This window comes from Microchirus variegatus (genome assembly GCF_963457635.1).
Source record: "Microchirus variegatus genome assembly, chromosome: 4".
NCBI lineage: Eukaryota > Metazoa > Chordata > Actinopteri > Pleuronectiformes > Soleidae > Microchirus > Microchirus variegatus.
This window is the reverse complement of record NC_139805.1, coordinates 33649427-33899442: the sequence shown is the minus strand read 5'-3', so window position 1 is coordinate 33899442 and position 250016 is coordinate 33649427. Positions and strand designations below refer to the sequence as shown.

Sequence of the window (250016 nt, the reverse complement as noted above, 5' to 3'; positions counted from 1 at the left end):
ACTGCCTAAGTGCATGGATCGCTTTCCTGATTTTCAAAAATTCATTAAAAATATTCCTTAAGCGATATGCAAATATTTTCAACGGATTCTTGTTCAGGGCATCGTTGACTATGACTGAGTACAATTTCAAGACATTCCAACATACTTGGAATGTCCAAGTGCATGGATCGCTTTCCTGATTTTCAAAAGTTCATTAAAAATATTCTTCAAGAGATATGCAAATATATTCAACGGATTCTTGTTCAGGGCATGCTTGACTATGACTGTGTACAATTTCAAGACATTCCAAGATACTTTTGGGGTCTTTTTTGACGAAAAAGTTAAGTCACTGCCTAAGTGCATGGATCGCTTTCCTGATTTTCAAAAATTCATTAAAAATATTCCTTAAGCGATATGCAAATATTTTCAACGGATTCTTGTTCAGGGCGTCGTTGACTATGACTGAGTACAATTTCAAGACATTCCAACATACTTGGAATATCCAAGTGCATGGATCGCTTTCCGGATTTTCAAAAATTCATTAAAAATATTCTTCAAGAGATATGCAAATATATTCAACAGATTCTTGTTCAGGGCATGCTTGACTATGACTGTGTACAATTTCAAGACATTCCAAGATACTTTTGGGGTCTTTTTTGAATAAAAAGTTAAGTCACTGCCTAAGTGCACAGACTTTCCTCATTTCCAAAAATTCATTAAAAATATTCCTTAAGAGATATGCAAATATTTTCAATGGATTCTTGTTCAGGGCGTCGTTGACTATGACCGAGTACAGTTTCAAGACATTCCAACATACTTGGAATGTCCAAGTGCATGGATCGCTTTCCGGATTTTCAAAAATTCATTAAAAATATTCTTCAAGAGATATGCAAATATATTCAACGGATTCTTGTTCAGGGCATGCTTGACTATGACTGTGTACAATTTCAAGACATTCCAAGATACTTTTGGGGTCTTTTTTGACAAAAAAGTTAAGTCACTGCCTAAGTGCATGGATCGCTTTCCTAATTTTCAAAAATTCATTAAAAATATTCCTTAAGAGATATGCAAATATTTTCAATTGATTCTTGTTCAGGGCGTCGTTGACTATGACCGAGTACAATTTCAAGACATTCCAACATACTTGGAATGTCCAAGTGCATGGATCGCTTTTCGGATTTTCAAAAATTCATTAAAAATATTCTTCAAGAGATATGCAAATATATTCAACGGATTCTTGTTCAGGGCATGCTTGACTATGACTGTGTACAATTTCAAGACATTCCAAGATACTTTTGGGGTCTTTTTTGACGAAAAAGTTAAGTCACTGCCTAAGTGCATGGATCGCTTTCCTGATTTTCAAAAATTCATTAAAAATATTCCTTAAGCGATATGCAAATATTTTCAACGGATTCTTGTTCAGGGCGTCGTTGACTATGACCGAGTACAATTTCAAGACATTCCAACATACTTTGAATGTCCAAGTACATGGATCGCTTTCCTGATTTTCAAAAATTCATTAAAAATATTCTTCAAGAGATATGCAAATATATTCAACGGATTCTTGTTCAGGGCATGCTTGACTATGACTGTGTACAATTTCAAGACATTCCAAGATACTTTTGGGGTCTTTTTTGAATAAAAAGTTAAGTCACTGCCTAAGTGCACAGACTTTCCTCATTTTCAAAAATTCATTAAAAATATTCCTTAAGAGATATGCAAATATTTTCAATTGATTCTTGTTCAGATCGTCGTTGACTATGACTGAGTACAATTTCAAGACATTCCAAGATACTTTTTGGGTCTTTTTTGAATAAAAAGTTAAGTCACTGCCTAAGTGCACAGACTTTCATCATTTTCAAAAATTCATTAAAAATATTCCTTAAGAGATATGCAAATATTTTCAATGGATTCTTGTTCAGGGCGTCGTTGACTATGACCGAGTACAATTTCAAGACATTCCAACATACTTGGAATGTCCAAGTGCATGGATCAATTTCCTGATTTTCAAAAGTTCATTAAAAATATTCTTCAAGAGATATGCAAATATATTCAACGGATTCTTGTTCAGGGCATGCTTGACTATGACTGTGTACAATTTCAAGACATTCCAAGATACTTTTGGGGTCTTTTTTGAATAAAAAGTTAAGTCACTGCCTAAGTGCATGGATCGCTTTCCTGATTTTCAAAAATTCATTAAAAATATTCCTTAAGCGATATGCAAATATTTTCAACGGATTCTTGTTCAGGGCGTCGTTGACTATGACTGAGTACAATTTCAAGACATTCCAACATACTTGGAATGTCCAAGTGCATGGATCGCTTTCCTGATTTTCAAAAGTTCATTAAAAATATTCTTCAAGAGATATGCAAATATATTCAACGGATTCTTGTTCAGGGCATGCTTGACTATGACTGTGTACAATTTCAAGACATTCCAAGATACTTTTGGGGTCTTTTTTGAATAAAAAGTTAAGTCACTGCCTAAGTGCACAGACTTTCCTCATTTTCAAAAATTCATTAAAAATATTCCTTAAGAGATATGCAAATATTTTCAATTGATTCTTGTTCAGATCGTCGTTGACTATGACTGAGTACAATTTCAAGACATTCCAACATACTTGGAATGTCCAAGTGCATGGATCACTTTTCGGATTTTCAAAAATTCATTAAAAATATTCTTCAAGAGATATGCAAATATATTCAACGGATTCTTGTTCAGGGCATGCTTGACTATGACTGTGTACAATTTCAAGACATTCCAAAAAAAATTTGGGGTCTTTTTTGACGAAAAAGTTAAGTCACTGCCTAAGTGCATGGATCGCTTTCCTGATTTTCAAAAATTCATTAAAAATATTCCTTAAGCGATATGCAAATATTTTCAACGGATTCTTGTTCAGGGCGTCGTTGACTATGACTGAGTACAATTTCAAGACATTCCAACATACTTGGAATGTCCAAGTGCATGGATCGCTTTCCTGATTTTCAAAAGTTCATTAAAAATATTCTTCAAGAGATATGCAAATATATTCAACGGATTCTTGTTCAGGGCATGCTTGACTATGACTGTGTACAATTTCAAGACATTCCAAGATACCTTTGGGGTCTTTTTTGAATAAAAAGTTAAGTCACTGCCTAAGTGCACAGACTTTCCTCATTTTCAAAAATTCATTAAAAATATTCCTTAAGAGATATGCAAATATTTTCAATTGATTCTTGTTCAGATCGTCGTTGACTATGACTGAGTACAATTTCAAGACATTCCAAGATACTTTTTGGGTCTTTTTTGAATAAAAAGTTAAGTCACTGCCTAAGTGCACAGACTTTCATCATTTTCAAAAATTCATTAAAAATATTCCTTAAGAGATATGCAAATATTTTCAATGGATTCTTGTTCAGGGCGTCGTTGACTATGACCGAGTACAATTTCAAGACATTCCAACATACTTGGAATGTCCAAGTGCATGGATCAATTTCCTGATTTTCAAAAGTTCATTAAAAATATTCTTCAAGAGATATGCAAATATATTCAACGGATTCTTGTTCAGGGCATGCTTGACTATGACTGTGTACAATTTCAAGACATTCCAAGATACTTTTGGGGTCTTTTTTGAATAAAAAGTTAAGTCACTGCCTAAGTGCATGGATCGCTTTCCTGATTTTCAAAAATTCATTAAAAATATTCCTTAAGCGATATGCAAATATTTTCAACGGATTCTTGTTCAGGGCGTCGTTGACTATGACTGAGTACAATTTCAAGACATTCCAACATACTTGGAATGTCCAAGTGCATGGATCGCTTTCCTGATTTTCAAAAGTTCATTAAAAATATTCTTCAAGAGATATGCAAATATATTCAACGGATTCTTGTTCAGGGCATGCTTGACTATGACTGTGTACAATTTCAAGACATTCCAAGATACTTTTGGGGTCTTTTTTGAATAAAAAGTTAAGTCACTGCCTAAGTGCACAGACTTTCCTCATTTTCAAAAATTCATTAAAAATATTCCTTAAGAGATATGCAAATATTTTCAATTGATTCTTGTTCAGATCGTCGTTGACTATGACTGAGTACAATTCCAAGACATTCCAACATACTTGGAATGTCCAAGTGCATGGATCACTTTTCGGATTTTCAAAAATTCATTAAAAATATTCTTCAAGAGATATGCAAATATATTCAACGGATTCTTGTTCAGGGCATGCTTGACTATGACTGTGTACAATTTCAAGACATTCCAAAAAATTTTTGGGGTCTTTTTTGACGAAAAAGTTAAGTCACTGCCTAAGTGCATGGATCGCTTTCCTGATTTTCAAAAATTCATTAAAAATATTCCTTAAGCGATATGCAAATATTTTCAACGGATTCTTGTTCAGGGCGTCGTTGACTATGACTGAGTACAATTTCAAGACATTCCAACATACTTGGAATGTCCAAGTGCATGGATCGCTTTCCTGATTTTCAAAAGTTCATTAAAAATATTCTTCAAGAGATATGCAAATATATTCAACGGATTCTTGTTCAGGGCATGCTTGACTATGACTGTGTACAATTTCAAGACATTCCAAGATACTTTTGGGGTCTTTTTTGACAAAAAAGTTAAGTCACTGCCTAAGTGCATGGATCGCTTTCCTGATTTTCAAAAATTCATTTAAAATATTCCTGAAGCGATATGCAAATATTTTCAACGGATTCTTGTTCAGGGCGTCGTTGACTATGACTGAGTACAATTTCAAGACATTCCAACATACTTGGAATGTCCAAGTGCATGGATCGCTTTCCTGATTTTCAAAAATTCATTAAAAATATTCCTTAAGCGATATGCAAATATATTCAACGGATTCTTGTTCAGGGCATGCTTGACTATGACTGTGTACAATTTCAAGACATTCCAAGATACCTTTGGGGTCTTTTTTGAATAAAAAGTAAAGTCACTGCCTAAGTGCACAGAAATTCCTCATTTTCAAAAATTCATTAAAAATATTCCTTAAGAGATATGCAAATATATTCAACAGGTTCTTGTTCAGGGCATGCTTGACTATGACTGTGTACAATTTCAAGACATTCCAAGATACTTTTGGGGTCTTTTTTGACGAAAAAGTTAAGTCACTGCCTAAGTGCATGGATCGCTTTCCTGATTTTCAGAAATTCTTTAAAAATATTCCTTAAACGATATGCAAATATTTTCAACGGATTCTTGTTCAGGGCGTCGTTGACTAGGACTGAGTACAATTTCAAGACATTCCAACATACTTGGAATGTCCAAGTGCATGGATCGCTTTCCGGATTTTCAAAAGTTCATTAAAAATATTCTTCAAGAGATATGCAAATATATTCAACGGATTCTTGTTCAGGGCATGCTTGACTATGACTGTGTACAATTTCAAGACATTCCAAGATACTTTTGGGGTCTTTTTTGAATAAAAAGTTAAGTCACTGCCTAAGTGCACAGACTTTCCTCATTTTCAAAAATTCATTAAAAATATTCCTTAAGAGATATGCAAATATTTTCAATTGATTCTTGTTCAGGGCGTCGTTGACTATGACTGAGTACAATTTCAAGACATTCCAACATACTTGGAATGTCCAAGTGCATGGATCGCTTTTCGGATTTTCAAAAATTCATTAAAAATATTCTTCAAGAGATATGCAAATATATTCAACGGATTCTTGTTCAGGGCATGCTTGACTATGACTGTGTACAATTTCAAGACATTCCAAGATACTTTTGGGGTCTTTTTTGACAAAAAAGTTAAGTCACTGCCTAAGTGCATGGATCGCTTTCCTGATTTTCAAAAATTCATTAAAAATATTCCTTAAGCGATATGCAAATATTTTCAACGGATTCTTGTTCAGGGCGTCGTTGACTATGACTGAGTACAATTTCAAGACATTCCAACATACTTGGAATGTCCAAGTGCATGGATCGCTTTCCTGATTTTCAAAAGTTCATTAAAAATATTCTTCAAGAGATATGCAAATATATTCAACGGATTCTTGTTCAGGGCATGCTTGACTATGACTGTGTACAATTTCAAGACATTCCAAGATACTTTTGGGGTCTTTTTTGACGAAAAAGTTAAGTCACTGCCTAAGTGCATGGATCGCTTTCCTGATTTTCAGAAATTCTTTGAAAATATTCCTTAAACGATATGCAAATATTTTCAACGGATTCTTGTTCAGGGCGTCGTTGACTATGACTGAGTACAATTTCAAGACATTCCAACATACTTGGAATGTCCAAGTGCATGGATCGCTTTCCTGATTTTCAAAAGTTCATTAAAAATATTCTTCAAGAGATATGCAAATATATTCAACGGATTCTTGTTCAGGGCATGCTTGACTATGACTGTGTACAATTTCAAGACATTCCAAGATACTTTTGGGGTCTTTTCTGAATAAAAAGTTAAGTCACTGCCTAAGTGCACAGACTTTCCTCATTTTCAAAAATTCATTAAAAATATTCCTTAAGAGATATGCAAATATTTTCAATTGATTCTTGTTCAGGGCGTCGTTGACTATGACTGAGTACAATTTCAAGACATTCCAACATACTTGGAACGTCCAAGTGCATGGATCGCTTTTCGGATTTTCAAAAATTCATTAAAAATATTCTTCAAGAGATATGCAAATATATTCAACGGATTCTTGTTCAGGGCATGCTTGACTATGACTGTGTACAATTTCAAGACATTCCAAGATACTTTTGGGGTCTTTTTTGACAAAAAAGTTAAGTCACTGCCTAAGTGCATGGATTGCTTTCCTGATTTTCAAAAATTCATTAAAAATATTCCTTAAGTGATATGCAAATATTTTCAACGGATTCTTGTTCAGGGCGTCGTTGACTATGACTGAGTACAATTTCAAGACATTCCAACATACTTGGAATGTCCAAGTGCATGGATCGCTTTCCTGATTTTCAAAAGTTCATTAAAAATATTCTTCAAGAGATATGCAAATATATTCAACGGATTCTTGTTCAGGGCATGCTTGACTATGACTGTGTACAATTTCAAGACATTCCAAGATACCTTTGGGGTCTTTTTTGAATAAAAAGTTAAGGCACTGCCTCAGTGCACAGACTTTCATCATTTTCAAAAATTCATTAAAAATATTCCTTAAGAGATATGCAAATATTTTCAATGGATTCTTGTTCAGGGCGTCGTTGACTATGACTGAGTACAATTTCAAGACATTCCAACATACTTGGAATGTCCAAGTGCATGGATCGCTTTCCTGATTTTCAAAAGTTCATTAAAAATATTCTTCAAGAGATATGCAAATATATTCAACGGATTCTTGTTCAGGGCATGCTTGACTATGACTGTGTACAATTTCAAGACATTCCAAGATACTTTTGGGGTCTTTTTTGACGAAAAAGTTAAGTCACTGCCTAAGTGCATGGATCGCTTTCCTGATTTTCAAAAATTCATTAAAAATATTCCTTAAGCGATATGCAAATATTTTCAACGGATTCTTGTTCAGGGCGTCGTTGACTATGACTGAGTACAATTTCAAGACATTCCAACATACTTGGAATGTCCAAGTGCATGGATCGCTTTCCTGATTTTCAAAAGTTCATTAAAAATATTCTTCAAGAGATATGCAAATATATTCAACGGATTCTTGTTCAGGGCATGCTTGACTATGACTGTGTACAATTTCAAGACATTCCAAGATACCTTTGGGGTCTTTTTTGAATAAAAAGTTAAGTCACTGCCTAAGTGCACAGACTTTCATCATTTTCAAAAATTCATTAAAAATATTCCTTAAGAGATATGCAAATATTTTCAATGGATTCCTGTTCAGGGCGTCGTTGACTATGACCGAGTACAATTTAAAGACATTCCAACATACTTGGAATGTCCAAGTGCATGGATCGCTTTCCGGATTTTCAAAAATTCATTAAAAATATTCTTCAAGAGATATGCAAATATATTCAACGGATTCTTGTTCAGGGCATTCTTGACTATGACTGTGTACAATTTCAAGACATTCCAAGATACTTTTGGGGTCTTTTTTGACGAAAAAGTTAAGTCACTGCCTAAGTGCATGGATCGCTTTCCTGATTTTCAGAAATTCTTTAAAAATATTCCTTAAACGATATGCAAATATTTTCAACGGATTCTTGTTCAGGGCGTCGTTGACTATGACTGAGTACAATTTCAAGACATTCCAACATACTTGGAATGTCCAAGTGCATGGATCGCTTTCCTGATTTTCAAAAGTTCATTAAAAATATTCTTCAAGAGATATGCAAATATATTCAACGGATTCTTGTTCAGGGCATGCTTGACTATGACTGTGTACAATTTCAAGACATTCCAAGATACTTTTGGGGTCTTTTTTGAATAAAAAGTTAAGTCACTGCCTAAGTGCACAGACTTTCCTCATTTTCAAAAATTCATTAAAAATATTCCTTAAGAGATATGCAAATATTTTCAATTGATTCTTGTTCAGATCGTCGTTGACTATGACTGAGTACAATTCCAAGACATTCCAACATACTTGGAATGTCCAAGTGCATGGATCACTTTTCGGATTTTCAAAAATTCATTAAAAATATTCTTCAAGAGATATGCAAATATATTCAACGGATTCTTGTTCAGGGCATGCTTGACTATGACTGTGTACAATTTCAAGACATTCCAAAAAATTTTTGGGGTCTTTTTTGACGAAAAAGTTAAGTCACTGCCTAAGTGCATGGATCGCTTTCCTGATTTTCAAAAATTCATTAAAAATATTCCTTAAGCGATATGCAAATATTTTCAACGGATTCTTGTTCAGGGCGTCGTTGACTATGACTGAGTACAATTTCAAGACATTCCAACATACTTGGAATGTCCAAGTGCATGGATCGCTTTCCTGATTTTCAAAAGTTCATTAAAAATATTCTTCAAGAGATATGCAAATATATTCAACGGATTCTTGTTCAGGGCATGCTTGACTATGACTGTGTACAATTTCAAGACATTCCAAGATACTTTTGGGGTCTTTTTTGACGAAAAAGTTAAGTCACTGCCTAAGTGCATGGATCGCTTTCCTGATTTTCAGAAATTCTTTGAAAATATTCCTTAAACGATATGCAAATATTTTCAACAGATTCTTGTTCAGGGCGTCGTTGACTATGACTGAGTACAATTTCAAGACATTCCAACATACTTGGAATGTCCAAGTGCATGGATCGCTTTCCTGATTTTCAAAAGTTCATTAAAAATATTCTTCAAGAGATATGCAAATATATTCAACGGATTCTTGTTCAGGGCATGCTTGACTATGACTGTGTACAATTTCAAGACATTCCAAGATACTTTTGGGGTCTTTTTTGACGAAAAAGTTAAGTCACTGCCTAAGTGCATGGATCGCTTTCCTGATTTTCAGAAATTCTTTGAAAATATTCCTTAAACGATATGCAAATATTTTCAACGGATTCTTGTTCAGGGCGTCGTTGACTATGACTGAGTACAATTTCAAGACATTCCAACATACTTGGAATGTCCAAGTGCATGGATCGCTTTCCTGATTTTCAAAAGTTCATTAAAAATATTCTTCAAGAGATATGCAAATATATTCAACGGATTCTTGTTCAGGGCATGCTTGACTATGACTGTGTACAATTTCAAGACATTCCAAGATACTTTTGGGGTCTTTTCTGAATAAAAAGTTAAGTCACTGCCTAAGTGCACAGACTTTCCTCATTTTCAAAAATTCATTAAAAATATTCCTTAAGAGATATGCAAATATTTTCAATTGATTCTTGTTCAGGGCGTCGTTGACTATGACTGAGTACAATTTCAAGACATTCCAACATACTTGGAACGTCCAAGTGCATGGATCGCTTTTCGGATTTTCAAAAATTCATTAAAAATATTCTTCAAGAGATATGCAAATATATTCAACGGATTCTTGTTCAGGGCATGCTTGACTATGACTGTGTACAATTTCAAGACATTCCAAGATACTTTTGGGGTCTTTTTTGACAAAAAAGTTAAGTCACTGCCTAAGTGCATGGATTGCTTTCCTGATTTTCAAAAATTCATTAAAAATATTCCTTAAGTGATATGCAAATATTTTCAACGGATTCTTGTTCAGGGCGTCGTTGACTATGACTGAGTACAATTTCAAGACATTCCAACATACTTGGAATGTCCAAGTGCATGGATCGCTTTCCTGATTTTCAAAAGTTCATTAAAAATATTCTTCAAGAGATATGCAAATATATTCAACGGATTCTTGTTCAGGGCATGCTTGACTATGACTGTGTACAATTTCAAGACATTCCAAGATACCTTTGGGGTCTTTTTTGAATAAAAAGTTAAGGCACTGCCTCAGTGCACAGACTTTCATCATTTTCAAAAATTCATTAAAAATATTCCTTAAGAGATATGCAAATATTTTCAATGGATTCTTGTTCAGGGCGTCGTTGACTATGACTGAGTACAATTTCAAGACATTCCAACATACTTGGAATGTCCAAGTGCATGGATCGCTTTCCTGATTTTCAAAAGTTCATTAAAAATATTCTTCAAGAGATATGCAAATATATTCAACGGATTCTTGTTCAGGGCATGCTTGACTATGACTGTGTACAATTTCAAGACATTCCAAGATACTTTTGGGGTCTTTTTTGACGAAAAAGTTAAGTCACTGCCTAAGTGCATGGATCGCTTTCCTGATTTTCAAAAATTCATTAAAAATATTCCTTAAGCGATATGCAAATATTTTCAACGGATTCTTGTTCAGGGCGTCGTTGACTATGACTGAGTACAATTTCAAGACATTCCAACATACTTGGAATGTCCAAGTGCATGGATCGCTTTCCTGATTTTCAAAAGTTCATTAAAAATATTCTTCAAGAGATATGCAAATATATTCAACGGATTCTTGTTCAGGGCATGCTTGACTATGACTGTGTACAATTTCAAGACATTCCAAGATACCTTTGGGGTCTTTTTTGAATAAAAAGTTAAGTCACTGCCTAAGTGCACAGACTTTCATCATTTTCAAAAATTCATTAAAAATATTCCTTAAGAGATATGCAAATATTTTCAATGGATTCCTGTTCAGGGCGTCGTTGACTATGACCGAGTACAATTTAAAGACATTCCAACATACTTGGAATGTCCAAGTGCATGGATCGCTTTCCGGATTTTCAAAAATTCATTAAAAATATTCTTCAAGAGATATGCAAATATATTCAACGGATTCTTGTTCAGGGCATTCTTGACTATGACTGTGTACAATTTCAAGACATTCCAAGATACTTTTGGGGTCTTTTTTGACGAAAAAGTTAAGTCACTGCCTAAGTGCATGGATCGCTTTCCTGATTTTCAGAAATTCTTTAAAAATATTCCTTAAACGATATGCAAATATTTTCAACGGATTCTTGTTCAGGGCGTCGTTGACTATGACTGAGTACAATTTCAAGACATTCCAACATACTTGGAATGTCCAAGTGCATGGATCGCTTTCCTGATTTTCAAAAGTTCATTAAAAATATTCTTCAAGAGATATGCAAATATATTCAACGGATTCTTGTTCAGGGCATGCTTGACTATGACTGTGTACAATTTCAAGACATTCCAAGATACTTTTGGGGTCTTTTTTGAATAAAAAGTTAAGTCACTGCCTAAGTGCACAGACTTTCCTCATTTTCAAAAATTCATTAAAAATATTCCTTAAGAGATATGCAAATATTTTCAATTGATTCTTGTTCAGATCGTCGTTGACTATGACTGAGTACAATTCCAAGACATTCCAACATACTTGGAATGTCCAAGTGCATGGATCACTTTTCGGATTTTCAAAAATTCATTAAAAATATTCTTCAAGAGATATGCAAATATATTCAACGGATTCTTGTTCAGGGCATGCTTGACTATGACTGTGTACAATTTCAAGACATTCCAAAAAATTTTTGGGGTCTTTTTTGACGAAAAAGTTAAGTCACTGCCTAAGTGCATGGATCGCTTTCCTGATTTTCAAAAATTCATTAAAAATATTCCTTAAGCGATATGCAAATATTTTCAACGGATTCTTGTTCAGGGCGTCGTTGACTATGACTGAGTACAATTTCAAGACATTCCAACATACTTGGAATGTCCAAGTGCATGGATCGCTTTCCTGATTTTCAAAAGTTCATTAAAAATATTCTTCAAGAGATATGCAAATATATTCAACGGATTCTTGTTCAGGGCATGCTTGACTATGACTGTGTACAATTTCAAGACATTCCAAGATACTTTTGGGGTCTTTTTTGACAAAAAAGTTAAGTCACTGCCTAAGTGCATGGATCGCTTTCCTGATTTTCAAAAATTCATTTAAAATATTCCTGAAGCGATATGCAAATATTTTCAACGGATTCTTGTTCAGGGCGTCGTTGACTATGACTGAGTACAATTTCAAGACATTCCAACATACTTGGAATGTCCAAGTGCATGGATCGCTTTCCTGATTTTCAAAAATTCATTAAAAATATTCCTTAAGCGATATGCAAATATATTCAACGGATTCTTGTTCAGGGCATGCTTGACTATGACTGTGTACAATTTCAAGACATTCCAAGATACCTTTGGGGTCTTTTTTGAATAAAAAGTAAAGTCACTGCCTAAGTGCACAGAAATTCCTCATTTTCAAAAATTCATTAAAAATATTCCTTAAGAGATATGCAAATATATTCAACAGGTTCTTGTTCAGGGCATGCTTGACTATGACTGTGTACAATTTCAAGACATTCCAAGATACTTTTGGGGTCTTTTTTGACAAAAAAGTTAAGTCACTGCCTAAGTGCATGGATTGCTTTCCTGATTTTCAGAAATTCTTTGAAAATATTCCTTAAACGATATGCAAATATTTTCAACGGATTCTTGTTCAGGGCGTCGTTGACTATGACTGAGTACAATTTCAAGACATTCCAACATACTTGGAATGTCCAAGTGCATGGATCGCTTTCCTGATTTTCAAAAGTTCATTAAAAATATTCTTCAAGAGATATGCAAATATATTCAACGGATTCTTGTTCAGGGCATGCTTGACTATGACTGTGTACAATTTCAAGACATTCCAAGATACTTTTGGGGTCTTTTTTGAATAAAAAGTTAAGTCACTGCCGAAGTGCACAGACTTTCCTCATTTTCAAAAATTCATTAAAAATATTCCTTAAGAGATATGCAAATATTTTCAATTGATTCTTGTTCAGGGCGTCGTTAACTATGACTGAGTACAATTTCAAGACATTCCAACATACTTGGAATGTCCAAGTGCATGGATCGCTTTTCGGATTTTCAAAAATTCATTAAAAATATTCTTCAAGAGATATGCAAATATATTCAACGGATTCTTGTTCAGGGCATGCTTGACTATGACTGTGTACAATTTCAAGACATTCCAAGATACTTTTGGGGTCTTTTTTGACAAAAAAGTTAAGTCACTGCCTAAGTGCATGGATCGCTTTCCTGATTTTCAAAAATTCATTAAAAATATTCCTTAAGCGATATGCAAATATTTTCAACGGATTCTTGTTCAGGGCGTCGTTGACTATGACTGAGTACAATTTCAAGACATTCCAACATACTTGGAATGTCCAAGTGCATGGATCGCTTTCCTGATTTTCAAAAGTTCATTAAAAATATTCTTCAAGAGATATGCAAATATATTCAACGGATTCTTGTTCAGGGCATGCTTGACTATGACTGTGTACAATTTCAAGACATTCCAAGATACTTTTGGGGTCTTTTTTGACGAAAAAGTTAAGTCACTGCCTAAGTGCATGGATCGCTTTCCTGATTTTCAGAAATTCTTTGAAAATATTCCTTAAACGATATGCAAATATTTTCAACGGATTCTTGTTCAGGGCGTCGTTGACTATGACTGAGTACAATTTCAAGACATTCCAACATACTTGGAATGTCCAAGTGCATGGATCGCTTTCCTGATTTTCAAAAGTTCATTAAAAATATTCTTCAAGAGATATGCAAATATATTCAACGGATTCTTGTTCAGGGCATGCTTGACTATGACTGTGTACAATTTCAAGACATTCCAAGATACTTTTGGGGTCTTTTCTGAATAAAAAGTTAAGTCACTGCCTAAGTGCACAGACTTTCCTCATTTTCAAAAATTCATTAAAAATATTCCTTAAGAGATATGCAAATATTTTCAATTGATTCTTGTTCAGGGCGTCGTTGACTATGACTGAGTACAATTTCAAGACATTCCAACATACTTGGAACGTCCAAGTGCATGGATCGCTTTTCGGATTTTCAAAAATTCATTAAAAATATTCTTCAAGAGATATGCAAATATATTCAACGGATTCTTGTTCAGGGCATGCTTGACTATGACTGTGTACAATTTCAAGACATTCCAAGATACTTTTGGGGTCTTTTTTGACAAAAAAGTTAAGTCACTGCCTACGTGCATGGATTGCTTTCCTGATTTTCAAAAATTCATTAAAAATATTCCTTAAGTGATATGCAAATATTTTCAACGGATTCTTGTTCAGGGCGTCGTTGACTATGACTGAGTACAATTTCAAGACATTCCAACATACTTGGAATGTCCAAGTGCATGGATCGCTTTCCTGATTTTCAAAAGTTCATTAAAAATATTCTTCAAGAGATATGCAAATATATTCAACGGATTCTTGTTCAGGGCATGCTTGACTATGACTGTGTACAATTTCAAGACATTCCAAGATACCTTTGGGGTCTTTTTTGAATAAAAAGTTAAGTCACTGCCTCAGTGCACAGACTTTCATCATTTTCAAAAATTCATTAAAAATATTCCTTAAGAGATATGCAAATATTTTCAATGGATTCTTGTTCAGGGCGTCGTTGACTATGACCGAGTACAATTTCAAGACATTCCAACATACTTGGAATGTCCAAGTGCATGGATCGCTTTCCGGATTTTCAAAAATTCATTAAAAATATTCTTCAAGAGATATGCAAATATATTCAACGGATTCTTGTTCAGGGCATGCTTGACTATGACTGTGTACAATTTCAAGACATTCCAAGATACTTTTGGGGTCTTTTTTGACGAAAAAGTTAAGTCACTGCCTAAGTGCATGGATCGCTTTCCTGATTTTCAAAAATTCATTAAAAATATTCCTTAAGCGATATGCAAATATTTTCAACGGATTCTTGTTCAGGGCGTCGTTGACTATGACTGAGTACAATTTCAAGACATTCCAACATACTTGGAATGTCCAAGTGCATGGATCGCTTTCCTGATTTTCAAAAGTTCATTAAAAATATTCTTCAAGAGATATGCAAATATATTCAACGGATTCTTGTTCAGGGCATGCTTGACTATGACTGTGTACAATTTCAAGACATTCCAAGATACTTTTGGGGTCTTTTTTGAATAAAAAGTTAAGTCACTGCCTAAGTGCACAGACTTTCCTCATTTTCAAAAATTCATTAAAAATATTCCTTAAGAGATATGCAAATATTTTCAATTGATTCTTGTTCAGGGCGTCGTTGACTATGACTGAGTACAATTTCAAGACATTCCAACATACTTGGAACGTCCAAGTGCATGGATCGCTTTTCGGATTTTCAAAAATTCATTAAAAATATTCTTCAAGAGATATGCAAATATATTCAACGGATTCTTGTTCAGGGCATGCTTGACTATGACTGTGTACAATTTCAAGACATTCCAAGATACTTTTGGGGTCTTTTTTGACAAAAAAGTTAAGTCACTGCCTAAGTGCATGGATTGCTTTCCTGATTTTCAAAAATTCATTAAAAATATTCCTTAAGTGATATGCAAATATTTTCAACGGATTCTTGTTCAGGGCGTCGTTGACTATGACTGAGTACAATTTCAAGACATTCCAACATACTTGGAATGTCCAAGTGCATGGATCGCTTTCCTGATTTTCAAAAGTTCATTAAAAATATTCTTCAAGAGATATGCAAATATATTCAACGGATTCTTGTTCAGGGCATGCTTGACTATGACTGTGTACAATTTCAAGACATTCCAAGATACTTTTGGGGTCTTTTTTGAATAAAAAGTTAAGTCACTGCCGAAGTGCACAGACTTTCCTCATTTTCAAAAATTCATTAAAAATATTCCTTAAGAGATATGCAAATATTTTCAATTGATTCTTGTTCAGGGCGTCGTTAACTATGACTGAGTACAATTTCAAGACATTCCAACATACTTGGAATGTCCAAGTGCATGGATCGCTTTTCGGATTTTCAAAAATTCATTAAAAATATTCTTCAAGAGATATGCAAATATATTCAACGGATTCTTGTTCAGGGCATGCTTGACTATGACTGTGTACAATTTCAAGACATTCCAAGATACTTTTGGGGTCTTTTTTGACAAAAAAGTTAAGTCACTGCCTAAGTGCATGGATCGCTTTCCTGATTTTCAAAAATTCATTATAAATATTCCTTAAGCGATATGCAAATATTTTCAACGGATTCTTGTTCAGGGCGTCGTTGACTATGACTGAGTACAATTTCAAGACATTCCAACATACTTGGAATGTCCAAGTGCATGGATCGCTTTCCTGATTTTCAAAAGTTCATTAAAAATATTCTTCAAGAGATATGCAAATATATTCAACGGATTCTTGTTCAGGGCATGCTTGACTATGACTGTGTACAATTTCAAGACATTCCAAGATACCTTTGGGGTCTTTTTTTAATTAAAAAGTTGAGTCACTGCCTAAGTGCACAGACTTTCATCATTTTCAAAAATTCATTAAAAATATTCCTTAAGAGATATGCAAATATTTTCAATGGATTCTTGTTCAGGGCGTCGTTGACTATGACCGAGTACAATTTCAAGACATTCCAACATACTTGGAATGTCCAAGTGCATGGATCGCTTTCCGGATTTTCAAAAATTCATTAAAAATATTCTTCAAGAGATATGCAAATATATTCAACGGATTCTTGTTCAGGGCATTCTTGACTATGACTGTGTACAATTTCAAGACATTCCAAGATACTTTTGGGGTCTTTTTTGAATAAAAAGTTAAGTCACTGCCTAAGTGCACAGACTTTCCTCATTTTCAAAAATTCATTAAAAATATTCCTTAAGAGATATGCAAACATTTTCAATTGATTCTTGTTCAGGGCGTCGTTGACTATGACTGAGTACAATTTCAAGACATTCCAACATACTTGGAATGTCCAAGTGCATGGATCGCTTTTCGGATTTTCAGAAATTCTTTAAAAATATTCCTTAAACGATATGCAAATATTTTCAACGGATTCTTGTTCAGGGCGTCGTTGACTATGACTGAGTACAATTTCAAGACATTCCAACATACTTGGAATGTCCAAGTGCATGGATCGCTTTCCTGATTTTCAAAAGTTCATTAAAAATATTCTTCAAGAGATATGCAAATATATTCAACGGATTCTTGTTCAGGGCATGCTTGACTATGACTGTGTACAATTTCAAGACATTCCAAGATACCTTTGGGGTCTTTTTTGACGAAAAAGTTAAGTCACTGCCTAAGTGCACAGACTTTCATCATTTTCAAAAATTCATTAAAAATATTCCTTAAGAGATATGCAAATATTTTCAACGGATTCTCGTTCAGGGCGTCGTTGACTATGACTGAGTACAATTTCAAGACATTCCAACATACTTGGAATGTCCAAGTGCATGGATCGCTTTTCGGATTTTCAAAAATTAATTATAAATATTCTTCAAGAGATATGCAAATATATTCAACGGTTTCTTGTTCAGGGCATGCTTGACTATGACTGTGTACAATTTCAAGACATTCCAACATACTTGGAATGTCCAAGTGCATGGATCGCTTTCCTGATTTTCAAAAGTTCATTAAAAATATTCTTCAAGAGATATGCAAATATATTCAACGGATTCTTGTTCAGGGCATGCTTGACTATGACTGTGTACAATTTCAAGACATTCCAAGATACCTTTGGGGTATTTTTTGGATAAAAAAGTTAAGTCACTGCCTAAGTGCACAGACTTTCATCATTTTCAAAAATTCATTAAAAATATTCCTTAAGAGATATGCAAATATTTTCAATTGATTCTTGTTCAGGGCGTCGTTGACTATGACTGAGTACAATTTAAAGACATTCCAACATACTTGGAATGTCCAAGTGCATGGATCGCTTTCCTGATTTTCATAAGTTCATTAAAAATATTCTTCAAGAGATATGCAAATATATTCAACGGATTCTTGTTCAGGGCATGCTTGACTATGACTGTGTACAATTTCAAGACATTCCAAGATACCTTTGGGGTCTTTTTTGGATAAAAAGTTAAGTCACTGCCTAAGTGCATGGATCGCTTTCCTGATTTTCAGAAATTCTTTAAAAATATTCCTTAAGAGATATGCAAATATTTTCAATGGATTCTTGTTCAGGGCGTCATTGACTATGACCGAGTACAATTTCAAAACATTCCAACATACTTGGAATGTCCAAGTGCATGGATCGCTTTCCTGATTTTCAAAAGTTCATTAAAAATATTCTTCAAGAGATATGCAAATATATTCAACGGATTCTTGTTCAGGGCATGCTTGACTATGACTGTGTACAATTTCAAGACATTCCAAGATACTTTTGGGGTCTTTTTTGAATAAAAAGTTAAGTCACTGCCTAAGTGCACAGACTTTCCTCATTTTCAAAAATTCATTAAAAATATTCCTTAAGAGATATGCAAATATTTTCAATTGATTCTTGTTCAGGGCGTCGTTGACTATGACTGAGTACAATTTAAAGACATTCCAACATACTTGGAATGTCCAAGTGCATGGATCGCTTTTCGGATTTTCAAAAATTCATTAAAAATATTCTTCAAGAGATATGCAAATATATTCAACGGATTCTTGTTCAGGGCATGCTTGACTATGACTGTGTACAATTTCAAGACATTCCAAGATACTTTTGGGGTCTTTTTTGACAAAAAAGTTAAGTCACTGCCTAAGTGCATGGATCGCTTTCCTGATTTTCAAAAATTCATTAAAAATATTCCTTAAGCGATATGCAAATATTTTCAACGGATTCTTGTTCAGGGCGTCGTTGACTATGACTGAGTACAATTTCAAGACATTCCAACATACTTGGAATGTCCAAGTGCATGGATCGCTTTCCTGATTTTCAAAAGTTCATTAAAAATATTCTTCAAGAGATATGCAAATATATTCAACGGATTCTTGTTCAGGGCATGCTTGACTATGACTGTGTACAATTTCAAGACATTCCAAGATACCTTTGGGGTCTTTTTTGGATAAAAAGTTAAGTCACTGCCTAAGTGCACAGACTTTCATCATTTTCAAAAATTCATTAAAAATATTCCTTAAGAGATATGCAAATATTTTCAACGGATTCTTGTTCAGGGCGTCGTTGACTATGACTGAGTACAATTTCAAGACATTCCAACATACTTGGAATGTCCAAGTGCATGGATCGCTTTCCTGATTTTCAAAAGTTCATTAAAAATATTCTTCAAGAGATATGCAAATATATTCAACGGATTCTTGTTCAGGGCATGCTTGACTATGACTGTGTACAATTTCAAGACATTCCAAGATACTTTTGGGGTCTTTTTTGAATAAAAAGTTAAGTCACTGCCTAAGTGCACAGACTTTCCTCATTTTCAAAAATTCATTAAAAATATTCCTTAAGAGATATGCAAATATTTTCAATTGATTCTTGTTCAGGGCGTCGTTGACTATGACTGAGTACAATTTCAAGACATTCCAACATACTTGGAATGTCCAAGTGCATGGATCGCTTTTCGGATTTTCAAAAATTCATTAAAAATATTTTTCAAGAGATATGCAAATATATTCAACGGATTCTTGTTCAGGGCATGCTTGACTATGACTGTGTACAATTTCAAGACATTCCAAGATACTTTTGGGGTCTTTTTTGACGAAAAAGTTAAGTCACTGCCTAAGTGCATGGATCGCTTTCCTGATTTTCAAAAATTCATTAAAAATATTCCTTAAGCGATATGCAAATATTTTCAACGGATTCTTGTTCAGGGCGTCGTTGACTATGACTGAGTACAATTTCAAGACATTCCAACATACTTGGAATGTCCAAGTGCATGGATCGCTTTTCGGATTTTCAAAAATTCATTAAAAATATTCTTCAAGAGATATGCAAATATATTCAACGGATTCTTGTTCAGGGCATGCTTGACTATGACTGTGTACAATTTCAAGACATTCCAAGATACTTTTGGGGTCTTTTTTGAATAAAAAGTTAAGTCACTGCCTAAGTGCACAGACTTTCCTCATTTATAAAAATTCATTAAAAATATTCCTTAAGAGATATGCAAATATTTTCAATGGATTCTTGTTCAGGGCGTTGTTGACTATGACTGAGTACAATTTCAAGACATTCCAACATACTTGGAATGTCCAAGTGCATGGATCGCTTTCCGGATTTTCAAAAATTCATTAAAAATATTCTTCAAGAGATATGCAAATATATTCAACGGATTCTTGTTCAGGGCATGCTTGACTATGACTGTGTACAATTTCAAGACATTCCAAGATACTTTTGGGGTCTTTTTTGACGTAAAAGTTAAGTCACTGCCTAAGTGCATGGATCGCTTTCCTGATTTTCAGAAATTCTTTAAAAATATTCCTTAAACGATATGCAAATATTTTCAACGGATTCTTGTTCAGGGCGTCGTTGACTATGACTGAGTACAATTTCAAGACATTCCAACATACTTGGAATGTCCAAGTGCATGGATCGCTTTCCTGATTTTCAAAAGTTCATTAAAAATATTCTTCAAGAGATATGCAAATATATTCAACGGATTCTTGTTCAGGGCATGCTTGACTATGACTGTGTACAATTTCAAGACATTCCAAGATACCTTTGGGGTCTTTTTTAAATAAAAAGTTAAGTCACTGCCTAAGTGCACAGACTTTCATCATTTTCAAAAATTCATTAAAAATATTCCTTAAGAGATATGCAAATATTTTCAATGGATTCTTGTTCAGGGTGTCGTTGACTATGACCGAGTACAATTTCAAGACATTCCAACATACTTGGAATGTCCAAGTGCATGGATCGCTTTCCGGATTTTCAAAAATTCATTAAAAATATTCTTCAAGAGATATGCAAATATATTCAACGGATTCTTGTTCAGGGCATGCTTGACTATGACTGTACAATTTCAAGACATTCCAAGATACTTTTGGGGTCTTTTTTGAATAAAAAGTTAAGTCACTGCCTAAGTGCACAGACTTTCCTCATTTTCAAAAATTCATTAAAAATATTCCTTAAGCGATATGCAAATATTTTCAACGGATTCTTGTTCAGGGCGCCGTTGACTATGACTGAGTACAATTTCAAGACATTCCAACATACTTGGAATGTCCAAGTGCATGGATCGCTTTCCTGATTTTCAAAAGTTCATTAAAAATATTCTTCAAGAGATATGCAAATATATTCAACGGATTCTTGTTCAGGGCATGCTTGACTATGACTGTGTACAATTTCAAGACATTCCAAGATACTTTTGGGGTCTTTTTTGACAAAAAAGTTAAGTCACTGCCTAAGTGCATGGATCGCTTTCCTGATTTTCAAAAATTCATTTAAAATATTCCTGAAGCGATATGCAAATATTTTCAACGGATTCTTGTTCAGGGCGTCGTTGACTATGACTGAGTACAATTTCAAGACATTCCAACATACTTGGAATGTCCAAGTGCATGGATCGCTTTCCTGATTTTCAAAAATTCATTAAAAATATTCCTTAAGCGATATGCAAATATATTCAACGGATTCTTGTTCAGGGCATGCTTGACTATGACTGTGTACAATTTCAAGACATTCCAAGATACTTTTGGGGTCTTTTTTGAATAAAAAGTTAAGTCACTGCCTAAGTGCACAGAAATTCCTCATTTTCAAAAATTCATTAAAAATATTCCTTAAGAGATATGCAAATATTTTCAATAGATTCTTGTTCAGGGCGTCGTTGACTATGACTGAGTACAATTTCAAGACATTCCAACATACTTGGAATGTCCAAGTGCATGGATCGCTTTTCGGATTTTCAAAAATTCATTAAAAATATTCTTCAAGAGATATGCAAATATATTCAACGGATTCTTGTTCAGGGCATGCTTGACTATGACTGTGTACAACTTCAAGACATTCCAAGATACTTTTGGGGTCTTTTTTGACGAAAAAGTTAAGTCACTGCCTAAGTGCATGGATCGCTTTCCTGATTTTCAAAAATTCATTAAAAATATTCCTTAAGCGATATGCAAATATTTTCAACGGATTCTTGTTCAGGGCGTCGTTGACTATGACTGAGTACAATTTCAAGACATTCCAACATACTTGGAATGTCCAAGTGCATGGATCAATTTCCTGATTTTCAAAAGTTCATTAAAAATATTCTTCAAGAGATATGCAAATATATTCAACGGATTCTTGTTCAGGGCATGCTTGACTATGACTGTGTACAATTTCAAGACATTCCAAGATACTTTTGGGGTCTTTTTTGAATAAAAAGTTAAGTCACTGCCTAAGTGCATGGATCGCTTTCCTGATTTTCAGAAATTCTTTAAAAATATTCCTTAAACGATATGCAAATATTTTCAACGGATTCTAGTTCAGGGCATCGTTGACTATGACTGATTACAATTTCAAGACATTCCAACATACTTGGAATGTCCAAGTGCATGGATCGCTTTCCTGATTTTCAAAAGTTCATTAAAAATATTCTTCAAGAGATATGCAAATATATTCAACGGATTCTTGTTCAGGGCATGCTTGACTATGACTGTGTACAATTTCAAGACATTCCAAGATACTTTTGGGGTCTTTTTTGACGAAAAAGTTAAGTCACTGCCTAAGTGCATGGATCGCTTTCCTGATTTTCAAAAATTCATTAAAAATATTCCTTAAGCGATATGCAAATATATTCAACGGATTCTTGTTCAGGGCATGCTTGACTATGACTGTGTACAATTTCAAGACATTCCAAGATACTTTTGGGGTCTTTTTTGAATAAAAAGTTAAGTCACTGCCTAAGTGCACAGAAATTCCTCATTTTCAAAAATTCATTAAAAATATTCCTTAAGAGATATGCAAATATTTTCAATAGATTCTTGTTCAGGGCGTCGTTGACTATGACTGAGTACAATTTCAAGACATTCCAACATACTTGGAATGTCCAAGTGCATGGATCGCTTTTCGGATTTTCAAAAATTCATTAAAAATATTCTTCAAGAGATATGCAAATATATTCAACGGATTCTTGTTCAGGGCATGCTTGACTATGACTGTGTACAACTTCAAGACATTCCAAGATACTTTTGGGGTCTTTTTTGACGAAAAAGTTAAGTCACTGCCTAAGTGCATGGATCGCTTTCCTGATTTTCAAAAATTCATTAAAAATATTCCTTAAGCGATATGCAAATATTTTCAACGGATTCTTGTTCAGGGCGTCGTTGACTATGACTGAGTACAATTTCAAGACATTCCAACATACTTGGAATGTCCAAGTGCATGGATCAATTTCCTGATTTTCAAAAGTTCATTAAAAATATTCTTCAAGAGATATGCAAATATATTCAACGGATTCTTGTTCAGGGCATGCTTGACTATGACTGTGTACAATTTCAAGACATTCCAAGATACTTTTGGGGTCTTTTTTGAATAAAAAGTTAAGTCACTGCCTAAGTGCATGGATCGCTTTCCTGATTTTCAGAAATTCTTTAAAAATATTCCTTAAACGATATGCAAATATTTTCAACGGATTCTAGTTCAGGGCATCGTTGACTATGACTGATTACAATTTCAAGACATTCCAACATACTTGGAATGTCCAAGTGCATGGATCGCTTTCCTGATTTTCAAAAGTTCATTAAAAATATTCTTCAAGAGATATGCAAATATATTCAACGGATTCTTGTTCAGGGCATGCTTGACTATGACTGTGTACAATTTCAAGACATTCCAAGATACTTTTGGGGTCTTTTTTGACGAAAAAGTTAAGTCACTGCCTAAGTGCATGGATCGCTTTCCTGATTTTCAAAAATTCATTAAAAATATTCCTTAAGCGATATGCAAATATTTTCAACGGATTCTTGTTCAGGGCGTCGTTGACTATGACTGAGTACAATTTCAAGACATTCCAACATACTTGGAATGTCCAAGTGCATGGATCGCTTTCCTGATTTTCAAAAGTTCATTAAAAATATTCTTCAAGAGATATGCAAATATATTCAACGGATTCTTGTTCAGGGCATGCTTGACTATGACTGTGTACAATTTCAAGACATTCCAAGATACTTTTGGGGTCTTTTTTGAATAAAAAGTTAAGTCACTGCCTAAGTGCATGGATCGCTTTCCTGATTTTCAAAAATTCATTAAAAATATTCCTTAAGCGATATGCAAATATTTTCAACGGATTCTTGTTCAGGGCGTCGTTGACTATGACTGAGTACAATTTCAAAACATTCCAACATACTTGGAATGTCCAAGTGCATGGATCGCTTTCCTGATTTTCAAAAGTTCATTAAAAATATTCTTCAAGAGATATGCAAGTATATTCAACGGATTCTTGTTCAGGGCATGCTTGACTATGACTGTGTACAATTTCAAGACATTCCAAGATACTCTTGGGGTCTTTTTTGAATAAAAAGTTAAGTCACTGCCTGAGTGCACAGACTTTCCTCATTTTCAAAAATTCATTAAAAATATTCCTTAAGAGATATGCAAATATTTTCAATGGATTCTTGTTCAGGGCGTTGTTGACTATGACTGAGTACAATTTCAAGACATTCCAACATACTTGGAATGTCCAAGTGCATGGATCGCTTTCCGGATTTTCAAAAATTCATTAAAAATATTCTTCAAGAGATATGCAAATATATTCAACGGATTCTTGTTCAGGGCATGCTTGACTATGTCTGTGTACAATTTCAAGACATTCCAAGATACTTTTGGGGTCTTTTTTGACGAAAAAGTTAAGTCACTGCCTAAGTGCATGGATCGCTTTCCTGATTTTCAGAAATTCTTTAAAAATATTCCTTAAACGATATGCAAATATTTTCAATGGATTCTTGTTCAGGGCGTCGTTGACTATGACTGAGTACAATTTCAAGACATTCCAACATACTTGGAATGTCCAAGTGCATGGATCGCTTTCCTGATTTTCAAAAGTTCATAAAAAATATTCTTTAAGAGATATGCAAATATATTCAACGGATTCTTGTTCAGGGCATGCTTGACTATGACTGTGTACAATTTCAAGACATTCCAAGATACTTTTGGGATCTTTTTTGAATAAAAAGTTAAGTCACTGCCTAAGTGCACAGACTTTCCTCATTTTCAAAAATTCATTAAAAATATTCCTTAAGAGATATGCAAATATTTTCAATTGATTCTTGTTCAGGGCGTCGTTGACTATGACTGAGTACAATTTCAAGACATTCCAACATACTTGGAATGTCCAAGTGCATGGATCGCTTTTCGGATTTTCAAAAATTCATTAAAAATATTCTTCAAGAGATATGCAAATATATTCAACGGATTCTTGTTCAGGGCATGCTTGACTATGACTGTGTACAATTTCAAGACATTCCAAGATACTTTTGGGGTCTTTTTTGACGAAAAAGTTAAGTCACTGCCTAAGTGCATGGATCGCTTTCCTGATTTTCAGAAATTCTTTAAAAATATTCCTTAAACGATATGCAAATATTTTCAACGGATTCTTGTTCAGGGCGTCGTTGACTATGACTGAGTACAATTTCAAGACATTCCAACATACTTGGAATGTCCAAGTGCATGGATCGCTTTCCTGATTTTCAAAAGTTCATTAAAAATATTCTTCAAGAGATATGCAAATATATTCAACGGATTCTTGTTCAGGGCATGCTTGACTATGACTGTGTACAATTTCAAGACATTCCAAGATACCTTTGGGGTCTTTTTTGAATAAAAAGTTAAGTCACTGCCTAAGTGCACAGACTTTCATCATTTTCAAAAATTCATTAAAAATATTCCTTAAGAGATATGCAAATATTTTCAATGGATTCTTGTTCAGGGCGTCGTTGACTATGACCGAGTACAATTTCAAGACATTCCAACATACTTGGAATGTCCAAGTGCATGGATCGCTTTCCTGATTTTCAAAAGTTCATTAAAAATATTCTTCAAGAGATATGCAAATATATTCAACGGATTCTTGTTCAGGGCATGCTTGACTATGACTGTGTACAATTTCAAGACATTCCAAGATACTTTTGGGGTCTTTTTTGAATAAAAAGTTAAGTCACTGCCTAAGTGCACAGACTTTCCTCATTTTCAAAAATTCATTAAAAATATTCCTTAAGAGATATGCAAATATTTTCAATTGATTCTTGTTCAGGGCGTCGTTGACTATGACTGAGTACAATTTCAAGACATTCCAACATACTTGGAATGTCCAAGTGCATGGATCGCTTTTCGGATTGTCAAAAATTCATTAAAAATATTATTCAAGAGATATGCAAATATATTCAACATATTCTTGTTCAGGGCATGCTTGACTATGACTGTGTACAATTTCAAGACATTCCAAGATACTTTTGGGGTCTTTTTTGACAAAAAAGTTTAGTCACTGCCTAAGTGCATGGATCGCTTTCCTGATTTTCAGAAATTCTTTAAAAATATTCCTTAAACGATATTCAAATATTTTCAACGGATTCTTGTTCAGGGCGTCGTTGACTATGACTGTGTACAATTTCAAGACATTCCAAGATACTTTTGGGGTTTTTTTTGAAAAAAAAGTCAAGTCACTAAGTGCATCAGGGCAAATGGATCGTTTCCTTCGTCTCACCTGATATCCTGCTGTGTGATCCACGGTGTCCAAACGTTTGTTTCCAGCGACTGGACGACATGGATGAACTCCTGCAGCTTTAATTCTTTAAAAACAACCCAAAAACATCAAAAGTTAAGTCACTGCCTAAGTGCATGGATCGCTTTCCTGATTTTCAAAAATTCATTAAAAATATTCCTCAATAGATATGCAAATATATTCAACGGATTCTTGTTCAAGGCATGCTTGACTATGACTGTGTACAATTTCAAGACATTCCAACATACTTGGAATGTCCAAGTGCATGGATCGCTTTTCGGATTTTCAAAAATTCATTAAAAATATTCTTCAAGAGATATGCAAATATATTCAACGGATTCTTGTTCAGGGCATGCTTGACTATGACTGTGTACAATTTCAAGACATTCCAAGATACCTTTGGGGTCTTTTTTGGATAAAAAGTTAAGTCACTGCCTAAGTGCACAGACTTTCATCATTTTCAAAAATTCATTAAAAATATTCCTTAAGAGATATGCAAATATTTTCAATGGATTCTTGTTCAGGGCGTCGTTGACTATGACCGAGTACAATTTCAAGACATTCCAACATACTTGGAATGTCCAAGTGCATGGATCGCTTTCCGGATTTTCAAAAATTCATTAAAAATATTCTTCAAGAGATATGCAAATATATTCAACGGATTCTTGTTCAGGGCATGCTTGACTATGACTGTGTACAATTTCAAGACATTCCAAGATACTTTTGGGGTCTTTTTTGACGAAAAAGTTAAGTCACTGCCTAAGTGCATGGATCGCTTTCCTGATTTTCAGAAATTCTTTAAAAATATTCCTTAAACGATATGCAAATATTTTCAACGGATTCTTGTTCAGGGCGTCGTTGACTATGACTGAGTACAATTTCAAGACATTCCAACATACTTGGAATGTCCAAGTGAATGGATCGCTTTCCTGATTTTCAAAAGTTCATTAAAAATATTCTTCAAGAGATATGCAAATATATTCAACGGATTCTTGTTCAGGGCATGCTTGACTATGACTGTGTACAATTTCAAGACATTCCAAGATACTTTTGGGGTCTTTTTTGACAAAAAAGTTAAGTCACTGCCTAAGTGCATGGACCGCTTTCCTGATTTTCAAAAATTCATTAAAAATATTCCTTAAGCGATATGCAAATATTTTCAACGGATTCTTGTTCAGGGCGTCGTTGACTATGACTGAGTACAATTTCAAGACATTCCAACATACTTGGAATGTCCAAGTGCATGGATCGCTTTTCGGATTTTCAAAAATTCATTAAAAATATTCTTCAAGAGATATGCAAATATATTCAACGGATTCTTGTTCAGGGCATGCTTGACTATGACTGTGTACAATTTCAAGACATTCCAAGATACTTTTGGGGTCTTTTTTGACAAAAAAGTTAAGTCACTGCCTAAGTGCATGGATCGCTTTTCTGATTTTAAAAAAATTCATTAAAAATATTCCTTAAGCGATATGTAAATATTTTCAACGGATTCTTGTTCAGGGCGTCGTTGACTATGACTGAGTACAATTTCAAAACATTCCAACATACTTGGAATGTCCAAGTGCATGGATCGCTTTCCTGATTTCCAAAAGTTCATTAAAAATATTCTTCAAGAGATATGCAAATATATTCAACGGATTCTTGTTCAGGGCATGCTTGACTATGACTGTGTACAATTTCAAGACATTCCAAGATACTTTTGGGGTCTTTTTTGAATAAAAAGTTAAGTCACTGCCTAAGTGCACAGACTTTCCTCATTTTCAAAAATTCATTAAAAATATTCCTTAAGAGATATGCAAATATTTTCAATTGATTCTTGTTCAGGGCGTCGTTGACTATGACTGAGTACAATTTAAAGACATTCCAACATACTTGGAATGTCCAAGTGCATGGATCGCTTTTGGGATTTTCAAAAATTCATTAAAAATATTCTTCAAGAGATATGCAAATATATTCAACGGATTCTTGTTCAGGGCATGCTTGACTATGACTGTGTACAATTTCAAGACATTCCAAGATACTTTTGGGGTCTTTTTTGACAAAAAAGTTAAGTCACTGCCTAAGTGCATGGATCGCTTTCCTGATTTTCAAAAATTCATTAAAAATATTCCTTAAGCGATATGCAAATATTTTCAACGGATTCTTGTTCAGGGCGTCGTTGACTATGACTGAGTACAATTTCAAGACATTCCAACATACTTGGAATGTCCAAGTGCATGGATCGCTTTCCTGATTTTCAAAAGTTCATTAAAAATATTCTTCAAGAGATATGCAAATATATTCAACGGATTCTTGTTCAGGGCATGCTTGACTATGACTGTGTACAATTTCAAGACATTCCAAGATACTTTTGGGGTCTTTTTTGAATAAAAAGTTAAGTCACTGCCTAAGTGCACAGACTTTCATCATTTTCAAAAATTCATTAAAAATATTCCTTAAGAGATATGCAAATATTTTCAATGGATTCTTGTTTAGGGCGTTGTTGACTATGACTGAGTACAATTTCAAGACATTCCAACATACTTGGAATGTCCAAGTGCATGGATCGCTTTCCGGATTTTCAAAAATTCATTAAAAATATTCTTCAAGAGATATGCAAATATATTCAACGGATTCTTGTTCAGGGCATGCTTGACTATGACTGTGTACAATTTCAAGACATTCCAAGATACTTTTGGGGTCTTTTTTGACGAAAAAGTTAAGTCACTGCCTAAGTGCATGGATCGCTTTCCTGATTTTCAGAAATTCTTTAAAAATATTCCTTAAACGATATTCAAATATTTTCAACGGATTCTTGTTCAGGGCGTCGTTGACTATGACTGAGTACAATTTCAAGACATTCCAACATACTTGGAATGTCCAAGTGCATGGATCGCTTTCCTGATTTTCAAAAGTTCATTAAAAATATTCTTCAAGAGATATGCAAATATATTCAACGGATTCTTGTTCAGGGCATGCTTGACTATGACTGTGTACAATTTCAAAACATTCCAAGATACTTTTGGGGTCTTTTTTGAATAAAAAGTTAAGTCACTGCCTAAGTGCACAGACTTTCCTCATTTTCAAAAATTCATTAAAAATATTCCTTAAGAGATATGCAAATATTTTCAATTGATTCTTGTTCAGGGCGTCGTTGACTATGACTGAGTACAATTTCAAGACATTCCAACATACTTGGAATGTCCAAGTGCATGGATCGCTTTTCGGATTTTCAAAAATTCATTAAAAATATTCTTCAAGAGATATGCAAATATATTCAACGGATTCTTGTTCAGGGCATGCTTGACTATGACTGTGTACAATTTCAAGACATTCCAAGATACTTTTGGGGTCTTTTTTGACAAAAAAGTTAAGTCACTGCCTAAGTGCACAGACTTTCCTCATTTTCAAAAATTCATTAAAAATATTCCTTAAGAGATATGCAAATATTTTCAATGGATTCTTGTTTAGGGCGTTGTTGACTATGACTGAGTACAATTTCAAGACATTCCAACATACTTGGAATGTCCAAGTGCATGGATCGCTTTCCGGATTTTCAAAAATTCATTAAAAATATTCTTCAAGAGATATGCAAATATATTCAACGGATTCTTGTTCAGGGCATGCTTGACTATGACTGTGTACAATTTCAAGACATTCCAAGATACTTTTGGGGTCTTTTTTGACGAAAAAGTTAAGTCACTGCCTAAGTGCATGGATCGCTTTCCTGATTTTCAGAAATTCTTTAAAAATATTCCTTAAACGATATGCAAATATTTTCAACGGATTCTTGTTCAGGGCATCGTTGACTATGACTGAGTACAATTTCAAGACATTCCAACATACTTGGAATGTCCAAGTGCATGGATCGCTTTCCTGATTTTCAAAAGTTCATTAAAAATATTCTTCAAGAGATATGCAAATATATTCAATGGATTCTTGTTCAGGGCATGCTTGACTATGACTGTGTACAATTTCAAGACATTCCAGGATACTTTTGGGGTCTTTTTTGAATAAAAAGTTAAGTCACTGCCTAAGTGCACAGACTTTCCTCATTTTCAAAAATTCATTAAAAATATTCCTTAAGAGATATGCAAATATTTTCAATTGATTCTTGTTCAGGGCGTCGTTGACTATGACTGAGTAGAATTTCAAGACATTCCAACATACTTGGAATGTCCAAGTGCATGGATCGCTTTTCGGATTTTCAAAAATTCATTAAAAATATTCTTCAAGAGATATGCAAATATATTCAACGGATTCTTGTTCAGGGCATGCTTGACTATGACTGTGTACAATTTCAAGACATTCCAAGATACTTTTGGGGTCTTTTTTGAATAAAAAGTTAAGTCACTGCCTAAGTGCACAGACTTTCCTCATTTTCAAAAATTCATTAAAAATATTCCTTAAGAGATATGCAAATATTTTCAATGGATTCTTGTTTAGGGCGTTGTTGACTATGACTGAGTACAATTTCAAGACATTCCAACATACTTGGAATGTCCAAGTGCATGGATCGCTTTCCGGATTTTCAAAAATTCATTAAAAATATTCTTCAAGAGATATGCAAATATATTCAACGGATTCTTGTTCAGGGCATGCTTGACTATGACTGTGTACAATTTCAAGACATTCCAAGATACTTTTGGGGTCTTTTTTGACGAAAAAGTTAAGTCACTGCCTAAGTGCATGGATCGCTTTCCTGATTTTCAGAAATTCTTTAAAAATATATTCCTTAAACGATATTCAAATATTTTCAACGGATTCTTGTTCAGGGCGTCGTTGACTATGACTGAGTACAATTTCAAGACATTCCAACATACTTGGAATGTCCAAGTGCATGGATCGCTTTCCTGATTTTCAAAAGTTCATTAAAAATATTCTTCAAGAGATATGCAAATATATTCAACGGATTCTTGTTCAGGGCATGCTTGACTATGACTGTGTACAATTTCAAAACATTCCAAGATACTTTTGGGGTCTTTTTTGAATAAAAAGTTAAGTCACTGCCTAAGTGCACAGACTTTCCTCATTTTCAAAAATTCATTAAAAATATTCCTTAAGAGATATGCAAATATTTTCAATTGATTCTTGTTCAGGGCGTCGTTGACTATGACTGAGTACAATTTCAAGACATTCCAACATACTTGGAATGTCCAAGTGCATGGATCGCTTTTCGGATTTTCAAAAATTCATTAAAAATATTCTTCAAGAGATATGCAAATATATTCAACGGATTCTTGTTCAGGGCATGCTTGACTATGACTGTGTACAATTTCAAGACATTCCAAGATACTTTTGGGGTCTTTTTTGACAAAAAAGTTAAGTCACTGCCTAAGTGCACAGACTTTCCTCATTTTCAAAAATTCATTAAAAATATTCCTTAAGAGATATGCAAATATTTTCAATTGATTCTTGTTCAGGGCGTCGTTGACTATGACTGAGTACAATTTCAAGACATTCCAACATACTTGGAATGTCCAAGTGCATGGATCGCTTTCCTGATTTTCAAAAATTCATTAAAAATATTCCTTAAGCGATATGCAAATATTTTCAACGGATTCTTGTTCAGGGCGTCGTTGACTATGACTGAGTACAATTTCAAGACATTCCAACATACTTGGAATGTCCAATTGCATGGATCGCTTTCCTGATTTTCAAAAGTTCATTAAAAATATTCTTCAAGAGATATGCAAATATATTCAACGGATTCTTGTTCAGGGCATGCTTGACTATGACTGTGTACAATTTCAAGACATTCCAAGATACCTTTGGGGTCTTTTTTGAATAAAAAGTTAAGTCACTGCCTAAGTGCACAGACTTTCATCATTTTCAAAAATTCATTAAAAATATTCCTTAAGAGATATGCCAATATTTTCAATGGATTCTTGTTCAGGGCGTCGTTGACTATGACCGAGTACAATTTCAAGACATTCCAACATACTTGGAATGTCCAAGTGCATGGATCGCTTTCCGGATTTTCAAAAATTCATTAAAAATATTCTTCAAGAGATATGCAAATATATTCAACGGATTCTTGTTCAGGGCATGCTTGACTATGACTGTGTACAATTTCAAGACATTCCAAGATACTTTTGGGGTCTTTTTTGAATAAAAAGTTAAGTCACTGGCCTAAGTGCACAGACTTTCCTCATTTTCAAAAATTCATTAAAAATATTCCTTAAGAGATATGCAAATATTTTCAATTGATTCTTGTTCAGGGCGTCGTTGACTATGACTGAGTACAATTTCAAGACATTCCAACATACTTGGAATGTCCAAGTGCATGGATCGCTTTTCGGATTTTCAAAAATTCATTAAAAATATTCTTCAAGAGATATGCAAATATATTCAACGGATTCTTGTTCAGGGCATGCTTGACTATGACTGTGTACAATTTCAAGACATTCCAAGATACTTTTGGGGTCTTTTTTGACAAAAAAGTTAAGTCACTGCCTAAGTGCATGGATCGCTTTCCTGATTTTCAAAAATTCATTAAAAATATTCCTTAAGCGATATGCAAATATTTTCAACGGATTCTTGTTCAGGGCGTCGTTGACTATGACTGAGTACAATTTCAAGACATTCCAACATACTTGGAATGTCCAAGTGCATGGATCGCTTTCCTGATTTTCAAAAGTTCATTAAAAATATTCTTCAAGAGATATGCAAATATATTCAACGGATTCTTGTTCAGGGCATGCTTGACTATGACTGTGTACAATTTCAAGACATTCCAAGATACCTTTGGGGTCTTTTTTGAGTAAAAAGTTAAGTCACTGCCTAAGTGCACAGACTTTCATCATTTTCAAAAATTCATTAAAAATATTCCTTAAGAGATATGCAAATATTTTCAATGGATTCTTGTTCAGGGCGTCGTTGACTATGACCGAGTACAATTTCAAGACATTCCAACATACTTGGAATGTCCAAGTGCATGGATCGCTTTCCGGATTTTCAAAAATTCATTAAAAATATTCTTCAAGAGATATGCAAATATATTCAACGGATTCTTGTTCAGGGCATGCTTGACTATGACTGTGTACAATTTCAAGACATTCCAAGATACTTTTGGGGTCTTTTTTGACGAAAAAGTTAAGTCACTGCCTAAGTGCATGGATCGCTTTCCTGAATTTCAGAAATTCTTTAAAAGTATTCCTTAAACGATATGCAAATATTTTCAACGGATTCTTGTTCAGGGCGTCGTTGACTATGACTGAGTACAATTTCAAGACATTCCAACATACTTGGAATGTCCAAGTGCACGGATCGCTTTCCTGATTTTCAAAAGTTCATTAAAAATATTCTTCAAGAGATATGCAAATATATTCAACGGATTCTTGTTCAGGGCATGCTTGACTATGACTGTGTACAATTTCAAGACATTCCAAGATACTTTTGGGGTCTTTTTTGAATAAAAAGTTAAGTCACTGCCTAAGTGCACAGACTTTCCTCATTTTCAAAAATTCATTAAAAATATTCCTTAAGAGATATGCAAATATTTTCAATTGATTCTTGTTCAGGGCGTCGTTGACTATGACTGAGTACAATTTCAAGACATTCCAACATACTTGGAATGTCCAAGTGCATGGATCGCTTTTTGGATTTTCAAAAATTCATTTAAAATATTCTTCAAGAGATATGCAAATATATTCAACGGATTCTTGTTCAGGGCATGCTTGACTATGACTGTGTACAATTTCAAGACATTCCAAGATACTTTTGGGGTCTTTTTTGACCAAAAAGTTAAGTCACTGCCTAAGTGCATGGATCGCTTTCCTGATTTTCAAAAATTCATTAAAAATATTCCTTAAGCGATATGCAAATATTTTCAACGGATTCTTGTTCAGGGCGTCGTTGACTATGACTGAGTACAATTTCAAGACATTCCAACATACTTGGAATGTCCAAGTGCATGGATCGCTTTCCTGATTTTCAAAAGTTCATTAAAAATATTCTTCAAGAGATATGCAAATATATTCAACGGATTCTTGTTCAGGGCATGCTTGACTATGACTGTGTACAATTTCAAGACATTCCAAGATACTTTTGGGGTCTTTTTTGAATAAAAAGTTAAGTCACTGCCTAAGTGCACAGACTTTCATCATTTTCAAAAATTCATTAAAAATATTCCTTAAGAGATATGCAAATATTTTCAATTGATTCTTGTTCAGGGCGTCGTTGACTATGACTGAGTACAATTTCAAGACATTCCAACATACTTGGAATGTCCAAGTGCATGGATCGCTTTTCGGATTTTCAAAAATTCATTAAAAATATTCTTCAAGAGATATGCAAATATATTCAACGGATTCTTGTTCAGGGCATGCTTGACTATGACTGTGTACAATTTCAAGACATTCCAAGATACTTTTGGGGTCTTTTTTGACAAAAAAGTTAAGTCACTGCCTAAGTGCATGGATCGCTTTCCTGAATTTCAGAAATTCTTTAAAAATATTCCTTAAACGATATGCAAATATTTTCAACGGATTCTTGTTCAGGGCGTCGTTGACTATGACTGAGTACAATTTCAAGACATTCCAACATACTTGGAATGTCCAAGTGCATGGATCGCTTTCCTGATTTTCAAAAGTTCATTAAAAATATTCTTCAAGAGATATGCAAATATATTCAACAGATTTTTGTTCAGGGCATGCTTGACTATGACTGTGTACAATTTCAAGACATTCCAAGATACTTTTGGGGTCTTTTTTGACGAAAAAGTTAAGTCACTGCCTAAGTGCATGGATCGCTTTCCGGATTTTCAAAAATTCATTAAAAATATTATTCAAGAGATATGCAAATATATTCAACAGGTTCTTGTTCAGGGCATGCTTGACTATGACTGTGTACAATTTCAATACATTCCAAGATACTTTTGGGGTCTTTTTTGACGAAAAAGTTAAGTCACTGCCTAAGTGCACAGACTTTCCTCATTTTCAAAAATTCATTAAAAATATTCCTTAAGAGATATGCAAATATTTTCAATTGATTCTTGTTCAGGGCGTCGTTGACTATGACTGAGTACAATTTCAAGACATTCCAACATATTTGGAATGTCCAAGTGCATGGATCGCTTTTCGGATTTTCAAAAATTCATTTAAAATATTCTTCAAGAGATATGCAAATATATTCAACGGATTCTTGTTCAGGGCATGCTTGACTATGACTGTGTACAATTTCAAGACATTCCAAGATACTTTTGGGGTCTTTTTTGACGAAAAAGTTAAGTCACTGCCTAAGTGCATGGATCGCTTTCCTGATTTTCAAAAATTCATTAAAAATATTCCTTAAGCGATATGCAAATATTTTCAACGGATTCTTGTTCAGGGCGTCGTTGACTATGACTGAGTACAATTTCAAGACATTCCAACATACTTGGAATGTCCAAGTGCATGGATCGCTTTCCTGATTTTCAAAAGTTCATTAAAAATATTCTTCAAGAGATATGCAAATATATTCAACGGATTCTTGTTCAGGGCATGCTTGACTATGACTGTGTACAATTTCAAGACATTCCAAGATACTTTTGGGGTCTTTTTTGACAAAAAAGTTAAGTCACTGCCTAAGTGCATGGATCGCTTTCCTGATTTTCAAAAATTCATTAAAAATATTCCTTAAGCGATATGCAAATATTTTCAACGGATTCTTGTTCAGGGCGTCGTTGACTATGACTGAGTACAATTTCAAGACATTCCAACATACTTGGAATGTCCAAGTGCATGGATCGCTTTCCGGATTTTCAAAAATTCATTAAAAATATTCTTCAAGAGATATGCAAATATATTCAACGGATTCTTGTTCAGGGCATGCTTGACTATGACTGTGTACAATTTCAAGACATTCCAAGATACTTTTGGGGTCTTTTTTGACAAAAAAGTTAAGTCACTGCCTAAGTGCATGGATCGCTTTCCTGATTTTCAAAAATTCATTAAAAATATTCCTTAAGAGATATGCAAATATTTTCAATTGATTCTTGTTCAGGGCGTCGTTGACTATGACTGAGTACAATTTCAAGACATTCCAACATACTTGGAATGTCCAAGTGCATGGATCGCTTTTCGGATTTTCAAAAATTCATTAAAAATATTCATCAAGAGATATGCAAATATATTCAACGGATTCTTGTTCAGGGCATGCTTGACTATGACTGTGTACAATTTCAAGACATTCCAAGATACTTTTGGGGTCTTTTTTGACAAAAAAGTTAAGTCACTGCCTAAGTGCATGGATCGCTTTCCTGATTTTCAAAAATTCATTAAAAATATTCCTTAAGCGATATGCAAATATTTTCAACGGATTCTTGTTCAGGGCGTCGTTGACTATGACTGAGTACAATTTCAAGACATTCCAACATACTTGGAATGTCCAAGTGCATGGATCGCTTTCCTGATTTTCAAAAGTTCATTAAAAATATTCTTCAAGAGATATGCAAATATATTCAACGGATTCTTGTTCAGGGCATGCTTGACTATGACTGTGTACAATTTCAAGACATTCCAAGATACCTTTGGGGTCTTTTTTGAATAAAAAGTTAAGTCACTGCCTAAGTGCACAGACTTTCCTCATTTTCAAAAATTCATTAAAAATATTCCTTAAGAGATATGCAAATATTTTCAATGGATTCTTGTTCAGGGCGTCGTTGACTATGACCGAGTACAATTTCAAGACATTCCAACATACTTGGAATGTCCAAGTGCATGGATCGCTTTCCGGATTTTCAAAAATTCATTAAAAATATTCTTCAAGAGATATGCAAATATATTCAACGGATTCTTGTTCAGGGCATGCTTGACTATGACTGTGTACAATTTCAAGACATTCCAAGATACTTTTGGGGTCTTTTTTGACAAAAAAGTTAAGTCACTGCCTAAGTGCATGGATCGCTTTCCTGAATTTCAGAAATTCTTTAAAAATATTCCTTAAACGATATGCAAATATTTTCAACGGATTCTTGTTCAGGGCGTCGTTGACTATGACTGAGTACAATTTCAAGACATTCCAACATACTTGGAATGTCCAAGTGCATGGATCGCTTTCCTGATTTTCAAAAGTTCATTAAAAATATTCTTCAAGAGATATGCAAATATATTCAACAGATTCTTGTTCAGGGCATGGTTGACTATGACTGTGTACAATTTCAAGACATTCCAAGATACTTTTGGGGTCTTTTTTGAATAAAAAGTTAAGTCACTGCCTAAGTGCATGGATCGCTTTCCTGATTTTCAAAAATTCATTAAAAATATTCCTTAAGCGATATGCAAATATTTTCAACGGATTCTTGTTCAGGGCGTCGTTGACTATGACTGAGTACAATTTCAAGACATTCCAACATACTTGGAATGTCCAAGTGCATGGATCGCTTTCCTGATTTTCAAAAGTTCATTAAAAATATTCTTCAAGAGATATGCAAATATATTCAACGGATTCTTGTTCAGGGCATGCTTGACTATGACTGTGTACAATTTCAAGACATTCCAAGATACCTTTGGGGTCTTTTTTGAATAAAAAGTTAAGTCACTGCCTAAGTGCACAGACTTTCCTCATTTTCAAAAATTCATTAAAAATATTCCTTAAGAGATATGCAAATATTTTCAATTGATTCTTGTTCAGGGCGTCGTTGACTATGACCGAGTACAATTTCAAGACATTCCAACATACTTGGAATGTCCAAGTGCATGGATCGCTTTCCGGATTTTCAAAAATTCATTAAAAATATTCTTCAAGAGATATGCAAATATATTCAACGGATTCTTGTTCAGGGCATGCTTGACTATGACTGTGTACAATTTCAAGACATTCCAAGATACTTTTGGGGTCTTTTTTGACAAAAAAGTTAAGTCACTGCCTAAGTGCATGGATCGCTTTCCTGAATTTCAGAAATTCTTTAAAAATATTCCTTAAACGATATGCAAATATTTTCAACGGATTCTTGTTCAGGGCGTCGTTGACTATGACTGAGTACAATTTCAAGACATTCCAACATACTTGGAATGTCCAAGTGCATGGATCGCTTTCCTGATTTTCAAAAATTCATTAAAAATATTCTTCAAGAGATATGCAAATATATTCAACGGATTCTTGTTCAGGGCATGCTTGACTATGACTGTGTACAATTTCAAGACATTCCAAGATACTTTTGGGGTCTTTTTTGACAAAAAAGTTAAGTCACTGCCTAAGTGCATGGATCGCTTTCCTGAATTTCAGAAATTCTTTAAAAATATTCCTTAAACGATATGCAAATATTTTCAACGGATTCTTGTTCAGGGCGTCGTTGACTATGACTGAGTACAATTTCAAGACATTCCAACATACTTGGAATGTCCAAGTGCATGGATCGCTTTCCTGATTTTCAAAAGTTCATTAAAAATATTCTTCAAGAGATATGCAAATATATTCAACGGATTCTTGTTCAGGGCATGCTTGACTATGACTGTGTACAATTTCAAGACATTCCAAGATACTTTTGGGGTCTTTTTTGAATAAAAAGTTAAGTCACTGCCTAAGTGCACAGACTTTCCTCATTTTCAAAAATTCATTAAAAATATTCCTTAAGAGATATGCAAATATTTTCAATTGATTCTTGTTCAGGGCGTCGTTGACTATGACTGAGTACAATTTCAAGACATTCCAACATATTTGGAATGTCCAAGTGCATGGATCGCTTTTCGGATTTTCAAAAATTCATTTAAAATATTCTTCAAGAGATATGCAAATATATTCAACGGATTCTTGTTCAGGGCATGCTTGACTATGACTGTGTACAATTTCAAGACATTCCAAGATACTTTTGGGGTCTTTTTTGACAAAAAAGTTAAGTCACTGCCTAAGTGCATGGATCGCTTTCCTGATTTTCAAAAATTCATTAAAAATATTCCTTAAGCGATATGCAAATATTTTCAACGGATTCTTGTTCAGGGCGTCGTTGACTATGACTGAGTACAATTTCAAGACATTCCAACATACTTGGAATGTCCAAGTGCATGGATCGCTTTCCTGATTTTCAAAAGTTCATTAAAAATATTCTTCAAGAGATATGCAAATATATTCAACGGATTCTTGTTCAGGGCATGCTTGACTATGACTGTGTACAATTTCAAGACATTCCAAGATACTTTTGGGGTCTTTTTTGACAAAAAAGTTAAGTCACTGCCTAAGTGCATGGATCGCTTTCCTGATTTTCAAAAATTCATTAAAAATATTCCTTAAGCGATATGCAAATATTTTCAACGGATTCTTGTTCAGGGCGTCGTTGACTATGACTGAGTACAATTTCAAGACATTCCAACATACTTGGAATGTCCAAGTGCATGGATCGCTTTTCGGATTTTCAAAAATTCATTAAAAATATTCTTCAAGAGATATGCAAATATATTCAACGGATTCTTGTTCAGGGCATGCTTGACTATGACTGTGTACAATTTCAAGACATTCCAAGATACTTTTGGGGTCTTTTTTGACGAAAAAGTTAAGTCACTGCCTAAGTGCATGGATCGCTTTCCTGATTTTCAAAAATTCATTAAAAATATTCCTTAAGCGATATGCAAATATTTTCAACGGATTCTTGTTCAGGGCGTCGTTGAATATGACTGAGTACAATTTCAAGACATTCCAACATACTTGGAATGTCCAAGTGCATGGATCGCTTTCCTGATTTTCAAAAGTTCATTAAAAATATTCTTCAAGAGATATGCAAATATATTCAACGGATTCTTGTTCAGGGCATGCTTGACTATGACTGTGTACAATTTCAAGACATTCCAAGATACTTTTGGGGTCTTTTTTGACAAAAAAGTTAAGTCACTGCCTAAGTGCATGGATCGCTTTCCTGATTTTCAAAAATTCATTAAAAATATTCCTTAAGCGATATGCAAATATTTTCAACGGATTCTTGTTCAGGGCGTCGTTGACTATGACTGAGTACAATTTCAAGACATTCCAACATACTTGGAATGTCCAAGTGCATGGATCGCTTTTCGGATTTTCAAAAATTCATTAAAAATATTCTTCAAGAGATATGCAAATATATTCAACGGATTCTTGTTCAGGGCATGCTTGACTATGACTGTGTACAATTTCAAGACATTCCAAGATACTTTTGGGGTCTTTTTTGACGAAAAAGTTAAGTCACTGCCTAAGTGCATGGATCGCTTTCCTGATTTTCAAAAATTCATTAAAAATATTCCTTAAGCGATATGCAAATATTTTCAACGGATTCTTGTTCAGGGCGTCGTTGACTATGACTGAGTACAATTTCAAGACATTCCAACATACTTGGAATGTCCAAGTGCATGGATCGCTTTCCTGATTTTCAAAAGTTCATTAAAAATATTCTTCAAGAGATATGCAAATATATTCAACGGATTCTTGTTCAGGGCATGCTTGACTATGACTGTGTACAATTTCAAGACATTCCAAGATACCTTTGGGGTCTTTTTTGAATAAAAAGTTAAGTCACTGCCTAAGTGCACAGACTTTCATCATTTTCAAAAATTCATTAAAAATATTCCTTAAGAGATATGCAAATATTTTCAATGGATTCTTGTTCAGGGCGTCGTTGACTATGACCGAGTACAATTTCAAGACATTCCAACATACTTGGAATGTCCAAGTGCATGGATCGCTTTTCGGATTTTCAAAAATTCATTAAAAATATTCTTCAAGAGATATGCAAATATATTCAACGGATTCTTGTTCAGGGCATGCTTGACTATGACTGTGTACAATTTCAAGACATTCCAAGATACTTTTGGGGTCTTTTTTGACAAAAAAGTTAAGTCACTGCCTAAGTGCATGGATCGCTTTCCTGATTTTCAAAAATTCATTAAAAATATTCCTTAAGCGATATGCAAATATTTTCAACGGATTCTTGTTCAGGGCGTCGTTGACTATGACTGAGTACAATTTCAAGACATTCCAACATACTTGGAATGTCCAAGTGCATGGATCGCTTTCCTGATTTTCAAAAGTTCATAAAAAATATTCTTCAAGAGATATGCAAATATATTCAACGGATTCTTGTTCAGGGCATGCTTGACTATGACTGTGTACAATTTCAAGACATTCCAAGATACTTTTGGGGTCTTTTTTGACAAAAAAGTTAAGTCACTGCCTAAGTGCATGGATCGCTTTCCTGATTTTCAAAAATTCATTAAAAATATTCCTTAAGCGATATGCAAATATTTTCAACGGATTCTTGTTCAGGGCGTCGTTGACTATGACTGAGTACAATTTCAAGACATTCCAACATACTTGGAATGTCCAAGTGCATGGATCGCTTTCCTGATTTTCAAAAATTCATTAAAAATATTCTTCAAGAGATATGCAAATATATTCAACGGATTCTTGTTCAGGGCATGCTTGACTATGACTGTGTACAATTTCAAGACATTCCAAGATACTTTTGGGGTCTTTTTTGAATAAAAAGTTAAGTCACTGCCGAAGTGCACAGACTTTCCTCATTTTCAAAAATTCATTAAAAATATTCCTTAAGAGATATGCAAATATTTTCAATTGATTCTTGTTCAGGGCGTCGTTGACTATGACTGAGTACAATTTCAAGACATTCCAACATACTTGGAATGTCCAAGTGCATGGATCGCTTTTCGGATTTTCAAAAATTCATTAAAAATATTCTTCAAGAGATATGCAAATATATTCAACGGATTCTTGTTCAGGGCATGCTTGACTATGACTGTGTACAATTTCAAGACATTCCAAGATACTTTTGGGGTCTTTTTTGACAAAAAAGTTAAGTCACTGCCTAAGTGCATGGATCGCTTTCCTGATTTTCAAAAATTCATTAAAAATATTCCTTAAGCGATATGCAAATATTTTCAACGGATTCTTGTTCAGGGCGTCGTTGACTATGACTGAGTACAATTTCAAGACATTCCAACATACTTGGAATGTCCAAGTGCATGGATCGCTTTCCTGATTTTCAAAAGTTCATTAAAAATATTCTTCAAGAGATATGCAAATATATTCAACGGATTCTTGTTCAGGGCATGCTAGACTATGACTGTGTACAATTTCAAGACATTCCAAGATACTTTTGGGGTCTTTTTTGACGAAAAAGTTAAGTCACTGCCTAAGTGCATGGATCGCTTTCCTGATTTTCAGAAATTCTTTAAAAATATTCCTTAAACGATATGCAAATATTTTCAACGGATTCTTGTTCAGGGCGTCGTTGACTATGACTGAGTACAATTTCAAGACATTCCAACATACTTGGAATGTCCAAGTGCATGGATCGCTTTCCTGATTTTCAAAAGTTCATTAAAAATATTCTTCAAGAGATATGCAAATATATTCAACGGATTCTTGTTCAGGGCATGCTTGACTATGACTGTGTACAATTTCAAGACATTCCAAGATACTTTTGGGGTCTTTTTTGACAAAAAAGTTAAGTCACTGCCTAAGTGCATGGATCGCTTTCCTGATTTTCAAAAATTCATTAAAAATATTCCTTAAGCGATATGCAAATATTTTCAACGGATTCTTGTTCAGGGCGTCGTTGACTATGACTGAGTACAGTTTCAAGACATTCCAACATACTTGGAATGTCCAAGTGCATGGATCGCTTTCCTGATTTTCAAAAGTTCATTCAAAATATTCTTCAAGAGATATGCAAATATATTCAACGGATTCTTGTTCAGGGCATGCTTGACTATGACTGTGTACAATTTCAAGACATTCCAAGATACTTTTGGGGTCTTTTTTGAATAAAAAGTTAAGTCACTGCCTAAGTGCACAGACTTTCCTCATTTTCAAAAATTCATTAAAAATATTCCTTAAGAGATATGCAAATATTTTCAATTGATTCTTGTTCAGGGCGTCGTTGACTATGACTGAGTACAATTTCAAGACATTCCAACATACTTGGAATGTCCAAGTGCATGGATCGCTTTTCGGATTTTCAAAAATTCATTAAAAATATTCTTCAAGAGATATGCAAATATATTCAACGGATTCTTGTTCAGGGCATGCTTGACTATGACTGTGTACAATTTCAAGACATTCCAAGATACTTTTGGGGTCTTTTTTGAATAAAAAGTTAAGTCACTGCCTAAGTGCATGGATCGCTTTCCTGATTTTCAAAAATTCATTAAAAATATTCCTTAAGCGATATGCAAATATTTTCAACGGATTCTTGTTCAGGGCGTCGTTGACTATGACTGAGTACAGTTTCAAGACATTCCAACATACTTGGAATGTCCAAGTGCATGGATCGCTTTCCTGATTTTCAAAAGTTCATTAAAAATATTCTTCAAGAGATATGCAAATATATTCAACGGATTCTTGTTCAGGGCATGCTTGACTATGACTGTGTACAATTTCAAGACATTCCAAGATACTTTTGGGGTCTTTTTTGAATAAAAAGTTAAGTCACTGCCTAAGTGCACAGACTTTCCTCATTTTCAAAAATTCATTCAAAATATTCCTTAAGAGATATGCAAATATTTTCAATTGATTCTTGTTCAGGGCGTCGTTGACTATGACTGAGTACAATTTCAAGACATTCCAACATACTTGGAATGTCCAAGTGCATGGATCGCTTTTCGGATTTTCAAAAATTCATTAAAAATATTCTTCAAGAGATATGCAAATATATTCAACGGATTCTTGTTCAGGGCATGCTTGACTATGACTGTGTACAATTTCAAGACATTCCAAGATACTTTTGGGGTCTTTTTTGACAAAAAAGTTAAGTCACTGCCTAAGTGCATGGATCGCTTTCCTGATTTTCAAAAATTCATTAAAAATATTCCTTAAGCGATATGCAAATATTTTCAACGGATTCTTGTTCAGGGCGTCGTTGACTATGACTGAGTACAATTTCAAGACATTCCAACATACTTGGAATGTCCAAGTGCATGGATCGCTTTCCTGATTTTCAAAAGTTCATTAAAAATATTCTTCAAGAGATATGCAAATATATTCAACGGATTCTTGTTCAGGGCATGCTTGACTATGACTGTGTACAATTTCAAGACATTCCAAGATACCTTTGGGGTCTTTTTTGAATAAAAAGTTAAGTCACTGCCTAAGTGCACAGACTTTCATCATTTTTAAAAATTCATTAAAAATATTCCTTAAGCGATATGCAAATATTTTCAACGGATTCTTGTTCAGGGCGTCGTTGACTATGACTGAGTACAATTTCAAGACATTCCAACATACTTGGAATGTCCAAGTGCATGGATCGCTTTCCTGATTTTCAAAAGTTCATTAAAAATATTCTTCAAGAGATATGCAAATATATTCAACGGATTCTTGTTCAGGGCATGCTAGACTATGACTGTGTACAATTTCAAGACATTCCAAGATACTTTTGGGGTCTTTTTTGACGAAAAAGTTAAGTCACTGCCTAAGTGCATGGATCGCTTTCCTGATTTTCAGAAATTCTTTAAAAATATTCCTTAAACGATATGCAAATATTTTCAACGGATTCTTGTTCAGGGCGTCGTTGACTATGACTGAGTACAATTTCAAGACATTCCAACATACTTGGAATGTCCAAGTGCATGGATCGCTTTCCTGATTTTCAAAAGTTCATTAAAAATATTCTTCAAGAGATATGCAAATATATTCAACGGATTCTTGTTCAGGGCATGCTTGACTATGACTGTGTACAATTTCAAGACATTCCAAGATACTTTTGGGGTCTTTTTTGACAAAAAAGTTAAGTCACTGCCTAAGTGCATGGATCGCTTTCCTGATTTTCAAAAATTCATTAAAAATATTCCTTAAGCGATATGCAAATATTTTCAACGGATTCTTGTTCAGGGCGTCGTTGACTATGACTGAGTACAGTTTCAAGACATTCCAACATACTTGGAATGTCCAAGTGCATGGATCGCTTTCCTGATTTTCAAAAGTTCATTAAAAATATTCTTCAAGAGATATGCAAATATATTCAACGGATTCTTGTTCAGGGCATGCTTGACTATGACTGTGTACAATTTCAAGACATTCCAAGATACTTTTGGGGTCTTTTTTGAATAAAAAGTTAAGTCACTGCCTAAGTGCACAGACTTTCCTCATTTTCAAAAATTCATTCAAAATATTCCTTAAGAGATATGCAAATATTTTCAATTGATTCTTGTTCAGGGCGTCGTTGACTATGACTGAGTACAATTTCAAGACATTCCAACATACTTGGAATGTCCAAGTGCATGGATCGCTTTTCGGATTTTCAAAAATTCATTAAAAATATTCTTCAAGAGATATGCAAATATATTCAACGGATTCTTGTTCAGGGCATGCTTGACTATGACTGTGTACAATTTCAAGACATTCCAAGATACTTTTGGGGTCTTTTTTGACAAAAAAGTTAAGTCACTGCCTAAGTGCATGGATCGCTTTCCTGATTTTCAAAAATTCATTAAAAATATTCCTTAAGCGATATGCAAATATTTTCAACGGATTCTTGTTCAGGGCGTCGTTGACTATGACTGAGTACAATTTCAAGACATTCCAACATACTTGGAATGTCCAAGTGCATGGATCGCTTTCCTGATTTTCAAAAGTTCATTAAAAATATTCTTCAAGAGATATGCAAATATATTCAACGGATTCTTGTTCAGGGCATGCTTGACTATGACTGTGTACAATTTCAAGACATTCCAAGATACCTTTGGGGTCTTTTTTGAATAAAAAGTTAAGTCACTGCCTAAGTGCACAGACTTTCATCATTTTTAAAAATTCATTAAAAATATTCCTTAAGAGATATGCAAATATTTTCAATGGATTCTTGTTCAGGGCGTCGTTGACTATGACCGAGTACAATTTCAAGACATTCCAACATACTTGGAATGTCCAAGTGCATGGATCGCTTTCCGGATTTTCAAAAATTCATTAAAAATATTCTTCAAGAGATATGCAAATATATTCAACGGATTCTTGTTCAGGGCATGCTTGACTATGACTGTGTACAATTTCAAGACATTCCAAGATACTTTTGGGGTCTTTTTTGACGAAAAAGTTAAGTCACTGCCTAAGTGCATGGATCGCTTTCCTGATTTTCAGAAATTCTTTAAAAATATTCCTTAAACGATATGCAAATATTTTCAACGGATTCTTGTTCAGGGCGTCGTTGACTATGACTGAGTACAATTTCAAGACATTCCAACATACTTGGAATGTCCAAGTGCATGGATCGCTTTCCTGATTTTCAAAAGTTCATTAAAAATATTCTTCAAGAGATATGCAAATATATTCAACGGATTCTTGTTCAGGGCATGCTTGACTATGACTGTGTACAATTTCAAGACATTCCAAGATACTTTTGGGGTCTTTTTTTAATAAAAAGTTAAGTCACTGCCTAAGTGCACAGACTTTCCTCATTTTCAAAAATTCTTTAAAAATATTCCTTAAGAGATATGCAAATATTTTCAATTGATTCTTGTTCAGGGCGTCGTTGACTATGACTGAGTACAATTTCAAGACATTCCAACATACTTGGAATGTCCAAGTGCATGGATCGCTTTTCGGATTTTCAAAAATTCATTAAAAATATTCTTCAAGAGATATGCAAATATATTCAACGGATTCTTGTTCAGGGCATTCTTGACTATGACTGTGTACAATTTCAAGACATTCCAAGATACTTTTGGGGTCTTTTTTGACGAAAAAGTTAAGTCACTGCCTCAGTGCATGGATCGCTTTCCTGATTTTCAGAAATTCTTTAAAAATATTCCTTAAACGATATGCAAATATTTTCAACGGATTCTTGTTCAGGGCGTCGTTGACTATGACTGAATACAATTTCAAGACATTCCAACATACTTGGAATGTCCAAGTGCATCGATCGCTTTCCTGATTTTCAAAAGTTCATTAAAAATATTCTTCAAGAGATATGCAAATATATTCAACGGATTCTTGTTCAGGGCATGCTTGACTATGACTGTGTACAATTTCAAGACATTCCAAGATACTTTTGGGGTCTTTTTTGAATAAAAAGTTAAGTCACTGCCTAAGTGCACAGACTTTCCTCATTTTCAAAAATTCATTCAAAATATTCCTTAAGAGATATGCAAATATTTTCAATTGATTCTTGTTCAGGGCGTCGTTGACTATGACTGAGTACAATTTCAAGAATTTCCAACATACTTGGAATGTCCAAGTGCATGGATCGCTTTTCGGATTTTCAAAAATTCATTAAAAATATTCTTCAAGAGATATGCAAATATATTCAACGGATTCTTGTTCAGGGCATGCTTGACTATGACTGTGTACAATTTCAAGACATTCCAAGATACTTTTGGGGTCTTTTTTGACGAAAAAGTTAAGTCACTGCCTAAGTGCATGGATCGCTTTCCTGATTTTCAAAAATTCATTAAAAATATTCCTTAAGCGATATGCAAATATTTTCAACGGATTCTTGTTCAGGGCGTCGTTGACTATGACTGAGTACAATTTCAAGACATTCCAACATACTTGGAATGTCCAAGTGCATGGATCGCTTTCCTGATTTTCAAAAGTTCATTAAAAATATTCTTCAAGAGATATGCAAATATATTCAACGGATTCTTGTTCAGGGCATGCTTGACTATGACTGTGTACAATTTCAAGACATTCCAAGATACTTTTGGGGTCTTTTTTGAATAAAAAGTTAAGTCACTGCCTAAGTGCACAGACTTTCCTCATTTTCAAAAATTCATTAAAAATATTCCTTAAGAGATATGCAAATATTTTCAATTGATTCTTGTTCAGGGCGTCGTTGACTATGACTGAGTACAATTTCAAGACATTCCAACATACTTGGAATGTCCAAGTGCATGGATCGCTTTTCGGATTTTCAAAAATTCATTAAAAATATTCTTCAAGAGATATGCAAATATATTCAACGGATTCTTGTTCAGGGCATGCTTGACTATGACTGTGTACAATTTCAAGACATTCCAAGATACTTTTGGGGTCTTTTTTGACAAAAAAGTTAAGTCACTGCCTAAGTGCATGGATCGCTTTCCTGATTTTCAAAAATTCATTAAAAATATTCCTTAAGCGATATGCAAATATTTTCAACGGATTCTTGTTCAGGGCGTCGTTGACTATGACTGAGTACAATTTCAAGACATTCCAACATACTTGGAATGTCCAAGTGCATGGATCGCTTTCCTGATTTTCAAAAGTTCATTAAAAATATTCTTCAAGAGATATGCAAATATATTCAACGGATTCTTGTTCAGGGCATGCTAGACTATGACTGTGTACAATTTCAAGACATTCCAAGATACCTTTGGGGTCTTTTTTGAATAAAAAGTTAAGTCACTGCCTAAGTGCACAGACTTTCATCATTTTTAAAAATTCATTAAAAAATATTCCTTAAGAGATATGCAAATATTTTCAATTGATTCTTGTTCAGGGCGTCGTTGACTATGACTGAGTACAATTTCAAGACATTCCAACATACTTGGAATGTCCAAGTGCATGGATCGCTTTTCGGATTTTCAAAAATTCATTAAAAATATTCTTCAAGAGATATGCAAATATATTCAACGGATTCTTGTTCAGGGCATTCTTGACTATGACTGTGTACAATTTCAAGACATTCCAAGATACTTTTGGGGTCTTTTTTGACGAAAAAGTTAAGTCACTGCCTAAGTGCATGGATCGCTTTCCTGATTTTCAGAAATTCTTTAAAAATATTCCTTAAACGATATGCAAATATTTTCAACGGATTCTTGTTCAGGGCGTCGTTGACTATGACTGAGTACAATTTCAAGACATTCCAACATACTTGGAATGTCCAAGTGCATGGATCGCTTTTCTGATTTTCAAAAGTTCATTAAAAATATTCTTCAAGAGATATGCAAATATATTCAACGGATTCTTGTTCAGGGCATGCTTGACTATGACTGTGTACAATTTCAAGACATTCCAAGATACTTTTGGGGTCTTTTTTGAATAAAAAGTTAAGTCACTGCCTAAGTGCACAGACTTTCCTCATTTTCAAAAATTCATTAAAAATATTCCTTAAGAGATATGCAAATATTTTCAATTGATTCTTGTTCAGGGCGTCGTTGACTATGACTGAGTACAATTTCAAGACATTCCAACATACTTGGAATGTCCAAGTGCATGGATCGCTTTTCGGATTTTCAAAAATTCATTAAAAATATTCTTCAAGAGATATGCAAATATATTCAACGGATTCTTGTTCAGGGCATGCTTGACTATGACTGTGTACAATTTCAAGACATTCCAAGATACTTTTGGGGTCTTTTTTGACGAAAAAGTTAAGTCACTGCCTAAGTGCATGGATCGCTTTCCTGATTTTCAAAAATTCATTAAAAATATTCCTTAAGCGATATGCAAATATTTTCAACGGATTCTTGTTCAGGGCGTCGTTGACTATGACTGAGTACAATTTCAAGACATTCCAACATACTTGGAATGTCCAAGTGCATGGATCGCTTTCCTGATTTTCAAAAGTTCATTAAAAATATTCTTCAAGAGATATGCAAATATATTCAACGGATTCTTGTTCAGGGCATGCTTGACTATGACTGTGTACAATTTCAAGACATTCCAAGATACTTTTGGGAACTTTTTTGAATAAAAAGTTAAGTCACTGCCTAAGTGCACAGACTTTCATCATTTTCAAAAATTCATTAAAAATATTCCTTAAGAGATATGCAAATATTTTCAATTGATTCTTGTTCAGGGCGTCGTTGACTATGACTGAGTACAATTTCAAGACATTCCAACATACTTGGAATGTCCAAGTGCATGGATCGCTTTTCGGATTTTCAAAAATTCATTAAAAATATTCTTCAAGAGATATGCAAATATATTCAACGGATTCTTGTTCAGGGCATGCTTGACTATGACTGTGTACAATTTCAAGACATTCCAAGATACTTTTGGGGTCTTTTTTGACGAAAAAGTTAAGTCACTGCCTAAGTGCATGGATCGCTTTCCTGATTTTCAAAAATTCATTAAAAATATTCCTTAAGCGATATGCAAATATTTTCAACGGATTCTTGTTCAGGGCGTCGTTGACTATGACTGAGTACAATTTCAAGACATTCCAACATACTTGGAATGTCCAAGTGCATGGATCGCTTTCCTGATTTTCAAAAGTTCATTAAAAATATTCTTCAAGAGATATGCAAATATATTCAACGGATTCTTGTTCAGGGCATGCTTGACTATGACTGTGTACAATTTCAAGACATTCCAAGATACTTTTGGGGTCTTTTTTGAATAAAAAGTTAAGTCACTGCCTAAGTGCACAGACTTTCCTCATTTTCAAAAATTCATTAAAAATATTCCTTAAGAGATATGCAAATATTTTCAATTGATTCTTGTTCAGGGCGTCGTTGACTTTGACTGAGTACAATTTCAAGACATTCCAACATACTTGGAATGTCCAAGTGCATGGATCGCTTTTCGGATTTTCAAAAATTCATTAAAAATATTCTTCAAGAGATATGCAAATATATTCAACGGATTCTTGTTCAGGGCATGCTTGACTATGACTGTGTACAATTTCAAGACATTCCAAGATACTTTTGGGGTCTTTTTTGACAAAAAAGTTAAGTCACTGCCTAAGTGCATGGATCGCTTTCCTGATTTTCAAAAATTCATTAAAAATATTCCTTAAGCGATATGCAAATATTTTCAACGGATTCTTGTTCAGGGCGTCGTTGACTATGACTGAGTACAATTTCAAGACATTCCAACATACTTGGAATGTCCAAGTGCATGGATCGCTTTCCTGATTTTCAAAAGTTCATTAAAAATATTCTTCAAGAGATATGCAAATATATTCAACGGATTCTTGTTCAGGGCATGCTTGACTATGACTGTGTACAATTTCAAGACATTCCAAGATACTTTTGGGGTCTTTTTTGAATAAAAAGTTAAGTCACTGCCTAAGTGCACAGACTTTCCTCATTTTCAAAAATTCATTAAAAATATTCCTTAAGAGATATGCAAATATTTTCAATTGATTCTTGTTCAGGGCGTCGTTGACTATGACTGAGTACAATTTCAAGACATTCCAACATACTTGGAATGTCCAAGTGCATGGATCGCTTTTTGGATTTTCAAAAATTCATTAAAAATATTCTTCAAGAGATATGCAAATATATTCAACGGATTCTTGTTCAGGGCATGCTTGACTATGACTGTGTACAATTTCAAGACATTCCAAGATACTTTTGGGGTCTTTTTTGACAAAAAAGTTAAGTCACTGCCTAAGTGCATGGATCGCTTTCCTGATTTTCAAAAATTCATTAAAAATATTCCTTAAGCGATATGCAAATATTTTCAACGGATTCTTGTTCAGGGCGTCGTTGACTATGACTGAGTACAATTTCAAGACATTCCAACATACTTGGAATGTCCAAGTGCATGGATCGCTTTCCTGATTTTCAAAAGTTCATTAAAAATATTCTTCAAGAGATATGCAAATATATTCAACGGATTCTTGTTCAGGGCATGCTTGACTATGACTGTGTACAATTTCAAGACATTCCAAGATACCTTTGGGGTCTTTTTTGAATAAAAAGTTAAGTCACTGCCTAAGTGCACAGACTTTCATCATTTTCAAAAATTCATTAAAAATATTCCTTAAGAGATATGCAAATATTTTCAATGGATTCTTGTTCAGGGCGTCTTTGACTATGACCGAGTACAATTTCAAGACATTCCAACATACTTGGAATGTCCAAGTGCATGGATCGCTTTCCGGATTTTCAAAAATTCATTAAAAATATTCTTCAAGAGATATGCAAATATATTCAACGGATTCTTGTTCAGGGCATGCTTGACTATGACTGTGTACAATTTCAAGACATTCCAAGATACTTTTGGGGTCTTTTTTGACAAAAAAGTTAAGTCACTGCCTAAGTGCATGGATCGCTTTCCTGATTTTCAGAAATTCTTTAAAAATATTCCTTAAACGATATGCAAATATTTTCAACGGATTCTTGTTCAGGGCGTCGTTGACTATGACTGAGTACAATTTCAAGACATTCCAACATACTTGGAATGTCCAAGTGCATGGATCGCTTTCCTGATTTTCAAAAGTTCATTAAAAATATTCTTCAAGAGATATGCAAATATATTCAACGGATTCTTGTTCAGGGCATGCTTGACTATGACTGTGTACAATTTCAAGACATTCCAAGATACTTTTGGGGTCTTTTTTGAATAAAAAGTTAAGTCACTGCCTAAGTGCACAGACTTTCCTCATTTTCAAAAATTCATTAAAAATATTCCTTAAGAGATATGCAAATATTTTCAATTGATTCTTGTTCAGGGCGTCGTTGACTATGACCGAGTACAATTTCAAGACATTCCAACATACTTGGAATGTCCAAGTGCATGGATCGCTTTCCGGATTTTCAAAAATTCATTAAAAATATTCTTCAAGAGATATGCAAATATATTCAACGGATTCTTGTTCAGGGCATTCTTGACTATGACTGTGTACAATTTCAAGACATTCCAAGATACTTTTGGGGTCTTTTTTGACGAAAAAGTTAAGTCACTGCCTAAGTGCATGGATCGCTTTCCTGATTTTCAGAAATTCTTTAAAAATATTCCTTAAACGATATGCAAATATTTTCAACGGATTCTTGTTCAGGGCGTCGTTGACTATGACTGAGTACAATTTCAAGACATTCCAACATACTTGGAATGTCCAAGTGCATGGATCGCTTTCCTGATTTTCAAAAGTTCATTAAAAATATTCTTCAAGAGATATGCAAATATATTCAACGGATTCTTGTTCAGGGCATGCTTGACTATGACTGTGTACAATTTCAAGACATTCCAAGATACTTTTGGGGTCTTTTTTGACGAAAAAGTTAAGTCACTGCCTAAGTGCATGGATCGCTTTCCTGATTTTCAGAAATTCTTTAAAAATATTCCTTAAGCGATATGCAAATATTTTCAACGGATTCTTGTTCAGGGCGTCGTTGACTATGACTGAGTACAATTTCAAGACATTCCAACATACTTGGAATGTCCAAGTGCATGGATCGCTTTCCTGATTTTCAAAAGTTCATTAAAATTATTCTTCAAGAGATATGCAAATATATTCAACGGATTCTTGTTCAGGGCATGCTTGACTATGACTGTGTACAATTTCAAGACATTCCAAGATACTTTTGGGGCCTTTTTTGAATAAAAAGTTAAGTCACTGCCTAAGTGCACAGACTTTCATCATTTTCAAAAATTCATTAAAAATATTCCTTAAGAGATATGCAAATATTTTCAATTGATTCTTGTTCAGGGCGTCGTTGACTATGACTGAGTACAATTTCAAGACATTCCAACATACTTGGAATGTCCAAGTGCATGGATCGCTTTTCGGATTTTCAAAAATTCATTAAAAATATTCTTCAAGAGATATGCAAATATATTCAACGGATTCTTGTTCAGGGCATGCTTGACTATGACTGTGTACAATTTCAAGACATTCCAAGATACTTTTGGGGTCTTTTTTGACAAAAAAGTTAAGTCACTGCCTAAGTGCATGGATCGCTTTCCTGATTTTCAAAAATTCATTAAAAATATTCCTTAAGCGATATGCAAATATTTTCAACGGATTCTTGTTCAGGGTGTCGTTGACTATGACTGAGTACAATTTCAAGACATTCCAACATACTTGGAATGTCCAAGTGCATGGATCGCTTTCCTGATTTTCAAAAGTTCATAAAAAATATTCTTCAAGAGATATGCAAATATATTCAACGGATTCTTGTTCAGGGCATGCTTGACTATGACTGTGTACAATTTCAAGACATTCCAAGATACTTTTGGGGTCTTTTTTGAATAAAAAGTTAAGTCACTGCCTAAGTGCACAGACTTTCCTCATTTTCAAAAATTCATTTAAAATATTCCTTAAGAGATATGCAAATATTTTCAATTGATTCTTGTTCAGGGCGTCGTTGACTATGACTGAGTACAATTTCAAGACATTCCAACATACTTGGAATGTCCAAGTGCATGGATCGCTTTTCGGATTTTCAAAAATTCATTAAAAATATTCTTCAAGAGATATGCAAATATATTCAACGGATTCTTGTTCAGGGCATGCTTGACTATGACTGTGTACAATTTCAAGACATTCCAAGATACTTTTGGGGTCTTTTTTGACGAAAAAGTTAAGTCACTGCCTAAGTGCATGGATCGCTTTCCTGATTTTCAGAAATTCTTTAAAAATATTCCTTAAACGATATGCAAATATTTTCAACGGATTCTTGTTCAGGGCGTCGTTGACTATGACTGAGTACAATTTCAAGACATTCCAACATACTTGGAATGTCCAAGTGCATGGATCGCTTTCCTGATTTTCAAAAGTTCATTAAAAATATTCTTCAAGAGATATGCAAATATATTCAACGGATTCTTGTTCAGGGCATGCTTGACTATGACTGTGTACAATTTCAAGACATTCCAAGATACTTTTGGGGTCTTTTTTGAATAAAAAGTTAAGTCACTGCCTAAGTGCACAGACTTTCCTCATTTTCAAAAATTCATTAAAAATATTCCTTAAGAGATATGCAAATATTTTCAATTGATTCTTGTTCAGGGCGTCGTTGACTATGACTGAGTACAATTTCAAGACATTCCAACATACTTGGAATGTCCAAGTGCATGGATCGCTTTCCTGATTTTCAAAAATTCATTAAAAATATTCTTCAAGAGATATGCAAATATATTCAACGGATTCTTGTTCAGGGCATGCTTGACTATGACTGTGTACAATTTCAAGACATTCCAAGATACCTTTGGGGTCTTTTTTGAATAAAAAGTTAAGTCACTGCCTAAGTGCACAGACTTTCATCATTTTTAAAAATTCATTAAAAATATTCCTTAAGAGATATGCAAATATTTTCAATGGATTCTTGTTCAGGGCGTCGCTGACTATGACCGAGTACAATTTCAAGACATTCCAACATACTTGGAATGTCCAAGTGCATGGATCGCTTTCCGGATTTTCAAAAATTCATTAAAAATATTCTTCAAGAGATATGCAAATATATTCAACGGATTCTTGTTCAGGGCATGCTTGACTATGACTGTGTACAATTTCAAGACATTCCAAGATACTTTTGGGGTCTTTTTTGACGAAAAAGTTAAGTCACTGCCTAAGTGCATGGATCGCTTTCCTGATTTTCAGAAATTCTTTAAAAATATTCCTTAAACGATATGCAAATATTTTCAACGGATTCTTGTTCAGGGCGTCGTTGACTATGACTGAGTACAATTTCAAGACATTCCAACATACTTGGAATGTCCAAGTGCATGGATCGCTTTCCTGATTTTCAAAAGTTCATTAAAAATATTCTTCAAGAGATATGCAAATATATTCAACGGATTCTTGTTCAGGGCATGCTTGACTATGACTGTGTACAATTTCAAGACATTCCAAGATACTTTTGGGGTCTTTTTTGAATAAAAAGTTAAGTCACTGCCTAAGTGCACAGACTTTCCTCATTTTCAAAAATTCATTAAAAAAATTCCTTAAGAGATATGCAAATATTTTCAATTGATTCTTGTTCAGGGCGTCGTTGACTATGACTGAGTACAATTTCAAGACATTCCAACATACTTGGAATGTCCAAGTGCATGGATCGCTTTCCGGATTTTCAAAAATTCATTAAAAATATTCTTCAAGAGATATGCAAATATATTCAACGGATTCTTGTTCAGGGCATTCTTGACTATGACTGTGTACAATTTCAAGACATTCCAAGATACTTTTGGGGTCTTTTTTGACGAAAAAGTTAAGTCACTGCCTAAGTGCATGGATCGCTTTCCTGATTTTCAGAAATTCTTTAAAAATATTCCTTAAACGATATGCAAATATTTTCAACGGATTCTTGTTCAGGGCGTCGTTGACTATGACTGAGTACAATTTCAAGACATTCCAACATACTTGGAATGTCCAAGTGCATGGATCGCTTTCCTGATTTTCAAAAGTTCATTAAAAATATTCTTCAAGAGATATGCAAATATATTCAACGGATTCTTGTTCAGGGCATGCTTGACTATGACTGTGTACAATTTCAAGACATTCCAAGATACTTTTGGGGTCTTTTTTGAATAAAAAGTTAAGTCACTGCCTAAGTGCACAGACTTTCCTCATTTTCAAAAATTCATTAAAAATATTCCTTAAGAGATATGCAAATATTTTCAATTGATTCTTGTTCAGGGCGTCGTTGACTATGACTGAGTACAATTTCAAGACATTCCAACATACTTGGAATGTCCAAGTGCATGGATCGCTTTTCGGATTTTCAAAAATTCATTAAAAATATTCTTCAAGAGATATGCAAATATATTCAACGGATTCTTGTTCAGGGCATGCTTGACTATGACTGTGTACAATTTCAAGACATTCCAAGATACTTTTGGGGTCTTTTTTGACAAAAAAGTTAAGTCACTGCCTAAGTGCATGGATCGCTTTCCTGATTTTCAAAAATTCATTAAAAATATTCCTTAAGAGATATGCAAATATTTTCAACGGATTCTTGTTCAGGGCGTCGTTGACTATGACCGAGTACAATTTCAAGACATTCCAACATACTTGGAATGTCCAAGTGCATGGATCGCTTTTCGGATTTTCAAAAATTCATTAAAAATATTCTTCAAGAGATATGCAAATATATTCAACGGATTCTTGTTCAGGGCATGCTTGACTATGACTGTGTACAATTTCAAGACATTCCAAGATACTTTTGGGGTCTTTTTTGACAAAAAAGTTAAGTCACTGCCTAAGTGCATGGATCGCTTTCCTGATTTTCAAAAATTCATTAAAAATATTCCTTAAGCGATATGCAAATATTTTCAACGGATTCTTGTTCAGGGCGTCGTTGACTATGACTGAGTACAATTTCAAGACATTCCAACATACTTGGAATGTCCAAGTGCATGGATCGCTTTCCTGATTTTCAAAAGTTCATTAAAAATATTCTTCAAGAGATATGCAAATATATTCAACGGATTCTTGTTCAGGGCATGCTTGACTATGACTGTGTACAATTTCAAGACATTCCAAGATACCTTTGGGGTCTTTTTTGAATAAAAAGTTAAGTCACTGCCTAAGTGCACAGACTTTCATCATTTTTAAAAATTCATTAAAAATATTCCTTAAGAGATATGCAAATATTTTCAATGGATTCTTGTTCAGGGCGTCGTTGACTATGACCGAGTACAATTTCAAGACATTCCAACATACTTGGAATGTCCAAGTGCATGGATCGCTTTCCGGATTTTCAAAAATTCATTAAAAATATTCTTCAAGAGATATGCAAATATATTCAACGGATTCTTGTTCAGGGCATGCTTGACTATGACTGTGTACAATTTCAAGACATTCCAAGATACTTTTGGGGTCTTTTTTGACGAAAAAGTTAAGTCACTGCCTAAGTGCATGGATCGCTTTCCTGATTTTCAGAAATTCTTTAAAAATATTCCTTAAACGATATGCAAATATTTTCAACGGATTCTTGTTCAGGGCGTCGTTGACTATGACTGAGTACAATTTCAAGACATTCCAACATACTTGGAATGTCCAAGTGCATGGATCGCTTTCCTGATTTTCAAAAGTTCATTAAAAATATTCTTCAAGAGATATGCAAATATATTCAACGGATTCTTGTTCAGGGCATGCTTGACTATGACTGTGTACAATTTCAAGACATTCCAAGATACTTTTGGGGTCTTTTTTGAATAAAAAGTTAAGTCACTGCCTAAGTGCACAGACTTTCATCATTTTCAAAAATTCATTAAAAATATTCCTTAAGAGATATGCAAATATTTTCAATTGATTCTTGTTCAGGGCGTCGTTGACTATGACTGAGTACAATTTCAAGACATTCCAACATACTTGGAATGTCCAAGTGCATGGATCGCTTTCCGGATTTTCAAAAATTCATTAAAAATATTCTTCAAGAGATATGCAAATATATTCAACGGATTCTTGTTCAGGGCATTCTTGACTATGACTGTGTACAATTTCAAGACATTCCAAGATACTTTTGGGGTCTTTTTTGACGAAAAAGTTAAGTCACTGCCTAAGTGCATGGATCGCTTTCCTGATTTTCAGAAATTCTTTAAAAATATTCCTTAAACGTTATGCAAATATTTTCAACGGATTCTTGTTCAGGGCGTCGTTGACTATGACTGAGTACAATTTCAAGACATTCCAACATACTTGGAATGTCCAAGTGCATGGATCGCTTTCCTGATTTTCAAAAGTTCATTAAAAATATTCTTCAAGAGATATGCAAATATATTCAACGGATTCTTGTTCAGGGCATGCTTGACTATGACTGTGTACAATTTCAAGACATTCCAAGATACTTTTGGGGTCTTTTTTGAATAAAAAGTTAAGTCACTGCCTAAGTGCACAGACTTTCCTCATTTTCAAAAATTCATTAAAAATATTCCTTAAGAGATATGCAAATATTTTCAATTGATTCTTGTTCAGGGCGTCGTTGACTATGACTGAGTACAATTTCAAGACATTCCAACATACTTGGAATGTCCAAGTGCATGGATCGCTTTCCTGATTTTCAAAAATTCATTAAAAATATTCTTCAAGAGATATGCAAATATATTCAACGGATTCTTGTTCAGGGCATGCTTGACTATGACTGTGTACAATTTCAAGACATTCCAAGATACCTTTGGGGTCTTTTTTGAATAAAAAGTTAAGTCACTGCCTAAGTGCACAGACTTTCATCATTTTTAAAAATTCATTAAAAATATTCCTTAAGAGATATGCAAATATTTTCAATGGATTCTTGTTCAGGGCGTCGCTGACTATGACCGAGTACAATTTCAAGACATTCCAACATACTTGGAATGTCCAAGTGCATGGATCGCTTTCCGGATTTTCAAAAATTCATTAAAAATATTCTTCAAGAGATATGCAAATATATTCAACGGATTCTTGTTCAGGGCATGCTTGACTATGACTGTGTACAATTTCAAGACATTCCAAGATACTTTTGGGGTCTTTTTTGACGAAAAAGTTAAGTCACTGCCTAAGTGCATGGATCGCTTTCCTGATTTTCAGAAATTCTTTAAAAATATTCCTTAAACGATATGCAAATATTTTCAACGGATTCTTGTTCAGGGCGTCGTTGACTATGACTGAGTACAATTTCAAGACATTCCAACATACTTGGAATGTCCAAGTGCATGGATCGCTTTCCTGATTTTCAAAAGTTCATTAAAAATATTCTTCAAGAGATATGCAAATATATTCAACGGATTCTTGTTCAGGGCATGCTTGACTATGACTGTGTACAATTTCAAGACATTCCAAGATACTTTTGGGGTCTTTTTTGAATAAAAAGTTAAGTCACTGCCTAAGTGCACAGACTTTCCTCATTTTCAAAAATTCATTAAAAATATTCCTTAAGAGATATGCAAATATTTTCAATTGATTCTTGTTCAGGGCGTCGTTGACTATGACTGAGTACAATTTCAAGACATTCCAACATACTTGGAATGTCCAAGTGCATGGATCGCTTTCCGGATTTTCAAAAATTCATTAAAAATATTCTTCAAGAGATATGCAAATATATTCAACGGATTCTTGTTCAGGGCATTCTTGACTATGACTGTGTACAATTTCAAGACATTCCAAGATACTTTTGGGGTCTTTTTTGACGAAAAAGTTAAGTCACTGCCTAAGTGCATGGATCGCTTTCCTGATTTTCAGAAATTCTTTAAAAATATTCCTTAAACGATATGCAAATATTTTCAACGGATTCTTGTTCAGGGCGTCGTTGACTATGACTGAGTACAATTTCAAGACATTCCAACATACTTGGAATGTCCAAGTGCATGGATCGCTTTCCTGATTTTCAAAAGTTCATTAAAAATATTCTTCAAGAGATATGCAAATATATTCAACGGATTCTTGTTCAGGGCATGCTTGACTATGACTGTGTACAATTTCAAGACATTCCAAGATACTTTTGGGGTCTTTTTTGAATAAAAAGTTAAGTCACTGCCTAAGTGCACAGACTTTCCTCATTTTCAAAAATTCATTAAAAATATTCCTTAAGAGATATGCAAATATTTTCAATTGATTCTTGTTCAGGGCGTCGTTGACTATGACTGAGTACAATTTCAAGACATTCCAACATACTTGGAATGTCCAAGTGCATGGATCGCTTTTCGGATTTTCAAAAATTCATTAAAAATATTCTTCAAGAGATATGCAAATATATTCAACGGATTCTTGTTCAGGGCATGCTTGACTATGACTGTGTACAATTTCAAGACATTCCAAGATACTTTTGGGGTCTTTTTTGACAAAAAAGTTAAGTCACTGCCTAAGTGCATGGATCGCTTTCCTGATTTTCAAAAATTCATTTAAAATATTCCTTAAGCGATATGCAAATATTTTCAACGGATTCTTGTTCAGGGCGTCGTTGACTATGACCGAGTACAATTTCAAGACATTCCAACATACTTGGAATGTCAAAGTGCATGGATCGCTTTCCTGATTTTCAAAAGTTCATTAAAAATATTCTTCAAGAGATATGCAAATATATTCAACGGATTCTTGTTCAGGGCATGCTTGACTATGACTGTGTACAATTTCAAGACATTCCAAGATACCTTTGGGGTCTTTTTTGAATAAAAAGTTAAGTCACTGCCTAAGTGCACAGACTTTCATCATTTTCAAAAATTCATTAAAAATATTCCTTAAGAGATATGCAAATATTTTCAATGGATTCTTGTTCAGGGCGTCGTTGACTATGACCGAGTACAATTTCAAGACATTCCAACATACTTGGAATGTCCAAGTGCATGGATCGCTTTTCGGATTTTCAAAAATTCATTAAAAATATTCTTCAAGAGATATGCAAATATATTCAACGGATTCTTGTTCAGGGCATGCTTGACTATGACTGTGTACAATTTCAAGACATTCCAAGATACTTTTGGGGTCTTTTTTGACGAAAAAGTTAAGTCACTGCCTAAGTGCATGGATCGCTTTCCTGATTTTCAAAAATTCATTAAAAATATTCCTTAAGCGATATGCAAATATTTTCAACGGATTCTTGTTCAGGGCGTCGTTGACTATGACTGAGTACAATTTCAAGACATTCCAACATACTTGGAATGTCCAAGTGCATGGATCGCTTTCCTGATTTTCAAAAGTTCATAAAAAATATTCTTCAAGAGATATGCAAATATATTCAACGGATTCTTGTTCAGGGCATGCTTGACTATGACTGTGTACAATTTCAAGACATTCCAAGATACTTTTGGGGTCTTTTTTGAATAAAAAGTTAAGTCACTGCCTAAGTGCACAGACTTTCATCATTTTTAAAAATTAATTAAAAATATTCCTTAAGAGATATGCAAATATTTTCAATGGATTCTTGTTCAGGGCGTCGTTGACTATGACCGAGTACAATTTCAAGACATTCCAACATACTTGGAATGTCCAAGTGCATGGATCGCTTTCCGGATTTTCAAAAATTCATTAAAAATATTCTTCAAGAGATATGCAAATATATTCAACGGATTCTTGTTCAGGGCATGCTTGACTATGACTGTGTACAATTTCAAGACATTCCAAGATACTTTTGGGGTCTTTTTTGACGAAAAAGTTAAGTCACTGCCTAAGTGCATGGATCGCTTTCCTGATTTTCAGAAATTCTTTAAAAATATTCCTTAAACGATATGCAAATATTTTCAACGGATTCTTGTTCAGGGCGTCGTTGACTATGACTGAGTACAATTTCAAGACATTCCAACATACTTGGAATGTCCAAGTGCATGGATCGCTTTCCTGATTTTCAAAAGTTCATTAAAAATATTCTTCAAGAGATATGCAAATATATTCAACGGATTCTTGTTCAGGGCATGCTTGACTATGACTGTGTACAATTTCAAGACATTCCAAGATACTTTTGGGGTCTTTTTTGAATAAAAAGTTAAGTCACTGCCTAAGTGCACAGACTTTCCTCATTTTCAAAAATTCATTAAAAATATTCCTTAAGAGATATGCAAATATTTTCAATTGATTCTTGTTCAGGGCGTCGTTGACTATGACTGAGTACAATTTCAAGACATTCCAACATACTTGGGATGTCCAAGTGCATGGATCGCTTTTCGGATTTTCAAAAATTCATTAAAAATATTCTTCAAGAGATATGCAAATATATTCAACGGATTCTTGTTCAGGGCATGCTTGACTATGACTGTGTACAATTTCAAGACATTCCAAGATACTTTTGGGGTCTTTTTTGACAAAAAAGTTAAGTCACTGCCTAAGTGCATGGATCGCTTTCCTGATTTTCAAAAATTCATTAAAAATATTCCTTAAGCGATATGCAAATATTTTCAACGGATTCTTGTTCAGGGCGTCGTTGACTATGACTGAGTACAATTTCAAGACATTCCAACATACTTGGAATGTCAAAGTGCATGGATCGCTTTCCTGATTTTCAAAAGTTCATTAAAAATATTCTTCAAGAGATATGCAAATATATTCAACGGATTCTTGTTCAGGGCATGCTTGACTATGACTGTGTACAATTTCAAGACATTCCAAGATACCTTTGGGGTCTTTTTTGAATAAAAAGTTAAGTCACTGCCTAAGTGCACAGACTTTCATCATTTTCAAAAATTCATTAAAAATATTCCTTAAGAGATATGCAAATATGTTCAATGGATTCTTGTTCAGGGCGTCGTTGACTATGACCGAGTACAATTTCAAGACATTCCAACATACTTGGAATGTCCAAGTGCATGGATCGCTTTCCTGATTTTCAAAAATTCATTAAAAATATTCTTCAAGAGATATGCAAATATATTCAACGGATTCTTGTTCAGGGCATGCTTGACTATGACTGTGTACAATTTCAAGACATTCCAAGATACTTTTGGGGTCTTTTTTGACGAAAAAGTTAAGTCACTGCCTAAGTGCATGGATCGCTTTCCTGATTTTCAGAAATTCTTTAAAAATATTCCTTAAGCGATATGCAAATATTTTCAACGGATTCTTGTTCAGGGCGTCGTTGACTATGACCGAGTACAATTTCAAGACATTCCAACATACTTGGAATGTCCAAGTGCATGGATCGCTTTCCTGATTTTCAAAAGTTCATTAAAAATATTCTTCAAGAGATATGCAAATATATTCAACGGATTCTTGTTCAGGGCATGCTTGACTATGACTGTGTACAATTTCAAGACATTCCAAGATACTTTTGGGGTCTTTTTTGACGAAAAAGTTAAGTCACTGCCTAAGTGCATGGATCGCTTTCCTGATTTTCAGAAATTCTTTAAAAATATTCCTTAAACGATATGCAAATATTTTCAACGGATTCTTGTTCAGGGCGTCGTTGACTATGACTGAGTACAATTTCAAGACATTCCAACATACTTGGAATGTCCAAGTGCATGGATCGCTTTCCTGATTTTCAAAAGTTCATTAAAAATATTCTTCAAGAGATATGCAAATATATTCAACGGATTCTTGTTCAGGGCATGCTTGACTATGACTGTGTACAATTTCAAGACATTCCAAGATACTTTTGGGGTCTTTTTTGAATAAAAAGTTAAGTCACTGCCTAAGTGCACAGACTTTCCTCATTTTCAAAAATTCATTAAAAATATTCCTTAAGAGATATGCAAATATTTTCAATTGATTCTTGTTCAGGGCGTCGTTGACTATGACTGAGTACAATTTCAAGACATTCCAACATACTTGGAATGTCCAAGTGCATGGATCGCTTTTCGGATTTTCAAAAATTCATTAAAAATATTCTTCAAGAGATATGCAAATATATTCAACGGATTCTTGTTCAGGGCATTCTTGACTATGACTGTGTACAATTTCAAGACATTCCAAGATACTTTTGGGGTCTTTTTTGACGAAAAAGTTAAGTCACTGCCTAAGTGCATGGATCGCTTTCCTGATTTTCAGAAATTCTTTAAAAATATTCCTTAAACGATATGCAAATATTTTCAACGGATTCTTGTTCAGGGCGTCGTTGACTATGACTGAGTACAATTTCAAGACATTCCAACATACTTGGAATGTCCAAGTGCATGGATCGCTTTCCTGATTTTCAAAAGTTCATTAAAAATATTCTTCAAGAGATATGCAAATATATTCAACGGATTCTTGTTCAGGGCATGCTTGACTATGACTGTGTACAATTTCAAGACATTCCAAGATACTTTTGGGGTCTTTTTTGAATAAAAAGTTAAGTCACTGCCTAAGTGCACAGACTTTCCTCATTTTCAAAAATTCATTAAAAATATTCCTTAAGAGATATGCAAATATTTTCAATTGATTCTTGTTCAGGGCGTCGTTGACTATGACTGAGTACAATTTCAAGACATTCCAACATACTTGGGATGTCCAAGTGCATGGATCGCTTTTCGGATTTTCAAAAATTCATTAAAAATATTCTTCAAGAGATATGCAAATATATTCAACGGATTCTTGTTCAGGGCATGCTTGACTATGACTGTGTACAATTTCAAGACATTCCAAGATACTTTTGGGGTCTTTTTTGACAAAAAAGTTAAGTCACTGCCTAAGTGCATGGATCGCTTTCCTGATTTTCAAAAATTCATTAAAAATATTCCTTAAGCGATATGCAAATATTTTCAACGGATTCTTGTTCAGGGCGTCGTTGACTATGACTGAGTACAATTTCAAGACATTCCAACATACTTGGAATGTCAAAGTGCATGGATCGCTTTCCTGATTTTCAAAAGTTCATTAAAAATATTCTTCAAGAGATATGCAAATATATTCAACGGATTCTTGTTCAGGGCATGCTTGACTATGACTGTGTACAATTTCAAGACATTCCAAGATACCTTTGGGGTCTTTTTTGAATAAAAAGTTAAGTCACTGCCTAAGTGCACAGACTTTCATCATTTTCAAAAATTCATTAAAAATATTCCTTAAGAGATATGCAAATATGTTCAATGGATTCTTGTTCAGGGCGTCGTTGACTATGACCGAGTACAATTTCAAGACATTCCAACATACTTGGAATGTCCAAGTGCATGGATCGCTTTCCGGATTTTCAAAAATTCATTAAAAATATTCTTCAAGAGATATGCAAATATATTCAACGGATTCTTGTTCAGGGCATGCTTGACTATGACTGTGTACAATTTCAAGACATTCCAAGATACTTTTGGGGTCTTTTTTGACGAAAAAGTTAAGTCACTGCCTAAGTGCATGGATCGCTTTCCTGATTTTCAGAAATTCTTTAAAAATATTCCTTAAGCGATATGCAAATATTTTCAACGGATTCTTGTTCAGGGCGTCGTTGACTATGACCGAGTACAATTTCAAGACATTCCAACATACTTGGAATGTCCAAGTGCATGGATCGCTTTCCTGATTTTCAAAAGTTCATTAAAAATATTCTTCAAGAGATATGCAAATATATTCAACGGATTCTTGTTCAGGGCATGCTTGACTATGACTGTGTACAATTTCAAGACATTCCAAGATACTTTTGGGGTCTTTTTTGAATAAAAAGTTAAGTCACTGCCTAAGTGCACAGACTTTCCTCATTTTCAAAAATTCATTAAAAATATTCCTTAAGAGATATGCAAATATTTTCAATGGATTCTTGTTCAGGGCGTCGTTGACTATGACTGAGTACAATTTCAAGACATTCCAACATACTTGGAATGTCCAAGTGCATGGATCGCTTTTCGGATTTTCAAAAATTCATTAAAAATATTCTTCAAGAGATATGCAAATATATTCAACGGATTCTTGTTCAGGGCATGCTTGACTATGACTGTGTACAATTTCAAGACATTCCAAGATACTTTTGGGGTCTTTTTTGACGAAAAAGTTAAGTCACTGCCTAAGTGCATGGATCGCTTTCCTGATTTTCAAAAATTCATTAAAAATATTCCTTAAGCGATATGCAAATATTTTCAACGGATTCTTGTTCAGGGCGTCGTTGACTATGACTGAGTACAATTTCAAGACATTCCAACATACTTGGAATGTCCAAGTGCATGGATCTCTTTCCTGATTTTCAAAAGTTCATTAAAAATATTCTTCAAGAGATATGCAAATATATTCAACGGATTCTTGTTCAGGGCATGCTTGACTATGACTGTGTACAATTTCAAGACATTCCAAGATACTTTTGGGGTCTTTTTTGAATAAAAAGTTAAGTCACTGCCTAAGTGCACAGACTTTCATCATTTTCAAAAATTCATTAAAAATATTCCTTAAGAGATATGCAAATATTTTCAATTGATTCTTGTTCAGGGCGTCGTTGACTATGACTGAGTACAATTTCAAGACATTCCAACATACTTGGAATGTCCAAGTGCATGGATCGCTTTTCGGATTTTCAAAAATTCATTAAAAATATTCTTCAAGAGATATGCAAATATATTCAACGGATTCTTGTTCAGGGCATGCTTGACTATGACTGTGTACAATTTCAAGACATTCCAAGATACTTTTGGGGTCTTTTTTGACAAAAAAGTTAAGTCACTGCCTAAGTGCATGGATCGCTTTCCTGATTTTCAAAAATTCATTAAAAATATTCCTTAAGCGATATGCAAATATTTTCAACGGATTCTTGTTCAGGGCGTTGTTGACTATGACTGAGTACAATTTCAAGACATTCCAACATACTTGGAATGTCCAAGTGCATGGATCGATTTCCTGATTTTCAAAAGTTCATTAAAAATATTCTTTAAGAGATATGCAAATATATTCAACGGATTCTTGTTCAGGGCATGCTTGACTATGACTGTGTACAATTTCAAGACATTCCAAGATACTTTTGGGGTCTTTTTTGAATAAAAAGTTAAGTCACTGCCTAAGTGCACAGACTTTCATCATTTTCAAAAATTCATTAAAAATATTCCTTAAGAGATATGCAAATATTTTCAATTGATTCTTGTTCAGGGCGTCGTTGACTATGACTGAGTACAATTTCAAGACATTCCAACATACTTGGAATGTCCAAGTGCATGGATCGCTTTTCGGATTTTCAAAAATTCATTAAAAATATTCTTCAAGAGATATGCAAATATATTCAACGGATTCTTGTTCAGGGCATGCTTGACTATGACTGTGTACAATTTCAAGACATTCCAAGATACTTTTGGGGTCTTTTTTGACAAAAAAGTTAAGTCACTGCCTAAGTGCATGGATCGCTTTCCTGATTTTCAGAAATTCTTTAAAAATATTCCTTAAACGATATGCAAATATTTTCAACGGATTCTTGTTCAGGGCGTCGTTGACTATGACTGAGTACAATTTCAAGACATTCCAACATACTTGGAATGTCCAAGTGCATGGATCGCTTTCCTGATTTTCAAAAGTTCATTAAAAATATTCTTCAAGAGATATGCAAATATATTCAACGGATTCTTGTTCAGGGCATGCTTGACTATGACTGTGTACAATTTCAAGACATTCCAAGATACTTTTGGGGTCTTTTTTGAATAAAAAGTTAAGTCACTGCCTAAGTGCACAGACTTTCCTCATTTTCAAAAATTCATTAAAAATATTCCTTAAGAGATATGCAAATATTTTCAATTGATTCTTGTTCAGGGCGTCGTTGACTATGACTGAGTACAATTTCAAGACATTCCAACATACTTGGAATGTCCAAGTGCATGGATCGCTTTTCGGATTTTCAAAAATTCATTAAAAATATTCTTCAAGAGATATGCAAATATATTCAACGGATTCTTGTTCAGGGCATGCTTGACTATGACTGTGTACAATTTCAAGACATTCCAAGATACTTTTGGGGTCTTTTTTGACAAAAAAGTTAAGTCACTGCCTAAGTGCATGGATCGCTTTCCTGATTTTCAAAAATTCATTAAAAATATTCCTTAAGCGATATGCAAATATTTTCAACGGATTCTTGTTCAGGGCGTCGTTGACTATGACTGAGTACAATTTCAATACATTCCAACATACTTGGAATGTCCAAGTGCATGGATCGCTTTCCTGATTTTCAAAAGTTCATTAAAAATATTCTTCAAGAGATATGCAAATATATTCAACGGATTCTTGTTCAGGGCATGCTTGACTATGACTGTGTACAATTCCAAGACATTCCAAGATACCTTTGGGGTCTTTTTTGAATAAAAAGTTAAGTCACTGCCTAAGTGCACAGACTTTCATCATTTTCAAAAATTCATTAAAAATATTCCTTAAGAGATATGCAAATATTTTCAATGGATTCTTGTTCAGGGCGTCGTTGACTATGACCGAGTACAATTTCAAGACATTCCAACATACTTGGAATGTCCAAGTGCATGGATCGCTTTCCGGATTTTCAAAAATTCATTAAAAATATTCTTCAAGAGATATGCAAATATATTCAACGGATTCTTGTTCAGGGCATTCTTGACTATGACTGTGTACAATTTCAAGACATTCCAAGATACTTTTGGGGTCTTTTTTGACGAAAAAGTTAAGTCACTGCCTAAGTGCATGGATCGCTTTCCTGATTTTCAGAAATTCTTTAAAAATATTCCTTAAACGATACGCAAATATTTTCAACGGATTCTTGTTCAGGGCGTCGTTGACTATGACTGAGTACAATTTCAAGACATTCCAACATACTTGGAATGTCCAAGTGCATGGATCGCTTTCCTGATTTTCAAAAGTTCATTAAAAATATTCTTCAAGAGATATGCAAATATATTCAACGGATTCTTGTTCAGGGCATGCTTGACTATGACTGTGTACAATTTCAAAACATTCCAAGATACTTTTGGGGTCTTTTTTGACAAAAAAGTTAAGTCACTGCCTAAGTGCATGGATCGCTTTCCTGATTTTCAAAAATTCATTAGAAATATTCCTTAAGCGATATGCAAATATTTTCAACGGATTCTTGTTCAGGGCGTCGTTGACTATGACTGAGTACAATTTCAAGACATTCCAAGATACCTTTGGGGTCTTTTTTGAATAAAAAGTTAAGTCACTGCCTAAGTGCACAGACTTTCATCATTTTCAAAAATTCATTAGAAATATTCCTTAAGCGATATGCAAATATTTTCAACGGATTCTTGTTCAGGGCGTCGTTGACTATGACTGAGTACAATTTCAAGACATTCCAAGATACCTTTGGGGTCTTTTTTGAATAAAAAGTTAAGTCACTGCCTAAGTGCACAGACTTTCATCATTTTCAAAAATTCATTAAAAATATTCCTTAAGAGATATGCAAATATTTTCAATGGATTCTTGTTCAGGGCGTCGTTGACTATGACTGAGTACAATTTCAAGACATTCCAACATACTTGGAATGTCCAAGTGCATGGATCGCTTTCCTGATTTTCAGAAATTCTTTAAAAATATTCCTTAAACGATACGCAAATATTTTCAACGGATTCTTGTTCAGGGCGTCGTTGACTATGACTGAGTACAATTTCAAGACATTCCAACATACTTGGAATGTCCAAGTGCATGGATCGCTTTCCTGATTTTCAAAAGTTCATTAAAAATATTCTTCAAGAGATATGCAAATATATTCAACGGATTCTTGTTCAGGGCATGCTTGACTATGACTGTGTACAATTTCAAGACATTCCAAGATACTTTTGGGGTCTTTTTTGAATAAAAAGTTAAGTCACTGCCTAAGTGCACAGACTTTCCTCATTTTCAAAAATTCATTAAAAATATTCTTCAAGAGATATGCAAATATTTTCAACGGATTCTTGTTCAGGGCATTCTTGACTATGACTGTGTACAATTTCAAGACATTCCAAGATACTTTTGGGGTCTTTTTTGACAAAAAAGTTAAGTCACTGCCTAAGTGCATGGATCGCTTTCCTGATTTTCAAAAATTCATTAAAAATATTCCTTAAGCGATATGCAAATATTTTCAACGGATTCTTGTTCAGGGCGTCGTTGACTATGACTGAGTACAATTTCAAGACATTCCAACATACTTGGAATGTCCAAGTGCATGGATCGCTTTCCTGATTTTCAAAAGTTCATTAAAAATATTCTTCAAGAGATATGCAAATATATTCAACGGATTCTTGTTCAGGGCATGCTTGACTATGACTGTGTACAATTTCAAGACATTCCAAGATACTTTTGGGGTCTTTTTTGAATAAAAAGTTAAGTCACTGCCTAAGTGCACAGACTTTCCTCATTTTCAAAAATTCATTAAAAATATTCCTTAAGAGATATGCAAATATTTTCAATTGATTCTTGTTCAGGGCGTCGTTGACTATGACTGAGTACAATTTCAAGACATTCCAACATACTTGGAATGTCCAAGTGCATGGATCGCTTTTCGGATTTTCAAAAATTCATTAAAAATATTCTTCAAGAGATATGCAAATATATTCAACGGATTCTTGTTCAGGGCATGCTTGACTATGACTGTGTACAATTTCAAGACATTCCAAGATACTTTTGGGGTCTTTTTTGACGAAAAAGTTAAGTCACTGCCTAAGTGCATGGATCGCTTTCCTGATTTTCAAAAATTCATTAAAAATATTCCTTAAGCGATATGCAAATATATTCAACGGATTCTTGTTCAGGGCATGCTTGACTATGACTGTGTACAATTTCAAGACATTCCAAGATACTTTTGGGGTCTTTTTTGAATAAAAAGTTAAGTCACTGCCTTAGTGCACAGACTTTCCTCATTTTCAAAAATTCATTAAAAATATTCCTTAAGAGATATGCAAATATTTTCAATTGATTCTTGTTCAGGGCGTCGTTGACTATGACTGAGTACAATTTCAAGACATTCCAACATACTTGGAATGTCCAAGTGCATGGATCGCTTTTCGGATTTTCAAAAATTCATTAAAAATATTCTTCAAGAGATATGCAAATATATTCAACGGATTCTTGTTCAGGGCATGCTTGACTATGACTGCGTACAATTTCAAGACATTCCAAGATACTTTTGGGGTCTTTTTTGACAAAAAAGTTAAGTCACTGCCTAAGTGCATGGATCGCTTTCCTGATTTTCAAAAATTCATTAAAAATATTCCTTAAGCGATATGCAAATATTTTCAACGGATTCTTGTTCAGGGCGTCGTTGACTATGACTGAGTACAATTTCAAGACATTCCAACATACTTGGAATGTCCAAGTGCATGGATCGCTTTCCTGATTTTCAAAAGTTCATTAAAAATATTCTTCAAGAGATATGCAAATATATTCAACGGATTCTTGTTCAGGGCATGCTTGACTATGACTGTGTACAATTTCAAGACATTCCAAGATACTTTTGGGGTCTTTTTTGACAAAAAAGTTAAGTCACTGCCTAAGTGCACAGACTTTCCTCATTTTCAAAAATTCATTAAAAATATTCCTTAAGAGATATGCAAATATTTTCAATTGATTCTTGTTCAGGGCGTCGTTGACTATGACTGAGTACAATTTCAAGACATTCCAACATACTTGGAATGTCCAAGTGCATGGATCGCTTTCCTGATTTTCAAAAGTTCATTAAAAATATTCTTCAAGAGATATGCAAATATATTCAACGGATTCTTGTTCAGGGCATGCTTGACTATGACTGTGTACAATTTCAAGACATTCCAAGATACTTTTGGGGTCTTTTTTGAATAAAAAGTTAAGTCACTGCCTAAGTGCACAGACTTTCCTCATTTTCAAAAATTCATTAAAAATATTCTTCAAGAGATATGCAAATATATTCAACGGATTCTTGTTCAGGGCATGCTTGACTATGACTGTGTACAATTTCAAGACATTCCAAGATACTTTTGGGGTCTTTTTTGACAAAAAAGTTAAGTCACTGCCTAAGTGCATGGATCGCTTTCCTGATTTTCAAAAATTCATTAAAAATATTCCTTAAGCGATATGCAAATATTTTCAACGGATTCTTGTTCAGGGCGTCGTTGACTATGACTGAGTACAATTTCAAGACATTCCAACATACTTGGAATGTCCAAGTGCATGGATCGCTTTCCTGATTTTCAAAAGTTCATTAAAAATATTCTTCAAGAGATATGCAAATATATTCAACGGATTCTTGTTCAGGGCATGCTTGACTATGACTGTGTACAATTTCAAGACATTCCAAGATACCTTTGGGGTCTTTTTTGAATAAAAAGTTAAGTCACTGCCTAAGTGCACAGACTTTCATCATTTTCAAAAATTCATTAAAAATATTCCTTAAGAGATATGCAAATATTTTCAATGGATTCTTGTTCAGGGCGTCGTTGACTATGACCGAGTACAATTTCAAGACATTCCAACATACTTGGAATGTCCAAGTGCATGGATCGCTTTCCGGATTTTCAAAAATTCATTAAAAATATTCTTCAAGAGATATGCAAATATATTCAACGGATTCTTGTTCAGGGCATGCTTGACTATGACTGTGTACAATTTCAAGACATTCCAACATACTTGGAATGTCCAAGTGCATGGATCGCTTTTCGGATTTTCAAAAATTAATTAAAAATATTCTTCAAGAGATATGCAAATATATTCAACGGATTCTTGTTCAGGGCATGCTTGACTATGACTGTGTACAATTTCAAGACATTCCAAGATACTTTTGGGGTCTTTTTTGAATAAAAAGTTAAGTCACTGCCTAAGTGCATGGATCGCTTTCCTGATTTTCAAAAATTCATTAAAAATATTCCTTAAGCGATATGCAAATATTTTCAACGGATTCTTGTTCAGGGCGTCGTTGACTATGACTGAGTACAATTTCAAGACATTCCAACATACTTGGAATGTCCAAGTGCATGGATCGCTTTCCTGATTTTCAAAAGTTCATTAAAAATATTCTTCAAGAGATATGCAAATATATTCAACGGATTCTTGTTCAGGGCATGCTTGACTATGACTGTGTACAATTTCAAGACATTCCAAGATACCTTTGGGGTCTTTTTTGAATAAAAAGTTAAGTCACTGCCTAAGTGCACAGACTTTCATCATTTTTAAAAATTCATTAAAAATATTCCTTAAGAGATATGCAAATATTTTCAATGGATTCTTGTTCAGGGCGTCGTTGACTATGACCGAGTACAATTTCAAGACATTCCAACATACTTGGAATGTCCAAGTGCATGGATCGCTTTCCGGATTTTCAAAAATTCATTAAAAATATTCTTCAAGAGATATGCAAATATATTCAACGGATTCTTGTTCAGGGCATGCTTGACTATGACTATGTACAATTTCAAGACATTCCAAGATACTTTTGGGGTCTTTTTTCACGAAAAAGTTAAGTCACTGCCTAAGTGCATGGATCGCTTTCCTGATTTTCAGAAATTCTTTAAAAATATTCCTTAAACGATATGCAAATATTTTCAACGGATTCTTGTTCAGGGCGTCGTTGACTATGACTGAGTACAATTTCAAGACATTCCAACATACTTGGAATGTCCAAGTGCATGGATCGCTTTCCTGATTTTCAAAAGTTCATTCAAAATATTCTTCAAGAGATATGCAAATATATTCAACGGATTCTTGTTCAGGGCATGCTTGACTATGACTGTGTACAATTTCAAGACATTCCAAGATACTTTTGGGGTCTTTTTTGAATAAAAAGTTAAGTCACTGCCTAAGTGCACAGACTTTCCTCATTTTCAAAAATTCATTAAAAATATTCCTTAAGAGATATGCAAATATTTTCAATTGATTCTTGTTCAGGGCGTCGTTGACTATGACTGAGTACAATTTCAAGACATTCCAACATACTTGGAATGTCCAAGTGCATGGATCGCTTTTCGGATTTTCAAAAATTCATTAAAAATATTCTTCAAGAGATATGCAAATATATTCAACGGATTCTTGTTCAGGGCATGCTTGACTATGACTGTGTACAATTTCAAGACATTCCAAGATACTTTTGGGGTCTTTTTTGAATAAAAAGTTAAGTCACTGCCTAAGTGCATGGATCGCTTTCCTGATTTTCAAAAATTCATTAAAAATATTCCTTAAGCGATATGCAAATATTTTCAACGGATTCTTGTTCAGGGCGTCGTTGACTATGACCGAGTACAATTTCAAGACATTCCAACATACTTGGAATGTCAAAGTGCATGGATCGCTTTCCTGATTTTCAAAAGTTCATTAAAAATATTCTTCAAGAGATATGCAAATATATTCAACGGATTCTTGTTCAGGGCATGCTTGACTATGACTGTGTACAATTTCAAGACATTCCAAGATACTTTTGGGGTCTTTTTTGACAAAAAAGTTAAGTCACTGCCTAAGTGCATGGATCGCTTTCCTGATTTTCAAAAATTCATTAAAAATATTCCTTAAGCGATATGCAAATATTTTCAACGGATTCTTGTTCAGGGCGTCGTTGACTATGACTGAGTACAATTTCAAGACATTCCAACATACTTGGAATGTCAAAGTGCATGGATCGCTTTCCTGATTTTCAAAAGTTCATTAAAAATATTCTTCAAGAGATATGCAAATATATTCAACGGATTCTTGTTCAGGGCATGCTTGACTATGACTGTGTACAATTTCAAGACATTCCAAGATACTTTTGGGGTCTTTTTTGAATAAAAAGTTAAGTCACTGCCTAAGTGCACAGACTTTCCTCATTTTCAAAAATTCATTAAAAATATTCTTCAAGAGATATGCAAATATTTTCAACGGATTCTTGTTCAGGGCGTCGTTGACTATGACTGAGTACAATTTCAAGACATTCCAAGATACCTTTGGGGTCTTTTTTGAATAAAAAGTTAAGTCACTGCCTAAGTGCACAGACTTTCATCATTTTCAAAAATCCATTGAAAATATTCCTTAAGAGATATGCAAATATTTTCAATGGATTCTTGTTCAGGGCGTCGTTGACTATGACTGAGTACAATTTCAAGACATTCCAACATACTTGGAATGTCCAAGTGCATGGATCGCTTTCCGGATTTTCAAAAATTCATTAAAAATATTCTTCAAGAGATATGCAAATATATTCAACGGATTCTTGTTCAGGGCATTCTTGACTATGACTGTGTACAATTTCAAGACATTCCAAGATACTTTTGGGGTCTTTTTTGACGAAAAAGTTAAGTCACTGCCTAAGTGCATGGATCTCTTTCCTGATTTTCAGAAATTCTTTAAAAATATTCCTTAAACGATATGCAAATATTTTCAACGGATTCTTGTTCAGGCCGTCGTTGACTATGACTGAGTACAATTTCAAGACATTCCAACATACTTGGAATGTCCAAGTGCATGGATCGCTTTCCGGATTTTCAAAAATTCATTAAAAATATTCTTCAAGAGATATGCAAATATATTCAACGGATTCTTATTCAGGGCATGCTTGACTATGACTGTGTACAATTTCAAGACATTCCAATTTACTTTTGGGGTTTTTTTTGAAAAAAAAGTCAAGTCACTAAGTGCATCAGGGCAAATGGATCGTTTCCTTCGTCTCACCTGATATCCTGCTGTGTGATCCACGGTGTCCAAACGTTTGTTTCCAGCGACTGGACGACATGGATGAACTCCTGCAGCTTTAATTCTTTAAAAACAACCCAAAAACATCAAAAGTTAAGTCACTGCCTAAGTGCATGGATCGCTTTCCTGATTTTCAAAAATTCATTAAAAATATTCCTCAAGAGATATGCAAATATATTCAACGGATTCTTGTTCAGGGCATTCTGGACTATGACTGTGTACAATTTCAAGACATTCCAAGATACTTTTGGGGTCTTTTTTGACGAAAAAGTTAAGTCACTGCCTAAGTGCACAGACTTTCCTCATTTTCAAAAATTCATTAAAAATATTCCTTAAGAGATATGCAAATATTTTCAATTGATTCTTGTTCAGGGTGTCGTTGACTATGACTGAGTACAATTTCAAGACATTCCAACATACTTGGAATGTCCAAGTGCATGGATCGCTTTTCGGATTTTCAAAAATTCATTAAAAATATTCTTCAAGAGATATGCAAATATATTCAACGGATTCTTGTTCAGGGCATGCTTGACTATGACTGTGTACAATTTCAAGACATTCCAAGATACTTTTGGGGTCTTTTTTGAATAAAAAGTTAAGTCACTGCCTAAGTGCATGGATCGCTTTCCTGATTTTCAAAAATTCATTAAAAATATTCCTTAAGCGATATGCAAATATTTTCAACGGATTCTTGTTCAGGGCGTCGTTGACTATGACCGAGTACAATTTCAAGACATTCCAACATACTTGGAATGTCAAAGTGCATGGATCGCTTTCCTGATTTTCAAAAGTTCATTAAAAATATTCTTCAAGAGATATGCAAATATATTCAACGGATTCTTGTTCAGGGCATGCTTGACTATGACTGTGTACAATTTCAAGACATTCCAAGATACCTTTGGGGTCTTTTTTGAATAAAAAGTTAAGTCACTGCCTAAGTGCACAGACTTTCATCATTTTCAAAAATTCATTAAAAATATTCCTTAAGAGATATGCAAATATATTCAACGGATTCTTGTTCAGGGCATGCTTGACTATGACTGTGTACAATTTCAAGACATTCCAAGATACTTTTGGGGTCTTTTTTGACGAAAAAGTTAAGTCACTGCCTAAGTGCATGGATCGCTTTCCTGATTTTCAAAAATTCATTAAAAATATTCCTTAAGCGATATGCAAATATTTTCAACGGATTCTTGTTCAGGGCGTCGTTGACTATGACTGAGTACAATTTCAAGACATTCCAACATACTTGGAATGTCCAAGTGCATGGATCTCTTTCCTGATTTTCAAAAGTTCATTAAAAATATTCTTCAAGAGATATGCAAATATATTCAACGGATTCTTGTTCAGGGCATGCTTGACTATGACTGTGTACAATTTCAAGACATTCCAAGATACTTTTGGGGTCTTTTTTGAATAAAAAGTTAAGTCACTGCCTAAGTGCACAGACTTTCATCATTTTCAAAAATTCATTAAAAATATTCCTTAAGAGATATGCAAATATTTTCAATTGATTCTTGTTCAGGGCGTCGTTGACTATGACTGAGTACAATCTCAAGACATTCCAACATACTTGGAATGTCCAAGTGCATGGATCGCTTTTCGGATTTTCAAAAATTCATTAAAAATATTCTTCAAGAGATATGCAAATATATTCAACGGATTCTTGTTCAGGGCATGCTTGACTATGACTGTGTACAATTTCAAGACATTCCAAGATACTTTTGGGGTCTTTTTTGACAAAAAAGTTAAGTCACTGCCTAAGTGCATGGATCGCTTTCCTGATTTTCAAAAATTCATTAAAAATATTCCTTAAGCGATATGCAAATATTTTCAACGGATTCTTGTTCAGGGCGTCGTTGACTATGACTGAGTACAATTTCAAGACATTCCAACATACTTGGAATGTCCAAGTGCATGGATCGCTTTCCTGATTTTCAAAAGTTCATTAAAAATATTCTTCAAGAGATATGCAAATATATTCAACGGATTCTTGTTCAGGGCATGCTTGACTATGACTGTGTACAATTTCAAGACATTCCAAGATACCTTTGGGGTCTTTTTTGAATAAAAAGTTAAGTCACTGCCTAAGTGCACAGACTTTCATCATTTTCAAAAATTCATTAAAAATATTCCTTAAGAGATATGCAAATATTTTCAATGGATTCTTGTTCAGGGCGTCGTTGACTATGACTGAGTACAATTTCAAGACATTCCAACATACTTGGAATGTCCAAGTGCATGGATCGCTTTTCGGATTTTCAAAAATTCATTAAAAATATTCTTCAAGAGATATGCAAATATATTCAACGGATTCTTGTTCAGGGCATGCTTGACTATGACTGTGTACAATTTCAAGACATTCCAAGATACTTTTGGGGTCTTTTTTGACAAAAAAGTTAAGTCACTGCCTAAGTGCATGGATCGCTTTCCTGATTTTCAGAAATTCTTTAAAAATATTCCTTAAACGATATGCAAATATTTTCAACGGATTCTTGTTCAGGGCGTCGTTGACTATGACTGAGTACAATTTCAAGACATTCCAACATACTTGGAATGTCCAAGTGCATGGATCGCTTTCCTGATTTTCAAAAGTTCATTAAAAATATTCTTCAAGAGATATGCAAATATATTCAACGGATTCTTGTTCAGGGCATGCTTGACTATGACTGTGTACAATTTCAAGACATTCCAAGATACTTTTGGGGTCTTTTTTGAATAAAAAGTTAAGTCACTGCCTAAGTGCACAGACTTTCCTCATTTTCAAAAATTCATTAAAAATATTCCTTAAGAGATATGCAAATATTTTCAATGGATTCTTGTTCAGGGCGTCGTTGACTATGACCGAGTACAATTTCAAGACATTCCAACATACTTGGAATGTCCAAGTGCATGGATCGCTTTCCGGATTTTCAAAAATTCATTAAAAATATTCTTCAAGAGATATGCAAATATATCCAACGGATTCTTGTTCAGGGCATTCTGGACTATGACTGTGTACAATTTCAAGACATTCCAAGATACTTTTGGGGTCTTTTTTGACGAAAAAGTTAAGTCACTGCCTAAGTGCATGGATCGCTTTCCTGATTTTCAGAAATGCTTTAAAAATATTCCTTAAACGATACGCAAATATTTTCAACGGATTCTTGTTCAGGGCGTCGTTGACTATGACTGAGTACAATTTCAAGACATTCCAACATACTTGGAATGTCCAAGTGCATGGATCGTTTTCCTGATTTTCAAAAGTTCATTAAAAATATTCTTCAAGAGATATGCAAATATATTCAACGGATTCTTGTTCAGGGCATGCTTGACTATGACTGTGTACAATTTCAAGACATTCCAAGATACTTTTGGGGTCTTTTTTGACAAAAAAGTTAAGTCACTGCCTAAGTGCATGGATCGCTTTCCTGATTTTCAAAAATTCATTAGAAATATTCCTTAAGCGATATGCAAATATTTTCAACGGATTCTTGTTCAGGGCGTCGTTGACTATGACTGAGTACAATTTCAAGACATTCCAAGATACCTTTGGGGTCTTTTTTGAATAAAAAGTTAAGTCACTGCCTAAGTGCACAGACTTTCATCATTTTCAAAAATCCATTGAAAATATTCCTTAAGAGATATGCAAATATTTTCAATGGATTCTTGTTCAGGGCGTCGTTGACTATGACTGAGTACAATTTCAAGACATTCCAACATACTTGGAATGTCCAAGTGCATGGATCGCTTTCCGGATTTTCAAAAATTCATTAAAAATATTCTTCAAGAGATATGCAAATATATTCAACGGATTCTTGTTCAGGGCATTCTTGACTATGACTGTGTACAATTTCAAGACATTCCAAGATACTTTTGGGGTCTTTTTTGACGAAAAAGTTAAGTCACTGCCTAAGTGCATGGATCTCTTTCCTGATTTTCAGAAATTCTTTAAAAATATTCCTTAAACGATATGCAAATATTTTCAACGGATTCTTATTCAGGCCGTCGTTGACTATGACTGAGTACAATTTCAAGACATTCCAACATACTTGGAATGTCCAAGTGCATGGATCGCTTTCCGGATTTTCAAAAATTCATTAAAAATATTCTTCAAGAGATATGCAAATATATTCAACGGATTCTTATTCAGGGCATGCTTGACTATGACTGTGTACAATTTCAAGACATTCCAATTTACTTTTGGGGTTTTTTTTGAAAAAAAAGTCAAGTCACTAAGTGCATCAGGGCAAATGGATCGTTTCCTTCGTCTCACCTGATATCCTGCTGTGTGATCCACGGTGTCCAAACGTTTGTTTCCAGCGACTGGACGACATGGATGAACTCCTGCAGCTTTAATTCTTTAAAAACAACCCAAAAACATCAAAAGTTAAGTCACTGCCTAAGTGCATGGATCGCTTTCCTGATTTTCAAAAATTCATTAAAAATATTCCTCAAGAGATATGCAAATATATTCAACGGATTCTTGTTCAGGGCATTCTGGACTATGACTGTGTACAATTTCAAGACATTCCAAGATACTTTTGGGGTCTTTTTTGACGAAAAAGTTAAGTCACTGCCTAAGTGCATGGATCGCTTTCCTGATTTTCAGAAATTCTTTAAAAATATTCCTTAAACGATATGCAAATATTTTCAACGGATTCTTGTTCAGGGCGTCGTTGACTATGACTGAGTACAATTTCAAGACATTCCAACATACTTGGAATGTCCAAGTGCATGGATCGCTTTCCGGATTTTCAAAAGTTCATTAAAAATATTCTTCAAGAGATATGCAAATATATTCAACGGATTCTTGTTCAGGGCATGCTTGACTATGACTGTGTACAATTTCAAGACATTCCAAGATACTTTTGGGGTCTTTTTTGACAAAAAAGTTAAGTCACTGCATAAGTGCATGGATCGCTTTCCTGATTTTCAAAAATTCATTAGAAATATTCCTTAAGCGATATGCAAATATTTTCAACGGATTCTTGTTCAGGGCGTCGTTGACTATGACTGAGTACAATTTCAAGACATTCCAAGATACCTTTGGGGTCTTTTTTGAATAAAAAGTTAAGTCACTGCCTAAGTGCACAGACTTTCATCATTTTCAAAAATTCATTAAAAATATTCCTTAAGAGATATGCAAATATTTTCAATTGATTCTTGTTCAGGGCGTCGTTGACTATGACTGAGTACAATCTCAAGACATTCCAACATACTTGGAATGTCCAAGTGCATGGATCGCTTTTCGGATTTTCAAAAATTCATTAAAAATATTCTTCAAGAGATATGCAAATATATTCAACGGATTCTTGTTCAGGGCATGCTTGACTATGACTGTGTACAATTTCAAGACATTCCAAGATACTTTTGGGGTCTTTTTTGACAAAAAAGTTAAGTCACTGCCTAAGTGCATGGATCGCTTTCCTGATTTTCAAAAATTCATTAAAAATATTCCTTAAGCGATATGCAAATATTTTCAACGGATTCTTGTTCAGGGCGTCGTTGACTATGACTGAGTACAATTTCAAGACATTCCAACATACTTGGAATGTCCAAGTGCATGGATCGCTTTCCTGATTTTCAAAAGTTCATTAAAAATATTCTTCAAGAGATATGCAAATATATTCAACGGATTCTTGTTCAGGGCATGCTTGACTATGACTGTGTACAATTTCAAGACATTCCAAGATACCTTTGGGGTCTTTTTTGAATAAAAAGTTAAGTCACTGCCTAAGTGCACAGACTTTCATCATTTTCAAAAATTCATTAAAAATATTCCTTAAGAGATATGCAAATATTTTCAATGGATTCTTGTTCAGGGCGTCGTTGACTATGACTGAGTACAATTTCAAGACATTCCAACATACTTGGAATGTCCAAGTGCATGGATCGCTTTTCGGATTTTCAAAAATTCATTAAAAATATTCTTCAAGAGATATGCAAATATATTCAACGGATTCTTGTTCAGGGCATGCTTGACTATGACTGTGTACAATTTCAAGACATTCCAAGATACTTTTGGGGTCTTTTTTGACAAAAAAGTTAAGTCACTGCCTAAGTGCATGGATCGCTTTCCTGATTTTCAGAAATTCTTTAAAAATATTCCTTAAACGATATGCAAATATTTTCAACGGATTCTTGTTCAGGGCGTCGTTGACTATGACTGAGTACAATTTCAAGACATTCCAACATACTTGGAATGTCCAAGTGCATGGATCGCTTTCCTGATTTTCAAAAGTTCATTAAAAATATTCTTCAAGAGATATGCAAATATATTCAACGGATTCTTGTTCAGGGCATGCTTGACTATGACTGTGTACAATTTCAAGACATTCCAAGATACTTTTGGGGTCTTTTTTGAATAAAAAGTTAAGTCACTGCCTAAGTGCACAGACTTTCCTCATTTTCAAAAATTCATTAAAAATATTCCTTAAGAGATATGCAAATATTTTCAATGGATTCTTGTTCAGGGCGTCGTTGACTATGACTGAGTACAATTTCAAGACATTCCAACATACTTGGAATGTCCAAGTGCATGGATCGCTTTCCGGATTTTCAAAAATTCATTAAAAATATTCTTCAAGAGATATGCAAATATATTCAACGGATTCTTGTTCAGGGCATTCTTGACTATGACTGTGTACAATTTCAAGACATTCCAAGATACTTTTGGGGTCTTTTTTGACGAAAAAGTTAAGTCACTGCCTAAGTGCATGGATCTCTTTCCTGATTTTCAGAAATTCTTTAAAAATATTCCTTAAACGATATGCAAATATTTTCAACGGATTCTTATTCAGGCCGTCGTTGACTATGACTGAGTACAATTTCAAGACATTCCAACATACTTGGAATGTCCAAGTGCATGGATCGCTTTCCGGATTTTCAAAAATTCATTAAAAATATTCTTCAAGAGATATGCAAATATATTCAACGGATTCTTATTCAGGGCATGCTTGACTATGACTGTGTACAATTTCAAGACATTCCAATTTACTTTTGGGGTTTTTTTTGAAAAAAAAGTCAAGTCACTAAGTGCATCAGCGCAAATGGATCGTTTCCTTCGTCTCACCTGATATCCTGCTGTGTGATCCACGGTGTCCAAACGTTTGTTTCCAGCGACTGGACGACATGGATGAACTCCTGCAGCTTTAATTCTTTAAAAACAACCCAAAAACATCAAAAGTTAAGTCACTGCCTAAGTGCATGGATCGCTTTCCTGATTTTCAAAAATTCATTAAAAATATTCCTCAAGAGATATGCAAATATATTCAACGGATTCTTGTTCAGGGCATTCTGGACTATGACTGTGTACAATTTCAAGACATTCCAAGATACTTTTGGGGTCTTTTTTGACGAAAAAGTTAAGTCACTGCCTAAGTGCATGGATCGCTTTCCTGATTTTCAGAAATTCTTTAAAAATATTCCTTAAACGATATGCAAATATTTTCAACGGATTCTTGTTCAGGGCGTCGTTGACTATGACTGAGTACAATTTCAAGACATTCCAACATACTTGGAATGTCCAAGTGCATGGATCGCTTTCCGGATTTTCAAAAGTTCATTAAAAATATTCTTCAAGAGATATGCAAATATATTCAACGGATTCTTGTTCAGGGCATGCTTGACTATGACTGTGTACAATTTCAAGACATTCCAAGATACTTTTGGGGTCTTTTTTGACAAAAAAGTTAAGTCACTGCATAAGTGCATGGATCGCTTTCCTGATTTTCAAAAATTCATTAGAAATATTCCTTAAGCGATATGCAAATATTTTCAACGGATTCTTGTTCAGGGCGTCGTTGACTATGACTGAGTACAATTTCAAGACATTCCAAGATACCTTTGGGGTCTTTTTTGAATAAAAAGTTAAGTCACTGCCTAAGTGCACAGACTTTCATCATTTTCAAAAATCCATTGAAAATATTCCTTAAGAGATATGCAAATATTTTCAATGGATTCTTGTTCAGGGCGTCGTTGACAATGACTGAGTACAATTTCAAGACATTCCAACATACTTGGAATGTCCAAGTGCATGGATCGCTTTCCGGATTTTCAAAAATTCATTAAAAATATTCTTCAAGAGATATGCAAATATATTCAACGGATTCTTGTTCAGGGCATTCTTGACTATGACTGTGTACAATTTCAAGACATTCCAAGATACTTTTGGGGTCTTTTTTGACGAAAAAGTTAAGTCACTGCCTCAGTGCATGGATCTCTTTCCTGATTTTCAGAAATTCATTAGAAATATTCCTTAAGCGATATGCAAATATTTTCAACGGATTCTTGTTCAGGGCGTCGTTGACTATGACTGAGTACAATTTCAAGACATTCCAAGATACCTTTGGGGTCTTTTTTGAATAAAAAGTTAAGTCACTGCCTAAGTGCACAGACTTTCATCATTTTCAAAAATCCATTGAAAATATTCCTTAAGAGATATGCAAATATTTTCAATGGATTCTTGTTCAGGGCGTCGTTGACAATGACTGAGTACAATTTCAAGACATTCCAACATACTTGGAATGTCCAAGTGCATGGATCGCTTTCCGGATTTTCAAAAATTCATTAAAAATATTCTTCAAGAGATATGCAAATATATTCAACGGATTCTTGTTCAGGGCATTCTTGACTATGACTGTGTACAATTTCAAGACATTCCAAGATACTTTTGGGGTCTTTTTTGACGAAAAAGTTAAGTCACTGCCTCAGTGCATGGATCTCTTTCCTGATTTTCAGAAATTCTTTAAAAATATTCCTTAAACGATATGCAAATATTTTCAACGGATTCTTGTTCAGGCCGTCGTTGACTATGACTGAGTACAATTTCAAGACATTCCAACATACTTGGAATGTCCAAGTGCATGGATCGCTTTCCGGATTTTCAAAAATTCATTAAAAATATTCTTCAAGAGATATGCAAATATATTCAACGGATTCTTATTCAGGGCATGCTTGACTATGACTGTGTACAATTTCAAGACATTCCAATTTACTTTTGGGGTTTTTTTTGAAAAAAAAGTCAAGTCACTAAGTGCATCAGGGCAAATGGATCGTTTCCTTCGTCTCACCTGATATCCTGCTGTGTGATCCACGGTGTCCAAACGTTTGTTTCCAGCGACTGGACGACATGGATGAACTCCTGCAGCTTTAATTCTTTAAAAACAACCCAAAAACATCAAAAGTTAAGTCACTGCCTAAGTGCATGGATCGCTTTCCTAATTTTCAGAAATTCTTTAAAAATATTCCTTAAACGATATGCAAATATTTTCAACGGATTCTTGTTCAGGGCGTCGTTGACTATGACTGAGTACAATTTCAAGACATTCCAACATACTTGGAATGTCCAAGTGCATGGATCGCTTTCCTGATTTTCAAAAGTTCATTAAAAATATTCTTCAAGAGATATGCAAATATATTCAACGGATTCTTGTTCAGGGCATGCTTGACTATGACTGTGTACAATTTCAAGACATTCCAAGATACTTTTGGGGTCTTTTTTGAATAAAAAGTTAAGTCACTGCCTAAGTGCACAGACTTTCCTCATTTTCAAAAATTCATTAAAAATATTCCTTAAGAGATATGCAAATATTTTCAATTGATTCTTGTTCAGGGCGTCGTTGACTATGACTGAGTACAATTTCAAGACATTCCAACATACTTGGAATGTCCAAGTGCATGGATCGCTTTCCGGATTTTCAAAAATTCATTAAAAATATTCTTCAAGAGATATGCAAATATATTCAACGGATTCTTGTTCAGGGCATTCTTGACTATGACTGTGTACAATTTCAAGACATTCCAAGATACTTTTGGGGTCTTTTTTGACGAAAAAGTTAAGTCATTGCCTAAGTGCATGGATTGCTTTCCTGATTTTCAGAAATTCTTTAAAAATATTCCTTAAACGATATGCAAATATTTTCAACGGATTCTTGTTCAGGGCGTCGTTGACTATGACTGAGTATAATTTCAAGACATTCCAAGATACTTTTGGGGTCTTTTTTGAATAAAAAGTTAAGTCACTGCCTAAGTGCACAGACTTTCCTCATTTTCAAAAATTCATTAAAAATATTCCTTAAGAGATATGCAAATATTTTCAATTGATTCTTGTTCAGGGCGTCGTTGACTATGACTGAGTACAATTTCAAGACATTCCAACATACTTGGAATGTCCAAGTGCATGGATCGCTTTTCGGATTTTCAAAAATTCATTAAAAATATTCTTCAAGAGATATGCAAATATATTCAACGGATTCTTGTTCAGGGCATGCTTGACTATGACTGTGTACAATTTCAAGACATTCCAAGATACTTTTGGGGTCTTTTTTGACAAAAAAGTTAAGTCACTGCCTAAGTGCATGGATCGCTTTCCTCATTTTCAAAAATTCATTAAAAATATTCCTTAAGCGATATGCAAATATTTTCAACGGATTCTTGTTCAGGGCATCGTTGACTATGACTGAGTACAATTTCAAGACATTCCAACATACTTGGAATGTCCAAGTGCATGGATCGCTTTCCTGATTTTCAAAAGTTCATTAAAAATATTCTTCAAGAGATATGCAAATATATTCAACGGATTCTTGTTCAGGGCATGCTTGACTATGACTGTGTACAATTTCAAGACATTCCAAGATACCTTTGGGGTCTTTTTTGAAGAAAAAGTTAAGTCACTGCCTAAGTGCACAGACTTTCATCATTTTCAAAAATTCATTAAAAATATTCCTTAAGAGATATGCAAATATTTTCAATGGATTCTTGTTCAGGGCGTCGTTGACTATGACCGAGTACAATTTCAAGACATTCCAAGATACTTTTGAGGTTTTTTTTGACGAAAAAGTTAAGTCACTGCCTAAGTGCATGGATCGCTTTCCTGATTTTCAGAAATTCATTAAAAATATTCCTTAAACGATACGCAAATATTTGCAACAGATTCTTGTTCAGGGCGTCGTTGACTATGACTGAGTACAATTTCAAGACATTCCAACATACTTGGAATGTCCAAGTGCATGGATCGCTTTCCTGATTTTCAAAAGTTCATTAAAAATATTCTTCAAGAGATATGCAAATATATTCAACGGATTCTTGTTCAGGGCATGCTTGACTATGACTGTGTACAATTTCAAGACATTCCAAGATACTTTTGGGGTCTTTTTTGACGAAAAAGTTAAGTCACTGCCTAAGTGCATGGATCGCTTTCCTGATTTTCAGAAATTCTTTAAAAATATTCCTTAAATGATATGCAAATATTTTCAACGGATTCTTGTTCAGGGCGTCGTTGACTATGACTGAGTACAATTTCAAGACATTCCAACATACTTGGAATGTCCAAGTGCATGGATCGCTTTCCTGATTTTCAAAAGTTCATTAAAAATATTCTTCAAGAGATATGCAAATATATTCAACGGATTCTTGTTCAGGGCATGCTTGACTATGACTGTGTACAATTTCAAGACATATCAAGATACTTTTGGGGTCTTTTTTGAATAAAAAGTTAAGTCACTGCCTAAGTGCACAGACTTTCCTCATTTTCAAAAATTCATTAAAAATATTCCTTAAGAGATATGCAAATATTTTCAATTGATTCTTGTTCAGGGCGTCGTTGACTATGACTGAGTACAATTTCAAGACATTCCAACATACTTGGAATGTCCAAGTGCATGGATCGCTTTTCGGATTTTCAAAAATTCATTAAAAATATTCTTCAAGAGATATGCAAATATATTCAACGGTTTCTTGTTCAGGGCATGCTTGACTATGACTGTGTACAATTTCAAGACATTCCAAGATACTTTTGGGGTCTTTTTTGAATAAAAAGTTAAGTCACTGCCTAAGTGCACAGACTTTCCTCATTTCCAAAAATTCATTAAAAATATTCCTTAAGAGATATGCAAATATTTTCAATGGATTCTTGTTCAGGGCGTCGTTGACTATGACTGTGTACAATTTCAAGACATTCCAATTTACTTTTGGGGTTTTTTTTGAAAAAAAAAGTCAAGTCACTAAGTGCATCAGGGCAAATGGATCGTTTCCTTCGTCTCACCTGATATCCTGCTGTGTGATCCACGGTGTCCAAACGTTTGTTTCCAGCGACTGGACGACATGGATGAACTCCTGCAGCTTTAATTCTTTAAAAACAACCCAAAAACATCAAAAGTTAAGTCACTGCCTAAATGCATGGATCGCTTTCCTGATTTTCTAAAATTCATTAAAAATATTCCTCAAGAGATATGCAAATATATTCAACGGATTCTTGTTCAGGGCATGCTTGACTATGACTGTGTACAATTTCAAGACATTCCAAGATACTTTTGGGGTCTTTTTTGACAAAAAAGTTTAGTCACTGCCTAAGTGCATGGATCGCTTTCCTGATTTTCAAAAATTCATTAAAAATATTCCTTAAGCAATATGCAAATATTTTCAACGGATTCTTGTTCAGGCCGTCGTTGACTATGACTGAGTACAATTTCAAGACATTCCAACATACTTGGAATGTCCAAGTGCATGGATCGCTTTCCGGATTTTCAAAAATTCATTAAAAATATTCTTCAAGAGATATGCAAATATATTCAACGGATTCTTATTCAGGGCATGCTTGACTATGACTGTGTACAATTTCAAGACATTCCAATTTACTTTTGGGGTTTTTTTTGAAAAAAAAGTCAAGTCACTAAGTGCATCAGGGCAAATGGATCGTTTCCTTCGTCTCACCTGATATCCTGCTGTGTGATCCATGGTGTCCAAACGTTTGTTTCCAGCGACTGGGCGACATGGATGAACTCCTGCAGCTTTAATGCTTTAAAAACAAACCAAAAACATCAAAAGTTAAGTCACTGCCTAAGTGCATGGATCGCTTTCCTAATTTTCAAAAATTCATTAAAAATATTCCTTAAGAGATATGCAAATATTTTCAATTGATTCTTGTTCAGGGCGTCGTTGACTATGACTGAGTACAATTTCAAGACATTCCAACATACTTGGAATGTCCAAGTGCATGGATCGCTTTTCCGGATTTTCAAAAATTCATTAAAAATATTCTTCAAGAGATATGCAAATATATTCAACGGATTCTTGTTCAGGGCATGCTTGACTATGACTGTGTACAATTTCAAGACATTCCAAGATACTTTTGGGGTCTTTTTTGACAAAAAAGTTAAGTCACTGCCTAAGTGCATGGATCGCTTTCCTGATTTTCAAAAATTCATTAAAAATATTCCTTAAGCAATATGCAAATATTTTCAACGGATTCTTGTTCAGGGCGTCGTTGACTATGACTGAGTACAATTTCAAAACATTCCAACATACTTGGAATGTCCAAGTGCATGGATCGCTTTCCTGATTTTCAAAAGTTCATTAAAAATATTCTTCAAGAGATATGCAAATATATTCAACGGATTCTTGTTCAGGGCATGCTTGACTATGACTGTGTACAACTTCAAGACATTCCAAGATACTTTTGGGGTCTTTTTTGAATAAAAAGTTAAGTCACTGCCTAAGTGCACAGACTTTCCTCATTTTCAAAAATTCATTAAAAATATTCCTTAAGAGATATGCAAATATTTTCAATTGATTCTTGTTCAGAGCGTCGTTGACTATGACTGAGTACAATTTAAAGACATTCCAACATACTTGGAATGTCCAAGTGCATGGATCGCTTTTCGGATTTTCAAAAATTCATTAAAAATATTCTTCAAGAGATATGCAAATATATTCAACGGATTCTTGTTCAGGGCATGCTTGACTATGACTGTGTACAATTTCAAGACATTCCAAGATACTTTTGGGGTCTTTTTTGACAAAAAAGTTAAGTCACTGCCTAAGTGCATGGATCGCTTTCCTGATTTTCAAAAATTCATTAAAAATATTCCTTAAGCGACATGCAAATATTTTCAACGGATTCTTGTTCAGGGCGTCGTTGACTATGACTGAGTACAATTTCAAGACATTCCAACATACTTGGAATGTCCAAGTGCATGGATCGCTTTCCTGATTTTCAAAAGTTCATTAAAAATATTCTTCAAGAGATATGCAAATATATTCAACGGATTCTTGTTCAGGGCATGCTTGACTATGACTGTGTACAATTTCAAGACATTCCAACATACTTGGAATGTCCAAGTGCATGGATCGCTTTCCGGATTTTCAAAAATTCATTTAAAATATTCTTCAAGAGATATGCAAATATATTCAACGGATTCTTGTTCAGGGCATGCTTGACTATGACTGTGTACAATTTCAAGACATTCCAAGATACTTTTGGGGTCTTTTTTGACGATAAAGTTAAGTCACTGCCTAAGTGCATGGATAGCTTTCCTGATTTTCAGAAATTCTTTAAAAATATTCCTTAAACGATATGCAAATATTTTCAACGGATTCTTGTTCAGGGCGTCGTTGACTATGACTGAGTACAATTTCAAGACATTCCAACATACTTGGAATGTCCAAGTGCATGGATCGCTTTCCTGATTTTCAAAAGTTCATTAAAAATATTCTTCAAGAGATATGCAAATATATTCAACGGATTCTTGTTCAGGGCATGCTTGACTATGACTGTGTACAATTTCAAGACATTCCAAGATACCTTTGGGGTCTTTTTTGAATAAAAAGTTAAGTCACTGCCTAAGTGCACAGACTTTCATCATTTTCAAAAATTCATTAAAAATATTCCTTAAGAGATATGCAAATATTTTCAATGGATTCTTGTTCAGGGCATCGTTGACTATGACCGAGTACAATTTCAAGACATTCCAACATACTTGGAATGTCCAAGTGCATGGATCGCTTTCCGGATTTTCAAAAATTCATTAAAAATATTCTTCAAGAGATATGCAAATATATTCAACGGATTCTTGTTCAGGGCATTCTTGACTATGACTGTGTACAATTTCAAGACATTCCAAGATACTTTTGGGGTCTTTTTTGACGAAAATGTTAAGTCACTGCCTAAGTGCATGGATCGCTTTCCTGATTTTCAGAAATTCTTTAAAAATATTCCTTAAACGATATGCAAATATTTTCAACGGATTCTTGTTCAGGGCGTCGTTGACTATGACTGAGTACAATTTCAAGACATTCCAACATACTTGGAATGTCCAAGTGCATGGATCGCTTTCCTGATTTTCAAAAGTTCATTAAAAATATTCTTCAAGAGATATGCAAATATATTCAATGGATTCTTGTTCAGGGCATGCTTGACTATGACTGTGTACAATTTCAAGACATTCCAAGATACTTTTGGGGTCTTTTTTGAATAAAAAGTTAAGTCACTGCCTAAGTGCACAGACTTTCCTCATTTTCAAAAATTCATTAAAAATATTCCTTAAGAGATATGCAAATATTTTCAATTGATTCTTGTTCAGGGCGTCGTTGACTATGACTGAGTACAATTTCAAGACATTCCAACATACTTGGAATGTCCAAGTGCATGGATCGCTTTCCGGATTTTCAAAAATTCATTTAAAATATTCTTCAAGAGATATGCAAATATATTCAACGGATTCTTGTTCAGGGCATGCTTGACTATGACTGTGTACAATTTCAAGACATTCCAAGATACTTTTGGGGTCTTTTTTGACGATAAAGTTAAGTCACTGCCTAAGTGCATGGATAGCTTTCCTGATTTTCAGAAATTCTTTAAAAATATTCCTTAAACGATATGCAAATATTTTCAACGGATTCTTGTTCAGGGCGTTGTTGACTATGACTGAGTACAATTTCAAGACATTCCAACATACTTGGAATGTCCAAGTGCATGGATCGCTTTCCTGATTTTCAAAAGTTCATTAAAAATATTCTTCAAGAGATATGCAAATATATTCAATGGATTCTTGTTCAGGGCATGCTTGACTATGACTGTGTACAATTTCAAGACATTCCAAGATACTTTTGGGGTCTTTTTTGAATAAAAAGTTAAGTCACTGCCTAAGTGCACAGACTTTCCTCATTTTCAAAAATTCATTAAAAATATTCCTTAAGAGATATGCAAATATTTTCAATTGATTCTTGTTCAGGGCGTCGTTGACTATGACTGAGTACAATTTCAAGACATTCCAACATACTTGGAATGTCCAAGTGCATGGATCGCTTTTCGGATTTTCAAAAATTCATTAAAAATATTCTTCAAGAGATATGCAAATATATTCAACGGATTCTTGTTCAGGGCATGCTTGACTATGACTGTGTACAATTTCAAGACATTCCAAGATACTTTTGGGGTCTTTTTTGACAAAAAAGTTAAGTCACTGCCTAAGTGCATGGATCGCTTTCCTCATTTTCAGAAATTCATTAAAAATATTCCTTAAGCGATATGCAAATATTTTCAACGGATTCTTGTTCAGGGCGTCGTTGACTATGACTGAGTACAATTTCAAGACATTCCAACATACTTGGAATGTCCAAGTGCATGGATCGCTTTCCTGATTTTCAAAAGTTCATTAAAAATATTCTTCAAGAGATATGCAAATATATTCAACGGATTCTTGTTCAGGGCATGCTTGACTATGACTGTGTACAATTTCAAGACATTCCAAGATACCTTTGGGGTCTTTTTTGAATAAAAAGTTAAGTCACTGCCTAAGTGCACAGACTTTCATCATTTTCAAAAATTCATTAAAAATATTCCTTAAGAGATATGCAAATATTTTCAATGGATTCTTGTTCAGGGCGTCGTTGACTATGACCGAGTACAATTTCAAGACATTCCAACATACTTGGAATGTCCAAGTGCATGGATCGCTTTCCGGATTTTCAAAAATTAATTAAAAATATTCTTCAAGAGATATGCAAATATATTCAACGGATTCTTGTTCAGGGCATGCTTGACTATGACTGTGTACAATTTCAAGACATTCCAAGATACTTTTGGGGTCTTTTTTGACGAAAAAGTTAAGTCACTGCCTAAGTGCATGGATCGCTTTCCTGATTTTCAGAAATTCTTTTAAAAATATTCCTTAAACGATATGCAAATATTTTCAACGGATTCTTGTTCAGGGCGTCGTTGACTATGACTGAGTACAATTTCAAGACATTCCAACATACTTGGAATGTCCAAGTGCATGGATCGCTTTCCTGATTTTCAAAAGTTCATTAAAAATATTCTTCAAGAGATATGCAAATATATTCAACGGATTCTTGTTCAGGGCATGCTTGACTATGACTGTGTACAATTTCAAGACATTCCAAGATACCTTTGGGGTCTTTTTTGAATAAAAAGTTAAGTCACTGCCTAAGTGCACAGACTTTCATCATTTTCAAAAATTCATTAAAAATATTCCTTAAGAGATATGCAAATATTTTCAATTGATTCTTGTTCAGGGCGTCGTTGACTATGACTGAGTACAATTTCAAGACATTCCAACATACTTGGAATGTCCAAGTGCATGGATCACTTTTCGGATTTTCAAAAATTCATTAAAAATATTCTTCAAGAGATATGCAAATATATTCAACGGATTCTTGTTCAGGGCATGCTTGACTATGACTGTGTACAATTTCAAGACATTCCAAGATACTTTTGGGGTCTTTTTTGACGAAAAAGTTAAGTCACTGCCTCAGTGCATGGATCGCTTTCCTGATTTTCAGAAATTCTTTAAAAATATTCCTTAAGCGATATGCAAATATTTTCAACGGATTCTTGTTCAGGGCGTCGTTGACTATGACTGAGTACAATTTCAAGACATTCCAACATACTTGGAATGTCCAAGTGCATGGATCGCTTTCCTGATTTTCAAAAGTTCATTAAAAATATTCTTCAAGAGATATGCAAATATATTCAACGGATTCTTGTTCAGGGCATGCTTGACTATGACTGTGTACAATTTCAAGACATTCCAACATACTTGGAATGTCCAAGTGCATGGATCGCTTTCCGGATTTTCAAAAATTCATTAAAAATATTCTTCAAGAGATATGCAAATATATTCAACGGATTCTTGTTCAGGGCATGCTTGACTATGACTGTGTACAATTTCAAGACATTCCAAGATACTTTTGGGGTCTTTTTTGACGATAAAGTTAAGTCACTGCCTAAGTGCATGGATCGCTTTCCTGATTTTCAGAAATTCTTTAAAAATATTCCTTAAACGATATGCAAATATTTTCAACGGATTCTTGTTCAGGGCGTCGTTGACTATGACTGAGTACAATTTCAAGACATTCCAACATACTTGGAATGTCCAAGTGCATGGATCGCTTTCCTGATTTTCAAAAGTTCATTAAAAATATTCTTCAAGAGATATGCAAATATATTCAACGGATTCTTGTTCAGGGCATGCTTGACTATGACTGTGTACAATTTCAAGACATTCCAAGATACCTTTGGGGTCTTTTTTGAATAAAAAGTTAAGTCACTGCCTAAGTGCACAGACTTTCATCATTTTCAAAAATTCATTAAAAATATACCTTAAGAGATATGCAAATATTTTCAATTGATTCTTGTTCAGGGCGTCGTTGACTATGACTGAGTACAATTTCAAGACATTCCAACATACTTGGAATGTCCAAGTGCATGGATCACTTTTCGGATTTTCAAAAATTCATTAAAAATATTCTTCAAGAGATATGCAAATATATTCAACGGATTCTTGTTCAGGGCATGCTTGACTATGACTGTGTACAATTTCAAGACATTCCAACATACTTGGAATGTCCAAGTGCATGGATCGCTTTCCGGATTTTCAAAAATTCATTAAAAATATTCTTCAAGAGATATGCAAATATATTCAACGGATTCTTGTTCAGGGCATGCTTGACTATGACTGTGTACAATTTCAAGACATTCCAAGATACTTTTGGGGTCTTTTTTGACGATAAAGTTAAGTCACTGCCTAAGTGCATGGATCGCTTTCCTGATTTTCAGAAATTCTTTAAAAATATTCCTTAAACGATATGCAAATATTTTCAACGGATTCTTGTTCAGGGCGTCGTTGACTATGACTGAGTACAATTTCAAGACATTCCAACATACTTGGAATGTCCAAGTGCATGGATCGCTTTCCTGATTTTCAAAAGTTCATTAAAAATATTCTTCAAGAGATATGCAAATATATTCAACGGATTCTTGTTCAGGGCATGCTTGACTATGACTGTGTACAATTTCAAGACATTCCAAGATACCTTTGGGGTCTTTTTTGAATAAAAAGTTAAGTCACTGCCTAAGTGCACAGACTTTCATCATTTTCAAAAATTCATTAAAAATATACCTTAAGAGATATGCAAATATTTTCAATTGATTCTTGTTCAGGGCGTCGTTGACTATGACTGAGTACAATTTCAAGACATTCCAACATACTTGGAATGTCCAAGTGCATGGATCGCTTTCCTGATTTTCAAAAGTTCATTAAAAATATTCTTCAAGAGATATGCAAATATATTCAACGGATTCTTGTTCAGGGCATGCTTGACTATGACTGTGTACAATTTCAAGACATTCCAAGATACTTTTGGGGTCTTTTTTGAATAAAAAGTTAAGTCACTGCCTAAGTGCACAGACTTTCCTCATTTTCAAAAATTCATTAAAAATATTCCTTAAGAGATATGCAAATATTTTCAATTGATTCTTGTTCAGGGCGTCGTTGACTATGACTGAGTACAATTTCAAGACATTCCAACATACTTGGAATGTCCAAGTGCATGGATCGCTTTCCGGATTTTCAAAAATTCATTAAAAATATTCTTCAAGAGATATGCAAATATATTCAACGGATTCTTGTTCAGGGCATTCTTGACTATGACTGTGTACAATTTCAAGACATTCCAAGATACTTTTGGGGTCTTTTTTGACGAAAAAGTTAAGTCACTGCCTAAGTGCATGGATTGCTTTCCTGATTTTCAGAAATTCTTTAAAAATATTCCTTAAACGATATGCAAATATTTTCAACGGATTCTTGTTCAGGGCGTCGTTGACTATGACTGTGTACAATTTCAAGACATTCCAAGATACTTTTGGGGTCTTTTTTGAATAAAAAGTTAAGTCACTGCCTAAGTGCACAGACTTTCCTCATTTTCAAAAATTCATTAAAAATATTCCTTAAGAGATATGCAAATATTTTCAATTGATTCTTGTTCAGGGCGTCGTTGACTATGACTGAGTACAATTTCAAGACATTCCAACATACTTGGAATGTCCAAGTGCATGGATCGCTTTTCGGATTTTCAAAAATTCATTAAAAATATTCTTCAAGAGATATGCAAATATATTCAACGGATTCTTGTTCAGGGCATGCTTGACTATGACTGTGTACAATTTCAAGACATTCCAAGATACTTTTGGGGTCTTTTTTGACAAAAAAGTTAAGTCACTGCCTAAGTGCATGGATCGCTTTCCTCATTTTCAGAAATTCATTAAAAATATTCCTTAAGCGATATGCAAATATTTTCAACGGATTCTTGTTCAGGGCGTCGTTGACTATGACCGAGTACAATTTCAAGACATTCCAACATACTTGGAATGTCCAAGTGCATGGATCGCTTTCCTGATTTTCAAAAGTTCATTAAAAATATTCTTCAAGAGATATGCAAATATATTCAACGGATTCTTGTTCAGGGAATTCTTGACTATGACTGTGTACAATTTCAAGACATTCCAAGATACTTTTGGGGTCTTTTTTGACGAAAAAGTTAAGTCACTGCCTAAGTGCATGGATCGTTTTACTGATTTTCAGAAATTCTTTAAAAATATTCCTTAAACGATATGCAAATATTTTCAACGGATTCTTGTTCAGGGCGTCGTTGACTATGACTGAGTACAATTTCAAGACATTCCAACATACTTGGAATGTCCAAGTGCATGGATCGCTTTCCTGATTTTCAAAAGTTCATTAAAAATATTCTTCAAGAGATATGCAAATATATTCAACAGATTCTTGTTCAGGGCATGCTTGACTATGACTGTGTACAATTTCAAGACATTCCAAGATACTTTTGGGGTCTTTTTTTAATAAAAAGTTAAGTCACTGCCTAAGTGCACAGACTTTCCTCATTTTCAAAAATTCATTAAAAATATTCCTTAAGAGATATGCAAATATTTTCAATTGATTCTTGTTCAGGGCGTCGTTGACTATGACTGAGTACAATTTCAAGACATTCCAACATACTTGGAATGTCCAAGTGCATGGATCGCTTTTCGGATTTTCAAAAATTCATTAAAAATATTCTTCAAGAGATATGCAAATATATTCAACGGATTCTTGTTCAGGGCATGCTTGACTATGACTGTGTACAATTTCAAGACATTCCAAGATACTTTTGGGGTCTTTTTTGACGAAAAAGTTAAGTCACTGCCTAAGTGCATGGATCGCTTTCCTGATTTTCAGAAATTCTTTAAAAATATTCCTTAAGCGATATGCAAATATTTTCAACGGATTCTTGTTCAGGGCGTCGTTGACTATGACTGAGTACAATTTCAAGACATTCCAACATACTTGGAATGTCCAAGTGCATGGATCGCTTTCCTGATTTTCAAAAGTTCATTAAAAATATTCTTCAAGAGATATGCAAATATATTCAACGGATTCTTGTTCAGGGCATGCTTGACTATGACTGTGTACAATTTCAAGACATTCCAAGATACCTTTGGGGTCTTTTTTGAATAAAAAGTTAAGTCACTGCCTAAGTGCACAGACTTTCATCATTTTCAAAAATTCATTAAAAATATTCCTTAAGAGATATGCAAATATTTTCAATGGATTCTTGTTCAGGGCGTCGTTGACTATGACCGAGTACAATTTCAAGACATTCCAACATACTTGGAATGTCCAAGTGCATGGATCGCTTTCCGGATTTTCAAAAATTCATTAAAAATATTCTTCAAGAGATATGCAAATATATTCAACGGATTCTTGTTCAGGGCATTCTTGACTATGACTGTGTACAATTTCAAGACATTCCAAGATACTTTTGGGGTCTTTTTTGACGAAAAAGTTAAGTCACTGCCTAAGTGCATGGATCGCTTTCCTGATTTTCAGAAATTCTTTAAAAATATTCCTTAAACGATATGCAAATATTTTCAACGGATTCTTGTATAGGGCGTCGTTGACTATGACTGAGTACAATTTCAAGACATTCCAACATACTTGGAATGTCCAAGTGCATGGATCGCTTTCCTGATTTTCAAAAGTTCATTAAAAATATTCTTCAAGAGATATGCAAATATATTCAACGGATTCTTGTTCAGGGCATGCTTGACTATGACTGTGTACAATTTCAAGACATTCCAAGATACCTTTGGGGTCTTTTTTAAATAAAAAGTTAAGTCACTGCCTAAGTGCACAGACTTTCATCATTTTCAAAAATTCATTAAAAATATTCCTTAAGAGATATGCAAATATTTTCAATGGATTCTTGTTCAGGGCGTCGTTGACTATGACCGAGTACAATTTCAAGACATTCCAACATACTTGGAATGTCCAAGTGCATGGATCGCTTTCCGGATTTTCAAAAATTCATTAAAAATATTCTTCAAGAGATATGCAAATATATTCAACGGATTCTTGTTCAGGGCATGCTTGACTATGACTGAGTACAATTTCAAGACATTCCAACATACTTGGAATGTCCAAGTGCATGGATCGCTTTCCTGATTTTCAAAAGTTCATTAAAAATATTCTTCAAGAGATATGCAAATATATTCAACGGATTCTTGTTCAGGGCATGCTTGACTATGACTGTGTACAATTTCAAGACATTCCAAGATACTTTTGGGGTCTTTTTTGACAAAAAAGTTAAGTCACTGCCTAAGTGCATGGATCGCTTTCCTGATTTTCAAAAATTCATTAAAAATATTCCTTAAGAGATATGCAAATATTTTCAATGGATTCTTGTTCAGGGCGTCGTTGACTATGACCGAGTACAATTTCAAGACATTCCAACATACTTGGAATGTCCAAGTGCATGGATCGCTTTCCGGATTTTCAAAAATTCATTAAAAATATTCTTCAAGAGATATGCAAATATATTCAACGGATTCTTGTTCAGGGCATGCTTGACTATGACTGTGTTCAATTTCAAGACATTCCAAGATACTTTTGGGGTCTTTTTTGACGAAAAAGTTAAGTCACTGCCTAAGTGCATGGATCGCTTTCCTGATTTTCAGAAATTCTTTAAAAATATTCCTTAAGCTATATGCAAATATTTTCAACGGATTCTTGTTCAGGGCGTCGTTGACTATGACTGAGTACAATTTCAAGACATTCCAACATACTTGGAATGTCCAAGTGCATGGATCGCTTTCCTGATTTTCAAAAGTTCATTAAAAATATTCTTCAAGAGATATGCAAATATATTCAACGGATTCTTGTTCAGGGCATGCTTGACTATGACTGTGTACAATTTCAAGACATTCCAAGATACCTTTGGGGTCTTTTTTAAATAAAAAGTTAAGTCACTGCCTAAGTGCACAGACTTTCATCATTTTCAAAAATTCATTAAAAATATTCCTTAAGAGATATGCAAATATTTTCAATGGATTCTTGTTCAGGGCGTTGTTGACTATGACCGAGTACAATTTCAAGACATTCCAACATACTTGGAATGTCCAAGTGCATGGATCGCTTTCCGGATTTTCAAAAATTCATTAAAAATATTCTTCAAGAGATATGCAAATATATTCAACGGATTCTTGTTCAGGGCATGCTTGACTATGACTGAGTACAATTTCAAGACATTCCAACATACTTGGAATGTCCAAGTGCATGGATCGCTTTCCTGATTTTCAAAAGTTCATTAAAAATATTCTTCAAGAGATATGCAAATATATTCAACGGATTCTTGTTCAGGGCATGCTTGACTATGACTGTGTACAATTTCAAGACATTCCAAGATACTTTTGGGGTCTTTTTTGACAAAAAAGTTAAGTCACTGCCTAAGTGCATGGATCGCTTTCCTGATTTTCAAAAATTCATTAAAAATATTCCTTAAGAGATATGCAAATATTTTCAATGGATTCTTGTTCAGGGCGTCGTTGACTATGACCGAGTACAATTTCAAGACATTCCAACATACTTGGAATGTCCAAGTGCATGGATCGCTTTCCGGATTTTCAAAAATTCATTAAAAATATTCTTCAAGAGATATGCAAATATATTCAACGGATTCTTGTTCAGGGCATGCTTGACTATGACTGTGTTCAATTTCAAGACATTCCAAGATACTTTTGGGGTCTTTTTTGACGAAAAAGTTAAGTCACTGCCTAAGTCCACAGACTTTCATCATTTTCAAAAATTCATTAAAAATATTCCTTAAGAGATATGCAAATATTTTCAATGGATTCTTGTTCAGGGCGTCGTTGACTATGACCGAGTACAATTTCAAGACATTCCAACATACTTGGAATGTCCAAGTGCATGGATCGCTTTCCGGATTTTCAAAAATTCATTAAAAATATTCTTCAAGAGATATGCAAATATATTCAACGGATTCTTGTTCAGGGCATTCTTGACTATGACTGTGTACAATTTCAAGACATTCCAAGATACTTTTGGGGTCTTTTTTGACGAAAAAGTTAAGTCACTGCCTAAGTGCATGGATCGCTTTCCTGATTTTCAGAAATTCTTTAAAAATATTCCTTAAACGATAGGCAAATATTTTCAACGGATTCTTGTTCAGGGCGTCGTTGACTATGACTGAGTACAATTTCAAGACATTCCAACATACTTGGAATGTCCAAGTGCATGGATCGCTTTCCTGATTTTCAAAAGTTCATTAAAAATATTCTTCAAGAGATATGCAAATATATTCAACGGATTCTTGTTCAGGGCATGCTTGACTATGACTGTGTACAATTTCAAGACATTCCAAGATACCTTTGGGGTCTTTTTTAAATAAAAAGTTAAGTCACTGCCTAAGTGCACAGACTTTCATCATTTTCAAAAATTCATTAAAAATATTCCTTAAGAGATATGCAAATATTTTCAATGGATTCTTGTTCAGGGCGTCGTTGACTATGACCGAGTACAATTTCAAGACATTCCAACATACTTGGAATGTCCAAGTGCATGGATCGCTTTCCTGATTTTCAAAAGTTCATTAAAAATATTCTTCAAGAGATATGCAAATATATTCAACGGATTCTTGTTCAGGGCATGCTTGACTATGACTGTGTACGATTTCAAGACATTCCAAGATACTTTTGGGGTCTTTTTTGAATAAAAAGTTAAGTCACTGCCTAAGTGCACAGACTTTCCTCATTTTCAAAAATTCATTAAAAATATTCCTTAAGAGATATGCAAATATTTTCAATTGATTCTTGTTCAGAGCGTCGTTGACTATGACTGAGTACAATTTCAAGACATTCCAACATACTTGGAATGTCCAAGTGCATGGATCGCTTTTCGGATTTTCAAAAATTCATTAAAAATATTCTTCAAGAGATATGCAAATATATTCAACGGATTCTTGTTCAGGGCATGCTTGACTATGACTGTGTACAATTTCAAGACATTCCAAGATACTTTTGGGGTCTTTTTTGACGAAAAAGTTAAGTCACTGCCTAAGTGCATGGATCGCTTTCCTGATTTTTTAAAAAATTCATTAAAAATATTCCTTAAGCGATATGCAAATATATTCAACGGATTCTTGTTCAGGGCATGCTTGACTATGACTGTGTACAATTTCAAGACATTCCAAGATACTTTTGGGGTCTTTTTTGACGAAAAAGTTAAGTCACTGCCTAAGTGCACAGACTTTCCTCATTTTCAAAAATTCATTAAAAATATTCCTTAAGAGATATGCAAATATTTTCAATAGATTCTTGTTCAGGGCGTCGTTGACTATGACTGAATACAATTTCAAGACATTCCAACTTACTTGGAATGTCCAAGTGCATGGATAGCTTTCCGGAATTTTAAAAATTCATTAAAAATATTCTTCAAGAGATATGCAAATATATTCAACGGATTCTTGTTCAGGGCATGCTTGACTATGACTGTGTACAATTTCAAGACATTCCAAGATACTTTTGGGGTCTTTTTTGACGAAAAAGTTAAGTCACTGCCTAAGTGCATGGATCGCTTTCCGGATTTTCAAAAATTCATTAAAAATATTATTCAAGAGATATGCAAATATATTCAACAGGTTCTTGTTCAGGGCATGCTTGACTATGACTGTGTACAATTTCAATACATTCCAAGATACTTTTGGGGTCTTTTTTGACGAAAAAGTTAAGTCACTGCCTAAGTGCACAGACTTTCCTCATTTTCAAAAATTCATTAAAAATATTCCTTAAGAGATATGCGAATATTTTCAATTGATTCTTGTTCAGGGCATCGTTGACTATGACTGAGTACAATTTCAAGACATTCCAACTTACTTGGGATGTCCAAGTGCATGGATAGCTTTCCGGAATTTTAAAGATACATTAAAAATATTCTTCAAGAGATATGCAAATATATTCAACGGATTCTTGTTCAGGGCATGCTTGACTATGACTGTGTACAATTTCAAGACATTCCAAGATACTTTTGGGGTCTTTTTTGACGAAAAAGTTAAGTCACTGCCTAAGTGCATGGATCGCTTTCCTGATTTTCAAAAATTCATTTAAAATATTCCTGAAGCGATATGCAAATATTTTCAACGGATTCTTGTTCAGGGCGTCGTTGACTATGACTGAGTACAATTTCAAGACATTCCAACATACTTGGAATGTCCAAGTGCATGGATCGCTTTCCGGATTTTCAAAAATTCATTAAAAATATTCTTCAAGAGATATGCAAATATATTCAACGGATTCTTGTTCAGGGCATGCTTGACTATGACTGAGTACAATTTCAAGACATTCCAACATACTTGGAATGTCCAAGTGCATGGATCGCTTTCCTGATTTTCAAAAGTTCATTAAAAATATTCTTCAAGAGATATGCAAATATATTCAACGGATTCTTGTTCAGGGCATGCTTGACTATGACTGTGTACAATTTCAAGACATTCCAAGATACTTTTGGGGTCTTTTTTGACAAAAAAGTTAAGTCACTGCCTAAGTGCATGGATCGCTTTCCTGATTTTCAAAAATTCATTAAAAATATTCCTTAAGAGATATGCAAATATTTTCAATGGATTCTTGTTCAGGGCGTCGTTGACTATGACCGAGTACAATTTCAAGACATTCCAACATACTTGGAATGTCCAAGTGCATGGATCGCTTTCCGGATTTTCAAAAATTCATTAAAAATATTCTTCAAGAGATATGCAAATATATTCAACGGATTCTTGTTCAGGGCATGCTTGACTATGACTGTGTTCAATTTCAAGACATTCCAAGATACTTTTGGGGTCTTTTTTGACGAAAAAGTTAAGTCACTGCCTAAGTCCACAGACTTTCATCATTTTCAAAAATTCATTAAAAATATTCCTTAAGAGATATGCAAATATTTTCAATGGATTCTTGTTCAGGGCGTCGTTGACTATGACCGAGTACAATTTCAAGACATTCCAACATACTTGGAATGTCCAAGTGCATGGATCGCTTTCCGGATTTTCAAAAATTCATTAAAAATATTCTTCAAGAGATATGCAAATATATTCAACGGATTCTTGTTCAGGGCATTCTTGACTATGACTGTGTACAATTTCAAGACATTCCAAGATACTTTTGGGGTCTTTTTTGACGAAAAAGTTAAGTCACTGCCTAAGTGCATGGATCGCTTTCCTGATTTTCAGAAATTCTTTAAAAATATTCCTTAAACGATAGGCAAATATTTTCAACGGATTCTTGTTCAGGGCGTCGTTGACTATGACTGAGTACAATTTCAAGACATTCCAACATACTTGGAATGTCCAAGTGCATGGATCGCTTTCCTGATTTTCAAAAGTTCATTAAAAATATTCTTCAAGAGATATGCAAATATATTCAACGGATTCTTGTTCAGGGCATGCTTGACTATGACTGTGTACAATTTCAAGACATTCCAAGATACCTTTGGGGTCTTTTTTAAATAAAAAGTTAAGTCACTGCCTAAGTGCACAGACTTTCATCATTTTCAAAAATTCATTAAAAATATTCCTTAAGAGATATGCAAATATTTTCAATGGATTCTTGTTCAGGGCGTCGTTGACTATGACCGAGTACAATTTCAAGACATTCCAACATACTTGGAATGTCCAAGTGCATGGATCGCTTTCCTGATTTTCAAAAGTTCATTAAAAATATTCTTCAAGAGATATGCAAATATATTCAACGGATTCTTGTTCAGGGCATGCTTGACTATGACTGTGTACGATTTGAAGACATTCCAAGATACTTTTGGGGTCTTTTTTGAATAAAAAGTTAAGTCACTGCCTAAGTGCACAGACTTTCCTCATTTTCAAAAATTCATTAAAAATATTCCTTAAGAGATATGCAAATATTTTCAATTGATTCTTGTTCAGAGCGTCGTTGACTATGACTGAGTACAATTTCAAGACATTCCAACATACTTGGAATGTCCAAGTGCATGGATCGCTTTTCGGATTTTCAAAAATTCATTAAAAATATTCTTCAAGAGATATGCAAATATATTCAACGGATTCTTGTTCAGGGCATGCTTGACTATGACTGTGTACAATTTCAAGACATTCCAAGATACTTTTGGGGTCTTTTTTGACGAAAAAGTTAAGTCACTGCCTAAGTGCATGGATCGCTTTCCTGATTTTTTAAAAAATTCATTAAAAATATTCCTTAAGCGATATGCAAATATATTCAACGGATTCTTGTTCAGGGCATGCTTGACTATGACTGTGTACAATTTCAAGACATTCCAAGATACTTTTGGGGTCTTTTTTGACGAAAAAGTTAAGTCACTGCCTAAGTGCACAGACTTTCCTCATTTTCAAAAATTCATTAAAAATATTCCTTAAGAGATATGCAAATATTTTCAATAGATTCTTGTTCAGGGCGTCGTTGACTATGACTGAATACAATTTCAAGACATTCCAACTTACTTGGAATGTCCAAGTGCATGGATAGCTTTCCGGAATTTTAAAAATTCATTAAAAATATTCTTCAAGAGATATGCAAATATATTCAACGGATTCTTGTTCAGGGCATGCTTGACTATGACTGTGTACAATTTCAAGACATTCCAAGATACTTTTGGGGTCTTTTTTGACGAAAAAGTTAAGTCACTGCCTAAGTGCATGGATCGCTTTCCGGATTTTCAAAAATTCATTAAAAATATTATTCAAGAGATATGCAAATATATTCAACAGGTTCTTGTTCAGGGCATGCTTGACTATGACTGTGTACAATTTCAATACATTCCAAGATACTTTTGGGGTCTTTTTTGACGAAAAAGTTAAGTCACTGCCTAAGTGCACAGACTTTCCTCATTTTCAAAAATTCATTAAAAATATTCCTTAAGAGATATGCGAATATTTTCAATTGATTCTTGTTCAGGGCATCGTTGACTATGACTGAGTACAATTTCAAGACATTCCAACTTACTTGGGATGTCCAAGTGCATGGATAGCTTTCCGGAATTTTAAAGATACATTAAAAATATTCTTCAAGAGATATGCAAATATATTCAACGGATTCTTGTTCAGGGCATGCTTGACTATGACTGTGTACAATTTCAAGACATTCCAAGATACTTTTGGGGTCTTTTTTGACGAAAAAGTTAAGTCACTGCCTAAGTGCATGGATCGCTTTCCTGATTTTCAAAAATTCATTTAAAATATTCCTGAAGCGATATGCAAATATTTTCAACGGATTCTTGTTCAGGGCGTCGTTGACTATGACTGAGTACAATTTCAAGACATTCCAACATACTTGGAATGTCCAAGTGCATGGATCGCTTTCCTGATTTTCAAAAATTCATTAAAAATATTCCTTAAGCGATATGCAAATATTTTCAACGGATTCTTGTTCAGGGCGTCGTTGACTATGACCGAGTACAATTTCAAGACATTCCAACATACTTTGAATGTCCAAGTACATGGATCGCTTTCCTGATTTTCAAAAGTTCATTAAAAATATTATTCAAGAGATATGCAAATATATTCAACAGGTTCTTGTTCAGGGCATGCTTGACTATGACTGTGTACAATTTCAATACATTCCAAGATACTTTTGGGGTCTTTTTTGACGAAAAAGTTAAGTCACTGCCTAAGTGCACAGACTTTCCTCATTTTCAAAAATTCATTAAAAATATTCCTTAAGAGATATGCGAATATTTTCAATTGATTCTTGTTTAGGGCGTCGTTGACTATGACTGAGTACAATTTCAAGACATTCCAACTTACTTGGAATGTCCAAGTGCATGGATAGCTTTCCGGAATTTTAAAGATTCATTAAAAATATTCTTCAAGAGATATGCAAATATATTCAACGGATTCTTGTTCAGGGCATGCTTGACTATGACTGTGTACAATTTCAAGACATTCCAAGATACTTTTGGGGTCTTTTTTGACGAAAAAGTTAAGTCACTGCCTAAGTGCATGGATCGCTTTCCTGATTTTCAAAAATTCATTAAAAATATTCTTCAAGAGATATGCAAATATATTCAACGGATTCTTGTTCAGGGCATGCTCGACTATGACTGTGTACAATTTCAAGACATTCCAAGATACTTTTGGGGTCTTTTTTGACAAAAAAGTTAAGTCACTGCCTAAGTGCATGGATCGCTTTCCTGATTTTCAAAAATTCATTTAAAATATTCCTGAAGCGATATGCAAATATTTTCAACGGATTCTTGTTCAGGGCGTCGTTGACTATGACTGAGTACAATTTCAAGACATTCCAACATACTTGGAATGTCCAAGTGCATGGATCGCTTTCCTGATTTTCAAAAATTCATTAAAAATATTCCTTAAGCGATATGCAAATATTTTCAACGGATTCTTGTTCAGGGCGTCGTTGACTATGACCGAGTACAATTTCAAGACATTCCAACATACTTTGAATGTCCAAGTACATGGATCGCTTTCCTGATTTTCAAAAATTCATTAAAAATATTCCTTAAGCGATATGCAAATATATTCAACGGATTCTTGTTCAGGGCATGCTTGACTATGACTGTGTACAATTTCAAGACATTCCAAGATACTTTTGGGGTCTTTTTTGAATAAAAAGTTAAGTCACTGCCTAAGTGCACAGAAATTCCTCATTTTCAAAAATTCATTAAAAATATTCCTTAAGAGATATGCAAATATATTCAACGGATTCTTGTTCAGGGCATGCTTGACTATGACTGTGTACAATTTCAAGACATTCCAAGATACTTTTGGGGTCTTTTTTGACGAAAAAGTTAAGTCACTGCCTAAGTGCATGGATCGCTTTCCGGATTTTCAAAAATTCATTAAAAATATTCTTCAAGAGATATGCAAATATATTCAACGGATTCTTGTTCAGGGCATGCTTGACTATGACTGTGTACAATTTCAAGACATTCCAACATACTTGGAATGTCCAAGTGCATGGATCGCTTTTCGGATTTTCAAAAATTCATTAAAAATATTCTTCAAGAGATATGCAAATATATTCAACGGATTCTTGTTCAGGGCATGCTTGACTATGACTGTGTACAATTTCAAGACATTCCAAGATACTTTTGGGGTCTTTTTTGACAAAAAAGTTAAGTCACTGCCTAAGTGCATGGATCGCTTTCCTCATTTTCAGAAATTCATTAAAAATATTCCTTAAGCGATATGCAAATATTTTCAACGGATTCTTGTTCAGGGCGTCGTTGACTATGACTGAGTACAATTTCAAGACATTCCAACATACTTGGAATGTCCAAGTGCATGGATCGCTTTCCTGATTTTCAAAAGTTCATTAAAAATATTCTTCAAGAGATATGCAAATATATTCAACGGATTCTTGTTCAGGGCATGCTTGACTATGACTGTGTACAATTTCAAGACATTCCAAGATACCTTTGGGGTCTTTTTTGAATAAAAAGTTAAGTCACTGCCTAAGTGCACAGACTTTCATCATTTTCAAAAATTCATTAAAAATATTCCTTAAGAGATATGCAAATATTTTCAATTGATTCTTGTTCAGGGCGTCGTTGACTATGACTGAGTACAATTTCAAGACATTCCAACATACTTGGAATGTCCAAGTGCATGGATCACTTTTCGGATTTTCAAAAATTCATTAAAAATATTCTTCAAGAGATATGCAAATATATTCAACGGATTCTTGTTCAGGGCATGCTTGACTATGACTGTGTACAATTTCAAGACATTCCAAGATACTTTTGGGGTCTTTTTTGACGAAAAAGTTAAGTCACTGCCTCAGTGCATGGATCGCTTTCCTGATTTTCAGAAATTCTTTAAAAATATTCCTTAAGCGATATGCAAATATTTTCAACGGATTCTTGTTCAGGGCGTCGTTGACTATGACTGAGTACAATTTCAAGACATTCCAACATACTTGGAATGTCCAAGTGCATGGATCGCTTTCCTGATTTTCAAAAGTTCATTAAAAATATTCTTCAAGAGATATGCAAATATATTCAACGGATTCTTGTTCAGGGCATGCTTGACTATGACTGTGTACAATTTCAAGACATTCCAACATACTTGGAATGTCCAAGTGCATGGATCGCTTTCCGGATTTTCAAAAATTCATTAAAAATATTCTTCAAGAGATATGCAAATATATTCAACGGATTCTTGTTCAGGGCATGCTTGACTATGACTGTGTACAATTTCAAGACATTCCAAGATACTTTTGGGGTCTTTTTTGACGATAAAGTTAAGTCACTGCCTAAGTGCATGGATCGCTTTCCTGATTTTCAGAAATTCTTTAAAAATATTCCTTAAACGATATGCAAATATTTTCAACGGATTCTTGTTCAGGGCGTCGTTGACTATGACTGAGTACAATTTCAAGACATTCCAACATACTTGGAATGTCCAAGTGCATGGATCGCTTTCCTGATTTTCAAAAGTTCATTAAAAATATTCTTCAAGAGATATGCAAATATATTCAACGGATTCTTGTTCAGGGCATGCTTGACTATGACTGTGTACAATTTCAAGACATTCCAAGATACCTTTGGGGTCTTTTTTGAATAAAAAGTTAAGTCACTGCCTAAGTGCACAGACTTTCATCATTTTCAAAAATTCATTAAAAATATTCCTTAAGAGATATGCAAATATTTTCAATTGATTCTTGTTCAGGGCGTCGTTGACTATGACTGAGTACAATTTCAAGACATTCCAACATACTTGGAATGTCCAAGTGCATGGATCACTTTTCGGATTTTCAAAAATTCATTAAAAATATTCTTCAAGAGATATGCAAATATATTCAACGGATTCTTGTTCAGGGCATGCTTGACTATGACTGTGTACAATTTCAAGACATTCCAAGATACTTTTGGGGTCTTTTTTGACGAAAAAGTTAAGTCACTGCCTAAGTGCATGGATCGCTTTCCTGATTTTCAGAAATTCTTTAAAAATATTCCTTAAGCGATATGCAAATATTTTCAACGGATTCTTGTTCAGGGCGTCGTTGACTATGACTGAGTACAATTTCAAGACATTCCAACATACTTGGAATGTCCAAGTGCATGGATCGCTTTCCTGATTTTCAAAAGTTCATTAAAAATATTCTTCAAGAGATATGCAAATATATTCAACGGATTCTTGTTCAGGGCATGCTTGACTATGACTGTGTACAATTTCAAGACATTCCAAGATACCTTTGGGGTCTTTTTTGAATAAAAAGTTAAGTCACTGCCTAAGTGCACAGACTTTCATCATTTTCAAAAATTCATTAAAAATATTCCTTAAGAGATATGCAAATATTTTCAATGGATTCTTGTTCAGGGCGTCGTTGACTATGACCGAGTACAATTTCAAGACATTCCAACATACTTGGAATGTCCAAGTGCATGGATCGCTTTCCGGATTTTCAAAAATTCATTAAAAATATTCTTCAAGAGATATGCAAATAGATTCAACGGATTCTTGTTCAGGGCATTCTTGACTATGACTGTGTACAATTTCAAGACATTCCAAGATACTTTTGGGGTCTTTTTTGAATAAAAAGTTAAGTCACTGCCTAAGTGCACAGACTTTCCTCATTTTCAAAAATTCATTAAAAATATTCCTTAAGAGATATGCAAATATTTTCAATTGATTCTTGTTCAGGGCGTCGTTGACTATGACTGAGTACAATTTCAAGACATTCCAACATACTTGGAATGTCCAAGTGCATGGATCGCTTTCCGGATTTTCAAAAATTCATTAAAAATATTCTTCAAGAGATATGCAAATATATTCAACGGATTCTTGTTCAGGGCATTCTTGACTATGACTGTGTACAATTTCAAGACATTCCAAGATACTTTTGGGGTCTTTTTTGACGAAAAAGTTAAGTCACTGCCTAAGTGCATGGATTGCTTTCCTGATTTTCAGAAATTCTTTAAAAATATTCCTTAAACGATATGCAAATATTTTCAACGGATTCTTGTTCAGGGCGTCGTTGACTATGACTGTGTACAATTTCAAGACATTCCAAGATACTTTTGGGGTCTTTTTTGAATAAAAAGTTAAGTCACTGCCTAAGTGCACAGACTTTCCTCATTTTCAAAAATTCATTAAAAATATTCCTTAAGAGATATGCAAATATTTTCAATTGATTCTTGTTCAGGGCGTCGTTGACTATGACTGAGTACAATTTCAAGACATTCCAACATACTTGGAATGTCCAAGTGCATGGATCGCTTTTCGGATTTTCAAAAATTCATTAAAAATATTCTTCAAGAGATATGCAAATATATTCAACGGATTCTTGTTCAGGGCATGCTTGACTATGACTGTGTACAATTTCAAGACATTCCAAGATACTTTTGGGGTCTTTTTTGACAAAAAAGTTAAGTCACTGCCTAAGTGCATGGATCGCTTTCCTCATTTTCAGAAATTCATTAAAAATATTCCTTAAGCGATATGCAAATATTTTCAACGGATTCTTGTTCAGGGCGTCGTTGACTATGACCGAGTACAATTTCAAGACATTCCAACATACTTGGAATGTCCAAGTGCATGGATCGCTTTCCGGATTTTCAAAAATTCATTAAAAATATTCTTCAAGAGATATGCAAATATATTCAACGGATTCTTGTTCAGGGCATGCTTGACTATGACTGTGTACAATTTCAAGACATTCCAAGATACCTTTGGGGTCTTTTTTGAATAAAAAGTTAAGTCACTGCCTAAGTGCACAGACTTTCATCATTTTCAAAAATTCATTAAAAATATTCCTTAAGAGATATGCAAATATTTTCAATGGATTCTTGTTCAGGGCGTCGTTGACTATGACCGAGTACAATTTCAAGACATTCCAACATACTTGGAATGTCCAAGTGCATGGATCGCTTTCCGGATTTTCAAAAATTCATTAAAAATATTCTTCAAGAGATATGCAAATATATTCAACGGATTCTTGTTCAGGGCATGCTTGACTATGACTGTGTACAATTTCAAGACATTCCAAGATACTTTTGGGGTCTTTTTTGACAAAAAAGTTAAGTCACTGCCTAAGTGCATGGATCGCTTTCCTCATTTTCAGAAATTCATTAAAAATATTCCTTAAGCGATATGCAAATATTTTCAACGGATTCTTGTTCAGGGCGTCGTTGACTATGACCGAGTACAATTTCAAGACATTCCAACATACTTGGAATGTCCAAGTGCATGGATCGCTTTCCGGATTTTCAAAAATTCATTAAAAATATTCTTCAAGAGATATGCAAATATATTCAACGGATTCTTGTTCAGGGCATGCTTGACTATGACTGTGTACAATTTCAAGACATTCCAAGATACCTTTGGGGTCTTTTTTGAATAAAAAGTTAAGTCACTGCCTAAGTGCACAGACTTTCATCATTTTCAAAAATTCATTAAAAATATTCCTTAAGAGATATGCAAATATTTTCAATGGATTCTTGTTCAGGGCGTCGTTGACTATGACCGAGTACAATTTCAAGACATTCCAACATACTTGGAATGTCCAAGTGCATGGATCGCTTTCCGGATTTTCAAAAATTCATTAAAAATATTCTTCAAGAGATATGCAAATATATTCAACGGATTCTTGTTCAGGGCATTCTTGACTATGACTGTGTACAATTTCAAGACATTCCAAGATACTTTTGGGGTCTTTTTTGACGAAAAAGTTAAGTCACTGCCTAAGTGCATGGATCGTTTTACTGATTTTCAGAAATTCTTTAAAAATATTCCTTAAACGATATGCAAATATTTTCAACGGATTCTTGTTCAGGGCGTCGTTGACTATGACTGAGTACAATTTCAAGACATTCCAACATACTTGGAATGTCCAAGTGCATGGATCGCTTTCCTGATTTTCAAAAGTTCATTAAAAATATTCTTCAAGAGATATGCAAATATATTCAACGGATTCTTGTTCAGGGCATGCTTGACTATGACTGTGTACAATTTCAAGACATTCCAAGATACTTTTGGGGTCTTTTTTGAATAAAAAGTTAAGTCACTGCCTAAGTGCACAGACTTTCCTCATTTTCAAAAATTCATTAAAAATATTCCTTAAGAGATATGCAAATATTTTCAATTGATTCTTGTTCAGGGCGTCGTTGACTATGACTGAGTACAATTTCAAGACATTCCAACATACTTGGAATGTCCAAGTGCATGGATCGCTTTTCGATTTTCAAAAATTCATTAAAAATATTCTTCAAGAGATATGCAAATATATTCAACGGATTCTTGTTCAGGGCATGCTTGACTATGACTGTGTACAATTTCAAGACATTCCAAGATACTTTTGGGGTCTTTTTTGAATAAAAAGTTAAGTCACTGCCTAAGTGCACAGACTTTCCTCATTTTCAAAAATTCATTAAAAATATTCCTTAAGAGATATGCAAATATTTTCAATTGATTCTTGTTCAGGGCGTCGTTGACTATGACTGAGTACAATTTCAAGACATTCCAACGTACTTGGAATGTCCAAGTGCATGGATCGCTTTTCGGATTTTCAAAAATTCATTAAAAATATTCTTCAAGAGATATGCAAATATATTCAACGGATTCTTGTTCAGGGCATGCTTGACTATGACTGTGTACAATTTCAAGACATTCCAAGATACTTTTGGGGTCTTTTTTGACGAAAAAGTTAAGTCACTGCCTAAGTGCATGGATCGCTTTCCTGATTTTCAGAAATTCTTTAAAAATATTCCTTAAGCGATATGCAAATATTTTCAACGGATTCTTGTTCAGGGCGTCGTTGACTATGACTGAGTACAATTTCAAGACATTCCAACATACTTGGAATGTCCAAGTGCATGGATCGCTTTCCTGATTTTCAAAAGTTCATTAAAAATATTCTTCAAGAGATATGCAAATATATTCAACGGATTCTTGTTCAGGGCATGCTTGACTATGACTGTGTACAATTTCAAGACATTCCAAGATACCTTTGGGGTCTTTTTTGAATAAAAAGTTAAGTCACTGCCTAAGTGCACAGACTTTCATCATTTTCAAAAATTCATTAAAAATATTCCTTAAGAGATATGCAAATATTTTCAATGGATTCTTGTTCAGGGCGTCGTTGACTATGACCGAGTACAATTTCAAGACATTCCAACATACTTGGAATGTCCAAGTGCATGGATCGCTTTCCGGATTTTCAAAAATTCATTAAAAATATTCTTCAAGAGATATGCAAATATATTCAACGGATTCTTGTTCAGGGCATTCTTGACTATGACTGTGTACAATTTCAAGACATTCCAAGATACTTTTGGGGTCTTTTTTGACGAAAAAGTTAAGTCACTGCCTAAGTGCATGGATCGCTTTCCTGATTTTCAGAAATTCTTTAAAAATATTCCTTAAACGATATGCAAATATTTTCAACGGATTCTTGTATAGGGCGTCGTTGACTATGACTGAGTACAATTTCAAGACATTCCAACATACTTGGAATGTCCAAGTGCATGGATCGCTTTCCTGATTTTCAAAAGTTCATTAAAAATATTCTTCAAGAGACATGCAAATATATTCAACGGATTCTTGTTCAGGGCATGCTTGACTATGACTGTGTACAATTTCAAGACATTCCAAGATACCTTTGGGGTCTTTTTTAAATAAAAAGTTAAGTCACTGCCTAAGTGCACAGACTTTCATCATTTTCAAAAATTCATTAAAAATATTCCTTAAGAGATATGCAAATATTTTCAATGGATTCTTGTTCAGGGCGTCGTTGACTATGACCGAGTACAATTTCAAGACATTCCAACATACTTGGAATGTCCAAGTGCATGGATCGCTTTCCGGATTATCAAAAATTCATTAAAAATATTCTTCAAGAGATATGCAAATATATTCAACGGATTCTTGTTCAGGGCATGCTTGACTATGACTGAGTACAATTTCAAGACATTCCAACATACTTGGAATGTCCAAGTGCATGGATCGCTTTCCTGATTTTCAAAAGTTCATTAAAAATATTCTTCAAGAGATATGCAAATATATTCAACGGATTCTTGTTCAGGGCATGCTTGACTATGACTGTGTACAATTTCAAGACATTCCAAGATACTTTTGGGTCTTTTTTGACAAAAAAGTTAAGTCACTGCCTAAGTGCATGGATCGCTTTCCTGATTTTCAAAAATTCATTAAAAATATTCCTTAAGAGATATGCAAATATTTTCAATGGATTCTTGTTCAGGGCGTCGTTGACTATGACCGAGTACAATTTCAAGACATTCCAACATACTTGGAATGTCCAAGTGCATGGATCGCTTTCCGGATTTTCAAAAATTCATTAAAAATATTCTTCAAGAGATATGCAAATATATTCAACGGATTCTTGTTCAGGGCATGCTTGACTATGACTGTGTTCAATTTCAAGACATTCCAAGATACTTTTGGGGTCTTTTTTGACGAAAAAGTTAAGTCACTGCCTAAGTGCATGGATCGCTTTCCTGATTTTCAGAAATTCTTTAAAAATATTCCTTAAGCTATATGCAAATATTTTCAACGGATTCTTGTTCAGGGCGTCGTTGACTATGACTGAGTACAATTTCAAGACATTCCAACATACTTGGAATGTCCAAGTGCATGGATCGCTTTCCTGATTTTCAAAAGTTCATTAAAAATATTCTTCAAGAGATATGCAAATATATTCAACGGATTCTTGTTCAGGGCATGCTTGACTATGACTGTGTACAATTTCAAGACATTCCAAGATACCTTTGGGGTCTTTTTTGAATAAAAAGTTAAGTCACTGCCTAAGTGCACAGACTTTCATCATTTTCAAAAATTCATTAAAAATATTCCTTAAGAGATATGCAAATATTTTCAATGGATTCTTGTTCAGGGCGTCGTTGACTATGACCGAGTACAATTTCAAGACATTCCAACATACTTGGAATGTCCAAGTGCATGGATCGCTTTCCGGATTTTCAAAAATTCATTAAAAATATTCTTCAAGAGATATGCAAATATATTCAACGGATTCTTGTTCAGGGCATTCTTGACTATGACTGTGTACAATTTCAAGACATTCCAAGATACTTTTGGGGTCTTTTTTGACGAAAAAGTTAAGTCACTGCCTAAGTGCATGGATCGCTTTCCTGATTTTCAGAAATTCTTTAAAAATATTCCTTAAACGATATGCAAATATTTTCAACGGATTCTTGTTCAGGGCGTCGTTGACTATGACTGAGTACAATTTCAAGACATTCCAACATACTTGGAATGTCCAAGTGCATGGATCGCTTTCCTGATTTTCAAAAGTTCATTAAAAATATTCTTCAAGAGATATGCAAATATATTCAACGGATTCTTGTTCAGGGCATGCTTGACTATGACTGTGTACAATTTCAAGACATTCCAAGATACCTTTGGGGTCTTTTTTAAATAAAAAGTTAAGTCACTGCCTAAGTGCACAGACTTTCATCATTTTCAAAAATTCATTAAAAATATTCCTTAAGAGATATGCAAATATTTTCAATGGATTCTTGTTCAGGGCGTCGTTGACTATGACCGAGTACAATTTCAAGACATTCCAACATACTTGGAATGTCCAAGTGCATGGATCGCTTTCCGGATTTTCAAAAATTCATTAAAAATATTCTTCAAGAGATATGCAAATATATTCAACGGATTCTTGTTCAGGGCATGCTTGACTATGACTGTGTACAATTTCAAGACATTCCAAGATACTTTTGGGGTCTTTTTTGACGAAAAAGTTAAGTCACTGCCTAAGTGCATGGATCGCTTTCCTGATTTTCAAAAATTCATTAAAAATATTCCTTAAGCGATATGCAAATATTTTCAACGGATTCTTGTTCAGGGCGTCGTTGACTATGACCGAGTACAATTTCAAGACATTCCAACATACTTTGAATGTCCAAGTGCATGGATCGCTTTCCTGATTTTCAAAAGTTCATTAAAAATATTCTCCAAGAGATATGCAAATATATTCAACGGATTCTTGTTCAGGGCATGCTTGACTATGACTGTGTACAATTTCAAGACATTCCAAGATACTTTTGGGGTCTTTTTTGAATAAAAAGTTAAGTCACTGCCTAAGTGCACAGACTTTCCTCATTTTCAAAAATTCATTAAAAATATTCCTTAAGAGATATGCAAATATTTTCAATTGATTCTTGTTCAGAGCGTCGTTGACTATGACTGAGTACAATTTCAAGACATTCCAACATACTTGGAATGTCCAAGTGCATGGATCGCTTTTCGGATTTTCAAAAATTCATTAAAAATATTCTTCAAGAGATATGCAAATATATTCAACGGATTCTTGTTCAGGGCATGCTTGACTATGACTGTGTACAATTTCAAGACATTCCAAGATACTTTTGGGGTCTTTTTTGACGAAAAAGTTAAGTCACTGCCTAAGTGCATGGATCGCTTTCCTGATTTTTTAAAAAATTCATTAAAAATATTCCTTAAGCGATATGCAAATATATTCAACGGATTCTTGTTCAGGGCATGCTTGACTATGACTGTGTACAATTTCAAGACATTCCAAGATACTTTTGGGGTCTTTTTTGACGAAAAAGTTAAGTCACTGCCTAAGTGCACAGACTTTCCTCATTTTCAAAAATTCATTAAAAATATTCCTTAAGAGATATGCAAATATTTTCAATAGATTCTTGTTCAGGGCGTCGTTGACTATGACTGAGTACAATTTCAAGACATTCCAACTTACTTGGAATGTCCAAGTGCATGGATAGCTTTCCGGAATTTTAAAGATTCATTAAAAATATTCTTCAAGAGATATGCAAATATATTCAACGGATTCTTGTTCAGGGCATGCTTGACTATGACTGTGTACAATTTCAAGACATTCCAAGATACTTTTGGGGTCTTTTTTGACGAAAAAGTTAAGTCACTGCCTAAGTGCATGGATCGCTTTCCTGATTTTCAAAAATTCATTAAAAATATTCTTCAAGAGATATGCAAATATATTCAACGGATTCTTGTTCAGGGCATGCTTGACTATGACTGTGTACAATTTCAAGACATTCCAAGATACTTTTGGGGTCTTTTTTGACAAAAAAGTTAAGTCACTGCCTAAGTGCATGGATCGCTTTCCTGATTTTCAAAAATTCATTTAAAATATTCCTGAAGCGATATGCAAATATTTTCAACGGATTCTTGTTCAGGGCGTCGTTGACTATGACTGAGTACAATTTCAAGACATTCCAACATACTTGGAATGTCCAAGTGCATGGATCGCTTTCCTGATTTTCAAAAATTCATTAAAAATATTCCTTAAGCGATATGCAAATATTTTCAACGGATTCTTGTTCAGGGCGTCGTTGACTATGACCGAGTACAATTTCAAGACATTCCAACATACTTTGAATGTCCAAGTACATGGATCGCTTTCCTGATTTTCAAAAGTTCATTAAAAATATTCTTCAAGAGATATGCAAATATATTCAACGGATTCTTGTTCAGGGCATGCTTGACTATGACTGTGTACAATTTCAAGACATTCCAAGATACTTTTGGGGTCTTTTTTGACGAAAAAGTTAAGTCACTGCCGAAGTGCACAGACTTTCCTCATTTTCAAAAATTCATTAAAAATATTCCTTAAGAGATATGCAAATATTTTCAATTGATTCTTGTTCAGGGCGTCGTTGACTATGACTGTGTACAATTTCAAGACATTCCAAGATACTTTTGGGGTCTTTTTTGACGAAAAAGTTAAGTCACTGCCTAAGTGCATGGATCGCTTTCCTGATTTTCAGAAATTCTTTAAAAATATTCCTTAAACGATATGCAAATATTTTCAACGGATTCTTGTTCAGGGCGTCGTTGACTATGACTGAGTACAATTTCAAGACATTCCAACATACTTGGAATGTCCAAGTGCATGGATCGCTTTCCTGATTTTCAAAAATTCATTCAAAATATTCCTTAAGCGATATGCAAATATATTCAACGGATTCTTGTTCAGGGCATGCTTGACTATGACTGTGTACAATTTCAAGACATTCCAAGATACTTTTGGGGTCTTTTTTGAATAAAAAGTTAAGTCACTGCCTAAGTGCACAGAAATTCCTCATTTTCAAAAATTCATTAAAAATATTCCTTAAAAGATATGCAAATATATTCAACGGATTCTTGTTCAGGGCATGCTTGACTATGACTGTGTACAATTTCAAGACATTCCAAGATACTTTTGGGGTCTTTTTTGACGAAAAAGTTAAGTCACTGCCTAAGTGCATGGATCGCTTTCCGGATTTTCAAAAATTCATTAAAAATATTCTTCAAGAGATATGCAAATATATTCAACGGATTCTTGTTCAGGGCATGCTTGACTATGACTGTGTACAATTTCAAGACATTCCAAGATACTTTTGGGGTCTTTTTTGAATAAAAAGTTAAGTCATTGCCTAAGTGCACAGAAATTCCTCATTTTCAAAAATTCATTAAAAATATTCCTTAAGAGATATGCAAATATTTTCAATAGATTCTTGTTCAGGGCGTCGTTGACTATGACTGAGTACAATTTCAAGACATTCCAACATACTTGGAATGTCCAAGTGCATGGATCGCTTTCCTGATTTTCAAAAGTTCATTAAAAATATTCTTCAAGAGATATGCAAATATATTCAACGGATTCTTGTTCAAGGCATGCTTGACTATGACTGTGTACAATTTCAAGACATTCCAAGATACTTTTGGGGTCTTTTTTGACAAAAAAGTTAAGTCACTGCCTAAGTGCATGGATCGCTTTCCTGATTTTCAAAAATTCATTAAAAATATTCCTTAAGAGATATGCAAATATTTTCAATGGATTCTTGTTCAGGGCGTCGTTGACTATGACCGAGTACAATTTCAAGACATTCCAACATACTTGGAATGTCCAAGTGCATGGATCGCTTTCCGGATTTTCAAAAATTCATTAAAAATATTCTTCAAGAGATATGCAAATATATTCAATGGATTCTTGTTCAGGGCATGCTTGACTATGACTGTGTTCAATTTCAAGACATTCCAAGATACTTTTGGGGTCTTTTTTGACGAAAAAGTTAAGTCACTGCCTAAGTGCATGGATCGCTTTCCTGATTTTCAGAAATTCTTTAAAAATATTCCTTAAGCGATATGCAAATATTTTCAACGGATTCTTGTTCAGGGCGTCGTTGACTATGACTGAGTACAATTTCAAGACATTCCAACATACTTGGAATGTCCAAGTGCATGGATCGCTTTCCTGATTTTCAAAAGTTCATTAAAAATATTCTTCAAGAGATATGCAAATATATTCAACGGATTCTTGTTCAGGGCATGCTTGACTATGACTGTGTACAATTTCAAGACATTCCAAGATACCTTTGGGGTCTTTTTTGAATAAAAAGTTAAGTCACTGCCTAAGTGCACAGACTTTCATCATTTTCAAAAATTCATTAAAAATATTCCTTAAGAGATATGCAAATATTTTCAATGGATTCTTGTTCAGGGCGTCGTTGACTATGACCGAGTACAATTTCAAGACATTCCAACATACTTGGAATGTCCAAGTGCATGGATCGCTTTCCGGATTTTCAAAAATTCATTAAAAATATTCTTCAAGAGATATGCAAATATATTCAACGGATTCTTGTTCAGGGCATTCTTGACTATGACTGTGTACAATTTCAAGACATTCCAAGATACTTTTGGGGTCTTTTTTGACGAAAAAGTTAAGTCACTGCCTAAGTGCATGGATCGCTTTCCTGATTTTCAGAAATTCTTTAAAAATATTCCTTAAACGATATGCAAATATTTTCAACGGATTCTTGTTCAGGGCGTCGTTGACTATGACTGAGTACAATTTCAAGACATTCCAACATACTTGGAATGTCCAAGTGCATGGATCGCTTTCCTGATTTTCAAAAGTTCATTAAAAATATTCTTCAAGAGATATGCAAATATATTCAACGGATTCTTGTTCAGGGCATGCTTGACTATGACTGTGTACAATTTCAAGACATTCCAAGATACCTTTGGGGTCTTTTTTAAATAAAAAGTTAAGTCACTGCCTAAGTGCACAGACTTTCATCATTTTCAAAAATTCATTAAAAATATTCCTTAAGAGATATGCAAATATTTTCAATGGATTCTTGTTCAGGGCGTCGTTGACTATGACCGAGTACAATTTCAAGACATTCCAACATACTTGGAATGTCCAAGTGCATGGATCGCTTTCCGGATTTTCAAAAATTCATTAAAAATATTCTTCAAGAGATATGCAAATATATTCAACGGATTCTTGTTCAGGGCATGCTTGACTATGACTGTGTACAATTTCAAGACATTCCAAGATACTTTTGGGGTCTTTTTTGACAAAAAAGTTAAGTCACTGCCTAAGTGCATGGATCGCTTTCCTGATTTTCAAAAATTCATTAAAAATATTCCTTAAGCGATATGCATATATTTTCAACGGATTCTTGTTCAGGGCGTCGTTGACTATGACTGAGTACAATTTCAAGACATTCCAACATACTTGGAATGTCCAAGTGCATGGATCGCTTTCCTGATTTTCAAAAGTTCATTAAAAATATTCTTCAAGAGATATGCAAATATATTCAACGGATTCTTGTTCAGGGCATGCTTGACTATGACTGTGTACAATTTCAAGACATTCCAAGATACTTTTGGGGTCTTTTTTGACAAAAAAGTTAAGTCACTGCCTAAGTGCATGGATCGCTTTCCTGATTTTCAAAAATTCATTAAAAATATTCCTTAAGAGATATGCAAATATTTTCAATGGATTCTTGTTCAGGGCGTCGTTGACTATGACCGAGTACAATTTCAAGACATTCCAACATACTTGGAATGTCCAAGTGCATGGATCGCTTTCCGGATTTTCAAAAATTCATTAAAAATATTCTTCAAGAGATATGCAAATATATTCAATGGATTCTTGTTCAGGGCATGCTTGACTATGACTGTGTTCAATTTCAAGACATTCCAAGATACTTTTGGGGTCTTTTTTGAATAAAAAGTTAAGTCACTGCCTAAGTGCACAGAAATTCCTCATTTTCAAAAATTCATTAAAAATATTCCTTAAAAGATATGCAAATATATTCAACGGATTCTTGTTCAGGGCATGCTTGACTATGACTGTGTACAATTTCAAGACATTCCAAGATACTTTTGGGGTCTTTTTTGACGAAAAAGTTAAGTCACTGCCTAAGTGCATGGATCGCTTTCCGGATTTTCAAAAATTCATTAAAAATATTCTTCAAGAGATATGCAAATATATTCAACGGATTCTTGTTCAGGGCATGCTTGACTATGACTGTGTACAATTTCAAGACATTCCAAGATACTTTTGGGGTCTTTTTTGACGAAAAAGTTAAGTCACTGCCTAAGTGCATGGATCGCTTTCCTGATTTTTTAAAAAATTCATTAAAAATATTCCTTAAGCGATATGCAAATATTTTCAACGGATTCTTGTTCAGGGCGTCGTTGACTATGACTGAGTACAATTTCAAGACATTCCAACATACTTGGAATGTCCAAGTGCATGGATCGCTTTCCGGATTTTCAAAAGTTCATTTAAAATATTCTTCAAGAGATATGCAAATATATTCAACGGTTTCTTGTTCAGGGCATGCTTGACTATGACTGTATACAATTTCAAGACATTCCAAGATACTTTTGGGGTCTTTTTTGAATAAAAAGTTAAGTCATTGCCTAAGTGCACAGAAATTCCTCATTTTCAAAAATTCATTAAAAATATTCCTTAAGAGATATGCAAATATTTTCAATAGATTCTTGTTCAGGGCGTCGTTGACTATGACTGAGTACAATTTCAAGACATTCCAACATACTTGGAATGTCCAAGTGCATGGATCGCTTTCCTGATTTTCAAAAGTTCATTAAAAATATTCTTCAAGAGATATGCAAATATATTCAACGGATTCTTGTTCAGGGCATGCTTGACTATGACTGTGTACAATTTCAAGACATTCCAAGATACTTTTGGGGTCTTTTTTGACAAAAAAGTTAAGTCACTGCCTAAGTGCATGGATCGCTTTCCTGATTTTCAAAAATTCATTAAAAATATTCTTCAAGAGATATGCAAATATATTCAACGGATTCTTGTTCAGGGCATGCTTGACTATGACTGTGTACAATTTCAAGACATTCCAAGATACTTTTGGGGTCTTTTTTGAATAAAAAGTTAAGTCACTGCCTAAGTGCACAGACTTTCATCATTTTCAAAAATTCATTAAAAATATTCCTTAAGAGATATGCAAATATTTTCAATGGATTCTTGTTCAGGGCGTCGTTGACTATGACCGAGTACAATTTCAAGACATTCCAACATACTTGGAATGTCCAAGTGCATGGATCGCTTTCCGGATTTTCAAAAATTCATTAAAAATATTCTTCAAGAGATATGCAAATATATTCAACGGATTCTTGTTCAGGGCATTCTTGACTATGACTGTGTACAATTTCAAGACATTCCAAGATACTTTTGGGGTCTTTTTTGACGAAAAAGTTAAGTCACTGCCTAAGTGCATGGATCGCTTTCCTGATTTTCAGAAATTCTTTAAAAATATTCCTTAAACGATATGCAAATATTTTCAACGGATTCTTGTTCAGGGCGTCGTTGACTATGACTGAGTACAATTTCAAGACATTCCAACATACTTGGAATGTCCAAGTGCATGGATCGCTTTCCTGATTTTCAAAAGTTCATTAAAAATATTCTTCAAGAGATATGCAAATATATTCAACGGATTCTTGTTCAGGGCATGCTTGACTATGACTGTGTACAATTTCAAGACATTCCAAGATACCTTTGGGGTCTTTTTTGAATAAAAAGTTAAGTCACTGCCTAAGTGCACAGACTTTCATCATTTTCAAAAATTCATTAAAAATATTCCTTAAGAGATATGCAAATATTTTCAATGGATTCTTGTTCAGGGCGTCGTTGACTATGACCGAGTACAATTTCAAGACATTCCAACATACTTGGAATGTCCAAGTGCATGGATCGCTTTCCGGATTTTCAAAAATTCATTAAAAATATTCTTCAAGAGATATGCAAATATATTCAACGGATTCTTGTTCAGGGCATTCTTGACTATGACTGTGTACAATTTCAAGACATTCCAAGATACTTTTGGGGTCTTTTTTGACGAAAAAGTTAAGTCACTGCCTAAGTGCATGGATCGCTTTCCTGATTTTCAGAAATTCTTTAAAAATATTCCTTAAACGATATGCAAATATTTTCAACGGATTCTTGTTCAGGGCGTCGTTGACTATGACTGAGTACAATTTCAAGACATTCCAACATACTTGGAATGTCCAAGTGCATGGATCGCTTTCCTGATTTTCAAAAGTTCATTAAAAATATTCTTCAAGAGATATGCAAATATATTCAACGGATTCTTGTTCAGGGCATGCTTGACTATGACTGTGTACAATTTCAAGACATTCCAAGATACCTTTGGGGTCTTTTTTAAATAAAAAGTTAAGTCACTGCCTAAGTGCATGGATCGCTTTCCTGATTTTTTAAAAAATTCATTAAAAATATTCCTTAAGCGATATGCAAATATATTCAACGGATTCTTGTTCAGGGCATGCTTGACTATGACTGTGTACAATTTCAAGACATTCCAAGATACTTTTGGGGTCTTTTTTGACGAAAAAGTTAAGTCACTGCCTAAGTGCACAGACTTTCCTCATTTTCAAAAATTCATTAAAAATATTCCTTAAGAGATATGCAAATATTTTCAATAGATTCTTGTTCAGGGCGTCGTTGACTATGACTGAGTACAATTTCAAGACATTCCAACTTACTTGGAATGTCCAAGTGCATGGATAGCTTTCCGGAATTTTAAAAATTCATTAAAAATATTCTTCAAGAGATATGCAAATATATTCAACGGATTCTTGTTCGGGGCATGCTTGACTATGACTGTGTACAATTTCAAGACATTCCAAGATACTTTTGGGGTCTTTTTTGACGAAAAAGTTAAGTCACTGCCTAAGTGCATGGATCGCTTTCCGGATTTTCAAAAATTCATTAAAAATATTATTCAAGAGATATGCAAATATATTCAACAGGTTCTTGTTCAGGGCATGCTTGACTATGACTGTGTACAATTTCAATACATTCCAAGATACTTTTGGGGTCTTTTTTGACGAAAAAGTTAAGTCACTGCCTAAGTGCACAGACTTTCCTCATTTTCAAAAATTCATTAAAAATATTCCCTAAGAGATATGCGAATATTTTCAATTGATTCTTGTTCAGGGCGTCGTTGACTATGACTGAGTACAATTTCAAGACATTCCAACTTACTTGGAATGTCCAAGTGCATGGATAGCTTTCCGGAATTTTAAAAATTCATTAAAAATATTCTTCAAGAGATATGCAAATATATTCAACGGATTCTTGTTCAGGGCATGCTTGACTATGACTGTGTACAATTTCAAGACATTCCAAGATACTTTTGGGGTCTTTTTTGACAAAAAAGTTAAGTCACTGCCTAAGTGCATGGATCGCTTTCCTGATTTTCAAAAATTCATTAAAAATATTCCTTAAGCGATATGCATATATTTTCAACGGATTCTTGTTCAGGGCGTCGTTGACTATGACTGAGTACAATTTCAAGACATTCCAACATACTTGGAATGTCCAAGTGCATGGATCGCTTTCCTGATTTTCAAAAGTTCATTAAAAATATTCTTCAAGAGATATGCAAATATATTCAACGGATTCTTGTTCAGGGCATGCTTGACTATGACTGTGTACAATTTCAAGACATTCCAAGATACCTTTGGGGTCTTTTTTGACAAAAAAGTTAAGTCACTGCCTAAGTGCATGGATTGCTTTCCTGATTTTCAAAAATTCATTAAAAATATTCCTTAAGAGATATGCGAATACTTTCAATTGATTCTTGTTCAGGGCGTCGTTGACTATGACTGAGTACAATTTCAAGACATTCCAACATACTTGGAATGTCCAAGTGCATGGATCGCTTTCCGGATTTTCAAAAATTCATTAAAAATATTCTTCAAGAGATATGCAAATATATTCAACGGATTCTTGTTCAGGGCATGCTTGACTATGACTGTGTACAATTTCAAGACATTCCAAGATACTTTTGGGGTCTTTTTTGACGAAAAAGTTAAGTCACTGCCTAAGTGCATGGATCGCTTTCCTGATTTTCAAAAATTCATTAAAAATATTCCTTAAGCGATATGCAAATATTTTCAACGGATTCTTGTTCAGGGCGTCGTTGACTATGACTGAGTACAATTTCAAGACATTCCAACATACTTGGAATGTCCAAGTGCATGGATTCGCTTTCCTGATTTTCAAAAGTTCATTAAAAATATTCTTCAAGAGATATGCAAATATATTCAACGGATTCTTGTTCAGGGCATGCTTGACTATGACTGTGTACAATTTCAAGACATTCCAAGATACTTTTGGGGTCTTTTTTGACGAAAAAGTTAAGTCACTGCCTAAGTGCATGGATCGCTTTCCTGATTTTCAAAAATTCATTAAAAATATTCCTTAAGCGATATGCAAATATATTCAATGGATTCTTGTTCAGGGCATGCTTGACTATGACTGTGTACAATTGCAAGACATTCCAAGATACTTTTGGGGTCTTTTTTGACAAAAAAGTTAAGTCACTGCCTAAGTGCATGGAGCGCTTTCCTGATTTTCAAAAATTCATTAAAAATATTCCTTAAGCGATATGCATATATTTTCAACGGATTCTTGTTCAGGGCGTCGTTGACTATGACTGAGTACAATTTCAAGACATTCCAACATACTTGGAATGTCCAAGTGCATGGATCGCTTTCCTGATTTTCAAAAGTTCATTAAAAATATTCTTCAAGAGATATGCAAATATATTCAACGGATTCTTGTTCAGGGCATGCTTGACTATGACTGTGTACAATTTCAAGACATTCCAATTTACTTTTGGGTTTTTTTTTGAAAAAAAAGTCAAGTCACTAAGTGCATCAGGGCAAATGGATCGTTTCCTTCGTCTCACCTGATATCCTGCTGTGTGATCCACGGTGTCCAAACGTTTGTTTCCAGCGACTGGACGACATGGATGAACTCCTGCAGCTTTAATTCTTTAAAAACAACCCAAAAACATCAAAAGTTAAGTCACTGCCTCAGTGCATGGATCGCTTTCCTGATTTTCAAAAATTCATTAAAAATATTCCTCAAGAGATATGCAAATATATTCAACGGATTCTTGTTCAGGGCATGCTTGACTATGACTGTGTACAATTTCAAGACATTCCAAGATACTTTTGGGGTCTTTTTTGAAAAAAAAGTCAAGTCACTAAGTGCATCAGGGCAAATGGATCGTTTCCTCCGTCTCACCTTATTTTCTGCTGTGTGATCCATGGTGTCCAAACGTTTGTTTCCAGCGACTGGGGGACATGGATGAACTCCTGCAGCTTTAATGCTTTAAAAACAAACCAAAAACATCAAAAGTTAAGTCACTGCCTAAGTGCATGGATCGCTTTCCTAATTTTCAAAAATTCATTAAAAATATTCCTTAAGAGATATGCAAATATTTTCAACGGATTCTTGTTCAGGGTGTCGTTGACTATGACTGTGTACAATTTCAAGACATTCCAAGATACTTTTGGTTTTTTTCTGTTAAATCAATCAATCAATCAATCATTTTTTGTATAGCCCACAGTTTACAAAACATAGTTTGTCTCAGGGACTTCACAGGGTTGGTAACATCCTCTGTCCTTAGACCTTCGACCAGGGTAAGGAAAAACTACCAGCGAAAAAACTCTTCTAACAGGGAAAAGGGTAGAAACCTTAAGGAGAACCACAGTTGAGGGATCCACTCCCTGGACGGACAGACGTGCAGTAGATGTTACCAAAAACATACAATACACAATGACAAAGAATAAAAAGTGAAAAGTCTTTAAATGCCAGGATCATCTGTCACAGCCTGTCGTGAAGGCTGTTGTGGTCAGAGACTTGAAGATGACGGAGTCCTCTTTCCTGTCCTGACCTCATGTCGTTCACTGGTGTCAGCAGAACTGTAAGAGATTAAACATCAGTTAGAGAAGGTCTACATGTGAATTTATGGTCTACATGTGGATTTATGTGCTACATGTGGATTTATGGTCTACATGTGGATTTATGGTGTACATGTGGATGTATGGTGTACATGTGGATTTATGTGCTACATGTGGATTTATGGTCTAAATGTGGATTTATGGTCTACATGTCATGGGGGACATCGGGTAAGTGGTGAGGGTTGAGAAATTGAGGACGGGGTAGAGAAAGTGCGGCTCGTGCAAAGTCTGTGTGCTCATTCTAAGTGCATGATGGGAAATTCCTCCAGCAGTCTAAGCCTATGGCAGCATAAGATAGACTATTCTAATCAGGACATACCTGATCTAGCTTCGACTATAGTCTATGTTAAAAAGGTAGGTTTTCAGTCTCACCTTAAAGGCAGAGACAGAGTCAGACTGTCTGACTGAAAGCAGAAGTTGGTTCCACAGGAGAGGAGCCTGGTAGATAAATGTTCTACCACCGATTCTACTTCTAGTTATTTTAGGAATAACCAGTAGACCTGAGTTCAAGGAGCGCAGCGGTCTATTGGGTTGATATAAAGTGATTAAGTCACAAATATAATCAGGTGCCTGATTATTCAGGGCCTTGTATGTGAGTAGAAGTATTTTAAAATCTATTCTACTTTTCAGTGGGAGCCAGTGAAGAGAAGCCAAGACAGGAGTTGTATAATCACGTCGTCTGGTTCCAGTCAATATCCGTGCTGCTGCGTTCTGGACAAGTTGAAGGCTTCTCAAGGACTTACTAGGACATCCAGACAGTAAGGAGTTACAGTAATCCAGCCTAGAGGTTATAAAGGCGTGGATAAGTTTCTCAGAGTCTTGTCGTGATATAATATTTCTAATTGTCTTAATGTTGCGAAGGTGGAAGAAGGCTGTTCTACATATATGCTTAATATGTTCATCCAGTGATAAATCCTGGTCAAACAGGACTCCTAGGTTCCTTACTGTAGTGCAAGGGACTGGAGTGTTACTGCCTAGGTTTAGAGCTCCAAGTGCTGCTCTTATATCTTTTGGCCCAAGGACCATGACCTCAGTTTTTTCTGTGTTAAGCATCAGAAAGTTCAGAGTCATCCACGTCTGTATGTCTATGAGACAATCCTGGAGTTTTATAGATGGGTTTGGGTCATCCGGTCGTACAGATACATATAGCTGGGTGTCGTCTGCATAACAATGGAAATCTATGTTGTGTTTCCTGATAATGTTGCCTAATGGCAGCATGTACAGGGTAAAAAGAATAGGTCCGAGCACGGAACCCTGAGGAACTCCGTAGTTGACCTTAGTGAATATGGAGTAGTCCTCGTTAACACTAACAAACTGAAATCTGTCCCATAAATAGGACTTGAACCAGACAAGTGCAGATCCTCTAATCACAACATCTTGTTCTAGTCTATGTAGCAGGATCTCATGATTTATCGTATCAAATGCTGCACTGAGATCCAGCAGGACCGATCTGGCGTTGTCTGGTAAACCAGCAGATGGCAGCAACTTTCAAGAGACCAGCTTCTCCATCTCTGAGCCCAGTAATGTTCAGGTAAGGCATTGGATATTTGAGATATTATTCAATAGAATCTTCCTCTTACTTCTAATCTTACTCTACGTATGTAGAAGATGTTTCTCCTGCTTTGATCTATTCTCTCTCATGCTCTGCTTCATCAATGAAGAACGAATTCATCGACAACATCCTTTCAGCTAATGTTCTACCTTAAAAACATCCCTACAGTTTCTTCCTTTCATCACAGTGACTCAATAATGATGGATTGTCATGAGTGAAAGTGGCTTCAGCTGCTTTTCCTTGTGTTTCAGGTCCGTGGAGATTTGAGGCCGAGGAGAAGCGAGCCTGGTGATGAGTCCAGAATCCCTCAAGGCTCCATCACACTTCCCTCCTCTATCACAAAAGTCACTTTACATGTAGAGGGAAAAAAAAGAAAACAAAGTCACACACTCATCCAACAAAGCAGCCTTTCAGCACCACGGACAGCGCCCGAAGCTCCACAGTTACCGTAGCGACCCGCCCTCACCTATTCCATTCTTACTCACACACACAGGGATTGGATTGGAACAGAATGGCTACTTGAACTTTTTAAATGTTAAACTTCAAAAAAACATATATCTATATTATATATTTTATAAAATCTAAAATAAAATGCTTGAGGGGCTTAACTGGGGCTACACAGATGTTTGACGGTGTAGCGTGTTCGGTGTGAGTGAATGGGGCGATGGAGGAGGTCTGAAGGTAAGAAGGATTTGTAGGTGGTGAAGAGGATCTTGAAATGTGTTTACATGTTGAAACTGCCCTCTGGTGGACACGTTTGACATTACATGTAAGGTCACATGAGATTTAGAGCTGCTAAACTGGTGAAATAAATAGTAACTTTTGTGAGGGAAACAGTTTTTTTATGTTTAAGACCCTGCCAGGCCATAAATAATTCATCATAAAACAGAACTGCAAAAACCTGACCTCCAGTGGACAAAGGTGACATTACGTGTAGATGAAAAATGTATTCAAAGCTGCTGAATTTAAGTCACTGCCAGCCCATAAATAACTTGAGAAAACATTCAGGGTTCAGGCCATACAGAGTTTCACCGAGGGCCAGACTGTGGCACACATTTGTTCAGCCAGTTCAGCAGAGTGAGTGTGAGTGAAAGAGCGAGAGACTTCAAATAAGTGACTTATTTATTTATTTAACACAAAAGATTCAAGATGGAAAAAACATCAACACAAAGCAGAAAAGAAACAAAACGGCATCAAAGAAACATATAAAGGTTAAGTAGAAATTAAAGTCAAACAATCACAGGCTCTTTTCTTCAACGCAATAAAACAATACAGAGAAGAAAATACAGTTAGCTTTAAATAACAATAAAAACAAGAACTTATTCTTCATAAACCCTGTTGGCTTTAAACCCCACTTACACTGTGAATTAGAAATGGAAAAGAAAAAAGACTCAGCTTCACCCACTGAGGCTGAAGTGGCTGTGACGCCCCCTGCTGGTTGGACTAAAACCTCATTTAATCAGAAAAAGGAAGGAAGCAATAAAGTCCATTAGAGAAGGAGAGAACACAGGGATGGAGGAAATGGCAAAAAGAAAGGGCTGAAAGACATGAAAAAGAATGGAAGGAAAGAGAAAAGGAAAGCAATAAAAGGACAGCAAGGAAATAAATGAGTTTGTCGACTCACAGGGAAACCACATCAAGTCCAGTCGGTGAAATCCAGTCCATGTTTTGCTGCCGTTTCTGGACACATGAAAACACATGAAGTGAAAATTAACTTGACTATCGTCACAACAATGACAAACATTCAAACACATTCTACACATTAACATTTACTCAAAAAGATCAACTTTTCAAATAAGTCACAAATGTCCGGGTAAACTTATCGTTTGCCGCCGTCGTTAGTGTTACCCAGAGTGCACCACGTGGAGGTGACAGTCGGACTTTAAATACCACACATTTGACACTCAAACCAAAGCCCCTCAGTAAGCCATGTAATCAAACACCAAAAGTAAGCAACCTTAAACCAAAATACCTTTGAGATGATAAATCCCATTGAGCAAAACGGCTTAAAGTTGTTTTTTCTAAACCTTGTTTGTACAAACACCAAAAATAACCAAAGTACACCACACATATCAAACCTGTTTGAATGTTATCAAAACCATTTCATTCAGCTTTCAGCCATTTTAAGTTGGTTTACCCAGAGAAAAACCCAGAGAGTAAAAACACACCATTGACACCTTTTGTCTTGAAGACCAAAACCTGAGAGCTTTTAGATTTGATGAAACCACTTTGTAGTTTGAACCTTTTGATGCACAACAGGAAAAACCTCACACCAAACCAAAAAGACACAAACCTTTATATACAGCACAGTGCTAAGTCAAACACCACAGTTAAAAAAAATCTTTCAACTCTGGCAAAACCTTGTTTTCAACACCGCACATTTGACACTCACAGGACACCAAACCACATGTTTTATGAAAGAAGTTCAGAGTAAAAACCTTTGTAAACCTCGTTTGTACAAACACCAAAAATAAAACCAAAGAACACAAATCAATGGACCCAAACCTGTTTGACTTGAGGGGCCCCTCTACACACACATTTGAAATCCTTTCATTGTTTTTAAACCACACCAAACATTTCATTTCAAAAATGAAACAAACGTAAACCCTGAGTCTGTTTATATATCAAAAAACAACCTGTGTTTGAACCGTATTCAGTGCTTTGTGACTATAGTGATTTTTGTACACTTAAAAAAAACAGAAAAACTAAATAATGAAAAGAAACGAGAGCAGCAGCAAACAAGTAACAATACTCATCTTCTTCTGACAGTCGGTGTTCAGATGTTCAAAGTTGTCCAGGACGTCAGAAGTCCACCAAGCCTTGGGTCTCCATTCTGGAACAGATTAGGAAAAACAAAACTGAAAAGCAGCATCAAACTGTCACTGAAGTCCAAAGGAATCTGATATACTCACCACTGTAGGTTCTTCTTGTGCAGTGGGAGTCACTGACCAGATCAGGGAAGAGGAGACGGTAGACCAGAACGTCCACCAAACACCGTCTCGAGGTCGACCATGTTGGGTCTCTGTTCTGGAACAGATTAGATGAGGATGAGTTTAAGAGGCGACAGGGCGACACCCTGGCAAAGAAAAACACCACTATACGAGAGTACCACACCACAGTAGAAACGCTGTGGTTTACACAAACCGGGCCAGACAGACTCCCTCATAACAGAGTTTAAGTCAACCTTTGACGAGACTGAGGCACTCGGTAAAGAGAAAATACCGCGGGAATACTGGGAGCAGGAGCAAGTAGAAAACTTGATAAACTCAGAAACGCTTTTTGTCGTTGGGAGAAGATAAGGAGGATCTGATGGATGAGTGGACACGCTCGCAGGAACAAAAGAACGGTGGCAGTAGGAACGATGAGTGGACACACCGTCACACACCAACCTCCACAAAACCAGAGGCCGAGGTAGAACCAGAACCGGAGCCTGGGGTCAAGACAGAGCCTGACCTAGAGGTTGAGGCAGAGACTGAAGATGACGCCAAGCCAGAGGTGGATGAGGATTCCGGGCCAGAGATGGGGACCAAACCGGCCGAACCCACTCTGGACGTGGATGATGACGATCCCCTGGGACACGTCAGACCTCCAGGTTCAGATGCCGAGAAGGCCGCTGACGAGATGGTGGCCTCTGCTGAGAAAGACCCAGATGCCCTCAACCCCATTAGAGCGGTTCTCCTCAGATTCATGGAGGGTGACATCACCAAGATGCACAATTCAGTGTGGCTGGAAGAACAAGAAGTCTACGTGCATGGATTCTTGTGGAGAGACTCGCCGTCTGATGAGATTGAGGACCACGCTGTCGTGAAAGTGAATATGGGAGACAAGCCCACTGGATACATGGCACAGGTATAAGTTACCCCAGTTCACTGACATCAAAGAGGAAAAAGGAGCAATGGAGGAAAACGCCTCCCACAACAACCTACAGCACCGAGATGAGATCCTGAAAGCAGTGGAAAATATCCTGAAAGGAGGGGGTTTTTAGGAAACTGAAAAGCAGCATCAAATTGTGATTTATTTCAAAAGGAGTCTGATATACTCACCACTGTAGGTTCTTCTTATGTAATGGGAGTCCACCAAACCAGAACGAGGGGGGTGTTCAGGGAAGAGGTGACTGTAGACGAAAGCAGATAAAAGCAGACGTCAACAACATTGACCCAAACAAAAACAACGACGAGCACCATACTCATCCTCTTCTGACAGTCGGTGTTCAATGTTCCTCGAAGACGTCCAGGACGTCAGAAGTCCACCAAGTCTTGGGTCTCCATTCTGGAACAGATTAGGAAAAACAAAACTGAAAAGCAGCATCAAACTGTCACTGATGTCCAAAGGAATCTGATATACTCACCACTGTAGGTTCTTCTTGTTCAATGGGAGTCACCGACCAGATCAGGGAAGAGGCGACTGTAGACGAAAGTAGACGTCAACAACAATGACGCAAACAACAATAACAAATATCACCATACTCATCGTCTTCTGACAGTCGGTGTTCAGAGTTCGTCAAAGTTGTCCAGAACGTCCACCAAGCACCGCCTCGAGGTCGACCATGTTGGGTCTCCATTCTGGAACAGATTAGGAAAAAGTCCAAGTCCATTATATAAAAAAACAAAATGTAACCTTTTCATGACATCACTTTCTTCTATAAAACTTATTCATTTTCATACATTTTTCAGTAAATTCAAAGGTTTGTAGATCTCTGTCAAATACTGAGAAAAATACACTTTCCATGTCAGGTGGAAAACTAATGTAAACCAATGTAAAACTAGAAAAAAAATATTTTATCATAAAACTCTATTTCTTAAAAAAGTGTTCCGTGTGACCTTCATGACAAAGGTAGAAAATAATGCTTAATCCAAACAGAAGCCGTTTCATTTGAGTTTAGTTGCAATCGTCAGGTGGCACAACCGTTAATCAGGAGGAACAACTGCAGGTAATGTGACTATATAACGCTATTCAAAGCTCTAAGGTTATCCATGACACTTCTAGAATGTTTATTATCGTCTATTTTTTTTATACACAGATTTTTCTAAACCGGGGATTAAGGCCGCTGCGCCCCCATGTAATTGGCGAGCGTCCCCTTGTCCATTTGCTGATTGAAACTCAAGTCACACCATCAAATATGTCATTATTACGGTTACATTGTTCTTGTCAATAAAGATGTTATATTTAGGGATGAACTGATAATTCGGTGGCTGAAACACAGCGAGTTCACTGTGGAACAGCAACTATTAAACGCTGGAACGTCTAAAGCGAAACTTGGCTGGATACGGAGCAGATTATGAACTCCCTGTGACATTGACTTCACACCAGAGAACATTCTCTCTCTTTGAGCAGTTAACTAAAGACATCAGCTCATCTGATGCATCTGTTATTCCCTTAATTGCAGCGCTAAAGCGTCTTCTACACAAAGATTGAGAACATGGAGTGAAAACAATGAAAAGTGAGCTCTGCTCTTTAAGAGTCTGTCACCACGTTTTATTAACATCTACCCAGATCCCCTGCACTTCATCGCGACTGTACTCGATCCTCATGATAAAGATGTAATGTTATGTGAATTGTTTTTGATGGGTTAGGGTAAGGTTTAACTGATGTCTAAAACACATGTTACTATTTGAAATGAAAATGCATATTTCATGTCATAACTAATGTGGTCAGGTGGTGCAACCAATATTTGTCAAGTGGTGCAACCAATTTAAACCAATAAATGATACGTCAAAGTGACCAAATGGTTTATAAATGTAATGTGTGTAGTTATTATACTGAATATATGAATTTGTGTGATTATTTTCATGTCTTTAAATGTAAAATTGGATGTTAAGGAAGCTTAAAACCCGACCTTCAGAGACCAGAAATCTTAAATTATTGTTAAAAAAAAAATTAAAAAAAATACAAATAACGTTTATCTAGTGTAGACACCTTAAGGGATAGTTGCCAAATATTTTTTTTATAAATAGTTGGTTGTGCCACCTGACATTTTTTAGTTGTGAAGTTAAAGATACTGTTAAAAAATGAGTTAAAACAGTTAGAATAGTTATTCAATATATGAGAAATGTTCAAACACATTGTTCTGGACTCAAAAATATGCATTACATCCATTTTGAAAATACTTTAAAAAAAATACTTTTTTAGAAGCTTTATTTGTCATTGACCCTTTACTCACCACTGTAGGTTCTTCTTGTGCAGTGGGAGTCACCGACCAGATCAGGGAAGAGGCGACTGTAGACGAAAGTAGACGTCGACAACAATGACACAAACAAAAATAGCAATATCACCATACTCATCGTCTTCCGACAGTCGGTGTTCAGAGTTCGTCGAAGTTGTCCAGAACGTAAGAAGTCCACCAAGCGTTGGGTCTCCATTCTGGAACAGATTAGGGAAACTGAAAAGCAGTATCAAACCTTCATTTATGTCCAAAGGAATCTGATATACTCACCACAGTAGGTTCTTCTTGTGCAGTGGGAGTCACCGACCAGATCAGGGAAGAGGCGACTGTAGACCAGAACGTCCACCAAGCACCGCCTCGAGGTCGACCATGTTGGGTCTCCGTTCTGGAACAGATTAGGAAAAACAAACAAATGAACAGAGACAAAAGCAGCAGCAAACAACAACTAACAATACTCATCCTCTTCTGACAGTCGGTGTTCAGAGTTGGTCAAAGTTGTCCTGGACGTCCACCAAGCGTGACTGTTCCATCACAAGGTCTATGTCGGGTCTTGATTCTGGAACAGATATGAAAACAAAAACTAAAGCAGCAGCAAACATCAGTGTCTCATATCAGAGGAGGAGTCTGGTTTACTCACCATCTTTGGAACTTGGAGATTGAAGCCATGTTGGGTCCTTGATTCCAAAGTAGTTCACCTTTTCATGCACAGCAGGAAAAACCTCACACCAAAATACAAACACTATACAGCGCAGTGGTATTTTTCCCCACTTTGTCCCATACCAGCGCCCTCTTGTGTTTAAAACTTTAAATACCACACATTTGCCACTCAAACCAAAGCCCCTCAGTACGCCATGTAATCAAACACCAAAAGTAAGCAACCTTAAACCAAAATACCTTCGAGATGATAAATCACATTGAGCAAAACGGCTTAAAGTTGTTTTTCTAAACCTGGTTTGTACAAACACCAAAAATAACCAAAGTACACCACACATATCAAACCTGTTTGAATGTAATAAAAACCATTTCATTCAGCTTTCAGCCATTTTAAGTTGGTTTACCCAGAGAAAAACCCAGAAAGTAAAAACACACCATTGACACCTTTTGTCTTGAAGACCAAAACCTGAGAGCTTTTAGATTTGATGAAACCACTTTGTAGTTGGAACCTTTTGATGCACAACAGGAAAAACCTCACACCAAACCAAAAAGACAAACCTTTATATACAGCACAGTGCTAAGTCAAACACCACAGTTAAAAAAAACCTTTCAACTCTGGCAAAACCTTGTTTTCAACACCGCACATTTGACACTCACAGGACACCATACCACATGTTTTATGAAAGATGTTCAGAGTAAAAACCTTTGTAAACCTCGTTTGTACAAACACCAAAAATAAAACCAAAGAACACAAATCAATGGACCCAAACCTGTTTGACTTGAGGGGCCCCTCTACACACACCTTTGGAATCCTTTCATTGTTTTTAAACCACACCAAACATTTCATTTCAAAAATGAAACAAACGTGAACCCTGAGTCTGTTTATATATCAAAAAACAACCTGTGTTTGAACCGTATTCAGTGCTTTGTGACTATATTCACGTACACACACACGTATGTAACATATATTCATATAGAGACAGAGGGTATTATATCTATATATAGAGATTTTTGTACACTTACAAATAACCTAGAAACTGAGCTTTCTGTTGTACTTACAGCAGAAACCCAAATCCAATCCAGTCCCGTCCGTCCATGGAATCCGTTCCGTGTTTTGCAGCAAAGGGCAATAAGCCTGTTCTGGTAAACGGGCGATAAGAATGAGAGCAGGAAATAAGCTGAAAAAAAAGCAAATGTGATATGATACCACAGCACACTGTAAAAATGTTTTTAAAAACCAAACATCAGTGAGCTAATGCTAACCTGAGCCTGTTTAGAGCAGTGTTTCCTGACCCCGGTCCTCAGGGAACTCTGTCATCCATGTTTTACATGTTGTCCTGCTCCAACACCTGATTCAGTTCACCTGATCAGGCTTCTGCAGAGCTTCATGACGAGCTGAATTTACATGTTTTTACAACATGAAAAAGGTACAACAATCTCTGTAGAGTCAAATTCTAAAATGTCACATAACTGGAGATTAGCACTTTAATAAGAGAGGGGAAAGTGCAGAGCAAACACTTCACTCACCATGTGCTGCCTCCTAGCTAGCGTTAGCTACTGCTACAGCAGGTGTGAGGACCGCAAACATCAAATGTTTTTCATCAAATTCATCACTAAATTAAGAACATTGTCGCCAAATTGTTAATTATAATTAAACAAGCCAGTATCAACAGGCTAACTGAAAATGCTAACGAACTAAAAGCTAGTGAGCTAACATACAAATGCTAACATGCTAACAAACTAAAAGCTAATGTGCGAACATACAAATGCTACCTAACCATAGGCTGACATAAATGCTAATATACAACACAAAAAGTTAATGGACTGACATACAATGCTAATATGCAAACAAACAAAATGCTAATGGCTAACATACAACAAACTACTGGGCTAAGTTGCTAACAAACAAAAAACTAATGGGCTAACACAAATGCTAACATGCCAACAAACTAAAAGCTACTGAGCGAACCTACAGGTGCCAACTAACCATAGGCTGACATAAATGCTAATATACAACACAAAAAGTTAATGGGATAATATACAAAAAGCTAATGGACTGACATACAATGCTAATATGCCAACAAACAAAATGCTAATGGCTAACATACAAAAAACTACTGGGCTAAGATGCTAACAAACAAAAAGCTAATGGGCTAACACAAATGCTAACATGTGACAGTCAGGACTCAAAGTGAAGATCAAACAAACCTCCAAACTGGTGAACTGCTCCAGGCTGAGTGAACTGAGTGGAGGCAATCACAGTAACATGCAGCAGGTGAGTTAGAGGGAAACCAGGGAAAAGGGTTTCTCTGGCCAACCTGCAGGGGCAAAGACAAGCTGACACACCCACTGACACACCCACCCACAGAAAGACACACCCACAGACACACCCACCCACTGACAGACACACCCACTCATGCAGCCATTTAACAGGAGGGGAGGGGGCGAGCACCAACATGACTTTTAAATGCATTTAAATCTTTTATTTCATGTATAAATTCAGTTAACATCTGCTAAACAAACATGATTGTTTATGTTGACTTAATGCTTTTCTTTAATGTTGATGATATTCAATTATCTTAAGTTGTCCCAATATCATTTTTGTAAAGTCAACATAACTTTATAAAAGAGCAGAACAAACATCCATAACTGATAAAAAATACAACCTATGCACAACCTACACTGTAAAAAATGCTCAAAACATTAAAACTCAACTGTAAAAAATACTGGTCAGATGACCACACTGATGCTGCGTACACTGACCACACTGATGCTGCGTTCACTGACCACACTGATGCTGCGTTCACTGACCAAACTGATGCTATGTTCATTGACAGCACCAACACTGTGTCCACTGAACACACTAATGCTGCATTCCCTGACTGCTGCTTTTATTTATGGTTGCCGTTTCTTCAGAGTGCCCACTGGTGGACCAAACTAACATTACACATAAACTAACATTTACAGAGAATTTGAGATAAAGTTCTTCCTCTTTGATAAAGAACTTTGGGACTATGTGAATTACAAGAAACACACAAATGGTTAAACTTTGAGACTGCCCTCCTCTGGGCAAACCATGACATATCATGGTGAGTTTCATTCAGTGCTACTACAGTATTTAAACTGTGCTGCTTTGATCTACATTTACTGGAGAATGACAGAGTATTTAAAGTCCACTAAAGTCTTATCACTTATGGTGCTGGTAAAGAATTAAATTATAAAACTTGAATTATTACAGAAATATGTATCACAAACTTTTTGACACTGTTTTACCATCTTTTGTCAAATGTTTCACAGTCAAAATGTGATTTATTTTAGACAAAAGACACTGTTTTCTTCACTTTTAAGTTTTCACAAAGCATTATGGGTAATGGATTGGTTCACATGGTTGAACAGCTTCCTGGTGAACCAATGTGTTTTTACAAGGAGGGTCACATTTGATTTATGGCTGCTGAATTATTCAGACTGCCCTCTGGTGGACAAAGTTGTTATTACATGTAAGGTCAAATCTGATTTATGGCTGCTGGGTTCTTCAAACTGCCCTCTAGTGGACAAACATGTCATTACATGTAAACTCAAATCTGACTTTTGGCTACTGGATTGGTTAGACTGCCCTCTGGTGGACAAAGGTGTTATTACATGTAAGGTCAAATCTGATTTATGGCTGCTGGATTTTTCAGAATGCCCTCTATTGGACAAACATGTCATTACATGTAACATCAAATTTGATTTATGGCTGCTAAATTCTTCAGACTGCCCTCTAGTGGACAAAGGTGTTATTACATGTTATGTCAAATCTGATTTAAAGCTGTTTAATTATTTCAACTGCCCTCTAGTGGCTAAATTTATCATTACATTTAAGGTAAAACATGACATGAAAAATATATTTATAATTAATGTTGAACACTGCCATCCTGTGGGCAAACCATGACATGACATGGTGAGTTTCATCCAGTGTGTTAAACAGGTGGAACCTGTTCCACCAGTTCTTCAAGACATTCCAAGATACTTTTGGGGTCTTTTTTGACGAAAAAGTTAAGTCACTGCCTAAGTGCTTGGACCGCTTTCCTGATTTTCAAAAATTCATTAAAAATATTCCTTAAGCGATTTGCAAATATTTTCAACGGATTCTTGTTCAGGGCGTTGTTGACTATGACTGAGTACAATTTCAAGACATTCCAACATACTTGGAATGTCCAAGTGCATGGATCGCTTTCCTGATTTTCAAAAGTTCATTAAAAATATTCTTCAAGAGATATGCAAATATATTCAACGGATTCTTGTTCAGGGCATGCTTGACTATGACTGTGTACAATTTCAAGACATTCCAAGATACTTTTGGGTTCTTTTTTGACGAAAAAGTTAAGTCACTGCCTAAGTGCACAGACTTTCCTCATTTTCAAAAATTCATTAAAAATATTCCTTAAGAGATATGCAAATATTTTCAATGGATTCTTGTTCAGGGCATCGTTGACTATGACTGAGTACAATTTCAAGACATTCCAACATACTTGGAATGTCCAAGTGCATAGATCGCTTTCCGGATTTTCAAAAATTCATTAAAAATATTCTTCAAGAGATATGCAAATATATTCAACGGATTCTTGTTCAGGGCATGCTTGACTATGACTGTGTACAATTTCAAGACATTCCAAGATACTTTTGGGGTCTTTTTAGAATAAAAAGTTAAGTCACTGCCTAAGTGCACAAACTTTCCTCATTATCAAAAATTCATTAAAAATATTCCTTAAGCGATATGCAAATATTTTCAATGGATTGTTGTTCAGGGCGTCGTTGACTATGACTGAGTACAATTTCAAGACATTCCAACATACTTGGAATGTCCAAGTGCATGGATCGCTTTCCGGATTTTCAAAAGTTCATTAAAAATATTCTTCAAGAGATATGCAAATATATTCAACGGATTCTTGTTCAGGGCATGCTTGACTATGACTGTGTACAATTTCAAGACATTCCAAGATACTTGTGGGGTCTTTTTTGACGAAAAAGTTAAGTCACTGCCTAAGTGCATGGATCGCTTTCCTGATTTTCAAAAAATTCATTAAAAATATTCCTTAAGCGATATGCAAATATTTTCAATGGATTCTTGTTCAGGGCGTCGTTGACTATGACTAAGTACAATTTCAAGACATTCCAAGATACTTTTGGGGTCTTTTTTGAATAAAAAGTTAAGTCACTGCCTAAGTGCACAGACTTTCCTCATTTTCAAAAATTCATTAAAAATATTCCTTAAGCGATATGCAAATATTTTCAATGGATTGTTGTTCAGGGCGTTGTTGACTATGACTGTGTACAATTTCAAGACATTCCAAGATACTTTTGGGGTCTTTTTTGAGGAAAAAGTTAAGTCACTGCCGAAGTGCACAGACTTTCCTCATTTTCAAAAATTCATTAAAAATATTCCTTAAGAGATATGCAAATATTTTCAATGGATCTTGTTCAGGGCGTCGTTGACTATGACTGAGTACAATTTCAAGACATTCCAAGATACTTTTGGGGTCTTTTTTATTTATAAAGCGCTTTAAAAACAAAAGCACGTTCTACTTGATTTGAATACTTAAAATGAGCCATTTCAGACTGAAATGTGCCTCAAAATAGAGAAATTAGATATTTCTTCTCGTTTTCCCACAAACAATGCATATTTTACTTTCTGGAATATAATTTATTGCAGTGATATAACCTAAAATACCTCGGTATTTTGAATTTGAACGTAGTAACCGTTTTTGGCCGTTTTCTTACATATGGTGCCTTTAAACGTAACTAAATTATTATTTGCTGTAAAATGTGGAGAAATTTAAAGGAAAATTCACCTCAACATTCCATACAACAAATACACAAAATTTGCTTGTGTAAAATTTTACTTCTCAAAATAAAAATGATAAAAATAGAACCTTAAATCTGAATGAATTCAGTATTCAATGACTAATCATTTAATTTTACCCCTTGTTGTGAGAGTGTAAATGTGCGAGTTAGAGTGTAAATGTGAGTTAGTGTAAATGTGTGTGAGTGTAAATGTGTGAGTTAGAGTGTACATGTGTGAGTTAGTGTAAATGTGTGAGTTAGTGTACATGTGTGAGTTAGTGTACATGTGTGAGTGAGAGTGTAAATGTGTGTGAGAGTGTAAATGTGTGAGTGTCAACATAAAGTATGTTTTTTTTATAAAACACACACAACTGAAAACAAGCGTCAGCTTTGTTGAGAGAAGCTTCAATTTATTTTACTGAAACTCAAAAGTGTGTGCACTCACGCAACAGCGACTCATTCAGAACAATGAGGAAATGAGGATTGTATAAATCACAGTTTGTTTTATGCATTCACACACACACTCACACACACATTCACACTCGCACACACACATTCACACACTGGAGGACAGGAACCTATGAGGCAAATCATAGTAATGTGTCTTCGGGGGGAGGGGGGGAGAATTAAAGTCATGATTAAATAAATTATGAAGGCGATTGATGAAGAGCAGAAAAGGTGTTCCAGAAGATCACAAATCCTGGATTTACTGGACATCCGAACCACAACAGAGGAGAAGAAGAAGAAGAAAATCTGAGAATATGGCTCTGTGAGTAACTGCAGGGACGAGCACACACACACACACACTGCGCTCATTACATCGCAGGGTCGATTAGAAAAATTCTGAGGGGGAAAAAACAAATAAAAAAAGACGTAAACCCTCCTCCCGTCTATAGTCGAGAAAATCAATAAAAAATAAATCTGATGGGACCCAGGTTTCAGCCCCTCCCCCTCTCCCCCTCCCCACACTTGAATAAAAGGCTGCTGTATGAAAAGAGTCCACAGGGCTTTCACTGAACTTCCTGTCACCTGCAGAGAAGAAGAAGAAGAAGAAGAAGAAGAACGCTGCAGTCCAAACTCCAAACGTTCTACAACTCGTCCTTCTGTTTGGCCTCGTCGTCCTCTTCTGTCTCCTCCTCCTGCTCGCCTTCTTCTTCTTCTTCCTCCTCCTCCTCGTCCTCCTCGCCCTCCTCCTCCTCTCCCTCGCCTTCACCCTCTTTTTTGCTCTTCTCCTCCTCCTCCCTCAGTTTCCTCTCCACGTCTTCCTGCTCCTCCTTCATCTTCTTCTCTGGTCCCTGAGGAGGAAAAAAAACAGACCAGACAGAAAGTGTTGTTAATGTTTTTAATCACTTTGATGCTTTCAAATGAAAATACCTAAAAATACTGAAGTCAAAGCCAATTCCTTGATTCTGTAATGGTCTGATGCCGTTTGCAGAGTCGGGAATTGAACCCACAACCTTCAATTTGAAGGACAATGGCTCACTCATTTACACTCTCACTCAGACACTCACTCTCTCTCTCTCAGACACTCACTAATTTAAACACTCTCTCACTCATTTACACTCCCTCTCAGACACTCACTCACTTACACTCTCACTCATTTAAACACTCTCTCACTCATTTACACTCTCAGACACACTCACTCATTTACACTCTCAGATACTCATTTACACTCTCTCTCAGACACTCATTTACACTCTCTCTCAGACACTCACTCATTTACACACACTCTCTATCACTCATTTACACTCTCACTCATTTACACACTCTCTCAGCCACTCACTCATGTACACGCTCTCACTCACTCATTCATTTACACCAGGGGTCACCAACCTTTTTGAGACAGAGAGCTACCTTAAGGGTAAAAAATAATATGGAGGGCTACCACGTTAACATTTTATGCACCATTTTTTTTGTTTACCATTTAAAGGGACACTGTGTAGTATTTATGGGTTTATATTTATCGCCCTCTCCCTCGCCTCACGAAACCTCATCAGCTGACACAGAGAAAGACGAAGAGGACGACATTTGACCGGCTGAGGATACCGTAGCACTCAGGGAAGGGAGGGGGTGAGCAGAGGAGCAGTTCTTTGTTGTAAATTTCAGCCTCTCCTCTAGATGGCACTATAAACTACTTACTTCACCTTTAAACGATTAATATTATGCATTCAACTGCATACACATTCATTCCAGTGCTTACTCCTAACGATTACCAGTTTTTATAAACAATATCAAAGATATTTTACTGAGCGATCATACGGATACATGCAAGTGAGGTGAAGTGAAGTGAGCCCGCGGGCACCGTATTGGCTGCCTGCGGGCTACCAGGTGCCCGCGGGCACCACGTTGGTGACCCCTGATTTACACACTCTCAGACACTCACTCATTTACACTCTCACTCAGGCACACATTTACACTCTCTCACTCATTTACACACTCACTCATTTACACTCTCACTCACTCATTTACACTCTCTCAGACACTCATTTACACTCTCCCTCAGACACTCACTCATTTACACTCTCACTCAGGCACACATTTACACTCTCTCTCAGACACTCACTCATTTACACTCTCTCTCTCAAACACTCATTTACACTCTCACTCATTTACACACTCTCTCAGCCACTCACTCATGTACACGCTCTCACTCACTCATTCATTTACACACTCTCAGACACTCACTCATTTACACTCTCACTCACTCATTTACACTCTCTCAGACACTCATTTACACTCTCTCGCAGACACTCACTCATTTACACTCTCACTCAGGCACACATTTACACTCTCTCACTCACTTACACTCTCTCAGACACTCACTCATTTACACACACTCTCACGCATTTACACTCTCACTCACTCATTTACACTCTCTCAGACACTCATTTACACTCTCTCTCAGACACTCACTCATTTACACTCTCATTCAGGCACACATTTACACTCTCACTCATTTACACTCTCTCTCACATTCATTTACACTCACTCATTTACTCTCACTCACCCAGACACTCATTTACACTCTCTCTCTCAGACACTCACTCACTCATTTACACTCTCACTCACTTACACTCACAGACACTCATTTACACTCTCTCTCAGACACTCACTCATTTACACTCACAGACAATCAGTTACACTCTCTCTCTCAGACACTCACTCATTTACACACCCTCTCTCACATTCATTTACTCTCACTCACCCAGACACTCATTTACACTCTCTCTCTCAGACACGCACTCACTCATTTACACTCACAGACACTCAGTTACACTCTCTCTCAGACACTCACTCATTTACACTCTCACACTCATTTACACTCTCTCAGACACTCACTCATTTACACTCTCTTTCAGACACTCACTCATTTACACACTCTCTCTCACATTCATTTACACTCACTCACTTGCTGCAATATGGGGTTAAGTGTTTTTGCTCAAGGACACAAAGACGAGCAGGGCCAGGTATTGAACCCACAACCTTCCGGTTGAAAGACACAAGTAATACTTTTTCCTTCACAAACTTGTGTACATTTTAGAACACAAAACAACTTTTGACACTAAAGTACAGTAAATGTCTTTAACTTGAATAATATTATATTCTATAATATTATTGGAAGCAGAATCCTTACCTTGGTGACTCCCCAGGTCTCCTTCCCGAAATCCTCTGCTTCTTTCACGTCGTCCGTGATAATGAAGTTGTCAAAGATGGTGCCGGATTTTACCTGAAAACAGACACGACTCCCTTTAAATCGAGGAACCCAGATTAACCTCAGAAAGGGAATCAATCCCTGCTATTTTAATCTGGTTTACCTGCCACAGATCCAGACCCAGGACTGCGATGTTGTCAAACTTGTACATGGCGGCGTCGTGGCTGTACTCTGGGTTGTCGATCTCGGGGTGGACCCAGGCTCCTTTGTAGTCCGGGTTGTCGATCTGCTTGGGTTTCCACTCTCCCTGCACAGAGGGTTAACACCAAGGATTATAATCTCTAAACACAATGCAATCCCAGCTGTGCTCCATGATGTCGTTATCTTTAGCTACACAGCAGCTGTACCTGATAATCTGGGTTGGTGATGGAGGGAGGCTCCCACTCTCCGTCCATGTCTTCATCCCAGTCGTCGGGCTTCTTGGCATCAGGGTCGGGGATGGTCTCGGGTTTGTCCCATTCCTGGAGGAACAGAACAGAAAAGCTGTTATTGTCACAGTAAAACAGGATTATCAGTGTAATAAGAAGAAAATACAACATAAAACATATGGGATTAAGACATATCATTTCTATTTAACCAGGAATGAATAATAAACTCACAGATTAGTAAGAGAAGATATTCAAGTCATGATGCGATACTATCATGATAATCAAGTCAAGATATTGCGATATTTAAGTCATGATAAGATATTATGTTGATATTTAAGACAAATTTAAGTCTTGATACAATATTATCGTGATATTTAAATCAAGATATTCAAATCTTAATAAGATATTGCCATATTCAAGCCACAACATCGCGATATTGAAGTCATGATACGATATTATTGCACTATTTAAGTCATGATAAGATATTATTGTGATATTTAGGTCACTATATTCAAGTCTTGATACGATATTATCGCCATATTTTAGTCTCAATAAGATATTATTGCGATATTCAAACCACAATATCGCGATATTTATGTCATGATACGATATTATCGTGATATTTAAATCAAGATATTCAAATCTCAATAAGATATTGCGATATTCGAGCCACAACTTCGCGATATTTAAGTCATGATACGATATCGCGACATTCAAGCCACAATATTACGATATTTAAGTCATAATGAGATATTATCGTGATATTTAAGTCACAATATTTAAGTCTTGATAAGATATTATCGCCATATTTAAGTTTCAATAAGATATTATCACGATATTCAAGCCACAATATCGCAATATTTAAGTCATGATACGATATTATCGTGACATTTAAGTTACAATATTTGAGTCTTGATACAATATTTGAGTCTTGATACAATATTATCGCGATATTTAAATCAAGATATTCAAATCAAGATATTCAAATCTCACTAAGATATTGTGATATTCAAGCCACAATATCGCAATATTTATGTCACAAAAATACTGCGTAATTGCAAAGTCATATATTGTGAAAAACTCACACAACAGCGCTAGTGAGAGTGAGCACTTGGCACCATCTGGTGGACTGAAACTTCAATTGATTTTTTTGGACAAGTTACTCAATACAGTGTAAAAAAAAAAAAAAAAAATTCTGTCTAAAAATCACTTAATTTTAATAAAAACAACAAAAGTGCATTAAGTCAAAACATCTACGTAGATGTTTCTGCCTCCAAGTCATTTAAAAATACTTAATCCGCATATTTACATGCCTTTTTAATGATAATTATTTTCAAAGAAACCGGACAAATTCATATTTAAGAACCTGAAAAATGACTGAAAGTAGAAAATATTCACATTTAAGAAGCTGAAAAATCTGTGGAATATTTTGCAGAATAAATAAACTGTACTATGAATAAAACATGACATCCCTGCTGTGTGTGTGTGTGTTTACCTCAGGCTTGGTGTCAGCAGGGTCATCGATCTTCGCTCTGTCGTCCCAGTCGCTGGGTTTCTTGGCCTCGGGGTCCTTGACCTTCTTGGCAGGCAGCATGTCCCAGTCCTCCTCCAGGGAGCCCGACTCCACCTTCTCGTTGTCGATCCTCACCTCGTAGGTCTGGTCTGGGTTCAGGATCAGGGTGTACAGGTGGGTCAGCTCGTCGTCCTGGAGATAGAAGAGAAGGAGGAGGAGTTAACGCGAGTTTCTTATTTAAGAAAAAAGACAAAAGTGTGCCGTGTTGCTGAAGCTACCTTGCATTTGACGTCCTTCTTGATTAGGTGATTCTGGCCCTTGTAGTTAAAGATGACGTGAACCTTCTTAGTGCTGTAGCCGCAGATGTCAGGCCCTGGAGACGGAGGTCAAATTTAAATTTAAAATGAAAAAAAAAAAAGACGCAAAAATAACAACATTTCAAACGGCAGACTCTTAAATCGCGATATTTAAGTCTCAATAAGATATTGCGACATTCAAACCACAATATCGCGATATTCAAGTCAGGATACGATATTATTGTGATACTTAAGTCACCATATTTAAGTCTTGATGCGATATTATCGCGATACTGAAGTCACGATACGATAATATCGTGATAATCAAGTCAAGATATTGCGATATTTAAGTCATGATACAATATTATCGTGATACTTAAGTCACAATATTTAAGTCTTGATACGATATAATCGCGATATTCAAGTCAAGATATTTTAGTCTCAATAAGATATTACCACGATATTCAAGCCATAATATTGCAATATTTAAGTCATAATATTGTAATATTTAAGTCATGATACGATATTAATGTGATATTTAAGTCATGCTACTACTGCAATATTTGTGTCACGATACGATATCACGGTATTTGAGTCATGGTACGATATTATCATTATCAGTATTGCAAAAATCCTGCGTATTTGCAAAGTCATATATTGCAATCAACTCACACAACAGTGCTAGCGAGAGTGAGCATTTGGCACCGTCTAGTGGACTGAAACGTCAATTGATTTAAAAAAAAAATATATATATATATATATATTATTCTTCTTCTTTTTTTTTTTTTTTTTCAAATGCTAGTTCAGTTTACTTGTAACATCAGTAAAAAATAAATATATAAATTAGTTAATTAATTAAAAATATCGCAATATTCATATAGATTTTTCTGTATCAATTCTGAGTATCGTATCCTCTCATCCCTCGTAATTTTTTTTTTAAATTGTTAAGTTTATAGTCTTTTAACTGGGAGGCAACCTAAGCAGAACGTTCACGAAACTCACCGAACATGATGTAATACTGCGAGTCTCCGTGCATGGCGCTCTGGTCGAGGTCAGCCGGGAAGACCTTGACGTAGCCGCCTCCACAGTCGATCTTCTGCTCGTGTTTGACGGTGAACTGGACGACCAGGGGCTTGCCTTCGTTGCTAAAGGGTTCGAAGCGGGCCGAGGTGGCGTAGAAGCGGGCATCCTGGCTGGTCTGGATGCCTGAAAGGAAACAAAAAGAAGTCAGGAAGAGGAGCTCAAAGGCTTTTGGCGAGATGTTTGATGGCAAGTGGCTGCTTGAAGACCCCAAAACCTTAGCATTAGACCTTTTTCTTAATGTTTTTAGGTTTTAGATGCAGCGTTGGAAACTATAGCCAGTGCTGGAGGAGGGATTCTATATATTCTTTTCCATTCTTAAAACGTCCCAAAATGACTTTTTATGTTGTAGTACATATGCCAGGCCTGTAGAAAGCACTGTAACCCCAAAAAAAACAGAGGAGATGTCTAAACGTCGACTTCTTCTTCTACTACTTCCAGGTCAAAGACTGCGGAAGTAGGACTAATCAAACTATGATTATCCAGGACAGGTACATTAGTCCTATTAAGACTAGCCCAATTGTAGTCGGACTATAAGAAAAATCGAATTATTGTCTTAGTCGGACTAAAACCAGACTTTTAACATGCATGTCAACACCTTAAAAGGCTGTACGCGACCTACATCTTAAATGTGTTTTTCCTTAAGTATTGCGATATTCAAGCCACAATGTGGCGATATTTAAGCCATAATAAGATATTATCGTGATATTCAAGTCACAATATTTAAGTCTTGATACGATATTATCGCCATATTCAAGTCTCAATAAGATATTATCACGATATTCAAGTCACACAATATTATCGAGATACTTGAGTCACCATATTTTAGTCTTGATATGATATTATTGCGATAGTTTAAGTCACGCTACTACTGCAATATTTGTGTCACGATATGATATTATCATTATCAGTATTATAAGTCATATATTGCGACATACTCACACAACAGTGCTAGTGAGAGTGAGCACTTGGCACCATCTAGTGGACTGAAAGGTCAATTTATTTTTTTATTTTTTTATTTGTTTAAATGCTAGTCCAGATTAGTCCGATTAAGACTAGCTCAATTGTAGTCGGACTACAAGAAAACCAAATTATTGTCTTAGTCTGACTAAAATCTGACTTTTAACATGCATGTCAACACCTTAAAAGGTTGTATGTGACCTACATCTTAAATGTGTTTTTCCTTAAGTCTCAATAAGATATTGCGATATTCAAGCCACAATATCACGATATTTAAGTAATTATACGATATTATTGTGATATTCAAGCCACAATATTGCGAAATTTAAGTCATGATAAGATATCGTGATATTCAAGCCACAATATTGCGATATTTAAGTCACGATAAGATATTATCGTGATATTTAAGTCACAATATTTAAGTCTTGATACGATATTATCGCCATATTTAAGTCTCAATAAGTTTTTATCGCGATATTCAAGCCACAATATCGCGATATTCAAGTCATGATACGATATTATCGCGATACTTGAGTCACCATATTTAAGTCTTGATATGATATTATTGCGATAGTTTAAGTCACACTACTACTGAAATATTTGTGTCACGATACGATATTATCATTATCAGTATTATAAGTCATATATTGCGACATACTCAAACAACAGTGCTAGTGAGAGTGAGCACTTGGCACCATCTAGTGGACTGAAACGTCAATTGATTTTTTGATTTTTATTTGTTTAAATGCTAGTCCAGGTTAGTCCGTTTAAGACTAGCTCAATTGTCGGACTATAAGAAAACCAAATTATCGTCTTAGTTGGACTAAAATCAGACTTAACATGCATGTCAACACCTTAAAAGGTTGTACGCGACCTACATCTTAAATGTGTTTTCTTAAGTCTCAATAAGATATTGCGATATTCAAGCCACAATATTGCGATATTTAAGTAACGATAAGATATTGTCGTGATATTTAAGTCACAATATTTAAGTCTTGATACGATATCGCCATATTTAAGTCTCAATAAGTTTTTAGCGCGATATTCAAGCCACAATATCCCGATATTTAAGTCATGATACGATATTATCGCGATACTTGAGTCACCATATTTAAGTCTTGATATGATATTATTGCGATAGTTTAAGTCACGCTACTACTGCAATATTTGTATCAAGATACGATATTATCATTATCAGTATTATAAGTCATATATTGCGACATACTCACACAACAGTGCTAGTGAGAGTGAGCACTTGGCATCATCTAGTGGACTGAAATGTCAATTGATTTTTTTTTTTTTATTTGTTTAAATGCTAGTCCAGGTTAGTCCGATTAAGACTGTCGGGACTATAAGAAAACCAAATTATTGTCTTAGTCGGACTAAAATCAGACTTTTAACATGCATGTCAACACCTTAAAAGGTTGCATGCGACCTACATCTTAAATGTATATTCTTAAGTAAATTTGAGTTCAGTGACTTAAACTCAAGAGTTAAGATAAGTTAGCAGGAAGTTATCCAGCAGAAAAACCTGTACTTAACACAAAGAGAGTGGGGCCCCACTGGCAGGTTATACCAGTCCTGGAAAACACTCACAGTCCATTATCTACCAGTTCTATCACATTACCGTATGCAAACTTTATCTCTTCACAACACATTTTAATTTACATAATACATCACCTGGATAAACGCATGCAAAACCCGCGTAAATTGAAACAAATCCACGTATCGTAATCTCTCTGTACCTTTATCGGCCTCAGCGTCGCCGTAGAACTTCCCAGCCGTCAGTTTCCACTCGCCGTAGTCCGACTTGTGCTTTGACGGAGTCCAGCGACTCGTCCATGCATCTGCAACACAAACAAGATATTTACATTTTATTTACGCTTTATTACACAATAGTAAGAGTAAGAAGACAGCAAACTACTTCATGTCCACATAATTTATGTTGAGTTCAGGGACTTTACGTGCAATAATGCAATATTACGTTATTAGCAGTTGTTTTAGCAGATATTGTTAGAAAATAAAATACACTTTAATACTTCCTGTGTTAACCTTTTGCTTCTGAATCTTCCAATTCAATAAAATCTTACTCTATGCAGCCATATTAGTACTGTACAATTTGATTAATCTGTCGATAATTTTCTTTCACAGAATTTTACATTTTGTCAAAAACGATAACGGAAACTCTCAGTGTACACAAGTCAAGATATTGCGATATTTAAGTCACGATACAATATTGTCATGATATTTAACTCACCATATTTAAGTATTCATACGATATAGTCGCGACATTCAAGTCACGATACGATATTGTGATATTCAAGCCACAATATTGCGATATTCAAGTCATGATACGATATTATGGTGATACTTAAGTCACCATATTTCAGTCTTGACATGATATTATTGCGATATTTAAGTCACGCTACTAGTTATCATGGTACTTGAATATCATGGTACTAAAATCTAATTAATTCAATATTTGTACAAGAATGGCACATTTAAGAGACAAAGAATATTCCTTGTGTCTTAAAACTACTCTTTGAGTCACGAGTTCATCATTTTTCAGAATAAAAGCTCTGAATTTTGCATTTTTTTGTGAAGAACAGCAAACTTTTTAAAATAATTTTTTACGACATTAACACCGGCCAACAAAATAACTGCATAATCTGAATGAATCTAATGAAATAAACATGTATTTGTTTCATATTTTGGCACCAAAACTCTAAAATAAAAGGGCAGTTGAACAGGAAGTGAGTGAAATGTTCCACTATTTACACACTTCGCCTCCACCTGGTTTGTCACGGGTCAAATCTGCACAGTCATCTTATCTTATCTCACTTTTTAAAAGCATTTTTATGGTGAACTTTTTAACTCCTGATGATAATAATAAGTCTGCGAACATGGAGGCTTTTCTACGCGGGGCAGGGCAATAAGAAAAGTGAAAGCAATTCTGGACGAACATACGAGGAAATAAGTTGAAATATTTCAACGACAAAATTTTAACATTTAAAAAAACACCGTATTTTATACATTTTTACCGACTACAGTATCGTTAAAATTCCTAGCCTAATATGTTCAAGCTAACCGTTGTTGCTAGTGTGACTTAATAGACGTGACACGGCCTGCTGGCAACACATGTGATAAAATACAGGAAGAATGTTTTTAAAATATATATACATTTAGCAATAAAGTCAGACTTTAAACGGAGAAAAGTACACAATTTAACAGTAGAATGGCGAGAAAAGCGCCGCTGTCACAACAGAAACAGAACCACAGCATAGGTCAATGAAACGGCAGGAGGGGGGGGGAAGACTTTCTGGAACGTACCTCCGTCGTTAAACTGCTCCGTGAAGTGCACAGTGGCGTCAATGGTGACAGCCACGGAGGCCAGAATGGCAAGTACGGCCACTGGAAGCTTCATGTCGGCGGCGGACGAAGAAGAAGAAGAAGGCTCCTGTCCCGGTACCGGCGTGGAGAAGAGAGAGCAGAGCCGTGGAGCTGGCAGCTAATAAAGACCGGAGGGGGGGGAGACGAGACGTACGTACGTAACCGGAGAACTTCCACCGCTGCGCCCGAGCCCTGCACAGATGGCCGCTCCTGATTGGCCCACGGCGCCGCCAATGAAATGAGACCACGAGTTACTTTTCGGAAACGGCTCGGGTGGAATCGTGAGGCGATCGGAGGTAGAAAGTGGGCGGTCGACGAGCCCGTGTTGCGTTCAGGGAACCGTGTGAAACAGCGGAAATTCACACAGCGGGTGTTAAAAGCATGTATGTAGACAATTTTTGTAATGGTGGCCACTCTGGGTACTGCAACAAAAAAAATACTCACACAATAGTAATAAGAGACGCCTGTAAAAGTGTCCACAGGACACTTCGATACATGGACACGGGCTTTGATACATCTTTATATTCTACATTTTTTAATTCATGGAGTTTCATATTTGAAAAACCTTCCTAAAGCCCAGACAAATCTTATTTGCCAGAGTGACATCACAGCTGTGTACGAGCACAGCAAAGTGTGGTCATGTGGCGTCTCGAGAACGACGATCGGTGGTTTTTCGTTTACATTTTTAAAATATTGCGACAAAGCAGGTTTTAGTTATTTATGCGTCGCTCATTAGCATTTACTTTCTAACTTATTATCGCTGTATTTATCCATCTACCTAAAGTTACGCTAAACATTAGCTAACTGAAAGGAATAATTACAATCATAAAAATTACAGATAGCCTAAAGTTAGCTAAAATATAGCATAAGGTTAGCTAAAAGAAAAGACGAATCCTTTCTGTCCTTCTTGCATTCTTTCTGTCTGTCATACAGCTAAAAGATAGCCTAAGGTTTTCAAAACGCTAGTTAAAAGAAAGGAATAATGATTTCTATTTATTTATCATACAACAAAACGCTAGCTAAAAGAAAATAAGAATGATTTTTATGTATCTATCATACAGCTAAAACATAGCCTAAAATTAGCTACAAGAAAAGATTCAATCATTCTGTCCTTCTCGCTTTCTTGCTTTGTCTGTCATGCAGCTAAAAGATAGCCTAAGGTTTGCAAAACGCTAGCTAAAAGAAAAGATTCATTGTTTCTATTTATCTATCATACAGCTTAAAGATAGCCTAAAGTTAGCTAAAGGTTAGCTATACAAAAGCAATAATGATTTCTGTTGTACAACTTAAACATAGCCTAAAGTTAGCTAAAAGAAAAGATGAATTATTTTGTCATACAGCTAAAAGATAGCCTAAGGTTTGCAAAACGCTAGCTAAAAGAAATTAAGAATGATTTCTATTTATCTAGCATACAGCTCAAAGATAGCCTAAAGTTAGCTACAAGAAAAGAATAATGATTTCTATCCAGCCGGTGTGTGTCAATAAAAGTCTCCCTAATGTTACAGACATTATCTCTATATTTATTCACATTTACAGTATGTTTGTTATCTTGTGAATTCTCATGGTTAATTCAATGTTTCTGTAACCCTAACAGCTTTTATCTCATTCTTGTTTACGTGTTTATTAAGTGGTTTCTGTGCTGGTGTTTGTTAAAGGACGTCCTGTGTCTTTGTCAAACACACAGTAAGTATGTTTATTTACCTCTGTGGGCACAAAATAAACTTAAATTAACTTTAGAGAAACGATTCTCTGCTTCAACTTTTTACAAATATGTGATCCTGTAAACCGTTACTACATACTACGTATATATATATATATACATATATATACATACACAAACACAGCAGTAGATCAGCTCCATGTCACAAAGTAAATCACATGGTGTCATGTGATTTAAAAACGTTTCAGACGTCACACGGAGGTTTGTAATGACTGCATCAGAGAAACCAAACAACAGCAGTTAAGAGATAATCCCAGGGGATTATAGACAAAATCACTCACAGAGCTTTAAAAGGTCCTCATGTGGAAAATTTAGGCAGAATTTAAAGATTAAAGTAAAATAAATAAAAAATGCAGAGCGTGCTGCAAAGCAACAAAAGTGGAGCTGAGTCAGCGCTTTCTGTCCTTGAATTTCAGGGAATTGGGTCCTGGAAAGTCCTTGAAAAGCCAAAATTCTGACCAGGAACGACTAGGTTATGTTCATATGTGATTACTCGCATTCTGCAAATCGGACAGTTTTACTGTTATAATTTTAGACAAATTTCAAATTAAAAGTACAGTACAAAAATTGGAAATTTGATTTGTCATAATTCAATAAGTGTTGACCAGGACTGACTAGGCTGTAATCAGAATACGTTTTGTCTACTATCACACAAATTAAATTTTCAAATTAAATTTCAAATTAAAATCCCGTATTAAAAAAATTTCAAAAGCAAAAATTTTACATGTAATAAAAAAAAATATATATATATGAATGAATCCCAAATCTGAGATGTAATACAAAAAAAAATACAAAACAATGAAAAATTTGTGATGTAATAAAAATTTAAATAATAAAAAAAATTCCCAAAATTGAGATGTAATAAAAACAAAATGTTTAAAACATTTTTAAAAAATAATCCTAAAATTGTGAAAATAAAAAAATTGAGATGTAATAACTATTTAAAAGAAAATACTAAATTAATGGTAACAAAAATGTACATAGTGTACGTTGTGAGCAGCACTGACTCGGTTGTGTTCAGAACATCTATGTCTACTATCAGACTGCAAATCAGTCATTTTTACTGTACAATTATAGACAAATTTCAAATTAAAAGCACATTTCAATCATCACATTGAAGGACTTTTCAAAGTGTCAAAGAAATGCAGCAGCTGTAGTTCCTGTCAATGGCCACCAGATGTCCTCATAGTCTGCTTTAAGAGCTCAGAGCGTCTTCGCTCTGTAAATCAGCATTTGACTCAATCTTTATTTGTTCATCTTCCACATATATTTAATGAATTATTTAACCAGAGTTGCTCATATATATATATATATATTTATATTGATTTTTAGATTAAAATGCACATTTATTACCCTTTATGTATTATTTATTACTAATTCTTTGCTGCTGAAACACAGTAAAAGTTTCCCTTGTGGGACAAATAAAGATGATCTTACCCTTTATTCATTCTTCTTATTATTTACTATTATTTTATTTACTTAAATCATCTTGTATCAGGGGCAGATGTGTTTTCAGTGGAACAGTGAATGTGGGACACAAGTGATAACATAAAGGACTGAAAGATAAGAAAATAACAAACACTTACAGATGTATAGGTCTAAAGTCACGTCAAAAGACAACTTTTAAGTACATGCAAAGTACTTAAAAGATACAACTAATAATAATAATAATAATAATTTTAATAATGGTAAAAAAAATACTATTCATTCATATTGTAATTATGAATAATTATAAATGCTTTCGTTAAGTCACACAAACGAACCAAATAATTCAATAAATAAATAAATAAATAAATAAATAAATAAATGTCTCAGAATTGTCCTTCTCATTCAACAGCGCATCATCATCATCATCATCATCATCACCTGGAAGCAGCAGCAGCAGAAGACAACTCCTCTCCCTCATTTATCAAGTCTACGATAATTTGCAACACCAAAACCGGAAGCTGCCACATGTGAATTTCAAAATAAAAAAAGGTGACCCTGAACTCTATTTTCTGACGTGTTCTGATGCGTCTGTGACCAAAACAACTGTGGTGCTTTTATGAGATAATTAATAAAGAATAAAATCAAATTTTTCATTCATATTCATATAAACCCACACAGAATAGCCGCCGTACTTCGATAACTGTCAAGAAATTGCCTTATAAAATAAGTTAATATAAGAACTGTATGTTTATATAGACTATATAAGTATTATATATAAAATATAAGATTAGAAATAGTCTTTTATTGATGCCCATGGGTGATCTTAGGACACTACAGAAGCCCAAAATACTGAATAAATGTTGGCGAAAAGCTTAAAACAAGTAAAATAGAATAAAAATAACAAAAATATAAGATGTATTTTTGAATAAACACCTGATATGACAAGCAAACACTGATATGGAAATCAACATTGATAATAATCTGCTGATAATCATCACATGATAAAAATCTCCCTGTCGTGCACAGTCGTCATTAATAAATGAAGGACGCAATGAATAAGTAAGCAAACCACATTTAACATGAAACTAAATAAGAACAGAAAGCTATTTATGTAAGAAAACTAGCAAAAAAGGCAAATATAATTGTAAAATATAATGGAATATTAAAAATTTGTAGATACTATGTAGATACATATTGCATATTTATGCTCAAATATGGAGTTGTATATTTGGTAATATTTTATGTTTAAAGGTGCCATATGTAGGAACGTGGCCAAAAACGGTTACTACATTCAAATTCTAAATACCGAGGTCTTTTAGGTTTCGTTTTCTGACGTAACTGGCAACCCGTGGTCGCTCGGCAGCTGAGACTCTACTGACTGCAATGATTGGTAGACGGCAGTAGGTGGCGACACATGACGCCAAAACATGATTTCAAAACATAAACATGATTTGCAGTCTGCAAAATATATTTTTTAATGCAAATATTTTGTCTGTACTGTTGTTGTTGGTGAGTTCAGTTTGTTATATGAACATTATTCCGGAGTCTCTGTGACATATTAGGAGGATTTTAAGGCCAGTTGCTTTAGATTTATTACATAATGCTCCTTTAAAGTACGTTAAAGTTCACGTGGACCCCGCTCAGTCAGAAAAAAAAAAAAAAGTGAGCGTCCTTTTATTGTGAAGGCAGTGACCGGAAGTGGCGCTCGTCACTGCCGGTAGCTTCACGCTGGTCTGGCAGCGGGTGACTCGTTGACTGCGGCGACCGCAATTCGGGCAAACATGGGAGACACGCAGTGGGATTTACCGTGAGCGCCGATTGTCAGCAGCGACGGGAACATGGCCGAGAGGTGAGTGCGACCGCGGCCGCTGTGGCTCCGTCTCTGCTCCCGCTGCCGCCTCCCGGTGTCACCGCGGGGGAGCAGAGAGAGAGAGAGAGCCGGAGCCGGAGCCGGAGCCAGCCTCAGCGGCGAAGGCTAACCGCGCTCCTGCTGCTCGCTGTGCCGGAGAAGCTTTTTTTTATTTCATTATGTTTTAAGCTAGCTGCTTTAAGCTAGCTTTGTTTAAACATGAGCAGAAATATGGTAAAGCGGAGGCTTATGTGTGTGTTTGTGGTTGTTGGTTTGGGCGTTTTTTCCTCCCCCGGACGTTGGTGAAGGTGGCGGCAGCAGCAGCGGGAGAAGGAGGCTGCTGGATGGGGAGGAGGAGGAGGAGGAGGAGGAGGAGGATGCTGTTGCACCTGTCGGTCCGAATCTCCGTGTCTTTGCTGGAATGCAGCGATAACCCGCCCGTGTAGCGGGCACGGCGATGCTAACAGCCTCCGCCTCATGTGATGCCTTTCATCGGCCGGTTATATCGCTGCGCATCCTCCCCAATCGCAGCATCTCGTGATGGATGGAGGCGCCTCCCATGAGAGGAGACACTCGAAATGGAGAAGTGTGGAACCATCATCCACAGGGTCCACCACCTCCTCCTCATCCCCCTCATCCTCCTCCTCCTCAGTGTGAACGCCCGGCATCGCCCTAAAAGCTCTTCAGTCGTGCGTGAAACCAAATCCCCTTACAAATCCACTCACTTTCACGCAAAAAGTGCATCCCGGAGAGTGCGCGTTCTGGACATGTGTGTAATCTGACAGCCATTTTTGAATCAGTAATCCTCCGTGTAAAGTTCGGCTCTGATATCATCCTCTTATTAACACAGTGACCGCGGAAAATATTCATTTTTACACACAGTACTACTACTACTTCAGGGTTGTTGTAGTTTATTGGATCATGGTTCCACATTTTTTTAAATAATGCACGACAAAGAGCTGTAAACGTGCAAGTTTAACCAAGGAAACAACTGGAGAAAGCGCTCAAGAGACACGTTAAACATTGGAAAAAATAAATAAATCTGAAACTATATCAACCAAAAGGGGTTTTTTTTTGATGCGGAAACGCAAAACTTTTTGCAGATAAATTGTTTTGGATTACTTCCGTAGCGAAATTAGCATATTATTATTAGCAAAAATATGCATATTGTCTTCATTGTGCAAAAATGGTCGCAGCATATTCGTCGTACTGTTTTAGTCATTTGTCATATATCTGAGGGTCTGGGCGCGTTTTGCCGTCATCCGTTATAAAATATTTTAAAGCTACCGAGTTGGAAATATCCAGACTAGAAATGCGTCAGGTTGTCTGAAGCTCCATTTCTAATGCATCGGAATGTCGTTGAAGGGACGCCTTGTTTTCAAATTCGGTTTTGCGCCTAATTACGGTGCGTTTCTGCTGTAGTTGGAAGCCGGAAATGTTTCCGAGTAAAGAGGGCGTTCCTGCAATTGGGATTCCTGCTTCTTCGAGTCGGATTATCTAACGTGGAAAGTCGAGGAAGGAGGCTGCCAATAGAAGTACGTGAGAAATTCGTAGAGTGTACCATGTTTGGTTGAAATCGGAACTGTGCGTGACTTGGACACGATAGAAAAAAAAACTAAAATTTAGCACGTTTACGTTAAAGCTTTCAAAAAGTGGAATTTTAAAGAAGTTTTCCTGCCATTTTAACACCAACTTCGTCAGAGCGCTTGAGGCCACGCCTTTTGACTCAGACAAAATCCTTTGATAATTTTTAATCATTGACTCGTCTGGAACATATGAACCGAGTTTGACGCGGCTAGCTCAAACATGCTAGGACGAGTCTGTCCAAATGCGTAGACTAGCCATTTTGCGTTGACGTTCTGGTAGTTATACCGTTAACGACGGATGACACGATACGACTTGGGTCTGATGCGATACCGATCGCCACAAACTTGAGTATCTAGCGATACCGATATCGGTCCAAGACGATCTACTTAACGCGTAGTACGACATTTGCACTGACGCAGTTATTACGGCGCTATATTTCCATCTCCATTGACCATGAATGGCATCAGACTGCTCGAATTATTATCCGTGAACATGCTGCTACGTTGTTTGTGTTAGCAAAACACCGCGTTGAGCGCTGTTGCGTACTGGTATCGCCAAGAATTGCTAGCCTGTGATACGTTTGTGTCCATTTTTTGTGGTCAACTCTAAGATAACGTCACTCCCCAGCTAGCATGTCATGTCATACTGTATATAAGCCTTATGGGGTCCCCAAGCTAGTTTGCCCGTGGTTTCAATGGTGGCCCACCCATGTTTGCCCAATTCTAGCCCAGTGCCCTTTCCAGGCTATCTTGGTACGGGCTTGGTACCAAACTCATTTACACGAACACGGGTGGAAACCACAGAAAAACCCACTTGGGACCCTGATTGTCAGTTGGTTGGGTCCCATCCGACTTCTGGAACGCACCTTTAGAACATCGTGGACAACAGGCTTTACCCTCCTCTAAGTCGTGGTAGATGAGAATAATGAGATTTTAAAATGACGTTGTAAACTCCCTTTCACACAAACGGTGGGCGTAGACCACGTGTGTGTTTGTGTGTGTATGTGTGTGTGGACCACACTGTACAGACAATGGCAGTTTTCTTCCCCCCTTCAGCAAAACCAGCTCTAAAGACTGGGCTTTTTAATAATTGATGGCTGTTAAATGTGTGTTGCAGGTCTTGTTGTTGCCTCATGTAAATCACAGTAGCGCAAGGATTGCCCTGTGGCCTCTGGAGCTTTAAACACACACACACACACACACATACACACACGCACACACACACACAGGTGTGTTTGCAACAGGCTTATTTCCCACTGGTTTGGTGAAAAAGCCCCGTCTTCACAGTCATAATTGATGAGCTATGAGATAGTTTGGTCCTGTGATCACATGTAGAGTGTGTCTTTACACAAATGTTGTCCTTTTTTTACTTTTTTATTTTAAAAAAAATAACATAATATACATTTTTGAGGTTGATCAATATGGGGATTTTTTGGCCAATGCCGATTTTAAGAAATCAGGGCAGCCACTGGCCGATAATTCATGCCAATTTTCCTCCAATTTTTTCCTCCAATTGATAAAATATAACTGTGTAATGATAACAAATAACGCAGTCATGGTAGAGCCCTCTACCCCACGCAACTCGTCATTATTCGATAACTGCGAGAAATTTCATGTATTTCTGTTAACGTTAAAACTTTCAAAAAGTGGAATTTTAAAGTAGTTTTCCTGCCATTTTAATGTCAAATTTGTCGGAGCGCTGAGGCCACGCCTTTTGACGCAGAGAAAGTCCTTTGATGACTTTTAATCTTTAACCGTGTTTGACATGGCTAGCTCAAACATGCTAGGACGAGTTTGTTCAAATGCGTAGACTAGCCATTTTTGTTTTTCCAACTTTTTTTCTTTTTTTTCTGACTTCTGGGTGGGTGGAGCTAATAGAAGTACATTAGAAATGTGTTTGTATTCATGAGAGCAAAGAGTGTACAGAGTTTGAGTAAAACTTTTTTAAATTTAGCATTTAACGCAAATTTGGCCGATTTCTCTTGCGTCAAAAAAATCCTCATGAAAATTGGAGTAAGCCCGACACACCTCACCAAATTTCCTGCCAGGAGCCCGAATAAAACGTACGTTAATCTCCAACATTTAGCAAAGGAAATGTCAACGTTTAACAGACGAGTCTGGTGACACAATACTTTGGCTCAAAATGCTGCTTAGAAAAGAAATGGCCCTATTTCAAACTATTGTTGCAGCCCTATTAGTATAAACTAAATATTAAATCCCAGAAACAGGTCATTTTCCTTTTGTTAAATAAAGTTTACGGTGCATAAATGAAGTCTCGGTGCACTTAAAGCAGCAGCTTTTCTCACGCGTAATCGTTTATAAACCCGGGCCACAAGCAGCTCTTAAAAGATGCAGTGCGAGGGAGTTCTCTTTCACGAGAATAAAAGGAAGAGAATTAATAGTCCCACTTGTGTCACACTCAAATCCGTCACCGTCAACTCTAAACACGACACACACACACACACACACACACACACACACACACACACACACACACACACACACACACACACACACACACACACACGCACACACACACACACACAGTGCACACGTCTCCATGTCTGGCAGCCAGCTTGACATCTGATCCCAGTTGCTGGGTGGGGCTCTGAGCCTGCGTGTTGTGCCAGTAGCACATGGTTGAAATATTCATATCATCGTGCCGGAGCCATTAAAGCTGCTGCCACATAAGCTAATGTTGTCTCCAGCATGGAGGACGTAAAGAGGTCAGGTGTTCTTCAGCGTTTGATGGACTGAATCATTGTAAACAGAACAGCACTGATGTTTATAAGGAAGATGAAATATGTAGATCTTACATTATATGGACAACTTCATCAGTGGGGCCGATTGATGGAGACACTATTTTGTAGGGATGTGAATCTCTTTGGGTGTCTTGCGATTAGATTCGATTCCGATGCTTAGGGTCACGATTCGATTCAAAATCGATTAAAAAATTTAAACAATGCATAGTGTGTTAAGGCAAATTATGGCATCAAAACAATACCGTTTGTATAAGATAATGTGATCATACAAAGGTAAATTTAAGATATAAGTTAAAGCTGCATTATGTAATAAATCTAAAGCAAGTGGCCGTAAAATCCTACCTAATATGTCACAGAGACTCAGGAATAATGTTCATATAACAAACTGAACTCACCAACAACAACAGTACAGACCAAATAATTTGCATTAAAAAAAATATTTTGCAGACTGCAAATCATGTTTTGGCATGTGGCGCCACCTACTGCCGTCTACCAATCATTGCAGTCAGTAGAGTCTCAGCTGCCGAGCAACCACAGGTTTCTTACATATGGCACCTTTGACATTTTTTCATTCAAAACAAACAAAAACTTACTTACTGTCCAAAAAATAACTAGCATAAATAAAAACTTAGGCTAGCTGCCTTTTTCTCCCAGAAGTTACAAAAATAAACTGTACACAAATAACACAAACTGGTGTTTTGTGTGGTTTTTCAAAATAAAAAACAAACAAAAGAAATAAATAAAAAATAGATTTTTGAAGTTTATGAATCGATTCAGAATTGTGGATGATAAGAATTATGTGAATCGATTTTTTCCCCCACCACTACTATTTCGACATTTAAAAAAAAAAAAGGCGCCATATGTAAGAATGTGGCCAAAAACGGTTACTACACTCAAATTACGGAGGTCTTTTAGGTGGCTAGCTCAAACATGCTAGGAGGAGTTTGTTCAATTGCATAGACTAGCCATTTTTGTTTTTTTCAAAATGGCCGACTTCTGGGTGAGCGGAGCTAATAGAAGCACATTAGAAATTTGTTTGGAATCATGAGAGCAACGAGTGTACCGAGTTTGGTTAAAATCGGAACAACTATGTGCGACTTAGGCATGATAGAAAAAAATAAATATTTAGCATGTTTACGTTAATGTTTTCAAAAAGTGTAATTTTAAAGTAGTTTTCCTGCCATTTTAACGTCAACTTTGTCGGAGCGCTGAGGCCACGCCTTTTGACGCAGAAAAAATCCTTTGATAACTTTTATCATTAACTCGTCTATGGACCATGTTTTAACGTGGCTAACTCAAACGTGCTAGGACGAGTTTGTTCAAATGTGTAGACTAGCCATTTTTGTTTTTCCAACTTTTTTTTGTTTTTCCGAATACTGGGTGGGCGGAGCTAATAAAAGTACAACTTTGTCGGAGTACGAGTTTGACGCGGCTAGCTTAAACGTGCTAGGGCGAGTAGGGTAAAATGGCATAGATTGGTCTACATCTTTTGTGGACTATAAATTGAATACGCTTGCTCTTTGCGTGGACAGATAATTATGTGAGGATGTGGATTTCCAGCCCTGTTAAAGGAGGAATTGAAGCTAATTTCCGCCACAGTGTCGAGAGAATTCTAGCACCTTTTATCACGGCTGTCACCTCGATGCCATATTTCAGTCTGTGAAGAACCTTCCTGAGCTGAAGACGCTGCATTATGGTAAGTGTCGGCTCTTTGAAAAGCTTGACCCAGGAATTGGCCGCTAATAGCTCCGTAAGTCGTCCGTCTTCCGTTGATAGCGGCGTTGGCAGTCAGATCCCCGAGCTCACATCCACTTCACGCGTACAAGTGTCCTTGAGCAGAACACGGCGGCTAAACTGTTCCTGATGGTCAGACCGGCGTCGAGCGCGGTCGCCGTCTATCATCAGTGTGACTGGGTTAATAAGAGGCAATCCGAAACGCACTTTGGCTGCAAATGCGGGCCATTTATCACGCGACGGTGTTTCCTAATTAATCATCAGAGCAGCTTGTCAAGATGTTTGTGAAAAAGAGGGGAAAAAACACTTGAGTTTTTTTTTTATACCTGTTGGCTCAGGGAAAGAAAAACAGCCCAATCAGTGTCTGTGTATTTCTTTAAGAGTTGATGGGGAAACGTGCAGGAGGACAGAGGAGCAAGAAGGATAAAAGCACCTGCAGCACTTATACAAAGGCGTCACCAGACTCTGACAGCGTCTGCTCGCTAATGCACTGGACGTGTTGATAAGTCGTGAAGCCCCGTCATCAGGCTGCTGCTGAACACACAGATGCAGCACAGTGCGGACGTCAGTGTGAGGGAGTTTCATGATGATTGGATATTACAGAAGTGACTTGATGAGAACCAAAACAACGCGGTTTTGGCAGGAAGCAGCGCCGATAATCAAATCTGGAGACATATTTAACGCGCAGTGTCGGGCAATAATAGTGCGCTCTATTTGTAGAAGGAACTCAGAATTCCTGAGGTTATTGAGTATTCCTGTTCCCGTGTTCCTGGATTTCCAACTCGGACAATTGGAACAACCTCAGTCATGCCGACATGGGATTCTAAAAACCGCCGCAAGCCCCAGATACGTTTGCGTTCACCACTTTCACAACTATAACATGGGGGTAAATCACTCTGTTCAATAGTAGTTTGGGCTCACTTAGAAATGTCCTTATTTTTGAAGGAAAAACACCTTTTTTTCCAATGAATATAGCATTAAATGAACCAGAAATACACTCTATATATTGTTAATGTATTGTTATTCTAGCTGCAAACGTCTGGTTATTAAAAGACTACGTACATAGGTGTATAGAGGCCCATTTCCACTGTTCTAATGGTACATTGTGTTTGCTAATGGCGTTAGAATGCTATTGGATGATTAGAAAACCCTTGTGCAATCACGTTAGCACAGCTGAAGACCCCAAACTTTCGAACGGTAGTGTATAATGCACTTTAACCCTAGAACACTATCGCTCCAATTCAAAACAACATCACTAACGTCGGGTGATTTTTACCCGAGATAATAAATACACCCAATAAAAAGTACTTGTCATCAAAATATATCAAAACGAATGACTAACAAAATGAAAGAAAAGCATCATGAGGTGACCATATAAAAATTCTCCAAAATGACTGGAAAATTAGGAATTTGGGAACAAAAAATGTCTAAAAAATAAAAATAATGGAGATGAAAACTTGGTTTTCATGAAAAACACATACATTTATTTTGCACCCGGCAAAGGTGTTCTGGGGTTAAAGACAACACAGTTGGCCAAAGTGAGTCGCTGTTTGGCGAGATTTTCACAGCGGCGAGACCACGAAGACATTTAAGAACAAATAAAGTTAGTAGTCGAGCAGTAGCGTCGGGCTAAAGCCAACGTAGATTGCATCACAGTCGTCTAAGCGAGTCGCGATAAGCGATAGAATGGATACATGTTGTGATCCGGAGAGACAGCAGTAGCAGCGGTAGACCGATTAATCTCTCCGATATTTGCCAGATTGTTACATATTTATCAGCCAGTCTTTCCAAATGACGCATTTTTGTTCATGGAAACCCGATAAATGTTGCTACATAGATGCTACAAAATGTGAAAGCAGCTCAAAGTGTCAAAGCGACGCAGAAATGTGAGAATTCTGCAGGGTACAAAAAGTGTTCCATCATGATTTTCGTCTTCTTCTTCTTCAGCTGATACTAAATGCTGGTACTTGGCTCCGTCAGTGCCGGGACAAAGAGGTGTAATCACATCCCTCCGTGCTTGGCTCCCGACTCTGACTTCCCTGAAGATTCTATATTGATTTTCAAATTTTTATCACTGGCTCTCTGCAGGGCTTGAACGGCCTTGCTCTGAAATACCTCCCTGATTCACTGACCTGGTATGTGCCCTGAGATGTGTGGACTGAGGCCCGCTGGTCACTGCCAGGTCAGTGTTTGTGACAATGGCTGAGAAGGCTTTTGTTGTCGGAGCCTCCTCACAATGGAAGTCTTCACCCATTGGACAGAGACACACACTGAGATTTGAGCTTCTTTTAAATCTCCTCTTAAAAACTTCTCTCTCAGGACAAGAGATAGTGAGAGAGAGTGAAGAGGAGGAGAATGTGAGGAGAGCTGCATTTTGTAGACGAGGAGAACAGCAGCGTGATGATAGTAGAAGAACGTGGAGAACAGTGAGAAGAATGATAACGCCGAGCAACACAGCAACATGGTAATAACGGTGAGAACAGCAGAGCAACGTGAACACCAGCATAATGAGAACAGTAAGAACAGTGAGAACAGCAAAACAGTAAGAACAGCGAGAACAGCAAAGCTGTGAGAACAGGAAAACAAGAAAGAACAGAAAGTACAGTGAGAACAGTCAGAACAGTAAGAACAGTCAGAACAGTAAGAAAGAACAGTAAGAACAGCGGGAACAGTAAGGCAAGGCAAGGCAAGGCAAGTTTATTTGTATAGCACATTTCAACAACGAGGTAATTCAAAGTGCTTTACATAAAACATTAAAAAGCATAGTAAGAGCAGTGAGAACCGTAAGAAAGAACAGTCAGAACAGCAAGAAAAAACAATGAGAACATCGAGAACAGAAAAACAGCTAGAACAGTAAGTATAGTAAGAACAGTCAGAACAGTAAGAACAGTCAGAACAGTAAGGACAGTGAGAACAGCAGAACAGTGAGAATAGTAAGAACATTAAGAACAGCAGAACAGTGAGAACAGTCAGAACAGTAAGAACAGTCAGAACAGTAAGGACAGTGAGAACAGCAGAACAGTGAGAATAGTAAGAACATTAAGAACAGCAGAACAGTGAGAACAGTAAGAACAACAGAACAGTCAGAACAGCAGAATAGTAAGAACAGCAGAACAGTGAGAATAGTAAGAACAGTGAGAACAGTAAGAACAAGAGAACAGTCAGAACAGCAGAACAGTCAGAACGGTGAGTCAGAACTGAAAGAACAGTAAAACTGAGAACAGTAAGAACAGCAGAACAGTGAGAACAACAGAACAGTCAGAACAACAGAACAGTAAAACTGAGAACAGTAAGAACAGCAGAACAGTGAGAACAACAGAACAGTCAGAACAACAGAACAGTAAGAATAGTAAGAACAGTCAGAACAGTGAGAACAGTCAGAACAGTAAGAACAACATAACAGTAAGAACAACAGAATAGTAAGAACAGTGAGAACAGTCAGAACAGTGAGAACAACAGAACAGTAAGAATAGTAAGAACAGTGAAAACAGTCAGAACAGTGAGAACAACAGAACAGTAAGAATAGTAAGAACAGTGAAAACAGTCAGAACAGTGAGAACAACAGAACAGTAAGAACATCAGAACAGTGAGAATAGCAATGTGGTGAGATTGGTGGGAACAGTGAGAACAGCTGAACCTTGATGAGAACAGTCAGAACAGTGAATGCAGTGACAACAGCTGAACCTTGATGAGAACAGTCAGAACAGCAGAACCTTGAAATAGGTGAGAACACTAAGAACAGCATATGCTGCTGTTGTTGACGTTGTGGACAGAGTTTAGCTGGTGTCTGCAGTGAAGCCTGTTTGAATTTGAATGTGAGAATGAGAGCAGAGATAGCAGCTTATTGACTGGCATTGACAGTGGATGGAGAGAGAGAGAGGGAGGGAGGGAGGGAGGGATTGACAGATGAAGAGATTGAGATAGAGAGAGCGAGAGCACTCTTCCCCCTCTAATAGGATTATTGTGTAAATGTGTAGGTCTGAAGGGCCGACCCCAGGGGGGAGGGAGGTGTGGTCTGGAGGAGGAAGAGGAAGATGTTGAAGATGTTTTAAGATCGTCCTGAGGACGTCCTGTCCTGTCTCTGTCCTGTGTCCACATCTATGTGTCCTGCAGTACAGAGCCAAGAATCCATCGTCTTCTCGTCTTCTTCACTATGGAGTTGGACCCTCTTTTTGCAGCTATAACAGCTTCTCAGAAGATGTTCCTCAAGATCTTGAAGTGGTTTCTATGTGAATTTGTGTCCATTCATTCGTTCTTTAGAGCATTGATGAGGTCAGGCTCTTAGACATAAAAGTGCTAAGTAGAACCATATAAGGTTCTTCGGCTTGTCCTCATAGGAGAACCCTTTTTGGAGGGTTTTAAAAACCCTTTATTCAGGAAAGGGGTTTTAAAGAGTTCTCTGGAACCATTAGTGTTACCAAGAACCCTTGGAAAAACCCTTTCTTCGGGAAAAGGGTTTTCAGAAGCAAATGGTTCCAGGTAGAACCTCAGCACTTGTAGAAGAACCCTTTTGGAACCCTTATTTCTAAGAGTGTAGATGTTGGAGACGAGAAGGTCTCACAACCCTTGTAGAAGAACCCTTTTGGAACCCTTATTTCTAAGAGTGTAGATGTTGGAGACGAGAAGGTCTCACAACCCTTGTAGAAGAACCCTTTTGGAACCCTTATTTCTAAGAGTGTAGATGTTGGAGACGAGAAGGTCTCACAAGCTCTGGTCCAGTTCATCCCAAACGTTGCTCGATGGAGGTTGAGGTCAAGGCTCTGTCAAAATTCTTCCACACCAAACTGCAACGTCAAACCATGTCTTTATAGACCTTGCTTTGTGCACTGGGACACAGTCAGGTTGGAATGGAAAAGGGTCTTCCTCAAATGTCTGAAGATTGTCCTTCACTGGAGATACGAGGTCTAGAGCCTGATTGAAACACCTGAATTCAGAGGCTACATTGAACTTCTCAAACCCCGGATAGTCCCTGGAGCCTGGCTGGACTAAGCAGAAAACAGAGACTCTCTCAGCGTGGAGTATCAGGAGCTCGCGTTAACTCACTTGGACGAGATTATTTGGCGATTGGAGTCGGGAGCTGACGGGACAGTTTCTCGATAACGTTCCGGACAGTTCTGTAAACTGTCTGGACGGCTCTGAAAGCCGATAGACGAGCGCTGGCTCGCGTAGCCGCGCCATGGAAACAGCTGCAGGTTATGTAACAGCACACCGGCTGCTGTGTGTCGTCTATTTTGCTCTGTGTAATTCAGTGAATTTGGTGTAAAATACTGACATATACTGACGTATTAGACCGCAGCACATGGGCTGATCCCTCTGTGCGGAGGTATTAGAGGCAGAGATGATGCATTGATTGGGCTCACTGCTGGCTTTTTTTTAACACCACAGGGGACTCATGTTGTCAGTGAATGGATATTGATTAGTTCAGTGGGAGGTTGGGGGTTGGGGGTTGTGGGTGGTGTCGGGGGTTGGATGTGACCTCAGCTGCTTCTAACTTCACTCTGCTGTGTGCAAACCATGCAAAAAGCACACTGTAGTTTTTGTAATCGTTTAATCTGTTGATTATTTTCTCGATTCGAGCATTTCAGCGTTAATTCGCATATTTAATTGCATGTTTAGATGCTAGCTAGCTGCATTTTTTTGTTTTTAAAATTAATTGAATCTGTTAAAGCCACACTATCCCGGATTTTTGAAACGGATAAAATAGAAAAGTCTAAAGAAGTTGCCCCCTCTGTTTCAGTTTTTAAATACTCCAGGACTATGCTATGCTATGCTATCTCCACCCAAGACACCACACACATGTCGCGTTTGACCTCGTTCAGATCTGGTATTAATGTTAGGACTGCAACTCATGACTGAATTAAGAGTTTCCCAATTAATCATTGATCGTTTGGTCCAAAAAATGTCAGAAAATGTTAAAAAAATGTTGATCAGCGTTTGTCAAACCTGGAAATTAAACCAAAATGATTTAGTTTTAATGATTTCTTTGTTATGTGGAGCAAAGAAACAAAGAAAATGGCTAAATTTAAGAAGCTAAAACAATCAGAAATCTTGTTTTAATCCTGAAAAAAGCTTCAAAACGATTAATTGACGATCAAAATAGTTGACGATTAATTTAGTAATGGATTAATATCGGTGTAACCCAAAAACACACAATAAAAGATGCTCTCAAAATTTCTTATTTTGTCCACAAACCCACATTCAATTTATTCAGTTTTAATGAATTCTCCGTAATATGGATCAAAGAAACTGTGTGAAAATATTCACATTTTAAAAAGGAGCAGAAAAACAAGCCAAAGAGCTTCTGTCATCTATTGAAAGAAATCCTCAAAGCGATTATGAAAATAATTGGCGATTAATTCCGCTTTCAGATTTAAAATCTACACACGTCTTATTCTACACTCTTAGAAATAAAAGTGCTAAGTAGAACCATATAATGTTCTTCGGGCTTGTCCTCATAGGAGAACCCTTTTTGGCTCCGGGTAGAACCTTTTTATAAAGGTTCCACCTGCAACCCTTTATTCAGGAAAGGGGTTTTAAAGGGTTCTCCGGATCAAAATGGTTCTTACTGGAACCATTAGTGTTACCAAGAACCCTTGAAAAACCCTTTGTTTGGGAAAGTGATTTTCAGAAGCAAATGGTTCCAGGTAGAACCTCAGCCCTTGTAGAAGAACCCTTTTGGAACCCTTATTTCTAAAAGTGTACAGACTGAAGTGAAACTGCATCACTGTAATCCTTTTAAATATGTTTTTCCAATGAAAATGGGAATAATGACGTCAAAATTACCCTCTGATGTCGGGAATCATATCGCAATCGGCGTTCTCTGCAAAATAACTGTAATTAGATTGTTCAGCCCTAATGTAAACGTGTTCGTCAGACTGAGATTAGCCTGAATTTGAAAAACTCAAACTGATTATGAAAATAGTTGGCAATTAATTGCGTTTGTCAGATATCCATGCGATTTAAAAATATCCTGCCTAGAAGTGCAACAGACGGTGTGAAGTAAGGGAGTTATAAATAAACAGGTCTTTTTTTAGTAAATAAAAAACGGGAGATGAGCGGGAGGAACATTCTGATTTAATATTAATTTAATGAACAAATGTGGGGGGGGGGGGGGTGTGTGTGTGTGTGTTTTATCCCGGATGAATGAAGCATGAGTCAGTGAAGGCTTGTGTGCTGTGGCAGGATTTATGGAGCTCTGTGTGGAGGCTGTGAGGAGGGGAGTGAGCTCTGAGTTAACAAGCAGGAGACACTTTTAATTAGCCATGCTGCTGCTGCTGGGGAACTAATCAACTTTATACATGGATCACACACACACAGACACACACACGCACACATACGGTGGACTCACACAATGACGGCGACAGCTTGTGGAAGTAGAACACATCCCTGGCCAGGCTTTGTTGTGGTTGTCGTTGTCGTTGTCGTCGTGGTTGTTGTCACTGGTGTTGTAGTTTGTGAGGCATTGGCGGCGCTGAAGGCAGCAGAGCGAGACAGGAAGCTGGAGGGGGGGACACTTTGATTTGTACACAATTAACACAACCACTCCCACCACCGACCAGCAACACCCATTTGTCTTATTTAGTTGTCAAACACTGAGCATGACTTAGTATTGACCACCGCTTCTCTTCTTATATATATATATATATATATATATATATATATATATATATATATATATATATATATATATATATATATATGAATACATATATACATACACGTATATATATATATATACACATATATATATATATGAATACATATGTATATATGTATTCATATATATATATATATATGTGTATACATATACACATTCACATATACATACATATATACACACATATGCATACACATTTATGTAAAAATACATATATACACATATATATACATACACATACATATATACATAGACACATATATATACACACATACATATATTCACATATGCATATATGCATATACATATACCGTATATATATATGTATATACATATATACATATACTGTATATACATGCATATACATATATGTATATATGTGTGTGTATATATATATACACACACATATATGTAAATACATATGTATATATACATACATACATATATATGTAAATACATATATGTATATACATACATATATACACACATACATATGTACACACATGCATATATACATATATGTATATATACATATATACACACATACATATATACACACACATAAATATACACACACACATATGTGTGTGTATATATATATATATATATACATAATATACACACATATATATATATATATATATACAGTATATATATATATATATATATATATATATATACATATATACATAATATACACATATATATATCTCCAGCCCTCTTCCATGATTAAACCCCAGGTCCCACCACCCTCTCACCACTATCCTCCAGAGATTCCCCTGCTTTAGTGAACACATCACACTCTGATAATCTCCTGAAGCATTTGTCGTATGTGAACAACAATCCTCCCGAGTGTCAAACCCCCGGTTGGGGATTATGTTCTTTTTTTTTTTTTTTTCTCCAGTCTTTCGTTTGTTTATTGTTGGCGAGGAGAGGAAACTGGGGCTGTCACTTTTTTTTTAGCCGATAGTTGATAGTAATAATAATAATAAAAAAAAATGTCCTCATACATTTTATATGAGGACACTTCCTCTTCCATGTCGTTATATCAAACTGATGTTGAACTGACCTGACATTTACGCTTGTGTCAGTAGTTTTGAGGGTTACCATGACGATGTCAAAGAAAGCAGAAAGCTGTAACGGTTACAGGAAGTGGCACACAAAAACAGGAAGTCAGACCCCTTGTTACCCCCCCATCCAGAATAACGCCAATATCTACAGATATCGATACACATGGCTAGGCGTAAGGGACTTTGGCTTGTAACTGGAGGTTTGCTGGTTCGAATCCCTGCTGGTACCCAATCTAGGTCTGCAACTCCCAATTATTTTTGTTGGCGACTAATCTATCGATTCTTTTTTCGATCAGTTAGCTCCTTTAGCACCGCTATGTTATCGCGCCTACAGTGGAACTGGAGCCGTCTGTTTATTAGCGTTACTTTAGAGCAGTGGTCTCAAACTCAAATGACCTGGGGGCCACATGAGGTTCAAGTCTGGTCAGTAGGGGGCAGTCAAGTGAAGAAAAGCCCAACTGTGGGAGGAATAACAACTGTTGAGTTGGGTGGGTGACAATTATATCACATTATTCCATCCAACAATAACAATATTGAGTAAAACTTTAGATTAGAGTACACGTATTCAGCATTAACTAGTAGTAAGTAGCATGCTAGCCCTTTATTAATAATAATCAAGCACGTATTAACCCTTATTCTACCTCCATTACGACATGAAATAAGATTTTTCCTTACATAAGGTGTTAATAGGTGCTTAATGTTGACTAATAAAGGGCTAGTATGCGACTTATACACATGTTAGTAAGCACCAAGCTAATGGCTAATATGTGTTCCCTACAACAAATACAACACAATTTCCAAGTAAAAGGTGTTTGTTTTGATACGCAAAGACATAATGTTCACAATAAAAAAACAGTCATTTATTTGTAAATATAAAAAAATAAACATTTAAATTGGGGGCCACATGAAATCGATGGACGGGCCGCATGTGGCCTCCGGGCCACGAGTTTGAGACAACTGCTTTAGGGACTAATTTTAACAATCGGGAGTCGCGTAAACACGACGTCACATGCGTCTTTTTCCACGCATTAACGTGCGTTAACGTTGACGTTGTTAAGGCCGTTAACACCGCTAACGTGCTGGGACTGTTTTTTTTTTACCCACAATCCCTTAAGATTTCAGCTCCTTTAACTGTAAGTTCACGCAGTCGTCGTGTTGTCGTTTCCCAATCAGTGAACTAAAGTAAAGCGACGCTTCGGTTACTACTGAATCACACGCCGTAGCCCTGAGCTAAGAGCCTGTTACACACACACACACACACACACACACACACACACACACACACACACACACACACACACACACACACACACACACACACACACACACACACTGTAATGATGCAGCGTTAAGACTAATTTCACGTCCATCTGTGCATGACAACTGCCGGCGCGTGTGTGTGTGTGTGACTGACGGCTGTAGTAAAAACTGTTTATGGCATGAATTCAGTTTTCCAGACACATCACACGTGTGCTGCACTCGAGGGTCATGAAAATTGCGAAGGCCACGGTTGCTAGGAGACCATCGCTCCCCATGCTTTTGTGTTCAAGAGCCGCTGGCATAAACCACTGCATTACACCTACACACACACACACACACACACACACGGCTTCAAACAACTCACAGACAACAAGGATGTCTTTATTTTACACACACACACACAGATGGCTGTGGTGGAGATTGTGTTTGCTGTGTCTGCTGCAGACGTGTCTGTGGAGCAGCGATTAAGTTGGACACGTGTGATGATAGTTGGTCTCTATTAGTCCGTGGGGGAACATAATGGCATTGAAGTTGCCGTGTTGTGATTAATTAGTTTTTTAAAAACATCACAGTCAAAGAAAAGCAGCAAATGAAAGAACAATGTTCAGAACGTAAGTCTTTGTCGTAGAAGAATAAGTCGAAAAAGGAAGTCGTGCGCTCGTCTGTGCCAAACGACCTTGATAATTGGCACAACTGGCTCCATAAATTTTCAATGAAAACTGGTGAACTTTCACCGCTCTGTAACCGTATCTGCACGTTATTGAACGAGTCCCTGCCTCCTCGGAGCAAATCGATTCAGTATAGGGGGCTGCAACAGCTAATTGTTAATCAATTACAAAGATTGACTGACAAACACTTTGATAATGTGACTTTTTCAGCTTCTTACGGCGTCTTTGTGTTGTGGGCATTTGAGGAAACTTTGATGACAATTTGTGGCACAAACGACTAAATCAGCTCATGATGAAAATAATGGACTGACTCGGTGTGGGGGTGATGACTGAAATGTCTTTGTCATGTTGACTCTTATCACAATACACTTTAAAAAGGTAATTTTGTTGCAGTAATTTAACTGTCCACACATTGTAAATAACTGTTATTTTAGCCCTATTTTTTACCATAAAAATCAGAATATGATCTCTGAACCTCCTCTACACTCTTAGATATAAAAGTGCTAAGTAAAACCATATAAGGTTCTTCGGCTTGTCCTCATAGGAGAACCTTATATGGTTCCAGGTGGAATCCTCCAAAAGGGTTCCACTAAGACTAAAACCCATTATTCAGGAAAGGGGTTTTAAAGGGTTCTCTGGTTCAAAATGGTTCTTACTGGAACCATTAGTGTCACCAAGAACCCTTTCTTCCGGAAAGGGTTTTTCAGAAGCAAATGGTTCCCTTTTGGAACCCTTATTTCTAAGAGTGTAGACTCTAGTTTTCCGACTGGCTTTACAACAAATTAGTTAATTCTGGGTTTTTAAAGGTCTGAAAGGACTGCTATCGGCCTGATTTCGGTATCGGTAGATACTTGAGTTTGTGATATTGGTCATATCAGACATGAAAAAGTGGTATCGTGCCATCCCGAATTGGCCGTTTTACCAAGCCGCTTCTTATACGATCACCAATTTTTGGTTGATTCTGCCTACTGCCCAATCTGCCAAGTGATTTGATTTCGCAAGGACTCCATTTTGGCCAACGACTGAATCTCCTAATAAAGGGGAAACAATCACAAACAAGTTTTTCCACATTGGTGCACTACAGACATGGGATGTACGCGATGTCAGGACAGAAAAGCGACGTCTAGCAGCTTTTGTATACATCCAAAATGGTGAAGAGGATGTTGCTTCCATTTTAAGCGACTTTCCCCACCATTCCTAGGTAGCCAAAGACTAGACGACAACTTGAAGACTTGGTCTGATCGGTTGTAGGTCTTTCCAAATGCGTTCAGAGGCATTTTGGACACACCTCTTGGAAGTGGAAGATGACGACACCCTTTCCAGACTCATACTCGATCTAAAATGAAATGTATTGCCGTGTTTCCGATATGGTACAGTTTGGGTTGGGTACAGAACGGTACAGTTTGGACTGGTCAGGATTGCATTTGGATTGGAGAACATTACCTGTACATGGTAGGCGGGGTGTGGGCTATACCCCGATGGCTGTGTAGCGCGATGTACCGGTGCAAGTTTGTGGCCATTTGCCATGGTACCGTACCATTTTACTCGGGCATCCTCAAGGGAAGGGTGCCAAAACAGTTGGGTCTGGTTATTTTGGTACGGTTCCTAATGGAGACGCAACCAAATGCGTACCATACTGTACCAAACTGAACTGAAACACAGCTTTAGATGGTGTTAGCCCGGCTAGCGTTCTTTCTTTCTTTCTTGCAGCTTTACAGCCTAAAGACAAATAAACCTACTTTTGCATAGTGTGGTAGATCTTGAACATTAACGGAGTGAATGAAAGCACAGGGATGTCATTGTTTGCAAGATGGGTCAAGACACAAACAGCAGGATTTAAAAAATTTTTTTAGATATAAAGCTCACACACCTGGTAACGCTACGGGGACGAGCTTCGTCTGCCTCCAGTGCTCCAACACCCCGCTGCTCCTTCTGTTTTTGCTGCAGCTATTTTTAGTGTAGTGGGTGTAGAGAGGTCCACATCAACCCCACCAGATCATGGACGCCGCTCCGCAGAGATTCCCCCCCCCCAGCTCCACCACCACCACTGGTGCAGGAACACACACACACACACACACACACACACACACACACACACACACACACACACACACACACACACACACACACACACACACACACACACACACACACACACACACACACACACACACACACACACACACACACAGAGAGCAGCACATTAGAGTGAGTAAGAGTGGGGGTGGTGATGAAGAATGAAAGCTGATGAAATGAGACAAAATAGCAACACTTGAGAAATCCTCCTGACAACAGCTTCAATTTAAGTGGAACATTCTCACATGACACTGAGGTGGACGAACAATCGAAGGAGCCGATATTTGGCATTTTTTAAATAATTGCCATCGACCAATTAATGTTTATTAATTGGCCAGTTAGTACAAACCACGTTTTTGTTCTCAGAAACTTGATAAATGTTGGTAAAGCACTAAAACGACTGTATGTCACAACGTTAGCTCAGTGGTAGAGCAAGTCGTCTTTCAAATTGAAGGTTGTAGGTTCAACTTCCAAATTGCTCCTGACAAATACGGCAGCTTGTGAATGGGTATGAAAGGTGAGTGCACACAGATGCGTTGTATGAATGAATGGCAAAAAATGGTAGTGTAAAGCAGATTTGAGTGGTAAATACCAACCATTTAGCATGTATTTAGCTTTATTTTTCTTGAAAATACTGTATGTAATGCACTGAAAATGTAAACTGGAGACACATGGAGAGCGAGAATTCGAACCCTGCACATTGATACGAACTAGTGATGCACGATATTCTACTTTTTTGACGATATATTGGGAGTGCTTGGGCGGATAACAGATACCGATATGTACGCAGAGGTCCTTTAGTCTCGTCTGTAGAGAAATTAGCATAATGTTTTTCATACTCGCAGCAGGTGTAGATACAACTTTTTTAAATTGTACAATTTAAATTGTAAATTGTACAAAATTAAAAAAAAACATAAAATCATAGTTGCAGAGCCGACTGAGTGCTGCAAACTCTCGCGAATGATTAAGAACGACGTAGGGTAAACAAACACAGACGACTAACAAAGAAAAGACGGTTATGGGTGGGTGAAGTCATGGAGGTGTGTTGACGTTGGCATCGTTATTTAGATATCTCCGCTACTTCCTGTCATCTTTTGACGCTATATCCTGTGTAGAATTTAGATTCTCTGGCTGAGCCCGACCCGGGCCTGACGGGCCGATAGTTCCCGCCACTATCCTCGGGTGTAAAAACCTGCGGCCGCGAACACATCATTTAAAAACCAGGAAGCGTATCGTCATTAGCAACATATGCGTTCATGGAAGCGGATCTCAGCGGCTCTGTTATTGTTGTAAATTAGACTGTGGCAGCAGGTACAACAAGCTCCCGCTGTGGGGAGGACGTGGATGTACATGTACACTTACGTACTCACGTATTAAAAAAAAATGTCGGGTTTAAATCGGGCACGGGCTCGTAAATACAGTTAATGTGTCGGACCGGGCTCGGAAACAACATGCACAGGCTCGGGTAAGGTCGGGCTTGATATTTTTGGGCCCGATCTAAGCTCTAATCCTGTGTGTCCCACCAATTCTTTGTCATCAGCTGTTTCATGTTGGGTCGACAATCAGTACGCACTACCTTTTTCTATCATTTACCCTCACAAACCAACAGATTTCTGTACCAACGAGCCATTGCCGACTGTTCCCGACGAGCACTGACCGAAGCAAGCTCTGCCCAACTGAGAAATCGGCGCAAAAATCCCAGCTTTAGGGTATAAGAGTAGAGTATACGACTGTTTTTAGTCGACTAATCAAGTAAATGACTCATTTGTCGACTCGCAGCCCTGAAAATGGTTAATGAGTAGCTCTACGACAGCTGGTTGAGGCCGAGTGTAAGCGACGTGACATCAGTTTGTCGCTGACTGTGTGTTTTTACTGCGTCTTCTATCTTCTGTTTCCCCCCTCCCCACTGAGGAGGACATTAGTGGTGGACCACGTAATGATGTTGTCATGTGTGACCTCCAGTAATTACATCCTCAGAGCAGCGGCGACACTCCAGAGACATTCACACTGTGTGCGTCCTCAGGGGGGTTGGTGGGTGGGTGATGGGGTGTAGGAGGGAACCGAGTCCATAGTGCTTGTTTTAATTCTCTGGATTTTCACAGCTGACAGCCACACAGGGAATACTTAGCAGGCTAATATGACGAGGGCGAGGAGCGCGAAGAAGAAGAAGACGAGCGGGGCACGTCGTCGTAGCAGGGACGGGGATTCAAGATGTCTGCGAGCTGCCGGCGACAGTGGAGTGGGACAGCTGCAAATGTTCTCCTGAACTCAGAAACGATGCGTTCACTGACACTGAAAAGTCATTTACCACGAGGCAGAAACAGGACTGTTGTTCCTCCAGGTGTGTGGAGGGAAATCCGAGAGACAGGAATCCTACAGAAACGTCTCGGATTACACGCCGCGCGTAGTGTTTCAGGAAAAGCCTATTTCACACAGACAAGGAGAGTGAAGAGGACACGTCAGGGTGCACACAGCCTTCTATGTTAGGTACAGATGATGTGCTTTTATTTTGAAATGCAACACAAAGAGGCGACTTCTTTTAAAATCTAATAAGGGCTGCAACAATTAATCAAGTACTAAGTACATTTTCACCTATTTTGATAATTGATTAACCCTTTTAGAGCTGCAACTAAGGATTATTTTCATAATTGGAGCAAAGAAACCAAGAAAATATTCACATTTAAGAAGCTGAAACAATCAGAAATCTTGTTTAAATAATGAAAAATGCGTCAAACCGATTCATCGATTATCAAAATAGTTGAAATAGTTGATAAATTTGCTTTGTGGATTAAAGAAGACGCCTGAGAAAGTCATCATTTTCAACATTTTCTGACATTTTATGGACCAAAAAAACCACAGAATCTATTTACTCGATTGGGAAATTAATCTTTAGTTCAGAATATCGAATATTTGATGAGTAAAATGTATTGTATATTTACTACAAACAAAGTGCACTGAGTGCCAGAGTGGTAGTGGTAAGTAGGTGTGGGTCAAAACATCAAATTAGGTGATAAAATATCGTTGCAATACGATAATTCTAAAGTCGTCGTTCTAAAGTAAACAGTCACTACTTCATGTCTCCTCACGGTGGCGCTGCTCAGAGAAATGAGAGGAAACTTGGGAGGCCGAAGAAGAAGAGGGAGGTTACAGCTGGATAACGGTGAAAGAGAAAGCTACGTTAATTAAGAGTTGCTCCGACCACGTTCAGTACGTTGACTTTATGACCTTTGACCTTTGTTCTAGAGACAGATATCGGGACGTATCGCAATCTGAGAGGTGGGATAGCTTCCTGTGATTGCCACACCTCTCGGAAATAAGGCCCAGTGTGTGTTTGACAGTGATGTCTCACTCTGTTGGATTTGTTGGAACTCCAGAACGCCTCAGTTCTGAGGTCGGAGACAACGCGGCGCGAAAACTGTGTGTTTGTCTGTTTGTTTGTTGACAAAAGAAAGAAAAACACAAAGCCACAGATGCCCCCCCCCACACACACACACACACACTCTGTCTTGACTCGTACATGTGTGACACTGCTGCTGCTCTGCTGAGGTCTGCGGTTTGAGGCTGAGCGTGTGTGTGTGTGTGTGTGTGTGTGTGTTATTGGCTCAGATGTGGTGGCTCTGGTTTTGATGGAGAACGTCTCCAGGATCTCTTAAAGGCATCGGGTGCACGTGACGGCGACGTCGACGGCCGTGATAATTCGGTCACGCTGGTCCCTGTCAGCTCAGCTCTGATTTACATGAGAGTTAAGATGAGTGTGTGTGTGTGTGTGTGTGTGTGTGTGTGTGTGTGTTTAACACGAGGAAGCTTGACATTGGACAGAGCGCCTATAAATGTTTCATTACATCTATTCACTTTATTAGTGTGTGTGTGTGTTCTTATATTTGCGGCCTCTTTAGGACGCTGTTTTGTCATAAACACTGATCTTGTCAGGACCAGGAGTCCTCATGGAGACCAAAACCTGGTCCTAAAGAGGCAGAACCATGGCTATGATTTGAATTGTGGTTGTGGTTAAGGTTAAGTGTTTGTTTAGGCTTAAGTCAATGAGAGTCCTTGAAAGGACAGCTGTTTGTGTGTGTGTGTGTGTGTGAGCAGTGGGTGTGGTACTGTACTGCCGCACCGTCGTGATGAAGCGAAGGTTCTGTGATGATGTTACATCACTCTGCCAGTTTTTAAAGTGCCATTCACCACATTCTGCTCCTGTTCCCATAATTCTCTCTGTCTCTGTGCTGCAGCCTAACAAGTGTGTGTGTGTGTGTGTGTGTGTGACCAACACAGATGTTCAGGCACTCCAATCTGCAGACCCTGTTAAAGATGTTAAACCTCAGTGTATAATATTTTATAGTTATGGCTGCAACTGTTACCAAATGAATCGATTACTAGCGCTCTGCATGCTAACGGCACTAACGATGTTAACGGCGTCAACGTTAACGCACATTAACGCGGCGCGTTTTCCATGACGACTGACCGGAAAAAGAAGCGTGTGACGTCACGTTTACATGCCGCGGCACCGTGTACTATAGTTAGCTGCGCTAGCTTCGTTGGCGGCGTTAGCGAGCTAGTTTATGAATTATTATTTTTTCCTGTCAGTCGTCATGGAAACGCGCCATGCGCTAATGTACGTTAAGGCGTTAACGTGCCCAGCACTACCGATTACTAAATTAGTCGTAAACTACTTCCTGTTTTTCCAGCTCCTTAAATGTGAATATTTCCTGGTTTCTTTGCTCCGTGTTTTCAAGAAATATTTAAAAAATGTGATAATTTTGGTTTGTGGCAGGAAAAAAATATATTTTTTTAATATATTCTGACCAAAAAAGTAAAAATAATCGATTAGGAAAATAACAATCGTTAGTTGTTGCTTGCTATCCTTTGTTGCTGCCCTACATGTCAGTAGGCATAAAGGGCAGTAAGTAAAGCAAGTTGCCGCTAGCACTTGTCAGAAAGATGTTCTGAAATGTCTGGATTTTTATTTTTTTTGTAGTTCTTTACGCCATAAAACAAAGAAATCAGAGAGGAAAGCTTCCCAACATCTCGTGGAATCAATGACAAAAAGAACTGAAGTTGATTTCACAGGAAAAACCAGGAACTATTCAGCCTTCAGAAGCACTTTCTAACAACGTCTCATATTAGCTTAGCTTCTCGCTCTCTGCTGAGCCGAACACCGACGTGATTTAAAAGCACACACTACATCTGTCACTTTGTTGGCTCGCTGTTGTTATTCTATACTCAGCAGTTTCCTGCGCGATTCAAATGAATCCCTCATGCTTTCTAACGCCCGGAGTGGAAAAGTGTAAAGGGCGACGGCTGTTTGTCACATGACAGGAGCGTACAACTGTGTATTGAAGTCGCCAGAAAGCGTCGAGTCAGCGCGGACTGCAGCGCTGCTTCAAATAAAAAAAAAAGTTGACGTCGATCAATGAAGTCGTTTGTTTGTAGAGCTGCGGCGTTTTGATTCATTTCATAATTGATGAAATGAATCATAAATTTTTTTTAAATCGATTAGTTGTTTAGAAAATGTTGATCCGTGTTTCTCCCATTTGTCCAAACCAAACCTTACGAAGAGCAAAGAAACCAGACATTTCTTTTCATATTTAATTTGAAAAACCCTAACATTTAAATGCTGTGATTGACTTCCTGTCCGGCTCGTGCCGAATTCTGCCGAACTGAAGCGACAGACAACCAACAACGTAAGAGGTTTGCGACGTGAACCGAGTCAGACGCTGCGGAAAATTTACTCCATGACCGACATGAGTAGATAATTGTAATAATACTTATACATTTTGTCCCTCGAGGCCACCGTACAAAGTATGAAAATGGTAATAAGGTAATAAGCTATATAGAAGAAGTCTTGGAAAGAACTCCGTTAGATAGGAACAGGTGGATCCAAGTGTAGAAGGAGATACACTCCTAGAAATAAGGGTTCCAAAAGGGTCCTTTTACAAGGGCTGAGGTTCTACCTGGAACCATTTGCTTTTGAAAAACCCTTTCCTGAAGAAAGGGTTTTTCAAGGGTTCTTGGTAACACTACTGGTTCCAGGAACAACCATTTTAGTCCAGAGAAGACTTTAAAACCCCCAAATAAAGGATTTTAAAAGGGTTCCTGGTGGAACTCTCCAAAAGGGTTCCAGGTGGAAAAAGGGTTCTCCTATGAGGACAACCCGAAGAACCTTATATGGTTCTACTTAGCACTTTTATTTCTAAGAGTGTATGTGAAAGATAAATGCTAGGACAGAAGATGCTCTTGGAAGAGCTGGGTCTTCAAGAGCTTCTTGAAGATAGATCAGGCCGCGCCCTGTTCTGGTAGCGTTCCGTAGTTCATTCCACCAGCGTGGAACGACAACACGAAGCCTTTGATGAATGGAGTAGGAGAACATTTAAGTAGGTGGGAGCAGACCCATGAGGCACTTTGTAGGCCAGCATCAGTGACTTGAATTTGTTAGCCAGTGGAGCTCCATGAACAGAGCACTGACATGTGCCCTTTTAGGCTGATTGAAGACCAGGCACGGCTGGTTTCACAGCACAGGTCAGGAGGCCCGTTAGCAGTAGTCAAGGCGGCAGATGAACAAAGCCTGTACTAGGAGTTTGGTCGCCTGTTGAGTTCTGTACGGTGGGATTTTCTGAGAGGCAACATGATCTGTAAAGGTCAACTGGTCATCAATCATGACACCCAAGTTTGTTGCTATCTTGGAAGGAGCCAGAGATGAGGGAACCAAGTCTATCAGAGTTGGATAGAAAGAAGTCGACCTCAGAGAACGGGTAGGTTAATGTGGAGAAGGTCAGCGAGGTTGTGACTCAAATTTTAGTCACAACTAGATGAATGATCCAGTTAATGATTCATAATAAGGCTCTGCTAACGGCATACGCTTGTTCTTCCTGTACACAAACGACAACGCGTAGTGTAGTGTGTGTCATCACAGAAACCACTCTGTGACAGTAAACTGTGTGTGACACAGTGTTGTTGTGCGTTAGGCTTCCTGCAGCCAACCAGCTGGTTGAGCGGGGGGAGCAGGTGGTCTGAGAGGAGGGGGAATCGCACCTCCACAGCCTCGGGGCTGGTGTGTGTGTGTGTGTGAGGCTAGCGTTGCAAATGTGAGTTTTGGTATGTGGTGAGCACATTGGCGTGCCTGTGTTCCTCTGACAGCTGTGTGTGTGTGTCTGAGGGGGAAGGAAGGAAGGAAGGAAGGAAAGTGCAGGATGAGGAGGACACTCTTATATTTTCATATAACACTGGAATCATCCACATCGAGCTTCCATCGCTGCCATGTTAGCGTCAGCGTCAGTGGTGGAGGCGATGACGCAAAGACAGAATTGATGACACACGTTAACCCTCACCCTGAAACAAGGTCAGTTCATATCTAACCCTAAAACATAGTCAGTTCATATCTAACCCTTACCCTAAAACATAGTCAGTTCATATCTAACCCTAACCCTAAAACATAATGGGTTCATGTCTAACCCTAAAACAAGGTCAGTTCATATCTAACCCTAAAACATAGTCAGTTCATATCTAACCCTAACCCTAAAACATAATGGGTTCATGTCTAACCCTAAGACATAGTCAGATCATGTCTAACCCTAACCCTAAAATATAGTCAGTTCATGTCTAACCCTAAAACAGTCAGTTCATGTCTAACCCTAAAACAGTCAGTTCATGTCTAACCCTAAAACATAGTCAGTTCATATCTAACCCTAAAACATAGTCAGTTCATGTCTAACCCTAAAACATAGTCAGTTCATGTCTAACCCTAAAACATAGTCAGTTCATGTCTAACCCTAACCCTAAAACATAATGGGTTCATGTCTAACTCTAAAACATAGTCAGTTCATATCTAACCCTGAAACATAGTCAGTTCATGTCTAACCCTAAAACATAGTCAGTTCATGTCTAACCCTAAAACATAGTCAGTTCATGTCTAACCCTGAAACATAGTCAGTTCATGTCTAACTCTAAAACATAGTCAGTTCATGTCTAACCCTAACCCTAAAACATAGTTCATGTCTAACCCTAAAACATAGTTCATGTCTAACCCTGAAAAATAGTCAGTTCCCAGCCCTAATTGTAATTATGCTCGCCACATATTTACATTTAAAAACATTTAGTTTGTGTGAACAGAATATGCTAAATCCAAATGGCAACATAAGCTTTATTGTTCATAGATTTTAAGTGTTGTGTATTTGTAAATTATTGAATCTGAGATGTTTGGTTTATAGTAGAGGTCGACCGATATGGATTTTTCTGTGCTGATTTTTGGAACTCCAGGAAGCCAATTGCAGATAATTAAAGGTGATTTTTCCTCATTCTGATCAAATAGGACTGTATAATAAAAATGATCTGAGCTGTGTGTGTGTGTGTGTGTGTGTGGCGCCTGGAGTAGAGCGGTGACCTACTGAAGATTTATGTTCACACACACAGCGCCGAAGGCGATTGTTAGCGCTACGTTTAAAGAGTGGTGCGAGTTCACTTCTCCGTAAATATGAATAACAGCCCGAAACTAACGGGAAAATAAACACGTCAGATTCCTCGGCTAAAAAACGCTGATCGACAGAGTCTCGGTTTCACTTGAAACTGGAATTATTAAATGGCATAAAATAAAAATAAAACATGTCGATGTACGTAGGTCTGCATCGACGCGAACAGCTGGCGGCGGGATATCAGCTGTGATTCCTGGGTGAATTCAGGGAATTCTTCGCGGACGCCGTGTTTGTGGAGCGCTGGCAGCCGAGTGACAGGAATTCCTGGCGTGTGGTGTTGGTGGTCTGAGGATGAGGAGGCAGATGGAGGGGGAGGGGCCTCTGTTGTGTGGTTTCTTAAAGCCTTTTTTAGTCCCTGAGACAAATCCTAAAAAGAAAGAAAGAGTCCGGAGAGTTGACCGTGCTCCTCCTCCTCCTCCTCCTCCTCCTCCTCCTCACAGGGACACCCATTAAGTCGACTGAGGGCAGAAACAAAGGACGCTGAGTGAAAAGCAAAGGTCTGATTCCTGCTGGTTACCGGGCAAAGAGGGGAACAATGACACCAGTGGAGTGTGGACTGAGGTCTGGACCTCGGTCTCCTGATCCATGTAGAGTCTGAGAAATACTTAAAAACTCAGTGTTTCTGCTCAAATACTTCACGGAATTAACGAGATGATATGCACCTGCGGGTCATGGCCTACACTGGAATATGAGAACCAAAACATAAATAAATGAGAGGAAACTTGGACAATTTTTTTCACCTTCAAAAGTCCCAAGTTTCCAGAAATAACTCCACTTTGAGCGGAAGTCTTACTTGATTTAAAACGTCGGGAAAGATTTTCCTGAAGATAAAACGGCCTCAATCGCAACTTCGGGAGAACCTGATGTCACTTTTGCGAATTCTGTTCCAATTGAGAGGAAAATAGTCCGTTAAGAGGAGGTGTCAGGTGACGTTTCTGGTTCTTTAGGCTTTAAAATGGGAGTTTATATAGTTTTTTGGGCGACGTCGTAACCAGTTGCGACTTCTATTTTGTTTGTAAATTCTGTTCCAATTTAAGTATGAAAATGGTACAAAATGCTAATTTCAATAAACGACATAAAAACAAGCCATAAATATTGAAGATTACAACGTAAAGTGTATTAAATATAACACATTTACTTATAATCATTGAGCAGATGCTTTTTATCCACAGCAACTTACAAAAGAGGAATAAGCTGCATAGAAGAAGTCTTGGAAAGAAGTCCGTTAGATAGGAACCGGTGGATCAAAGTGTAGAAGGAGATAAACTCTTAGAAATAAGGGTTCCAAAAGGGTTCTTCTACAAGGGCTGAGGTTCTACCTGGAACCATTTGCTTCTGAAAAACCCTTTTCCCGAAGAAAGGGTTTTTCAAGGGTTCTTGGTAACACTAATGGTTCCAGTAAGAATCATTTTGATCCAGAGAACCCTTTAAAACCCCTTTTCCCGAATAAAGGGTTTTAAAAGGGTTCTTGGTGGAACCTTTATAAAAAGGTCAGAAGGGTTCTCCTATGAGGACAAGCCGAAGAACCTTATATGGTTCTACTTAGCACTTTTATTTCCTAGAGTGTAGGTAAAAGGTCAATGCTCGGACAGAAGATCATACTTCTTCAACAGAACTCACTTTCGCAAATTCTGTTCCGATTTAGAGGAAAATAAATAGACCGCTAAGTACGGCACACGAGTGAGATTGACGGCCAGCATCGTCCAAGAGGTGATTTCAGGTGACGTCTGTGAATGTCTGTTATTTTTAGGCGTCAAAAACGTCAGTTTTTATAGTTTCTTGGGTGACGTCATAACCAGTGTCTACTTTATTCAACAGAACATGAGGTCACTTTTGTACATCCTGTACCAATTTAGTGGAAAATAGACCGTTAATCAGGACACAAGTGTGATTGACAGCTGGTATTTGTTCAAGAGTAGGTTTCAAGTGAATATCTGTTGTTTTAAGGCTTCATAAATGGGAGTTTATATCCTTTTTTGACTTCTTTAGGGGAACATGATGTCTTTTTTGTAAATTAGGTTCCAATTGGACCGTTAAGTACGGCACACGAGTGGACCGTAATGTGATTGACAGCGGGTAACTTTCCCGAGAGGAGGTTTCAGGTGACGTTTCTGGTTCTTTAGGCTTCATAAACAGTTTATATCCTTTTTTGGGCGACGTCACAACCAGTTGCGACTTCTTTAGGGGAACGTGATGTCTATTTTGTAAATTCTGTACCAATTTAGAGGAAAATAGTCCGTTAATCAGGGCACAAGTGTGAGATTGAACAGCCGGTATCGTCCAAAAGGAGTTTGGCCCAGGAGTTTTTAAACAGAAACGACTCCTAGAGTAGAGTCGAAGTGAAGCCGTCGAGCGAAACGAATCAAAGAAGTCGGTGTGTGATGCCAGAAATCCTTTCCCATGAAGAGTGTGTGACCAGTTTAGCCTCCCAGCTGGGACTGTGAGGACTGTGAGGAATCTGTGAGGAATCTGTGGAATCCTCAGTGGCGATTTCTGCAGTCGACATGTCTGCTGTCAGGGGAACTGCTGCTCACATGGCTGCAGTGCCGCAGTGAAGGCTGCTGTCGCATTGTCCTCATGAGGCACATGTTCCCCTCTGTGTGACAGATGTGACAGAAGATAAACACACACACGCTGGTGTAACATCTGCACGATATGCAAATGGCCTTCAAACGCCTGAGCTCACTCCACGTTCCTGTTCCTGTTCCTTCCTCCGTTGTCTTGTATTTTCTCTGAACCCGCTGCCGGTTTCATTCATCTGTTAACACGAGTCGCCTTCCCCGCCCTCCATCTTCATTCTGATCACCTTTGACCCCCCGAGCCTCCGCCATACTCCATCATCTGAGCTTCTCTTCATCATCGCTGTCACCCTCCTCCCATCTCTCACACTCATACACTGATAGTGGCTTTAAAGCAGGGGTTCTCAAAGTTTTGATACCTGAAGGCCAATTTAGGAACCCAACATTGGACTGAGGGCCGTCAAAGGAAAAAAAACGGAAAAAACCCCAGAATAGTAATATAATCGTTAATATAATGTAATTTAAGCATTAACGCTTTATAATTTACTGGGTAATTACCCAGTATTTTGGCCATTGTTCTTACCTTCTAATTACAGGTTAATACCAAGTAACACATTTCTGTTACCATATATTTACTGGGTAAATAGCTAGTAATTGGGGGCTGTAGCTACCTGCTTATTACCAGCTTATAACCCAATAATACACTTAAATTCACCATATAGAAACCAAGTAAATACCCAGTATTTTTGTTTACACTTATTGGTCTGTATCCAGTAATGTCCAATAAACATTTAACAAGCTTAGTAGCTCCTGGATTAAAACTATCAACTGTAATTCATTGCGGGCCGCCAGAAATGTTTCTGCGGGCCGCCATTGGCCCCCGGGCCGCACTTCGAGAACCGATGCTTTAAAGCTTCTCTCTCTCTGCATGTATATATATAGTAAATATATACATATATGTATATATATGGGTTAACCCTAACCCAAAAAAAATTGGGGGGGGGGGGGGGTGTAAAATGATGTTCTGTTCATTTTCTAGTTACATTTTCAGAAAAGTCAAGGAAATATGGAAATATTCAAATTGGCAAGTTGACAATTTTGGATAATCCAAAGAAACTGTCATAAATAAACATAAACATTTTGTATATCAAAGTTCCCCAACCTTCATTTTGGAAAATTTCAAGTTATAGCCATACATTCAGTTTCCAATTTAGCAAATTCCCTGAAGAAATCAGAAATCGTCTATTTTCCGATGCATCGCCATTGTCTCTCGGACGATTGTAAATTAATTGTTAAAAAGCCCTAATCGGATAAATGAATGAAGAAAAACGTAGCGTTATTTAACCGATAAACTGGCGTAAAAACGCGTGGATCACCACGGAAACTTTAGCAAAGACGGCTGAGCGAGAGCCGCAGCTAGAGATTAAAATCCAGCTAGCGCAATCTGGATTAAAAGCTGATGGGTGGAAACTTTTTTTTACGTACTGGGATCGTAAATACCTCGGCGCGAGTAACGACGTTCGTGTTACGTTAAACAAACTGCAGCGAAAATGAAGAGAAAACATGACGCACATGAACACAAACTCAAAGATTCAGATTTGTGATTCTTTCCTTGGTTTTCCCTTGAAATATGTTTTAAATATTAAATGATGGATCTTTAAATACACCATTTTTAAAAATAAATAAATGCATTAAAATTGCAACTATATAATCGCTAGGGTAGGAAATTAAGGTTATTAACCATTAATTCTCATTAAACCCCACGAAAAGTTTCCCATTTAGCAAATTCCCTGAACGTTGCAACCCTAACAATGGCTTGAGAATTGTTTAAAGGCGCCATATGTAAGAATGTGGCCAAAAACGGTTACTACATTCGAATTCAAAAATACCGAGGTCTTTTAGGTTTCGTTTTCTGACGTAACTGGCAACCCGTGGTTGCTCGGCAGCTGAGACTCTACTGACTGCAATGATTGGTAGACGGCGGTAGGTGGCGCCACATGCAAAAAACCCGATTTCAAAACATAAACATGATTTGCAGTCTGCAAAATATTTATTTTAATGCAAATATTTTGTTTGTACTGTTGTTGTTGGTGAGTTCAGTTTGTTATATGAACATTATTCCTGAGTCTCTGTGACATATTAGGAGGATTTTATGGCTGGTTGCTTTAGATTTATTACATATTGCACCTTTAAGAGTCATAAGAATAACGATTCCCACCCATATACCCAGTTTGTTGTTTTAGCGATAGCTATAAAGGCCCTACTATATAATTATTTCTCTAAAATACTGTGCACGTCAGTCATAATCCTGAAATCTTTGCTCTCTTTGACAGAAAAGCAGGTAGAATTGCAGTGCGGTGACTCTCAGTGAAACTTATGTGTACAGTAAGACGACAGATGATATAGATAGTTATAGATGATGGTTATAGATAGTTATAGATGATGGTGACAGCTCGAGACGTTAGCGTTTGCTAAAGCTGAAGGTGTCGTCCAGATGGTCAGGGAATCAGATTGGATAAGAGTCCCCATCAGGATGATCTGCCTTCAGGCTCTTTGCTGTCAACACTGAAAACACCTCAGTAAAAGCTGCTTATTTTTCTTCTTCTTCACGGCCGCTCGTTCCTTATCTGAGCTTCAGCATCAGTGTGAGTTCCAGTGATATCTGCAGCGCCCACACGATTCATTATGGAAGTCCGTCCACAAAAATGATGCTCTAATCTCACGGTTCTCAAAGTGAGGAACCCTGAAGGTCCGTGAGAGATAGAATTACAGCAATAAATTAGAAAACGATGGCTTATGAGGAGATTGAGGTGAGACTGAGCTTGAAAAACAGATAAAGTCAGTTTCCCGTGCAGATTATTGCTATAAACCATAGCTGCATCAGCAGATCTGAACATCTAAGGACATGGGATTAGATCTTGTTTGGACACAGCTGGGACTAAAACGTCAAGAAATTGTTGATCAAAACCTGGAAATTACGAAAATTTAAATTTAGAAGCTGAAAAATCACAGAAAATTGTTTTAATAATTGGAAAAACACTCCTACAAACTGATTATTCGTACAATATAAACAAAGAAATCATTAAAAACTGAATAATTTTGGTTTGTGGACAAAATAAGACATTTGAGAAGATCATCATTTCCAGGTTTGACAAACTGATCCAACAAAATGTAACATTTTATGGACCAAATTATGAAAAAAAATCGTTAGCTGCAGCTCGCAGCACGTTCCATTTGTAGTCGGAACTCGGAATTTCCAAAGGAAACTGATTGATCGATTGTCATAGACCCTATTTTTTCTTCTTTGTTGGTTCAGATCCAACAACCCCCAGCCAGCACTGCATTTATTGAACGTGGTTTGCGGTGGTGTTTTTTAATTAAACCGGCTAATCGTTAGCACGGCTAACCCACTTTTATTTAAGCCGGCAGGTTCCAGAAACTGGAATTTAGATTTGAGGAATTTTAACAACATTTATTGAGTGCCAGTGATCATTTAAGGGTCAATAAAGGTCAAACTGGAGTGAATCCAATCTAATATTATTCACCTGAATCATTTTTCTACTACAAAGCAATAGTTGTGCGTGAACGGCGAGAACAAAGGGTTGTTTTTTTACCCCACTATTGATTTTAGTATCCGCTCTAATCCCTTGTTAACATAGTCTGACAGGACACTTGACCCGGGAGAGGACGAGTGTTTGAGTTAAAACCTTTACTTTACTTTGCTCAGATAGAGTCTCAGATACGCCGATGATGGTCTTTTTACTTCTCGAGGTGGACGATGGAAGGATTCCGTGTTCTCGTCTGTTCTGGGTGGTCGTAAAAATAAAAAAAACCCTTGCTCCACTCTCCGTCTCAAACATCTTAAATCAGGGCGTGTAAATCAGCCGGATAGAACACTGCGGCGCGACGGTCGTTCCCACAGGGTGATTAACGTGTAGAAGAGAAGATGCGCTGCCTCTAAATTAATGGACAACTTTCTTTGGCAGCCACTTTATAGTCTGAGAAAGTTACCCAGAATTCTTCTTCTTCGTGGTTCTCAGGAACGACTTAAACTCAAACCACCAGGTTATCGAGCTCAGACCCAAGTTGGCGGTTTTTTAGCTCTGTCCTGGAGGAAGACGTTAAAACCTGAATAATTGATAAGTCGTAGAAAAGAACACGTTCTCGTTATCAGTTCCCCGTTTCCTTGGATTACCTCATCTAGAGCTGCAACTGACAATTGTTTTCAAGTGGTTTGGTCCAAAAAAATGTTGAATAATACTGATCAGTTTTTCCTCAAACCTCCAAATGACGATGTTTTTTAAATAATAAACCTGAAAATATTCACATTTAAGAAGCATTCATCTAAAAAAAACAACCAAACAAATCGCAACCAGGGTCTTTAGCAATAATCCAGCTCGGTTGGTTTGTCGTTTGTTACCGAAACTGCGACTTTTAGGTTTTTACTAATTCTCCGTGGCGTTTAATTCAGGTTGAGCTTATTTTTTCTGTGCTTTTATTATGCACCGTATCATCTTCATTTGTATTCTGTACAAGCACTTTAATCGGCCTCAGTTGTTTTTAAATGTGCTCCGTAAATACAGTTTGAGTCGATTTGCTACAGAATCAGAGAGCGACAATGTGAATCCACAGCAGTGACTCAAACATTCATGTATTTTCCCCAAATAAGAAAAGAAAAAGCAGCTGAAGATGAGTCTGACCTCTTATTTTGAAGGCTCGTGATTTGCATGTTTTTGCCAGTGCTTCATAGATGAAACTAGTGTTTGAGACCATTAACTCCTCAGCAAAATGAATGTAGCGTAGAAGCTAATTTTCTTTTTTTTGCAAACAGTGGTTTGGCCCCCAAGTGGCCATTCAAGATACTCACGGTACCAATCTGGACGCGTCTTCATTATCCTCATAATTGCAGATATCCTCGGACAGAACAGTTGTTGCCTGTTGTTATTTTTGTTTTTGCTTATATCCACATTTGTGCAGCTGTGCTTTGTGAAGCAGAAAAATCAAACCTGCTAAGTCTTTAATTTTTGTTCGTTCAGTAAAAAGCACAAACATATGGCTCCGAGTTCAAATTTAACATTTAGCACATTTTGTATAAAATTCCAATACAGATATGTATTTTATAAATTGGCATTTAGCCTAAATATGTGATAAATGTGGGTCCCAAACCCTGATAATCTGATAATCTGAGATTTAGGTCCTTTCCACGATTAAAACAAGATTTCTGATTATTTCAGCTTCTTGCATGTGAATAAGTTCTGGTTTCTTTGCTCCATAAAACAAAGAAATCATTAAAAACTGCATAATTTTTAATTTGCGGACAAAAAACAATCAACATTTTTTAACTTTTTCTGACATTTTATGAACCAAATTATGAAAATAATGGTTAGCCGCAGCTCTAGGTGCGTTCCATTTGTAGTCGGAACTCGGAAATTTCCAAACCTCACCAAACCCCCACTGCTGTGTAACCACTGCTGTACAAACACTGCCACTTTTATCGTTAACAGCACTTTTGTCGTGTTTAGTTCACACTAAATCAGTCGTTCACCAAACAACTTATGGATTAATTGAGGGAAATCATTTGAACGATGATGAAATAAACACGAGTTGCAGAACCTTAACTTAACTTAAACCCTGAGAGTGGACTGAGACCTTCTCTGAATGGAGACAGAGACACAGAGAGGACATATGATAGGGCAGCAGATGCTTCATCAGCTGTCTGCCTTTAAAAAGCATCGATTGTGGCTGGTTTGCGTTGTAAAGGACATCAGTGAGACAGTCACACAGCGTCAGAGCTGCGGTTTCATCACGGCCAGTTTACATCGATGAGTATCTTTAGATTTGATCAATACAAACATTGATCCCAGTATTGCTTATCGATAACCGATACTCATCAATGCTACGCTGTAATTTGGTGCCGACGATGACTGAAGACATACATATACCCACCACTAGAGGGCAGACTGTCATTTAAAAAGAGACTGTAAATTTCGTACTATTTCCCGGTGATGGGACTAATATAGGACTATGTTGACTCATCTGTAATCTTTTACGTTAAAACATGGTCCGTCTCTCCAGTTTCCATTTAAATACAATTATACACAGTATTTTTTTATTTATTTTTTTATAAAAATATCAACTAAATACAAAATTAAATGTAACTTACAGTGAAATAACATGTTATTTATGATTTCTGAGACGCACTTTGACATTATTTGACAAAGTTAAGGGCACATTCATTGCAAGCTAATTTACTTAAATTTCCCTAACCCTAACCCAATATTTGGTTCGTATTATGTGCTTTTATTGCGATATTCTCCGTGTTCCTTGCACTGGAATGAAGGAAAGTTTATCAGAAAGTTAAAGATTCCACTCCAGTTTCCAAAGCTATTGCCGTACTCGTGAAAAGCACCAGGGGGCAGTATTAGCATCGGATAAATTCAGTCCGTCAAGTTCTGTTACGGATTCCTTTGTTTCTCTGGATTTGAAGCGGACAGTGAACTCTTTTTAAGTTTTTAAAAAAGGACGCTGGTGTCGTTCATTTTTCAGAAGTTTTTCCTGCCAACATGGCGGAGTAAACAAAGCTGAGTCATGTGACATCCTGAGCTCTATTATACAGACAATACTAAGTTTATTTATCTTTAATGTTTGTCTCAAGGCTATGCTACGATGCTAATTGGATTTGAAGCAGACAGCGAACTTTTAAGTTTTTAAAAAAGGACGCTGGTGTTGTTAATTTTTCGGAAGTTTTTCCTGCCAACATGGCGGAGTAAACAAAGCCGAGTCATGTGACGTCCCGAGCTCAAAGCTCATAGTGTTCGCCTCAGGCCATGCTACAATGCTAATGTTAGCCTTGGGCCGCTATGTGTCCTTGGATTGCTCAGGAGCAGGTAGTGAACAGTGAGTTTTGAAGAACTTTATTCTGGAGTTGAAGACTGAAAAAACCAAGAACCTTGACCTGAAAGACGCCAAAATGACACCATTTATATGATGTGTGCGTCTTAACTGGGATACAGGATGTGTGTGTGTGGGGGTTTCTTTCAAAGGGTTCTCAGCTAAACGCTGTTCTACTGGACACACATATTTCCTTCTCTTTCCTTCACTTTGTCACTGTCTGAAACGGTCTCCCACCTTCAGAGAACACACACAGATTACACAATTTAATCTTGATTAGAATCACACGAGTCCCACTTCGCTCAATGCTGCTTAGCAGAGCAGAAAAGATGGAGGAGGAGGAGGAGGAGGAGGAGGAGGAGAACAAGGGCAAAAAAGACAAAGCTACTGTATGTGGCTCTATAGACAAACGACTCACAGAAACACAGTCTGTCTTCATTATCAGTTAATCTGAAGGTTATTTATCGGATTAATGTATTCATTTTAGTCAAAAAGGGTTTTGATGCTTTAAAAAAGTGACGTGACAAACAGGAACCTCTCTTCTCTTTCTAACTAGTGCAGTACGGTACGGTTTGGAACGGCGCGACGACAACAAAACGTCTGGTCAAGTCAAGTCAGTTTTATTTATGTCGCCCGACGCAGGCCAGCTGTTGCCAAGGGGGAACTTGGACTTTGTTATTCAGTTGCTGGCAGCAGTTTGTGCCTCTGCTTTATTACAAAATCCAGATTAGGATCAGATTATTTCCGTGCAGATCGGCATTAACGTCACTCTGTGGTACTGTACAGTCACATATAACGTTGTTTGAAAAAGAAAGTTGTGCATTTGCAGTACTATGATAGTTGTTTTCTCTCCGTCTGTCATCAAAACTTAATCTATGGATTGTGTTTAATACTTGAGTGGGAAGTCGGCGCTGATCTAGGTCAGGGACACCGTGGGACCAGAACTTAGTGGCTGCTATCAGCGACTTAATTACCGCTAATGTTTTTGGACCTCGTGAGATGCAGATTAATGGGTTGTTATTGGACAGATGTTAATCCATCACAGGTTTGCACCAAAGCGCCGCAGGTGGTTAAAACCACACATACAGTAATGCTGCTCTAACAGGGATTGCTGTATCCACCTGAAACTCGATATGTGAGACGTGGAACGCCCAAAACAGGAAGTAAAGTCCAACATGTGACACAAGGGAACGTCCCTGAACACGTTTACGGACATGCCTTTGACCCAACAGGAAGTCGGGTCAAACCGACTTCCTGTTGGGAAGTCGGTTTGACCCGACTTCCCAACTTCCTGTTGGGAACCAACAGGAAGTCGGCCATTCTAAACAGGAAGTGCCCTCTAATTTTTGCTGTACATTACTGTACACGAAACTTAATATGTGAGGCCAGGGAACGTTCCTGAACATATCTGCAAAAGATGGCCTCCCAACAAGAATTCGAATGCCCGAAACAGGAAGTAAAGTCTAACAATGTTCGATCTGCATGAAACTTGACACACGAGACAAGTGAACTTCCCTGAACACATTTACAGAAACACGCCTTTGACCCAACAGGAAGTCGGCCATTTTAGACAGGAAGTGCCCTCTAACTTTGCCATACATCGCACGATCACCTCGAAATTTGGGACGGGCAACTGTGGAATCGCTCTGACGCGTTCACTGGCACGTCGGGATGGCTGAAAATAACTAGCACCGCGAGTGGTGAATGAACAGGTTTGAGGGCGAGGCACTTGTGGTGTCGTGGGCACACGGCGACTCGCGCGCATCGGCTCGAACCGGTTCAGAACCGCTCGCAGTGCTAGTTGCTATTGAATGTTTAGCTCAGATTTGTGTCCTTTTAGGTGATTTCTGTCCGTTTAAAACCCACAATTAACTGCTTCTTTCAACTTTTTCCACTTTAAGGAAAACTTAGTCTTTCAATATCCATGAAACTTAATTGTGATCACGTTTTTTGCACAGAAACAAATTGCAGAGATCGGGTAATAGATTGCACAATCAAGCTGCGTCCTGATATCCCAAGCGCCAACACACACCACAACATGGTGACTGGTTGATTTCATTGGCATTTCATTAGCGACATAGCCTAGGCCAACAACATAGCACGGTGCTGATGTAAATTGTGACGTTTTAAGCGTTCTGTGAAGTAGGACGAGGTAAAATTAGTCAGAAAGGCAAAGATGTTGGAATACTGGGGCACTTTAATGGTCAGATATAATTTGTTTGTCAAGTTCTGCAGTGAGCTCTGATGACGTTTCCTGCCAACATGGCAGCATGGTCAACAAACTTCTGGAGCTCCAAAGAGGAAAAATGGGTTTTAAAATGATGATAAAATATGATGTATCATCACCACGTGATTTACCGTCAAAATATTTTACTACATTTACTATGTTCTCGTCCTTACAGTAGAATATGTAAATAATGTGAATTACTTTTACACTGAAACCATTTGCAGGAACATTGCGATTTGCCAATTGCTTTGTTTTCAAATTGCAATTTTCCTTTGAAAACCAGTCATTATTCAGCTCTAATTGGGCCAAAATGTCAGATTATCAGGTTGAAAAGATGCTCAGCTGTCACTCTTTGCTGTAAATCTATCTCCTAAGCAGGGGGGGGGGGGAAAACCATGTATATATAACGTTTATAGGCAGGCGATTAAGGCAACAACTGAACGTTTAAGCTAATGCAGTCTTTTATCACAAGTTCATAAAACCAAACAGTTAAACACACACACGCTCATTTCCTAAACACTCAACTGAACAATGGGTGAGCCTTTTATTTTATACTACTTGACATTCTGGAGGCTCTTCAAGGACACGAGTCTTTTTAGAGTCGTCATGTGAAGCAGGTTTTTATAGCAGGGGATTTTAGCTCTGAACACAGGCTGGTGGTTTTTGGGGAGAAAATGATATATTATTGTAGTGCACCGTACGTGTGAAGGTTAGCGAAGGTAACGCAGGTCGTCGAATCCTTGGAAGCTCAGATAAAACGCTTGATTTCTTCTTGGAACACATTTCACGACTCATCCAAGAGGCTTCTTCACTTCTGAACTGAACTGGTATAATCTCTTAACTCTCAGCAGTGGGATCAGCTTTTCCAAACCCTGGGATTCTGGGATTTGGCCTTTTTTTTTATTGTGGAGCTTGTGTGTGTGTGTAGGTTTTCTCCAGGTACCTCAGCTTCCGCCTACAGTCAAATAACATGCAGATTAGGTTAATTAAAGACTATTAATTAGTCAATTAGAGTGTAGGTGTGAATGAGAGTGTGAATGGATTTACTTTACAGTGATGTCCTCTATCCTTAGACCTTAGTCTCTGTACGTTGGTCCGGTTATTGACCCAAACCCAAACTTTTTGCTCCATGTCATCAGGTTCTCGCTCCTTCATGACCCTGTTAGTAAGTATTATGGATACATTCATTCATTCATTCATTCATTATCTACTGTTTATCCCTTGAGGCTCATGATCAGTGGTTTTACGATGTTCGCAGGCAGGGAACTGAACAACGTTCAATAATATATCTAATTGTGATTATTTAATGATTCGTGATATCAATTATTCTAATTTTCACTCACAGGATTACTGTGTGATATGTCTTCAGTCTGTGGAATTAGATGTATATAGATCAAGACAATAATTCATCTAAAATGATATTTTGACACAATCCTGCGATTTAAAAATTCCAGTATTGCGATTTCGATAACATTTCTATTCATTGTTCAGCCCTAATTAAAGGTGCATTATGTAATAAATCTAAATCAACTGGCCATAAAATCCTCCTAATATGTCACAGAGACTCAGGAATAATGTTCATATAACAAACTGAACTCACCAACAACAACAGTACAGACAAAATATTTGCATTCAAAAAAATATTTTGCAGACTGCAAATCATGTTTATGTTTTGAAATCGTGTTTTGGCATGTGGCGCCACCTAACGCCGTCTACCAATCATTGCAGCCAGTAGAGTCTCAGCTGCCGAGCAACCACGGGTTGCCAGTTACGTCAGAAAACGAAACCTAAAAGACCTCGGTATTTTTGAATTTGAATGTAGTAACCGTTTTTGGCCACATTCTTACATATGGCACCTTTAAGATGGAGTGAGAGATAAGGCGACTCTAATTATCATAATTGAATTCACATACACTGGTATATACAGTAGAAGAGTATATTCTGATTTTCCTCCACGTACCAACAGAGGAAGCTCGCGCACCACAGTTTGTGACAATAGTTTTAGATAATTCATCATCTACATCTTTCGAGGCTCGCAACCAGTGGTTTTCAAATCCTTGAAATCCATCATTATTCAGGAATAATCCTGATTATATTGCAAAATCATCGGTAGGGTAAAACTAACCCGTGTCACGACGGTCTAAAGCCAGCTCACGTTCCCTATGAGTGGGTGAACAATCCTAAATCTACACTTGAAGAGGTTAGGGTAGGGTTAGGGTTAGGGTTCTAATCATCTTGAGAGTTTGAATCAGTGGAGATGATTCCTCAAAAAATAGTCATAAAAAGAGTCACTATAATCAGGGGACGATTTGAAATCAGAAAAGGCCCGGGAATTCAAATTAAATGTAACAAATATTGATAGCGGGCCCACGGTTGGTGTAGTGGTTAGCCTTTGCAGCAAGAAGACCCAGGTTCCTGGGTTCGATCCCCGTTTGGAACAACTTCGGAACAAGGGCCTTTCTGCATGGAGTTTGCATGTTCTTCCCCTTATGTGCGTGGGTTTTCTCCGTTTTCTCCGGCTTCCTCCTTAGGTGAATTGGTCACTCTAAATTGACCGTAGGTGTGAATGTGTGAGTGAATGGTTGTTTGTCTCTATATGTGGACTAGTGTCCATCACAGGTACAGGGTGTACCCCGCCTATCGCCTCTCGCCCAATGTCAGCTGAGATGAGGATAAAGTGGTAGATAATGGATGGATGGATGGAAATATTGATGGCAGAACTCACCAGATGCTTCTCAATTCTGTATTGTCCAAAGTCAATACGGAAGTTTTTTAATCACTCAAGACGATTTCTCATTAAAGTAGTCATTGTTATGGGAGGGTTGGGAAATAGCGTTAGCAACCCGGACCAGATTTTTCATAATTGTCCAATGAAACCAATATTTATACCAGTTTTGGACCCATTATGCAGACTCTGATGCTGAGTTTGAGTCATTTCAAACCCTAAGGATCCAACCTGTGAATCCTTCATGGGTTACATAGTACAGCACATCCCAGAGTTTTTAGCGCACACCAGAGACAAATAGTGATGAAGATAATGGCAGCCAACAATGACGGCGTGTCCTCATTTGCGACATAAAGCGCTAGCATAATGAGGGAAGGGCAGAGAAGTGGCAACCATCTCTGACTGAACCCTGTGGCTTCTCTCAGGTGGAAATGAGCCCACTGAATTAATTACTCATCCTTTTGTTCTCGTGCCTTTGCCCTCACATGATGGCCAAAGGTAGGAATATTCATTTATACACACACACTGTAGCACAGGATTAATGTGTGACGAGGCCTAGCGCTGGTTAGCGCCTTCCCTTCCCCACGTGAGCACAGTAAAAGAAGTGTTTCCCCTGCTGATTATTCCCCCTTTTTCATTTGCATAATAAATAGTTATTCATTTCCTCTGTCGCAGCAGAGCTTGTTGTCAGCGTGGAATCTAAACGAGAGGGTGAGGGTTTACCCGACGACTGCAGACGAACAGGCAGACGAGCTTGTCTCGGTGTCTTATTTTAACACTCTGATGAATAGAAATATATTAATTTTTACCGGTTATACAGAGCTCTGAGAGCAGCAACAGGATTAACATCAGTGCTGCAGCAGGAAAACAACCGCCCTGAGGCAACATTAAAGCTGCAGTGCATAACTGTTGTTGTTGTTTGTTGTTGTTATTATTCTGAACAGAAACAGCGTAGTATTATTTGTATGCCGTGTCCGGAAACGTCTGAAAATAGCCCATGTCAAGCAAAACTATCAGACCTGACCTGAGGGAATTTTTATGTGTATACAGTGTCAGAGCAGGGGTGGGTGGAGATAAGAAGTCGTTCCAGTTGCAGTCGGAAGAAAGGCTGAAGCAATTACTCGATTAATCGATTACTAAATTGACTATTTTGATAATCTGTAGATCAGTTGAAGCGTTTCTTTAAGAATTAAAGCAAGTTTTGTGGTTTTCCAGCTTCTTAAATGTGTATATTTTTATTATAGGTTATTGTTAAAAATTGAATAATTTAGCTTTTTGGACAAACCAAGACATTTGAGAAGATCATTTTCAGGTTTGAAAGACAGATCAACATTTTTGGACATTTTATGGACCAAACGACTACACAATTAATCAATTATGAAACTAGTTGCAGCCCTCAGAATTTCCGAAATTCCAATGGAACACCCCCTCAGGTCGGATATCCAAATCAGAAAACCTCAGAGACCTCTACTTCGTTTACTGTTAATTGCACTTCTGTCCAATTTGTTTCACATTCAATACGTTGTACAACTAAGTACTGATCAAATTTTTTAATCTCTGGACTCTGGATCTCTGGAATTTTGTACTAAACATTCACTTAGACTTAGATAAACTGATTATATTTTGGTGTTTCTCAGTCAAGGTCACTGTGACCTCTCTAAAAAGTGATATTGGCGCTATAAGTAGAATATCTCAGGTAAACTGTGAGGGAAAACCTCCACATTTGTCAAGAAAAGTGTTTCCCGCACTTTTCAGAGATGGCAAACTATTGCGATGCAAAATCACAAAATAAATCGTGACAAGAGCAATATTTAATATCATTTTGAATTGGTAAACATATCATTTCCATGAGATATTTGAACATACACACATAATTCCCAACTAAAATGTTGGGAATTCTGCAAATTTTCGGCGACTCATTCATGGGCCCCGACCCAGTCTTTGGGAATCACCGACTTAGACGTTATTGGTAGTCCAAGGTCAGGGTGACCTCTACTCTGTGAATACAATATACAACACTTTTATTTCATTACGTCTGGCATGAACGGTCCCTTGAACACAGCATTTGTGTGATTTGAATTTGGTGGTTTCAGGGTCAAGGTCACCGTCACCTTGTAAAAAAAACACACGTCGCCTGGTTGTTGGCTTATAATATCTCCCAGAATGCCTTGAGGGAAATCTTGTAAAATGTGGCTCAGATATTCACTCGGATTAAAGGATGAGTTTGTGGTCAAAGGTTTATGGTGAAGATGAGCTCACAAATTTGTTTTCAGGCGTTCATGCTTATGTGAATGTTGGGAAGAGGATTAAGTGTGAGGTTAAAGGTCAGAATTATTGCTTTTAACCTCAGAATTCTGTGGAAACAAAGTCAGATTCTGAGATTAGAGAGTCTGAGATGGTCATTTAAGTTAAGAGTTTTTACTCGGAATTCTGAAAATTTGTCAATTCTCTTTCATTAATTGTGTGTAAAAACAATGTGATTTAATGGAAAATATTTGCTCTCATGACTATAGACTGGATCTGTAGAGAGCTGTGTGATGTAGGTCAGAGGTCATGTGTACAGTGTGGGATGAGGTCAAACTGAAGTGATCACTGTCATGGCTTCAGCTGGACGATTCACACCACAGTGGAAAACCATTTTAGAGCAGGAAAATTGGCAGAAATGATGGATTTGCACTGAAAACTTCACAATTAAACAATATTCAGAAAAAAACTGGCTGTAAAACTTCATAGAAGTTAAGAAAAAAAGGGGAATTTGGAATCAATTGAAGGTTTATAGCCCCGGACGCTGCCATAATGAAGAGTTCCTATACATTTGTTTTGAATAGGCCTGGTTTTTCTGTCGACCCTTTTGTCCTCCTCATTTGTCCCTCTGTCCTTGGTCAAGACCCTCGTCCTATTCAAAGCTCATAAAAGTGTTGTCGGGCTGCTCACTTGTCTCCCAGCAACAGCGTTGCTCTGATGTCAGAGGGAGAAAGAGAAGAGAAAAAAAAAACCTGCAAACACTGCAAACTGACCTTTTTCACAACACTGTGAAACTCGCACTCGAAAAATGCCCTCTTTTAGCGGTTGAAGTCTGGACACGGAGCGAGCATTCTGTTTCCCTTACCTTTAATTAACCCTTCATCGATTGCATAATTATGTATAATTAGCCATAACGCGCGAGTGCTTCGATCGGATGGAGCTTCAGGTTTTGGTTTCACTGCGGTTGGAAACTCTTCAGGGACTGAAGTGGCTGCTCTGAACACAGAGTGTGTGAAAGAGGAGGTTTTATTCACAGAGTTTCATGGAGGCTGAAGCCTTAGGACCATATCATTTCAATATGGTCCTAAACTGGAAAAGGGTGGAGTGCCCTCTCCAGGTGGGGAGTGAGATTTTCCTTCCAAGTGGATGAGTTCAAGTATCTTTGGGTCTTGTTCACGATCACGAGTGAGGGAAGAATGGAGCAGGAGATCGACTGCAGTAATGAAGGGTGCCTGGCCTTTCCCTTAGAGATAGGGCAAGAAGCTTGGTCATTCGGGAGGGTCTTCCTGAGGAGCCAGGCGAGGTGGCTTGGGCATCTGGTCAGGATGCATCCTGGACCCTGGAAGAGCTGGATGAAGTGGCTGGGGAGAGGGAAGTCTGGGCTTCTCTGCTCAAGCTGTGACCCCACCTCGGATAAGCGGTAGAAGATGGACGGATGGAGTGTGTCTGGGCTCTCCCTTAGAAGCTAGGTCATTCGGGAATTCTGCTTCTCCGCATTGAAAAGAGACCGGTTGATCTATGCAACTACCCTCGCCTATGCTCAAGAACTGTCGGTAGTGACCGAAAGAATAGGATACAAGTAACCGAAACTTTCCCTTAGAGATAGGGCAAGAAGAAGCTTGGTCATTCGGGAAGGTCTTCCTGAGGAGCCAGATGAGGTGGCTTGGGCACCTGGTGAGGATGCCTCTTGGACGCCTCCCTGGTGAGGTGTGTTCTGGATACAGCCCACTGGGAGGAGGCCCTCGGCTGGTGTGGGAACGTCTCGTGATCACCCCCCGGAAGAGCTGGAAGAAGTGGCCGGGCAGAGGGAGCAGAGTCTGGGCTTCTCTGCTCAAGCTGCCACCCCCCCCGACTCAGCCTCGGATAAGCGGTAGAAGATAGATGGATGGAGTCTGGGCTCTTCCTTAGAGATAGGGCGAGAAGCTCGATCATTCGGGAGGGGCTTAGAGTAGAGCCGCTTCCCCCTCACATCGAGAGGATCCGGATGAGGTGTCTCGAGCATCTGGTCAGGATGGTAAGACCCAGGACTTGCTGGAGAGACCAAGACTCTCGTGTCAGGATTCCCCAGGAAGAGCTGGATGAAGTGTCCGGGCAGAGGCTTCTCTGCTCAAGCTACTGCCTCCCTTGACCCCACCTCGGTTAAGCGTCATTGGAACAAACTCAAATCTTTGCATTGGACAAATATGACAAATATTCTCATGCCTCACATGATATAAAAATATTAAAGGCCCATTGTAGAAGCAGTTTGTGGGCATGTGTTCAATATAACAGACAGACCTGCAGTACTGACTGAGGTCTCATGAACACAGTGATTCTTAGTTTCACATGATTATACACCAATGAAAACATCACCATGAATATTATATCACACGTCTGCCACTGGATCCTCATAAAACACTCCGTTCAATACACGGAGTCACACTGACATTAAAAATTAAAGTTAAATATTGTTGGAGGAGCCTGTACATATCCGTGAATTAATATAGATGATTCTCTGCTGGTTGCCTAGCAACCTCACGGCACAGGCCAGACTGCTGGAAGCCGCCGGTACCTGGCAGAATCGCATCAGGCGTCACAGATGGGAACAAATGAATATTGTTATGTTACGAATTGTCTTTAACGACGGTTAAACGTCCCAGAGCAGAGCGTCAACACCCACAGCTCTCGGTTATTCGCGTCGCTCGGTTTAAACGCTTGAATTTCTGAAGTTTTTCACTGCTCATTAGCGGCATTAGCGGCATTAGCAGCGTGTTTGCTAACACTCTGGTACAGACCGCCTGTCCCTGCAGGGTCTCCAGCCTAACTGGGTCATTTGGAGCAATAACACTTCAACCGATTATAGCCAATTAATCCTACTAGCTCCGCTGTGGACCCGTCCATTTAACGGTGCCGTTCTGCTCCGTTTGACAAACATCGCCTCTGACAGCGGATACAACATTTCTTTCTCTCCTCCTTTTTTTTCCTTCTTCTCCTCTACACACACACACATAGGTTTGCACAGCTATCCTTTTAAGAACTCCCATTGATTTCCATTCATTTAGACCACCAGTACCACTTAAATACACTTCATTCAGATTGTAGCCCCTAAACCTAAACAGTTCTTCAGAAATAAGGCTCTGCTACGTTATATTTACACGTTATTATAACATACTGTACAACAGGGATGCAGCGATTATTTGATTACTCGATTACTAAATTAATCTATTAAAGGTGCATTATGTAATAAATCTAAAACAACTGGCCATAAAATCCTCCTAATATGTCACAGAGACTCAGGAATAATGTTCATATAACAAACTGAACTCACCAACAACAACAGTATAGACAAAATATTTGCATTAAAAAATATTTTTTGCAGACTGCAAATCATGTTTATGTTTTGAAATCATGTTTTGGCATGTGGCGCCACCTACCGCCGACTACCAATCATTGCAGTCAGTAGAGTCTCAGCTGCCGAGCAACCACGGGTTGCCAGTTACGTCAGACAACGAAACCTAAAAGACCTCGGTATTTTGAATTTTGAATGTAGTAACTGTTTTTGGCCACATTCTTACATATGGCACCTTTAACTGTTTTGATAATCGGTTTGAGGGTTTTCTGATCTTGCAGTTTCTTAAATGTCAATATATCCTGGTTTCTTTGCTCCATGTAAACAAAGAAATCATTCAAACTGCATGAGTTTGGCTTGTGGACGACTAAACAAGACATTGGAGAACATGATCATTTCTAGGTTTGGGGAACACAGATCAAATGTTTTTAAAGGTTTTCTGCACTCAATAAATCGAGAAAATAATCTTAAGTCGCAGCCCGACGAAGAAACAACAAATTATGGGCCTTGTTGTGCAGTAAAATAGCCAAAATGTAGCCCTAAATTTCAACAAGTTCTTCAGAAATGAGGTTCTGCCTCTTAAGGACCAGGTTTTGGTCTCCATGTGGACTACTGGTCCTGACAAGGTCAATGTTTATGACACACATATTCTTGTACAGCAGTCTTAGTGAGGAAACCTTACTGAACCATCACAACTAAATGGTTAACTTAATCCTAACCCTATTCTTACCCTAACCCTAACACCAAGCCTTAACCCATAAACAAGCCTTTTTAAAGTGTACTTATTACTGCTCACAACACTGCATAGACTTCCATTTTTGCCTAAACTTAACCTTAACCCAACCACAAATCAAATCTGAGTCCTCACCAGTTCCTCAGACATGAGGTTCTGCCTCATTTGGACCAGGTTTTGGTCTCCATGAGGACTACTGGTCCTGACAAGGTCAGTGTTTATGCCAGAAAAGGTCCCTAAAGAGGCGACAAACACAAGAACACACACACAGACACACAGTGGAAGGTTGTGAGAATTGGAATTGGTGTTCGGCTTAAAGAGCAGAGATAATCTACACTGGCAGGGGAAGTGAACACGGTGATGGAAAAAAGTCTGGAATCTCAACAAAGATGAGGTGACCAGAAGTTCACTCACTGTTTTTTTTTTCGGACGAATCTTTAATTTTCCACGCAAATTTATCAACTTCTGATGTCCAAAAAACAAGTTTATACAGATATTCATTTGTGTTCTTCTATTAGCTCATTAGCAGGATTTAGCTTCATCCGTTAATATACTTCACATGTTTTTTTGAAACCACGTGGTAAGAAGAGGTATAAATAATTTTGTGTGCGTGTGAGAACAGATGGATCATGGGTATTGGCGAGGATCTTGGCAGTGGTTTTTTCGCTGCAGTTACCGTGTGACAGAGCAGCTGTCAGGGCTGTGATCGATGCTGAGTCGTCCTCTCATCCAGAGGAAGAGGATGAAGACTGTCAGAGCAGCTCAGGCCTGAGTGGATCATCACACTGAGCCACACCTCAGACACTTGATCTGCAGCTTCTCTCGCCGCTCGCCAACAACGGATCGTTGCTCTTTGTGGATTTCAAAGAAGAAGAAGAAGAAGAAGAAGAAGCCCACGCCACATCTCTGAGATTACGTTGTGATGTGATGTGAAAGTGTACGAAGGCCGCGTTCAGATCCAGTTGTGGCGAGTTAACAAAAGCCTCTTCTTTCTTATTTATCTGACTGTAACAGTGAGTCAGTGCAGGCTCAGGTGGAAAAAACCATTGGATTCTCAGGAGTGCAAATATTGACGGTCCAATAAAAACGTAGAAATCTGCTTAGTTTTAGCTAATGGTTATTTTCAGAATCAATCAATCTATCAATATTTTCTTAAGTAATCGAGTACTTGTTTTAGGGGTGTTACGATATAAAATATTATCACGATATTTAAGTCATGATACAATATAATCACAATATTGCAAAATATTTTTTATGCTACTCCACAAAAAGTAACATTTTTATTTGTAACATCGTTTAACACTTATATAAAAGCGCGTCATATCGCAATACTTCACAATATCTGGCTTTTTTTTACCCCGACCCCTAACTTGTTTGGTCCATAAAATGTTGAAAAATGCTGACGAGTGTTTCCCAAACATTGAAACGATGACGCTCGCCAATCAATGTCTTATTTTTGTCCACAAACCAAAAATAAATCTGTTTTAATTATGTATTTATATTTAGACTTTATTATTACTTTGACTTTATTGATCCCTTGGGAAAACTCCCTCAGATAAAAATAGAAAAGGGTTAGGGTTAACAAGGAAAACAGAAAATATTGAATTTTAAGAAGCTTAAAAGATCAGAGAGCTTATTCTAATAAAATAATTTAAAAAAACATTTAAACCAATTGAATCCATGACAAATAATTTAGTAATTACTTAATCGTTACAGCCCTAGATACAATCCTCTGAAAACAGAGACAAAATTGAGTTCTGCTGAATTTCCTGAAACTTGGTCGGAAGATGTTATCGACTAAGACGAACAAAAAAGTTGACCGTAACCGCGGCCTCAACTCAACAGGAAGTCGGCCATTTGGAATCTTTTTGGCGACCTATTTTGGCAATTTTTGCGCCCTACGTAAATGAGCTCGACACATCAAAGGCAAAAAGTTGTCGAAACGTTTCGCAGATCAAAAGTGAGGTCAGGGAACTGCTGCGTGAGGGACGCGAGGGGCCCGATCATGACTGCGTGAAGTCCTAGTTTATTTATTTATTTATTCAAAACGCATGGACGAAAATACTAAATTGGAGGCTTCACGATGGGAGCTTATTCAACTCGGTGGGTGATGCTAGCTGTGATTGGCTGGTTGCTTTTCCCTCAAGACCAAATGCACATTATCTTTAAATGCAACCATAGTAGTGCTGTTGGACTACATGGTGAACAGCATCATGGGATTTGTGGTATACTAGGGGTTGATAACGTTGACGGAGGGCCTTTCCAGGTGAAGTTCGCACACTTAGAAATAAAAGTGTGAAGTAGAACCATATTCTACGGCTTGTCCTCATAGGAGAACCCTTTCTGGAGGGTTCCACCAAGAACCCTTTTTTTTTAAAGGGTTCTTTGGATCAAAATGGTTCTTACTGGAACCATTAGTGTTACCAAGAACCCTTGAAAAACCCTTTATTCGGGAAAGGTTTTTCAGAAGCAAATGGTTCCAGGTAGAACCTCAGCCCTGGTAGAAGGACGTTTTTGGAACCCTTATTTCTAAGAGTGTATGTTCTCCACACGTTCATGTGGGTTCCCTGTCCAAAAACACGCTCCACGTCGGCTGGGATTGGCTCCAGCCCCCTGCGACCACGTGGAAGTTGCGTGAAGGTCATGTGGAGGTTACGGCGGTAGAACCAGACAGTCAACAGAGGAATGCATGTTGCTAAAATGGCGTTGGTTGGTGCTGGAATCCGCTCAGATAGGACGTCTGGTACATCTGCGCATTCATGCAATTATCTGGTGAGCCAGTGTTGTAGCAGTAGCAGCAGCAGCAGCAGCAGCAGCAGCAGCAGCAGCAGCAGCAGCCGCCCATAATTACTCAGAACGGAGCATGCGGCAAATGAGATAATACGTCTGGACAGCTGCGGTGTGTGAGCGGAGGATATTGTCAGAATGAACAACATGTCCAACCTTGAAGTGGATGATTTTACAACAGCGGGGACCGCGTCACGTTCCACCGCCGTCAGCAGAAAAAAAAAAGCTCAAACTCATTGAACTCGTACAGTGTCGAGCTGTGTGTTTCCAGCTGTGATGATGCTGAGACTGGCGTTTTTTTTTTTAACCAACACGTCACGCCATGATACGTGCGTTTCCTTCAATGTGAGCGTGACCCGACAGGTTTATCGCAATTCACGTACTGTACATCCGTTCTCGTCGCTGTTAGCTACGGAGATGTAAAGTTCAGCGTCTGTTAACCTCAGAATAGATGCTACGTGCTCTGAACACGACGGTGACTTCCATATTTGTCGGATAAAGAGCGTTAGAACACAGTAAATCTGGACGAAGGATGGTTCCGACGCGGCGGCCGTGGCGCGCTGCAGGGACGGCTTGAAATCACTTTCCGTGTCCGATACCAAGGAAGCAATTTCAAAGACATCATTCTCCAACTGTGTAACAAACATTCTGTTCCCCATAAAGAGGAAATAAACATCAGACACGACGTGACTCAGCTGAAATGCTGTATGTGTGATTGTGTCGGATTCACGTTTTCCACTTTACAAAACGTCCGATCCAGTGATTTTCACTCGTATTAAAGCGACACAGACGCTAAATATCATATCAGCTCATCTCAAATCTGGTAGATTTTACAGCATAAAAAACAGAGGCTTCTTTTAGAGGAAAAATAGAAGATATCCAGTATCACAGAAGAGGTTTTTAGACGTGAACTCAAGAAAACTTTGGGAATATTGGACGTTTTCCAGACTTTACTGTTCATATATGACCGGAACTTCAAGACCTTTGTTTTATCGACCTAACTTCCTCTGTATGACTGAGAAGCGACAGATGTTTCTGATACGAAATTTCAATACTTATCAGTTTTAAATATATGATTAAAGCTGCATTATGTAATAAATCTAAATCAACTGGCCATAAAATCCTCCTAATATGTCACTGAACTCAACAACAACAACAGTACAGCCAAAATATTTGCATTAAAAAAAATATGTTTGCAGACTGCAAATCATGTTTTGGCAGGTCTACCAATCATTGCAGTCAGTAGAGTCTCAGCTGCCGAGCAACCACGGGTTGCCAGTTACGACAGAAAACGAAACCTAAAATACCTTGGTATTTTGAATTTGAATGTAGTAGCCGTTTTTGGCCACATTCTTACATATGGCGCCTTTAACAATAGATGATCAACTTGAACCTACGTAGCGTTAGCTTGTTAACATGTTTTGCTGTCATTACGGCTAAGTTGGGATGCACAATATTGGACGTTTTGCCAATATATTGGGAGTGGGGCCGATACCCGGTACTGATATACATTTTTCCCTGCACTCAACTGCAGATGTCATTTACTGGAGCAGTGGTGAGAAAATGGTGGTCCGTGGGCCAAAAACTGACCCGTCTGCATCAGTATTTGGGCCCCTGCAGATGATTTAACAAAATCTGATCTTAAATTATTTGCGTAACTTCACAAAAGAAACCTAACGTAACCTAAAAACACTGCTTGTTGTCGTCATGGAGAACACCAGGTTTGGTGGAGTAAATGTCCGTAAAAGTTCAATTACTTATATAAAAAATAAAAATTGGCCCTTGGCCACATTTACCTGCTGATCGCTGTCATCGAGCCTCTGTCATGAATACAAACCAAGGAGGAAGCCCAGTGTTTTGGCCATTAGTCACATCGGGAGACAGCGGTATCTGTGTTATCTCTTTACATTAGCGCTGCCAACGCTGATGTGAGGAGGACATTAACTCTGCCAGAGAAATGGAAAAATGACAGAGGGAATATGAGACAAGTGCCTCTGGGCAGGCGCTAATTATAGTGTTTAGTTGCCTTTTTTTTATGCTTAAGTGGAGAAAATACAAAAACTCGGATGTAAAACTAAATAATTGAAAGAGACAATGCAAAGCTCACTGTTTGTTTGTTTAAAGAAGCCAAATTGAATAAAATTAGTTTTGAAAGTAGTATCTCTTAGGAATTGATACCAATTTCTAGTCCCAGCCCTATTTATTTATACGCGTTTCATTCTGAGATTTTCGGGTTATTCCTGGTTGAGGACAGAGGCGTCGTGACTGTTAAAGCCCCTTGAGGAGAATTTGCGACTTGCGACACTGGCCCATATTAAAAAATAATTTAAATTGACGATCGCAGCCACATTAAGCACCATATGAACCTAGTGTTGCATCGTGTTGTTGGCGTCTCCGTGTCCTTGAGGCTCTGATTCCTCACGCGTTAAGAGTTCCAATAAAGTACAATAATAATCATCATCATAATGTCGTAATGATCTTGAAAATGAAGCTCAAGTTTTATTGTAATCACTGACATTATCAAGGCACGTTAGCGCAGAACTATGCAGGATTTTTACCCATTGTTTTGCGGGAGATGGGGAGGGGTTGTCTCCACTGCCCCCTACTGGCTGTTAGCGGAATAAAAGTAGCCTCAGAATCAGGAAGTGTCGTGAGGTCTCGTGAGAATCAAAATAATCCCAATTAAGATATTTATTCAATATCGTTCAGCCCTAGTTTACAGTGGTGTCATGTACTCCGAACCTGTAGGGGGAGCTCTGTAGAGGAAAAGGGTTCAAAAGCAACCAGACTTGCAAAGTTCAGCTGTAATGAAATCAAATCTCATGGCTTATTTGTGATTGTTTTTTTGATTACTTTGCATTATATATTTGTTATTTGGAGCAAAAAAACAGTTTATAGCAGTTCACAATTCATTTAGTTAGAGCTGCAAATAACCATTATTATTATTCATTCCTCTATTCATTTCTCGATTCATCGAGTAGTTTGGTCCATTTTTTGCAAAAAACCTTGAAATGATGGTGTTGTCATTTGTCTTATCTAGATAGGACGCTAGTTAGCTAGATAGATAGAACGCTAGTTAGCTAGATAGATAGATAGAACGCTAGTTAGCTAGATAGAACGCTAGTTAGCTAGATAGAACGCTAGTTAGCTAGATAGATAGAACACTAGTTAGCTAGATAGATAGAACGCTAGTTAGCTAGATAGATAGAACGCTAGTTAGCGAAAGAGATAGAACGCTACAAACCAACATTTTACACTTTTAATGATTTCTTCGTCAAATGGAGCAAAGAAACCAGAAAATATTCACATTTAAGAAGCTCAGAAAACACGTTTTAATTATTGAGAAAAAAAATGAGTCCAATCAAATTAATTGAGCTCTATCCTACATGTCTTAAGTCACAGTTGAGGTTGTTTAATACGACGTACTGGCAGCTAAGTTGGCGCTGACTGCACTGAACGCGCTCCCTCGGCATCTAGAACATGGCTGCCAGCAGGGAAACGACGGCAAAAACACATTTCAGACACGTACCAAACAGGCTTTTCCTGATCAAGTCGATGCCAGAGTTTGTAAACTGCTCACACAAACGCACCCAGCTCCAGAGACCAAATCAATTCCAAGTGCAATTTTAGCTGTTGCTCCTTCAACACACAGAGAAAAAAAAGAGCTGTTAATCAAGACTTGTTTACTTGCGGTGACTTGGGCTGAATTCTACCTCTTTTTAGAAATAAAGTTGACTCGACTCCTGGCAGCAGGACGATGTATATCCCTGACCAGCCTCCAGTGTGAATAATAATAATAATAATGATAATGTAGATGCTTTGAGGACGGACACTCAGCCTTGAATGTCTTCAAAGTGAATCGATCTGCAAAGATTTGGCTGATGTTCACATTTTAATTAGTGACAAATCTATAATCTGGATTAAACTTAAACGGATGGTATATTAGGTGTCTGATCCTGCATACACACCAGAATTAATTTATGCTTTGACAAAGATATGTTTTTTTTCAGTTTATCTATCTGTCTATCTCGCGTTATCTCTATCTATCTATCTATCTATCTATCTATCTATCTATCTATCTATCTATCTATCTATCTATCTATCTATCTATCTATCTATCTATCTATCTATCTATCTAGCGTTCTCTGTATCTATCTAGCATTCTATCCATCTATCTAGCTAGCGTTCTCTCCATCTATCTAGCTAGCGTTCTCTCTATCTATCTATCTATCTATCTATCTATCTATCTATCTATCTATCTATCTATCTATCTATCTATCTATCTATCTATCTATCTATCTATCTATCTATCTATCTAGCTAGCATTCTAGCTAGCATTCTAACTATCTAGCTAGCGTTCTCTCCATCTATCTAGCTAGCGTTCTCTCTATCTATCTATCTATCTATCTATCTATCTATCTATCTATCTATCTATCTATCTATCTATCTATCTATCTATCTAGCGTTCTCTCCATCTATCTATCTATGTATCTAGCTAGCGTTATATATATCTAGCTTTCTAGTGCTCTATCTATCTCGCATTCAATCTATCTATCTAGCTTTCTAGCTAACTAGCGTTCTATCTATCTATCTATCTATCTATCTATCTATCTATCTATCTATCTATCTATCTATCTATCTATCTATCTATCGAGCTTTCTAGTGCTCTATCTATCTAGCATTCAATCTATCTACCTTTCTATCTAGCTACCGTTCTATCTATCTAACTAGCATTCTATCTATCTAGCTTTCAAGCTAACTAGCGTTCTATCTATCTATCTATCTATCTATCTATCTATCTATCTATCTATCTATCTATCTATCTATCTATCTATCTATCTATCTATCTATCTATCATGTAGTACATGTTGTACACGTGTGTTTCTGTTGCTCTGCTGAGCAGAAACCATGTCAGGAGTCAGGAGTCCTAATTGAAATCAGAGCAGACCTCATACGTCTCTGTAGTTGGATTAAAAGGATAATCACTTTATAGTATTTGCTGGAGCCTCTGCCTTAATGGTATTGTTGCCTTAATTACATTACAGCCACGATGGATGGGAAACATTTTAAAAGCCAAGATTGTTCGTCTTCCCAGGATGCATTCATACATTCATACGTCCATACATTCATTCATGAATACATTCATACATCCACATGCTGGGCTTGTGCTGTGACGCGTTTTCTCTGAAGCTGGACCCCAGAGTTCACTTTGTTCAGTTTTATATTGTTTACCGTACACTACGATGTTGGTGGGTCTCATTACGCTGATTGCAGTTTGGGGAAGAGCTATAAAAAGGATGTCCGCTCATGGTGCTGCTGAAATGTCAAAGATAAAATGCTCCCACTTATTAAAATTAAAAATAAATAAGTAAATAAATAGAAAAAATAGACAGATGAATCGTGGAAGATTTATGTATTAAATACATAAATAAAACGAGGTTTACTATGATCTATGCAGCCAATGAAGCGTAGCATAGACTACATTTATTTTGGAATCCTATCCATCTATCAAACTAAGTAGCGTTCTATCTATCTATCTATCTATCTATCTATCTATCTATCTAGCATTCTAGCATTCTAGCTAACTTGCATTCTATCTAGCGTTCTATCTCTAGCTAACTCGCGTTATATCTATCTATCTATCTATCTATCTATCTATCTATCTATCTATCTATCTATCTATCTATCTATCTATCTATCTATCTATCTAGCATTATATCTAGCTAGCTAACTTGTGTTCTAACTAGTGTTATATCTCTCTAGCTAACTCGCATTCTATCTAGCGTTCTATCTATCTAGCTAACTAGCGTTCTATCTATCTAGCCAACTAGCGTTCTATCCATCTATCTATCTAACTAACATTATATCGAGCTAGCTAACTTGTGTTCTATCTAGCTAACTAGCCTTCTATCTCTCTAGCTAACTCGCGTTCCATCTCTCTAGCTAACTAGCGTTCTAACTATCTAGCTAACTAGTGTTCTATCTATCTATTGTTCTATCTATCTAGCCAACAAGTGTTGACTCCTGCCACATCCAGTGTACGAGTGCTGGTCCTGGATTAGGGCATCTGGTAATACTAATCTTGGCCAAATTAAATATGTGGATCACTGGAAAACTAGGTGATCTGCTATGGTGACCACAAGAGAGGGAGAAGCTCAAAGAAAATATACACAATAAATAAATAAATACGGATTAATTGGTTAAATGCCTCCACACCACATATTGTACAAGCTAACTGTTTGTTGACCTGCTGCTCTCTCACACTAAAGTTTGCTAAAGTCTCCGTCTCGTCCTCCCGCCGCAGGTTGGAGTGGGTGGAGATCATCGAGCCGCGCACGCGGGAACGCATGTACGCCAACCTGCTGACGGGCGAGTGCGTGTGGGACCCGCCGCAGGGCGTCCGCATCAAGCGCACCGGCGAGAACCAGTGGTGGGAGCTGTTTGACCCCAACACCTCGCGCTTCTACTACTACAACGCCTCCACCCAGCGCACGGTGTGGCACCGGCCCCAGGCCTGCGACATCATCCCGCTGGCCAAGCTACAGACTCTGAAGCAGCAGACGGACGCCACGCTCCCCCGCCCTGCAGGAGGAGGAGGAGGAGGAGGAGGAGGAAGAGCGTCCGCGGACAACAGCCCGGGACGGAACAGTGGAGTCAGCAGAGAGGGAAGCACTTCCTCCTCCCTGGACCAGGAGCTGTCTGAGAAACAGAGCAGCAGAGACGAGGCAGACAGGTGAGGCTGCTTTTAGTGGTGAGTCACTTCACATTAGAGACGGAGGCAGAAACGACGCAAACACAACGGAAACACAACTTTTCCCCATCCGATCGCTCTCTTGTTTTGTCTTTAAAAAGTTTTCTGCAAACACAGCAACGTTTCTAGACATGTAGGTAGCTAGTTAGTTAGATCGCTAGCAAGTTAGAACGCTAGTTGATTAGATAGAACGATAGTTAGCTAGATAGAACGCTAGTTAGCTAAATAAATAACTTTTCTAGAAATGTAGGTATCTAGTTAGTTAGATAGCTAGCAAGCTAGAACGCTAGTTAATTAGATAGAACACTAGTTAGCTAAATAGGTAACAACTTTTCCCTATCCGATCCCTCTCTTGTTTTGTCTTCAAAATGTTTTCTGCAAACACAGCAACGTTTCTAGAAATGTAGGTAGCTAGTTAGTTAGATAGCTAGCTAGATAGAACGCTAGTTAATTAGATAGAACGCTAGTTAGCTAGATAGAACGCTAGTTAGCTAGATAGATAGAACGCTAGTTAATTAGATAGAACGCTGGTTAGCTAGATAGAATGCGAGTTAGCTAGATAGATAGAACGCTAGTTAGCTAAATAGATAGAATGCTAGTTAGATAGATAGAACGTTAGTTAGCTAAATAGATAGGACGCTAGTTAGATAGCTAGCAAGCTAGAACACTAGTTAATTAGATAGCTAAATAGGTAACACAACTTTTCCCTATCGGATCTCTCTCTTGTTTTGTCTTGGGGCTGCTTTTAGTGGTGAGTCACTTCACATTAGAGACGGAGGCAGAAACGACGCAAACACAACGGAAACAACTTTTCCCCGTTCGATCACTCTCTTGTTTTGTCTTTAAAAAGTTTTCTGCAAACACAGCAATGTTTCTAGACATGTAGGTAGCTAGTTAGTTAGATAGCTAGCTACATAGAATGCTAGTTAGCTAGATAGATAGATAAAACACTAGTTAGTTAGATAGATAGAACGCTAGTTAATTAGATAGAACGCTAGTTAGCTAAATAGAGAACACAACTTTACTCCATCTGACCTCTCTCTTGTTTTGGCTTTAAAAAGTTTTCTGAAAACTCAGCAACGTTTCTAGAAACGTCTTCATACCTACAAAAAACACAAAAAACGACACTAGACTGTCATCTATATGCCAGGCCTGAGTGTGGCGATGTAACGCCGCCACAGAAATACACCAAAAACAGAGAAGAAGATGGTAGAATCGTTAAAAGTAGACTGATTCAATGATTCAAGTATAAAAGGCTCTATGAAAGATTCTTCACGCATGAATCATGTTTTAAAGCTAATCAACAAACATTCCTCGACTTCTTATTATTTAAATCTTCAATTTCTGCCAAATTAAATTAAATTAAATTGTGCACAAACAGTTCGTCAATTATCAATTTCAGGTGTCAAAAGTTTCAGTCATCGCTGTGGAAACGGCTCCATCCTCCAGCTGTTCTGCTTAGACTGTAGAGAATCGTCCTATAACTAACTATAGAGACGGTGATTTAATGAAATTAAATTAAATTGTCACTCAACACCTTCTTTAAAGTGTCATGTGATCATAATTAAGGCGAGATTGAGATTAGATGTGTGAGACGTCCACAGAGATCTGAGAACAGTCTGTGAAAAACTGTCTGCAGGGAATTTTACCAGAGGTATTTTTTAATTATCAGCATTGGCCGATTAATATTTATTCTTACAAATTATACATTTTCATTCTCAGAAAGTTGATAAATGTTGCTACTTCCCTAAATACTGACTTATTTTTTGATGGACGACGCTGTAGCTCAGGTCTTTGGAGATTAAACCAGGATGTCAATCAAAACTCAAGCAGATTTTTTAAAGAAAATTGATTTTTTGTCAGTTTTTAAGAACACGTCCTAGTTATGATGTTGAAAATGTGAGGGTCACTCTTTCATTAGCCTCTGCTGTGTGACGACAGGCAGCGGCGACCGCTTCATATAAACCCCCAGACCACCTGGAGGTGAAGGTCACAAATGGAACACGGCTCAATCTTTTCCATCTCCTTCGTCCTCCTCCCTCCTCCTCACCTCTCTGTCTAACTAGTCTCGCTTTGCCGCTCGCTGTAATCTGCTGCAGTCTGTGATGATTGGTGGACGTGTCTGAGAGGGGTCACGGTGTCCTGTAAATGTCTTCTCTAACACACACACACACACACACACACACACACAGTGTGTATGGTGATGTTCCAGCCTGTTCTTCACATGCTGCAGATTCAGAGGAACAGCTAATCACTGCTCTTATACACAATTACAGCCTCTGTCTGTGACGGAGATTTTCCACCAACGCGGTTCCAGCGCGGCACAGCACGGCTCGATTCTGCACGGACAGAACCTGGTGTTTTTTTTTTGTTTTTTTAGTATCTTATAATTCCAAAATCTACTAATAGTTCCTAAATCTACTTAGAATTCCCAAAATCTTCTTATAATTCCGAAATCTACGCATTGTTCCATGTTCTACTTAAAGTCGCACAATCTACTTAGAGTTCCAATTTCTTAGATTTCCAAAATCTACTAATAGTTCCTAAATCTACTAATAGTTCCTAAATCTACTAATAGTTCCAAAATCTACTTAGAATTCTCAAAATCTTCTTATAATTCTGAAATCTTCTTAGAGTTCCAAAATATACTTATAATTCCAAAATCTACCGTTAGTTTCAAAATCTACGTATTGTTCCATATTCTACTTAAAGTCGCACAATCTACTTAGAGTTCAAAATTCTTATAATTCCGAATTCTTCTTAGAGTTCCAAAATCTACTTATATTTCCAAAATCGTCTTATAGTTCCAAAATCTACTTATAGTTCCAAATTCCACTTAAAGTCCAGAATTCTACTTAAAGTCCCACAATCTACTTATAGTTCTGAAATCTTTGATTCAAACAATGCTGAACGTTCTTTTTGTTCCCTTCATCCTGTCGTTAGTCCGTGTTCTAACGATCAAAATGATCTTAGAGACATTATTTGAAGGTGGAAATCCTAGATTGCGTTTCTTTAAGTCAACAAACGCGCGTTAAAGGACATTTTGACTGAAACTGTGATGATCAGAGGACTTTCAGCAGGGCTGTGTTTTCATTAACTCATGAAATATGAGTTTTAAAAGGCGTGACGTGTGGTTTTTGAGCCGCTGAAAACAGCCAAACGTGAGGCAGAACCCTTAAAGAGCAGCGTCTCTGAATCTGAAGCGAGACAATGATCCGTTGACGATGAGTGACGTGATGTTTCTCCTGTGGAGAAGCTGCTTCACTCTCTGCAGCGTCGACTCAGAAACAGGTCGAGAGTCTGAGAGCAGGACAGGAGCTGTTTGTGTCTGACAGATGGGAGTTATTGACCTCTACACACACACACACACACCAACACACACACACATGATCCCATTAAAGGAGTGCAGGAGGAACAAATGGAGGCAGAGAGGAGGAGGATGAGGAAGGACAGAGATGAGGATGAAGAGGAAAATGCTGGGATTTTAAGGTCGTCTTAAAAGTGGAATTTTAAACTTAATACAATACAAAGGTGAATCTGCAATTCTTAAAAACTAATATCAATTAGTGGAGATACGAGTGGAGATAATGATTTATAGATTCACTCCTCTGTGTACGCACACAAATGTGACACAAATAACAAATATACCTGAAAATCAACCGATTCATTGATTATTAATTAAGTAATTCTTTGCAAATGGAAAACTCTGATCCAATATTCATATAACGCCAAACCACAACGAAAAGAGAAAAAAACTCCCTTTCAACAGAAGAAGAAATCTCTGACAGAAACAGACTCAAAGATGTGCGGCGATGTGCCAAGACAGGTTGTGGTGAAAGGAAAAAAATGGGGGACAGAGGAGAGGTTTTTTAATTTAGCGTCCATTTTAAATTATGGAATTGTGAATGTAAAGAAATTTTACACGTTTTTGTGGACCGCAGAGGGTGGGAGGAGTCAACCACAATCTTAACCCTCATATGCCTGGATTTATTTGGATTTTATGGCTGTGGAATTGTCCAAAAAAGAGTGAGTCCTTCTGTCCCCTTTTTTACAAGATTCTAAATCTGGCAGTTATTTATTCAACTGTTTAGGAATTACAGTACTGAGAAGCTGACGTCACAGGCTCGCAGGTGAATCTCGTCTGTGATTGGACGGTCGTGGGTTAGTCCTGAGTTTCTACCGTAATGACAAGAATATGGACGCAATTTTATATCACAAATGGATATGAAAAGTACACATGCCAAATAAAAATAGTAGTTCCAAAATCTACATATATTGTAATATTGTTCCAAATTCTACTTAGTCCCAAATTCTACTTATTGTTCCAAATTCTACTTATTGTTCCAAATTCTACTTATTGTTCCAAATTCTACTTAAAGTCCAGAAATCTAGAATTTGTGACGTCCAACACAAAAATCAAAGCAAACGAAGCCGAACTGTAGAATTTTGTCGTTCTTTTTGTGCCGTTCATCTAACCTGTTGTCAGTGCTGACAAAATGATCTTACAGACATTATTTGAAGGTGAAAATCCTCCATTGCTTCTCTTCATGTCAGTCAAATCCAGGCTGGTAACAGAAGAGTCAACTGTCCTCTTTAATGTCCTGTACACTCGCAGGACACTGAAGGTCCTGGAAGGGACGACAGACTGCAGCTCTCGCTCGCTCACACAGCCAACAGTGCAGCCTGATTCTGTATAAATAATCCACTCCAACAGTGGAAGAAAGATGTGTGTGTGTGTGTGGGGTCAGTTGTCGTAGTAGTAGTTTAATGTTTGCCTTTATGGAGCCCTCTGCTTCAGTAAACCCATTTCATTTCATGGGGGACTGCGTTTGTGTCCGCGCACGCGCACACACACATAACGGGCATTTTCACAAACGCCAGTTATCCAGATAAAGTTGCGTCACAGACGTCAACGATTGTGAATTTAACTTTATTCGGTAGAAAAAGATGTGACAAACCACAAAGAGATGACACAAGGCTAAACACAGTGTCTTTTTTTAAAAGTTAAACGTTGTCAGAGTCTGAGTCGACGATACTCGGCGAGGAGGAAAAACGCGCGTCTTTTTGTGATAAACGCTCTGTGGATGTTTGGGTTCATAAATCTGTCGTCCAGTGATTCATGATTTACCTTCTCAGGGTCTGAACTCACAATATTTACAAATCAGCATCGTCACCTCCTCCTCCTCTACCTTCACCGAGCCTTCAGCTCTGACTGTGAAAGGGAATTATTCATGGTGGACCAGGAACCATCAGGGAACCTTGAAGTGACTTTGGTCCTCAAATCTTTGATCCTTCCTTAAAGCGTGTGTGTGCGTGTGTGTGTGTGTGTGTGTGTGTGTGTGTGTGTGTGTGTGTGCGTGTGTGTGTTGAATGGGAGGCCTGCTGGTGCAGCTGGAGATTGTCAGTCCAGATGGCTGGTGGATCTGCTGTCACCCATGCTTTATTGGATCTGGTTCTACGTGAAGTGTCTACCAACTCTTTCTCTCACACACACACACACACATTTACACAGAGAGAGTCTGGTTTCCATGACTTCAGAGGACATCACATTGACGTTCTTTCACTTCCTGGAGACTTAACTCTAACCTTAACCCTAACTACTACTGGTTTAACCCTACATTTAACCTCAGAAATGAGGTTGTGCCTCATTAGGACCAGGTTCTGGACAGAAAAGGTCAACAGATACAACAAATACGAGAACACACACAGAGAGAGTCTGGTTTCCATGACTTCAGAGGACATCACATTGACTTTCTTTCACTTCCTGGAGACTTAACTCCAACCTTAACCCTAACTACCACTGTCTTAACCCTAAACCTCAACCTCAGAATTAAGGTTCTAACAAATTAGGACCAGGTTCTGATCTCCATGAGGTCAGAAACGGTCCTTAAGAGACAACAAATACAGAAGAACACACAGTCAGAGTCTGGTTTCCATGACTTCAGAGGACATCACATTGACGTTCTTTCACTACCTGGAGACTTAAGTCCAAACTTAACCCTAACTACTACTGGTTTAACCTTAAATTTAACCTCAGAAATTAGGTCGTGCCTCATTAGGACCAGGTTCTGGATAGAAAAAGGTCCTAAAGAGACAACAAATACAGAAGAACACACAGTCAGAGTCTGGTTTCCATGACTTCAGAGGACATTAAATCAACTTAAATTCATTGTCCAGGTCAATTAAACCATGATGGCCATTCAGTGGTCTGTGTTTGGGGAAATTGGTGATTACACGTTCCCCAGCTTGTTGTAGACCTCAGAAATGAGGTTCTGCCCAATTAGGACCAGGGTTCTGGTCTCTATGAGGACAGAAAATGTCCTAAAGAGACAACAAATACAGAAGAACACACATTTACACAGAGATATTCTGGTTTCTATGACTTCAGAGGACATCACATTGACTTTCTTTCACTTCCTGGAGACTTAACTCCAACCTTAACCCTAACCACCACTGACTTAACCGTATGTTTTACCTATTAGGACCAGGTTCTGGTCTCCATGAGGACAGAAAAGGTCCTAAAGAGACAACAAATACAAGTCAGCCTTTTTTCCATGACTTCAGAGGACATCAAATTGACTTAAATTCAGTGTCCAGGTCAATTAGACCCTGATGGCCATTCGGTGGTCAGTGTTTGGGGAAATTGGTGATTACGCGTTCCCCGGTTTGTTGTAGACCTCAGAAATGAGGTTCTGCCCAATTAGGACCAGGGTTCTGGTCTCCATGAGGACAGAAAAGGTCCTAAAGAGACAACAAATACAAGAACACACACCTTTACACAGAGAGATTCTGGTTCGTATGACTTCAGAGGACATCACATTGACTTTCTTTCACTTCCTGGAGACTTAACTCCAACCTTAACCCTAACCCCCACTGACTTAACCGTATGTTTTACCTATTAGGACCAGGTTCTGGTCTCCATGAGGACAGAAAAGGTCCTAAAGAGACAACAAATACAAGTCAGCCTTTTTTCCATGACTTCAGAGGACATCAAATTGACTTAAATTCAGTGTCCAGGTCAATTAGACCCTGATGGCCATTCGGTGGTCAGTGTTTGGGGAAATTGGTGATTACGCGTTCCCCGGTTTGTTGTAGACCTCAGAAATGAGGTTCTGCCCAATTAGGACAATGAGGACAGAAAAGGTCCTAAAGAGACAACAAATACACAAGAACACACAGAGATTCTGGTTTCCATGACTTCATAGGACATTACGTTGACATAAATTCATGTCCTGGACACTTTAACCATCACCCCAAACCTAAACCTAAACCTCATCCTAACCATACAACATGTCTTCACCTGAAAATATAATATTTAACTCCCATTTGTCCCTCATAATCTGCACTAAAAGTACTCTTTACCATTCAAAACTACCAAAACTGAGCCTCACCATGATGGAAACGCAGCTTTAGTCTCTGGAGTCTCAGTGTCGTGAGATCGCTGTCGTGCAGCTCTTTGCATGTTTACAGTCTGAACTCAGCCGTACGAGCCGGGCTAATCAGAGCCAACGAAGCACAAACAGTCGTGTAGTGAAGGGACACACGAGATAGAAGCATGTACTACACTCTCACTCTTTAACAGTAAACACAAAAGCAGGATAACTCGGCTTGACTGTGGGTTTGCTGCATCACCAAATGTCCTAATATACGTTGTTCTCTGCGTACGTTTGAATCTTGGATGTAGTTTTGTATTTTTGAGACTAAAATATCTCAGAGCAGCTGCGTCAGGACGACTCTGAGTGATTCACTGAGTGCAGACGATGTATTTCTGTATACAGTAGCATTACAGTATTACAATATACCTGCTTCCTAGAAGAAGAAGAACAGTATTGATTGTTTTAACGGAGTTTTCTTGTTCTCGGATTCTGAATTATTGAAAGTTTCTGCCTCAGAGTGAAACGCGTGGACACTCGTGGGACGTGGACTAACCTTGAACTCCGTGTGCGGTCTTAATTACGGCTTCATCAAACATCAAGTTTGTGCTGCGTCTTGCAAAAGCTCTCGGCGTCAGAAAATAATGTGCGTGATGAATCAATTCCCCCTCCTCCTCCCTCCTCCTCCTCCCTCCTCCCTCCTCCCCCGACCGTTAAATGAGGCAGAAGCACAAAAGAAAATCTCAGTCATCACTTCAGGCTCAGGTCACTTCACTCACTCAGGTCTCTGTATGATGTTTAACTCCAGGACTTTTAATGCACTGTCAAATCCCCATAGTGTGTTTGACAGAACATTTAGCCGCTTCACAATCACTTAATACGCAGATGACGTTTTTAATTAAGTCACAAATTTCTGTTTGTCCAAAGGGGACGAGTTAAACCACGGTCTTTCCATAATCCTGTCTGTGTTTCATAGTCCAGGTCCATTAGACCAACCCTGGTCCTCAGGAAACACAGCCATGCCATGGTTTACATGTTGCCCTGCTCCAAAAACTGCTGATTCAAATAAATTGTCAGCTCATCATCAAGCTCAACTTTCAACTTTTGTCAATGTTTTTTTTTTTCAAATGTTATATTTAAACTTTTGTCATTCTTTTTTTCCCCAAAATTTTGTTAACTTTTGTCAATTTTTTGTTTCAAAAAAATTAGATTTTTTCTTGGGTGTTTTTGGTGCCAGGAATTAAAGCGGACCTAGACCAATTAAAGTTCCAATTAACGCTGTTTTTTAGTGTGTATCTGCATCATTACCTTGTTTAAGAAGCCCTGAAGGTTCTAAACAAACAGTTCTGCCATTGCTGAGAACGCTGTGTTTTATTGTAATCTCGGGCTCAGCGAGATCTCTGAGAAAACCCGGTCCGGTTAACGGTTCTCCGGAACAGCAGATCGTCCTGCTCCGGGCGCTTGTCCGGGTACATCCGGTTGGGTACATTGAACCGCAGAAGAAGAATAACGTCCGTTGTGGAGGTGTTTCACGAGCGACAGTGTCTTCTGACTCTGGGTCTGACTCTGGGTCTAAAGGTCGTCAAAGGGACTGTGGCGGGGAGTCGTGAAGAAGCTATTTTTAAACATTGTTAAAACAATGTTTTGATAATGAGGAGCACTGCATCCACCGTTCCAGAGGGGGAAGCTGCGCTTCTGAGAGCGGGTGGGCTGAATATGTCACTTCCGGATATTGGCCAATCACAACACACTCTGTCTTCTGGGTGTGAGATTTATGTCTGAAATATCGCGGCTGGGGAACAGCGTCAGAAAAGAGGATTTCTTTTGGCTCGTTTACAGCAACTAGGAGGTTTTTGAGCATAAAAACAAGTTAATGTATGTAAGTAGACCTCCATAACTAACATATATGTGCAACAGGACCACTCTATGTGACCTTTAAAATGCAAGGATTCATTCGTCTGCTGAAGTGATACCAGCGAGGACAGGAAGATAGTTAGCTTTGCTGGGGTTGGTTCTCGGAGGATGCGGAGTCTCGGTTTTCCACTCGGTTTGCCGTTCCTTGTTTATCATATTTCTCTGTCACTAAGCCAACAACTGCTTCTTGTTTATGGTAAACGGTTTGTATTTATACGGCACTTCTCTGGGCTCGATGACCGCTGCTCAAAGTGCCTTTCACTACAGATTTGCCATTCGCACTCATTAACAGACATTCATAGATCACTCACATGCTGCTGGCACAGCGGCCACGGTGTAGTCAAATGTGTACGTACGTTTAAATAGAGATTCACAATCTCTACTCAGCCAAATACTCCCCATTTCCCATGGAACGGTTCCATAAAAGTGTTGGATTATAACGTTATCTACGAGTCTTTTCAGCGTATAAAATGAAAACCAATGTGTTATTTTATGTAAGGTGAAGCCTTTAGTGAGATAAATATTGATATAAACATATATCATGATACATTTGAAAAAGGTAAATCTGGAATGGTTTTACAAACTCTTGGTTACCACAGTCAAACTGGATTAGAGATGCTTCAGATTGAGGTTGTTTTCAGATTATCTGGTTAGAGAATGACCTGTTCTACCAATTTACCGACCAGGTAAACTCGTCCTATACGTTAACATGGTTTTAGAGTTTTTATATACGTTGAATTCCATCGCAAAAGCACTGTTGATCACCAGTCCTGTACGTGACAGCTCCCCATTTTCAACTTTTATTTGATCATGATCCATAAATAATACATTTTAGAAGAAAGTCAGGGAGTGTGTTATCTTACCTTAAGTAGAACGAGCCTTCAGATACTTGGTAGAAGAAACTCCAGAACAGCGTACGTCCATGTAAGTTTGTCAGGATTTACTCCATCGTCTGATTTCAATGACATTATCCACTGCTTCGTGTCCGTGGTGTCACTTTCTTTCTCCTTCCTCTGGTTTTGTTTTGCTCACATTGGCGTCTCGACCCAGTGAATTTGCTGCTGAAAACAACAAACAAAAAGGTCTGTGATGGACTCAGTAGGGAGTGACCCGACAGCAGAGTGAGTGTAAGTGGATAAAACAAGTGTCTTTAGTGGGTGAGGAAACAGGCAAAAGGCCTGAAAGGGAAGGAGGAAAACAAAAGACAGGTGCAAACGATAAGGGCGGGGTCGAGTAATCAGGGCACAGGAAGTAAATGATCTGAAATGGGAAAGCGGGACGGTTACCAAAATAAAACAGGAACTCGGTCAGTCAGTGACAAAGCTGTCCATTTATAAAGGCTGCTGTTGGAGAAACCACTCGGATATAATATACCACAAATCCAACACTTCCTGTTTTTGTTTTTCAAAGTAAAAGCACTGGCAATACTGACAACAAAGACATGGGGAAAACCAAACGATCGATACTGTATTTCATTATATTACATTTGCAATTAACTCATAATATTATAATGCTATTGCATAGCTAGCCTCAGAATAAGCCTATTATAGGCATTTTATTTTAGACAAGGGTGGGGATTTAACTAGTGCTGGGCATGCTAACGGCTAAAGCGTTTCCATGACGACTGACCGGAACAAGACACGCATGACGCCATGTTCCTGTGTCGCGGCACCAGAGTCCTGGCACCGTTTACCAGTTAGCTCCGTTAGCTCCTTTAGCGCTGTTAGCGTGCCTACAGTCAAACTGTTTATTAAAGGAAAAGAGCAGCGCTAACAAATAACCAGCGTGCCACGTACTGCGTATGTGCGCGTCTGTTTTTAAAGTTTCGCGTTACTTTAGAGACTCATTTTAACAATCGGGAGTCCACGTCGTCATGGAAACTTGTTGTACGTTAATGTTGACGCCGTTAGCACGCCCAGCACTAGCTTAAACACAGTCTGCCATTTTGTGCCACCATATTTCTACAAGAATTGGACAAAGAAGCCAGAAGTTAAATTTGAAAGCAGAATTTTGAAGCATAAAACCAGACTCATACATCAACTTTAAAATAAAAATAAAAAAAATAAAAAAAATAGTAATAATGCAATCTGGAGTCTCACCATTAGATGTCACTGATTCCCAAACATGTGACCTGTAAGTACAAACATGTATCAAACCCTCATGTTTTGTATGTATTTGAATTTCATTTGCCTCTGTGCTGACAGATGTCCTCACTGTGACTGTAAACGTCCTCTAATCTGCGCTAATCTGCGGCACAACCACCGCTCACTCACACACCTGTGATCAAGCAACGCGAAGTGGGTTTGCAGTTGAAGAAGAGACAGACGGAGACAGATTGTGAACGAGGCGAACATCGCGAAGAGTGTGAGGAATTGATTTGAAGGTCAAACAATCGTGAATAATTTAAAGAAATAACGCGAGAAAGACGGAGAAGCAGAAGGTCAGGGGCGGAAAAATAAGAACGTGATTGACACGTGGTGGACGGACGGAAGCTGTGGACGGACGGACGGAGACGGAGGAAGCGTGAAATGGTGAATCATGCTGTTCTTCGTTTTCCACACTCTCTCTCCCACACACACACACACACACATATGCATATTAATATATACAAACACTTTCACTGCCACTATTGAGCAGCGGCTCCAGGGATCAGTGCGTGGAAGTGTCTAGAAATGGACGCCGGCCATCGCTGCAATCGATTTCACACTTCCCTTCCTCTGGCCAAGTTCACCACTTGTTTTCCCTCCTCTTCCTCTTCCTCCTCCTCTTCCTCCCTCTGGTTGTCTGACAAACAAGCAGCAGTGTGAAGGCCCCGCTCAGTGAATGCGAGGTGATGAAGTAAAGGTCTGTTGTTGCCAAAGGCTGCTGTCGGGTGATTAGTTTGTCGATTATCCGTGCGACCGTGTGTGTCCCGACATTATAAACGACAGTTACACGCAGCACATGCACAGTAGTTTGTTAGTAGAAGTGACAATAAATTTAAAAAAACTCAATAATATACAGTAATAAATAATAATGAAGTGTCTGGTCTCACCTGAATTCAGGTGCTTGGACCTCTTATCTCCAATGAAGGACGATCTTCACGCTTCAGCATACAGAGACATTTTTGGACAATGCAACAGTCTGGAGAAGGTCCTCTTCTACTCCAGCATGATTGAGACGTCCTGTGTGAACACAACGAGGACATGGTTTGAGTTTGGTGTGGAAGAACTTCAGAGTCCCACAAAGACCTCAACCTGACCCTTAGGGACAATTCCAATTCCAATCTTAACCCTCAAGCTCAACCCTTAATCTTAACTGGCCCTCAAAACCAAGTGTTGAGGGTTATTTTGTCACTTAGAAATGGGACACCCCTTAAATGCAGATACGTCTTCAGACTGTAGGGGGCAGAATAACGCGAAAGCTGCGTCCAGTCTGTCAACTCCAAAAAAAAAAGAAGAAGAAGAACACATTTACGTCACGATTATTTATTACGATCCGTTTGTCAGTCGAGTTATAAGGTTGTCAGTTGGTTTTAAGATGATACCTACCTGGAACCCTTTTGGAGGGTTCCACCAAGAACCCTTTATTCTGGAAAGGGGTTTTAAAGGGTTCTCTGGATCAAAATGGTTCTTACTGGAACCATTAGTGTTACCAAGAACCCTTGAAAAATTCTTTCTTCGGGAATGGGTTTTTCAGAAGCAAATGGTTCCAGGTAGAACTTCAGTCCTTGTAGAAGAACCCTTTTGGAACCCTTATTTCTAAGAGTGTAGACAAGGACGCTCTACCCCTGTTCTGGTAGCGGTCAGTAGGTCATTCCACCAACGACAATCCTTCGATGATCTGAGTAGTCGAGGGATAACATAAGCTTCATTATCCCTAATTTCACATAGAAACACTTCAAAATCTTGAGGAAAGTCTTCCAAGAAGAGTGGACGTGTTGGTCCAACCCCATATTAAAGTACTGTATGCGTATCTGAATACTTCATTACAGTTCCTTGTTGGTGTAACGGTCAGACATTTGAGAATCGCTGTATTTGCTGATAGTCAATTATCAATAGTTTGTTTGGTTAATGATTTATCAGGAGTGCAGCACAGGTCGCCTGCCGTGTTTGACAGATATTTGACAGGTTGAAAGTTTGACAGATACGATGTGATTGACAGACGGACGAACGGAGGCATGAAAAAGTGAATTAATTGCTCGACAGTTGCTATTCCCAACGGGGAAAAAAAGAAACATCAGATGCAAATGTCAGTCAATGTCGAGTTCTCCCAAGAAAATATGCAGTACAGGTATTTTTCAGATAATGGGAAAAAAAATAGACTTTTTAACTTGGAAATACAGCAAACTTTCAAGGTCCATTTATGTCCGTTTTATCTTGATCACTACTGTACATACTTCCTCTAGAGCAGGGGTGTCAAACTCATTTTCACTGAGGGCCACATCAGCATAATGGTGACCCTCAAAGGGCCAGATGTAACTGTCATACAGAATAAATGTAACTAAATGTAACCAAATATAACGTAAACTAAAGGTAACTACTCGGTAACATATTGGGAAATAACTTTCTGTACTACTCGCATGATGCATATGATACACTGTGATAACGCAGGTAACGGAATCGCCGTGCATTGTGGGAAATGTACTTTATGGTCAACACACGCCTTAAAGCAGCATAGACCTATTTTAACACAGATTTTTAAGACCAATTGATCACTCACAGGGCACATAAAATGACGTGGCGGGCCACATCTGGACCCCGGGCCTTGAGTTTGACACATGTGCTCTAGAGGGCAGTGTCAAATGTCAAGATGCTTGATCTGAAATAGACAGAAAAGACTGTAAATTAGCTAAATTATGCTTAGATTTGCTCTGGTCACGACTGATGTTGTTATTTCAGTCACGATTGTTTCCCATATTTGATGATCTCGGCTTGGGCTCAAGTACGTTGTGTCGGTTGTATTGTTGTGGTGTCAGTGTCTCAGGTTTCTCTGTGATGATGATGATGATGATGCACCTGTGCTGGTTCGATGTAGGATGTGGTTTTTGACATCGAGTCTTGGCTCAGTTTTTCGTCTCATCTATAATATATGAGTGTTGCTCTGGAAATGCTAACCTGATAAACTTCCACGCTTTGATTTGGAGTCATGTCGTGGGCTGAAAGTGACACACGTGAGGTTTTCTTAAACACACTAGAACGAACGAAGGTAAACATTGGTTTAAAACAAAGCTCGGATCAGAAGGATGTGTGTTCTCAGAGAACATCACAGTGCAGATTTTCCTAATTTGCTTACCGCTTTACATGTTATGAAAATGAAGGGGATTTCTGATTTACAGTATGCATGGGGTGAAAAAGTTTAGAGCCATTTAACAATATCATAAGAATTGTAATTACAGCAGTTAAACTGAAGTTGCACCAAAGCCCATAGAGAAAACCACTGATTTTACACCATAGCACGTATGAGTTGTTAATTCACAATTGTCTCCATCTATTAGTTCAGAACGTGTCATTTTGTGACTTCAGTGTTAAAGTAAAAATGCTTTGTTCAGATTTACCAAAGCGATATAAACCTCCTGAACGAGGCGATACGCGGTAAACCAGCAGCTGCTGCTGCGTCCCTGTGAGCAACAAAAAAAACGCTGTTTTTCTCTATGGGGTTTGGTGTGGGAGCGCGAGCGGCGCAGAAACTTCAGTTTCCAGCTGGAAACGGCTGTGAAGTTTATGGGATAAAGCGATAAAGAACACATTTTTAAGATAAAGGCAGGAATAGATTTTATTAGCCTGAGCCTTTTGTTTGTTTAATCTTCTTTCACTGCTGGCAGCCAAACACCATTGATAATGCATCAATACCTCCTGTTACCAAACCAGCAGGTTATATAAACTGTGGAGTGCTCTTTCCAGTGGTTAATTTTCAATTTGTATGCATTTATGTTGGGGCAATCTGGACCAAATTGAGTTCCATCTACTTGTTTTTAAAACACAGTGATATTCTGGCATATATGGGATTATAGCAGTTGGTACAGATGGTTAAAAAGCTTCTTTCATTACCTCTCTTCTCAGGACTTCTCCCTTCAGGTGGAACACTGGTACAAAGGAGCGGATGTTGATCAAGGTGACCGACAGAGAGCCCAGTTTCCTGGCCCACCAGGGCAATGGTTACTCCCCCTGTGACCCCCCAACCCCTGGCGTCGCTCCCCCTGGAGGGGGCACTGCCTCGAGAACCCGGCGTTCCTCTGGAGGAAACGCGCCCACAGAGCCCGACGGCTCCCCCGTCCTCTACACCGAACGCCGCCAGTCGCCCTTCCTCAAGCGGGCCGAGCTCGGCGGAACCGGCACGCACCGGCGCTCGTCAGCGGACTCCCAGCCGCCCTCGCCGCGCTACGCCTACGAACCCCCGCTGTATGAGGAGCCGCCGTCAGAGTACCAGCCCCCTCCCATCTACGAGGAGCCGCCCACCGACATGCAGCTCACCGACTCGTCTTCGTTCTACGGCACTGGCAGGTCTCCGGCTCGAAAGTCCTCGGCCCCCCTGTACCACTCCCCCAAACAGAGCCAATCGCCCTATGGCCAGCTGGTTCTGACCAGGCAGAAGTGTCCGGACAAGACCCAAAGTCTTGAGTACAGTCCTGTGGGCAAAGAGTACGTGAAGCAGCTGGTGTACGTGGAGCAGTCGTCTTCCAGCCCTCGCTTCAAGACCGCCGACCGCCTGCTGCGCTACGGCACCACGGGGGGCTACAGCGGCTCGTACGGGGGGTCCTACACTCTGCAGCACAGCCAGTCCCTCATCAGGGACCCCCGCCTCCTGCTGGACTACAGCGGGGAGGGCGGAGAGGGAGGCCAGAGGTTGCTTTACGAGGACTCCATATCCTGGACGTCCAGCCAGACCCACTCACTCTCCTCGTCCTCCACAGGAGGCCCCGGGGCTTTCTCACCCGGCGGGAACCGCAAACGCAAGAGTCGCAAGCCGTCGCTCCCCCAGGAGCTGGCGTACTGCGGCGGTCCGGAGGGCGAGCTGACGGGCACGGCGTCGGAGGCCATGCTGGCCCAGGCCCGGCTGGCGTGGGAGGCCCAGCAGGTGATGAAGCAGAGGAGCAGTTGGGACTCGGGCCAGGGCGGTGGGGTGGCGCAGAGCGGCAGCTCCAAGGACGGCTACGAGAGCGACGGGGCGATGCCTCTGCCGCTGCCGGGGCCGGTGGTGAGGGCGTTCAGCGAGGACGAGGCGCTGGCGCAGAGCGACGGACACCACTGGAAGCGCAGCACGTTTGACCGGCTGGGCTTTCCTCAGGCCCTACTGGAGAAGAGCCTCTCTGTGCAGACCAACCTGGCCTCTCCTGAGCCGTACCTCCACCCCTCACAGGTACTGCTGCATGTTATGCAAAATCAACTTTTTAATCATTTCATACTTATATTTGGGACTCTGGAGGTCCTATGAGTAGGCAAAGAGTTAAAAAAATATGTTTTTGTGGTACTCCTCAGTTTAAGTAGAGGGGATAAAACACGCGATGTTGACTTGCGACGTCACAATAAGACATTGCTGGAATTTTTGTCTCGCGGAACTCCGCTTTGTCCCTAAAAAACACGAGAGTGCAGGCGAGGGCAAGAGTATCCGGGAGAGTGTCCGCAAAGTGTTCTATTCTTGGCTGCACAGTGCAGCACAGAGTTCTACATGAACTTCCAGCCTCAGAGGATTTACTTGTGTCCAGTGAATACATTTATTAGTGCGTTCCCATGACGACTGACCGTAAAAAGACACGCATGACGTCATGTTTACGTGCCGTGACACCGGCGTCCAGGCACCGTTAGCTCCTTTAACGCCGTTAGCACGCCTACAGTCGAACTGGAGCGGTCTGTTTATTAAACAAAAAATAGCTAGCGGTGCTACAAATAACCAGCGTACTGCGCATGTGTGCCTCTGTTTTGAAAGTTTAGCGTTAGAGACTCATTTTAACAGTTGGGAGTCACGTAAACACGCATTTTTTTCCTCTCAGTCATCATGGAAACACGGCATGCGTTAATGCACGTTAGCGTTGAAGCCCATTACTAAATTTTATATATGACGGCAATGTGCCGGCTAGTGTCGGCAAACGATCGCTTTTCCAAATGCTAACTGCTGTTAGCTGCAGCTAGCCTCGGTGGCGCTGACGTAGTTTCCCTTGTCTCATTTGCATTTAAAGAGACAGGCGCTTAAAAATATATTTCTTAGTCTTTTCTGACTGTAAAGTAAAGTCTGTGTCAGTTCTTCACTCCTGCACCAAAGTCCATAGAGAAAATCTGTGTTTTAAGCTCATGGGAGCTATATATAAAACCCCCCGTTCACTAAAAAATGATGACACACTCACGTTTTTGATTAGACTGTGCTTCAAAGTGATGTTTTGCCTCATTAGGTTATTCGGACAGGTTTTTGGTCTGTAATTAAAGTCAGTAATTATACCCAAAAACAGGAAAAACACACACACACACACACTTCATACCCATCAGTCTAAACAAAGCGTTATCCTCACTTTAAACCATAACCACAACCCAAATCTTAGTCCTAAAGTTAACCAGTTTACTCAGAAACGAGGTTCTGCCTCATTAGGACCAGGGTTTAGGTCTCCATGAGGACCACTGGTCCTGACAAGGTCAGTGTTTATGACAGAAAAATGTCCTAAAGAACACACACTTGCACACACAGAGTCTGTTTTACATTACTTTCATGTCCTGGAAACTTAATCAAACTAACCTAAATTTTAACGACTTCACCATAAAATTGAATACTTTTATCCCCATAATGTGACTGTGTGAACAGATTAAGGTCCTCACAACATGAGTAACACCTAACAACACACACACAGACACACACACACACAGTCCAGTGGATAAATGTGTGTTGTTGTTGCACCTGCGTGAACTGTGTCATAATTAAACAGCAGCATTGTGTTTCTCCCCTCCTCTCTTAATGTAATTCAGGTTTTTTATCCTCATACCGAGTGTCTGAGAATACACATTTACATATTTTAAATCGCATTAAATCCCCCCGAAAAGTTTACCCTTGATTTTTGGAATAAAAGTGTGCTTAAAGTGCTCATTAAGGATCAACATTAGCATTTGTTCCATGTTGTTTGTCTCTAATGATCATGTTTTTAAAATATCTTACAAAAGGTCTTAAAAAGACTGCGTGTATAAATAATGACGGCGTGAGCTTCGCTTTCCCTGTGTGTTTTTTGTCGTTGTCGATCCGTCGCTTTTTTATTTTTTCCCATTTTGGAGAATAAATGGACTCTTTGTTGCTGTGGAATAACCTTGTGGATGTTGACGCATTAACACGTCAGTGTTAATCTCTGCCACACTAACTTTCAGCTCCCTCTGTCTCTCTCTCCCTCGCTCTCTCGTCAGTCCGAGGACCTCGGAGCCTGCGCTCAGTTTGAAGCCAGTCGAAATGCCAGGAATATGATGCCGAGCGCCAGCTGTGGCATCTTCCCCGAATTCACCCTGAGGAAGCCGTCCTCGGAGACCGACATCGAGAACTGGGCGTCCAAGCACTTCAACAAACACACACAGGTACTGAGGAGGGTGTGTGTGTGTGTGTGTGTGTGTGTGTGTGTGTGTGACATCATACACACAAACGTCTAATCAGTGATGTCACCGTCTCTCTCTCCGTCCTCACTTCCACGTTAAGTGCACTTATCAGTTTCAGCTCGTATGTCCCACATTTTAAGTCCTCATCAGGGCCGTTTCTAGCTGTTTGGGGGCCCTATGCGAGATACTATTTGGGGGCCCCTAGATTCCTAACTTTTTCTGATTACCCCACAAACACTTACATGCTTTGCAAATATATGCATAATGAATGCATCCAATACATGCAAATAAAGACAGGTACTTTTAATTCTCAGAAATATAATATAATATGAGTCTTAACTTGCAGTTTGGGGGGCCCCCTGGTGGCTGCGGGGCCCTATGCAGCTGCATAGTCCGCATATAGCAAGAAACGGCTTTGGTCCTCGTGTAACATTTATCGCAAATTCGACAGAATTACAATAAAATAAGTTTGGTGAACACAGAGAGCAGCAGGTGGCGCCAAAGTCCATATAACGACATCACAACCTCGAGTATCAATCATTTTACACCTCAACGTCACGTTTGTGCTGATACTAAGCGAATTTCAAAGACTGAATTCTCCAACTGCGTAACAGCAAGAAGAAGAAAAACACAGCCCAAAACATGACTCAGCTAAAAGTTAATCTGCTGTGTATGAGCAGAGGACTCGGACTCAATCCCCTCAATCACTTAAAAAAGTTCTATTTCTCTGCTTCGTTTCATTTTGCATCATAAATCACAGCTGTCTATCAAAAGAAATGCTTTTATTTTGAAATTCCATGAAATATTGTCAAAAACTATTGTCAATTTTAAGCTCCACCCTTTCTGAGGAGTTGTTTTTCCTTCAAAATGTGCCCCTCCTGATCAGATTAGACACCGAGTGACCCCCCCCCCCACCTCCAGGTCATTTTAGTTTAATAGTGACACTTGATAAATATATATAAGATTTTTGGATTAAATATTTACGTTTCTGACCTACGGTCCAGTGATTTTGAGACTTCTGGATTAAGTGGATCAAAATAAAAGAATACAAATTTAAAGAGCCAGTATGTAACACACTCACGTGGCAAAGCGTTAAAGCCTTGGTGGAGGTTGTGTCAGGTCGTTATTCCAGGGGAATTGATGATATCTGAAATAGGATTATGACCAATCAGGATTAAATTGTAGATTATACAAAAAATAGCTAGCGGTGTTACAAATAACCAGCGTACTGCGCATGTGTGCCTCTGTTTTGAAAGTTTAGCGTTAGAGACTCATTTTAAGAATCCGGAGTCACGTAGTTGTAGTGATGTCACATGTCCTGGTCCTTAGTATGAACGGAAGAATCAAATTATGGATGTAATACGTGTTCACATGAGCTAATAAATGTTAAAAAGGTCCCAAAAGAAGGTAACAAATATGTACACTCACACAAACACAAACTGTGTACATAATGTTGACAGATTTTCCTCTGAATTACTGATGACACTGTAAATATTGACATTTTCAACATATTGACCTTTGACCCTTACGAGGAGCCGTACCGGCGTAATGGTTAAGTCAATAAAGTCCAACAGGTTCATAAAAAAAAAATAAAAAAACACCACAGTGTCCATCGATTATTTTTTTTTTTACGACCGCTCAACAGTAACAATAATTATTAATATGCTTTAAAGATTCTAATCTTTGACTCGATGGATCTGAACTGGAGATTGTCCTTTAACGATAATTGACTAGGAGGAAAAACATCCATTTTTAATCAAAGCTAATGTTATTGACAGCTTCAAATATGTGATTCTGAAGGTGGAACATTTAAAAACAAGCTGTGGAGGTTTATTTTTGTTGATTTGTTGAAAATTCATACATTAGCGTAATAAAATGTGAGCAATCTGAGGAGGAAATATCAACGTCATGGTGGAACAGAGGTTAGCACTGTTCCCAGATTGGTGATCCGTATCTGTGACCTCAGAAATTCCCAATTCCGACTACAAATGGAATGCAGCACTAGGTCTAGGAAGGTTCCTACACTCTTAGAAATAAGGGTTCCACAACGGTCCTTCTACAAGGGCTGAGGTTCTACCTGGAACCATTTGCTTCTGAAAAACCCTTTCCCCGAAGTAAGGGTTTTTCAAGGGTTCTTGGTAACACTAATGTAAGCAAAATGGTAAGAACCATTTTGATCCGGAGAACCCTTTAAAACCCATTTCCTGGATAAAGGGTTTTAAAAGGGTTCCTGGTAGAACCCTCCAAAAGGGTTCCAGGTCCTGGAGCCAAAAAGGGTTCTTGTATGAGGACAAGCCGAAGAACCTTATATGGTTCTACTTAGCTCTTTTATTTCTAAGAGTGCAGTGGAGGATCGGGTAAAATGCAGACGTTACCTCATTTCTTCCTCTCTCCTCAGGGTCTTTTTAGAAGGAAAGTGTCCATCGCCAACATGCTGGCCTGGAGCAGCGAACCCATCAAGAAGCCGATGATCATGACCTCGGACCGCCTGGTGAAGAAGGAGGCGGTGGACATCTTCAAGCTGGTGCAGACCTTCATGGGCGACCGTCGCTCCAAGATCGACCCCCTCGCTGTGGCTCTGGAGGTAAATCACCACATTAAACTCCGCTCCAGACCTGGTTTAACTAACATCGAGATCGGTCTGATCGCGGGTGAATTACTCGAAGAAAAGGTCTGAAGACCTACCAGTTTGTCCTGAACGTGTCCTCAGCTGACATCAGGCTTTTAGACGCCTTACTTTTAGGCAGGACGCCCAAAAGACGCCATATTTTTCCTCCAGTTTCCCCTGGTTACCACGAAACGATGTTGTGGCGACGCGTGGGTAAAGACAGGCGCGTGCTGGCCGCAAAAGATCAGTTTGGAACACCAATAAAACGTTTCCAACAAGACGCGAGGACACGGTGGAACAGCACCTATTAAATGCTGGAAAGTCTCTTTGCGCTAAAGCGAAACTTGGCTGCAGCGCAGAGCAGATTATGAACTCCCCGTGACAGAACTCTCTTCTCGCTCTTTTAAGCAGTTAACTAATGAGTTCAGCTCACCTAAGTGAAAACAATGAAAAGTGCGCTCTTGAGAATCTGTCAAATACGTTTTACTAAGATCTACTCTGATCTCGTGTATTTCATCACGACTGTACTCGATCCTCGTCATAAAGATGTATGTGTCATATATGGATGTGAGGATAAAACTGCACATAGAGAAATTATCCATTCTGTGTTGGATGCAGACATTTCGGAGAGTCCACCCTCTAAAAAAAGGCTGACATCCTCATCCTCACTCACAGAATTTTGTCCGTACAAGCAGATGTTGCGTTTCGAAGCATCAATGATCAAAGTATCCTGCAATTCACATTAGTTCTATACTCGTTCTTTATCCACGCAAGATTCGAGTGATCCACCGCTAAGAGTTTAGCTAAGAAACGTCTCCATCCTCGCACAGGGCTCTGCAGCGAGCCCAGAGTGTATTTGTATAAAGAGTGATGGAGGCCAGATTCGATCTCATGTGGTCACGGGAGACGTTTTTAATGCCAGGTGTAAACCGTCCTACTCCTAACTCGCGTTGTAATCGGGTCATTTAGGACGGATGATGGATGGTCGTGCCAACTGTGATGCAGTGGCTGCATTTGAGAAACTTAAGGGCCCAGCACACATGGGAGTCAGTTAGTGCAGTCAAATCACGTCCAGCACTCAAGTCCTAGTTTTGCCAGTTTCCCCATCTTTGGCCTTTCCCTAAATAAACGTTCTATCTTCGGCAAGACAACAAGAGCCAGGCTCGGTCTAATTTGTGTCACGATGAACATGTACAGCAGGTACGAAACAAACCACAACGAACCACAGCACCATTTAGTGTTTGCTTTTCTGTGACGTAAAGGTCAACAGGAAACTGATTCAATACACGCTAGCTTATAGAGAGTAGCTTTATACAGCGCCACCTACAGAGGGCGGAGTCAGACATCTCCTTCACATGGATACTCGGACTCAATCCGCAAGTTGTCCGATTGCCCGTCTTAAGGCCACCTTATACTTCTACGACTGCATCACCACAGAGACTCTTCCAGCCTTCATAGCTCTCCGTCGTGGTGCCGGATACACACTGCGATTTCCCGCCCGATCAGTAGGGGTCGCTACGCAAGGTTGTTGTGCTTCTGGCTACCGGGAGCAATGTCGTCCGAGAGCGAAAGACTGTCACGGAACGCAGTTTTAAGATAATTTGCCACGCCCTTTCGCTTAGCTGTCGTCATCTTCGTCGGTTATTTCTGTGTCACTACAGTATTAACTACGCATTCACGATGCCGTGTAAAAAAAACAACAGTTCTGTTTCCGTGTGGACGAGACCCCAGACTTAAAGGTGCATTATGTAATAAATCTGGTGATCAAATCAACTGGCCATAAAATCCTCCTAATATGTCACAGAGACTCAGGAATAATGTTCATATAACAAACTGAACTCACCAACAACAACAGTACAGACAAAATATTTGCATTAAAAAATATATTTTGCAGACTGCAAATCATGTTTATGTTTTGAAATCATGTTTTGGCATGTGGCGCCACCTACCGCTATCATTGCAGTCAGTAAAGTCTCAGCTGCCGAGCAACCACGGGTTGCCAGTTACGTCTGAAAACGAAACCTAAATGACCTCTGTATTTTTGAATTTGAATGTAGTAACCGTTTTTGGCCACATTCTTACATATGGAACCTTTAACAATCATAATGAGCGTCCTCCTCCTCCTCGTTCACGCCGCCACTTTGAGAGGAAGCGTTTTTCTAAAATAACACAGAGAGCCTCGTTTATAAAACATCATGTGCACTGAACGCCCACGCTGAGCGTGTTAACGCGCTTAACACGCAAGATGATGGATGTTTTCCTTTTATATAAAAATCGCACTCGTCGTGATGGGAAACGTCTGACGCCCACGACGCTCACCCACAATCGTCCACCGATAATCGACAGAGGAACGAAAAAAAAGACCGGACAGTCTTTTAAACAGATGGACGGACAGACTTTGCAGTGGTGAAAACAGCGTACTTTTATGTTTTAAACCTCAGTAAACACAGTGGCCTGTGGTCTTCACGCTTCGCCGCCGCAGAACTATAATAAAAACATTGAAATCACCTCATCACACACAGCCGTACATGGTTTTTTTTGGGGGGTGGAAATGAGCTCCGATTAACCGGCTCAAACATGGAGTTTTATAATAGTTTGGGAATAAATCACAGACCAAAGGATCATATCTACCGTAATATCATCATAATAACTACAATTATATTTGCATTAGTGTATAATCAGCTGAGACTAATGGTCATTGTGGTTTTTGTTGCCGTAGAAACGGTCTACAGTAGCCTTAAAGGGACAAAACTATGTTTTTTGTATGCCTTTGTGAGGGAAGTAAGTGTAAATTGACGACAAATGTCCTTGAGATGACCCACAAAATGCTAAATCCCTGCTAATACTCTGTATTTCTGATGTGTAGTATGGAAGAAAACATTAAAAAACAATGATTAAACAAAGTGAAATATTCAATACTGATAAATTCCCCCGCTCCATTCTCACTGAGCATCTATTATGATCATCTCCAAGGTATTTACACTCTGAGCGTCCAGACGGTGCTTAAATAATCCATCAATAAACAACAACAACAACACGTAGATAAATCAGCTGCCTCAACATAATCTCTTAAAAGCCTTGTATTCATTATTTGAAAGTGCTTTCCTGTAACTCATCGTCTGATCTACGGCACAAAACACTTGTACTGTATCATTTCAGAACTCGTACACTTACATAGTCGAACTCACGCCTCTCTCTGCTCGTCTCTCCTTCAGATCGTGGTGCGAGGGTGGAGCAACCAGGGCCTCCGCGACGAGCTCTACATCCAGCTGTGTCGTCAGACCACCGAGAACTTCCGCTACGACAGCCTGGAGCGAGGCTGGGAGCTGATGGCCATCTGTCTGGCCTTCTTCCCCCCGACGCCGCGCTTCCACGCCTACCTGGAGGGCTACATCTACAGACACATGGACCCGCTCAACGACACCAAGGGTGAGGAGGCAACGCAGCAACACAGCTAACACAACAGGGTTATATGCTACAATATTACAGGCTAAATTCAGTGGCGGAGTTCCACAAGGTTCAACGCTGGGACCGATACTTTTCACCTTGCATATGCTTCATTTGGGGCTTCCTTGTGGTCTGGTGCTGTAGGAATACAATTTAACTTAATTATTTAGACACTTAGAGGATGTGTTTCGTGTTCAGTTTTTTTTGTTAAACTGTTATAGCTTTGGTTTGTTGATAAGACCGTTTTCTTTTTGTGGTTTTGGGAACAGGATTATGTGCTCACAGTGATGTTTTTACAGGGTCTCTGCAGGTTTCTACAAGTCAAATTTAAGACTTTTTAAGACCACAATGAATACAATTTTAGACCCATTTCAAATCCGTACTGGCAAAAAAGTGCAAAAGACATGAAGGAAAATTGGAGCCCAAATATTTGCACAGGTGGCCTACTTTAGTTCCGTGTTGTAGTTCTGTTTTGCATCCTCAAAAATAGAAATTTTTTTATGCATGTTTTTAAATAAAAGTAACGTTAATAGATTTTTAAGAACTTTCAACACTGTATTTAAGAACTTTTATGAGATTTTAGGAGAATTTAAGACATTTTAAGGCCTTAAATTCAAATGATTGGATTTAAGACTTTTTAAGACCCCGCGGATACCCTGTTTTACAATAGAGACTACAATTTGCTCATGTTAGACAATATTAGAGGCTAAATTCAGTTGCGGAGTTCCACAAGGTTCAACGCTGGGACCGATACTTTTCACCTTACAGGTGCTTCATTTAGGGCTTCCTTGTGGTCTGGTGCTCCAGGGGATGTGTTTCATGCTCTGGTTTATTTGTTCCTCTTTGGTTTGTGGTCAGGATCGTTGTCATTTTGTGGTTTTGGGCAAATTTTTTCACCGTCTTGCGATATTAAATGAATCAAATGAGTTAAATAAAAACGTAGAAAACACTTAAAACATTGATTAAAAATGGAAATAATTGTTAGCTACCGTCCGATATTCAAGATAACATTGTGTTTGTTATGGGTCAATAAAAACAGTATAATTAGGTTTTAGTGTTAGGATCTTTTCTGTGGTGACATTTTACACAATGTTTTTAATTCTAATGTCACAACAGACGTGCATATACACTTCCTTAATTGTGTGAAAATTAATAAACTTAATAATAGTACAACAAGTTACAGTAACAAAAATATTATGTTGCATCTTCCGGAACATAAAATCAGAACCTGGCACATGTTGTGGGGACCCTTTTCACTGCTGCACTGCCTAAAACATGCTGAGGCCTGAACTGAAGAAGTAAACAGGTAATAGGTGGTAAAAACGGACGAAAAAACGGACGAAAAAACGGACGACGCAGACAGATTTGTACCAAACGAGTTACCGCTACAAGAATGTTAGCATAATCGTGGGACCTCTGTGAGTTTGTCAATAGCCGAAAACGCATTTTAAAGCCAAAATTGTTGTCTAGATGTTGTGGATTCTTAGTTTCCACATGAAACGCGCACGTCTTTGATCAGATCACATCTAATCTCACGGTCCCAGAGTAGAAAACTCAGCATTTTCACAACAATGACTTGAAAAACCTCCAAAACAGTTGTTATTTTTTGGTATTAAAATGGTCTCACCGCAGCCTCGCCAATGCAATTACACGGATTCTTGCATTTGAAGTGGTTCATAAGAGAAAGAGAGAGAGGAGGTTGTTATTGTAATGTGGGGATTATTGATCGGACGCGCACTCACGACAGTCTGTGGGGAAATTCGGGGATAGAATATCGGACAAGCTGATACAAACGTCACTTATTACTCTTTATTCTAAACAGGAAATCAATCACACACACGCAGAGCGCCCCCTGATGGTGAGAGAGCCGCGCTTAATGAGGCTCGACGTGCAACAAGTCATGCAGTAAAAACACAGTAAAGAAAAACGCTGAGGAAAATGAACGCTGAGGTGTTTTCTGTCTCTGACTCAGGCTGTAGTGGTGCTCTGCTGCCCCCCTCAGGCAGACAGGGTGAACTGCACAGTGTCCTCCCCCCACAGGTGTCTCTCAGATAATGTAGGGCAGCAGCAGGTTTTATAGGTCGCTCATGATGGATAATGAGGTGTTGACCAGTGTGAGCGCAGCCAAGAACCTCTTTGTTTCCTCTGTTTTTCTGGGTTTACATGAAAAATGTACATTTTATTTAAGATTTTCAATGAAAGAAAAGACTATTTATATATTTAACATAAATAAATGTAAGTCATTTGCTGCGTAAACGTCGTCAAAGCCACTGAACAGAATTTTCCGAAAGCCTTGGGAAAAATTGTCAGTTTGAATGAAATAAATCTGGATTATGTTGTAATCTGGTTTTCTGATCTCTCTCTCCGTCTCTTCAGGAGTGGCTATTAGCAGCTACGCTAAATACTGTCACAGGAAACTGACCAAAGCGGCTCTGACTGGAGCCAAGAAGGTAAGAAACGTCTCCGTAATCTCAGAGATTAGACGCTCCAGTGTGTCAAATGTAACATTTGTCAGTAAAATAATTAATTAATGTGATTTTAGTACAGATTCAAAATGTCCATAAATCAGGTTTTACTTGTTAAAATTTCCATAATTCAGTCTTTGCTAGTCAAAAATGTCCATTATTCAGTTTTAACGCATCAAAAAATGTCCATAATTCAGTTTTAACTCATCAAAAATGTCCATAACTGTTTTAACTAATCAAAAATGTCCATAATTTAGTTTTTACTCGTCAAAAATGTCCATAATTTAGTCTTTACTAGTCAAAAATGTCCATAATTCAGTTTTAACTCATCAAAAATGTCCATAATTCAGTTTTTACTCGTCAAACGTCCATAAATCAGTTTTAACTCATCAAAAATTTCCATAATTTAGTCTTTACTAGTCAAAAATGTCCATAATTCAGTTTTAACTCATCAAAAATTTCCATAATTCAGTTTTTGAGAGTCAAAAATGTCCATAATTCAGTTATTACTCGTCAAAAATGTCCATAAATCAGTTTTAACTCATCAAAAATGTCCATAATTCAGTTTTCACTCGTCAAAAATGTCTATAATTTAGTCTTTACTCATCAAAAATGTCCATAATTCAGTTATTACTCGTCAAAAATGTCCATAAATCAGTTTTAACTCATCAAAAATGTCCATAATTCAGTTTTTACTTGTGGAAAATGTCTTAGTCAGTTTTGACCTTTGCGTCGACCCTCACTGATGATGATGTGTCTGAACACAGTCTGGTAGAAGCAGAGAAGAGTCGTGTTGTACAGCAGCAGCAGATTAATACCCACAGTTTCTCTGGAACAACATGTCAGGTGTATTATGTTTGTGTTTGTGTCTGAGTGTGTGTGTGTGTGTGTGTGTGTTTGTGTCTGAGTGTGTGTGTGTGTGTGTGTGTGTGTTGGCAGGCAGCAGCTTGGCTCAGAGCCTGTGAATCATGTTGTAGCAGAGAAACAGATCAGGTCACCAACAGAGAGCATTTGTCACTTTTAGGACCCTGTGGTTTGACCGGTGTGAACAGACCTTTAATGAGCTGCACGTCCATGTGTCCTCTGACGTCCATGTGTGTCCATGTGTCCTCAGGGTCTGCAGAAACCCTGTCTGGAGGAGATCGTACACGCCAAGAACGCCATCTTCAGTCCGTCCATGTTCGGCTCGTCCCTGGAGGAGGTGATGGCTCTGCAGAAGGAGAGGTATCCAGACCACCAGCTGCCCTGGGTCCAGACCCGGCTCTCTGAGGAGGTTCTGGGTCTCAACGGAGACCAGACTGAAGGCATCTTCAGGTGAGAGCGAGTCTCTGCTGGGATTTCACTAAAGATCTCAGGAGGACGGAGAGACAATGTCTTCAGATGTGTCTCAAGTCAGTTCAGTCGAACTTAGGAGTCAAAAATGTTAGAAATTCAGTTTTTACCAGTCAAAAATGTAAATCATTTCGTTTTTATTAGTCACAAATGGCCATAATTCAGTTTTTATGGTCTACATTTCCATAATTCAGTTTTTATTAGTCAAAAATGTCCATAATTCAGTTTTTATTAGTCAAAAATGTCCATAATTCAGTTTTTATTAGTCAAAAATGTCCATAATTCCGTTTTTATTAGTCAAAAATGTCCATAATTCAGTTTTTATTAGTCAAAAATGTCCATAATTTAGTTTTTTACTAGTCAAAAATGTCCATAATTCCGTTTTTATTAGTCAAAAATGTCCATAATTTAGTTTTTACTCGCAGAAATGTCCATAATTCAGTTTTTATTAGTCAAAAATGTCCATAATTCAGTTTTTATTAGTCAAAAATGTCCATAATTCAGTTTTTATTAGTCAAAAATGTCCATAATTTAGTTTTTACTCATCAGAAATGTCCATAATTCAGTTTTTATTAGTCAAAAATGTCCATAATTCACTTTTTACTCGTCAGAAATGTCCACAATTCAGTTTTCAAGAGGCTTCTTCTCAAACACAGAGCATAAATACTAAACCAAACCACACTGCACAGAGTAAACATCCCATGTGACCTTTGACCTGCAGGGTACCAGGGGACATAGATGAAGTCAATGCCCTCAAGCTGCAAGTGGATCAGTGGAAAATCCCCACAGGACTGGAGGACCCTCACATCCCAGGTGAATAATCCCAACATCAGCCTTAATCCTAAACCTGAAACCAGGTCTTAACCCTGTCTCTGTCCCTGTCCCCCTGTGTCCACGTGTCCTCTCAGCGTCTCTGCTGAAGCTGTGGTACAGAGAGCTGGAGGAGCCACTGATCCCTCACGAGTTCTACGACGAGTGCATCAGTCACTATGACGACCCTGAGGCAGCTGTGAACGTGGTGCTGGGTCTGCCACACATCAACAAACTGGTGCTCTGCTACCTCATTCGCTTCCTACAGGTAACACACACACGCACACACACACACACACACACACACACACACACGCACGCAAAAAATGTCTGTAACTCAGTTTTTACCAGTTAAATATGTTCATAATTGACCTCCGCCAACGAGGTTTATGTCTTCGCCAGATTATGTGTGTCTGTTAGCAACGTAACTCGAAAAGTCACGGACGGATTTGGACGACGTTTTCAGGAAATGTCCGCAATGGGCCCAGGAACAAGTGATTAGATTTTGAACGTGATCCTTAGACGCTATCACTATTTTGTAGGCACTGAGCTGCCTGGGCGGAGGTCTGCGCTCTCCGAGTGCTTTTCTAGTTCAGTTTTTGACAGTCAAAATGTCCATAATTCAGTTTTTGCTAATGAAAAATATCCATAAATCAGCTTTCTTTCGTCAAAAATGTCCATAATTCAGTTTTCATCAATAAAAATGTCCATATTTCTGTTTTCCTTAGTCAAAAATGTCCATAATTCTGTTTTCCTTAATTAAAAATGTCCATAATTCTGTTTTCCTTAATTAAAAATGTCCATAATTCAGTTTTCCTTAGTTCTTGATGTCCATAATTCAGTTTTCCTTAGTTAAAAATGTCAAAAATTCAGTTTTCCTTAGTTAAAAATGTCAAAAATTCAGTTTTCCTTAGTTAAAAAGGTCCATAATTCAGTTTTCCTTAGTCAAAAATGTCAACAATTCAGTTTTCCTGAGTTAAAAATGTCCATAATTCAGTTTTTACTCGTAAAAATGTCCATAATTCAGTTTTCCTTAGTTAAAAATGTCCATAATTCAGTTTTTACTTGTAAAAATTTCCATAATTCAGTTTTCCTTAGTTAAAAATGTAAAAAATTCAGTTTTCCTTAGTTAAAAATGTCCATAATTCAGTTTTTCTTTGTTAAAAATTTCCATAATTCTGTTTTCCTTAGTTAAAAATGTCCATAATCAGTGTCATTAGTTAAAAATGTCCATAATTCTGTTTTCCTTAGTTAAAAATGTCCACAATTCAGTTTTTGACAGTAAACAATAACAGCGCGTGCCATCTTGTTTACCTGCTTGTATTTTGTTGTACTGAAAATCTGAGATTAAACTTTTTTTTAAACCTTTGTAAATATAAGAGGGAAAATATGGTTCTTAAAGACGATAAAAAGCAGCTGTTTTTCATCAATTAACACGTCCTCTCTCTCTCTGTGTGTGTGTGTGCGTGCGCAGGTATTTGCTCAGTCTGCCAACGTGACCATCACAAAGATGGACGTGAATAACCTGGCCATGGTGATGGCTCCTAACTGTCTGCGCTGCCAGTCCGACGACCCCAGAGTGATCTTTGAGAACACGAGGAAGGAGATGTCCTTCATCCGAGTGCTGATCCAGCGGCTGGACACCAGCTTCATGGACGGGATCCTATAGCCCCGCCCCCCTCACACACACACACACACACACACACACACACACACTGACCCCCGGCCTCCTCTACGCGCCCTTTAACCCCGCCCATGACAGACGTGTTCACACACAAACACACTCACTGAGCACAGGACCATCATGATCTGCTGCTGAGTGAATACCTCACATCTCTGGATCCACTGTACAGGACATTTAGGAGTTTTCTTTTTCTACTTCTTCTTCTTCTTCTTCTTCTTCTCGGTGTGTGTCTCCACCCTCGTCACAGACGAGTTCTCGTGTCTCCACTTATTGACAGTGTTTTGAGTTTGATTCATACGAGAGTTACTGTGTGTGCCTTCACATACACCAACACTGACCGTACAACATGAGAGGATGAAGGAGTCAGCAGGGATCTCATCACGTCGTTAGTTTCACTCGCTCATTCAATCTGAAACACACACACACACACACACACACACAGTAAATGTACACACGTCTAAGGCGTCTCACTCTTTATCAAACCTGATTTATACTCTGTTGAGTGAGAGAAACGGACAGAAAATAAGCTGCAGAATTGGTAAATAAACGTTTTTCATCTTTATCAGAAGTTTCATCACTACTGTTAACTTTAAAGCGTTAAACTATTGCGCTAATTTAATTTAACAGCTTCAGAGTCATTGTGACATTTAAAGGGTGGTTTCACCCAATGTTTTTTTTTGCACTTTGTCAAATTGAGAATAAACTTCTAAACATTCTAAATTTAACCAGTTTATTTGATTGTTTTCAAATACTTTACTGTATTTCAGTTTTATTAATCACAAATTACAATATTTCAGTTTTTACAAGTCAAAAATGTCCATAATTCAGTTTTGACTGTCAAAAATGTCTATAATTAAATTTTTACTAGTCAAAAATGTCCATAATTCAATTTTTGACTGTCGAAAAATGTCCATAATTCAGTCTTTACTTGTCAAAAATGTCCATAATTCAGTTTTTGACTGTCAAAAATGTCTATAATTCAATTTTTACTCTTCAAAAATGTCCATAATTCATTTTTTACTCTTCAAAAATGTCCATAATTCAGTTTTTACGAGTCAAAAATGTTAGTAATTAAGTTTATACCAGTCAAAATGTCCATAATTTAGTTTTTACTAGACAAAAATGTCCATAATTTAGTTTTTGACAGTAAAAAAATGTCCATAATTTAGTTTTTACGAGTCAAAAATGTTAAGGCGCTAGCTTAAATTTAACGGACGTTGCTGTAGTCAACTTCTTTATCGATGACACCGTCGTGTTTTGTAGGAACTTGGCCTTTTATAAAAGAGATGGAAAAAAACACAACTATAACTCACAAGATAACAACTTCTTCTTCTTCTCCCTTGAGTTTAATGGCAGTTGGCAGCTAGCTTTGTGCATTACTGCCACCTTGTTTCATGACCTATGTTTCTATAAAAGTACGGATCTGATTATTTGGCGTCTTTCACCGCAACTGAAACTTTAAAAACCAACAATTCTCATCAACAACAACAACAACAACAGAGTATAAATCAGGGACCAGGTTTTCACCACTTCTGCAGCTCTCCAAAAACACGAAGTTTAGTTTCCTACGGCTGTCAGACGAGACACAAAGCTAAGAAAAACAAAGGCCACTCAAACAAACTAAAATCACTCTTCTTAAGTCTGCGATATCTTAAGAACAATTTTGCCACCTTTATCTTGCCTTCATACTGACGTTTCAAACCGCTCATTCCTCGCCTGCACCAAACTCCATCGAGAAAAGCATCAATTTTAACACCAGAGCACAAGGGAGTTGTTCGATCCACCGCTTCAAATATGTCGTTTTATTAACGTCGGTGCTAAAAACGCTAATTTTCTCTCTGGGATTTGGTGCAGGGTATTTTAACGGTTTACCGGCGAGATTAAAACATGTTATTAAAATATTTGTAGACTTAAGTAGACGAGTCCATGTTCCGGTCATGTGACACACATACTGTCCTGTCGTGTGTGTGTGTGTGTGTCTTACGTCCCTCTGAAATGTGTGTCGTATTTAACAGAGTTTCTATGTTTCTAACATGTTCTGTTTTTATATATATATATATATATATATACGTATGATTTAATTTATTTCTATTTATTTGAGATCTCCTTTAATGCCTTCTCCAGATACAGTATTACAGACTCCGGTGTGTGTGTTTGTTTTTGTAACGACACACGAGCGAATGTATATGTGTGTGTGTGTGTGTGAGCGAGTGTGTACTTTGTATTAATGTATGACTGTTAACGCTGCTGTACATTTTTGATTTGTTTGTGTTATTTGTGTTTCTTTTGTAAACGCGACTGAACAGATGATTGTGAACACTTCATACACACACACACATTCTTGTACTTGCTGCATATTGAGGACCGGGTATAAGTGCTGACAAAAGGGAGGACCAGTATTTCCACTTTGTAAATCAACACAATTACAAATATCTACTTCATGAATGACATCTATAAAGAACTGCTGGGTGCAGTACCATAAAATGTCTGCAGGTGGAGCCCCAGAGCAAAAAGTGCGTGAAACACCAGGGCTGGAAAACTGGTTTTGGTACCAAATTGAGGAGCTGTTAGCATGTTTACAACCTGAGGAAGTGATTTTCAATGAAGACAAAGTCAGGACCGGCCAAAAATGTCCTCACTTTGTAAAAATGTCCTCACTTTGTTGGTTAAAAACCCTCACTGGTCCTCAGTATGCTGCAAGTACAAGAACACACACTGGTGTCACTGTTAATCTTTGGCTACATTAACCTCACTCTCTCTCTGTAAAGGGACAGTTTGGGGATGTTTGATGTGAGAATATATGACGTACTTGTATAAAGTCACTGTGTGAAATACTGATAATGGAGAAAAACATGCTGGAAAAACCCTTAGCAAAGGTTTTACCTTAAAATCTTAAGTGTTCCCCATCTTAATAGAAACCCCCATACAAAACGCCATTGACAAAACCTTAAATTTTACATCACAGCACAGGTGGTTGTTAATCCACTGCTGCCTAAAAAACTATCAATCTGTGAAATTATTTCACACTTTTGGTGTTTGAAATCTTGAGTTTAGAATATCCTGAGTGAAACAAACTCACCAAACAAGGCAGCAGTAGATGGGAAAACTCCATTGTCCACGCAGGCTAAAATTGTTGATTTTCTCAATGGG

The 250016-nt window shown here is 37.4% G+C and overlaps 2 protein-coding genes across 2 annotated transcripts; one reads left to right on the top strand and one right to left on the bottom strand.

Moving 5' to 3' along the window:
• Positions 1–142626: 142626 nt before the first annotated feature.
• Positions 142627–153345, bottom strand: LOC310926281 (calreticulin-like). The gene is made up of 9 exons (XM_083888381.1): positions 153152–153345; positions 151567–151668; positions 148784–148987; positions 147764–147858; positions 147468–147677; positions 145952–146065; positions 145708–145851; positions 145527–145619; positions 142627–143187 (listed from the first exon to the last, which is right to left on the bottom strand). Exons 1-9 carry the CDS (start codon positions 153243–153245, stop codon positions 142981–142983), a joined length of 1263 nt encoding a protein of 420 aa, XP_083744507.1. The 5' UTR covers positions 153246–153345; the 3' UTR covers positions 142627–142980.
• A 4814-nt stretch (positions 153346–158159) lies between these two features.
• arhgap39 (Rho GTPase activating protein 39) lies at positions 158160–246851 on the top strand (the record flags this gene model as incomplete). Its single annotated transcript, XM_083887570.1, has 11 exons — positions 158160–158208; positions 215248–215676; positions 231023–232319; positions 234338–234502; positions 236919–237104; positions 240344–240557; positions 242952–243025; positions 244155–244354; positions 245094–245185; positions 245281–245450; positions 246657–246851. The coding sequence occupies exons 1-11, from the start codon at positions 158198–158200 to the stop codon at positions 246849–246851; spliced, it is 3033 nt and encodes a 1010-aa protein (XP_083743696.1). The 5' UTR covers positions 158160–158197.
• Between the last annotated feature and the right edge of the window lie 3165 nt (positions 246852–250016).

Coding starts and splice junctions, on each gene's coding strand:
- LOC310926281 (XM_083888381.1), bottom strand. CDS start 153,245: ATGAAGCTTCCAGTGGCCGTACTTGCCATTCTGGCCTCCGTGGCTGTC. Junction 148,988..151,566: donor CGACGCTGAGGCCGATAAAG/GTACAGAGAGAT, acceptor GTTTCCTTTCAG/GCATCCAGACCAGCCAGGAT. Junction 143,188..145,526: donor AGACCTGGGGAGTCACCAAG/GTAAGGATTCTG, acceptor TTTCCTCCTCAG/GGACCAGAGAAGAAGATGAA.